The sequence below is a fragment of the Cryptomeria japonica genome, chromosome 9 (assembly GCF_030272615.1).
Source record: "Cryptomeria japonica chromosome 9, Sugi_1.0, whole genome shotgun sequence".
NCBI lineage: Eukaryota > Viridiplantae > Streptophyta > Pinopsida > Cupressales > Cupressaceae > Cryptomeria > Cryptomeria japonica.
This window is the reverse complement of record NC_081413.1, coordinates 55,975,038-56,263,395: the sequence shown is the minus strand read 5'-3', so window position 1 is coordinate 56,263,395 and position 288,358 is coordinate 55,975,038. Positions and strand designations below refer to the sequence as shown.

The following is a 288,358-nucleotide window of genomic DNA, read 5'->3' as shown; positions in this document are numbered from 1 at the left end:
TTAGAGGATTGTAAGGAGATATGATTAAGTCTTTCTCTAAACAATGTTATGATTCAATTATGTTATGTAATGTATTTACTTAGTGTTGCATTGAGTTATAAGATGTACTTTTTTTCCTTTTAATAAAATAAATTATTTTCTACGTGTTTGTGTTATTAGTTCTTATTACTTTGGGGTTCCCTAGCAGGGAATTTCTTGGGTTCAACTCCTCTTTGTTCTCTTGCTTAGTTAGACTTGTGAATTTTACCTTATTCATGTGCCTCGTTGGTTGTTAGGAAAGATGCCTCCTCAAGGTAGAGGTTGAGGGTGATGAAATCATCGTAACACTCAGCTAAATCCTCATTGGGACAATTCTCTCGAGGTTCACCAAGAAGATCCGCAACATGATCATCAAAGTGACATAGTGGAAGCATGGTGGATCTTCGCATTCTTCATGTAGGATACTTTGAAGTAGTGTTGGGAATTGATTGGTTGGATGTGAGCCTGATTAGGTGGATTTTTATATCCCTTTTTATTTCTCGCATTTATTTCCGACATAGGATGATGCCATTTGTAGATAGTACATGTAGGAGCGTACAGATAGTAGGGATTCAAAGATATTTCCCTACATATAACCTTAGCTATGTAGTTGAAAAACTGTATGCATCAAGGATGTCAAATATTTACTGTCACAGTGAATGACATAGATGAGGATGAGAGTCAGGAGGTATCCCTTGACAATCATCATATTGTATGAGAGTTTGCGGATGTGTTTCCGAAGGAGATTCCAAGCATGCCACCCAAGTGTGACATTGATTTTTGGATTGATCTTGTACCTAGAGCTTTGCCCATTTCTAAGGAAATTTATTGAATGACCACTCAGGAGTTGAGTGAACTTCACATATAGTTGGTGGAGTTCTTGGCTAAGAGGTTCATTCATCCTAGTGTTTACCCATGGGGAGCACCTGTTATTTTTGTAAAGAAGGATGGATCCTTTCGTTTGTGCATTGATTACCGACAGTTGAGTAAGGTGACGATGAAGAACCAATATCCTTTACCAAGGATAGATGATCTTTTTTATCAAATCAAGGGAGCTAAGCTGCCTGTTTTCAAATATTGATGTTAAGTTAGGGTATCATCAACTCTGTATTCATGATGATGACATTCATCAAACAACTTTTTGTACCTGTTATGGACACTATGAGTTCACAGTTGTTCCATTTGGTTTGACTAATGCTCCATCAATTTTCATGAGTTTGATGAACGAGCTATTCCACAAATACCTTGACCGATTTGTTCTAGTTTTTCTTGATGATATTTTGATTTATTCAAGAACTATGGAGGAACACGAGGTGCCCTTGTATCAGGAATTGTAGTGTCTTCGTTATAATCAATTGTATGCCAATTTGGCAAAGTATGATTTTTTCTAGACAAAAGTGAAGTATCTTGCTCATGTTATCTATGGTGACGGTATTGCAGTGGATCCTTCTAAGATTCAGGTTGTTGTGGAGTGACCAAAACCTACTAATGTGTTAGAGGTTCATGGTTTCATGGGTTTGGTTAGATATTATAGACGCTTTGCGAAGGAATTTTTGAGGATATCTCATCCTATTACTTCTCTTTAGAGGAAATGGAAGAAGTTCATGTGGATGTAGCAATGTGAAAAAGAATTTTAGACTCTTAAGGAAGGGTTTACTAGCGCTACTATTTTGGCGGTTCCTAATGCAACAAGTGATTTTGTGGTTTGTACTGATGCATCTTTGGAGGGTATAGGGGCAGATCTTATGCAGTATGGACATATGATATCCTATGAGTCTCACCAACTCAAGGATCATGAGTTGAACTACACCATCCATGATCCGGAGTAAGCGGCGGTTCTTCATGCTCTTGTGCGTTGGAGATATTTTATTTTGGGTCATCAGATTGAGTTGCACATTGATCATAGTAGTTTGCATTAGTTCTTCACTGAGCTAAACCTGAATGCTAAGCAACAACCTTGGATGGAGTTCCTATGCAAGTGTGATGTTGACGTTCATTATATTCAAGGAAAGGAGAATGTGATAGCAGATGCCTTGAGTAGGAGGAGACATCAGATATCTTTGTTGACTCAAGTGGAGTTGATTTGTGAAGTAGGATTTTTGAGGAACTTCCTTTGGATTCTTTGTACAAGAAAGTGAAAGAAGAATTAGAGTTGGAGCAACCTTTAGAGGGTAGATATGTGGGTTGTTCGATGGAGATAGATGGTCTTTTGTGAAATCTTGGACGTATTTATATTTTTCCCACAAAGGGTCTTAATACTTTAATTATGGCGAAGGCTCATCATGCACTCCATTTTGCACACCCCAGTATGAAAACGATGCACATGGATCTCAAACAGTTGTATCATCGGTTCAACATGAAGCGAGATAATCCAGATTTTGTAGCTAGATGTTTCAAGTGTCAGAGGGTGAAAGCAGAGCATCAGCATCCCATAGGACTTTTGCAGTCTAATATTATTCCAACATGGAAATGGGACATTATATCTATAGATTTCATTGTTGGATTACCAATCTCTTCACGTAGAGGTGATGCCATTATGATCACCGAAGATAGTTTGACTAAAGTGGCACACTTTTCTCCTATGAGATCATCCTATATAGTGGCTTTTGTATCACAGATGTTTATGATGAACATTATGTGATTGCATGGGATTCCTCACATGATCACATCAGGGCCCTAAATGACTGCCAGGGTAACCAATAGGAAAGTAGATTAATAAGTAATAACATTAATAATAAAAATTTGGGTTGGGTTTTACACACTAATAAGATAATGTTTTATGCCCCACTCATGGCCTCATGTCCTCATCTAGACATAGGATGAGATTGTGAAGGCCTGTATGTCTAGAAAGGCATTCATTTGGAGAGGTGCTTGGAACTAGCATGATCATGAAATTTCATGTCTTTAAGAAAGGGTTTTACGGTTCGGCATGAGTTCTCCATGGGGGTTGGGGTCTAGAGTTAGGAGAGGATGAGACTACCAGGGTAACTCATGAGAGGCTATATGATGACACTTTCTCCTTATGTATCTTAGTATCTTATTGTGTAAACTTTTATGTGGAAACCTTTAGGAATCTTTTGTTAGTTCTTTGAAGATTTTTACTGTCATCCTTTCTCTAGTGAGCCTTTTTGAAAGTCTTTTGGGAGTTCTTTGGAAGATTTTGGTTGTTATTCTTATTTTGGAATTTTGAAGTCTTTTGAAAGCTTTTGGAAGTCTTTTGAAAGTTTTTTGAAAGGTTTTTGGAAGTTTCTTTGGATGTTTTTTTTGTTGTTATCTGTTAGAGTAATCTTTTATTAGCTAATAATTATTTATTTAATTATTAGTCTATTATACTCTTTTCTTAAGCTAAACTTAGGAATCTTATAATTCTTTAGGGTTTTCACCTTTAGGGTTTTGAGTATCCTTTTATAAGGATTCTCTTTTTGTATTTTCATAACAACTGTAATTATTGAATTGCATTCTTGTTGCACAATCAATATGACTCCTCTTTTCTGGATCTCTGAATTCTGGCATCCATAGCTTTTTTTGCTTCTCTCCTTCTATGACAGGTTTGCATGCAAGTGATCTTTGGGAGCTGTAGAGTTGATTTTTCCTCAACTCCTATATGGTATCAGAGCTCCAGATCTGCATTCCCATGTTCTCTTCATGAGATTTTTTGGGCCTTGTTCTTCATATCTGGGTATTCGGGGGTTTTGTGCAATCGTTTTTTTTTCATTTCTGGGGGTAGCTGATTTTTTGGTAAATTTTGGTGCCAAAAGGACCTCACAATTGGATTCAGAAGGTTGATTCCATGAATTTTGAAATATAATTTGCCTATTTTCAGTGACAAGGGCATCTAGAACATGATTTTTTATTGGCACATTTTTCAAAGCATGACAATCCGTACAGTTGTACCTACAAATGCATCAAAAAAAATTTGTCTATATATATATATATATATATATATATATATATATTAACCCTATTTATGCCCTAAAAGAGGGTTTTTTTTTCTTTTGGTCGTAACTTGGTCATACGGGGGCATTTTTCGACAACCTTATATCGTCAAAAAGCTCTTTCCGAGCTCTATCCAAATCTGGAGGTTTGAATTTTTTATTTTTCTTTTTTTATGGCATTTTTTGTTATCAAAGCCAGAAGTTCCTTTTTGCACTCCGGGAGACATAACTTGAGCATCTGAACTCCGTTTTTCAAAAACTTTATATCATTGGAAATTTTGTTCTGTGAACTTTCCAATCATATGAGTTTTCTTTCATTATTTTGCTCCAGGTATATTTTATTTAGGTTTTTTCTTTTCAGCACTCTAGTGAGTATCTTGGATGTTTCAGGTCCTAGGATTTCTTTCTTTGAGTAGGATGTCTCATCTTTGACTGTTCTTTCTATATTTCCAGTCTTTTGTCTCTTCTGATCATTGTAGCATTTTATTTATGCAAACGCACTAAGATAAAGTGCCACTATGCATTGTATACTTGAGATCTTGCACATCTTGTGCCTTATTGTACATGCACTACTTATAAAGTGTCATGGAGGAGTTGATGTTTGTCTTTGTTTTCCATCTACCTTTGTCACATGAGTTTTCCTTCCATGACATTAGCCTCATGATGTATGTCAAGTGAGTTTTCCTTCCATGACACTATGTACTTTCTCTGCACCTTCGATGTTCTTGATTCTTCATCATGCAATTCTTGTTGGTCATTCTTTTCAGTGTACCTATCCCTCTCCCTTTTTAGCACTATGGGGAGGTTTTTCATGTTGTTCTAATGCTTCCTTGGTTTGATTGATCATCTCTTCAGGCTTTAGTGTTTTATGCCATTTGTATCTTCGAGTTCAGTTGTTTGTCTTTGTTTTCCATCTGATTCGAGTAGTGTCATTTGAGGGCACTCATGCAGATTACAGTCTTTTCTACCTAGTCATGTTCTATTTTAGTGGAGGTTCTTTAGATCAGTAGTTACTCTTCAACAGTGTTTGTAGCTATTTCATGCTTCAGTGGTGTTCTTCATGCTCTTCTTTTTTGTTCCTATCTTCTGGAACACTCTTGTTTGGAGGCTTCTTAGTCCTTCACTTGAGCTTTCATCTCTTCTTGGAGAGGAGTTTTGTTCCCATGGGGTTTCCTCTTTTTTTTCTCCACTTTATAAAGATTTTTGTATACTTGGGAACCTCATCAGGCCTAGTTGTCGAGACCCATTGTTGCTTTCCTACATTTTTTTCATGTTTTTTAAGTCCTCAGTTATTTTTTAGCTACTCCCTAAGTTCATCTTAAGGGGGCTGTAAGAGTAATCTTTTATTAGCTAATAATTATTTATTTAATTATTAGTCTATTATACTCTATGCTTAAGCTAAACTTAGGAATCTTATAATTCTTTAGGTTTTTCACCTTTAGGGTTTCGAGTATCCTTTTATAAGGATTCTCTTTGTGTATTTTCATAACAACTATAATTATTGAATTGCATTCTTGTTGCACAATCAATATGACTCCTCTTTTCTGGATCTTTGAATTCTGGCCTCCATAGCTTCTTTTTTCTTCTCTCCTTCTGTGACAGGTTTGCATGCAGGTGATCTTTGGGAGCTGTAGAATTGATTTTTCCTCAACTCTTATATTATCCTCACTTTCTCATCTTGTGAAGTAGTCTCGTGTGTCCCTTGGTTGTGTTTTATGTTCAATTATTGTATCCTTAGCCTTCTTGCTTGTTTTTTGGGGCCTTATGTCTATCTCCAACACAAGGGGTGGACCTCTGGGTTCCACATGGTCGGGTGGTAGTGTTTACCATACATTAGGTTTTTGGAGTTCTTGTTCGTGCATGGCTAGATGGATCTTACTTTGTTTCCCAGTGTTTTCACATTCAAATTCAAATTGTTCTACCATTGTAATGTATTTGTTATGTATCTTCCAGAAATGATTTAAAAGAATATGTAAAATGTGTATTTGTACTTGTAGTTGAAAGGATATTTGTAATTGGATATACCAAGTGGAAAGGAATTGTACTGAGACTATTATCAAAGATGCATTTGTATCAATGGAAAACTTGTAAAGTGGATATACTCTTGTAGAGTATATGCATGTTCTTAATCTTGATGAAAGTTATCATAGGAATCTTTCATTTGGTGCTTTAAAACAAACTTAGCATAGATCTTTAAATGACGAGTTATAAGATTAATGAATGTTACAAAGTGTTGCTAATTAGTCTTCTAATTAGGGAACCCTTTGAGGATTGTGAGGAGATGTGATTAAGTCTTCTGATATGCATTGTTATAATTCATTTATAATATTTCCTTTGAGTTGTGTTGCATTGAATTATAAGATATATTTCCTTTTAAGAAAAGGAATATTTACAACATGTTTGGGTTATTAGTTGCTATTACTCTAGGGTTCCTTAGAGGGGCGTTACAGGAGACCCCCGCCAAACCATAAAGATCAACAAAAAGGTAAATCCGTAATACAATACCCACATTACTCCTTCATTGGGTGAGGGGAATTGAATGATGTCCCTTGAAGAAGACATTTGTGAGTGGTTGTACCAAGATGAGGAAGATGCACCACCAAATCAACTACCCTTTGACCTATACAGGAAAGGATTTACAATATTGTAAAGGCACACATTTGATGGCACTACTGGCCTCAAGGCACAACAACGAGTAATACAACCCATCCTTCCAACAAAAAATCCCAAAAATCAAGGATTGGGATATGAGCCAAAAGAAGGTGGTTCAAAAAGCCGATGTAACATACCATTGGTAGTGGGAACCACTGATACCCCATTGACTCCTTTTGAAGAAGTTAGTGCAACCACTAATCAGGGATCTAAAGAGGAGAGTGATGTTGAGACTGATGTTCATTATTACAAATGGGATTTCCTATATAGCTCTAACATATATATGCCAAATAAAACCTTACAGCCCTCCAACACCCAGTAATGACAAAATTACCTACAAAAACTAAGAAAGAGATCCTAATTCTATATAATGCAATCCCGACAACTATATGTGCACCCTGACCTCAACATCCACTTCTTTTTCCAACAACGAATGATGAAGCAATAATTGCATTCCTTGGAGTTTACGATGGACTACCATACGTGGATCATAAAGTCGGCTTCGCTATAGATCTTGATAGAGCAACTTATTTTGGGGAAGCTAGTCCATCTTCTAGTCAAGAAAGTCAGAATGAAAATCAAAAGAAAAAAATATAACAGGTCTCAGGGTGAAACCTGAAAGGCACCCTCTAACCGTTAAAAAAAAAGTAAAATAAAATGAGGTATTTGATGGTGTAAACCTCCCCAAGATGCCAGAGGATGGAAGAATGCATAGCTTACCCATTGATTAAGAGATTTCCTCAGTGCTAGTTTAACAATCACAAGAAGTAAATTTGAGGGATAATGAAAATGTAAGGAAGATCCATCTTGCAAAATTCCTATGGTCGGAAGAAAAAGAGAACTTTATCAATTTTTTCAAAGAGAGAAAAGTAAATTTTGACTGGTCCTATATAGACATGGCAAGTTTAAACCTATAATTGGTTCTTCATTATCTACCACTCCCTCGAGGAGTTAAACCATACAAACAGAAAGTAATAAAGATTCATCCTTAGATAGCCCTATTGGTTCAGGTTAAGTTGTAAAAGTTGCTTGATATGGGTTTCATCATAGCAATAGACTATGCTAAGTAGATTTCAAATCCAGTACCAGTAACCAAACAAAATGGGGCACCAATAACCAAACCAAATGGGGGCATTTGCATCTCCACCAACTTCAGATATTTCAATATGGTATGTCCTAAGGATGATATCCCGCTCCCCAATATCAACATGATTGTAAATCTCACAGTCAGGCATGAAATGCTCTAATTAATAGATGGCTTCTCAAGATATAATCAAATACAGATAGCCTCGGAAGATCAACACAAAAGTTATTTTGTGTGTCCATGCGGAACTTATTGCTCGAATGTAATGCCCTTCAGGCTCAAAAATGTTGGAGCAACTTATCAGAGAGTCACAACCACAATGTTTCATGACATAATACACATTATCATGGAAGACTTTGTGGATGATTTATAGCCCAAATCTACAACCAAAGAAAATCACCTTGTTATCCTTACTCGAATATTTTAAAGGCTAGAGCAATATAGTCTCGGCCTAAATCCCAAGAAATGTGTCTTCGATTTAACATCAGGAAATTTGTTTTGGTTCAAAGTATCAAATATAGGAATCGAGGTAGACCCGACTAAAGTAAAGGCTATAATTGAAATGCCTCTTCCCTCCAATTAAAAAATAATTGAGAATTCTACAAGGAAATTTGTAGTCCATCAAAAGATTTATCACTCAGTTAGCAAAAAAGTGGTAGCCTTTTCAACATCTTCTCAGAAAGAGAGTAACATTTAAATGGACAAAGCAATGTCAGAAAGCATTCCAATCATTAAAAGATTACTTGCTTGCGCCACTAGTACTAGTACTGCTGACACTAGGGAAGCCCAAAACCATACAAGGATAAGGTTGATAAGTATCTAAATGAAAGAAGGTTGTTGAGATCCATATCTTAGATTAGTGTCACGATTCTCATTAAATTTCTATCTATTCATGGAGTGTTTTCTAGAATATTTAATCAAGTAAATTATAGACCTAGAAAATTACTTTGAGTATGAATCCATAGAGCATTTACACCAAGATTTATATGCATCAAGTTGAATAGATATGCATCACTATGTTGGGACTCAATCTAAAAAGATAGGTTGTGTCAAGGGATGGAGTATATGTTTGTTGGTGTGAATAATATTTTGTACCTAGTAATTTCATCACCTATGTCCTAATTACACATGTTACTTAATTTTACTTAGAGACCATAAAGATATCTTCTCACTTTAAGTGGATACTTACTTAAGTGCATACATATATCACTTTTGCACCAAAAGTCGATAAGTTATCACTTTATACATCATATCATAAGATTAAGACACTTGTTATAATCTTATTCTATCATATGTCTCACTTTGGCCTATATAACCAAGCGTCTCTCATACATTGTGCATTGATTCATTCTATTTGTATTTTTATAGGAATACAATTTATTCTTGTCATATTGATTTTTTAATTTCATTGTGTTTTCCATTAGGCCTCTAGAGTTGGGTGTCTATGCCAAATTTTACATTGTATCAGATTAAGTTGATTTCCTTTGGATAATATTTCGGGAGATACTGAATGTAAATATTGTATTTTCTTGTAGCACTAAGTATGCTTTCGCAGGGGGAGGTCCTCTTATGACTTTCTATTGCGAGTTTATTTTGCGATATTTTTGCATTAAATCTGATGTCATCATTGCATTTAAAGTTCCTATGAAAATCATTTTGTCCTTTTGTTTCATCTTGGTTGGACATTGGAGGCCAAATCTACAAGCATTTGAATATTCAAGGTGGTTACTAGATTCAAGAGGTAGCTGCCACTTCGGATTATTTTTTTTTAAAATGACCTTTTTCATGATGCTCAAGAATTGTAAGAGGCAAATTTTGACTAGAAATTCATCCTTTTTCAATAAATTTGCTTCTAAGGCATAAAAAAATAACTTAGAGAGGTTGTATGGCCTCCCAAGCATAATAAAACAAAAAAATTATTTAGTATTTAGTATTTGATCAAAATTATTTACTTTGTAAAAGTTTGTTTAAATATGAAAAAAATTATTAAAGGTACCTGCATAGGCAAAGTACCCATGCATGCAGTAGAGTGTCTGCATAGATGAAGGTTGACTTATATTCAAAAAATAAAGGAGGCACAACTTTGTATTAGTTTGCAACTCTTAAATGCTTCATAACCCCTTGTATGGGGTATCAGTTGAGGCCCCACATGGCCCCCCACGTATTCATATTTTTAAAAAAAATTTAAAATAAAAATGTTCAATTAAAAATCTTAAAAGAATAATTTTCAAAAATAACAAAAAAAAAATCAATGAAAAAGCTATAATACATTCACTATGTTTGCTATCTTTTTTAGCAGGATGTCTAGATTTTCTAGATTTAGCATTTTCACTAAAAATAATACTCTTCAAATTTCGCATAGTATTAAACTAGCTGGTAGAATTCCACATTTGATAGCATCTCCAAAGGTGATATCACTTCCACCAAATTTAGCAGTAATGCAGTGTTGATGTCAACAATTTCTTGAAGATTTTTTTACCCCCTCTTTTAGCAGTTTTGTTTTTAGAGTCAATTTTCAAATGCCCATAACCCAAACTCAGTTTATCTTTTTTGTGAGCAATACTATTTTGTTTGGACTTGATGTTGGAAAATGCAGTCTAGCTGAAGAATGAAAACTAGAAACCATTTCCAAACTCTTTCATTAGAAACAACCAATTAGGCTCAACTCTAATCCTATAAGAGAGTTCAACACTGTGATTGATCTGTTCCCTTTCGAATTTTGATTGGATCTGATTAGATATGATTAAATTAATGATTCAAGAACCATGTTAAATGATGCAAAATTGACAATTTTAAACATAAACAAAAAGATACAGAAGTGAATGTCAACTAAAAAATAAAGATCTGAAAATAAGAATCTGAGAGGAACCTATCACAAAATTCTAAGCCTGGAAATGGCAAACTAGTGTGCTAGGCGCCATAGTACTGACAGGTGTCTTGCGACCTCGGAATTCTCCCCAATTCACACTCTTCAAAATTTAGCCAAAAAGTATCAGACAAGTGTGCTAATTCATATAGTCCATAAAGTTTTGCATGTTCAAATTTTTGAAATTTAGGTCTCAATTTGCACTCAACAAATTTTGCAACATTCTTTTGTTGGTCTATAACTTGCACACGGAGAAGAGGGAAAAATAGTTCTGATGTATAGGTGTTTGCCTAAGTCAAACCCTAGGTAAGTATTAACCTCCACTACAACTATGACTGATTAGAAAACAAAGCTTACTACTGATAGGACAGAGATCAAATCTAAAACGAAATGTTGCATTGACAAAGATTATAACTTTGCATTGATAATGGTAGTGATGCAATGCTCTTTAGATAACTCCTCCAAGTGTTGATGCATTTACATGATTAATCAAAATAAAATCCATCATCGCAACATGCTTGAAGATAACTTGTTGCATCTTGCTACTCCTTGTACTCATATCTACTCTTGAATGAAGGAATACTTGCTCTTGAATTTGAATGATAGAATTGCTAGATGATAAAATGAATTAGAGATGATGCTCTTATATAGGTTTCTCAAGGTAATATCATATTTAAGTTGACTATCAATGGTCGTATCAATTTATTGGTATTGGATCAAAAATGACAAGAATTGACATAATTACACATTCAAACTTAGGCCAATTTTGGAGGGACTATAGCACTAAGTGCCTTAGCCCACATGGACTATAATGCTAGGTGTCATAGTCCACAAATAAAAGGGAAAACTAAGGGTGATTCAAGAGTGCACAAGACTAGGACAATGGATCAAGACACTATTAGGTCCCGGAGACAACTAAGAGGGGGGGTGAATCAATTGTCAAATAAATTCAAACCAAAAACAACTTAACCAACCTTAATGCTTAATACTGGTAAACAAAAATTTATACCGGTAAACAGTTTATCAGTTCATTACAGTACTGGTAAATATTAATGCATGAAACAGAAATATAATAACATCCACAACACATAACACCAATATTTGTACGTGGAAACCCTGTAAGGGGAAAAACCACGGTGGGAAACCTTACCCACAATCAGATGATACTACTACATATAGTATGTGTATACAAATGGGGTCTGCACATGCAGAAAGGCCAAGCACCTAGAGGTCACTGCTCAAACACAAATAGGAGTCACACTGACTACAATTATATGGTTAAATCCAATAAGAATGTACTACTCAAAATAGCATCTTCATATGATGGATTCAGTACCGGTGTAGTTCTGATTATCTTTACAAATACCTTGCTTCACCTTCAAATGATGTCTGCATGTATAGCTCTGCATATTCTCGCATATACCTTCTTACAATTCCTTATCCCAATCGCATATCGATCTTACAAATAAGATCTTACATATATATCATAACCTAAGACCAATTTTAGTAGGTCGGCTCTAAAAGACATTACAATAAAATAATTACAAGTAAATCAATAGCCGATGTAATATTCGATTCAACATGTCAGCTTAATGCATTTACAATAACAAAAAAATTATCTCCAAAGCGTGTCGTGCTGATCTGGAATAGATAAGCCTGTCGGTGCATAACCTGGACCTATTTGCCGGTAACAACAAATATGCAAATACGAATATGCCAATGAAAAAATCTCCAAGACAAAGTGTCCAAATGATGTCTTCGACATAACCAAGTGTTTTCCATATCATTCCAAGTGCCGGTGAACATTATATCCTGTCGGTGTACCAGATACCGATGACTGTGCATAAGTCACTTGCTTGCCGGTGAACATTGCTGATCCTCCAAGGTGTTAGAGTTGATAAGTGTTGATAGGTGTTGACATCAATGACAAAACCATACCAAAAATCTCCCCCTTTGGCATTAATGGCAACACAAGATGGAAAAACCATCAAAGTGTCAAAAGAGAAATGCCAAATACCAAAAACCAATAACCTCTCAAAATTCAGATACAGAGAGTAATCAATCTCAAAGTAACAATCTCTCCCCCAATGAATAATCTCTCCCCAAAAGATAATGTATTTTTCCATAGATATCTCTCCCCCTTTGACATCAAATACCAAAGCCAATACAAAATCCAGGTTCAAATACAAAATACCAACCAATTCAGTATGCCAACTACTCCCCCTGAGAAGTAGCTCTCCTCATCAAAGGTGGAGTAAAAGATTTCTCTATTAATTATGCTGGTTGATGACAAGCGTCAACTGTCTAAGTCTCTACCGGTGGGGGTATGACCCCAAGCTGATCTCTAAGATATTCAAAGGTCTCTTTAGGCAGATGTTTAGTGAAAATATCTACAATCTACTCTTTAGTATTCACATAAACCAGTTTTACTTCTTTTGCTTCAACATTCTCTTTCAGAAAATTAAATTTGATAGAAACATGTGTGGTTTTAGAATGTAATACCAGATTCTTAGATATATCAATTGTTGTAGTTTTATCACAATAGATAGTTATAGGTTCCTTGCATTTTACCTTTATGTCCTTCAACATTTGCTTAAGCCATAATACCTATGTACAGTTAGTTGTTGCTGCAACATATTCTCATTCTGCTGTTGATAAAAATGTACAACTTTGTTTCTTACTCAACCAAGAAATTAATCTGCTTCCAAGAAAAAATGCTTCGTCGGTGGTGCTTTTTTTGTCATCCACATCTCTTGCCCAATTTGCATCTGTGTATGCACATAATTCAAAGTTTTCATCTCTAGGATACCATAAGCCAAGATTTGTAGTTCCTTGTAAGTACCGGAAAATCCTTTTTACTGTTGATTCATGATTTTCTCTAGGATTACTTGGAAATCTTGAAACAATACATACTACATTCATAATATCAGGTCTTGTTTGTGTCAAATATAGTAGGCCTCCTATCATAGACTTGTACCTAGTTGGATTAACAGGTGTAGATTCATCCCTTAGTGATAATTTATCATTTGTAGTCATAGGTGTGGTTACCGGTTTAGAGTTCTCCATTCCAAATTTCTTTAGTAACTCTTTCAAGTATTTGGATTGACTCAAGAATATACCTTTATCAGTCTATGAAATCTGCAACCCTAAAAAGAATTTTCTCTCCAATAATAGACATTTCGAATTTATGTTGCATTTCAATAGAAAAGTCTTTACATAATTCATCTTCTCCTCCAAAGATTATATCATCAACAAAAACTTCTATTACCAAGATGTCATCATTGGTCACTTTGTAGTATAAGTTGTTGTCAGCATTCCCTTTATAAAATCTAATCTTCAAGAGATATTTATCCAATCTCGCATACCAAGCTCTTGGAGCTTGCTTCAACCCATACAAAGCTTTCCTTAACCTGCAAACCATATCTTTGTTATCTGTCAAAGAAAATCCATCAGGTTGCTCAATGTAAACTTTTTCTTCAAGATCTCCATTCAAAAATGCATATTTAATATCCATTTGATATACTTTGTAGTTCTTGTGTGCTGCAAAAGCCAAGAATAATCTGACTGCCTCAATTCTAGCTACTGGTGCAAAGGTTTCATTATAATCAATTCCTTCTTTCTAAGAATATCGCGTACACACTAGTCTTGCTTTATTTCTAATTACCTTACCATCTTCATTAAGTTTGTTTCCGAATACCCATTTTGTTCCAATCACATTTTTGTCTTTAGGCCAGGGAACTAATGTCCATGTGCTATTTTTCTCAATTTGTTCTAGTTCCTCTTCCATAGCTTTAATCCAGTGTTTATCTTCACATGCCTCATTAATTGATGATGGTTCAATTTGAGAAATAAGACATACCTCTTCATTTGTCAGTCTTCCTCTTGTCATAACTCCTTGATACTTGTTCCCAATTATCTGATTTTCAGAGTGATTCAGTCTTACATACCGGGGTGTCTTTGTTTGTTGTTGCTCCTCAGTTATAGTGGAATCTTCAGATGATACCGATGTAACTAGATCTTCAATCTGTATCGGTGGATTCAATGTAGGTTCATTTGTCAGTATCTTTGTTGCCGTTTCAGAGTCTATATACCTTGAAGTTCCTCTAAACTGTTCATCAATCTTCACATTTATACTGTCAATAATTTTCTGCAATCTCTTGTTAAAACATCTATATGCCTTGCTCTTAGATGAATAACCAAGAAATATTCCTTCATCACTTCTAGGATCAAATTTGTCAATATACTCATCTCTTCTAATATAGCATTTACTTCCAAATATTCTGAAATATTTATGAATAGGAGTAATACAAAACCATAGTTCATGAGGGGTCTTACCGGTTTCTCCTTTGATGTGAACTTTGTTGAATGTGTAGACCGTTGTTCTTACTGCCTCTCTCCAATATACATGTGGTGGATTTTCTTCAGATAACATACTTCAAGCTGCATCCAAGATAGTTTTGTTTTTCCTTTCTACAACTCCATTCTATTTAGGTGTCCGAGGTGCTGATAATTTTCTTCTGATTCCATTCACTTCACAGAATGTATTAAATTCCTTAGTTGTGATTTCTCCTCCTTGATCTGATCTCAGACATTTGATTTTCTTACTAGTTTCATTCTCTACCATTGCTTTGAATAGTTTGAACTTTCCAAGTGCTTCTAATTTTTCTCTAAGAAAAGTAACCCAACACATTCTAGAATAGTCATCAATGATTAGCATGAAAAATATATCACCTTGTAGGCTTTTAGTTCTAGCTGGACCACATAAATAAGTATGAATTAGGTCAAGAGCATTATTTTATTTTTCTGGAATACTTTTAAAAGATGCTCTAATGTGTTTTCCAAATTGACATTCCTTACATACCGGATTGTGAGGTTTGACAATCTTAGGTAAATCTCTAACTACTTTATTAGTACTGATTTTTACCATGCAATCAAAATTTATATGACAAAGTCTCTTATGTCATAGCCAACTTTCATCAATATGTGCAATCAAGCATGTCATTTCACTGTTATTCAAATGAAAGATATTACCTCTAGTTTGATTACCGGTTGCAATTTCCAAACCAGTTTGGTTCATAATTTTGCATTTACCATTCTTGAATTGTAACTGAAATCCTTTTTCAACTAATTGACCAACACTCAAAAGATTATGCTTTAAACCTTCTACATATTAAACATTGTCAATATTATGTTTTCCATCAAGAGATATTGTACCTTTTCCTTTGATTAAACAAGCTTTGTCATCTCCAAATCTTACCAGACCTCCATTATATTCTTGAAAGTTCAAGAATTTACCTTTATCGCCACTCATGTGATGTGAACATCCTGAATCAATGATCCATTCATCCTTAACTTCAACTTTAGCTGCCAGGGCCTGTTCTACCGGTTGAATAGTAGGTGCTGGTTGATCTTCTATTATAGCAACAAAAACCCATCCATTGTCTGTCGGATCCTCGTCAGAATCATCAGTGACTCCTTCATCAATGAGATAACAAGATTTATCTTTATTCTTCTTAAATCTGTATCTCTGATATTCAGGGCTAGGCTTGTATTTTCTTTTGGCTTATTCTCTTAGTCTAGCATGTCTATCAAGGCATCTTGAAGCCATATAACCAATCTTATTATAGTTAAAGCATTTAAAGGTTGCTTTACCTTCATACTTACTTCCAACTGGACCTTTAGGCATTTTCCTTGCAAATAGTGCTTCAAGTTTTTCATTCTCTCTCCTGCTTTCCTCAAGTTCTCTTGCATAAAAGGCTTTCCAATTAGATTTGTCAAATGATGGTGCAAATGATGTTGATGCCTTAAAAGCTAAATCTATCTTTATAGTAGCAACAGGACCAAATTCCTCAATTTCAAAAGCTGAAAGTTTTCCAATCAATGTATCCCTAGTTACTGAAGTATTAGGCATTGTTCTCAACTCATTTATAGCATTAACTTTCATTTTATATGTCGGTGGCAATCTTCTTAAAACTTTTGAAACAATTTGTTCTTCACTTAAGGTTCCTCCACAACATTTAATACCCAAAACAATTTCATTTACTCTTTCCATAAAAGCAGAAATCCTTTCATCTTCTTCCATTTTCAGATTTTCATACCTGACCCGGAAGCTTTCAAGTTTTGCAATTTTGACTGTAAATCTCCTTCATTCAATGTTTCCAAATGATCCCAAATAGCTTTAGCAGTAGACCTATCTAATAATCCCATGATTTGCTGATTTGTTAATGCGCTCAAAAGTGCTTCTCTTGCTTTGCAATAATTTTCCTCATCTTTAGCCAAGTTTGGTGGATTAGGTTGACTGGTTGTAGGAGTTCTATAGCCATTCTTTGTAACATCCCAGATGTCCTTTCCAATGCAATTTAGATGTGTCTCCATTCTGATCTTCCATATTCCATAGTTGGTTCCATCAAGTTTAGGATTGTCCTTCCTGAAATAGTTAGTAGACATTGGATCTCCTCAAGCTGTTAAACTTCTGCAAAAAGAGGACTCGGGTCTAATACCAATTGTTAGGTCCCAGAGACAACTGAGAGGGGGGGGTGAATCAGTTGTCAAATAAATTCAAACCAAAAAAAAATTAACCAACCTCAATTCTTAATACCGGTAAACAAAACTTTATGTCGGTAGACAGTTTATCAGTTCATTACAGTACCGATAAAGATTAATGCATGAAACAGAAAGATAATAACATCCACAACACATAGCACCAATATTTGTACGTGGAAATCATGTAAGGGGAAAAACCACGGTGGGAAACCTTACCCACAATTAGATGATACTACTGCATATAATATGTGTATACAAATGGGGTTTGAACATGCAGAAAGGCCAAGCACATAGAGCTCACTGCTCAAACACAAATAGGAGTCACACTGACTACAATTGGATGGTTAAATCCAATAAGAATGTACTGCTCAAAATAGCATCTTCATATGTTGGATTCAATACCGGTGTAGTTCTAATTGTCTTTACAAATACCTTGCTTCACCTTCAAATGATGTCTGCGTGTATAGCTATGCTTATTCTCGCATATACCTTCTTACAATTCCTTATCCCAATCGCATATCGATCTTACAAATAAGATCTTACATATATATCATAACCTAAGACCAATTTTAGTAGGTCGGGTCTAAAAGATATTACAATAAAATAATTACAAGTAAATCAATAGCTGATGCAATATCTGATTCAACATGTCGGCTTAATGCATTTACAATAACAACAAAATCATCTCCAAAGCGTGTCGTGTTGATCTCGAATAGATAAACCTGTTGGTGCATAACCTAGACCTATTTGCCGGTAACAACAAATATGCAAATGCGCATATGCCAATGAGAAAATCTCAAAGACAAAGTGTTCAAATGATGTCTTCGACATAACCAGGTGTTTTCCATATCATTCCAAGTGCCGGTGAACATTATATCCTACCGATGTACCAGATACCGATGATTGTGCATAAGTCACTTGCTTGTCGGTGAACATTGTTGATCCTCCAAGGTGCCAGAGTTGATAAGTGTTGATAGGTGTTGACATCAATGACAAAACCATACCAAAATACCAACAGACACCACATGATAATATGATGACAGTTTGGATGAGATAATGTCAAATCAATCGCAAAAAGACCCTGAAGGAGACACACTAAAGCAAGGGCCCAAAATAGAGTATCAAATTGTAAGGGGTTACAATTTATGACACTATACAACTTATTCTTCTTGATCTGCACATTAGTGAAGATATTTTTTCATTTTGATGCATGGATATTTCAAAAAATTCCGTTTGTCATAGATGTTGTTGAGTAATCCCATTTTTAGGAAACTTTGGGGCTCCATTCAAGCTCATACACACTCTTTTTTAGGTGCAATTATTTTAATAGAGCATAATTTCTCAAGTACTTTACATTGTTCATGTCGATTTGTAGCCATTATAAGAAAAAATAAACTCTCAACTTATATCCTTATTTCACATATTATGGCAATTATATTAGATAAAGCACAATTTCATCTTTTGTATGTTGAACACAATTAGAAATCTTATTGTAGCAATTATAATCATTGGAATGAAAAGACCACTTAGATTTTTATTACAAGTGGCAACTTTAAATGCACTAAGTGCCAAATCATTTTCCTGGCACTAATACATTTGATCTAGAATTCCGACAGAGGTTTCCGACAAAGAAGGTATATTGTGACCAAATTTGAATTTTTTTTTAAAAATGCCCGACTTTGTTGGAATTCCGACGGTAATTTCACATTTGGTTTCCACGGAGAAGGAATTAGCAATGAAATTTTTTTTTTTCAAAAGTGCCCGCGTTCGTCGAAATTTTGATGGCAACGGGCATTACTTAAAAAAAAAAAGAAAAAAGAGGGCAAGTCATTTGTGCATTCAATCCCGTGCAGGCTTCCACGTTGAGCTCAACCCCTAGCAAGATCAAACGACACACTCACCATTCGAGGTACTTTTGCACACTCACCATTCGAGGTAGAATCTTCACCTTCATTTTGGATTTGCATAAATGAGGAATTGTTGAATCTTCACCTTCATTTCTGATTTCCATAATATGAGGAATTGTTTAATCTTCACCTTCATTCATTGAATCTTCGCATTTGCATAATATTTGCATGAGGAATTTTGGATTTGCATAATGTTTGGATGAGGAATTTCGGAATTTCAGATTTGGATCTTTACCATGACAGGGGAATGAGGTTACAATAGGTTTCCCTAGAAGCCATCTCCTCTAGGCCCAAGGGCAGTACGCTTTGTAACCCTTTGCCCACACAGAACCATCATTGTACCACTCTTGCAAGCCTACTTCCCTTCTACCATGGTTGGAAGTACTCAAAAAGTATGAAAGATTCTAGTATCAGACATATACTTAGAATAAAATAAATAATTTGCGAAATTTCACAAATCAGATGCCATTTAATGGCTATTATGGATATAATCATAATAACAATGTATTTCTCAATCATTAGTGTGTAGAAGTATATTCATTAATCCAACATCCATTCTATTATATTCAAAGGAATTCATACCAAATAGTATTAATTAATCAATCTATTTTATATTCAGTGCCTTATCAAGTATTAAGTGCTTGGTTTGATGATCTTCTAACTGTTGGGCATGCACTACTTATATCTCTTCATTGGGTACAGAAGTGGTGACCACTCAATAAGGGTTCATTGTTGGAGTGGTGGCATCCCCTCCTAAACCATGATGCCTCCTCCTAACAACTGGCATGCCTCTTCATATTATTACACACCCTTAATATGTTATCACTCTTAAATATTCACCATCGCTAGAGATTAATGGTGAGGGTTGATATTTATTATCTTTAATCCATATAAGCTTGACTATAGTAAATCAATGATTTCCTCCATGAAATTGTGAAGTCTTACCGTGTAAGACAATTTCATCATTTGGACCTTCTGTGAAGAAATGTTAGTTGTTCAAATCGAGGGCATCATAGTCCTCCCCTCCCAAGTTTTCTTATCCTCAAGCAACTTTAGGTTTAGATGAACAAATATATCAGCCCCCTCCCAAGGTTTGTAATATTAGGAAAAGTTTTCTCTCATCAATTGTAATCATGAGACAAAATAAGGGAAAACTTTCCATATATTGTCTAGAAGCATGCCACACATCTATGACCTTAAACATAATGTTCTCTTTTGAATAAATTCTTGTTTCTTTTTATTGTCTTAGTTGTTAAGAATCATTCTTGAAAGTACATTAAGCATGAACCAAGTATGAAGTATACACATGCCAATATATGTACTATTATTAGATCCTTCTTATTTAGTAGAATGCATTCACTCTTTACTTAACGATGAAACCTTGAGGTTCTATGAAGAGGTTTCTTCTGTCATATTTATGAGGGTGTTGTGATTATTGGATTGGTTCCTCCACAAAACTCCATTCTTCAATTGTCCCCTCTTCTTTTGATGGGATTCTCTTATGGTCTCCTTCACCATATCTTTCTTTTTTTCTCAGGTTTCCTTTTGCTTTTTCATCAGATATTGCCTCTATTTTTCGTAGTTGGCCTCCACATATATGTCCTAGTTCCCATTTTTCTTTGCATTTATAACACAAGTTCTTTCTTTAAAGATTCCTTACATTACATTTATGCCTGGGTGCCCATGGATATTTGCACATAAAAACACATCTTCCCCTCTTGTGTTTCATCTTGTTTACAAGTGTGTCCTCTTTCCCATTTCTTCCTGCAATAAAAAGATAGGCCTTTCTTCCTTAGTTCTTCTCATTTGTCATGAGAGAGTTTCATATTCGTGTGAGTTTCATATACTATAGTGACTAGATCGTGAGTTTCCATGAGCCATAAAACATAAAATATTGTCAAAGCATAAATTATTTTCAAGTCCAAAACTAGATAAAACATCAAACTAGGTTACACATCTTAATCTTCTTCATTTCTTCTTGTTGATCATTCTGGTTCTTTTCTTCCTCTTCAACATCTCCCTCTTCATTAACCTTCTTCTTGCCCTTGTCTTTATCTACCTTATTTGGCTTTGTTCAACTATCCTGATAGGAGTCAAATGGCTATCCCAATGAGGGGGAGATTCTTTCCCAGCTAGTTGTATTATAGTTCTAATGTATAATTTCAAGGTCCCCGAATTCTTCATCCCTTCTTTTTTCATATTGATGTTCCTTGCACTACTTGTTCTGAAAATCAATTGTACTCTTCCTAGAATTTCTTGTCAATCTATCTTAAATCTTGTGGCCAAAAGTTCACTTCTTTTACATCTTCCTTATAAATTGGAGTCCCTCCTTCAATCACATACATGGACCTTTCAACCAGTAGCTTTAATGTGAAATCTATTTGTTCCACAATTAAGATCAAAGTGAGTCTACATATAAACTAAGTAAGAACCCTCTCTTTCATTTGGTAGACATGCTCATTCCTTCTCTTCCATAGAAACCAATGGATGTTAGTAGACAACAAAAGCCAAAACACATTAGAACCTTATCCACACCCAAAACAAATCCCAAAAGAGTTTTAGACCAACAAGATTTAGTAATAGCCTTAGACCATATTTTTCTTATCCAATATTGCTAACATTCTCAAAAATGTTGTGTATGAGTAAGGATATTATACAAACCTTTAGCTGTAATCGTGAGAAGAGGGATCCCATCAGCCCACTTAATTTTAGGGATGAAGTCACGTTCATTAACATTCTTGATAGGTTGTTTAATAAATTGAATATATTTAGTCCATGTAGAATAAGTTCTTTTACTCATAATACTCAAATTGAATTCTCCCTGAAGTAGTTCCCAAGTTTTTAATTGACTATTTATGAACATTTTTTCTATATCAGTCACTTCAACAGAAATAATTCCTTAACAATGAATATTTGGACTTACAATAATTAGAGAAACCTATAAAATATAAAATAAATGAATAAAACACAAATAGAAAAATACATGAAAGACACAATTTACCTTGTCTTTTACCTTCTCATCTCACGGATTGAGTGGAATTAGAGGTATCCTTCCTCACTTGATTTTTCCTTTAGTGTTGTGTAGTTGGGAGGAATGTGGTTGCACAAACAAGTAGCATGATATGAGATTATGATAGATTGGATAAAAACAAACAACATGTAGGTAGAATAAGTATGTATAGATAGAAAATCTGACAACATACACAGCAAAGAATGAGCTAACCGGTTAAAGGATCAACCTTTTGCGGGTCGCATTGATGAGTTTCCAGTTCTCATTAGAAGATAGAGTAGGAGAGGCCATTATCAAACTATTTTTGTAGTTATCAACCACACCCCCTCTAACAGTGAGGTAGTTCCAGATAGTTACTTACATTTTTCATGTTTTATGTTAAGGTCTTTAGCTGGAAAACCATCTTATGATATTGTCAATCTAGAATATTGAGATAAAAGGGAAGTAGAAAGTGAGTAATATGAGTAACATTGGTAACACACATGGAGCATGAAAAACACAAAGTTATGACATTTAGAACTAGTAAGATTCATATATTCTCACTAGGAACCATATCAAAAAGACAAGGCATAGATCTAGGACTAGTAAGATCCTTATATAGTTACTAGGAGTCATGTGAGAGACACATAAAAGAAGGATACCCAAGTTAGTAAGATCCTCTAATACTTAGTCATAGATCGCATTCTAACAACAAATAGAGACCTAATTGTGAAAGTTTGAGGTCCATTGGGAAAAAAGTTGTCATATTGCCATGACAACTTTTGCATTTCTTCTAGAAACTTCTTTAAAATATGGTTGGAAAGTTAGTTTATGGTGGTTAGAGGTTGTAACCCACTTGGATGGGAATAAATAGGCCTTTGGCATGCCATCCAAGAGTTTTGCTTAATGAAATTGGGGTTTTATGTGCATTTTGTGACGTTTCGGTCTGATTCTCTTCATTTTTCATTGTGAAAATCATCATAACTTGATGGGCAGTCAATTGGATGTGGTAGAGCAGTGAGTTAACTTCATTTTTTCTTTTTGCAGTATTGAATTTCATTGTGTTTTAAATTAGATATCATAGTTTTTTCCAAAAAATGTCAAAACCCTGCCTAGTGTTTACCGAGAGGAGTAAATAATGTATAGTTTGGTCTCCCATGCATATAAATTCACCCAAATGTGTGGGAAGACCTTTTTTCATGCTATGTATCATATTATGTTGTGTGCAAGGCTCCAAATTAGATTTGGTATGTTTGGGCATGAGGACAGTCTGATATCTCTATGTATCAATCAGTAAAAGGCAGTAAGAGTGAAGAATTTGGTGGGAAGACCAAGCGATTGGTATTTTGAAGTGGTTGATGATAGACAGAGGGGTGAGGGGACCCTATGCAACCTTCGGAAGGGTTTTTGGATCAAAACCAAATGAAATAGATTAAATTTCTATGACTATCCTAAGGGTATTGATTGTCATAGTCATAGTTTGACTAGTGATATTGTTTTTGTTTTGACAGAGTTGTGTTTGTAAACCCAAGTGTGGACATGTAATGGAATCATGAGATGTCTTAAGACTACATCAATACTTAACAACAGCATAGTGTGTAGGCACCTAAAATATGAAAGGACTACATATTGGAAGGTGCGTGTGATGATGCCATGAAAGGTCTGTTATCCCTATGTATTGGACTGAGAAAACCAGTGAAAGACAAAAAAAAATGCATTGAGAAGACAAAAGGTCTGGTAGAGTAAGGAGATCGAAGCCTACATACATTGATTTGGCCTTGTGGCCATCAATGAGTGTTGACCCAATAGGAGAAGTCTTGAGACTGACAATTTTGGAAGTGTGGCATTGTTGAGAGCCAACACTTATGTGTGAACCTCGTCTTCACGTATTATGATTAGTTGACATGATACTTGACCCTATCCTCATGGTGTTGGCTCAATTCATATTAGTGTGTTTTGTTGAAGAAACATGATGTGAGAAGTTTGATGCAGAGGCAAGGGTAGAACTCAGTATTTCATATTAGGACAACAACCACATTGATTAGGCAAGTCAGATAAGGTCTCTCCAATGTTTAGGATACATAATTCACATTAGACACTCATGGATTACCCCAATTAGACATTAGTCAACTTAAGATATGATACAAGGATTGCATACCACAAAGCCATTAGATATGTTTTGAGATGAAAAAGAAGAGTTAAATGGTTTTGGTTCAATGATGATAATTTCTATTTTCAAGTAATTTAATTTGGTATATTATACTAAAACATAATTTCATAACTAACATTTCAACTTCTATATAACTAGTTCTATAGCCTGATTTTCTTGCCTATGAAGAAAGACCCATGTCAAACAATATCAACAAACAACAAAATAAGGAGACAATTGCTAGATTGTGATCTAACTTGAAAAGAAAAGGTGATGGAAAATGTTATTGGCCCTGCAAAATTTGTAAGGGGTTAAAGACTAGAAGACTTCTAATCAAAACAGCTAAGAAAAATTGTAGGTTGTATGGTCACATTGAAGGTGGACATGATTATCATCCATTGGTAAGTTTTTCATTATATCGTGTTAACAATTTATATACATAATAAATCACTTGATGATGAGATCATGATCATGGTTTATTTATGTTTATCAATTTTATATAGGTCAAGCACCCCAGAGCACATGGTATGGATCAACACAACCCGGAGAATATGGTTTTCGAAGTGGACAAACATGGAGGTGTGAATATCAAAGCTGAAGATAATGATCCCATGGAAGATGACGATCATGAGCCACAAAACACAATTGAAGATGATGGTACAAATACATTGATCCATGACACATTTAGTACTCGCGCAGCTGATCATGATGATGAAGATGACCTTGATGTTGTTCATGATGTCCCTCTACTTGAGAAGGCATCCTAGTTATTGCATTTAACCCTTTTCTTTGTTATTGCAGAGGACCCCCCTTCGCTTCAATGTCCTAGTCCTCAGTATAGGACTAGGCATACATTGAGATCACGAGCAGTTGGTGAAACATCTGCAGAGGGGGAAAATGATGAAGAAACCGATGTTCCACTTAGTCTTTTCATAGCTTCAAAGAAAAAACAAAGAAAGAAATGATTGTAATCTAACTTATTTGATAATGACTGATTTTTATGTGTTAGTGAATGTAATTATGTGCTAATAAATGGTTATGGATGATATGTGTTAACTAATATTGATGAATGTTGCGTGTTAATTAATGTTAATCAATGTTATGTGTTAATAAACATTATGTGATATTAATGAATGAATGTTATATTTTATTAATGGTAGAAAGAATGAATGAATGAATGAATGTTATAAGATGTTAACGGAGAATTTAGAGTGATGTTAGGGGGGGGAGGGGCCAAATGAGCTTCCACCTTCACGTGGTTGGCCCTGTTAAGTAGAGAATATTAAACTATTCTCGAAACCAAGCGAAGCTCAACAAGATAACACACTTTTCAATATTTCATTATATTGCACAGTTAATCTTATTGAATAATGTATATTGAATCTTAATTGCAGGGTCCAACAGAGCCAACACGAACAACAACACCACAAGTTGCTGGGCATAATGAACTCCCATATTCTCTTGTATGTACATGAACAATTTGAGTTGCTTCTAGTGTTGATATCCAAGGCGGGACTGCCAAATATATGAATATGCCTCATCCTTGCAAGTTTTTTTATTACTTGTCATTTTCTTTAGCATTTTGTTACTTCATGAATGAGATGTTTTTACATGTCTATTCCATGAATACCTCTTTATTTTATGCTTCATGATCTCGCTTCTGACTCAACTCTTTTTATATGTCCTAAAATTGTATCAGCCTAATAGCTTCTACTCTTGTTGATAGTTTGGTGGCTCTAAACAATGGCTCCTTCAAAGAAGCGTGATCCTTGTAATTTTCGCCTTCCATGATGTGAAAAAGAGGTTATGTTATGACTAATGGTCCAGATGATTTAGTTATTTCTTATTATGTTGAGTATGAGTAAATTTGGGCTTCCTTGGCTATGGTCACTATTTTGTACTAACTATTGTCATTTAGTGTGATTTGAGAATGGACTTCAAGTAATCATGACGCTGGAAACAATATTCAAGTGTAAGGGGGTATGCGGCCTTGACCAAGGGATGAAAGTATCGGGAAATTACAAGTGATTCATGTGTAGATCAATGTATCATTCACCTATTAATTCCTAGCAACATTTTCAAATAAACAAGCAAAGAGGTATGTTGAGTGCATATATACATTTTATGTTGCCATGATATAAGTAAGATATCAAACATGTAACTTAGATTGATTTGCAATTTCATTCATAAATATTAGATCTTCCTTGCAATTTCATTCTTGGTATCTCTATCAATCATGTTGCTAAATGAACATCCTAAACCTCTCTCATTGATGCATGGACATATAGAACGTTGTTTTTTCTACCCAAAGGACTGTAGGAATTGCTTTAAAAAACTATCAAAAATTTGTTAAACCTTAATAGTCCAAGAATCCCTAAATTCATTAGTGAGAGACCTTCTCAAGTGAAAAATTCTAGTGAAGGTTGTGTAACATTATTTTGAGAATGTATGGCAGTGCATGAAAGTTGTATAATAGTGTTGGGAGAATTGATAGATGATTGACAACAATGACTGTGACAGCCAAATCACTTAGGACAGTCAGCAAGATATGATTTGTTTCCACTTATTAGAGCCTCCAAACCCCTTTAAAAGTTGCCAAGTATCACTACAACCCTATCTCAGATGTCCACCACATAATAAGATTATTCATTTCATCATACTCCCAAAATCTCAGTCTTCATTTGTTCACTAGGACAGCCACACGCTATCTAGGGACAATCATAAAGTTCTTGATAATTTGCCCTACCCAAGGGCCACAATAGCTTGTAAAGGGTCTGAACTAACCCTCTACACCCCTCACTACCTTCCTCCAAACACCAAGGGGGTCTATCTTGCACTTACAACTTCAAATCTGCCCTCGATGTTGCACTAGGTCTGATACATGACCAATATCATACCAACAGTCACCATTTGTGCGTGCCAATGAATCTTGGAGACCTACAAAGCATGAAACCTCTAATAAGGTTACGAAGATATTGAACATGCTTTGGGTAGAATTTTTGGGTATTAGTGTATTACAAAGTTTAGAAAGGGTTTTCTTTCATTTCTTGAAACCCTAGACCCATGACAGTCATAAAATATGACATACCCATAAAAGAACAATGAGGGTCCCTGTAGTACCCCTACTCGTTTGAACTTATTAGACTCATATTTTATTACTATTTACTTTTAGTGGATACATTACCATGATGTGTTATTCAGACTTTTATGACATTATTTCATGCTTTATCTGGATATGAGATGCATAATTTATTTGCAGTATTTTCAGTACTTGTGATTTATGGCATTTTATGGATTATTGCTATGTACTGACATTTTACTTTATCTATGCAATGTTTAATTATATGTTGTGTCTGCGAGTGTATTGGATGCAAGGGGACAATTTTCCTTCACTCATTTCGGTGAGACAGGGAACGTCGTGATTCTCTTTCATCGGTGTGTTCACCATGTTTTCTATATTGTATATTTGCATGTGTCGTTCGGTGATGCAGGATATTGCAGGTACAAGTACCGGGTAGGTACGGGGTATCGTCTCCACCTGGCTTCACAGGTCTGAGCATGCCTTATATTTTCCGATGGAAGTGGAGAAGATAGTAGTTGACCCTATTTTATTCAGTTACACTCGTGTGAGTGTCATCAGTTGGTCGTCCTGTCAGTTTGTTTGGCCTTCGTATTTTGTTGTTTGATCTTCTTATGAGTCTTTTCTTTGATTTGCTCAGTTGTGTGTTTAGTGGTTTTAATTTATTAATTAAATTTATCGTATTATCTCATAGTTGAATTGTTTATGCATTGAGATTATAAATTTAGTTAATTAAAAGAAATTATTAAATTGAGTTGCAAGTTGCATGATATTAGAAATATATTTTTATTTAAATTTTTGTGGAAAAATAAATTAAATTAATTGTATTTATTATTTCCTAGAATTTTAAATAAATAAAAGAATAAAAGAATATTTAAATAAATGAATAAAAGAATTAATTAGAATTAAAGTATTACTTTAATTCTTTATTTAGAAAATTAATTAATTTGCATGAGAAAAGAAAAAAAGAATAATGATTTTTAATTATTGCATGTTAGCTTATCTTTCGTTAGAAAATTAGAAAAGAAAAGAAAATTGTTTTTATTACTAAATTTAGGTTTTTGGGAAAAAGATATTCAACCTAGAATTTTAGTTTAAAAAGGGGAATAGGACATTATTTTAGGAGACACGGGAAACAGGTTAGGGATTTAGGTGAAAAAATTTATTTGGAAGCTTGTTGAAGGATTGGTTCTCTTCTACAAATTTTCTTTTAGGAAAGCTATACCAGGTTGGGTGGCTTCTTTTGATTGTTTGTTTTAAAGAAAATATTTTATTTCTTTTATCTTTCTGAATGATGTGTGTGTTAAGATGTTTGACAAATTTAAAATCATGTCTGATTATTTCTTGTTCTTGGCTAAACTCCATTCCTGAAGTTAATTTCTAGTTTATGGAAAGAAGTTATTTCCTGGGTGTTAGTAGATTAAATTTTAAGAAAATTGGAAAAAGTTATAGCAAATTTTGCCAAGATTTTTATTGTGCATGGAAATTGCAAGATTTGAGAGGAATGGGATTTACCATAGAAACCATTCCCTCTTGTTTGATTTTTGTTTCAATATTTGGCTTTGGCAGTCCTTTTTACTATCTGTGTATCTTTGTGATATAATTAGTTATTATAGAAATAAATTTAATCTTTATTGTAAGTTAAGGGAAATTATTTTATTATATTATTTTGGAAAAATTGTGTAATAAATAATTTCCCTGGAAATAAATTGGTTTGGAAATTAATTATGTTTAAAAAAAAAATTAATTTACTGTTTTTAAAGTAGTTGTGAATTTTAATAAAAATTAATTAAAAAAATATATATTAATTAAAAAAAATATTAATTAAAAGAAAATTAAATTAAATTAATATATATATATATAGTATTTTATGTGGTTTTAATTATGTTATTTTGGAAATGAAAGATATTTCAAATTAAATCATCTTTTTATTATATATTTTAATGTGATATATATATATATATATATATTAATTTGGAATTTAATTTAGATTATTGATACAATCTAATCGGGTTTATTTGTAAAGTAATCATGAACATATAATTAGGGGGTTAATTTTTATGTGATTGATTTAACCTTATTGGACAAATGACAAAATTGATTTCTTTGTATTAATATAGTTGTATTTTCTTATTGTCTGGAAAATCTTTAATCGCAAGTTATTTGTGTTTTTGGTTGTTTTAACAAAAGATTGCCTATGTTAGGATCTTGTGTAAATGGTGTTTGCAGTCAAGCTTAATTTCGTTGCAATTCTGGTTGAGTTGTCATTGTGTCCTATGTTATTATATCTCCTTGGTCAAGTGTTGTTGTATAACCTTATTGATGTGAGTCATTGTGTGTTTTGTCCAAATGGTCAATCTTAGGTTAGTGATTGTGTATCCTTCACCTGTGGTTTGTCAGGATTAGTTATGGTTGTCTGTTTCGCCATAGAGTTCTCGTAGAGAGACCTTTCCTGTTAGTGTCCTATGAGAGAGAGTGGCTTTCAATTGGGGGCCGTGCCCGAAGTGGATGACAGGATAACCCATCGAAAGTCAGTTAAAAAGTGATAACCTAATAATTGATTAGGGGGAGGGTAGAATAAATATTAATTAAGATAATGTACCTCGTGCGTAGTTGTAGTGCTTGTACAGGGCTCATAATGTTACGAGAAGGTCTGGAATGGCAAACTTACCATCTTGTCTTCACGAAAGGATTGGTAGGGTCCGCATGAGACTTAGTTGGATTCGGAAGCCAGGAGAGGTTGCCAGGACAGAGAGTCGGGACCTAGGAGGCCTACCATGGTAACCATCAAGCTATGCGATGACACTCTCTCCTTAGAGTCACTAGTGTTTTGTGAGTTGAGTCACATGGATGTTTGCGAAGTCTTGTATTTCTTTTGTACTTGTCTTACTTTGCTTGCTTGAGGGTCTTCTACTATCTCCTAGCATGGTGGGGTGGTTCCATTTCAAGATCACATGGTCGGGTGGTAGTGCCACTTCCCATCGAATGTTCTAGATTGTATCTTCAGGCGAGGAAAGGCTTTGCTAGTGTTTCTTGGTTTGTGGTTCATGTACCAATTCTTGTTCGTGATCATTGTTCAGTTGAGACCTTGTGGTTATTATATCAAACTTTTATGTAACCTTGATATTATAACTTTTGGATTCCGTGGTATTTTGGAAGCCATGTATTTATGGATATTGTAATATTATGTCAATGGAATGTATGTTAATTCAGTTGCTTTGATCTTATGTATAAATAAATACATTGGAATACTTTAATTTCTTCATTATGGAATTTAGATGTATGTGTAGTTTTGAACTTAAGCATTTAATTTATCTAATTAAATGGACAATTGGATTAACTGTGGTGTTAATATAATCTACGAATTAATCTTCGTTGGTAACCCTTGGGAAATCATATGTTAGACTTCCGTTGTGTTATTAAACATGCAATGGTTATAGTTAGTGCACTTAGTCTTTTTTTTTTAAATTATTTCACCCTTCAGTTGTCTAGTTGTGTTGTTTTCCTTTAGGGTTCCTGGCGGGGCATTACAGTCCCTAAGTGCATGTAAAAGGGGGACAAATTTGTTGTTAAGGACAGATAAGCTCATGGTTGTTAGCGTTAAAATTCTACCATTGAAAACTGATTTCAAAGCTAGGTACAATTAATCATACTTGTCTTCATACTTGTGAAGGATGAAGATATGAATCTAAATAAAGTGGAAAAAAAGCAATGCAAGATCCAAATTTAGATTCACACTCGTCCAATAAAGCCTAAGACCTATGCATAAAATCAAATGATAAAGATTAATACCATAGCAAAGACCATAGATTTCTCAATTGTTTCTTGATGTTTTCTTGAATGCTTGAAATGTGGGTTGCTCTTCAAACTAGCATAACCATGATAGCATGATGCAGAGGTAGGGGGTAACTCACAATGGAAAACTCAACATACACAACAACTCACTAGGGGCATACTTACTAGTCTCCATCCTAAACTGCTACAAGTTTGAGCCCTCACACATTGGTTTGGAAATCCCTTGGACCTTGGATATCACCTTGGACATGTTGATTACATTGTTTTGAGAACATGAGACAATGCCACAAAATCAACTTTGTAATCCCAAAGTTCTCACTTGCTCTTACTTGACACAAATCAATCCCTAGCAAACTCTACTGCCCATTTGATGGACAAAAGACACCACAAATATTTCCTAAAGCCCTAAAATCCTTAGGCTTTGTTAGGAGAAAATTTCACAAGGCTAACACACCCTTTATAGTGGTCTCTGAATAATAAAAGACTTTTATGTGAACCCCTTTTGCAACATACAGATGATTGAAAACAATGACTGTGATAGCCAAGTCACTTAGGACAATCGGCAAGATATGATTTGTTTCCACATATTAGGGCCTCTAAACCCCTTTAAAAGTTGCCAAGGATCACGACAAACCTATCTCAGATGTCCACCACATAACAAGATTATTCATTTCATCGTACTCCCAAAAACTCAGTCTTCATTTGTTCACTAGGACAGCCACGCACTATCTAGGGACAGTCATAAAGTTCTTGATGATTTGCCCTACCCAAGGGCCACAATAGCTTGTAAAGGGTCTGCACTAACCCTCTGCACCCCTCACTACCTTCCTCCAAACACCAAGGGGGTCTATCTTGCACTTACAACTTCAAATCTGCCCTCGATGTTGCACTAGGTCTGATACATGACCAATATCACACCAACAGTGACCATTTGTAGGTGCCAATGAATCTTGGAGACCTACAAAGCATGAAAACATGAAAGATAATACCAATATACATGTTCCTAGCCATTGGGGTGACTTTTCAATAGTGGGTATATGATTTATACATTTATTTTTATGTCTGGATACCCTAACAAGGGTTTATGACAGTTTTTAGAAAAACTATGATAACTTGCTCAAATCAAAATGAAATTCAATCAAACCAAAGACAAAAGTTCATGGATTCATTGTTCTCTCATTCCCAATAGGTTTAGAATACCAACAAAAATAATTTCACAACAAAAAAATGATGGAAAACAGACTGTAACGTTCTAAAAAACAGTGAAAATTGCTGAAAATCTCCAAATTTTATTGACTTTTCCTTCAATACCTCCAACAATCGATCCTATGGTCGATGAAACAAGGATATTTATGTGTCTCATCAACCCTCCAATGTCCATAACCGATATTTGAGTATTAACTAACATTGAAACAAAACTAACACACTTTTTACAACTTTACAACAAAAGTTGCATTAACAAATTTATGGTGATCTCTTGGTGACCACACCACAATTAGGACAATGATCTCAAACACACTTTTTACCGTTCTCTTGGTGATTGTGCCTAATTGAGTATGTCTTTCTTATGTATGAATCTTGTTCAAATATACAAATCTTAAAACAAAAAGAAATTTTATTATAAATATACAAAACGTATTGCCATGTATACTAATTCATGTTAGTTCAACAATTCTATTTTGACAAGTACTTTATTTTGAAAAATACTTACAACGAAAGGGTTGTAGCTCAATTGGTTGAGCACAATTGGTGAGGGTGATGGTATGTTTCTTGATTATACCATCCACAAAAGACTCAAAATTAAATGAAAATCTTTTATGTATATAGAAAGCTTACTATTATATATACTAATTCAATAATCCAACAATTTTAATTTTGAGAAGTAATTCATTCCTTTAAATATTATTAACAACCAAAGGGTTGTAGTTCAATCAATCGAGCATAATTGGTGTAGATGATGGCGTGTTTCTTAATTATACCATCCATAAAAGGCTTATACTATTATATATAAAAAAAATTAATAATTCAAACAATTCTATTTTGAAAAGTACTCCCTTAATTTAAAAATTATTAACAATCAAATGGTTGTACTTAAATCAATTGAGCATAATTGGTGAGGGTGATGATATGTTTCTTGATTATACCATCCACAAAATGCTCAAAATTAAATGAAAATCTTTAATGAATACATAAAACTATATACATATGCATATACATATACATATACATATACATGAGAGGATGTTTGGTTCCATATGGTCCGTCCCCATGTAGCACATACAATGAAAGGCATGCCTGCACATGGAGCATTGGGACTTGTGCAAAGAGACATACCCGCTCATGTAGCATAGGGATTGTGTGATTGTCGTTCTTGTCCGTATGAGAGAATGCTTGGTTCCATATGGTGTGTCCCCATGAGCACATACAATGAAAGGCAATCCCGCACATGGAGTGTTGGGACTTGTGCGAAGAGACATACGATGACACTTCCTCCACTGCACTCTAGAATCTAATGCCTTGTGTAGTTTTAAAGTAGTGGCCCTATGTGGATTCATGACTTGGTATCATCCTTCTCTATTGATGTTGCACTGTATTGTTCCATTACTTGTGTCATGTATGCATTGTGTATGGCATGTGTGAGCCTATCATTCCCCTTGTATACTTTGATTGACTATTTCGAACTATCTCCACAAGCACGATGGGGTGGACCTAAGGGTTCCACGTGGTTGGGTGGACTTGAACAAAAGAAAGGTTGGAAATATTTTATATCAAGTGTTTTATGGGTGTTCATAATGCATTTATGTTTTCTTTTAAGATGCTAGTAACATTATTTTGAGTACCGATGCGCCTCATATTATCTTGAAACCAGTGCGCCTCATATTAGCTTCAAACCTATGCCCCCTATTGGTAGTTGATGGGGATAGAATATCATTCATTGTACATATCAATGAGGTTTTCTTTACGTCTAGATTAAAAAAAATTGAAAAAAATAAATGTTCATCGGAATTACGACGGATACCAAGCTTTCCACCGACGATGGAATCGTCGGACCAACAACGTTCTGTTCGGTGCAAAGTTTCTGGAGTCGTCGCAATTCCGACTCAAACTACAGAAACATCCGACGAGGATGTTGTACGTCTGATGGCACTTCCTAGTTGGACGGTTATTGATGCATATTAATGGACCGACGACACAACTGTCGGACAAACAGCATCATCGTCGGTGCAAAGTTTCAGACTTCCATCGAGTTTCCGACGAAGTCTACACAAACATCCGACAGGGATGTTGTATGTCCGACGACTTTTTTCACCGGAAGACCAATCATGCCCACCGTTGGCAGAGTCCATGGGATTGTTGTATTTTCAATGGTCAGAGGCATCGTCGAAAAGTCCGACGACGAGTTTTTGACGGCTACTTTTGTCAGCACTCCGACGAAAAGTAGTCACAATTCCGACAATCGGTCGTCAAAAATTAGCCCCGAATGTACTAGTGTGGGGGAGTTCTTTCATTGAGTCAATATGGGGGGTTATGGTGTGTGATTGTGCTTTGATTTCTCTCTTGTGCTCTTCAAATTTCATCCATGGGTCATCCTAAGTTCTATCTTTTAACTCAACATTGTGCAACATAGAAAATACACGTATGGAGTAAAATAATGGAAAAAGTATTTGTAGACACTCAAAATTGTCTCGCTTCTACATCATGTTAATATTGCTAATTATTCTCCTATATTAATTAAATAATTTTAATTATCTAATTAATCTAATTTTATTCTTCTAAGTCAAAATTCCTCATTTTCCATCACAAACTAATTATTAAAAAATTTGTCTTAATCAATTAACCCTTTCTCCTTTAAATTAATTAAATAATCTTATTATTTAATTAATCTTGATTATTTTCATTAATTGAATGATCTTTATTGTTTAATTATGTTCAATTTATATTTTCCCATTATTAAATATTTTTTTAATTATCTAATTATGTTGTCAATCAATCCAGTTCAACTCCCAATCATGACACTTAAATGATCAGTCACGTGAGTGAATCTCTCAATCAGAATCAGTCATGATGAGTAATTCTCTCTTACCAACCTGTCTCATTTAATCTTGAATATTAATCAATTTTATTCTCAAATTGATCTAAGTCATTCAACCAAATCCTTCCAAACATAAAAATTGAGCATCAATTTTCCTTTTCAACAACCACATTCTTTGATTTCTTGTACCTGTAAGCTACAAGTATCGTGCAACTTTGAAAGCCACTACCACATCGTGCATCAAGGAGGAGAACAATAGAAGCAACATGCTTGGATTTAACAGGGAGGCTTCATTGTTTTGATAGATTTTTGTTGTTGAATTTGTTAGCATGTTTATTGAGTTATGATCAGATTTATTAATTAGATTAGGTTTTGCGGTTGCCTATTGATCTGATTAACATGATGATTTTCAGTAGTATACATTCTGGTGAACTTGGCGTGAATGCAACAACACTCTGATTTGGAATTTTGTGTGTTTGCCAGTACAGGTCTTGGATCTCACAAATACACCCAGATTTTCACAAACGTCGCATTGATTTTTGCATTCATTGGCAAAGCATTTCACAATCATATTCTGGTTTTGCCTTCATCTAAAATCTTTTTTGCATGTGCATGATGAAATTTTTGCATTTGTGTCGATATCTTCGAATTCGTTCAACTCACAAAACCGTGAGTACGTTCGAGAATCCCAAGGCATCCCCTACATGCTGAAAAAAGATGCATCAGAACAAAACAACGAATAGTGCACACGAAACAACTACTCAATGAACCCGATGAATACATAAGCCTTACCCATAATCATATGCATATGTTGGACTACACAATGCAATACAATATGTTAGTTGTGTCAATTTTAATGTTCTAATATTTGGAAGATCATGATCAATCTTGCTTTTCATGAAATTTTTTAGTTTTTGTTTAGATTTTTTTGTTTTTGCATTACTGAATGACTTTCTCTAATTACCAATGTTGGATCTTTAGCATGTGGCGTTCTTATGTCGAAGTCTAAAATGAGCAAATTACTAATTTGTTTTTTTATAGGGGTAATTTGAAGATGTGATTGTCTTTTTTTTAGAATAGCTCGCATTTGGATTTGGTGCATTAAAAAGAACAATTTGTCTAAAGTGTTTGGTGCACTTGCACACTCTGTGTTGTAGAACCCTATTTTTCTCTTGTAGAAGGGTCTACCTAGGAAACAAGGGGATGACGCTAAGCAGATCTTAACTAACATTAGCCTTTGTCATAGAGTGTCAATCCAAAAGGAAACCTCATACCCACATTTATGTGAGATATTATATACTCCAAGTAGAGGTGTTCAAAGTCTTAAGTGAATTGTTGGATGCTCACAAGGTGTTAGTCTCCCGAATTGTGATTAGAAACCTCTTTAGTGGCCTCCCCTTTATTTTCCCTGAGCATTGTGATAGTTTTAGTGCAACGATATAACTAGTTTTGCCCTAAGATACTCATCGCATGGCTCCCTTGAAAGAAGATTGAAATCCCCAACTTAGCATAAGCTACATGTAGCTTTTTCGGGAGAGGGTGGTTGGGTCATCCTTCCAATCCTAAAGGACCCTACCTATCCTCTCTCGCAAAGGCAAGAGTGAATAAACCCATTTTAGGTGTCCCTGTACTTGTGTCAAAGAAGATTCCAATCTGTGAGCTGAGATTATCGCAGTGAAGCCTTGTCCTTAGGAGTAAGTATTGAGTGATTTATTTTTGAATGTGCTAAGACCAGTGGAAATTTGGGGTGAATTTGTCCTTTGAACATACATGATTACGGTAGTCGAAATTACAAAGTCCATCTACCATACTATCTTTTGTGATTGTCTGATTACAAAACCTGTTCAAAACCTCTACAAACAAACTATAAACTTTCAAATCTCAAAACTAGATCATAGATTTTCATGTTTTTCCCTGATCATTGTTGCATTTGTTCCTTAGATTATCACATTCGTCTTGTTAGATTTTCACATCCATTGGTAACCTGTTTCACATTTCTTTTCCTGTATTTTCGCATTCGTTGCGAATTTTTGTCACACTGTCTATTGATCATTGTTGCATTTGTCTTCAATCTATGTCGCAACCATGAGAACCTGATTTTGCATTTACCTATCAAACCAATGCCTTATAGGGTCAATCAGAATCTGTCAACTGGGATCCAAATTGTTTCAACTCTTTCAATCGATCGAGCTTACTAGTGTCCATATGTACATATAGGTTATTCATCTTTAAGAGTCCCCCTAGTCCTTGTAATAAAAATTTCCATAAGGTCGTTATCTCCAAACATTGGCATCCTCAACTTAGTTGCATCTCGGGGAACCCAAAGAAACTAGTCTTAAGATCAAGCTATAGCAATTATTGAGATACCATGACCCTTATCAATCATCAAATCCTCAAAATCTAACCCCCTTGCTCATAAGTCTAGCATGGGATACAAACATTTTCCAAAATTTTCAATTAACTTCAATCTTGTTTCAAGTCAAAGTAGTATTTTTACATCCTTAGGTGAGCATTTATAGCCTTGTATTCGCAGGTTTCTTAGCAACTAGTTTCACTACTCTCCATAATCTTCAATAGTCATCAAAAAAATCAAAAACATATAGCTTCCCTTTAGGTTCACTAGTCTACATAATCATTAGAAAAATTGGAAATATAATAGATTAGGTTTAGTTTCATTGTCTTAAGAGTCACAAAAATCTAATTTTCATTCTTAGTGTGTCTTAGAAGCCCCCCATGCTCGTTACACGATCACAAAATGGGAAGAATTCAATGGGCATGCACAACGACCAAAGCTTTGACCTTGCAAGCACTATAGCCTTCTTAGCTTATTCCAGTAGACATGCCAGAAGGGCATGACACTGACATCAGATACCAATGACCTATACTCAGTAGAAAACATTCAATGGGGTCAAACACTTGAAGAACTTGAGGGTGTGCAACAAGAACCCCATGTTCTCGCAGTTATCAACAGCCTTTTGAACCATGATCCAAGTTGATATATTCTATTGCTAGCCTAGAACAATGTCAAATTACCCTAGGATTTTGATGTCAAAACTATTAAGGCACCAAGGGCTTCACTTCTTCAAACTGTAAGACAAACCCAAGGGTCATCCTCTTACCAAGTCCCTACTAGCAATGTGTTAGCAAGCACCATCCAAGTGCTATGCAAAATTCGGTGTCGATATCACTCTATAACAACTTACTCTATAGTGCTACTCCCAATCGTTAGACCAATGTTGTATAGTACTACTCCCAGTCATTAGACCAATGTTGTGTCAACTCAAGCTACCATGTCCTCCAATCAAAGTTTTGCCCTTCACACGTCATCTTCAAGCACTCAACCAAACACCAACGTTTTATCTCAAATAAGTGTTAGTGCATCCTCATAGACATCGACCAACACATTACAACCTCTCACTTATTTCCTTGTGGGATGAATGACTAGCATGTCACAACCTCCAACCTCTGTCCTTGTGGGATCGACTTATAGCTATCAGTACATTTCACAACCTAACCAAGGCCTACGCAACCCATTATGTGAAACTCAATCCAACGTCAGCACACACTTCACCTATTTCACCCCACCAAGTGGTTCCAATCGTTCTCAACTTTTTAATCACTTTACCTTCCAACAACCACCAACGTATGCAGACACCAATCCTTTCATCGACCCAATCAAGCTATCCCTACCCCATTGACCCAAATGGACATCGTTGTACAACAAATTTACAAATTACAATGCAAATGTCCAACCTTTAAACAAGGAATACAAAAAAGAGCTACATTATCATCATCCTTTTGACATGACTATGTATATGCCGCCCTTCTTGACAAATTTTGAGGCTTCCAATTTTGAAAAGTATAAGAGAAAGGGTGATCCATGAGATCATATTCAAGAGTTTTTCACTGCTTGTATAGAGGTTGTTGATGAAGATACTTACCTGACACATCTCTTTCGTTGTAGCTTGGGGGGTCAAACTATGGAATCGATCTCCTGTCTCCCACCGAGATTCGTTCATGGGGAGAGATAGCTAAACAATTTGTTGTGCACTTCTCTCACAAAATCAAAAATTTAGTCACTTTAATGGATTTATTTGCTACAAAACAATAGGAGGGAGAGTCCTTTGCATCCTTCATGTAATCCTGGCAATTGCTTGCTTAATGAAGCCCTTGTCACATATTCGAAAAGAAGAAAGTAGACAAGTTCACTGAAAATTTGGTCTCTCTAGTAAATTATCCTCTCCAAATGCAATGCCTCGATTCATCCCACCAGGTGGTAGAGAAGGGACTCAAATGCAAGGAAGGCCTCATTGCACATAGCATTTTAAAAACCTCTAGGGAAGGCAACATGATCAACAACACATCTAATGAAAAGACAAAATTTTGGTCCAAAAATAAGAATGTTACTAATGATGGAGTGGTGGACGTTGGAGTAGTTAATCGGGCCCAACCCAAGGTTTGCCTTCAAAGCCCTAATAATACAGCCTCTCCCAACAAGAATTAGTCAAAATAATAACACTACCTGAAGTCAAACCATACGAGCCTGGTCCTTTCAAACCAACATGGTGGAATGATGATGACTTTTGTGATTATGACTGAGTCAAATGCCAGAAAACTTCAAATTGTTACAAACTCAAGAATCTCATCCAGGCCTCGTCGATCAGGGTGATTTAACCATTGAAAATCCTAAGGAAACATCCTATGTTGATCATACAATTTTTAATAATCCTTTCTATAATCATGATAAGGCTAAAGCCTCCAGCCAAAGCTCACGAAACAATAAAGCTAACTATACCAATGAACCCCATGAATATACTATCAACCACGTTAGCTAAGTTGATGAGGTTGTCGTCACCATTACAGTCAAAACCAAAACCCCTGATTGTGTTGTTGCTACGCGTTACACCAAGGTTACCCTCCAAGGAGCATCATCTAATCCTCTTCCAACAAGTACTTCATTCAGGATGGGATATTATTCGGAGCAGTTCAGTTGTGCATACCTAAGAGTTCTATGAGAGAAAATCTAATAAAGGAGAAACATAGTGGAGGTTTAGCTAGACATTTTGGCGTTGACAAAACAGTAGCATTGGTGAGTGAGTTGTACTTTTGGCCCCAGACTCATAAGGATGTTAAGACATGTGCAGAGTTGTAGAGTTTGTCAAGTTGCAAAAGGTAGTAGTCAGAATGTGGGATTGTATAAACCTTTGAAAGTACCAATAAGACCTTGGGAAGATAGAAGCATGGATTTTGTACTTGGATTGCCTAAGACACCAAGAGAGAATGATTCTATATTTGTGGTAGTGGATAAATTCTCAAAGATGGCTCATTTCATACCTTGTAAGAAGACATCAGATGCATTGCATGTAGCAGACCTTTTTGTCAAGGAAGTGGTGAGATTGCATGGATTACTTAAGAGCATAGTTTTAGACAGAAATACTAAGTTTGTTGGCTATTTTTGGAGAACACTTTGGAAGAAGATGAATACATATTTGAATTTCAGTTCTTCCTTTCATCCACAAACTGATGGACATACAGAAGTTGTTAACCGGAGTTTGGGAAATTTGCTGAGATGTTTAGTGGAAGACAAAACCGGAAGTTGGGATTTAATCCTTGCACAAGCAAAGTTTTCCTACAACAATTCAATAAATAGAAGTACCAAAAGAACACCTTTTGAGATTGTTATCGGAGTGCATCCTAGAGGGATATCAGAATTGAGAGACATTAGCAGTGAAGACCGAAGAAGTTCAGAAGAAGAAGACTTTGCAGATCACATGGCAGCATTGCATATTCAGGTTAAGCAGCATTCGGAAGACATCAACAACAAGTATAAGGGAAAGGCGGATGAGAAGAGGAGACATAAGGAATTTGAAGTTGGCGATGAAGTAATGGCATATCTGAGAAAAGAGAGATTCCCAGTTGAAACTTATAACAAGTTACAGATGAAGAAGTTTGGACCTTGCGGGATTTTGAGGAAGTTCATTTCTGGAAATGCATATGAAGTAGAGTTACCAGATAGTCTGAGTATTTCACCTGTATTCAACATTGCAGATCTTCATGAGTACCATGAACCAGAATTCAATGATGACAGTATTGCGGACTTGGAGAAGCAGTTACCTTAAAAGGAACCGGATCAAATTGAAGAGATTTCGGACAGTAGGATTGGGTGTAGTACCCAGAGTAGTCAGTATAAAGAATATCTCATGAAGTGGAAGGACAGACCAGTTGAAGATTCATCTTGGATTTCTTAGGCAGAGGTAGGCCGCCTTGGTTTCCCTCTAACCCCGGCAAAGTGAGAGGCTCACTTTTTCATAACCCCGGATGTCTGATGTAGGAGCATCCTCGGTTCATTGCAATCTTGCATCAACCAAAAATATTTTCCTTTCTGTTTGCAGTTTCAGTTTTCCTTTCTGTGTGTCCTGGTTTTGGCTCACCGGATCCTATGGAGTTGGATTCTACTTGAGGACTTAATTATCTTTCTTGCTTCCTGACCGCATCGCATTTGGATCGTTTTCTGGCAAGATATCCCTATAGGTTTCCATGACAGTTTCATGTTATCGGTTATTCATGTGTTACCGATTGCCTAGACCTATTTTGGTAAGCAATCGGAACCCATTCTGAAGCTTGTCGAGCCTTGGGCATTGATTCTGATGTTCCTTGGCATGTGGCCAACCTTTTCCCATGATCTACGTTTCATCCTTTGGATTTTCCAAAAGAATCTCTTGGCAGAGGCCGACCTTGTTTATTTTGCATGTTAGGTCTTGTTCTTCGGATTTTGATCCATTTTGGGCCGACTGGATCCTTTGGATCGATATATATATTTGTAATTACGCATTAGAATGCAATCAATTAGAATCAATCAAAGAATCAAGTAGCTAGACTATGTGTAGAATATAGATCATAAGATTCAAGGTCCCAATTGTGACCTATTCTACCAGGCCTGTGAGTCGGTATGTTATAACCTGATTGTTACCGGTTGGATGTAATCAAATTTCATACAACAAAATAATTTGTTATGCATTTCCCCCATCATATCTTTTTGTTTCCGATCTGTTTACTCTTGTTGATTGGTTTGGATTAATCTCTTTGAGGTCCCTCATCATCGGTGACTGCTTCAGATGGTGCATCATATCTTAATATATGTACATCAAAACTAGTTAAGGCATTAGGTTGCTTTAAGGATAGTGTTAATACTTCTAAGAAGATCAACATCAAAGCTCATGATAATGTGGAGTTCCCATCCAAGGGGTTGATCACATTACAAATAAGGTTCAGGTTAGTTACAAGAGTTACAGTATTTTAGGTCCTAGATTGTGAGTTAGCTTATAATATGCTCTTGGGTTATTCATGGATTCATGCTATGCAAGCAGTGTCATCTACTTATCATCAATGCATCAAATTTCCATACAAATTGAAATTACTATAATGGGAGATCCGAATCCATTTCAAAACTGCAATAATTTAAAGGCAAACATTGACAACCACATCCCAATAAACTAGGAGGCTCCACTCACCCCAAATCTTCAGTCCTTGACACTGTCAGATACATTAGTTCCTTCCACTTCCAACCCTAATATTGAGCTTCATATCGATGACAAAGGATGTGGAGAGTACTCTTACAAAGAGGCTTTCTGCATCAAGAAGCTACCCATTTCACCCAAATCCTGCGAGAGACCCCACCCCCCCAAACCATAAAGATCGGTCCAAAGGCAAATCTATAGTACAATAGCCACCTTCCTCCTCCATCAATGAGGAAGGCGCACCACTAGCGCAACTTCCCTTGGACCAGTACCAGAAAGGATTTACAATACTGCAAAGGCATGGTTCTAATGACACTACTGGCCTTGAGGCACAACAACAAGGAGCAATATATCCCATCCTTCCAACAAAGAATTCCAAAAATCAAGGATTGGGATACGAGCAGAAAGAAGAAGGTTCCACAAACCGAATTAAAAACATATCGTTGGTAGTGGGAACCATTGATACCCCATTAACTCCTTTTGAAAAAGTTAGTGTAGCCAATAATGAGGGATCTAAAGAGGAGAGTGATGTCGAGATTGATTCCCACAATTATGAATTGGATTCCCTATACAAAACTACAACCTATATGGTAGATAAACCTTATGGTCCTCCATCACCTCATAATGACAAAATTACCTATGAAGACAATGAAATAGATCCTAATTCCATCAAACGCAATCCCAACAACTATGTGTGTATCTTGACCTCAACATCTACCTCTTTTTCCAACAACGAATGATGAAGCAATAGCCAAATTCCTTGGAGTTCGAGATGGAGTACCATACGGGAATCATAAAGTCGACTTTGCTATATAACTTGATAGAGAAGCATATTTTCGGGAAGCTGGTCCATCTTCTAGTCAAGAAAGTGAAAATCAAAATCAAAATTAAAAAAAAATAAGTCTCTGGGTGAAACCTGAAACGAACCCTTTGAGCATAAAAAGAAAACAAATAAAATATCAAATGGTGAAAACCTCTCTGCAGCGCCAAAGGATGGAAGAATGATAGCTTACCCATTGATCAAGAGAGGTCATCACTGCTAGTTGAACAATCACAAGTAAACTTGGGGGATAATGAATATGTAAGGAAGATCCATCTTGCAGAATCCCTACGGCTGGAAGAAAAACAAAACTTTATCAAATTTTTCAAAGGGAGACAAGTAATTTTTGCTTGGTCCTATGCAAACATGTCAGGTTTAGACCTAGAATTGCTTCTTTATCATCTGCCACTCCTTCCAGGAGTTAAACCATACAAACAAAAGCTAAGGAAGATGCATCCTCAGATAGCCCTATTAATTAAGGCTGAGTTGCAAAAGTTGCTCGATGTGGGTTTCATCATACCAATAGACTATGTTGAGTGGATTTCAAATCTAGTACCAATAGCCAAATCAAATGGGGGTATCTGCATCTACATCGATTTCGGAGATTTAAATAAGGTATGTCCTAAGGATTATATCTCGCTCCCCAATATGACATAGTTGTAGAAGTCACAGCCAGGCATGAAATGCTCTCATTAATCGATGACTTCTTAGGATATAATCAAATATAGATAGCCTCAAAAGATCAACACAAAACTGCTTTTACTCGTCCATGGGGAAGTTATTGCTAGAATGAAATGCCCTTCAGGCTCAAAAATGTCAGAGCAAATTACCAGAGAGCCATCACCACACTGTTTCATGACATGATACACGATATCATGGAAGACTATGTGGATGATTTATTACACAAATCTACGACTAGAGAAAATCACCTTATTGTCCTTTCTCGAATCTTTGACAGGCTAGAGCAATATAATGTTTGTCTGAATCTCAAGAAATGTGTCTTCGATGTAACATCAAGAAATTTGCTCCAAAGGTTCATAGTATCAATTTACAAAGGAATCAAGATAGACCCGACTAAAGTAAAGGCTATTCTTGAAATGCCTCCTCCCTCCAATTTAAAATAATTGAAAAGTCTACAAGGAAAGTTGCAGTCCATCAAAAGGATTATCGCCCAGTTAGTAGATCAGTGTCAACATTTTCAACATCTTCTCAAAAAGGGAGTAACATTTAAACGGATGGAGCAATGTTAGAAATCCTTCCAAGCATTAAAATATTACTCACTTATGCCACCAATACTAGTTTTGTCGACACCAGGGATGCCCATGTTATTGTATATCTCTGCTACAAACTCATCTCTAGGAGCACTCTTGGCAGAGCATGACAACCAAGTGAGAGAATGAGTTATCTATTACATCAACAACACATTAGTTGGTTATAAGATGAATTATACCCAAATTGAACGCACATGCCTTGCCATTATTTTTGCATAACAAAAGATGTCGCATTACATTTTAAGCAATAAACTGAAGCTCATCACAAGCATAGATCCACTTAAATATCTCCTAAGCAAAGCAACGCTAACTAGCAGGATAGTTAGATGGGTCATGATCCTTAAAGAGCTCGACATCAAGTATGTGGATAGGAAGGCTATTAAAGGGACGATAATAGCATATCAACTAGCAGACTCTCCACTTCCAGTCGACCACCCTATATTGACCGATTTCCCCGATGAATAAGTATTATTGGTAGCTGCCTCAACATAGAAGAAATTCTACTTTGATGGATCTCATACAAATCATGGAGTAGGGGCAAGAGTCGTGTTTATAACGCCACAAGGGGAAACAATCCCCAAATCCTATAAAATCAACTCCCCCTACACAAATAACATTGTAGAAAATGAGGCTCTCATTATAGGGCTTCAAACATCAATGCAATGGAAGATCAAGGGCCTTCATGTATATGTAGATTCACAACTAGTAATAAGGCAAGTCAATGATGATTACTTAACCAAGGATGACCAGTTGATGGCGTACAAGTGTATGGTAGATGACTTCAAGCAATATTTTGATCATCTAATCTTTGAACAAGTCCCCCATATTCAAAACAAGGTCGTAGATTCAATGACAACAGTGGGATCTCTATTTGATATGTCGAACAATCTAATAATTTTGAATTCTTAAGAGAGTAGTTGATGGTCCTCGCATATGAGATTCCCTAATTTGAATGTGTGTGTGTAAATTGTTGGTCAAAATTCCCCCTAGTACAAAGATATCTATGCTTACCTACATGACCAATACTTATCCTCTGACCTATCTCGTAACCCAAAAAAGACCCTGATGTGACAAGCCTCTCAATTTGTCATCATCGCAAACATCTTGTATCAGAAAAGTGAAGGGAAATGGGGCATCCCAAAAAGCCATCTAAGATCAGTATGCACCTCCAGTATCCTGTATCTTCTTCAATACAAATTAAAACATGTTGATACAAGCACATATTGCTATGCCATAAAAGCAAAAATAGACATAGTTGATTTCCCACAATTAAGATGGCCTTAAAGGAAAGTGATTGCAATTTACAGATCTAAGAAAATTTCAGCAACATTACGACATACAGATTCAATACTTTAGCATCATGAAACAAGAAGAATGAGACTGAAGAGAGAACACGGATATACATGGGGAAAACCCTTTTAGGTTAAAAAATCCCCTCTCAAAAACATCGAGCCAATGTATTATTCAACAACAAGTTACAATACATTTACAAGCTCTAAGCCTTTACATGGAGATTTACATCATGCTCCATCCTGGAGAAAATCCGATAGCATAACCTTGTAATAATGAACTCCTCTCCTCTCCTAAATCAACTAAGGCATCAACATATAAATAGATATCAACACAAAGAGTTAGATGCTCATGGTTTCAAAAACCATCTTCAATACCTAAGAGGTAAGTTGTGTCATAAATAATATCTTGTTAATCCCATGACACGTTGCTCATAGCAACTTCCAAGGCAACAACACCTATCTCATCCATAACGGTCATCTTGCCAAATACAATGTAAAGGCAACATAGAATTTACTATGACCAAGAATAGGCACCTTCCTTACCTCACACCACTTGTACAAGTGAACTCCACCATAAATGACAAAAGCTAAAATACAACTCCAATACATAAGAGAAGCTGAAAACCAAGACTCTTTAGTCAACATAGGAAATTACCAAATAAATTTTTACTCAACATAGCATCTTCCAAGTGGGTACCAACTTCCTAGAAAATAAGAAATATGTCATTTCATCACCTGCCATGTAGGATGCCACCTCACCTGAGTTCCCACAAAGTGAATGACAACTTAGGAAGTTTATATCTTAGAATAAATCAATTACACAACAATTAATTAATTTGGCATGTTACGACTCTAAGGTTGAGACACCTTAATCCCAACAAAAAGTCTCGATTGAACTATCCTTCAATGTCTTGACTTGGAAGAAGCACAACAAGCTTCAAAGGAAGTACATGAAGGTATTTCCTAGGCTCACTCTAGTGGTCCCGCTTTGGTGAAGAAGCTCATGTATACCGGATATTATTAGCCAACCATCGCGAAGGACACATACAAGTTTGTTCAGAACTGTCAATAGTGTCAAATACATGGTGACCTCATTCATGCGCCAACACCTATAAGATCACCACGGCCTTTTTCCCAGTGGGGGCTCAACCTTGTGGGCAAGATTAACCCTAACTCTTCTAATGGACATAAATCCATTCTCATTGCTACAGAGTACTTCACTAAGTGGGTGGAAGCAATTCCACTTACATAACTAGCAAACAAATCACTAAATTTCTCCTCAATTATATTATATGTCGATATGGAGTCCCCATTCAAAAACAAGATGTCTGCGAACTTTGTGATTAATTCCACATCCAACATCATTTTGTTACTCCCTATTATCAACAAAGCAATGGTTAAGCGAAAGCAACGAACATGGCAATTCTGAATATCCTTAAAAAGGTTGTCAACGATGTTGGTCAGGATTGGCATCTATAGCCAAATCTCACTCTTTGGACTTATTCAACATGTATTTGCACCCTCATAGGTGCCACTCCATATTCTCTGATATATGGATCGAAGGCCATTCTCCCCATTGAGATCGAGCTACCATCACTTAAGGTTTCACTACAACACCTGATTCCAAAAGAAGATTATTGGGTTGTAAGATTTTAAGAGCTAGAGATGTTTGATGAGAAATGGCAAAGTGCCCTTAATCACCCAAAAGCATACTTAAACTATTTGAGGAGAAGCTACAACAAGAGGGTGGGAGTTCGATTCTTAAAAATAAGAGACCTAGTCCTAAGAGAAATTTAGAGGAACCTTGCAAAAAGAGAAAGACCAGGGAAATTTGAGCCAAACTAGTAAGGATCCCATGTTATCACAGGAGCTTTTAGGAATGGTGCATATTAGCTATCGACAATAGAAGGTAAGCTATTACAAAATCCAATCAATAGCATGCACTTGAAGAAGTACTACACCTAGTGCTCGGAGAATCCCAATGTCGAAATAAACCAAAAAATTAAAAAATATGCACCTTGACAAAAACCTAACAAACAGACATCTTGTGTGACCATCAAAAAAATAAAAAAATAAAAAAGTAAAGTAAAAATAATTTGTCTTATAGTGAAAACCTAGTAAACAAGTGCTTTGGGTAAGTACCATGGTGAAAACCTAACAAATAGGTGCCATATGTAGAAACAACTGCACTATCTATTAGTTATTCATCTAATCAAGCTTATTTGTTTTCTTTTACCATACCAATAAAATATAGTCAAATACCTATCACAGCTTAAGGTGCATTTCCTTCAATGATCGAACTCCTTGCCTTTGTGATCTTAGTTCCACATCATATCATTACATTGCATTATCCTAGTTCTGATTGGGAGCAAAACATTTATAATTACCAAAAAAATCCAAAAGAAAATATTTAAAAGTCCTAAAAAAATCCAAAAAAGTCATAAAAAGTCTTGAAAAAATCATAAAGTCCTGAAAAAATAATAAATAAAATCAAAAAAATTTCTAAAAAAATACAAAAAAAACTCATAAAAAGTCTTGAAAAATCACAAAAAATCATAAAAAGTCATAAAAAAAAAAAAAAAATTTAAAAATCATAAACAGTTTGCCAAAATCCAAAAACATCATAGAGAGTTGAAAAAATGCATAAAAATCATAAAAAGTCCTAAAAAAATTCATTTAAAAAAAATTTAAACAAAATCCTAAGAAAAGACCTAAAAATCACATAATCTAAAAATCACAACAATAAACTATCCTTCATAGAATGAACACCTACGCAAGTACATAACAAACATATAACAAGTCAACAACATGCAAACTATCATTAAAAGTTTGCAATCAAACCAAACACGTCTTGTCAATCAATCATTGATCAAACCCAATCAATCATCAACTTGTCTTACACAAGGAAGGGTACACTCAAAAATAGACAGATTGATCTTATAAGGGATATTAACTCTCTAAAACCAAACACATTCATCTTCATCAATCATTGCATCAAGAAATCAAACAAGGACACAGATAGGTATGTTTGTTGGCGTTTGTTCTAGTTAGTCTTATCTTTATCAATTTATGACAGATCATGTTCCAATGCTACTCAAGGATGTCCACAAGTGACTAGAGTCGAGATGGTTCGTGATCTATTTTCTTTGTTTGTTGTATGTGGTGTGATTCCATGAAGTTCTAAGGTACAGGTATTTTGGGTGTCTGTGTTGGTACATTCATTTGGCAAGTATCCTATGTGATAATCAAAGTCAAGGACAACTATGCTTGTGACTATCGCACATTCCTCGACCCTTAGTACACGAACCCTAGAATAGATTGATTCACTTCTTGTCTGCTAAGTATCTGTTACAGCAATGGGATATCACTTACACCTTGGCCTTTCATACCCTGGTATACAAAAACTACATTGATACATAATAAGGCTCAATGATGACATTGTTGCACTATCTAAAGGCACCAAAATTCATGTTGCCCTATCTTTTCATATCACTCATATCGTAGTTCATTCAATCTTACTCATCTCATGCTAATTGGTCTTCCGCACTAACAACTCTTCTGTCGAAACACAGGGTCATGACGACATAGTACTCTAACATGCATTAAAGAAGTTCATCATGCATTCATGTTAGAATATAAACATACCACAATAGTATCATAGCAACAAAACTGCATTCCTTTATATCATAATAAATATCAAGCAATAAAAATGGCACACCATCCTGCATATAAAGTCATGTTAGTACACATAATATCCATCATACAATTGCATACAATAGTGTAAATCAATAATAAGAATAAAAACATCCATAATACAAAATACATATCATTTAGGAACATTAGCATTTGAAACATCCTAACAATACATAAATGCATAACACGAGAACATTATAAACCATCTATTGCAAAATAAACATCATAAGAGTACAAAATCACGATACAAATAGCTCGTACGATCAATCGTCTATAATAAGAGTGTCAACCGATACTCTCATAGTCATCAATATGACGAGCCCCAACATGGCCACTAGACCCTGCCCTTCGATGCCTTCGAGGTGGTGGAGGTCTAGGAGGTGGACCCATGACACCATCACTACTACCTGTAGCCTGTGACTACGATTAGCTCTGTGACTGACTCTAGGATCTAAATGTTCGATAGCTAGGAGCTCTTTGATTTGTAGGAACTACTCCCTCATAGAGTCTCTACACATACGTCAAGAGATAGAGATACACAGGCCAAAAGTTAGAAATGAAGGGGAGACCCTCAAAGAGTCTCATAATGATGAGAGGGTGGTCGCTTCTATGATAATTTTAGAAGATGATGAGTTCATCGAAACACCTGAATTTAAAGATTTTTGGGCTAAACTGAAGATGAAAAAATTTGAAGAGAGGAAACAATTAAACCTAATGGGGGTCGATGAATCTCAACAAGATGAAGTCATGGCTCAAACTTTCAAAGAGCTTAGATTTGATGAAATTGATGTTACCCCAGATGAGGCATGCAAAATGATTTTGATAAATGATATGTTAATTGTTTCGAGTATGACATTTAAACAAATGTTTTTGTTAGCCAAAGTGAGACATCAAGATGATCCAATCTTGGTTGCAAAATTTGACTCTCAGCAGTGATTGAGTGGAACAAGATTCAATACTAGAATTGAAACATTGGCAATATGGACCACTTTCAGAACTACTCACAAGCCTAAAATGATTGATATTGTAAAGCAAGCCAAGTGGTCTGCAATAGTTAAGACACTTAAAGATACTTGACTTTTGGATGTCGGTACAATGACCATGCACTCAGCTATGTTTACTAGGGTTGCAGTGAAGAATATACAAGATAAATTGGAATATGATAAGACGCGGATTAATATGAATGATGAGATAAACAAGTTATACATTGAAAATGTCAGATTAAAGGAACAATTGAAAGGGCCTGAATTGAGTCTGTAAAGAAATTGTTTTACATAAATCTAGAAACAAAGAACTCGATGATGATGTTGTGTCTCTCAAGCAACTGGATCTCTTCAAAGAAAGATTTGAGAAGGAGATTGAAACACTGAAGCGGATAAATGAGGATACCTAGAAGGGAATGAGGAAAAAACTCTTTCTATATATTGTTAGACAGATCTGATACCAGGAGTAAACTAAGAGGGGTGGGGGGGGTGAATCAGTTTACTATAAAAAAATCAAAACTATTGCATCTCAAAACCTTTAAACCGAAGCACAAAGAAACCAACATAGTGAAGGATAAAACATGAAAGCACAGTACACAGAACACCAATATTTTTTATGCGCAAAACCTGGTAAAGGGAAAAACCACGGTGGCAAACCCTACCCACAATCAGATAATACTTCTGTAGCAGTATGTGAAATAATTACAATGGGGATTGCACTTGCAATCAGACCAACCCTCTAGAGCTCACTGCTCATCACAAAACAGAAGTCTCGTTGACTTACAAAACATCGGACTACAATCTGGAAAGAATGAACTGTGAAAGTAGCATCTCCTAAAGCTTGATACAATTCTGGCTAAGCACAGATGTCTGCCCTACAATACCAAAAACCTTCAGTCGAATGATATATCACTTGTTTGCACATAAACCTTCCTCTGATAATGCAGGCATAACCAACGATCCCACAAAACCATCAATATACAAATTACATGAATAAGCCACCTATAAATACAAATCATCAACCTTAAGATAATGTCGGATAAACCCTAAACCCAAAAACCAATAATAACAAAAATTACATTACACGGTATCACCAGACCAATATATGATTTACATTACATAGCATGGGCCTAATTCAAATATCCAAACAATTATATCCGTTGGAAATTTTGTTAAGACCAAAATCAAGCACGTTTCACAAACCAGTAGAAACCCTTAGTGAAGTAACACAGAAAGTCTAACCGGATCCAAATAGGACCACCATAACAGCACGCCGGCCAATGCAAAGTCACCAAACACTCAGAATATGATCAAGAAGCGCCTTCAACATGATAGAAACTGATCCCATAAGCCGGACCAAAATCGTCTGACCAAAACATCAAATATCACTTACCGATAAAGCCAACCGGTACCAGGAAATACCAACCGGGAACAAAAGCGATAGCAACCGAAGCAACAAAACATTAACCAACAGAATATGACAAACATATAACCAGCCAGAGTAAGCATCCAAAACCGATTCCAAAGATCTAATCATACCGGATCAGAATCATAGCCAAAACCAAGATGATCACAAAGACTAACCGGGATAGGTCCAACCGGGATAGCCTCCAACCAGGATACAGTCTTGACATCAATGACAACACTTAACCAAATCCAACATATTGCCAACAATCTCCCCCCATTGAGGGCAACACCAAATGTGAAAAACATCCAAGTGCCAAGGAATGCCAACAATCTCCATCAAAGATATGACTGATTTTCACATGAACACCATCTCTCCCCCTTTAACATGAATGACAAAGGACGGATACCAAACCAAAAATACTGAACCAAATAGCTGACTACTCCCCCTGAGTAGTAGCATCATCTTATCAACCCGGATCAAAGAAAATATTTGATAAGCTTACCGGATTGATGCATTCCTGCATCTCTAAGTCTCTTCCGGAGGGTTGGTAACCCCCAACTGATCTCTGAGATATTCAAAAGTATCTTTAGGCAATGGTTTTGTTAGAATATCTGCAATCTGCTCCTTAGTAGGCACATAAACCAATCTGACTTCCTTTGCTTCAATTTTTTCCTTCAAGAAATTATACCTTACAGAAATGTGTTTTGATTTGGAATGAAATATCGGATTCTTTGACATATCAATAGCAACAGTATTATCACAGTGAATAACAATAGGCTCATCATAACTTATCCTTATATCTTTCAACATCTATTTCATCTATAAAATCTGAGTACAGTTAGTTGCAGCAGCTACATATTCTACTTCAGCAACAGATAATGAAGTACATGATTGTTTCTTACTAAGCCATGAAACCAACTTCTTTCCAGGAAAGAATGCACCGCCAATGGTGCTCTTCTTGTCATCCACATCTCCTGCCCAATCAAAATCTGTATAGGCACATACTCTGATATCATCATTCTTTGGATACCATAACCAAAGGTCTTTTGTACCTGCCAAATATCTGACTATCCTCTCGACAGCAATATCATGAGTTTCTCTAGGATCTGACTAAAATCTAGAAGCAATACAAACAACAGTCATTATATCAGGTCTAGTATAAGTTAAGTACAACAATCCACCAACAATTGATTTGTATCTACTTGGATTCACTTTAGGGGATTCATCATCCTTTAAAAATTTACAAACCAATCTAGCCTTGTTTCTTACAATTTGACCTTCCTCATTCAATTTGTTCCTGAAAACCCATTTAGTTCCAATAATATTTTTGTCTTTAGGTCTAGGAACCAGTTCCCATGTCTTATTTTGTTCTATCTGGTCTAATTCTTCTTCCATTGCTTTCATCCGATTTTCATCTTTACTCGCTTAAATAAATGATTTCGGTTCAATTTGAGAAATCAAACATACCTCTTCAATATCTAGCCTTCTTCTAGTCATCACACCTTTGTTTTTATCTCCAATAATCTGATCTTCAGAATGATTTAGTTTCACATACCTAGGAGTCTTTGAATTTTCTTGATTTACTAACTTTTTATATTGTTCAACAATCACAGTTGAATTTTTTGATGTTGTCGGAGTCACTGGTTCACTATTCTGAACTGATTCTTGCATTAGCGATTCAGGTCTGATAAATTCATCTTTCGGTCCACAGTCATATGATCTTATTTGATTACTGTCATGTTCATCCACCTTAACATACATGCTCTACAATATTCTATTCAATCTTTTGTTATAACATCTATATACTTTACTCTTAGTAGAATAACCCAAAAATATTTCTTCATCACTTCTAGGATCAAATTTTCCCAATGCATCATCTCTTCTAATGTAGCATTTACTTCCAAAAATTTTGAAATATCTAATAGTAGGAGTATGACCAAACCATAATTCATAAGGATTCTTACTGGTATCACCTTTTATGTGTACTCTGTTGAAAGTGTATACAACGCTATTGGCAACTTCTCTCCAATAGATATCAGACAATTTAGCTTCAGTCATCATAGTCCTTGCCACATCCAATATAGTTCTATTCTTCCTTTCGACCAATCCATTCTGTTGTGGAGTTCTAGGTGCAAAAAGTTGTCTTCTGATTCCATTCTTCTCACAAAAATTGTCTTCTGATTCCATTCTTCATAAGTGCTACCCACATCATTCTAGAATAATCATCAATAAGTAACATAAAGTATCTATCACCTTGAAAACTTTTAGTCATTGCCGGTCCACACAAATTAGTATGAATAAGATTAAGAATTTCATTAGATTTATCATGTATGCTCCTAAAATAAGTTTTGACTTGCTTACACATTTGACATTCTCTACATACCGGATTATGAGGTTTCACAATCTTGGGCAAATCTCTGACAGCTTGTGTTGAATTGATCTTCGCTATGGAATAAAATTTACATGACACATCCTCTTATGCCATAACCAATTTTCATCAATCTAAGCAATCAAGCAAGCCTTCTCACCAGAGTTCAAATGAAAGATGTTTCCTTTGGTCTGAGTTCCGAAAGCAATTTCCAATCCAAATCTATTGATGATCTTACATTTCTCATCCTTGAATTGTAAATGAAATCCTCTATCCACCATCTGACCTACACTCAAAAGATTATGCTTTAAGCCTTCAACGTAATAAGCATTACCAGTATCAGTCTTACCATCCAATGATATTGTTGCTTTGCCTTTGATCCTACATGCCTTGTCTCCAAATCTGACTAGTTTGCCATCAAATTCTTGTAGTGTTAGAAATTTTGACTTGTCACCAGTCATGTGATGTGAGCATCCACTATCTATAACCCATTCATCCTTTTCTTCAATTTTTGCAGCGAAAGCTTTCTCCTCAATATGAGTTGCTTCAATGACAAGTTTCGGAGAATCATCCTTGATAGCAATAAAAACCCAATCTTTACTGGAACTTCCATTGTCGATTCCACCTACAAGTTCATCATCATCATCATCATCAGTAATACCAAAATCATCATCATCATCAGTAATACCAAAATCATCATCACCAACATAATAGCATGATTTATCTGTATTCCTTCTAAATCTGGGTTTGTTCTGATATTACGGATTAGGCTTACAACTCTTCACAAATCTTTCATGATTCCTAGCAACTCTTTCAGGGCATCTAGAAGCAAAATGACCAATCTTATTGCATGAAAAACATTTAAAAGGCAGTTTTCCTTCATACTTACTTCCAGTCTGTCCTTTAGGAATTCTTCTAGCAATCAGAGCTTCCAACTCTTCAAGTTCTCTTTCTTCTCTCTCAATGTCCTCTAAATCTTTAGAATACAATTCCTTCCAATCTTTCTGTAGTGTCGTAAATTGTACACCCTTGCTAGGGTGATCCAATTTCACACTTAGGTTAGCACCCACCTTAGTGTGTCTTGCATCTTGCATTTCTAATTTCCCTTTAAGCATTTAATTAATTAATTTAATTAAATATAAAGTCATATTTCATCACTCCCCACATTATAAAATTGGGCCCTTTACCCTAAGTGTGCCCCTTTTTATTTTATTCCTCCAATAAATCATTTAATCATAAACCCTAATTATGTCCTATTTCGACCTTTAAAGCCCGATTTTGCATATCAAAACACCTCGAAATCAGCTGTAACTTTGGGATTCGCTCTAATATCATCATATCTAATGACCCTGAAAATTTGATGAAAAGTTGGTCAGACCATGGCGGGAATGCACATGGTCCTCGGCTTTTTTCCCGAAATTTCGAGAGCACGATTCTATGATATTATAATGCTTAACCCCAAAAGATTGGCGGAAATTCAATTTCTAGGTCGGCCTAAAGGCGAAATTAAGTCGAAATTAAGATCTAGGGTTTCATACATAAGAGCTATCTTTCTTCATTTGAAGGGAACTAGGAACTAAGATCTATCTAATCTAAGGGAGTTTTCAGCAAAGCAAGCATAAGGAGCCTTCTATGTAGTGAAAGAGAAGCCTATGTGGAGTCTTCAATAACATTCAACAACATTCAGTAAGCATTTGTCAAGCATTCGTCATCAATTAGGAGCCTTGAAGACATTGAAGAATAATAGGAGATCTAGTGGCAATATCTCTCCCTTGGGGATTGGTATGATTTCATGTTATTTTCATGTCTTTGTATGAGCTTTTTTACATCAATTTGCACATTTGCATTCATGTTTTAGATCATTTAGCATATTTGGTTTGAAGCATTGTCATTTACATTTACATCTACATTTAGGGTTTACTCTTATGCGTAGGGTAGCTCTAGTTTCTTATCATTTAGGATCTTGCATGCACACGAGGTTCTAGCACACACATTTTCAGTACATTATCAGTTATTTGTGGAGGTGGAAATCACCAACACAGGGGTTTCACTGAGGTAAAACCCCATATAGCCACCCAAAACTTCCCTTTTCAGTTGCAGGTACAAAAATAGGCATCCAGAGGCATTTTCAAATCTGGAAAAGGCATCAACACCACTCAGAAGTCTCAGAAGTGCAGAAATTTTTCAAGGATAGGGGCGTGGCGCCCTGGCCCCTCCATTTTGCAGTCAAATTTGACAAGTTGCCTACTCAGGACCTCCAGTTTGCAGTGGCTCAGTTGCAGCCTCCTATCTGCAGAAACAAGACAGTGGCATGGCACCCTGGTCCAGGTCAATTTTGTTCAATTTTCAGCATCAGGTACACATCCAGAATCCTCTCCCTTTCATGCTTTCAATATCTCGGTTTCAAATCTGCAAGTTTGTGTAATTCCGAGTTCATTTATGCTTCATTCTTTATCTCCTAATCTAGTTGATCATTCAAACCCTAGTTTTTCTCATCATTTGCAACAAGAGGAATAAAAACCCTAAGAGGTAATCCTTGGTTCTCTCTTTCTCACAAGAAGTAGCCAAAATGAGTTATCTCCCTAGGCTCTTTCGTATTCCTGATGTGTTGGCAAAAGTGGGATTAAGTCCTAATCACCCGATCTCGATTTTCCCACCCCCACACTATCTTTTTCTTACCGGAGACATGCTTTAAATGCAGTTTTTGTTTTAGTATCACTCTGATCTCCAAGTTCCTCAAGTTCAAAAGCAGTCAATTTACCAAGTAGTGTATCTCTGGTAACAGGGGTACTTGACATTGTCTGAAGTTCATTGCTTGCAGTAGCCTTCATTTTATAAGTCGGAGGTAGAACTCTCAAAACCTTTCACACAATCCCATCCTCACTAGCTAATCCGCCGCAGCATTTGATTCCCATAACAATCTCATTTACTCTCTCCATGAAAGAACTTATCTTCTCATCTTCTTCCATCTTCAAAGTTTCATATCTCACCCGGAAACCTTCAAGTTTTGCAATCTTTACTGCTTTACTGCTTGGTCACCTTCATAAAGAGTTTCAAGCTTTGTCCAGATCAGCTTTGCATTCTCCAACTCTATAGCATTCAATAGTTTTTCATCAGATAGGGCACTTAACAATGCTTCTTTTGCTCTAACATCATTTTCAGCTTTCTTTTGTTCATCAGCAGGTGTCGGTGTTCCAAAATTAGGATCATGAGGCATATACCCTTTCTCTGCTATCTCCCAAACTTCACCTCCAAGACATCTCAGATGAATCTTCATTCACTCCTTCCATATTTTGTAGTTTGTACCATCAAATCTAGGACTCTCCTTCTAGTAGGGATTGAATGTAGAACTTGATGCAATTGCCATCGCATCTCCTCAAGCGGTTAAGCTTCTGCAGAGAGGACCTCGCTCTGATACCAAATGTTAGACAGATCTAATATCGGGAGTAAATTGAGAGGGGGGGGGAGGGGGGAGGTGGGGTGGATCAGTTTACTATCAGAAATCAGAACTATTGCATCACAAAACCTTTAAACCGGAGCACAAAGAAACCAACACAGTGAAGGATAAAACATGAAAGCACAGTACACACAACACCAATATTTTTGACGTGGAAAACCCGATAAAGGGAAAAACCATAGTTGGAAACCCTACCCACAATCAGATAATACTTCTGCAACAGTATGTGAAATAATTACAATGGGGATTGCACTTGCAATCAAGCCAACCACCTAGAGCTCACTGCTCATCACAAAAGAGAAGTCTCACTAACTTACAAAACATCGGACTACAATTCGAAAAGAATGAACTATGAAAGTAGCATCTCCTATACAGTTTCGGTTAAGCACAGATGTCTGCCCTGCAATACCAAAAACCTTCTGTCGAATGATATATCACTTGTTCGCACATAAACCTTCCTCTGATAATGCAGACATAACCATTGATCCCACAAAACCATCGATATACAAATTACATGAATAAGTCACCTATAAATACAGATCATCAACCTTAAGATAAGATTGGCTAAACCCTAAACCCAAAAACCCATAATAACAAAAATTACATTACACGACATCATCGGATCAATATTATGATTTACATTACATAGCATAGACCTAATTCAAATATCCAAACAATTATATCCGCCGAAAATTCTGTTAAAACCAAAATCCAGCACGTTTCACCAACTAGTAGAAGCCCTTGGTGAAGTAACACAGAAAGTCTAACCGGATCCAAATAGGACCACCATAACAGCTCGTTAGCCAAATGCAAAGTCACCAAACACTCGGAATGTGATCAAGAAGCACCTTTAACATGATAGAAATCGATCCCATAAGCCAGACCAAAATTGTCTAACCAAAACATCAAATATCACTTACCGGTAAAGCTAACCGGTACCAAGAAATGCCAACCGGGAACAAAAGCAATAGCAACCGAAGTAGCAAAACATGAACCAACAGAATATGACAAGCACATAACCATCCAGAGTAAGCATCCAAAACCGATTTTAGAGATCTGATCATACTGGATTAGAATCATAGCCAAAACCAAGATGATCACCAACATTAATTGAGATAGGTCCAATTAGGATAGCCTCCAACCAGGATACAGTGTTTTCATCAATGACAACACTTAACCAAATACAGCATATTGCCAACATATATGACAAAATATTGGAGCACAAGGTAAAATTAGTCATGGATAAGCTTGAAGGTGTATACAAGAGCTATGAATTGTTACTACGAGCACTTGAGAACTTTAAAGAGAACGAGCCTATCTTGGACCCTCTGTTTAAGAAATGGTCGCCCACACACCACACTTGATTACTTTATGTAAAGTGTTGCAAAGGAATCCAAGTGCTCCTTCGACCATAAAAACAACAGAGAAAAGTGAAAATGGAAATTGATGAACTCAATTATATTTCTGTAAAGGAGCCTAAAATAAAGGATATAATTGTTTCCTTTCATACATTTAAGCACTGGTCTATTCTCCCCATTTGTGACAAGGATAACCATATAAAATATTTGGATGATTGGAAAAGTGAGTTTGGTCAAGTTGTTCCAAATATTTTGTCACATATGCAGGAGGAAAATGACGTTAGTATCTCGAGTTTCAATCTTTTCCTTGACAGAATAGTTGCATTGGACAATGGATATGCATGATTTATCCTTGAGGTGTGTAGTATAACGGATAAGAAATGGAAAGACCATTTGGTGAATGTCCCTAAAGTGCAGACATACAACAGGCCTCGTGACTATGACATATATCAATGGGAGAATCTACATTTGAAGCCATCAGAGGAATGATGTAGTGCAATAGCAACCAGTGAACTTAGTAACACACTCCAACTTTCAATAGAACCTTGCCAAGCCAACAGAGTCATGGGTTACTACTCGAATTATAAAGATAAGGAGTTTTGTTTATGTTCATCAACTTTTTCTCTATTTCGGCTATTTCTTGTTATGTTGACTTTGAATTAGTTGTAATGAATTGACACAATATTATATTAGCTTTTAAAATGAAGAGACATGTCTTTTTATTTTCGGGTAGGGTAAACCAAACGATTTATTTTGTAACGGTTTGAAGCTCGTTGCTTCTCCCATTTTGTATATAAGGGAGAAACCAAGACCATATAGGGGGTTAGAAGATTTCTAGAGAACACATACATTCTTTTGTAATACCCTTTTTTGCAGTGGCAACAATAGAATGAAAGAACTTGGTGTCTGATTCTCGATTTCAATTGTTTGTGGTAAAAATTGATAAATGTTGTTTGATTATCTCCAAGTAGATTTATTTCCTATTATTTAAATTAGTATATCAAGGATATTTCTGATTTATCAAAGCAAGAATTTTGTTTTGCGTGGTTTATTTGATTGCTTTCTACAAGGCAAAATTAAATTCATTTAATAAATCACAATAACTTATAGGCATCTCTTGGATTAAAAAGAAGAACCTAATAGCATACATTCTTGCACATTTATGCAAGGCATAAACAAATAAAGTGCCAAACAATTTGAGATATAATCAGGAGGAGGACACATCATTTTAGACTTTGTTGCCTTATAAAGAAGGCACCAGTCATAATTGTTCTCACAACTTCATTCAGCTCAAATTTCAATTATTTCCTTTTATATTAGTAGTGGAGGTAGGAGTTAGATTGATATTTTGATTATCTATTTCAAGTCCTCATGCCAAAATGAAATAGAGATCTAATTGAAAACATTAATCATATAAGTCTTACAATTTGTATGAGGATCATAATCTACTTTATTCTCATCAATAGTTTCATAAGAAGTAAATAATTGTTGATGATAGAGGTACACCTAAAGTGCAGAAGACACCAACCTTAGGTTTATTCTTGTTCGTTGGCCAAATCACTTGTGAAGCCGGATAATAGAGTTTGGCACTCTTAGGGTTTTACAATCTGTTGATTTTGGAACCAACAAGTTGTAGGGCTTTTCATATTAATATTGTTTTGTTTAAGATTTAATAAAAAGATTATACGGACTCTTAGGGTTTTACAATCTGTTGATTTTGGAACCAACAAATTGTAGGGCTTTTCATATTAATATTGTTTTGTTTAAGATTTAATAAAAAGATTATACGATTCACCAGCAAATTAGAGACTAATTAATCAATTCAACAAGTTAGAGATTAGTTCACCGCCCACAAATTATGGGTTTCGTATGATTTGGTTCGCACGAAGAAGAACAATTGTGAAATGTGGAAAACTCTGAAATTTTCAAGACATCTTTTAACTTTTCTTTTTCTTTTTTTTTTGTGACAAGAACGAGAATATATGTTCTGATCGGTTTGTACTAAGGATTCGTTATGACATATCAAAATATTATTTCCTTAACTATTTCAATGGTCAAAAATTGCACAAACATGCGGGTTTTTGAAGCAGCTATCTATCCTTAGCATGGCTCCAAAAGATAAGAATGATGAAGCTAAAGAGAAGATTGAGTGCTTAACATAACTCTAATTTTGCAAGAAACATTAGGACAATAAACATTAAGTTATAAAATCTAATTTAATATCTACGAGACCAGTTGACGGATCAAAGACTCCCCCTACTTGAACTGAGGAAGCAAAACTAGATACACCCTCTCCATCTAGTTTACGGTTAATATTTCCAACTTTTATTGGTTGCCTCAGGAGTTTCACACCTTGCTTCCAATATGTTTCTCCTTGACCTAAATTTTCCATAAAGAAAACAGGCATAACAAAGTTAGAACAAATGGAACCATAAGATTAAAGGGAAATTATTGTATTACATATACCTAAGCTAGTGCTCCTTAATGTGGACTATTGCATATACTTAAACAAATGCTCCTTAATGTGAACTATTGCATATATTTCAAATCACTGATCCTTATGTGAACTTCATAAGCTGTTTTTAAAATCATCCCTAAAAAATCAGGTGTGTTATTTATATGTTTTGACCTACTATTATTATTTTTATCTCCATTCCAAGTCCATCGTGAAACCAACCAGTCCACAAAAAACATTAATAATGAAACCAACTTACTGGCATCAATAGAATACAGATCACAAACAAAAACCTTAAAGTGGCCTTATTAAAAAAAAGTGTTCGGCAAGGATGGTGAACCTGGTCTTGTGGAGATTACAATAGATTCTTTAGAGTCCATAACCCAGTCCATCCAGAAGACAAATCCGTGGCATAGCGCATAATTTGGTAGTGGAACCTGTGAATCACTTCAATGAATAAAATATAGAGGCAAGAGATAGAAAAAATAATCCCTACAAGATACGGGTTAGACCTGTTAATACAAACTAATTTGCACAGCATGAATAGAAAATAATGTGCTTGGACACTAGACGCACCATTTAGTAAAATTAAAATAATTCTATAACGAACTAGCATGCTAAAGAAAGAGAGAATCCAAAGCTTGAAACAATCATAAAAATGAGTGAGAAACCACAGGCTGTTCATTGCTCTTTCTTCTTCCAATCTTTAGTACATTTTGTTATATGTGCAAATTATTGCATATGAATACGTCATTCTCTCTTTCTCCCTCCCTCTCTCTATTCCTCTCGTCAGAGTCTATCACTTCTTGAATGTCATTCCTTTTTATCCTCATCAAGATTTATTTCTGACAAAGGTTAAAGTTTTAGGTCTGATAAAGGACTTATCATAGCTAGATACGAAGACAGAGATTAAAGAAGCATAATAAGACAGTTACATACCGTTACTTTTCCCATAGTTCTTTGTATTTCTCCCGCAAAATGAAATTCCATGAGTGTAAAATCTTCACTGATTTCCTGGGAATGAATTTTAAACCAGGTTAGTGATCCTTAGCTAGAAAAAAATTTCCAGTTAACTTCAGGAATGCATTTTGTAATTATTAATTTGAAAATGCACGTGCAATTATTAATGCCAAAAGAGATTGATTGAAGACTATGCTAATCGATGTCATAACTTCGAAACTATACTAATCCAAATCCCAAGTTCACTATCTAAGATATATGCCCAGTACCAAGTACTAAGCAAGATAATACTTCTTCAGAAATAGAGCAGCTTAAATTGATAATGCATTCTGATAGACAAAATAATATTATTATATTTAATTATGAATACAAAAAGAAATTGCTAGTATTATTACTGAAAGTAAAGACTGCACTTGACATTTGGCCTAATATAGCCATTTTTCTTGTATTGCACTTTGGCCTAATATAATCATTTCATTAAATTCATAGTTACCAGACTAAAACTTGGCACAGAATCAACAAAGACTTGGCAATTTGAAAAAAGTAAAAACCATGAAATGTAAAGGTTATTTAAGGATTTAATGCTTTTTCTATGCACCTTTCACTAAATCAACTTTAAAGACATAATAAACTAATCAATTAGAAGCTACTTTAATCACATACATAAGTCTACATCAAGCAAATGACTAGAAAAATGAATTTGAGCTAAAGGAAACATTATGTTTTAAGTATATAGATATTTCCCAGTGCTTTAGTGTACAAAACTCGTGGCTTAAGGTAGCTATGGCATCAAAAACAAAAATCAAAGGTAAAACTATGGTTGAGAAGAGCCTACATCACTTGACCAAGCATTAGAATCTCTACAATAGGTTCTGCACTTGCATATCAAATAGAACCTCAAAATTGATGCAGACAGTACGTCTACATGTGTGTCAACGACATCCAAGGGAACTATTCACTCTCTCCTCCTCAAAATCAATATGGTCAACCCATGCATAGTCATCCTCAACAAAGATAGGATCCTCAGCCTTAGTGATCCAATATGATTATCGATCAACCGGCCTCTAATGTAGCAGGGAATATATTAGAGCCTGAGATTCAATTGTCACAAAAACAAAAGTTGTAATATATATAGACAAGGTCATTCAACCTTTGCACCCACAATCCATTGCATCTCTTAGATTGTATATGCTCTTACAAACTCCAAGGTGCTTCTATCTTGAAGCATTGCATGGTTGGCTCAACACACATATGGGAATCCTCTAAAGATTTGGCACTTTAGCACTAAACCTCTTCCACCATGTATATAAAACGGGAAAAACAAACTGAAAGGAACTTAATCTTACTGTTCAACATTAACATAAGAAATGTAAAAGTTAAAATACAAACTTAATTAACTTTTACTAGCAGCAATGTCATCCTAGTTGCCTTACATATCTCACAAAAAGAGCTCACCTTGCACAAGTCTGAAGATCTGAATCTTAGTGACAATTCATGCTCTAAGCTTAGGATCTACTTCTATCTGCTCTATGATGGTGTAGAACCAACTCAAAACCTCCTCATTGGCCTTGAAATCTGAGTGGAATTGGAACACAGGATTTAACAAATAAATAGTTGTATGTAAAGCCTTGTGAAACTAATGTTGCAATACAAAATAAATGATTTTTCATATAGGACTATATTTGTCCTCAACCTTGCGATAGATAGTGTTGAAGGTATAGCTGCGATAGAGATCCAAGATGCAACGTCTCTTATTTATCTTGTGAATGTCGATGAAATATTTTTGTGGCTGTCGGTGACTCTTTCTCTCCACCATGGAGTCTCTTCACTTCTCTGCCGGTGACTCTTCATGTCTATGTGGCTGACGGTGTAGTTGTGGCTGTCGGTGACTCTTCATGTCCATATGGCTGTCGGTGTAGTTGTGGCTGTCGGTGACTCTTCATGTCCATATGGCTGTCGGTAAAGATGTGGCTGTTGGTGTCTTTTCCTCTTCCTTCGTGGTGTCTCTTAACTTGCAATTCCGATTCTTTATATTCATTGTTCTTCTTCTTTGGTAGATGGATAGTTATATATTGCTGGCTTCACTCGTTTGTCTTGTAGCAAGTTGAGAACATTGTACAATCAATCTTATCTTATTGTGATTGATGGTAATCTGAAACTATCAACAGTTGTATTCAATTTAAGAGATATAATAAAGTTCATTTTTGAGTGGGTTGGGTTTTTCACCCTCAGGTGGAGGGTTTTCCCAACATAAATTATGTGTATCTTGTTTCAGATTTCTATGTTGCTAAAACATTAACAGATAGTTCTAATGGCCTCCTTGGCCCAATCCATTCCCTCATACATAGCCAATTACAATCCTCTCCCCATGTACAACACAGGGGAGGGTTACTAAAGTGTAATGACCCCTTCTCAAACCTGATCCTTTCTGCAACCGTTGGTCTCTTTCTAGGAAGCTTGGAGGCCAGTCGGAGGGTAAAATTAGGGTTTCCTATTTTTGAGGAGGTCTTTTTGGATGGGTTCATCGTCGGCTTTTTCTGATGGTTCAGAGGGCTTCGCAACGATGTCTTCATCTCAGTTTTTGGAGCAGTTTTCAGAATTTACTATTTTTAGTAAGTTCTATTTTTGGCAGGGCTCGCGTGGCATCGGGCAATCTCTACATCCTGTTCAGTTAACTCCAGGAGCATGGTCAGGTTCTAGCTTCAGATTTTGGAGTTGTGTGGTCAAGTAACTTTATTTTAATTAAATAATCATTATAATTATAAAGTTGCTTATCCCCCCTTGGCCTAGTCCAACAACTTAAAAACATCACTTAAAAGGGGGACTTTATGGGTGGCGCCCTCATGGAGGATTTATTTAATATTTTATCCTTGGCCAAAGTCAAAACATGGCGAAAACTTACCAAGGTGATATTTTTATATTATTTCATTTGACTTTTTGGCTAGGTGTGATGGCGCCATGTTGAGGAGGGGATTAGGGTTTGCCTTGGAAATCGAATTAGGGTTTTGAGGAGGCAAGTGAAGCTATTTATTGGAGTCTTGGGAGGATTGAAGGGATCTTTTGGCAGAATTTGTATTTGGGCAGCCGTCTGGCTCTGGACATGCTTCAAGGAATGGAAGCCTTCTAGCATAGGCATCTCTTCTTGCTTGAAAAATAGCAACTAGGGTGATTATATTCTCTATGTAATTGCATTTAGCCGTAGTTTATCATCAGAGTTTTCATTGTAATCATTTAGGCTTATAGTTCATTCAGTTTTCTGCATCTAGAATTCCCGCGACTAATTTCATGTTTTGTTCACAACCAGAAAATACAAAAAAATTGCATTGTGGGTATTAGTTCTTTGTATTTGCCTCACCTAGGCGTTGCATTTCCTAGGGTTTCAGCAAGTTTGGTTAATGCATTTATTTTTAATGACAAATCGTATTTTGCAGCCAGCCGTACCATTTTAAATGCATTGGAAATCGTGCCATTTTTCATTGTGAGGGTTTTGCAGTGTTGTTTGAGTCTTTCGCAGGTTTCCACGTCACCAAGGCATTTTGCAATTAGTTTCCGGAGGAAAGAAGATTGTACGAGGACGAAATGAGCTGTTGGCAGTGATCCATGGGTTCGCGGCTGAAAGTGCAGATTTATGTTGAATCAGAAACTCTCTTCTAAAAGGGGAGTTGTGAAAGAATTTCTTTTGATTGTACTCTGACCAGTAGTACTGGCAGTCTTGAACTGTGATCTTGATTGTAATTGTCAAGCTAACCAAACTTATCTTATCTACCTCCATCCTATGGTAGCTCCTCTCCCTGTTGGGATTGAAAGCACATCCTGGATGTCGAGTGTCTTTTCAGTTTCTGCAATCAATTAAATTCAAGCATTTAAGTTTCACTCCGTCATATGGTAGCCCCTGTCCGTCTGGAGTGGGTAGCACATACTTGGCGTTGAGTTCCTTCCAGTTCTAGATTTCAGGGACCCTCTGACCAATGCTCGCCATCCCGGCGCCATACTGGTTAGAGTTCTTTGCATAAGCAACTAAGACCCTCTGACCAATGCTCGCCATCCCGGCGCCATACTGGTTAGAGTTCTTTTCATAAGCAACTAAGATCCTCTGACCAATGCTCATCCACACGGTGCCATTCTGGTTAGGGTTGCTTCAGCAAATTAAATACTTTTTTTCTCAGAACTAATTGATCACTCATATAGTTGTTGTAATTAAGTTGATCAAAAATTTCAAAAAAATTGGCTAGGGATATTTCATAAAGGCTTTATAGACTTTAAAAAATGACATAAATAGATATTTGGATTGAAGGAGAGAACATAATTTTATAAAAAAAAAGTGAGAAAACTATAAAGATAGATAGATAGATAATTAGATAGATAATTTTTAACATCCACGAGGCTAAACATAGCCTATGGGACAGCTTGCCAAATTAAACCAACTTCAGTAACTCATTTCTTTTCTTGTGCAAGTTGACGATGATCACTCCCAACTTTTCAATGTACTCCTCATTGAATAGGCTATGCCAAGAGCAATCAGATAAAATATTAACAAATTTGTCCCTGCTGTCCTTGTAAGCATTGCATTCTAAAGTAAAATGGTGTTCAGTTTCCACATTCCCAGAATTGCAAAAAGTGCAAACTACCTCCTCCCAAGCCTCTTTTGGCCTCTTCCAACGCCCGGTCTCCCAGCTTAGCTTTTTTGTTGAGTCAATGCTAAGATATTTGTACTCCGCAACTTCCTCAAGTATATTGCCTTCAAAATAGAACTTATGCTGATTTTGGTTTTTACTATTAGAAAAAACCATGAATTTAGTCTTGCTGATATTGACCTGCATTCCCACCATTCTGCAAAATCGCTCGAGGACAAATAAATGTTCTTGTAAACCATACGCAGACTTGGCAATCAGAATGAGATCGTCTACATAAAGGAGCAGCCTTATAACAAATACTCCCAACTGGATACCTTCACCATTATGCTTGTTTAACCACTCTTCCAGCTTGTCGATATGTAAGCAAAATAGAGTAGGTGATAGAGGGCAACCTTGTTTGACCCCGATATCACACCTAAAACATTCTGAAATGTCGGATGAAGTTCTGAGTTTGACTTTCACCTCTTCGTACATCCTATGAACAGCAGCTCTGAGATGTATAGGAATCCCCAACTCTTCCATTCTAAGCCAAAGCTTGTCCCTAGGGATAGTGTCGAAAGCCTTTTTAAAATCAACAAAGCAACACAAAGCTTCATCTTTGTTTTCCCATCCTTTTTCGATAATGTGCCTCAGAGTGATATAGCGATCAACTGTCAAGTGTTTTGGCCTAAAACCAGCTTGCCCTTTAGCACATTTATGCTATTCTTCAGCCCATTTTCTGATTCTATTTTCTATCACACTGCCAAATAGTTTTGCAAACAAAGGATTAATCATTATTGTCCTGTAATTGGAGGGGTTATTGACGTCACCGCTCTTAAAAAGAGGTATTGCAAGACTGATAGTCCAATCTTTAGGGAACCCTTGTTGGCTGATATTGTTGAAGATTTTCGTAATGTGAGGAGCAAGCGATTTCATGCCCCACTTGAGATACTTCGCCTGAAGCTCCATCAAGTCCTTTGCCTTACCAACACCTAACTTCTTTATACCTATCTCGACCTCCTCCACGGTGAAAAGATTTGTCGTACTTTTGACCAAGGGTGGCGGGTCCACCTCACCATCTTGTTCATAAAGTTTCCTAGCATAATCAAACCACTGAGTGGCTGTGATATTATTTTCAGTTTGTTTCTTTCTTGGTTGAAGCTCCTTCCAAAATGACTTGGGGTTATTTTTACCAAGGAAAATTAGCTCCTCTCGCCTTGTGATCATAAAATTAGTTTTTTTCTTCTTTAGAATCTGCTTGTAGGATTTAATGTCAAAGTTTGTTTTATATGTCTCTCTTAGATTTCTCCTAGCCATTTTACATTCCTTATCAAACCACACATTAACTGGAAAACAGTTAGTTTCAGACTTTCTTTTCCTTGTTCTTTTGCACTTTGAAAGAGCCTCATGGATCAGCTTTGTTAATGTATGGCTATTAACATCATGCACGTGCATTTTCTCCCCCTTGCAAAGTCTCTCATGCGCAGCCCTAAAGATGTTACCATTTTCAGAGGTCAAAAGGACTCTGCCCTGTGAAAGTGATTGTTGAGGGCATTGAGTTTTTGCCCCAAGTTGCTTTTCTTCAGCCCACAAAAGATTTATGTACAGCGGTCTATGATCAGATTTGAGATCGCATATGTGTTCTCCAATTGCAACTTCCTCAATTCTCTCAAATAAATTATGCGAACAGATTGCATAATCAACCACGCTTGCACCATTGTAATTGTTGCAAGTGAAATTGCCCGACTTTGACCATCTAGACAAACCATTGCAAATTATTAAATCAAATGTGCCACATAAAGTGATCAATTCTTCCCCAAAATGATTGCAGCCTTTAGCATCTTCTAAGACTCTTTCGCACTGATGTTTTCTCTTTTTTGTGAGCCAAATAGGATTACAATTTTCTTTATAGCTGAGTATACTAGCCTGCTCATTTGTTGTTCTAGCGTGGAAATCTCCAACAAGGAGAACATCTCCTCGCTGTGAAAACACAGCAACATCCTTTTTTAAGGCTGCACAAGGGTCTGTGTGATCTAAACCGCGCTTTTTATAAGTTTTAGAGACTTGAGGGGCAAAATAACATGCTGCGATCCTGAGAAGACTATTGTTTTCCATGATTTTGAACCATATGAACTGTTTATTAGGGTCAACATTTTCCAACTGAATGACACGTCGTCCTTTTTCTTTCAATAGAACCATTATACCTCCATGACCTTTACCATTTGTTGTGACGTATTCACACATCGCCCCATTGCAAATGGGGACCCCTGCTTTTTGCTTTCTGGGGTTAGTTTTCTTGGCTTTGTCTTTTAGGTTCCTAGCTATTAATCTTTAGATTGGAGAGTTGCTAGAGAGATCTTTAGGATAGCAGGGTCTGCTTGAATTGAAGTGGGTCAGGAGGTGGTCCAGGTCAGGATCTCTGATGAAAGTTTCCTCTTGGTTAGGCCTGGGATTGTTTTCTAGGGTTGAGTCTTAATTGAGTTTGAGAGAGTCATTGTGCCTTGTCAAAAGTCTAAGAAGAAGCCTTAATGTGGTCTTGGTTTTGAAGGTTTGATAGCTTAGTTTGAATGAGTCAGGGAGATGAGTGAAGAAGGTAAACTCTTAGAGTCAGTGTCGTCAAGGACCCCCTCCCCCTTAAGGATTTGGATTGATTAGGAAGCAGTAAAGGAACAGGAGCAACGTCGAAGTTTCAAGGAGAGAATGAAGAAAGGTGAAGGCAATTAAGAGTAGAACATCAAATTCGCTCTTGTACCTCTCTGAGGGACCAGAGCGAATTACTCAAGGAAAAGGTCATTGCCTCATTTGGATACAAGTCTTCATTTTATGGCCTTGTTTGATGCAAACTTCATTCACCCATCCCTTTGGAGAAGCAAACTAAGTGAATTAGACTTGGAAATTTGAGTGAAAATTAAGAATTTAGGCAAAGAAGACCAAATTCGCTCAGGTACCTTCCAAAGGGTCCAAAGCGAATTTCACCTAAGCTCCAGACCCTTCCAAAGGGACAAGAGCGAAATCTTCCTTAGCTCCCTTTTGACTCCTATTTTGGACAAAACTTCACTCTAAGGCATGGATTGGGAGGAAATTAGCTTGAATTCACCCTTGGAGACGCCTTAGACAAACTTAGACTTGGAAATTTGGAGAAAAGGTCAAGAATTTGAGCATTATTGCAAAATTCGCTCCTGACCCTTCCAAAGGGTCCAAAGCGAATTTCCTTAGACTCTTCTCTTGCTCCCAGTTTAGACCTCAAAGCTTGCTCCTAGGCCTTGATTGAGTGAGGAATGACCTATATATGCCTTGTGAGCAAGTTGGAACGAGATGGGATGAGGAAATTGAGCCTAAAACATCAATTTCGCTCCAAAGGGTCCAGAGCGAAATCCTTCAAGGGACCCTCTTATCTCACTCAAACCGTTGAATGAATCCTATTTCAAGTAGATTTGAGGGCCAATAGACTTGATTGAGATGGAGGGAGGACCCAAAAGCCAAGTCTAAGAGCAAAGTTGATGGGAAAATTTGGAATTTGAGCTTAAAGAAGAATTTCGCTCCTGACCCTTCCAAAGGGTCTAGAGCCAATTTCTCTAAAAACCTCTCTTGTTTCTAACATGGTTTCAAAGCCTTGATTCCATGCCTTGAGTGAATGAAAAATGATCTATCCATGCCTTTGGAAGTGAGTTGCAAGCAAGTGAGATGAGGAAAATTGGAAAAATTGAGCTAAGAAGCAAATTTCACTCGTGACCCTTCCAAAGGGTCCAGAGTGAAATTCCTCTTTAGGTCCTGTCCTTCCAAAGGTACCTAAGCGAAATTGTCAGGATGCACTTTTGATCCAACGTTTTGAACTAGGCACCTCCTTTAGGTGATTTGTTACCATGTCCTAAGGTGAGAACAATGTGAATGAGGGTGAAGTTTGGATGTTTGAATTATATATAAGGCTAATTCCTCAAATTCGCTCCTAACCCTTCCAAAGGGTCTAGAGCGAATTTCCTTAGATCTCCCTTCTTGGTCCTAATCTACATCATAAACCTTGTCCCTATGGCGTTATTGAGAGAGAATTGATGTGTACAACAAACTTGAAGACCAAAATGCTAGGAATTTGAGCTAAGAAGCAAATTTCACTCCTAACCCTTCCAAAGGGTCCAGAGCGAAATCCTTCAAGGGACCTCTTATCTCACTCAAACAATGGAATAAATCCTATTTGAGGGCGAATTGACTTGATCTTGATAAAGTAAGGGTGCAAAAGACAAGTCCAAGGCAAGTTGAGTGTGAATTGAGTCTCGAAAACCAAAATTCGCTCCTGACCCTCTCAAAGGGTCCAAACCAAAATCCTTAGATGGACTCTCTATTTTGCCTAATGCACTAAAAGAACCTTATTTTAAGCTAAATTGATGGCGAGTTGACTTGATCATGATAAGAGGAGGTTTGATAAGTTAAATTCAAGGCAAAGAAAGGATGAATGGAAGATGAATTGAGCCTAGGAAGAATTTCGCTCCTGACCCTTCTAAAGGGTCCAGAGCGAATTCTCCTAAAACACATATTTGTTCCTTGTTTAAATCAAAGTTTTTGTTCCTAGGGCATGGTTGAGGGAGGATTGATGTATACTTGCCTTAAGAAGTGAATTGAAGCAAAGGAAATGATAGAATTGAGACTAAATGACAAATTTCACTCCTAAACCTTCCAAAGGGTCCAGAGCGAATTTCACTTAAGCTCCTAACCCTTCCAAAGGATCCAGAGCGAATTCTCTTGAAACCTCTTTTTGCTCTCAATTTTGTATCAAGCCTAACGTTGATTGAGGTTGATTGAACTTAGAGGCATCCTTAGGCATACATTTGAGTCAGTTGTGGTCACAAAGTGTGAAGAATTTGTCCAAAAATGCCAATTTCGCTCCTGACCCTTCCAAAGGGTCCAAAGCAAAATTCCTAGGAGGTCTAGTGTTTTGCCTAGGCCCTCGAGCGAAACCTATTCTTAAGTATTTTTGGAGGTGAATGATTTGATCTTGGTAAGAAAAGGTCGAAAATGAAGTCTATGTAAGGTGAATTGAGCAACTTTGTCAAATTTCGCTCCTGACCCTTCCAGAGGGTCCAAAGCAAATTTCATTATAGGGTTGGTCCTTCCAGAGGGTCCAGAGCGAAATTGATCATAGTGCCTTCTTGTTGATGGTTTGAAGTGGAAATGCCATGTTAGAATGAATATCATGTGTACTTAGAACTATTTTTGTGTGTCTTGCAGATGAATAAAATCAAGTTGGATAAAGATCAGGCTAGGACAAGGGCGACCTCTTCAAGTTTCATCATCATCAGGGACATTTAGATGCATGAGAAGGTACCCAGGGTGTTGCTAAAATCAAAGGACTGAAAGTAATAGAACTATCCTCAAAGAGATCACAAGATATCAAAAGAAAGATCTTATAAACATTTCAAGGCAAGATGAGCTACTAGAGAAGGTGACTTGACCATGACTTCCTATCACCATTATGCAAAATCAAGAGGAGACTTCATCAAACACAGGAGAGTCAAGGGGAGGTACATCATTCATCAGGTACATCAAGGACGAAGGAGGATCAACCAAAGTCAATGCAAGGGTACGTTGAAGAGGCAGATAGTTTCAGAAGAGTTAATTAAAGTTAAGCTTCTCATCGAATATCAAGAGATACAAAATTCCCTAACCAAGTACAAACGCAAGACAAGGTGGCATCCCAGTCGTTGTTCCTCCAATCAAATAGGTCCACATCAGCATGTCCAGATTCAATGTACCTAACTCACCAGTGATGGCACAAACTTCGAGGCACCTACCCAATTTCCTATTGGTCCACACTCATTAAGTGTAATTTTTTCATTGGCTAAGAGAGTTTGTTGTAACAAACCCTAATTAGGGTTTTCATCTTGTAATCCTAGCCATTGAAATGTAAAGAGCTCTCTATATAAAGCTATGGCTCTTCATTTGTAAAGGTTAATAGTGAGTTAAAAGTTGATGAATAGTCAGTAGAATAGTTAGTAGCAAAGAAGTAGTGAATAGAAAACAATCAAAGTAGATTAGGAGGAGAAGGCAAGAAATTGTTGTCTTAATTGTAAAAGATTCCATTTTCATTGAAGATATGGTGAAATATGTTGTCCCTTTGCAATGTGCATGGTTTCTTGTTGAATCTTCATTTTAAATGATTAGATTGAATGAAGGAAGTTACTGAATGCACTCGCGTGGAATCCGCCTAGCCCATACCACTAGCCTCTTACTGATTGTAAAGGCGCCCTGCGTGGTCAACTGGCATTGAATGACGTTAATCTCGAATTGTTATGCATCTATTGTTCATGCATTAACTTGAATGGTGATCAGTGTCTGATGGTGTAACGATTTGAACATATTCGAAGCATCCCTTGGAAGATTGCACTGAGTTGGTGTCGGATTGTTCAACCTGATGGTGAGACCCATCCCAGTAGGACTCCACCTAGTTGTTCACCTATCTTCTTACATTTTGGGTCTTAGATTAGACTCTCTAAACCCTGCATCTTTTGGTTATTCTTTATTCTCCCTAGTGAGTAGATAGGACTTGAGTTCCAGCAGATTAAATGCTCAAGCATTCGAATGTAAGTCCTCTTGTGATTCCAGCATAATCACATCATACCACAAGAGCTTATCCACGCATAGAGACCCTACATATGAGAACCTTGGAGTTATTTCGATTGATCCTTAGGCAAATCTTCAGCATTCGAATAACTTTGTTCAAGAGGGGATAAGATACCTTGGTATTTTATTCTGTGTTCGCATGTGCAAAACACATCAACACCATTTCCCGTTGCCTCATTTCAAACTGCCAACTTCCAATAGCCCTCAAACAAGGGAGTCCTACATCCTTCGTGCTCATGTGTCTCTATGAGACAAATAATGTCTTTGCCTTCCGCAATAGGCCCTAACCCAGGCCCACGTCTCCAAGGATAACCTCTGCAATTCCAACATACCAAACTTAAATGATAAACTAGTAAAATGAGCAAAAGATACGCCAAATAAGAGCCTACATCCTTGATCTCCTTTACAAAAGACTGAAAATTATGCTCAATGAAAACTTGGTCAACCATGCCGACTCTTGCTATGGTCCTCGCATATGAAGATTGAAACCACTCACTAACAAACATTCACTTCAAGGAAAGCCTCAACTTAAGCAAAGATTTTCATGTGATAAAGTTCATTGCAAAGCAGGTTACATCAAGATGAGAAAACTCCACTATATATTTCCTCATTGAATTGAGGACTTTGTTGCAGCAATTATCACTCCCATGAAATTTTCTTGTTGAAATCCTCACATGTTTCATCTAGTTTATTTGTCACTTTGTTGCATATATATGTAGAATGTCAAAGTGTTTCCTTTGTTGCTTGCCTTGTCTCAAGTGAGATTTATTGTCTTTAGCTTTGTGCTTACGGGTTTCACAAAGTCATGAAAGAACACAAAATCTAAATGTGTTCTCCAAGGCGTGTTCTAATGAAAGCATGAAAAAAAAGCATTGTGTTTGAATAGCAAGAATTAGTGAAGCCCATACTTTAAGGCAATTAGCGGTAGCAAAGGAAGGTGAAGATTGTTCCTAAGATGGAAAATCCCAACAAAGAGTGCGCTTGAGGAAAAAATCTAGAGAGGCAGAAATACCATGTTGGAAAAGTGACAAGGACCTGTTAGCTGCATGCCTATCAACTTTATGCATAGCCTAGCACTGTGTTTTGTACATTGTGATTAACTTTCGAGTGACAACAAAAAGGAGGGTAGTTGATAGGTTACAGCATGGGTTTAAGTGGCTTAAGCAAATTGAGGTTTATTTTAGTGTGTGTGTGATATTAGTAAGGAATAACAGGTTGTGTTTTTACAACTCAAAATGGAGAGTCGCATTCTAGTTTAATGGGAAGCTTATCTAATAACTTAACAAAAGAAGAATAGGGCATAGTATCCAACTTGGAAAGATCAAAGAATTGCTTAAGAAGAACTTCTATCGTATTGGACACAGAACTAACTAGAAGATTTAAAGGGCAAGATTTCAGCTTAAGTAAGTTATATGATCAAGATGCAGATTTCAAGGAGACATCAGCATATTAAGGCAAACAGAAAAGGTGCTTAAGGCAACTTGCTTTTATGACAAATATAGGCTACTATAAAGGTTGCAAAAATCGTGTCTACTGATGAGAGCCAATTATAGCCCATTTTATACCATACTTTAGATAATTTCATACACCTTTACCCTCATTTCCACATTCTATTTCTATTCAATTTCACTGTTTTAGGTTGCATATGATTAAATATTAGTAAGTAGTATTTATATACTTTTGAGATGGAATTATGAAAATTAATTATTGATTGTTATTATTAATAGGCATTATTATCTTCTTCCTTGGAAGATATATTTTACAAGATGAAAGTTGAAGGGTGCAGGTCCTCCTATCATTTTCTAATCAGGAAATGATGTGTATTAATTTGGACATGCATAAATGCTTCTAAGATGGCATAGTTGCTGACTGTACACTATTGGTTATCCTCCCTTGGTTCTTTTTGCAAACATTCTACACCCACGTTGGTTTCTCTTCATCATATCTTATTATGGACAATGCAAACTCGTGCAAGATGCATTTTCCAACTGCATAGAGACCTTCGGTTTTCATTTGCTGTTAAGAGAATATATTATTTTTGTGACCAACCGATATCCCATGATTTTCTACAGTAACTACTGCATCCACGTGAAATAATAATGTGTGGGAAACGCTCTCTCTCAAGGAAACTGTAAATACTCGTTTTGGGTGAACAGATATGTTTGGCAGAACCGCGGATCTCCTCATAGCTATTCCTGCTCATTGTTATAACAAATTTGTTTGGCATGAATAACCACCGTTCCCTTTATTTTATTTGTAACTACTTACAGCCTGTAAATAAGGTTGTATGTTAGCTATTGTTTTCTTATCATAAGTTATCTCTATTTTTGGTCTATATGTGTTGTAAAGTTGTGTCTATATAAGCAGCAGGAGACATAAGTAGTGGGGATATATATGTACAGTTCTACAGAATGCACAACAGCGTGTAGAGATTATTATCATTTTAAAATATAAATTCTATATTTGTGTGCATGATTACAAAGTTGTAAAACCAAATCTTTTCTTCATCACCAGGCAGCTGAGGAGGCGGGCCCACTCTGAAGTTACCCGGTGATTCTTTTCATTTATGTATAGAGTGCATTTGAGTTTGTTTTTATTTGTATTTTGATCAGTTTAGCATTGTATGGTATGTATTTAATCATAATACATTAGTTTATATATTCAATATCCATGCTTGATTGTGTAATAATATCTACTTCATTTGAATTCAATTATGAATTAATTAAGGATTCTTTGTGAGTTGCAGCTATTTTCATTGCAGATTATTTTTGCTAAGTTGTCTTTGTTTTTGATGTTCCTGTTGCCAGGAAGTGACAGTTCCTGTCGCTGGGATTTATTTGGTTTCTCATAGATTTTCTTTCGTGTGTTGTAGCTGCATTCATAATCCCTCATCTCACAACTATCACCCCTTGATGGCATATTGCTCGGACAACTTTCACAAGCTTACGCTCTCGGATTGACACAAATAGACCAAGCTGAATTTCATCATACATTATTAATTATTTGCCCCAGTGTTGGCCTATCATCTACCAAAGGAAGAAAGACTTCTCTATTCATGAGGAAAGTATATACTGCCAAAACTGCAGAAAATTTTGGTGTTGAAAAAACCATGCCTCGTTTGCAAAGGTATGTGTATTGACCCAAAATGCAAGATGAGATCTCAATATCCTTTGAAGATGTATATTATGTTGCATAAGCAAATCCAAAATTAGGAAAAGAGGATTGTCCACCCCTCTTTCCATGCCTACTAGACTTTGGGAGAGCATCTCTATAGAATTTTTTTGGGATACACTAATGTTTAAGCATGGGCATGACAACTTGCATGTTGTGATAGATAGATTCAACAAAACATGTTTTAATTCAATGAATAAAGATAATAAAAGGACGTGAAACAAAATGAGTTTGTCCTTTTTAATGTTCAAGTATATTTTAATTGCCTAAGTGTTGGTTGAAAATTTTGTACACTTGGGGAAATATACAAAATTGTGGTTTCAACCACAGCACACGAGTAAAAACTCTCCTAATTAAGGGAAGGCTCCCCCTATCTAACTACAACTTGGAAAATAAAATGGGATGGGACAGCAATCTTTCTTCTTTTTTCAAGAAAGACAATATCATTTTCTCTTCACAGAAAAGGATAGCGATTGAATAACAGCAGTAACCACTTTCAAGTGAAATAAGAGAAAGGAAATGAAGTTTCCTGAAAGCGCAAAGACTTCCGTCACTTCCTTCGGGACGGGACAGCAATACCAAGCTCAAAGACTTGACTATTGGAAGTCCTATCTACCCTTTGCTAAACTAAATTTTACAAAGAATAAAAGATAACAGCTCAAAGACTGGAATAATCTATTATTTCAACAAAAAAACAAGAACTAATGCAAACTCAAAGACTTGCTGCTATTTCTTATCAAACAGTAATTTTTCCTCAAGAATAGACGCAAGCTCAAAGACTTGCTGCTCCTTCAAGAGAATTTCCTATTTTAATTAATCTTCTCTACTTGCAGCTCAAAGACTTCAAATCAGATTGGACTAAGCTCCTTTAGAAACACTTGGCATAGAAGAAATAAAAGATTCAAACTCAAACATGTAGCTCAAAAACTCAAAACTTGAGTAATCCTTCTTTATTATTCTTCAAAAACTTTCAATGCACATACATAAGCTCAAAGACTTCTTGCTGTAAATTTGGCAGAGTTTTTGCTTGCTTTCCAAAAGATATCGATTACGATAGACCCCTCAAGTATTTATAGAAGAGGAGCCTTGAAAAAAAGGTGGGAGGATCCTAACTAACTTGAGAGATTCTCTCAACCACCAAGACTCATTCAATAAATAACTGAGACTTCATTAACTAAATAAGAGTTACACCAACTAACTAAGACTTATTCCAACTACAGTCCTAATCGGACACAACTTGTAGTTGCCTTACATGTAATTACAAAAGTGCAAGTAATGTGTAACTTGCATTTTACAAAAAAAAAATACTTATACATGTAACTTATCAAAACTAAAATACAACTAAAGATTACAAAAGAGGGAAAATTCAACTAAGTGTTAAAAAAACACTTAAGTTGCATTTTGTGAAGACACAAATCCTTGAAATTTCTGGATGCTCGCTTGTAGTTCATCGGGATTCGGTTCATGGGTGTTTTTGGCAACAACCATAGTCTTCATAATAGTGTTGTGACAGCGGAGGAGCGCAAAATTGTTTTTATCCAGGATACACTAGATTTCATGCAAAAAGGCTTGGTGTTTCATCAATGCTTGAATCGAAGCTGCCGAGAATTGTTCTCTCCTCCATTCATTATGAATCCTCATCTGTAAATCAGCAAGAACTTCTTCTTCTAGAATCAGCTCTCCATCTTGACTTACTATGTTGCAAGAGGCCCTTTCACAATGTGATACAATACCTCGGTAAACTTCACCCCGGAATCTCCTTGCATCACCGATCTCCTCAATGAGGGATTTAAGAACAAGGGTCTTGTTTTCCAAGAGTTCTTCAAATTCCAAGTACATGACCCTGGAAGAGATGATGGCATGCTCCTGCAAAATACTCAGTTGTTGTTGGGGCATGGTACGCTAGATTGTCAGACTTTTCTCAACACTTTCCAAGTTCTTATTGAAAGTATTAGAAGTCTGATCTAGTTTCTCCTCAATAGTCTCTAGTTTAGACATTATTTGAAAAATGTCTTTTATTACTTGTACACATTGATCATGAAGTTGATCAACCCAGGAATCCAATGCGTGTACCTTTTGAGCAGCCCTTTCCACTCCATGAATCGATTCTTGGGAACCAGAAGAACCTATGGAGTTACTCCCTTCAGCAACAGGTTTTGTGATTTTATGAATGGCTGCCTTAAGCTGTCGGTTTTCCTCTTCTAGCTTGTCTTTCTTCGCTAGAAGCTCATCACACCTTTGCTCCCGTGAAGCAACGAAAAACTGAGCATCATGTTTAATGACCTCATGCGTTTGCTTGCCCAACTCTATCCTCGTAACCTTATAATCAGCAACTGAAATTTCATCAAGTGGCTTATCTACAATAGGTTCCACAATTTCAGCTACTTTCATCTTGTTACTGTCAACCGTTACTCTGGAGATAGTCTTGGCCTTCTTAGCAACTTTAGATCTGGACTGTTTCAGTTGCTGATAGTCAAAGGCATCAGGTGAGATATCTTGCTTCTTGCTTTTCGGGGTGAAAGAACTAAGCCATGGAGGCAAAGTCATCAACTCTCTTCCAGTAGCAGCTGTAGGCAAAGGAGAAGCAGTTTTTGTTTCAATTACCGTGGTCATCCTAGGAGGAATATCTGTTTGGACAGCGACCACGGTTTGCTCAGTTACCAATGGGCATGAGGATTGCCTCATGAATTCTTCAAAACCAGAAGTGGAAGTATCAATTTCTGATAACTGAATGCAAGTAGGAATATCTTCAAGAACTTTCAACACACTTTCTTGTTGATCATCAGGAGATGGCTCGTATGCTGAAATGGGAATTGCATTCTGAGGAGAATCATCCACAAGCAAATCAAGAGGAGAAAGAGGCGTCTCAATGGAAACTGGAGGAATGGCCTCATGAGGCGACTCTAAAACTGGAGACTTAGGAGCGTCATCAAATTGCTGCCCCTCTTCTGGATTATCCAGATCAATCACCTGAACATGGAATCGTGATTTTTCCTTCCCACGAATAGTCGTCTCCTCAGAAGGAAGCACTACTGCACGACTGACTCGTAACTTGATCCTTGTGCCCGAAGATGAAGCACCCTCCTTCTTGTCAATTTGAATCTCAGATTTCCGTCCAAGAGGCCCCGTAGAATCATCTTCTTTACCAACCTTGATTTTGATAAGTCTAACAGCATTAATTTTCAACCATGTGTTAGTGTTGGCCAAGATAGGCTGAAATCTGTCAAGGATGGAGATGCACTCTTTGTGCGACCATTGGATCAAAGGAAGTGGAGCTTCCTCAACCCTTCGTGAAGTGTATTCAAGATCAAGTATATGCCCGTCATCAATCATCCCTTGTGGGATATCCGCCAAGTTCAAGTCAACAATTTGCTCAACAGTGAGCTTGCAGTAATCCATCTTGAGGACTTCGGCTTCTGCGCGGAGATCTACCCAGATGTCTTCAATGCGATGAACATGCACAAAGGATTTCTTGATCTTCTCCTTCATACCTCTATAATCAAAATCTGCTCTAGGTTTGAACCTTTTAAGCTTGATTTCCTACAATTCAGCCTCCATGGCCTTAGCCTTCACAGATGTGACAAGGGAGTATCGGTCAATTTTCAATGGGTTTGTGGTAGAGATCCCTATTCCAACCTTATGCTTAGCAGACTGAAAAGTGTGAACAGCCATGATTTGTCTTCCCAACTCCATAAGAATTATCTTATTGGTTGGGAATCTTGGAAGCATGTATGGCTGACCATCATAGCATCCTATCCTCATATAGGTGAAGGTGGGAAATTGCAGGAACAAACACCCATACTCGGACACCTTGACCCATGCCTCATCTGATACTCTTTTGTTCCTGAGATTTATGTCAAACTGACACATGAAATATCCGAAGAATGCATCTTGGATCCTTCTGAAATACAGTCTGCTGGGTCTCGACGGCAACTAGTCATAATATTCCCAAACTGGTATAAGCGAGCGATCACCCTTGGTAGAAAGACCTGGAAAGTGTCTAAGTGATGCTGTTAAATATACCAAATAAGAATTCATGAAGAAGGTCATGGTGGTAGGAACTGCTGCAAGTTGTTCGCACAAGGCATCATTGATGACTTCCCCCCATGAAATGTGATGTGACTGCCGTATGAACGTAATGAACTGATACATCCATGGCTCAAAGACATTGGAATGCTCAAGGCCCGTCATACTGTTGAGAAGAGTGATGGTGTCTCCTATCTCCCATTTGAAATCACAACGGTACAACTTTGCCCACCTTGAGAAGGAAGGACGTGGCTCTTGGATCCACCTATTGATGTGCCGCTTGGAATCTTTTTCCTTCTTCACGTAATATTCCGCTGCACTTTCTTTGGTGATTTCCATATAAACAGGTGCAAGAGGTATTCTGAAGACCTTCTCGATTGTATCCGCATCAAGGCGAATTATAGCTTCACCATCATCATTTTTGATGACTCTTGATTCCTTGTCAAAATGATGGGCGCATGCAAGAACAAACTCAAGTTCTAAGGCAGCCACTGGGAAGGAAGATGCATGATGGATATGGTTGTCCAACAGCCGCTGCAAGTTATTATCCTGTGGATCTTCTACCCGGTTGACGAATTCTGCCATATCAACATGCCCTATCTCCGTGTCTCTGATGCGATCCAAAGGAGAAGAAACCTGGGAAGGTGCAACCTCATTCTGATATTTGTCATATTTGTATTTCATTTTCTTTGGAGTTGGAGATACCGGCAAATCTGACATTGATCGTGAACCTGGAATACTGTGATGAAGACTTAAAAGGGTTAAGGCAACATCATAGTCAGCTGCAAATATCATTCTTCCTTCTCCAAATGGGTAAAACTTTGATCCTTGAACTTTACGATTTTGTGAGAGGAAGAGGGGAAATATGTAGAAATGGGAAAATCTTGACTTTGACCAATTTCGGATCTTGGGAGAATTTTCGCAAGTATACAAGTTGAAAAGGACATACATGCAATTGGGGTTTTAAAACCCGAATACAAGTACACTTGTAAATTCGAAAATGGAGAAATGGACGAAAAATGAGATTTTGACTTACGGGAAATGATGGAAATGGAAAGTACGGATATGGGGAACATGAATGGATAGAAATGGGAAAATCCGGGAAAGTCATTTTCATGAAAATGGGAAGAACTCTTCAACATGTAATCCAGTTTTCAAAACCCGAATTTGCAACGGAGGGGTATTTCACACTTTTTAATTTGGAATTTTAACCAAAAATGTTTAAATTCCTTAACCGTAGGGGAAGAACAAGAATTTCCAACGAACTTGTAATCGAGATTAAAAATCCCGAATACAAGTAAAGAGGGAATTTTCAGGGAAGAACAATGCAATTCAAAAATTGCATACCAAAGGAAGAATCCTCTCACAAAAACCGATTTTTGGGGGAAGAACAACACATAATTAAAAATGCAACTAAGAACGAAAATTAGGAAAACAAGACAATAATAAAATGAAGGAAAGAAAGGAAAGAGAACATACCTTTCTTGAAAATGCAAAATGCTTCTCCAATAATGCAACAATTCTTGGAATGAAGAAGCAAAATCAATTAATAGAAGCAATCCGTAATGCAAAACCCTTATCATGTTTTTGCAAGAATGTCTTAAATGGAAAAACGTGGCAGCAAACAAGAGTAAAATGTCATGGAAAATGCTCGAATACTTCTTAACCCTCAATGCCTTGGTACTTCAAGCCAAAACGATTCATCCCTTTGAAGATTCGTGGCATCAAATGCTTCCAAAATGGAGACAAAGGAATCACGTGTTAGCTGAAAAACGTGGTATTTGATGCATTTTAGATGGATCATTAAATCGCTTAAATCTTATCCCAAACTCCACACCTAGGTGAGAGAAGGGAAAACAATTTAGGAGAATGCAGATTTGTGGAGTGAAAAATGCCCAAAATGTGGATTGAAGGAACCACGTGTTAGCTGATTTAGCTCAAAAAACCAGTAACAATAAACCCTAAATGGCGTAAAATGTGTTTGTAAATGCATGAGAATAGGATAGAATCCTAAACGCCTTGCATCTCCAACAAATCTCCACAAAAAGTCGCTTTGACATCTTCAACAAATCTGTTTTTCTTGCAAATCGGGTTTTTGGAGACAAACAACAAGTTCGAATTGCCATGAAACAATGAAAATCGGGTTTTGGGGAGGAAATAACAAGTTTGAATTTCACTTTTTCAACTTACAAGCCAAAATCGGGATTTTTTGGACAAATGACAAGTTTTATTTTTCACTGTTTCACTTACTAGCCAAAATCGGGTTTTTTGGAGCAAATGACAAGTTTTGTTTTGTCAAAAAAGCACTTGCAAGGCAAAATCGGGTTTTTTGGAGAGGAATACAAGTTTTAATTACTTGTATAAGGGAAATAAAATCCCTACAACAAGTTAGAAATACTTGCACATATGTAACAAGGATTTAAAATCTCTATTACATGCAAAAACCATTAAAGTAGGGGTTTTTTGACCAAACTGCAAGTTTACTTGTAATTGAATCAAAAAATCCCTATTTTAACTAAACAAAACCAAAAAAACAACAAAAAAGACAAAAACAAGAAAGGGAAATTTAAAACAAATTGCAAGTAATCATCTTTTAATAAAGATACACATGTAATAAGCTAAAAATTCCCCTACAACAACCAGAACAATGAATATCATTAAAACTTACAGTTTGAAGAAAATTCTCCACTTGCAGTCGGGGTTTTAAAACCCGAAATTGAAGGAAAGACATAGCAAACGAACCCAGAATTTGACGAAATTCGATACGTAGTTCGAGGATGGACTAAGGATTAAGACAATCCAAGGATTCGTCAAAATTTTGCCTCGGGAAGCATGCCATAGAGTAAAAATTTTCATTTTTTCACAAAAATTTCATGTAGTGGTCCTTCATTTTTGGAAACAAAAAATGAGGACGACACTAAGCCCATTCTATTAAACAAGGATTCTAGATTTTTATGAAATTTTATCATAAATGTGGAGCAAAATGGATAGCTAACTCAAAACAACAACCATCAATCCTCAAACAAATAGACAAACAGAAGTTCAGAATAGACCTTTAGCTAATAATGAGCAATAAAAACAAGCATCTAAGAACATGTGATAAATCTTCATCTTAAATTCAGCATTCCCTGACTAAAGCAGTGCGTTCATCCACAAATAAGTCACCTTTGGAAGCATCTCTGGCCTGTTAGCCTATAGATCAATTTATGTTCCCATTGAGACAACCAAGAAAAGGTGATGAACTAGACTAAAGAGTGAGAAGGGCTGGAATAATCATTAAAATGATTTAGCAAATCCATCTCAAAGTATAGGAACAAATAGAAAGTCTAAAGCCAAATATAAGCCCAAATATGACCAGCACTATCAAGAACATAATTCAAAGTGAGAGACAAGTTGTAGATTTAGTTGAGAAAGAGAAAGTTCCATTAACAAGCTAGGAGGCCCAAACCTATAAGGTACAGGCCATTTTCCATCTGAGAGCAGGTTAGAGAGAATTCTTCTTTCAAGCTTAACTACCTTCATTCATGAGGATGGACTCAATAGTCAATTGGGAAACTTGATATCTATATAAGCCATCCATGTTATAGAGAATAATTACTACCCTTATAATAACCAAAACTAGAATTTTTGTGTCTCAAAATGTTTGTTTATTTGTTTCCAATGTTTATTTTCAGAAGTTGCAAGATGCTTGAGCATAGTTGGAAAACTCGGACTCGCCGCAGACTCGACAACCCAAAAAATTGGACTTGGGCTCAAACTCAGACTCGGCAAAAAAGAAAACCGTAGTTTTACAAAAATACAAAAAGAAATTAATGCATTTAGGGAACATAAAAGCCATAATTGAAACATTACACGTCATACGATCTCCAAACACTCAATATTTGAGATTACATCATTCATACTCATAGTTTCAAACTTTAAAATCTATAACAGCAGCATGAGTTTATAAATGTTTACAAAATTAAATATAATGATATGTCCAAATGTGAAAAACAGCAAACTAAAGACTACATCTTCCTCTTTCCTCTCCTAATATAACTCAACCTTTCAAGCCTTGAACTAGTAGGTGCTGAAGTATCTAAATGATGAGTTGATTCTTCTCTTTCAACATCAAGGTTCTCATCTTCGTCCTCCATTTCATCCAATGCTGCTGCTTCTACTTCTTTTAGTACTCCTCTCTCTAATTCTGCAAGATATTCTTCAGTAAGGAGGACATCATCACCATCATTTTGTTCATTGATGGTTCAATCACCATATGGATCAATTTCATCCAAGTCAATGGCCTCATGTGAAACACCCTCTACCTTTCTAGTGCGAAGGTGAAGGTTGTATCGAACGAAGACAAGATCATTGACGCACTTCTGGGGCAACCTATTTCTCTTCTGCGTGTGAATGTTCTCAAATAAACTCCGATTTCGTTCACACCCAGAAGCACTACATGGCTGGGACAAAACACAAATGGCTATTTTTTGAAGATTAGGCATGCCAACACCATAAATCTACAAAAACTCATTTAGAAATATTAGAATTGAGTAAAAAATGTAATCAAGTTTTTAATTTTTTTCTTGTAGTATTGAGCTAAATTTTTAACTTGATTGTTGTTTTCCTCTCTTGTCAATTGCTTGTAGTGAAGCAAAGAGTCTCCCCTCTGCACCCTTGTACATCTTGAACAATAAACGTTTCCAAATTCATAAATAAGATAGTCAAACTCAACAATGAACATTTCCAAGTTCATAAAAAAGATATAGCAAATGTCAAATCTCACCTCCGACTCATCAAGAACCTTGTCTCTCAACTCACGATCAGGTGACATCTTATCAATTCATGCAACAACACTTGCCATGACCTCCTCATCAGCCCTAAAAGAATCGGAGAAGTAGAATTTCAGGTTCAAGAAATAGGCCAAGGCATGTATCAATTGGTGGAGTTGATTTGTCCATCTACGATCAATGATGCGCCAAAGGATTTCATATTTTCTTGTATTTCCACCGTAGTAATCTGAAATGGCCTCTTTGGCCCTATCCATGGCCTCATAAATGAAACCCATTGGCATGCCCTCTCCAATCACCATACGAAAAACCGTTACCAAAGGTTCTATCACCTAAAAAAATGAAAACAATTTTAAATTATTACAAAAGTAACCCCTCAAAAAAAAACAGCAAATAGATTAATCTTGTATAAAGTTGATTTTTGTGTTTGTTACTTACCCCGATCAACTCCTCTCCACTTTTGTTGAACCCTTCATCAAAAACAATACTTACAATCTTCTCTGCCTCAACTCTTTTGGAGTATGCAGACTCCAACCAAGCATCAAACACAAACATTTTCTTAAGATGAGGAATGGCACCAAGAATGCTTTGCAATGTGAGGAAGTGGCTAGCAAATCGTGTCACCCCTGGTTGCACAAGGTCCTTGCCATTTGTAGATGTTTGGTGACATTTTTAGCATCTTCAACCACCCTTTTCACCCATCCAATCCTCCCAATGTCCTCTAACAACAAGTCCAAGCAATGTGCAGCACAAGGACTCCAAGTAATTGTAGGATGCCTCTCAATAAGCATTCTACCTGCAGCTACATTGTCTGTGATAATTTGGACAACATTCTCAACTCCAACATCCTAGATCACCCCATCTAATAAATTGCACAAAGTTTCAGCATTTTTCATTTCATGTGAGGCATCAATAGACTTTAGGAACACCATTGCACCATTAGAAGCCACCAAGAAGTTGAGGAGAGTCCTATTCCATCCATCTATCCATCCATCCAATAAAATTTTGCATCCTTTTCTCCTCCAAAAATTTTTTTGATCATCAACCACAACCTGTGTATTTTTTACAGCTTGCTCTAGCAATGGCCCAATGAAATCTCTAGCTGTTGGGGCCTTAAACTCTTTGCGTGCAACTGTAAATGGACTAACCAAACCTTCCCAATACGGGCTGCTAGCCACATTAAAAGGTAAATTATTGTAGTACAAAAAAATTGCTGCTACTATCCTTGCTTGCTCATGTTTTTCTCTATTCCATCCAATACATTCAAGTGAAGGTTGTGCTCCTGGAACATTGATGCAGAGACTTCGCGGGGTCATAACGTTTGACTCGGTTGTCCGATTGGGCTGAACTTTTACATAGACGTAGATTTTGAGGAGTTGATTGGATTGCCGACTGAACCTAGTTCGGTAGGGCCTCTAAAAATTGAAATTTTCAAGGCTGGATTACTTCATCTAAGGCCTCAAATTTTCAGTCGGCAATCCAATCAACTCCTCAAGATCTAAGTCCACGTAAAATTTCAGCCCAATCGAACAACCGAGTCAAAAGTTATGACCCCGCAAAGTCCCTGCATCAAACATTGTGTGGAACAAAGTAATTTGGGTTTGATGTAAGAGGAGTCTCACTCATAGAAGCAACAATCTGGATTAAATCGCGATTATTACCGATTAATCGAGAATCAGATATTCTGTCGATTCAAACCCCAAAATCGCCAATTTAAATCGTTGACTGCTAGAAACGATTTTTTACCGATTAAATTGAGAATAAATTGCACGATTAATCGTGATTTCCGTCGTGGCGCGGAAAAACCCTAATATTGCGAAAAAAAGGCGCAAAAATGTGCATTTTTTCCTTTACAGTCTGCGACGCGATAGGGTTTTCCATATCCGGGTTTTGCAGACTGAGTTTGACACACTATTGGTTGATTGCGCGAGGTGCGAGAGGCTGTTACTTGCAAGGTGCGAGAGGCATATCTTCCCGGAGTTGTTGCTTACACTTTTTCTCGAAAAAGCTAGGCTTCTTACAAATTTTCCCCACAGGTATTTACTACTTACCCTATTTCTTTCCAAAAATTTTACAAATTTTTTTCAACAAAATAAGTTGTAGATAACTAGATATTAACAGCATATATCAAATTTATTTTCACAAATAAGTTGTAGATAACTAGATATACTGTATATACGTTGTTACAATTTTTTTTTATCAAAATATACTATTAAAATTTGATATACAGTAATATACTGTATATTTTTTTATACTGAATATTAAGTATAAAATATTACTGTATATTTTAATAGTAATATTTTATACTGTATATACTTAAACTATATATTTTAACAGTAATATTTTATACTGTAATATTCAATATAAAAAAATATACAGGATATTACTGTATATCAAATTTTAACAGTATATTATATTTTAATAGTAACTACTGTATAAAATATTTGATATACTGTAATTTTACACAGTAATTACTGTTAAAATATATTGTCATTACAGTATAAAAAATACTGTTAAAATATACTGTAATTACTATATTTTATACTAAATGTATATAAATTATTGTATAATTTATTTACAGTATATTTTAACAGTAATTACAGGATATCAAATATCTTATATACTGTAATTACAGTAATTACTGTTAATATGTAACAGTATAAAATATTTGATATACAGTAAATTTTATAGTAGGGGCTATTTTACTGTTTACTCTAAAGCATGTGTGGTCTCCCTTCTTGATCAACAATTTACACTTAGCCCAATTGAGTTCTGCCTAACTCTTACAGGATATTGATATGCTTCACATTAGCCCAATTCTGCTTCAACTGTGGTTCCAATTCTGCTTCAATTGTAGTTCTGCTCAACTCTTACAGCATATTGATATGCTTCACATTAGGCTAAGTGTAAATTGTAATCACAGAATTGGAATCACAGCTCATTGAGGTATCTGGCAACAACTGCTCACCATCTTCTTGCAAATCTGCCCATATTTGCAAGTTCATAAATTGTTTTTAAAACCTTTAACTTTTAAGTATTCTAACACAAACATCTCTTTTTTTCTCATATTTTGAAACTATCTAAAAACTTACTTTTTGTTGATAATCTGTTCTAAGCATTCTAAGTTCTAACTACAAATTCTATTCTCCTAGGGTCCTCTACACCCATGTTTACCATGTCAAAATATTTTTCTAGTTCTTGTAGCCAATCAACAAATAGATCACCTTTGAAATCCAAAACCTTGACCTTAAATCTAATCCCATGTTTTGAGATAATAGAAATTCAAGGATAGATTGAAGTTGAAGAGTTGTTCTATAGAAAACTTATTGAATTATTTCCCATATTGTTTAAGAATTTGAATCCTAGATCAAAATCAGTAAAAAACTGAGAAAGACATGTAATGGTTTACGCTTTAGTGGCAATTTTTCTAACATGTTCAAACCAGCCAAAACCATCATAACCTTTTGCATCAAAATCCTCAACTCAACAATTCGATTTTTTCAGTCAAAAGTTAAAGACTGTGTAATGTTTTTGCAGATCTGATTCTTGATCAGAATGCAACGTCAAAAAGACTTTGCATGGATACATTGCACAACAATTTCAGGTAGCATGAAGGTAAAGTGCAATTGGTGTCTACGGGACATCAGTGGTGGAATTTATCGTTTCAAATGGCATTTGGCCAAAGAACGACGAAATAACACTGAGATATGCAAAACATGCCCTGCAAATGTCTCGTATCAGACAAAGCAATCTATCGAACGGATTGCTGAGAGTAAGGCCAAAAAGGCCATAATTGGGGTTGAACTAGATTCTAGTTCTACAGATGCCAGGAAAAACCATTTGGGTGAGGAGGATGGTAAAGATGGGGATATCAGGGAATCTGGGTCAACACCATCTTTTACAGCACGTGGACCAAACACAGGTGGAGGAAACATTAATACTTTCTTCCAACCTCATACTACACCAGGATCACAAACCACTATGGAGAGCACAGGATGGAGGAAAACCGTCACTGAACAAGCCAAGAAAGCAATTGGTAATTATTGGTACTCCTCTAGCTTGGCATTCCATGCTTCCAGAAATCCATATTGGCAACCTATGGTAGATGGCATTGCAGTTGTAGGTCCTGGGTTTCAAGCCCCATCTTATGAGTCATCGAGGGTTGGTATGCTCAAAGATGCAGTTAGTGATGTTGAAAATGTTGTAAAAGACCATCGATTACAGTGGGCTAAAACTAGTTGCAGCATTATGTCAGATGGCTGGATAGATAGAAGGAACCGAACTCTCCTTAACTTCCTTGTCTCTTGTGAGATTGGTAATATTTTTTTGAAATCTGTAGATGCATCTAATATAATGAAATCCACAACTGCATTGTTTCATATGTATGACATGGTAGTTGTGAATGTAGGGCCATGTTGTGAACTTTTCACACATCGCCCCATTGCTAACAGGGACCCCCTCTTTTCTGGCTTGTTGCATTGTTAGGTTAGGGTTTTGGCTGCTTAGTGGGCAATTTTGTGTTTCCCGTGCCCGAGTCTCGGAGTTTTGATCATGCCTAGTGCCGTTTAGGGTTTTTGAAGTTATAGGATCAAGTTGCAAACGTTGATATTTCTAATGATCCTAAATTTTGTCTAAGTGTTGACCTTTTGAGCGTTAACGTGTTTTTAAACACGTGCATCAGTGATTTTAAAGTGCCAAGGTATTCCCTGACCTTGTGGAGTTGTTTTCTCGCTCCTAAGGTATTATTTAAATTGATTTCGCACTTTATCTCGATAATTTCCTAGCGTTTCACTCATTTTTGGGGAAAAATTGCCTAAGTCCAATCTAATTTTGAAGTTTCTAAGTGATTTTGAGTGGTTAAAATGCGAAATTCCTAAGGGAAATCCATATTCCAAGGGTTAGAAGGTCAAAATCCATGCTAGAGGTGCTTTTCCCCTCATATTCCAAACTACCCACCCTTTTCCCCCACTCAAAATCCACACTACACATGGATTTCCCCTGAAATCCATACTGGCTATGATTTTCCACCACTGTTTATCCATGCCTGGGTCGATTTTCCCCTGGAAGTGCTAAAATTTGGCTAAGTGTCCGGATTTTTCTAGACTGCCATCGATTTTACACCAGTAGTGCGAACTGGAGTGTGGACTATCGTGTGGACAACGTTGAGGATGATTCCATGCCTGGGTCGATTTTCCACCATGCTATTTTGTGACAAGTTAATGCGGACTTTTGTGCAGACTCTCAGTCCATACCCAAGTCGATTTTCCACTGAGAGCATTTTGATGAATTTTGAGTCCGGATTTTCATCCAGACTGAGGTTGATTTTCCACTAGGGAGTGTTTTCTACGAATGAAGTGAATTTGGAGTGTGGATTCCTTATCCAAACTGCCATCGATTTTCCCCTGGAGTGTTTTATGTGCATTTTGATGAAATTTTGTATGGATTTTTGTCCATGCTAAGATCGATTTTCCCTTGTGAGGATTATTTTGACATTTTAAATGATTTTAATGGGATTTTTTAATCCCAACTAAAATCGATTTTCCCCTGGAGACTCAATTTTGACTTAAAATTGAAATATTTAATAAATGAGCCCCATTTTAATTGTTTTCAAATGATGATTAATGATTATTTAAAATTTTAAAAGCAAAAATTAAATAACTTGCAATAAGCATTTAATGATTTTACCCTTCTAGAAGCAAGTTAGTTTTTACCAAACAAGTATATAAGCAAGTGTTTTATCCCACATTGCTTGTGTGATGAAAGTGAGAGGCGAAAGCAAGTATAAGAGAGGAGTCTCCAGCAATATTTTATTATTAAATCTGCCAGGTGTCTCCATGAAAGGCGATTTTTCTCTCTTATTGGCGAATTTTGGCAAAGTGCTGAAGTTAAGTGTTAGATTGAGGATTTCTTTACTCCTCCATTTTTTCCAGCTTGGCAATCCATCCCATTGCTGCCATTGAAGACCATTTCCAGATTTTTTCGATTTTCCAAGTTTGGCGATTTTTGGTGAAAGATGACGATTTTTGGTGTTTGTTGACTCTGGCGATTTTCTCCTCCATTGCTCCTTGCTGTTCCAGAACTCCATTGTTGCAGATCTGAGCTACATTGAAGACATTTTCAGAATTCCAAAAATGGGGCTATGGCTGGGAAAGTTCGATTTTTATTTTGCAAGTGCTAAGAGCTTACTTTGGTGAATTCCACGCATGTTTGATGCCACCTTTGCCTCCCTACTTGCTGTCATTTGCTTCAGATCTGAGTTTGCTTCAGATTTAGACCTCCATTGTTGGCTGTACATTCAATTTTCAGAACATTTTTTGCCCAGCCAGCTGCAACTTTAGCGATTTACATTTGGAGACATTTTGGAGGCATTTTGGAGGCATTTTGGAACCATTTTCAGACCATTAGAAGCCTATCTCAAGGTCTGCAATTGTGTTAATGGCTGCTTGTCCTTAGAAATTTATCTTTTACCACCCATAACTATGTTTCCAAAATTAATTATTTTCACCATCAAGACTTTTTTTGTCAAGATTGTGCATATTTTTGAAGGATTGCAACATGTTTTTTGAAGTTAATTTATTAGTTGCAGGTTGTTTTCAGATTTGTTGACATCCATTGTTGACTGCGGAAGGTGTCCTCAAACTTACCTTGTGTGAAAATACAACCTTTCACACCTTTCCTTAGTCATCATTGATCTAGTATACTCCTTTGCATTTTAGTTTGCATAATTTATAAGCATAAGGAGGTATTAATGAATTTTATAGAGGGTTTTCATGCCCTAGCGTTGTCATACTTTGAATCTAATTGTCAAAATCTACAAAGAGTATGGATTATTCTCCTAACTTTATGCTCTAATTAGCTAAAATCTTTACAAAGTCAGGAATTTTATCAAGAGCATTATTTATTTTCCTAAGTCTAACTTCAAGCTTCATTCAGGTGCAATGTCGAAGTTCGGATTTAAGGAAAGGAAAGAACTATTGAAGATGCTGGAGACTGGATTCTATCCAGAGCTCAAGATTTCATCCAGATGGAAGGAGATCACAGATACAAACATGCATTTCCTAGGCTTGGACCAAGATGCAACAGCGAATGTTCGTAGTCAGAAATCAGGTTACTTCCCCAGCATATGCGAACAATATGAAGAGTGGTATTTTTCATGCCGTTGGATTTCCACAATCCATACAATGTAGTGAGTTTATCCTGGAGTGTGCAAGATGTTATGATCCGCTCACACGAATGATCAAGACTCCAAAGGGCGTTGTTATTGCCTACCTTGTTGAGGATGTTATTGCTGAGGTGTTCAGAATTCCACGCGGAACAAACATGAAGGATGTGACCAAGGATGAATATAGAGAAAGATACATGAAGAAGATGGGTGTATGCAAGAATATGATAAACAAACAGTGGATGATTGAGCCTAGGTCTCATCATTCCAAGGCTCCCAAGACACTCATGTGCATAGACTTCAAAGAGGAGTATAGCGACTTAATTTTACTACTCAACAAAGTCATGGGGATGTCGCACGGAGCAATATTCGATGGATGGATGTTCTATTTCATCCAGGATTGTCTTACAAGAACATTGGTAAATTGGTCTAAGATTATAAGTGACAATCTGGACTTTCAGATGAGGAATGTAGAACGGTCCAAGTCATTCGCCATGACATCTTACCTAGTATACCTGCTTGCACGGTTTGTTTCATAAAGACGATTGATATGCAAAGGTGAAGTCGGGAATGGGCAAGGACAATTCCGGAGTCATGAATGCTACCCCCAGCTCGGCATGTATAGAATTGAACACTATAAGAGAGTGAATGATGCATTCACTATGTACATCACGAGGATGCTGAAAGGCGGAATCCACAGAAGATTGTCCAAGGAGGCAACCGAGTTAATAGAGAAATATGGATCGTGGTATATTCAGTTTCCCACTTTCACGTACCTTAGGATTCATGGGTTTCAATCTTAACCCTACAGACTTCCTAGGTATCCAGCCAACAGAATGATCTTGTTAGCAGTGGTGAGACAGCTACTAGAGTTCGATGTCATTCAAAGAGAGAAGCATAGGACAAGCATGACATTCACTATTTCAGTTGGGAAGACGTCAAAGGTTTGCTAGTCTGCCATAGCCGCCAGCACTGCGAGTGAGGAGCTTGCATTCTATCGATTTGCTACATATAAGAAAAGAGAAAGATTTGATCTAGATAAGAAAGTAGGAAGGATCAGAGGAGAGAAGTTCATTCACAAAGTTGACATAGAAGATTATTGGGCCAACCTGATGGACGAGCAAGCAGTGAAGAGAAGAATGTGGTCCAGAATGTCATTGGATTTCATGAGGAAGTGTGGACTTTTCCTGATTCCTGATCAAATGTTAGATAACAGAGATCATACGCATCCACAGTATGAGAGTGAAGTTGAAAAGGCAATCCTATTGCTTAATTGGTCAGAGTCAAAAGAGATTGACCTAAATGTATTGATGAGAGAGGTTTTGAGTTTCTCCCGTGCATGGGTAGATATACAGATGAATAAGTTAGTTGATATGGGTGTTCCCTTCACTTATGAAAGGACGAAGCCGGAAGAGTCTACTTCCGAGGATGATCAGAGGACTACCAGTGATGTCAGGATTCATGCAGACGAAGAGAGTCAAGCTCCCAAGAGAAGGAAGAACACGCCAAGAGAACTCAAGGCCAGAGGGAAGAAGATTGAGGAGGTGAAGAAGAAACAGAAGACTATCATTCCTCCACCTATCATTCCTTCACCACCTCTCAGTGTCTCATCAATCAAAGTGATCGAAGTAACAGAGCAGAACAAGGAGACTCAGCAATGTTCCAACACAGTGATACTACCAGGGAATATTCAGGAGTTACATGCCACAGCGACATCTGCACCTCCAAATGAGAATGATGATCAGTTGGTATACCCTACTGTCCTTTTGGAAGTTAGTTTGGGAAATGAAGACCAGGAATAATCCTGATGATGATGATGATGTTATCTCGGCATTGAGAGGACTTGATCGAGAAATGTGTCTCGACGATGGGTACGGAGATGGCCTCTATTCCTGAATGGCTATTGGGAAGTATGGAGAAAAGTAAGAAAATGATAGAGGTACAACCTATTGACGACATTGATGACTACCTAGCTAGGAGTGCTGAGGAGAAAGAACCAAAGCGAGCGGAGATTTTGTCGCACATAGCTAGAGATGAGACAGGAATGCGGATTGGGCAGATCATTGTTCCTATTGCAAGCGTGACAACGGACATTGCTACTCCTATGGATTTCCAGATCACTTCAGTTGCCCTTGGTCATACATCCAGAAAGCAAGAATTTCAGGAGGTTGGTGAAAACCTCAAGGCAATCAATGAAAGGTTAGACAGAGAGATTGCGGAGAAAGAAAGGTACAGAAAAGAAAATATCAGACTGAGAGAGTATATTGCAGGGATAAGGTGTGAAAATCCCACCCTTATTTCCCCTATTGCAGTTGACCATGGAACGCATTCACACTATGAGGCAGCGAGAGATGCACTCTCGGAGGTGGACAAGTGGATTGAGAATACAAGAAAACAGGCAGATGATTTCCTTACTCAATTTGCCCATGCATATGAAAGGACAACAGGGCTCGCATTTAGAATCCAGTATCTGGAGGGAGTTTGGGAAGAATTCCGGCCTATTCAAGAGAAGACTATTCCACGCCTCCAGGCTTTGAAGAAGATTCCTAATTCCACCTTGGTCAGCGAGAACATTGTGCACAGTGGAGACAGATACGATTTCCATGGCTGGTATTGTTCATTGGTCGTGAAGAGATCAACTTATGAGAACGCCCAGTCGAGTTGTATGGAGAAGGAAGGATTGATTCAAAACATTCAGATGAAGATCCTTGCCTCGATTGAGGAATTATTGGGTGTTGATGTTAGTGATGCTAGTGGTTTACACTTAGCCAAATTAAGAGACAAGATGAAATGTATGTATTTTTGCCAATTGGACTCTTTGAAGAAGAGTCAAATACACCACTTGGTCTCTTTGTTGATTCATGTTCATAGTTCGCAGAAGCTCATGCCACATTGGGAGAACACTTTGGATGCTTGCTCGGATTAACTAGACATGATTGATTTACAGCAGGATATCTTGCCTAGCACTTCAATGGAGGAGTTAGATTCAGTATTGGTTAGATTCTTGGAGTATGCTAGGAGAGAGAGAGATGCAAGGAGGAATCTTCTAGAAGATTCCCTTTTTGATGACTAGGTATTATTTTATTGGGCCATATGTAGGTGGCGCCATTTTTTATGTAAACCCTAATTAGGGCAATTCTAGGGTTTTGTTGGCATGATCTCGGTCGTTGATCTTGTATCAATCTGGGACATCCATTTTGTAAGAGACTATATATGCCTCCTTGTCTCTCATTTGTAAGAGAGTTTTTGTAGAATTGTTGGTATATGTTGCAGCTATTTGAATCATAATCATTGTTCAATTGTTGGTGATTTTGCTCTTCAAATGTTGTCTTTACATTCATGGTTCTCAATTCCTCCAAGTTAGATTAGAATTTTAGTTAAAAAAAAATTTCATGTATGTTAGATTGAGTGAAAGATTTGTTGAATTTATTTGTGTGGAATCCTTAATCCATACCACTAGCCTCTTGCCGCTGGTAAGTGACCTTGTGTGGTCAACTGGAAATTTGAGTAGGCTTGACTTCAACTATTATGCGTCCCTTGACAAGCATCAACTTGGATGGTGTCAACGTTCGATGGTGATAGCCTAAAAATCTTTAAGTATACCTTAGACGATTGCACTAAGCTTGTGTCAATATTTGTTTGTGAGACCTCGCCTAGTTTGATTCCACTAAACTTGTTCATCATTTCCTACATTCTTAGGCTTAGAATAGATTTCCTGAACCCTATTTCTTTTGCCCATTTTTTAGCAAGTAAAATCCAGAGCCATATTGATAAATCTTGAGTTGTCAGCACACCTATTCCGCATCATTCATGATAATCCAAACATTTGCGTAAGTCCAAAAGTGAAACACAACAAATCACATCGACCATTGAGTTACCCACTTGTGAAAACCTGACATGTAGAAACCTTCGAATCATTTTAGTTGATCTCATTCTTAGCATCTGAGGTGATTTTGTTCAATAGAGGGTAAATTACCTTGGTATTTTATTCTAAAATGTTAAGTGCATAAAAAACACATCAACAGGCCACAAAATGTGGTTCAATTTATCAAAGACAACGTTGTTCCTTGTGTTGTTGTTGGGAGACTTCTGACAGATAAATACCCCTCTATTATTTTTACACCATGTGCAGCACATTGCCTTGATCTAACCCTAGAGGACATTGGAAAAATTGAATGCGTTAAGGAGGCATTGTAGGAGGTTCACAAGGTTAATAAATTTATTTATAATCACACAAGGATTTTGGCTATAATGCACTCTTTCACAGGAGGCAAGAACCTAGTTCGACAAGAGGTGACAAGATTTGCAACACACTTCCTTGCATTGCAAAAACTATGTGAGCAAAAAACTAATTTGAGACGAATGTTTGTTTCGGCTAAGTGGGTGGAGTCTGGCTTCACAAATCAAGCAAATGGCATAGCAATGGTGGAGTACATGTATTCTACTAGCTTTTGGGAATCTATTGAACAAACTGTAGAACTTTCAAAGCCTCTACTAGAAGTCTTGAGACTAGTGGATAAGAAAAAACCCCCCATGGGATTGATGAATAATGATGAACAACAAATACCCTAATCGGTATTGAGAGGGGGGGGTGAATCAGTACAGACAAAAACATTTTCAACAACTTATCAAGTTAAAGCAATACCAACCGGTTGTCTTCATCACTGAACTTTACCATGGCAATACCAGTTCAACACAGTAAGACTTCAGACAACATAAAATGATAAGTCTGATCACTTCAAATACATTCAATACTTGGTAGCAACTTCATCCATAAACATAAGTATGTGGAGTAACAGTAATAACATAACCTATTACCTCTACATGCATAATCACTCAAACACAGAATACTTAATAATCACATGAAAAATGCACAACACATGACACAGATTTTTCACGAGGAAACCCAAATGGGAAAAACCATGGTGGGGATGAATACCCACAAGCTTGTTTTTGAGCTCTTTTGAAGCTTGCTCTGTTAGGAGCCTAGTCCTGTTAAAGACTTTACAATAAGGTTCTGTTAGGAACCGATCCTGTTAAAGATCACCCAGTTAAGGGATGGCTATATACCTTGTTAAAGGTTGAAACCCTGTTAAAGGTTACCTCGCTAGAGGATTTGAAGAACTCAACGAACTTGAGTCACCTAGTTAAAGGATTTACAATAAGCCTGTTAAAGCTACCCAATTAAGGGATTTTCCAACTGTTGAAATGGTTAGAAGACAACAGGTAAAATTCTACTCTGACAACAGCACTACATGCCAAGGCAGATCCTTTTCATTTCCTCTCTTTTGCAATCACACACTGCAGTTTTTCTCTTACTGGTCTGGCAAGTATCTCATCACAAAGATACACACACAGCATTTGCCAACAACAAACAATAACAAACATCATCGACCTTATATACAACACTTAGGTCAGTAGGATAAACCCTAAACCCTAAGCATTTAGGTTTACAATACAAGCGGTTCAATCCTGACCATCCAAACACTTTGCATAGAGCAATACAATCTTAAACAGATCACATGACAATCTGCATCATTCATTCTTCACTGTATATGGGAATCAGTAACCCATCACGCTCTCTTCTCATACCGCTAAGAAGAATGATCATTCTCGAGGTAGACATTTAATGCAATCGATCTTCACATGCAAGATCCTCAAGGAAATCCTTCACGTGCACAAAACTGACATGGCACATCGATCTCATTCTCATCTCTTAGCTAACTCATCACAGGATGTCTTCGGTTGCATTGCACAAGCTAGATTGCCAAACCAGAAACCCTAGAGCTGAGACTACCAACCGGTAGTCACACTTCGTGAAACCCCGACACCGATTCACTACAAATCTTCATACCGGTTCACCGTCTTCTTCCAATCTGCATACCGGTTCACTTTCACTTATTGACATGAATGACAACATACATTATCATCATATCATCATGTCGGTTCATCATATGCCAACAACATCCAACAATCTCCCCCTTTGGCATTGATGGCAATACTCAGTGTAGCATTGCAATTGTAAACATCATAGACCAATGTATCTGCATTATCAGATATCTTCTCCCCATACATCAGATATCTTCTCCCGCTTTGACAACAATGCCAAAGTGGAGGCACAAGCTTCCATTCTCTATTATGTTGCTCCCCCTATGGAGTAGCATCCATCAACACATCAATCCTAAAAGATTTGACACTGTAGTACCTGACTGATGTGGAGCACACAACTTTAGTTGACTTCATGAAGGGGCAGAAGCCCTAATTCACCTCTCAAATGGGTAAATATAGTCTTCAATAAGGGCTTTGTGAATAAGTCTACTAGCTGCTCCTTACTAGAAACATGTTGTAGTACAACCTCCTTATTCTGAACTTTCTCTCTCAAGAAGTGATATTTAAGCTCAATGTGCTTAGTTCTAGCATGCAATACCGAATTCTTGGAAATATTTATTGCACTTGTGTTGTCACAAAATATATTCACCGGTTCAAATACAGGTACTTTGAAACCTTCCAATACATGTTTCATCCAGATTGCTTGAGTGCAGTTCATAAATGCTGCCACATATTCTGCTTCAGCTGTAGACTGAGAAATACAGCTCTGCTTCTTGCTTGTCCACGAAACTAGTCTTCCACCAAGAAAGAATGCTCCACCGGTTGTGCTCTTCTGGTAGTCCACATTACCTGCCCAATCGGCATCGGTATACACTTTGAGATTGAAGTCACCATTATATGGATACCACAATCCATAGTCCACTGTTCCTTTCAGATATCTAAGAATCCTCTTGACTGCTACCAAGTGGGATTCTCTAGGACATTTCTAAAAATGAGCTACTATGCCCACTGCATGAGCAATATCTGGTTTGCTATGCACCACATAGTGCAACTTACCGATCATTGACCGGTACTCCTTTTCATTTACCAGTGTTGAATCATCTTCCTTAGTCAGTTTACAGCCAGTCACCATCGGTGTACCAACTGGTTTGCTCTCCTCCATGCCAAAGGTCTTCAATACCTCTTTGACATACTTGGACTGGGTAATAAAGATACCCTCTTTCATTTGCTGAACCTGTACACCAATGAAGAATTTTATCTCCCCAATAAGAGACATCTCAAACTCTTTCTTCATTACATCTGCGAATGCATGACTCATTTTATCATCTCCTCCAATAATTATGTCATCTACAAATACTTCACAGATCAGAATCTGTTCACCTTCGGATTTTAGATAGATGTTGCTATCCTCACTTGTTCTCAGAAATCCAATCTTCACAAGATGAGAGTGTAATCGTTCATACCATGCCCTTGGTGCTTGTTTCAATCCATACAGGACTTTGTGTAATCTACACACCATGTCACTATCTTCTGATAGGGCAAACCCATCCAGTTTCTCTATTTATACTTCCTCTTCAAGGATTCCATTCAAGAATGTAGACTTCACATCCATCTGATAAACCTTAAATCCTTTAAATGCTACAAATGCAAGTAGCATTCGGACACCTTCTAGTCTAGCCACAGGAGCAAAGGTTTCTCCATAGTCTTCTCCCTCCTCCTGAGCATATCCTTTGCATACAAGTCTTGCCTTGTTCCTTACAACTGTGCCTTCTTCATTTAGCTTATTCCTGAAGACCCATTTGGTACCTATGACATTTTTGTGTTCTGGTTTGGGTACCAAAGACCATGTTGCATTCTTTTCTATCTGGTCTAGCTCCTCTTCCATTGCTTTAATCCAGTCTTCATCTGTAAGTGCTTCTCTGGAAGTCTTGGGTTCTAATTCAGAAATCATGCAAGAGTTTTCTTTCACCTTTCTTCTCGTGAGTATCCCTGCATCTTTATCTCCTATGATCTGCTTCGGGTCATGATGCAATTTCACATATCTAGGAATGACTAGCTGGTTCTTCTTGCTTTTCCTCTTCTCCTTCTTCTCCATCTTCTTCTTCTCCTACCGCAGCTTCTACCGGTATACGAACACTGAGATCTTTGCTTGTTTCTTTTGTAACTGGTTCCCAGAAAGCTATTCCCGATTCACCTTCCACTTGCTCGCTGCTGGTTCCCTCAGATTTCTCAGGAGATTCATCAACCTTGACATTGATGCTCTCAAGAATCTTCTGAGTTCTGTTATTGTAGCACTTGAGGGCTTTGCTCTTAGTGGAATATCCTAGAAATATTCCTTCATCACATTTAGCATCAAATTTGCTCAAATGCTCACCTCTCTTGATATAGCACTTACTCCCAAATACCTTAAAGTAACTCACAGTGGGAATCTTCCCGGTCCAATACTCATAAGGGGTTTTATCTTTCCCTTTCTTGATAAGTACCTGGTTCATTGTATGGACTGCAGTGCTCACTGCTTCTCTCCAAAAAGTGTGAGCAATCTTTCCTTGGATCAGCATTGTTCTCGCCGCTTCAACTACAATCCTGTTATTCCTTTCTGCTATGTCGTTTTGTTGTTTTGTCCTAGGGCCAGACAGTTGCCTCTTGATGCCGTTCTCTTCACAGTACTTGTTGAATTCATCAGAAGTGAATTATCCTCCTTGATCAATTCTTAGGCACTATATCCTTTGGCCACTTTCCTTTTCTACTAATGCTCTAAAGGCTTTGAGTTTTCTAAATGCTCCAGACTTGTCATTCAAGAATGTGACCCACATCATTCTTGAGCAGTCATCAGTAAAAGTCATAAAATACCTATCTCCCTAAATACTTCTAGTTTTCATAGGACCACACAAATCAGTATGCACAAGATCAAGTAAATTCTCTGCTGAAAAAGACTTACCTTTAAAAGTTGAGGAAGACATCTTCCCAAGTTGACATTCTCTGCACAAAGAATTCTCAGGTTTGTTTAGCAAAAGCAATCCTCTTACCGGCTTTAACAATATTATCAAAGTTCATATGACAAAGTCTCCTATGCCATATCCAACTGTCATCAGACTTAGCCATCAAACACTAACTAATCTTGGCATTCAACTGAAATAGGTTACCTCTGGTCTGCTTACCGGTGGCAATAAGTTCACCACTCTTTCCAATTATACTACAGATTCCACCTTTGAACTTCAAAGTGAGTCCTTTGTCATTCAGCTGAGCAACACTTAAAAGGTTATGCTTCAGACCTTCTATGCAGTAGACATCATCTACACTGATTTTTCCATTTAGTGAGATGGATCCTTTGCCTTTTACCAAGCATGGTGCATCGTTGCCAAATCTGACAACACCTCCATCATATTCTTCTAGAGACAAAAACTTTCTTTGGTCACCAGTCATGTGGTGAGAACAACCACTATCAATAATCCACTCATTGGAGTTGTCAATGCGAGAGACAAGTGCTTTCTTGTAAAACACTTCTTCCTTTACAGCTACAAATACTATATCTTCACTCTCTTCATCAGTAACACTTTCATCCACAACAACAAGACAATTTCTTCTATTTCCTCCTTTATACTTTCTAAACCTCTCCGATTTATCCTTATTATCATTGTTAGGACAATTAACAGCTATATGTCCTATCTTGTTGCAGGAGAAACATTTTTAAGGAAGCTTACCTCTATATTTACCAGTTTCTTTCGGAAGTCTTTTAGCAAGAAGAGCTTCAAACTCCATCAGAATCTCTTCATCATCCATATCTCTGCATTGTCTATATTCATAACTAGTACTAGTTTCTTTTCCTTTTTTGGATGGTGCAGCAGATGCTCTAAAGGCTGACTCAGTCTACTGAACACTGCCATCATAGCTATTCAACTCATATGCAGTCCACTTTGCAATGATATAGTCTAAGGATACCTTGGTTTTATCAATAGACCTTAGTTCCTGGATAGCAGCAACTCTGATTGCATAGATCGGTAACAATGATCTCAAGACTTTACTAACAACAGAGGCATCCTCAATCGTTCCACCAACGCTTTTGATATCTCCAACCACAGTCTTAATCCTAATGCCATATTGTTGAATGGTATCTCCTTCAACCATCCTCATGTCTTCAAATTTTCCTCTAAAGCTCTCTTCCCTAGCTTGCTTTACATGCTCATCACCACCAGAAATGGTTTCCAGTGTGTCCCATACATCCTTAGGAGTGTCCTTGTCTTGTACATCAATAAACTCAATATCTGGCAGGCTGTTGATAAGGGCTTCCATGACTTGCCCATTTTCCTGAATCTCTCTCTTCTGATCATCGGTCAGAGTGGCAGTGGGAATCACATAGGCATTCTCAACATAGCTCCAGTGTTGAGCACCCATACTCTTGATTTAAATCTTCAATCTGTCCTTCCATATCTGGAACTTATCTCTATTGAACTTAGGACCTTCCCTCTTCATCATTACAGCAGGATCTTTTACCTCAAGCGGTTAAGCATATATCACCGAGGACCTGGAGTTGCTCTGATACCAATTGATGAATAATGATGAACAGCAAATACCCTGATCGGTACTGAGAGGGGGGGGTGAATCACTACAGACAAAAAACTTTCTCAACAACTTATCAAGTTAAAACAATACCAACCGGTTGTCTTCATCACTGAACTTAACCATGGCAATACTGGTTAAACACAGTAAGACTTCAGACAACATAAACTAATAAGGCTGATCACTTCAAATACATTCAATACTTGATAAGAACTTCACCCATAAACATAAGTATGTGGAATAACAGTAATACCACAACCTATTACCTCTGCATGCATAATCACTCAAACACGGAATACTTAATCATCACATGAAAAATGCACAACTCATGACACACAGATTTTTCACGTAGAAACCCAAATGGGAAAAACCACGGTGGGGATGAATACCCACAAGTTTGTTTTTGAACTCTTTTGAAGCTCGCTCTGTTAGGAGCCTAGTCCTGTTAAAGACTTTACAATAAGGTTCTCTTAGGAACCGATCTTGTAAAAGATCACCCGGTTAAGGGATGGCTATATACCCTGTTAAAGGTTGAAACCCTATTAAAGGTTACCTCGCTAGAGGATTTGAAGAACTCAATGAACTTGAGCCACCTGGTTAAAGGATTTACAATAAGCCTGTAAAAGCTACGCGGTTAAGGGATTTTCAAACTATTGAAATGGTTAGAAGACAACAAGTAAAACTCTGATCTGATAACAGCACTACATGCCAAGGTAGATCCTTTTCATTTCCTCTCTTTTGCAATCACACTCTACAGTTTTTCTCTTACTGGTCTGGCAAGTATCTCATCACTCGGATACACACACAGCATTTGCCAACAACAAACAATAACAAACATCATCAACCTTATAGACAACACTTAGGTTGGTAGCCTAAACCCTAAACCCTAAGCATTTAGGTTTACAATACAAGCGGTCCAATCCTGATCGTCCAAACACTTTGCATAGAGCAATACAATCTTAAACAGATCACATGACAATCTGCATCATTCATTCTTCACCGTATATGGGAATCAGTAACCCATCACGCTCTCTTCTCATACCGCTAAGAAGAATGATCATTCCCGAGGTAGACATTTAATGCAATCAATCTTCACATGCAAGATCCTCAAGGAAATCCTTCACGCACACAAAACTGACGTGGCACCTCGATCTCATTCTCATCTCTTAACTAACTCATCACAGGATGTCTTCGGTTGCATCACATAAGCTAGATTGCCAAACCGGAAACCCTAGAGCTGACACTACCAACCAGTAGTCACACTTAGTGAAACCCCGACACCGGTTCACTACAAATCTTCATACCAGTTCACCGTCTTCTTCCAATCTGCATACCGGTTCACTTTCACTTATTGACATCAATGACAACATACATATTGACATCAATGACAACATACATTATCATCATGCCGGTTCATCATATGCCAACAATATCCAACAAGGATGTGCATGAGGCCATGGATAGGGCCAAGGAGGTGATAAGGAATAAGCTAGAAAATAATAGGGAGGGGTACATTGCGTTGTGGGACATAATTGATAGAAAATGGGATGGACAGATGCACACTCCTCTCCATGTTGCAGGATACTTGCTCAATCCTTTTTTATTCTACAAGGACTCATACATGGATATTGATGCTAAGATCAAACACGGCTTACAAAATGTTTCCAGACATGGAAAAATTTGATGCAGCTATGTTAGAGTTGGAAGTGTACAAGCAAGCTAAGGGTTTTCTTTCTTCTAGGGCTTCCATGCAAGGCAGAAAGACCATCCAACCAGGTAGACTATAAACTTTTGACAATCTCTCTATTTTGCCAACATGCTGATTAAGTTTGTTAAGATTTTAAGATATTTTTAGTCTCACAATATCATCTCCATATAATGTATTTTTCAGCTCAATGGTGGGCTTCTTTTGGAGACGAATTACCAAAATTAATGTGGATGGTGATGCGCATTTTGAGCCAAACATGCAGCTCGTCAGCTTGCGAGCGTAATTGGAGTATTTTTGAACACATACATTCCAAGAAACGCAACCACCTAACACAAAAACGAATGAATGACTCGGTATCTGTTCACCACAACCTTCGCTTGAAGATAAAGAAAGCTCAAGGTAAGAATATTAATATATAGTTGCAGTAATTTCAAATTGTATTCACTATTCATTGTGTTTCTCACTTGTAAGGCAAAGACTAATTTCTACATGGGCAAAAACAGGAACTAGTAAGGAAGACGAGCCAATTGACCTCGATGAGATAGATCTAGAGTCTGAGTTGATTGTTGCTGATTTTGATGAAGCTTCGCTTGGGACTGAAGATTTTGATCTCATGATGGAAGCCAACTTGCATTGTGAAAGGGTTGAACGAGCTAGGACAGGCTCTCACCCAGGAGCTTCATCATCAGGGCATACTACCCTCTACCATGTCATTGCCTACAGTTGATTTTTTGGAGTTTCGTACTTAGTTTACAGGTTGACTTTGTACAAAGTCACAAACTATATTGTAATTGACATTTTGACATGTATCACCACCTAGATATTATTTATGTTGTGGTATGTTTTGTACAATGTAATCAGCGATATGAATATACACAACAAAAATCTATTTTCTACAATTCATGTGTTTAAGTGTCTATTTTATTTGCCTACAATATCTCTATGCTATGAAAATGCCCTTAAATATTAAATAAAATAAAATAAAAATTTTTAAAAAAAAAAAGGTTGTTTTTCTGCAATTTTTTACATTTTTTTGTAAATCCGATTTTTTCAAAAAATCTTATACTTTGGTTTTGCCGATTAATTCCGCCAAATGATAAATGCTACTATGGTCTCACTAGTCTCTGCCTCATTGTTAACAATAGATGAATGTGGTTAGTGGAAGCTTGCCCTTCCGCGACCAAGGGGACCTGAAATGGATAGTGACACATTATGATTCATTGCAGCTGCTATGGCTTCTTTTGTTCTTTGCCTTTCTTCTTTTTGCATATCATACTCAACAACAAGGGCAATCATCTCTCTAATAATCTCCGAAGTTGTTTTGGGGCATAACTCCACATTTTGTCCAGGTATTTTTGCAAGGTAGCATTTTAGTCTATTGATTCCACCTATCATCCATTCGCCACATTCAATACAAGTGACCTCTCCCTTATTGTTTCCCCGTATCCCATACTTCCATGTTTTTCCTTTTTGTCTTCTTGGCTTTGAGGTTGCCCTTGGAGTTGAACTTGACATTGTTGTTTTAACATGAAACAAAAAAAATCAGTAGGGTTTTGTGGAAAACCAACAAAAAAATGATAATGAATCAATTGAAAAAAATAGTATTCAAAAACAAGATAAAAATATAAGGAAATAAGTTAGGAAGGGAAATGGAAAAAAAATTGCCAGCATATCCCCTTGTTTTTCAAGATTTTTTTTATTTTCAATCGATGGAAATAAAAAAAAAAAGAGAAGACAAATCCTTTACCTAGATCTCTTTTGCCACTTTGATCTTGTTTCCTCACCATAGTCAAACCCTACAGACCTATTTTGAGCAATAACAAATGACTGAAATGAAGAAAATTGAAAAAAAAAAGTGTTTTAAGTCAGACTGTGCATTTCCACCAAATGAATGAGAGTCTTGATGGACTAGCGAGTTCCGATATCAAACTCGCACCGAGTCCACTGCAAAAAATCGCAAGTCTGTTAAATGGACCTGCACAGACTTGGCTCATGAGTCTATGGCGAATCGACTCGGACCACCAACGGACTCGCGAGCCTTGGCGAGTCCGCAGAGTTTTCGAACTATGTATTTGGGGAAATTTGCATGCATTTGACAAACTAGAATTGATAATACTGCTCTTTTTTGCAAATAAAATTTCTAATAATCAGATAGAATTATTACAAATTTTTCAAAAAATCAAATTACACAATTATTTCAGATTCAGAGGAATTCGCAACTCTGATATCATTCAATACTCAGATTGTTGAATGTCAATGTGCAGAGCTAAGCATTACATTTGATATCCACTCTTCGCTGGAAACTACCATGCATGAGCAAGCGCCCAGCAATTTAATGCTGATTTTATCAACAGAAATGACACTACTGCAGGTCAAACCAGTCACCAATCCGTTGCCCTATTCCAACCTCTTATGTTGATCAACAGGTGATGAATGTTGGCACAACTCCCTTTATAGTGTTTGACTAAGAATGGCAAGTCGTTTTATAGCCAGAACTTGCTGGTAAACTTGTCTATACTGGGCAGAATCCTTTCAACAATGTTGTGACCCTTCAAGAAGACCAAAATACCTTTCTTTCCCTGCAATTCACCTCTCCCACCTACGACTAGGGTTTTGATGCCACAATTCCATTATTTATCCATTAATAAATTCCAATGCTTGTGTAATCCTCCTTGGAATGGCAACCAACTTTGCTTCATGTCTGCGAAATTCCATTTGCCCCAACACAACAGCAATTTTCTAATAATTCTTCAAATTAATTTTTGCTAGCAAAACTTCCAATTAATTTGAAACTATAATTTTTTTGTCTTTAGATAAGATAAATTCCTTCAAGTCCAAATCTTCCGTTGTTGACATTCAACAAAATTGCGAACCCTACTTGGATTCACCATAATTGATTAGGGAGAAATCTTTTGTCTCTAAAACCAATACCCATAGTGTTTTTGCCCTAGGGTTTAAGATTGAACTTACAATACAAACTTTTCATATAAGACAAATTAAGATGTCCAACATATCCCAACAAGCTCCTTTCACCTCAGTTTTATAACATTTGATAGAATTTTCCAGACATTATATTTAAATTTCACTTTTAAATTTTTAATACAATTAAAAATAGTAATCCTTTTGCACTTTAGTTGCCACTTTGAATTTGAAAAAAAAAAAATATCATCTTGGAAAACCATTTAATTTAATAATAAAATAAGAATTGCATTTAATTAATAAAATAAAGTTATTTTGAGCAACTAAATATTAAATTATTAAATTAATATTTTTTCTCAAAAAGGAGACATGGCAACCCTCCATTGAAGTCCTAATCTTGAATAGTCAAGGGGGGTTGACATGGATGTAGTGTTATAGAATAAAATCACAAAAAATGAAGAGGGGCGGGAGAGCCTTGAAAAATTTGCATCAGGAGAAAGATAGCAAGGAAATGAAAATATATCTCACAGAAGAAAGCTAAAAACCGAAGATTTCTTTCTACACTCACAAACAACCAAGCTTTTGTGGAAACAAAAGTCTCTTAAAAATGGAATCTATAAGGATCCAAATAATAAGTTCATACTATCAAGAAAACCAAGCCTTAACAAGAACAGAATGGAAATCATACAAAAGTCCAGCATTTGAGAGTGTGAACATCCAACATCAAGAAAACCAATCCTTTAAATTGATCATCTAAGGCTCCTCTTGGAGCTGTACTCCAAACGTAGATTCGAGAATGTCAACATCTAGCTTGCAATTGCCTTGGTTATCGTAAGGCAAGATTCTTCTAGCATGAGGTCCATAGTGATGAGGACAAGCCATGACCACCTCAACAGGTTGAATTGTCACAGGAAATTAAGTGACCTGAGTAAGTCCAGTTTCTACTATCTTCAAACCTAGAATATTGGAAATTGATAGAGGCAAGTGGGTCGCCATTACCAAAGAATATGATATAGAAATCCAGCCTATGAAACTTGTTCGAGGACAAGCTTTGGCATAGACATTGGCAATTGACGGACCAGGATTAATCCAGCAGGTTTATGAATTAGAGGATGTCACCCCCGATGAATGGTACAAAGAAATTGTGACATACCTACTCAACAACAAGTGTCCTGCTCGCATGACACCCACGCAGAAAAGAGCATTAAGAATAAAGTGTCAACATTATATGCTTCAAGGATCCGTTCTATATCGCAGGAATCACGAGGGAATATATCTGAGATGTGTTGGCAGAGATGAGGCCAAACAAATAATTGAACATTTTCATTGCAAGTTTGGGACCGGACATGGAGCCAACCTCGCTACAGCTCATCAGATCTTGAGAGCAGGATATTACCGGCCTACGCTTTTCAAAGACACATTTAATCATATCAGGACTTGCCACACATGCCAAGTCGCAGCTTTCAGAGAAAGAAATCCTACCATGCCACTAAATCCAGTGATCGAAGCAAGACCATTTGCCAAATGGGGAATGGATTTTATTGGTGTCATCAACCCCGCCTCTTCGGCACAACACAGGTATATCATCACTGCTACTGATTATTGTACCAGATGGTCAAAGGCACAAGCGCTCAAGGTATGTACTACCGAAGCCGTAATTAAATTCCTGGAAGAAAACATTATCACAAGGTTTGGATGTCCTTATGCATTGGTTTGCGACAATGGCTCAGCTTTTACATCATTGAGATTTTCGAATTGGGCTTTTGAGTATGGAATAACCCTCAAATTTTCATCAAATTATTATCCTCAGGGTAATGGGTTAGCTGAGTCAACTAATAAGAACCTACTCAGTGTTATCAGGAAGCTGCTGGAAAGAAGTCCAAGAGAATGGCATACCCAATTGAGATTTGCCCTCTGGGCAGACAAAATAAGGACCAAGAACGCATTAGGAATTTCACCTTACTTTCTGGTTTATGGCCAAGACCCAGTTTTCCCCATGCAACTCAAGATCCCGACCTTGAGATTTATTCAGGAATACATGGAAGACACTGATGTTGTTCAAGCCCGATTAACACAGTTAATGAATCTTGAGGAAAAGAGAAATCAAGCGTTGGAAAATTTTGCAAAACATCAAGGAGTTGTGAAAAGATGGTTCGATCGGCAAGCTAGAGTCAAGGCATTCCGGATCTCAGATCTTGTCTTATACTGAGATAAAGCACACGAGAAAAGGGGAGAGCATGACAAATTTGATAAGCTTTGGAAAGGCCCTTATCAAATTTCAGAGATTTTGGGAGAAAATGCATTCAGATTGAAAACTTTAACCGGAGAAGATGTCCCATTGCCTGTCAATGGGAGGTATCTCAAACATTATTTCCAGTCTTAGGATGCAAAGGGCCCTCCCTTGTACATAGCTAGTTTAGTTTGCTTTCGTTTTTCGTTTGTCTGGTTTGTTTTGTTTGCCTTTCGCTTTGCTTTCGGGGTCTTAGTTTAGGTGTCTTGTCTTAGGTTAGTTGTTTGTCCTGAGGGGTATCCATTTGAAATTGGGTGATTTTGTCATGTATCACTCTAACTTCTCACTCGGTTGTTAGTTGCATTTGGGCAATTATGAAATCTTTTGGAAATACAAAGGGGTTTCTTTTGATAAAACTTTGAGTCAGGCCGTATTTGCAATGAAGCAAGATTAGCTTATTGAACTCAGATACTATTGTCCTCCAGTTATTATATCTTTTCACACTTATAATCTCCGAGTCATTGTGGTTTTCAGGCAAAGCTGTGATCGGTGAAAAATCTAAAATTTGGCTTCAGTGCCACCGCAATCCTCAAACCCTAGTGAGCTTCACTGCTTACAAGCCAAAGAATGCATAGAACAAAAAAGCAGTATCGAAAAGAAAACATGAGAAAATGAAAGAGAAAAGTCAAAAGAAAAGAAAACGAGCTAACAAAGAAATATTAAATTGGCTAAAGGGAATATACGGATAACTCCATCGGGGCTATAGACGCCTGGCTGGCAATGCAGCAATGTTCGTGAGTTTGCGGCGATAACCTCGTCGGGACTATGGACGTCTGACTGGCAACAAGGCTCTATCCAGGACGCTTTTGGGGTTCAGATAAACTACGTAGCTTATCACAAGGGAACCTGAAGATCATGATTGTCTTGTTGAGGGGAATTAACTCATTTGCACACACATGGGTAACTGTGGACTTGATACTTTCTCTCAATATGAAGATCTCTTCTTGTAAGTGTTGTTTAACTCCTTGTTTTATTGAGGGAGGTTCTCTGAGTTTTCTTCAAGAAGGATTGATTCCCAAATGTTTACCAACATTTCTCAGTGGTGTCGCCAGATGTTGTGACCATTTCACACATCGCCCCATTAAAATGGGGACCCCCTCTTTTTGCTTTTGTTTTGCCTGTTCTTCTCTCTACTTCTAGGATTTTGAGTGAGTGAGTTGTCTGGGCTAGGGCTAAGCCTTAGGGGTTTCTTTTGGATATTTTCAAGTCGAGTCCAATCAAATTTTGGAAGTTATTACGCATCCTCCCGAAGATTGAGATTTTTGAAGTAAGGTGAGTCTGTCACGAAGTCGGATATGTCTCAGGTTAGGTCTAGTCAAGGTTCTTTTGGGAAAATTCAACTTTTGTCTAAGTGTTAGCATTTTGAAGATAAAATTGTACATTTTTGCCTAGGTAAATTTTGATCAAATTTTGGAGGCAAGATGATCCCTGAAACAGAGAAAGTGCTCCTGTCCCTCCCTGAAGGACCATGCCACTTTTTCAAAGATAACTGATTCCTGGCCTTGAAGATGACCTAATTATGCCTTGTGAAATGATTGAAGACCTAAATTGTGGATATTTTAGCTTAGAAAGGTGAAATCGCTCCTGTCCCTCTCCCAGGGACCAAGGCGAAAATGTTATTTAGTGCATATTTGTCTCTGACTTTTTTAAAATTGTTTTGTGCAGGGTCTCCAGGGGAGATAATTGGACGTGACTTGATGATTTTAAGGATTTTGAAGGTTTGAAAATGATGAAATTTGAAGGATTAAGATAAATTCGCTCCTGTCCCTCCCTGAAGGACCAAGGCGAAAAGGCTTATTTGAGTCATTCTTGGCCTTGATTGGTCAAATTGAAACGTCAAGGGCATGGTGAAAGATGAATTACACATGTTAGAGCATCCAGGCTTAATTAAAGGCAATGAAATGATGGAGCTTTTGTCTAAAAAAGATAAATTCGCCCTTGTCCCTCCCTAAAGGACCAGAGCGATTTTGTTTATACACACCTTTTAAGACCTTTCTCGAACTTGAACTCTTGTTCATAGCTTGTAACAGGATGATATATTCCCTAGCAAAGGAATTTCGAGATGAAAAGTGAAAAGATTTGGCCTAGAGGGCAAAATCGCTCCTGTCCTTCACTGAAGGACCGGAGCTTGAATTTCAAAATTTGCATTATCCTTGCAAGATTAAAGTGATTTTACGATTTGAAGAGGTCAAGGGAGGCATGTTTTGTCCGTTGAATATAACTTGAGTGGACCACAAAGGAGGGAATCAACCCAAAAGACAATAATCGCTCCTGTCCCTCTCCAGGGGACCAGGGCGAAAAACCTAAAAGACTATCTCTTTTCTCCAAATTAGGACGAATCCAAGCCAAGGTACAAGTTTGGAATGATACTTAAAGTGCTTCAGGGTGGAATGGAGTTGCAAGGACCACAAATTTCGATGATAATTGGCTAAAGCGCTCCTGTCCCTCACCAAGGGACCAGGGCGAAATCCCCACATATGCCTATTTGCCTAACATTTTGAAATGCTATTTTTTGTTTCCAAGACTCAAGAAGGAGTGGGGAATGATGTTTTATGCTTTGAAGGTAATTGGAGGTTGATGTGATCAAGAGTTTGTACAATGAATTAAAGAACGCTCCTGTCCTTCACCAAAGGACTAGGGCGATTTTTATAAAATCAACAATTTCCCTCCAAAATCACGTCAAGGCAAGGTGGTGTAAGATGAGAAATGCCTTTTTAAAAAATGGTGAACAAGGAATTGCTTCCAAAAATTGACAATCCTAGGCTCAAATGCAAAAATCGCTCCTCTCCTTCACTGGAGGACCAGGGTGAAAATCTTGGGAGAGCCTATTTTGCCTTGAGGAAACGAGTTAAGCATGCATAGAATGAACAATGGGGATCATTGCTTACCCCCACAACATGAATTGGCAATTTCAAAGATAAAGATCAAGGACAAAAGTAGAAAATCGCTCCTGTCCCTCACCAAGGGACCAGGGCGAAAATGTCCTAAGGCACACTCCTTCTAAAGATCAAGTGAATTAAACTCAAAGTTCCAAATAACAATGCCATTTTGGACGCCAAGGATGAGGTTTTGAACGTGAAAGCAAGGAATACAAGGTTTAAAATGCAAGAGCGCTCCTGTCCCTCTCCAAGGAACCAGAGCGAGGTTATTGACATTTGTTATTTTTCACCATGCTTGGGCGTTAATATCCTCCAAATCGCATTAGATGCCAAGTTCGCTAAAAACTTCGAAATATTTTAAAAATTTTAATTAAATTGGCATTTAATAAAGGTGCATGGGTATTTAATAATTAATTTGAGCCTTAGAAAATCGAATTTTTTTATTAATTGAGGCATTTGAAAATTAAAATTAAAAGATAGAGCGCTTGAGGTATCATTTTAATATTTTGTCAAGTCGGCCTTCTTCTTTTATTAATTTTTGTTTATTTTGGGTTCTATTTTACCAAGTCGGCCTATGGAAAATGAAGTGGTAAGCACCTATATAGTAGGGGTGTTTTGAGCAATTTTAATCAATCATTCATTCATTACTTCAAGTGCGATTTGGAAGAGCAAGAAAGAAGTGCGAAAACTGGTCTAGTTGGAGCGAATTTTGTTGGAGGCTAGAGGTGGTGGAATTGATGCTTGTGAAGACTAGAGGAAGTACATTTTGCTAAAGGGAGGACTTCGATCTATCTTTCGCCTAGCAAATTCTCCTATTTTTGCATCATTTCTTAGAATTAATTGTCAAGTGGAGGTATGGCGTGATCATCCTTGTCCCAATGTTGAAATTTTGAATTTTGAACTTCAAGTTTTTTTTGAAATTGCATAGTTAATTAGGAAATGATAACTCAAAGATTTATCATGAAGTTTCCTAATTAAAAGCTTAAATCTTCCTTTCTACTCAATATTTCTACGTTGTAAAATATATTGCTCATTATGAAATGTTGTGTAGGTGTCAAGATGGCGACCCCAAAGGCAGTAACATCCACTAGTCGTCCAACTCTCATGAAGGAAGATCAGAGGAATGAAGAATTGGAGACCAAGATCGTGTCAAAGTGGAGCAACATTGGAGATACCAACTTGGGAAACTTCAGTGTGAAGAAGTTTCGAGAGGTCCCTTACATTGAAAAGCCATCACCTGTCGCAAAGAGAATAATTGAAAGTGGCATCATCAAGGCGGTCGGTTTCCCTCCAGCAGTCCAGTGCCATGAGCTGATGATCGAGTGTGCTCGCCATTATGACCCACAATCAAGATCAATCGTGTCCAAGGAAGGGAACACTTTGGCTTACCTTTCAGAAGAGGCTATAAGTGAGGCTCTCCATCTTCCAGAACATAAAGATATGATTTACAAAAGCTTAGAAGGAGCCAAGTCCATGTATGAAGATGATCCAGACACTTGCTTGAGCATCATCAATAAGAATTGGTTACTCAAAAGTCGTCCTCGCCTGAGCAAGATTCCCAACACACCACATAGGATCGACTTCCAGGAGGAATACAGAGATTTGATAACTTTACTCAATCGAGTTACAGGGGCTCCTCAAGCCTTCTATTTTGAGAAGTGGATGTTCTACTTCATCCAGGTAATAGTTCAAGGAAAAGGAACAATTCATTGGGCTAGAATTATTAGCCATTGCTTGGATGTGCAGTTAAGGAGACTAAAGCCTACCAAGTCATTCCACATGAGCTCGTACATCATATATGCCTTGATCAGGAGTTTCGAATATGCAGGACTACCTCACAGAGGAGTGATCGGAAGAGGACCCGGGGAAGTCAGAGTTTGTGACTCTTATGTTCATTTGCATCATCCACCTGGAAGTGACTACAAGTTAGTCAATGATACCTTCACGATGAACATCACCAGGATATTGCAAGGCGGGATTCACAATCGGCTATCTCAAGATGCACAAGAGCTTGTAAAGAGGTATGGTGCTTGGTTCATCCAATTCCAAAAGTTTACATATATTAGAGTTCATGGGTGTCCTTCACCTCCCTATATGTTGCCGAGATATCCGACAGACAGGATAGTGCTACTTGAGGTGACTAGGCAGTTGGCGGCTTATGCGAAGGCATTCAGACACAGGCATAGAAATGGAATTCCTGTGCCTATCATACTAGGAAATTTAGTTGAGGTATGTCCTAATGCTCTAGCCTTGGATGATGCAGAAAGGGAGTTGGCCTTATATTCATTTTCATTCTTTGCCTTGAGGGAGAATTTTGATCCTTATGGGTATATAGAAGAGACAGTTCGTAGAAAGTACAGGCATGAATTTCAGGTAGAGGACTTTTGGATGAATCTCTCAAGTGATCTAGAAGTAAAAAGAAAGATGCACTCTAGATTGCCTTTAGATTTCATCAGGAGATGCAAAGTTTACAAAGTGGCCGATCAAGCTGAGGACAGTGGCAGACATCTCCAATCATCTTATGACCGAGAAGACAAAGCAGTGAGGATAGATTGGAACGAGCTTGAGGTTTTGGACTTAAAAGCTTTGATGGCTCCAGTTTTGTCATGTACTCACAGATGGGTAGATGTACAACATCAAAAGTTGAGAGAACAGAACATACCAATGACTTTTACTTTGGAGGAAAGGCCAGGAGAAGGAGGAGCAAGCGCAAGTGAAGGCAATCCTCATCCTAGAAGCGCAAGTGAAGGCAATCCTCATCCCAGAAGCGCAAGTGAAGGCAATCCTCATCCTAGAGGCGTGAAGAGGAAAGAAAGACCTGAGAAAAGGGAACCCTCCAAGAAGAAGCAAGAGGCCAATCGAGATCACTCATCCGGTACATCTTCTCGACATGAAAAAAGGACGAGTCAAGTTGTAGGACAAGAAAAGAGGGTACCTGAAGTCGAGGAATCTATGGAATCAATGGTACAGAATGATAAACACGAAGAAGGGCAGGCATCTCAACGTTCATCAAGTCAATCTCCCCAAGTCAATGAGATACATGAAGACAAGAATGATGATGAAGTGACATCTCCTCTCCGAGAAGAAGAACCATTGCCTAAAGAGATACAAGTTAGAGAGACAAGATCTGCCATTCCAGATTGGTTGAAGGAGAGACTAACAAGGGTGATTGTGATCGAGGATGAAGATAATGTGATTGACTTAGAAAGCCTTGTACGAAATTCTCAGGAAGGAACGGAGAAAAAGAAGGCCACTAAGATGACCAAGATGATCAAAAATGAGACAGGATCCAGGAAGTTGCAAATAGCTACACCAGCAGTGGACAAGTATGAAGGTGAAATCCTTGCAGAGGAGTATGATGTAGAAACATTTGAACTTGGTCCACTCACCGCTGAGCAGGCACTGGATGAGGCAACCGATTCATTTGAGGCACTTAAAGACAAACTTAAGGAAGAAATGGAAAAGAATAGAAAGCTTGAGCGAGAGGTCGGTGCTTGGAGAGGCTACTTTAGCCATCTCAATCAGCCCTTGGGACGTCAGGATCCAGCAGTGTCTCCTGTGCAAGCACTTCCCCTTGAATCAGTTGGCGAGGCAGAGAGAGTCAAGAGCTTGGTTCAGCTTATGAGCTCTTGGATTGACAAATCCCACACAGTTGTCGTTGAATTTGCAACAAGAATGATGCAGACAATCCATCGAGCTATCCAGGTCCTTGAGATCATCCACAACCTAATGATAACAGTAGCCACCTTTGCCCACACTAGAGATGTTATCATTCCTGTTCTACAAGTAATCAGGCAAACACCAAGGAAGATCCTAGCACAAGAAAAGATAATGGATGGAGGAGCTCATAATTTACTCCAGTGGTCAACTCTACTCCAGATGAAGGAAGTTCTTTTCGAAGACATCAGCACCAAATGCAATCAAGTTGAAGAAGTCATCCATCCAATTCAAGACAAGGTGTTTGAGGTGTTACGTACTATTCTTGGCAGGAGGATTGAAGTTGAGACAGATGTGGATCTTCAAGAGTTGGAAGAAAAGATCAAGGTCATCTTTTGCAAAGATGAGAATGTTATCACAGATGAGCAAAGGGATCAAATGTTCGCTACTATGCTCCTGATTGAGAAAATCAAAGAACTCGAACCTGGATGGGATGCGGCTCTTCTCAAGGCCTTTGATCAGGTTATCCACTTGGAGGAACGAATGAGGAATCTTCCCGAGATTCCTATTGCTGAGATTGAAGGAATTGTGTCTAGATTCATTGCATATGCTAAGAAAGAGCATTGGAAAGGGAATAAGGTTCTAGAAGAGAGGTTGTTGTAGATGATGTGGCACCTTAATTATCATTGGTCTATGTTTCCTAGATTTTTGTGCCAATTAAATATTTGGCTATGCATTTAATATTGTTCAATAAAAAGGGGACTTTTTGTAACAAACCCTAATTAGGGTTTAGGTGTCAAAATCTCAGCCATTGATCTTCTTTTGATCTGGGCCATTCATTGTAATTGAAGATGCTATATATACCCTCACTCCTTTTCATTTTGATATAGTCAGATAGTTAGAAGTAAGAAGATTAGAGCTTTTGGATAGTCAGAAAGTTATTTTGTAACAAGATTGAGCATTGAAGAGAGAATTTCAAGCAATTGTTGTCTATTTTGGCTTTGAGATCAATAAAATATTGAAGTTATGGTGTTTTATTGCAATTCTTGTGGCTATCTTCATGGTTGTTTACTTTCTTGAATCATTCTCAGTTGAAGTAGTATTTAAGTTTGAAGGACTAAGTGTTGGGCTTGATGTTTGGTGAGATTCACGTTCCAAACCACTAGCTTCTTACTGATTGTAAGGACGCCTTGTGTGGTCAACTGGAGATATTTGGATTGCTTAAACTTTCAATCATTATTGAACTATTGATATGTACCTTCATGGTAGTGTCTATGATTCTTGATGAATTGAAGAAATCATTAGTCACCGTAGAAGATCGCATCAATTTCAGTAGATGTCATGTCCCCTTTCTAGAGTGGACATCGGAGACGGAGGAGTTGGCCTATCATTGGAGTCTCGTAGGCTAGCAGAGGTTGATTGGGACTCATTCAGTGCATATAGTGATTGGATTTTGGCTTTACAGGCAATTTGGAGCCAGTTTGGAGCAGTTCCTAGATTTTAGGGGGTATCCCTAAATTTTAGGAGGTCGTGACAGTTGCCAGTCGTGAGGTTATTCATGACCTTTTAGATGGTTTCAGTTTCAGGAGATTTGGGTGTGTTTCCTAGTTTCTAGGAGCATCCCTAGATTTTAGGGATGAGACTGCCAGTTGATCCATGATTTCCGACTTCAGTCACAGACAGGTGGCAAATTCCGTTTCAGGTTTTTGGAGTCATTTGAGCCTTCTACAGCTATTTGGGATATATTTTTAATATATTTAAATATTTCTTAAGTTAGCGTTTAATTATTTAAATAAGGCTATGTTTATAGCCATTTTGGAGTGATAAGGGGTTTTTGGCCTCATCTGGATGCGTATCCCTTGGTGTGATAGCTCGTTGGAAAGGTCTTGGACTTTTCTAAATATTTCTCTTTTGACTCAGATCCTTTCGGTGAACGGATTTCTTTATATTTGAAAAAAGGTCATTTTCTATGCACTTGACAACTTAAAATGAGAAATATAACATTTTAACCCTAAACGCCCCATTGAGTCACTTTTAGGGTTTGAGCTTAGTGGGAAGGTGTTATAAGGAAGTTGAGACCTAATTCTTATCATCTTTTACACATTTTACATCTTGGATTTGAGATTTGGCTCTGGAAGAGCTTTTCAGCATCTGGGACGCCAACCCCAATGCCTTGCCTGTTTGGGACGTAGCCCCCAATACAGTGGTTTGGATTTGTTTGCAGCTATTAGCATCTTGGAGATTGTACGGCATTCTTTCTGGAGGTTCAGCAATTCTGACAGAGTTCAGCGTGGGGTTTGGGGTTTCTAACCAGTTGGGTGTACTTGGCAGCCGTACGGCTGTACCTGGCAGCCACTTTCCTTCCCACGTGCAGCACTTGGAGGGCTGGAATCTTGCCACAACTTCATTCCTAGTTATGTTACTCTTTCAGCATCCAGGTTGGAATTATTCCTGATTGTAATCTTCCTGAAATTATTGGAAATCTTCATCTGGTCAAATATTTGATTTTATATTCAGAAATCTGCCTTGAATCGAATTTGTTTTGGCTGTATATGAACTTCATTTTCAGTACTTTGTTCATGTACTTGTACTTCATTATTTACTTGTTGAAAAATCATCAAAATACAAAAAGAATTCAACCCTTCTGCAACTTCTGTCTATTTCTGAAAGAAAATATTAATAAGCAGGAAAAATCAATTTAAATAAATAAAAATTACAGCAGATTGGTAAAAGAGATCCATCAGGGATCTTTCAATAGAGTTGTTATTCCTTGGCAATACTGAAATTGGTAGAATCTTACCAAGTCTAGCCTACATTGAGTCATCCTTAGGATTAGATTAGAATCCATCTCTTGCAAACTCCACCTTTTGATCTTTTTGAGAACTTGTTAGTTTTAGGAAATTTTGTTCCTACAATTCGGAAACGTAAGGCCCCCTTGATGAAACAGCATTCACAACAACCACTGGTGCTTATCCACACGTAGAGACCCTACATCGGAGAACCTTGGAGTCATCCTGATTGATCCTTTTTCGCGATATCTTCAGCAATCAGAGGCTTTATTCAAGAGAGGATAAGGTACCCTTGGGTATTTTATTCTGTGTTTGATTGTGTACAAAATACACGTCAACATGGCAGTGGTAGTGCAAGGATGAGTATTGGACCTTGGATTCGTAAAAATAAACCCCAAGTAGATTCATTTTTTTCTCCATGTTCCCAGCCATCACTTGAGAGCATGGGTTGGAATAGGGAGAAGCATGACAAAACAAAAAGTGCAATTGGAGATTTCTAGTTCTACTACACCATTCCATTCCATGCAGCCTCCTAATCATTGTTATTTTTGTTTTAAAATGCATAATTTGATTCTATGTCTATTGATTTTTTTGCTTTTAAGAGTATGTGGCATTGAAGAATTTTAATTTTTAAAGTTAATGCTAATTTTAATTATTTAATTTATTTCAAATCTCCTTATTGGCAAAATATGACATATGCCATTATTGTTTGTGGTGCAAGGTTCAATGCCCCTAATGATGAGGAGATAAAAGGCACTATTTTGTCTCAAAAACTAGCTGATGTCAAAGCCACAATTGATGAGCAGCATGAGATATGGAGGAAGAAGGGATGCGCAATCATGACTGATGGTTGGACCAACAAAAGAAATAGAACACTGCTAAATTTTCTTGTTTCTTCCTCTAGTAATTATACTATGTAAAATACATTGATATAGTGATTAAGATTTTTACTTTTTATTTTACTAAATCGCTATTTTTTTTCTTTCTTAGGTGGCACAATGTTCTTGAAGTCAATTGATGTTTTAGCAAACACAAAAAATGTTGAGTTTCTTTGTGAGGCCTTGGAGGAAGTGTTGGTTGAGCTGGGTGAGGAGGCGTGGTACCAATACTCACAAATCATGCAGCATATAATGTTGTTGCAAGTAGACTTCTTATGGAGAGGCATCCAATCTTGTTTTGGACTCCTTGTGTTGCTCACTGCCTTGACCTCATATTGGATGATATTGGCAAACTTCCCTAGATCAAAACATGTATAGAGGATGCAAGAAATATCTGTAAATACATATATAATCATACTTGGGTCCTCAAACTTATGAGGAATTTCACAAGTTAGAAAGAGTTGGCTTATCTAGGAATTACTCGCTTTGTAACCAATTATATCACGTTGCAATCCTTGCTTGAGCCCAAGGCCGCTTTGAGACGCACGTTTTTAATTGAGGAATGAGCTACATCATCATATGCAAAGACCACTGCAGGGATTGACGTCATTGATCGAGTACTTGATGAGCATGGTTTTTGGCAATCGACCAAGAAGACTATGCAGGTAACTTTCCATTATAATTTTGTTCTTATTTCCATTTCGTTTGCTTATTTTTGTTCACACATATTTGTGTTCATTGTTAAAACTTAATGTTTCATAATGATTGCAGTTCACAAAGCCTCTAGTTGTTCTCCTACGAGTTGTTGATGGAGAGAAGCCCGTGAGGGGCATATGAGGGCATGGACAGGGCAAAGGACGCCATTAGATCTATTTATTCAAAGCTGAAGTTAAGTATAGTCCTATATGGGAGATCATTGATCAACAATGTCACCTTCAACTTCACAAGACTTTACATGCAGCTACCTACTACTTAATCCAACATTCCAATTTTACTCAAATTTTAAGGTCGATGAGGAGGTGTTAAGTGGACTCTACACAGTTGTAGAGCAAATGTCACCCAATTCATCAATAGGAGCACATATAGTCTGTGAGATAGAGATGTTCAAGACTGCACAAGGAGACCTCTTTGCATGAGGCATATGCAAGAAAAATCGGACATAAATGCAGCTAGGTAAAAACATATTAAAGGCATAATTTAAAATTTAAAAATTTAACTTTTCTATATTTTACCATTTTAAGTTAATAAACTCAAAGTTATAGAATAGAATTGATTTTAATTAAACTTTTCTATATTTTACCATTTTAAGTTAATAAACTCAAAGTTATAGAATAGAATTGATTTTTATATTTTCTCATTTCAGATGCATGGTGGGAAATGTTTGGTGATAAGGTGCCAAATCTACAGAGAATTGCAATTCGTATCTTGAGCCAGCCATGCAATGCTTCAAGATGTGAGAGCAATTAAAGTATGTTTGAGCACATACACTCTGTTGATGTGTTTTTTATGACACCTTCAAACACAGAATAAAATACTAAGTATCTTATCCCCTCTTGAACAAAATCTCCTCTTATGCTAGACTTCGTGATCATACGAGGTGACTCCAAGGTTCTGATAGTCAGGTCCTGACTTTATACGTGGCTAGACACAGTGATAGTGATGTGGTATTGCTGGAATCACAAGGGCGACCTACGTTGAACCTGAATGTTTGAATGTTGCTGGAATGTGGAAGTTAACTTCACTTTAAAACAAAAGGCAAAAGAGACAGGGTTTAGGGGGTCTAATCTAATTCCTAGAATGTAAGAGACTATGAATAATTTAGTGAAATTCAACCATGCTTTGTTTCACCATGCAAGGAACAACTACGCAAAGCTGGTGCGATCTTCAAAGGAGAGCAAAATGATGTTCAAATTACTACTAGTGGCATAGACCCCATCACTGTAATGCATATCAATGAGTGAGTAGCAATTGAAGTTAAGCTCATGTAAAGAGTTCAGTTGACCACGCAAGGTACTTTATAATCAGCAAAATACTAGTAGTATGAACATACGAAGTTCACCACTAATCATTCACAATAACTTCCATCCATCTAACCAACATGAAAATAAATGAAAAGTAGAGACCATGCAAATGTTGAATCGACACATGAAATTCACCGTATCTTGAATGAAAATAATATGCTTCTTGCAACAAAGTCTTGGCAACAATCTCCTTTACTCCTACTCTACTCTAGCTGCTATCTACTTGCTATTGCCTGTTAACCTGCTATTGATCTATTGACTATTAACCTTTACAAATGAGAAAATTGAGCCTTATATAGATAGTCGTTTACAATGACTGGCTCAGATTGATTCACAATAAATGGCCAAGATTACAAAATTAAAACCCTAATTAGGGTTTGTTACACCCATTACATAGCATTTATTGCTTAACCACTGATAAAATTACAAAAAATGGGACATATGTCCTTCCTTGAAAATTTGACCAATGATGAGGGTAGGTACATCGAACTTTGTGCCCACATGTGCTAGATATCCTCCTTGATGGAAAAGTCAAGTTCGATGAATCTAGACACCTTGAATTGGAATGACATGTGAATGTGAGTTGGTGATGATTGGGCACCACCTCAACTACTTGCTCCTTCTAACTCATCACAAGAGTTTGTGATTCAAGCATATCTCTTGATACTCAACAATTCCAAGTACTTGATGTGATTGAGGTGGTGGTGGGAGATATTCCCAAATTCCATCATCTCTCTATCTTGATCACCTTCACCTTGAAGCTTCCGTCTCAGATTACTTTCTTGCTATACTTGCAATGATTCTTGGATTTCAAGAGGAAATTCAAGATTGTCTTTGAATATCCTAGCTCTTGATCTTGCATGCTCATCATTGTCCTTTCATCCTTCATTCAAGGGCATCCTTGAAGGTGTTGATTATTCATCCTTGAAACATGATTCTCCACTTGTGTTTGCTCTTTCTCCCTCTTTGTAGTGCGTTTCTCTAATGCCTCCATGATATGATGTCCCTCTCTTACATCCATCAATGTGAATGCCTTGATGTGCTTGAGTAACCCTTCAATTCTTTGCTCTATCTTGATGTAGATTTTCATCTTGCAATGATGATCCTTTATTCTTTCTCGCAACATTGATGAGAATTGAGTGTTCATTATGTATGGCAATCTGTCACCTTGTCTTGAATTGTTATTGGTGAAACACCCATCTGCCTTGCTTGGATAGCCTGATCTCTCCCTAAAGTGGTGAAGCTTCCCTCCACTCTCCTACATGTTTAGATCTTGATGTTGGTGGCAGCCAGTTCCTTCAATTGATCACCTGCAACAACAAACAAGCTAGCATCAAACACCTATGATATATACATTTTCCAAGTTTTCTAACCTGATATATCCTCCTAATAATGCTCTGACTTCTGACCTTATATCTGATTTTACTGATTTCAGGTCTGAGACTCCACCTTTTGTAATGTTTTAAGGCCTGAGGCCTGATTTCAGTTTCTGATTTGAACTGCTTCAAGGTCTGATTTTTAACTATTCTGCTCTTGGGCGTTGATTTGAGGGGTCTTTCAAAATGGTTCCAAGGTGGTTGGGCTTTTGAATCCCAACTAAAAGTACCACATGCTTGGTAAAGCATACTGGAAATGTTATATGCTGGTCGTGGATTTTACGCCCAACAGAAAGTGCTCACTGGCTGGTCGTGGATTTCACCACCAAGTGGAAGTGCTACATGCCTGGTCAGACTTTTAGACTCCTACTGGAAATGACATCAAGAGGATCATGGATTTGGAGCCCAACTTGAAATCAGCAAGGTGATAGGGCTTTTGGGGTACCACTGGAAGTGATCATAAGATGGTCGTGGTTTTTGGGGTCCACTAACAGTGATCATATAAGGTCATGGATTTTGGGTGTCACTTGCAGTAGTCATAAGGTGGTTGTGGATTTTGACCCCTACTGGAAGTAATATCTTCTTCCTTTAATCATTTGCATCTCTTCATCAATTTTTAGCACTTGCAAGTTGAAACATTAAAATCATTTGTCATGTCCCCTAAAAAGTGATCGACAAATGTATGAAAATATTAATTATTTTATATAAAATCCCCATTCACTTATATAAATAATTAATATTTACAAGGGATATCTTTTAATTATATGTATTTTGGTTTAACCGTAAATAGTCTTAACTATTACGGGATTGTTTAACTAACTGATGATAATAAAAGGATGGGCACTTGATTTGAAGGATATGGATTTTTTATACAAGAAATGTCTGAAGTGAAGTCTGATAATTTGTGAGATATCAAGCGGAGAAACGAATTCCTTTCGCCAGCTTTAACTGGCCTATTGGAAGCAAGGATCACGGGGTGATTCACAGAGAAGGCATGCCACTCTCATTCATCGCAGAGACTACTTGAGATTCAGCAGAGAAGCACTACTTGAGATTCAGCGGAGAAGCACATAAACTTATTCTTCCTATCGCGTCAGTAGAACCCAATATCGGGTGTAGTTCAATACGAACTCTTGTTCATTCGTGTGAGATAGAGGCTCGACGTCTGGTGTGTTTCTGTTGCATTCACGAAGGCTCAATGGAGTGACAGAAGTGTCGTGGTTGGTGGTATAACGGAGGTACCCCTGCCCGTAGTGGAACCGAGTTGGCTATCAGGAGGGTCATCGTCCCGAGACCCGATATCGGGTATAGTTTCGGTGCCCCTGCAGTCACGAAGGAATAACGACGACACACTGCAAAGACGTGAGGTCCAGTGTTCCTGCAATCACGAAGGAATGGCAACGACATACTACAGTCACAAATAAAACAATATCGTGGAGTAGCAGAGGTAATATTGGCGTTCAACACACAGGAGGTCGGCGATCAGGAGCAGAAAGTATATAACCAAGAAGAATGCCTGTCATGCTTACGGTGAAATCCTGAATATCACCCGATAACCAACAGCACGTGAAGGGCATCTACAGTTATGCGATGGCTACCAGGTGCATTATTACGTATTCTTCCTGAATGATGAATGTTTGTTTTATCAATGAATGAAATACTAGCCAATGGAATGGAAACTAAGATTGTGTTTATGAAAAATATCACTGTTTGTACTTATCCATTATTCTGCCAATAACTCACTGGCCATGTTGAAAAATATATTACTGATGAACTGGACATAAATCCAATAGATAATTAAGGGAATTTTACATCATTCTTATCCTAGCAGCACAAACATCATTCATGAAGTCAACTAGCAGTGAAATCACCTCCTTATGTCCTTAGGCCAGGGTTTTGAGTGTCAAGTGGAAGTGACAAGACCTGGTCGGGGTTTTCGAGGGTAAGTGCAAGTCACCTCAGCTAGTCGGGGCTTTGGAGGCTAACTAGAAGTGGGTCCAAGATATCGATACAATGAACTCAATGAACTCTTCAATGCATTTCCACTCATACTTAGCAAACTTTATCAATCACAAGCAACATTACTCTTCAAAACATTATGTATTCTCCTCAACAAGTGTTGATATCACCAAGAAGGAGGACATGCTCATCCTAGCCAAGCATTTGATAGCCAATCGGAGGTCATCCCAAGGTGTTCGGACTTTTGGAGGGTCACAGGAAGTTGATGTGAAGGCAGCTCATGGAATTAGGCATCAACTAGAAGTGGAGATGAAGCAAGTCGTGGATTTGGGGGGTCACTAGAAGTGACCTAACTCGTACTATTTTGACGATTGTATCACTTCATCCACTTCAAGGGTTTTCTATTCATCTAATTAAAGTAACCTCCTCATCAACAAGGCTTCTTCATTATGGCTTATGCCTTGACTACCCTCTCATCAAGCATTTCACTTTGTCGGATAGTTCTCCACACGTAGACTCAACATTCCTATCCTAGAACTTGAAAGCTGCATGGTGATGATCAAATGAAATGGTCATCCTAAATCGCTCATCACCAAGGCATTGAAAGCTAAACTGACCTCACTCCAACTTAAAGAGAGAGAGACATGACTTGATCACTACCTGACAACCTAAGGCACTGCACCTCCTCAAGTAAAAGGTTAATAGCTAAAGACACTACTAGACGACTCAAACTAAGACAACTAACCTAGAAAGCGAAAAAGTGGGGGCCCCCATTTGCAATGGGGCATTGTGTGAAAACATCACAACACTCCAAAAAAGTGGAGCACGTTGTCAATGCAAAGGTTGAATGATTGTATATGTTCATTACAACCTTTGCCTCTGTCACAAACAGATGTTGGGCAATAACATGTCTCCTATCACTTTAGAGGAGGTTGATCTAGAGTAAAAGTGGATCACTAGGATTGATGATCCTATCTTCAGCAATGATGACTTGGCTTGGGTTGATCAGGTAGATTGAAAGGTAGAGGCAATAGCCATGGCTGTGGGCAAGGTTAGAGTATGAAGAGACCCATCAGAGAATAATTTTGATGTCACTAAGCCTGAGCCTGAGACACAGACAAATATCATGGCTGCAACATCATCCAGAGCCTATCTTAGGCAGACACGTAGGAGGGTCAAGGTGCCAAGTGATTGTGATGTACCCACTTTACTAGCGATATTCTTCACAAGGACAGCGAACTCTATTTTCATCAGACTTACATGAAGAACACTTTGTAATGTTCCCACCCGATATATGAATAGACTGATAAAGAATAGCTACAGCATGTATGGTGAATATTAAAACAGTAAATGACAACAGATACCTTCATATTCTGCCGGTCTTCGTATTCACAAACTAATAAGCTAAGAAGTATTCAAACTAATATCATCAGATTAGTCATACGTCAAATTAATTAAGGGAACGAATATTTAATAATAGTCAGAAGAATGATTGGCACAAAAGCATAGATGTATAAAGGGCAACAATTTATTATAACAAGACGTGGATTAGCCAAACCACGTCTTTCAAGTCTCTTTACACAGTCACAAACAAATATTACAGCCACCGGTTGCACACAAAAAATACACGGCTTGGTTAAAGGACAGAAAAGAGAAAGGGTTTAGAGAGACTAATCTATACTAACACCTAAGGACAATGATGACAATGAATAATGCTCAAATAGACAAACTCCTTCAAACCGAGCTTTGCTTCGCTATGATAACAACTACACAATGTTGGTGCAATCTCTCAAGGAAATAAAATATTTTCATACTGCGAACTATTCATTCAAATACCCAATGCTAGCGCAATCAGCAAACTACAAAAAGTATGAACCAAGGAATTAATCATATATCATCGCATGTATCCACCATAATCAATGAGCTTCAATTAACTTTGAAAAGTAACAAGAAACCATGCAAAATGTAGAACACAACACAAAGAACCACCATAACTTCAATGAAACTTATGTATTGATGTCGACATAGTCTTGGCAACAGTTTCTTCTTTCCTCCTACTCTACTTCTACTTTCTAAGGCTATCTACTATTCTCTATTGATCTACTATTAACCTTTACAGATGAGAAGGTTGGGCCTTTTAAAGATATCCTGATTACAAATGAATGGCTCTGATTGATTCTCAAATCAACGGCCAAGATTTAACAATAAAACCCTAATTAGGGTTAGTTATAATTAACTCCCTCTTGACCAATGAGATCATTACATCATTTGGATACATGCCCTACATTAAATGTGGACCAATGAGAAAATAGGAGTTGGAACATCGAAGTTTGTGCATTCCACGTGTAGTTTTCTTCTTGGGATGAGTCACATTCAATGCACTTGGACGCATTTGACTTAGAATCGTGTGATTGGTGGATGAAGGTGACTTGTCGCCACCTCAGCTGCTTGCAAGCCATGCAGACTTGATACCTCATCACAAGCAATATATCTTGATACTTAACATCATCATGTGGCTTTTGATTGATTGTGATGGGTCATATTTCAAATATAAACTAGGTTGGCTCATCCTTAATCTTCCACACGTTTTTTGCATTTATTTTCTAGCCTAGGTCGGCCCTCATTCACACTTGCTCCACATTTTTACTTGTCCTTTCTTGTCAAGACGGCCTTATGCATTTAGAGGTAGGTTTTGATATATAAGAACAAACATTGGCGAGGTTTTACATATGCTTTGCAATTCACACCACTTGAACTTTAATTCTGCTCTGCACTTCTAAGCGAAATCAGACCTTATGCAATTGCAGGTCGTTATTTTATGTGGCTTATGTATGTATTGCCAGCATAATTCCACTCCTCCCATGCATAATTTTGGGATTTTGAGGTGTGTATGTAAGATTTCAGTTTTTTATGCCCTCGTGTATGATTTCGAAGATATGAACTCCCCATGTAAGATTTCGGACCTTTATCCATATCATGTAAGAAATTGGAGTTTTACCTTGCTTATGCATACACACCAAGGTCAGAAATTAAGGCTTTACATGCATAACAAGGTTGGGTTTTAGCATATTGCATACACTGTATGGGCAGGACTGAGTGCTTTTCGTGCGTAGAAACATAGGGCAGAAATCACAAGCCCTCGTGCATTAATTCACCAAACAAAGTAGGGTTTAGACAATGCCCATGCATTGCAAAACAAAGGGTGAAAATGTACCTTATACTTGCAAAGATTGAAAGTAACAGTGGGCAAAATTGCAAGGGAACCTTGCAATTCCACCTCAAAATGATCGAAGCACCCCTACTTGTCTAACTCTTGATTTTGCATTTTAACAACTTTGCAAGATTGACAACATTGACAACTTTCGCAATTTACCCTTCAATTTTAAGTCGACACTTAACATGATTTTGTACTTGAAATAAGACCTCTTGACTTGATCCCACCTATTTGACTCGAAACTTACCCTATCTCTGACTGACAAGAATCATCCTTCTCATAAGCAAAGGACTAAAACTATGAAACTATCGCCAAGCTTGAAAAAACTAAACCTAAGACACATAAAGCTAGAAAGCAAAAAGTGGGGGTCCCCATTTGCAATGGGGCGATGTGTGAAAAAGTCACAACAGGTCACTCTTTAACCTTTCTATTGGCATAACATTAAATTTGCATCTCTTATTTGCCAGTTGCACATTTTAGCCACTAAGGGCACCTTGATCACTCTTTCTTCCCAGTTAAATCACTTAAAAGATGCAACTTTCATACTTGGTCAATATTTCCTTTTGCCCTTGCTACCTCAACCACAGTCGCAACTTTGGTCACACATTCTCCCTAGCATAGCCACTTAGAAAAGGCAAAAATACTTAATACTTTTCAATCCTTCCTGCTGCATGCACATTTTAGCCACTAAGGCCAATTAAATCATCACTTTTACTTTGGTGTTGCCTTTTCCTCCTAGCCACTATTGAGATATTGTCTTTGATTTCACCAAGAGTCTACAATTGGAGCTCGACTCATCATGTTTGGAATTACTTATCCATGAATGATCTATGAATCATGCTTACCAAGCAACCTAGGCCAAAACCCAAAAACTTGACAAACTGGTAAGAAGAATTGACTATCATATTCAAGAAAACTAACTATTAATCAGACATAAAAAGCAGATTTTGGTACTAAAAGTCCCATTGTGGCAAAAGGATGCATGTAACACTTTCAAACTGCCCAGTAAATGCAAGAATACAATATTCTTTCCCTTCCTCTTTTATTCCTTGCAAGGTTGAGCTGCAACCTACTGGTCACAATATGAAACCACTCATCTCAACACAACATAATATTCCTTATTTTGATAGTTTTATTCTATACATTTTGTCACTTAGTCATTTGTTATCCTAGAACCATTTTCCAAATCAAATACAACTACCATCCTGTTGTGACCATTTCACACATCGCCCCATCGCAAATGGGGACCCCCTCTTTTTGCTTGTTTTTCGTTCGTTTTCGCTTTCGTTTTTAGGATTTTGTTAGTCAGTTAGTCGTCTGGATTTAGGGTCAAGCCTTAGGGTTTTTATCTTTGTCTTTTCAGGCCAAAATCCAGTCGTTTTTGAGAGCTTTTGAGCTTCCTTTTCTAGGATGCAAATTTTGAATGCAATGAATTCGCCAGAATGGTCTAATGTTCAATTGGAATGTTGATGCAAAGCTTAAATTTGTCTAAGTATTGAGAGTGAAATGTGAATTTTTGTCCGATTGAATATTTTGACTAAATTTTGACTTTTTTGATTTTTGATCCTGGGCATTGGAAATGATTTGTTTTTGCCTTGTGAAGTGTTAAAATGTGAAAAATCATGTTATTTTGGCCTGTAGGAGCAAAATCGCTCCTGTCCCTCAGTGAAGGACGGGAGCTCGTTTTCAAATGTCTTACTATTCCTGCAGAGTCCAGACGAATTTCAAATTGGAAGTGATGGAGAGCGGCGAGATCTTTCCATTGAATATAAATTGAAGATTTTCATGAGCACCGAAACGCCTCCAGGAGGAAAATCGCTCCTGTCCCTTAGTGAAGGACCGGAGCTACAAATCAAATTTTGCCTTGTCCTTGCGAGATTTCGTTGATTTGATGATTTGAAGAGGTCCAAAGGAAGATGCTTTACCAGATGAATATAATTTGAAGTGCAAACACGAAGGAGAATGGTCCATAATGCAAAGTTCGCTCCTGTCCCTCTCCAAGGGACCAGGGCGAAGTACCTTATAGCTCCCGTCCCTCTCCCAGGGACCAGAGCGATGTCCTTCATTGGGCAAAATCCAGGCAAAAATCAAGACAAGTTTACGTTCAAAGGCAAGGAAGGGCGTGAGATGAACTCATTGAATACAAATTGAAAATTTTAAAACGTCCACAAGGGTCCCAAAAGGCCTAGTTCGCTCCTGTCCCTCAGGAAGGGACCAGAGCGATTTTTGTTATAATTGCTTTTCTTGCCAACTTACAAACGATGTCAAGGCATGGACGAATGGAGTAGAGCATGACGAGTCCGTTGAATATAAACTTGGAACCTGACAAAGTGAAATAAAGGCCACAAGGGAAGGATCGCTCCTGTCCCTCTCCAAGGGACCAGGGCGATACAGTGGTGATGTTGCTTCTTGTGCGAGTTCAAGGTCGTTCCTCCAAGTTCAAAACCGATCTAAGTCAAGACGAAGGAGGCAGAGAGCATTTCAAGACATTTTCAATCAAGCACAAGTTACAAAGGTCGTTATAATGAAGAAATTTGCGCCCTAAGACCTAGTTCGCTCCTGTCCCTCAGGAAGGGACCAGAGCGATGTTGGATATATTGGTCATTTCATGCAAGATTTACGTAAGATCAAGGTTTTGCAGGGTTCATGGTGCCTTTTGAAGATGATACACAGAGATTTTGAACGTAAAATAATTGTCATTTTGGACATGGAGACCATATCGCTCCTGTCCCTCTCCAAGGGACCAGGGCGATTTGCTTTGGACTCTCAATTTTGCTTCAAGTGCGTGCTAAGTTAAGACTTCACAAGGTTACACAAGGTTCGAGACATCGTTTGAAGATCACATGCCGAAGTTTTGAACGTCCAAACGTTGCTAATCAAGCTAAAAAGCTCAGATCGCTCCTGTCCTTTGGACAAGGACCAAGGCGATCCTATCAAGAACACTTATGTTCCTTCAAAAACGAGACAAGGCGAGGATAGACAAGGTGAAGGACGGCGTTTGGAAGACATCACAACGAAGATCGAAGTTTAAAGTTGCTAAGATTAAAGAGAAAGACATGGATCGCTCCTGTCCCTCTCCAAGGGACAAGGGCGATGATCCCTTTAAACTTCCAAACACCTCATGCAAACAAATGGAACAAGCGCAAAAGGAACGAACAAGGATGTTACTCACTTTACAATGAAAGAATGAGGTCGAAGATGCATAGTGAACGTGAAAATATGAAGATCGCTCCTGTCCTTTGGACAAGGACCAGGGCGATGAACACTCAAAGGCACTTAAGCACACATGCAAAGCAATCAGATTCGAAGGACTCATCAAAGATGATCGATATTGAACGTGGAAAGGAAGGAGATCAACGTTGAAAACATGACAAAATCATGGATCGCTCCTGTCCCTCTCCAAGGGACCAGAGCGATGAGGTACGTCCCTTTCGTTTTCATAATTTTGGCGCCAAATAAACATTTCAAATTTCCCTTAAATGCTAAGTTCGATAAAATTGAAAATCCATTTAAACTAGCATTTAATATGGCGTTGATCATTTATTAATTATTTTGCCTTTATTTAAAGTCGAAATTTGCAAATTAAAAAACGTAAGGCATTTAATAATTAATTAATTAATTAATAAAAAATCGATTGCAAGCGCTATAACTGGAAGTCGGCCTTGTTATTTTATTGAAAATCATTTAAAAATGGTTTTATTTTCCAAGTCGGCCTTGAGGGATGAATGCAATGCAAGCGCTATATATGGAGGGTGAAAATAATCACTTTCACATAATCATTTTTAGCCTTCTACATGCAATCTTGAGGAAAAAGAAGGAAGTGCGAGGTGTGTTTGAAGGAGTGCGAATTCCATCCAAGGTGGCGCTAATATCAAAAGGTGGTGCGAACTTAAGGTTTTCATTTGAGCGAATTTGCCAAGGCTTGAAGATCACGTCAAAGACATATCAAAGGTGGCGAAATTGCTATTTTGAAAAAGGGGATCACGTTGAAGAGAGATCTAACGTCAATTTTGCCTAGGCGATTTTGTTATTTTGCATTTTAGAGTTAAGCTCTCAAGTAAGGTATGGCAAGATCTGTTGTTTTAGTTTCGAATTTTGATCGTCATTGCCTTAATTTTGAATTTTGAAATTTTGAGTTCATAAGCTCAGTCGTTTTTAGGAAATGATTAATAAAGGACTTATCATTAGGTTTCCTAAATTTTGCTCTCTAATTTATGTTATGTATTGCAAAATCATGGTACTAATTTTGAAATGTTGTGTAGGCATCAAATGGAGATCTCATCAAGAAAAATCAAGCCGGATCAAGGACGGTCTTCGCCAGGACGATCAAGCAAGGACAGGGGCGACCTCATCCAGTCTAGCATCGGCAAGGACGACCTTCTTTGGACTAACGTCATCAAGGGCGACCTCTTCCAATCCAGCGTTCCAAGACGAGGTACATCATCCTGCACATCAAGGACACATGGAGTTAGAAGAAGAGTTAATTAAAGATAGCCTCTCAACGACATCAAATTGAATATCTAGCAAGCTACAAGTGTCAGATGAGGTGGCATCCCAGTCATCACTCCTCCAATCAGTGTGGTCCACCTCAGCATGTCCAGATTCAATGTACTTAACTCATGGAAGGTGGCAAAAACTCCGATGTACCTACCCCGGCTATCCATTGGTCGATTTTTCTAGAAGGGACATGTGTCCAAGCAATACAATTTTATCATTGGTCAAGCATTAAATGTTATGTAATGGTTGTAACAAACCCTAATTAGGGTTTTCATTGTTGAATCTTGGCCATTGATCTTGAATTGATCTAAGCCATCAAATTGTATTGTGGGCACTATATAAGCCCAGGCATTTCATTTGTAAAAGCTAATTAGCAATAAGTTAGAGATAGTATGTAAATTGTTAGAGAGAGTTAGAGAAATAAGATAGAAATAGTTGAAAGTAGTTAGTAGATAGAGAGTAGAATAGGAGGACAAGGCAAGAAATTGTTGCCATTGATTGTAAACAAACTCCATTTTCATTGAAGTAATGGTGAAATATGTCGTTTTCTTGCAATTTGCATGGTTTCTTGTTGAGTCTTCAATCTTAGATGGTAGATAATTAGATGAATGGAGGAAATGTGATTGATTGATGATGGAATTCGTATATCCATACTACTAGCAGTTTGTTGATTGCAGACTTGCTTTGTGTAGTCAACTGGAATCGTTCGGCTTAAACTCAATTTCAATTTGTCGCCTCTTCATTGATATGCATCAACTTGGATGGTGTCTATGCCTGCGGTGATGATTTGAACATCATAAAGCTTCCCTTAGAAGATCGCACTAGCCTTGTGTAGATGTTCCATTGATGTCAAAACAAGACCTAGTTAGAGTTTCATCAAAAATCAAATCATTGCTCCTACATTCTTGGTATTAGGATTAGATCCTCTCTTTGCCCTTATCCTTTTTCCATTTCTTCAAATCTAAGTTAGTCAGAGCCTGTGTCCAGCAAAGCAGATCGGAAGTTCAATGTAAGTCCCCTTGTGATTCCAGCAAATCACATCGTACCACGAAGAGCTTATCCACACGTAGAGACCCTACATTAAGGAACCTTGGAGTCATCCTAACTGATCCTTCATGCGAATCTTCAGCAGTTAGAGGCTTTATTCAAGAGAGGATAAGATGCCCTTAGGTATTTTATTCTGTGTATGATGGTGTACAAAATACACGTCAACACATCCCAAATCTTTCTGTCTCAGCAATCATAATTTCCTTCCAACTCCATTATTACGAGTGAACATGGATGACAACAGGCTTCTCATAAAGTTTCAATTTTCACACCCTCATCTACTCATTGGTGTCCTATTGCTCATCAGCATAACAGATTCAATGATGACAATTTCTCTTATTAGAGAAGAAAGAAGAAGTTTGAGATTTGGGGCCATCAACATTCTTTCTACACTTCTTACATGGACATTCGTAACACCAATCAATCTTCCAAGTGTCAGTCCATGGTTGCATCGAAGATGTAAGGATTCAACCTTTGAAGTGAAATCCAATTGAGGATCTTTGTCAACATATTGACAAAGAGAGCCCTTGAGAATTATTAGCTTACCTAGTATTTCACTACTAGTTTTCTGAACTTGCTTGCACTACAATATTTATCTTTTCTTCATCCACAGGTTCTTAACCAACATAAGAGGAGCATTATTAATCAAGTGCGAACATATCACATTTCCTTCAATGATCCATAATTTCTCAAATTAATCTTGTGGAAATTACTAAGCATGAAAATTATCTTCTTTACTACTTGCTTGAACAAATTGACATTCTTAGAAGATAGAATGTTGTGTAAAATCAAAAAACAAGCGCAGGAAGAGAATTCACCACACAAAACTCAGATTTTATCTTGGAACCCCTAAGAAGGAAAAACGTCTTGGTAGTACCAACTGGACGTCACCTAGATACTATTCATCACAAAAGAACATGCACAAAGATTAGATACAACTGATAGCTTCTCTAATGGCTTGTTGATAACCTCCAAATAACTTCTTCAGCTGAGCTCTCCTTATTTTGATCTGTACAAAACTCACACAACCCTCAAATGATGTAACCAGACCTCCTCTTGTTCTATGTAGATGTTACTATGTCCCCCTCATGCACTAGAAAGACCCAGAAGCAGAATTGGAATAAGAAAAATCAAACTGTTACATCCAAATTCTGGATTTCAGGTATTAAGACAACCATTGATTCATGTTGGGGGCAGTTTCATTTTTGCCATTGAAATTACATAATCCTAATGATTGTTTTGAATTCATTCCGGCAGTTACAAAACTGCCCCTTTAAAAGAACATGTAGTTTTGTAATCACCTCCTCAAAGAATTACTAGTTTCTTTCTGTGAACAAGAGCAGGTGTTTTCTGATATTGATCTTTTCTTCGAAACCTCACACTGATAATTTTAGATTCTATGGATCACTCAAGACCCTAGAAATCAACGTGATCCATTATGGACTCATCCCTTGTTTGGCAATCCCTCTTTTGTTCCACTAAAACATGAACAAGAAGAGAGTAGAGAACCCATTCCACTTGTGTAGAATGTACAAGTTCTAAGCCACCCAATGCCAACAAGATGTTCCAATTGTCAACCCCCTAAACTCAGAGCACACTCAAACTATGACCACAACCAAATTTGGCAAAAAAATGCTGCTGCTGAAACAAGAATTCAGACCATAGTTGAAAAAGTCAAGTACTCACAGAGAAAAAACTGGCCAAATTACTCAAATAGTAACTCACCACTCACTGAAACATGGGAAAAACTCGAAAAATAAAAGTGCAAAAGCAGTACAAAAAATCACAAGTAAGTTGCCCCTTGGAAATCAAACTAGTATTTTCGCAGAAGTACCCTTAAACTACAGAAATGTATCCTAAAAATGCAGTGACTGTAAAGTGAAAAATGTGCCCTTAAATATGACTCTAGAGGGTAAAAAGTGCCCTATGAATTAAAAATATGCTCTCAACTGAAAAACATGGAACTATCTTTTTGAGAAAATTAAAGTATTTTTTCAAGTTGCTGAGTTTTTTCCAAGTAAAAATTGCGGAGTCTGCCAAGTCTGAGTCAAGTAGTATGTGAACTATGATTTGGACCAATTGATAGCTCAAATAGCGAACACCAGTGCCCAAATTGAGACAAGCTTGAAAGTGACTTCAGATAATATGTGTGCTTTTGTTAGTTCAACACACCATTTGTGACTCCTTTCCATTCCAATTGCATATGCCCTGTTTCCGCATATTGAACATGCTGCCTCCAAGTCCAATAGTCAATCTAGAAAGCGCTTTGCATTTGCAAAGTAGCAAGAAACAAAGGTGTCCCTCCATGTCATACTTAACCTCGGCTGATTAGCAGGAAGGAGATCACAAGATTACATGGGAAGCAATGCAAAAACACCAGGTCAAGCAAGAGAGGAAAGCTATGAGAAAAAGGAAATGTTCTCCTTAAATAGGAAGAGCTCTTCCTTTTGCTTGGTATAGATCAAAACTAGACTTGGCTGGCCATGACATTGTTATGTATACATGCTTATTTCCCTGCCATATGGTTTCTCTCCACTAAAAGACTCCAGAATTTGAAGACTGGCATCTATATAAGTTAGCTAAAATAAAGAGATTGTTATAATTTCTTTGCTAGCTTTCACAGATCTGGTTTTTACCTGACTAGTTCGTGTTTGAATCTATTGCCCTCTAACCTTCTAACCCTTTTTATATTATTCTATTAATCCAAAAAAATTGAGAAGATTCAAGCACTTGTAGAAAAAAAAACATCAAATCTTATTAAATATATGGTTTTAGATTATAAAGTCTTCACACTAGCATAAGACCCAATTTACCCATTGCATGATGCAAAGAATTAATAAAATAGACACTGACATCAAATTCAAATTCAGAAAAAAAAACATCAAATCTTATTAAATATATGGTTTTAGATTATAAAGTCTTCACACTAGCATAAGACCCAATTTACCCATTGCATGATGCAAAGAATTAATAAAATACACACTGACATCAAATTCAAATTCACTGCAGACACTGTTAATTTGCTCCTAATATTTGAAGAAAGAAATCACTACTAACCTCGTTATGACCACATTGCCAAATTGCATATGGCAGCACAGGCCCATCATGTGAATCTTGTCGATCTCCACAAGCTCCCATTATTTCATTTATGACAGAATGGTCAAAACCCTCAACATCCTTAACACTACAACGACTTTTCCACAGGTCCTAAATATAAGTCAAAAACACCAAATCAGATCTACTGAATGAATTGCTTTTTCAATGAAAAGGTTTAGCTTATATAAAATATCCTTTATGAATGTTGTTCAAAAATGTGCCAAATACTGAAAATACAAAATGCCTGAAACTTGGTCAAAGGATAAGTTCAAAATATACTAACCGGAAGGTACATAGCACAACCACGTAGGATCCCTTTAAATGGCATGATAGTTGCAGTTTCAGATAGCAGCGGAGCCAGCAGAGTTCTTTCATTCCTAAATCAAAAATTCATTCAAATTCAAGAATCATATTTCTTGCATAAAAGTATTGCAATAAGAGAAAATTCATTTACAAGAAATGGCTGCCAATAGCAAAACCTTTGTAAAATATTAAGTTATATTTTTTTAAGTCCACTACCAGCCATGTTTGCTTCGTCTTTTGATTATTTAACTATATAGCCTACTTCAGTAGATTCGAAGCCAAGGTGAGAACACATGACTCGGGGATAACCAGATCTAGCCTCAACAGTAATCTATACGAAGTTATTTAATATACCTTCATTATTCATTTATAAAGTATAATTGCTGCAATTCCTTATAGAAATGTATATTAGGAGGGAAGATAAATTATATACTATACATCAAAGGTGGGCATCTCCAATAGATAGAAACAAAGAAAAATCTTACCCCTAATAAAATATTTATTTTGACAATATAGTGGTGAGCAACAGCAAGGATGTGGCAGATCCAGAAGTGTATGGGGAAGGCGACAAAGCAGCAGATGGTAAAAAAGAATGAGAAGCTTCTTTTCCAAAGCTGCTTTTCCTACTATCACCCATCCAAAATGATTGTCTTCTACCTACTAGATGAACTGTCAAATTGATGGCCCTTGGGTTGGTTATCAGGAAGATTTCCTAGTGTTATAAGAATGCCAAAAACTCCTCCCACCTAAAGCATATTTTGCCATTGCTGAAGATAGATGCTTCATTTCATCCCCCTATTGTCCACTTACCCTAGGAGGAGTGCCCCTTGCCTTCCATGGAAATTGATTTTGTAGGACTAGTCAAAGAGGCTGACCTCCTTGTAATGTCCCTTCCTTAGTCCTCTCAAACTTTAGTGGAGGTTCACCTACTATTAGGGGTCCTGTAGGTCAGCAGGGTGGTTTGGGACCCAACCAGGGTTGTGGAGCTCAGCTGGGAGCTTCACAGGCCTTTCCGTATGGAGTTAGGGAGTTGTATCTATGATTAAAATTGAAATTATAATGTTGGCCATATTTGAATAGTGAAAAGTGAATAGTAACCGAAAAACATAAGATGAATAGTAAAAAGTGCGCCACCCCCCACCCCAATTCTAGTAACTATATATTATATTTTTTGATGTGTTATTGACATATTTTTTACATGATCCTAGGTTGCTAAGACTCGATTTGCATCACATACAATCGTGATGAGATGACTTTTGAAGGTGCGCGAGGCATTGAGTGCTGCGGTTATTAGTAACCAATGGGATTATTGGAAGCAGTCAAATTCAAAGAGGGCCCAAAAGGTTAGGTCATTGATCTTAGATGACAATTGGTGGGATCGGGTGGAATATGTCTTCAATTTCACCGAGCCTATCATGAGTATGATCAAGTTTGTTGATACAGATACACCATGTTTGGCGAAAGTCTATGATGGCATGGACACCATGATAGAGAAAATGAAAGTCATAATAGCACAAAAAGAGAGTGACCTCGAAGAAATATTTTTCAAAAGGGTGGTAAAAATCATTCTTCATCATTGGGACAAGATGGCCACGCCATTGCACCTCATTGCATATCCATTATCTCCCAAGTAATATAGCACTATGATACTTTCTTTGCCAGGGAGAACTCCACCATAGAGAGATACTGAAGTTGCTAATGGGTACATGCAAGCATTCGCTGGACTCTTCTCAGATGCTGAATTGGTGGAACATGTTAGGAGAGAGTTTGGCATGTTTATCACAGGAAAAAATCATAGTCCTTGTGCTATTAATGACCAATCCAAAATGGATGCTACTACATGGTGGTACCTCCATGGTCAAGATTGTTTATTCCTCTAACCTCTTGCAATCAAGATTCTATCATTAGTTTCTTTTACTTTTTATTTTTCACATTTGTATTGTAGACTTTAGTACTTAACATTCTTTAATTTATTTTCAATTTTTTTTTTTAAAGATTTGTTGGTTTCCTCTCGAATTTCAACAAGTTGCAAGTTCTTCTTCCATTAAACAGAATTGGAGTACATACTCCTTTATCCACTCACTGAAGCTTAATCGCTTGGCTGCAAAAAAGGGAGAAGATTTGGTTTATCTTCAGTCCAATTTGCGTATTCTATCACATAAGGAACACCAATACGAGGATGGATCGCTAAAGCATTGGGATGTAACAGTGTTACAAGACTCTGTTGGACTTGACCAGACTCTGCAAGTCCAGAGGCAAGTCACCCCTGCAGAGACTCTACAACTCTAGACTTGGACTCGCCAAGTCTAGCCAAGTCTTGGCAAAGTCGCCCAGTCCCAAACCTAGGACTCTACTGCCCAGTCAAGGTGATAAGTCACAAAAAAAAATTTTAAAATCACTTTGAAGAATTTGTTTTTCCTGGTCATATGAACTCATCCTTGGCTGCCATTGTATTGTTGATCAGTGGTATTTGAAGACATTGGCTGGGCATGAACCTGCACACAAGTCACGGTTCCAAGGAAGTGTAATTAGGAAGTTTGTGTAGCTGTGGGATCATGGGAGTCAAGGAGCATTATTGATGTTGCTGAGGATTTAATGTATTCTACTACTCTCAGATATTCTAAAAATATATCTTTGTTGATAAATCATATATATAGGTCAATGGTATTCTCATGACTGTAATCAGTTTCCAGTCCGCTGCAACTTATATCAAGTTAGAGATTTGTCTGCTTTAATATGTGTATAATCTGCCAATATGTGCACATTATATTGAATATCAAAGTTGCTGTTGTAAACATTCATTTTCAACATCCTTACCTGGAACAAACACCCTGTTTTGGTCATCTACTGTGAGGAGATATTGCCGGTGCATTTGTTGTCGGATTTATCTTTGTATTAAGGGCAGCAAATAGTATTATTCAATTTGTGCTTTGAACAGCAGTGTGTTAAAGGGGATTATTGTTACTTCTGCTCATTGTATCTCTATTATTGTTGAAATCAAGGCATCTTTGTAATGACAGCAGTTACTGTAGTTGATATTTAGTAAATCATTGTTGTTAATAACATTTCATATATGAATGCCCAAGCATGATAGTGAATGTGAATTTGGACTTTGCAAAGAACACACTATAGACTGGCAAATGAGCAAACATAAACCTATCATGCAAACCATTTAACAAAATTACCAGCAGGAGGGTAGTTGGAAAGTGAAAAAAAATGCATTAAATAGGGTGGCCTCTAACAATGGTATCAGAGCCAGTGAACCTGGCAGCCTATGGAGTTGACTGTTGAACTTGAGTTGCAAGACAATTTGGAAAGCATTTAAACTTAGTAGATGGAAAACATGGGTTTTTTCTTAAAAGATTTCAATGATTCATTTAAGTGTGTCCAGGCAAGGAACTTACATAAAGAGAATGAAGTGGGAATTTAGCTCTTTATAGTTGGAATAGAATTGGAGTCCATGCAATATGAATATATATCTAATGTGTTATTTGACCTACGTAACCCGGGGACGCGTCCCCGGATTAAAATCCCCCGTCCCCGTACCGGGGATGTTTCGGGGACTTGGGGACGGCTAGGGGACGTCCCCTTGCCGTCCCCAAAATTGCAAAATTTGTAGGAAACGTCCCGGAAACTTGGGGACGGCAGTGACTCTCAAAGGGGACGTCCCCCGTCCCCAATATGGTTTGGGGACGTCCCCCAGTCCCCTAACCGTCCCGGGGACGGCCAGCCGCCCCCCTTTTCCCAGCACATTTAAAAAACAAAAAAAGACTCAAATGCTCAAAAAAATCATTTTTTTATTTTATTACAGGTCTATAAAATTGGATTTTCATTAATATGATGGGTAAACATGTCTGAATCACTTCCAAAAGCACTTAGAAGTTAGAAATAATGAGCAGCAGCCTGGTAATAAATTTCATAAACACTTAGAATGCGGTAGTGCGTAAAAAAGTGGTTGTAGGTCTGCAAAATTGGACTTTTCACAATTATGAAAGGTAAACAGGTCTGAATCATAGCCAAAAGCACTCAGAAATATGAATAACAGCTTGGTATAGAATTTCACAAACATCCAAAACTTTGTAGTGCATAAAGAAGCGGTTGTAGGTCATAATAGAAATGGAAGACTATCAAAATATCCTTCAACCAAAAATAAACAATGAACTACATGCAAACAAGTGTTGGCATATTGACAATGTATTTTCAATTATGAATGCATATTGAGTATTGACAATAAATTCTGAACACAAATGTAATATGTTAAGGTTCTATAATGTACATATACTTGCTTTATCCATGTTTTCATATGAATATAATGTATATATACATGCTTTATCTATTTTTCATATGAACATTTAAAATTTCACTATATATTTTTATTTTTCCCTATATTTTATATAGCCGTTCCCTTTGCCCTCCCCCCGCAGTCCCCAAAATTGGCAAAAAGAATTGCTGTCCCGGAAACTCATTCCGCCGTCCCCATCCCGAAAACTCGGGGTAACATGGGTTATTTCCTTCAGCTAAAGTTTGCATTTATATTTATGTGTTCAACGCGTAGGTTTAGGTTTAACACCTGTAGTTAGAGAGATTCCAAAAAGACCTAATTGTACCTGCCAAGTTATGAATACACATACATACTATTTAGAGCAAAAGTTTAGTCATCACCAGCATGCATCTCATGGATATTAGAACTATCTCCCTCGTATTAGAAAATGAATTTGTGAAAAAAGTACAGTATTTTCCACATGCCACAAGTTGATAGAAACAAGATTTGATTACCAATAGAGCATAGTTATGTGCCAAAAAAGTTAAATATTTTTGTAGAAATTTCTCTATTTATTGAGATTAGTATTTTGGATTACCAAAATCGTAGATTTTGCCAAGGTAGCATTCCCTCATTCGCAAGGTAGAAAGGTTCAGCCAACAGAACATCCACCTACAAATGAAAAGAAAATCAGCTTTGTAAGGCATCTCCAACTGATTTTTAGTTTTAATAAATATTTAAGGCTTGAAGGCAACAACAAGACAGAAGCCATTAAATTAATGGATTAATAAAATCAATTAAAAAAAGAAATTATAGTTGTTGTCTATACATATCCAAATCTACAAGAGATGAAAGTAATATAGTTGTGTTGACATTGATGTCAAAGGTGTGGCCATTGATGTTAGATAGATTATGTTATGTCAGAGTATTTAAGAACAATGAAGGACAGTCTAGTGCTGTTAGATAGCTCACTTGCAGAATGTTAATGCTATTATCATGTACTGGTATCAGTTGTTCCTGACCATCTAGTGTATTTGTGGTAGGCTTCTGAGGTCTGCTTCTCAGAGACAGTATTTATTTGTTGTTGTGCTATCATGGTTTATGGTACCGCATTTTACCGCAATTAGTAGTCATGGCTTGCGGTTAGGAAGTTAAGTAAAATTACACATTAAGCATGTTATATCCAAGTTTCAAAGAATTTGATCAAGTGGACAGAAAGTTAGAGATGACAAAATGTACATAGTGTTAGCTTGTTGACTGTACAGGATGTTGCTGTTGGATGCCCCAAACAAAGGAAACATGTGCTAGCTAGAGGAAGCCTATGAAGGCAGTTTGGGACTAGTTGAGTTCATGCTGGGTAACGCACAATGTGTTCTTACTCCTAGTGTAACATGCTGGCTGTAAGACCAAGCCAACTACACATTTGGTTTAAGGAAGGTGCCCTTGGCCGACTTGTGGAAATTGTAAATGTGTTTGAGGCTGAAAAGAAGGTGTAATTAACATTAGAATGCATATATATTGCCAATCAAGTTACATTCTATCAAGTGGTTGCTCTGGAGAAGTGGCAAAATTTTTGCAAACTGTATTCAATAAAAGTATAGATGTGATAAAGAGTGCAAACTAAGATGCATAGCTTATACACTTTGTGAGATTGTTCTGGAGCAGATCAGATCAAACAGATGATGAAGATTGAGTTTGAACGGTTAGAATGATATATCCTTTGTATTTCATTTTCGTAATTGAGGTTGGTGCCTCATAATCTGAGTCGGTTCTCAGTTCTTTGGATAAGAGGATTAGTGTCTCCTGTATGTTGGTGCTGCAAATCAGATTGGACACCAGTGTCTCCATCTTAGGTTAAAATTCCTGGGGGTTGGTGCCTGCAAAATTATTATAAGTTAATTATTATTTTGTGAGGCTGGATTTGGGCAGTAGATCCAAGCAGCTATTCTCACTGAGGTTTTTCCCTTCTGGGTTTCCAAGTAAATCTGCTGTTCTCATGTGTTGATGTGTGGATGTGCTTATACCTTGCATAATTTTTTTAATGATATTGTGAGATGAGGTAATGGTTTTAATGTTGCATTGGTTTTGAAGTTAAAATTGGTATATACTGCTTCATCCCCCCTCCCCCTCTCTCTCAGTGTGCATAACATATCTTGCCATCAGGGTACATGCAATTGTTAGTTGATTAGTCCCATGGATTTTATGCCTTTATGCTTCAGCCATATGACATCTAGGTGACCATTATGTTTGTATTAGGCATTCACTGCATTAGTACATAGTTGTTATTAAATCCATAATTGTTATAAATAAATAGTGGATATGTAAACAGGTAATATGTTCAAATAATTGGCCTACTTAAATTTTTGGTCAGTTTATCCATTTTGCTCATGCCATGACTCATAATAAATCTCTCCCAGACTGATCCATTTCTCCTTTTTCAAGCAAATGTTGGCTTAAGGTCATTTAGTTAGGTTCACATTATGGTGCATAATTACAGACAAATTATAAAGAAAAAATAGATTAAAAATCGAACTTTACATATTTCCAAAGTTCATTATTGTGAGCAGATATGACTGCAAAAAGGATTATAAATTTCACACTGTAGTATAGACCGACTTGAAATAGATAAAGAGTAAATTTGAATATCTTGCAAGAAGCAAAACATATATACATATTTCAGGCCACTACTATACAATAAATGAGAATATGACTTTTGTGACACCTCAAGTAATTCTTGGTATTAATCTGGAGAGTCTTCCAAATCCCTCTCATTGACAATTCAAGTGCTTTAGAAGCCTCTCAGAAAACTCTGTACGTCTCCTAGGATTCTTGCACTATAATCTCTTGGAGAGAACCTCAAAGACTATTGTAGCAGTTAAGTCATGTCCAAATGAAATTGTTGGAGGATAACCATTCTTAAGGTACTCATTCTTGGGTAAGGAAAACTCTAGATGTGTCCTGGAATTCTTGCACCATACCCTTGAAGAATATCTCTTTCACCCTGATATAGAAGCATAACAGGCTAGTCTGATAAAACTATGTTTATTCTGTGCTTTAGGTCTAGCTTTTCTAATTCTGTTAGATTTAATATTTGGTCTACTTTGTCAGGCATGTGGACAACTTAATTTTCCTCATTGGTGTTGGATGCAACTGATTGAAATATGGCCAAGGTGGTTTAGTGGGGGGCCGCTTCTTTGGGTGCCACATGAAACCTCTTCCCTACAGCCACTGGGGACCCACCACTTTTGGCTGTTTATAGTCCTATGTTGCACATTCCTCTTTAGTTTGTAGTTGTGACCCACATGACATGCAAGTACAAATAATGCGAAAGTTGTTTTGACTGATTTAACACATGCTCTTGGGACCCACCAGAGGATAGCCTTAGCATTATTCCTTGCTGGACTTATCTTTTCTAAGCACCCTACCGTTGCTAGAACCCGCCTAAGACTTACCATAGGTGATGACTTCCCTTTATTCTCTAAATGTGGGAGTTACAAATAATTTTCATTCACTATTACCATCCTAAAAAAAATTCACTTCTTCCTATTGTTATCTAGGCAGTTACCTCTGTGGGTCGGATGGTATCCATATAAGCACAAAACGAAATATGCAGGTACAAAGGTTCATACAGAAACAAAACAGATAATTGAGTGTATATGGTAAGACATTATTTTACTACATTCATGTCTATTGGGTTTCATTGTGACCTTTTTTCACACATCACCCCATTGCAAATGGGGACCCTCCCTTTTTCCTGCTTTCTAGGGTTTTTGTTAGTGCCCGTGACCTTCCACTTCAGTTTTGCCAAGCCTTGCTCAGTTTTGAACGGTTCAAGTCCTAGAGATTGAAAGTTAGTTTTTGTAAGCCAAGTGGTAACAGAGTCCGGATACCGTCAAAGTGCCTAGACAGGCAAAAGGACGAAGAACGCAATTGATTTGAACGAATTTGGACAACTTCCTATTTTTAGAAAGTTTGCTTTTTGCTTTTTCCTATTTTTTAGGAAGTTTCGTTTTTGGCATTTTTAGCCCAATCCCCAGTATGGATATTTTTAGAAAGTTTTCCCTATTTTTTAGGGATGCCTTCTTTTTGCTTTTTCGGAGTGGGGACCGAGGGTTTGCACTGATACCACTGACCTGCTTCGATCACAATCAAGAATTTCCAAGTTTTGACCTAAAAAGCTAGGTTCCTACATTTTAGGGGTCATGATGCTTCAGATGGTTTGCCTGAGTATGGATTTCAAATTTCAAGTTAATCTGGTTAAAATTGATAAAATTGTGAAATTTTGGAAAATTTCTAAGTCTGGCTAATGAATGATGTTGAGTGTTGTGGCAGGTAATGAAAACTCCGCCCAAGGAGCTAATGATGAGGTGTCTCCAAAACTCCGCCCTATGGGATGATAGCTCAAAAACTCTGCCATCCTTGGTGGAAGCCTAAAACTCCGCCCTTGGTGAAGTCATTCAAAAGTCCGCCATGCTTGAGAAGTCATGAAAGTTCGCCCTTCAAGCAAGTGGCCATGTCTCCAAAGTCCGCCTTGGTGGTCATAGGTTCCAAAGTCCACCTTGGTGGAAGCCTAAAACTCCGCCCTCCAAGCAAGGTCAAGTTGAGAAGGCATCAAAGTCCGCCTTGCCTATAGCCTCCAAAAGTCCGCCTTGGAGGGAGCACAAAACTCCGCCCTATGCTTGAAGAGGTCATTCAAAAGTCCGCCATACTTGAGATACCTTCAAACTCCACCCTCCTTGGTGTCTCTCCAAAGTCTGCCTTGGTAGTCATACCTTCCAAAGTCCGCCATGGAGAGAGCTGAAAGTCCGCCCTGGAAGTGGTCTCAAAAGTCCGCCTTCCTTCTTAAGTCTCAAAGTCCACCACGTTTGACAATGCCTTCAAGGTCCGTCATCCTCAAACATGAAAGAGGAAGTCTTAAACTCCGCCCAAGCTATGATGGAGAGATATGAAAACTCCGCCCTCCTTGGTGACACCTTCAAAGTCCGCCTTACCCATGCATGATCATAGTGACCTCTAAAACTCCGCCCAAGCTATGACGGAGATAGAAGAAAGTCTGCCACCCTTGGAGAAGCCTCAAAACTCCACCCTACTGTTGGAAGTCAAACAAAGTCAAGAGCAAGTTCAAAATTCAGTTAAGATACAAGTGATGTCACCCAAATCTTCCTAGAACTCGAACTGCTAACTAATTTAGAAAGTTAAAAAAAGGAGATATTCGAAGATCAATGAGCTAAGAAATCAAAATAGAAACTCAAGTTTGTGAGAAATTCAAGCCATAAATCGAACGTAGAAAGATGATATTTGCAGATTGAGGCAATTTTGGACTGAGTTCCAAATTAGAAAGTTTCTAGGAAGATGTTTAAAAGATCAAGTTCGGATATATAGACTAAAATCAATTTAGAAACTTGCACAAGAATAAGATTTTCGAACTCAAAGAGATGACAGCACAACTCGAAATCGAATTGGAAACTTTCTCAAGGTTGAAGTCGAATTTAGAAACATGAATTGGATGGATATTTGTGTGTTTCTAATTGTGAAAACCAACTTCATTACAAATACATTCTTCACTTCTTCATTCTCACACAAGAAGTTCAAACTTTCTGAGCAAGGTAAGGAAAACATTGAGAATTATTTCACAGATTGAAGGTCATTTGGAAGAAATTTTTGTAGATTGGAAGTGTTGCAAGGATATCTCTTGCAGGTTGGGCGAGCTTCTTGAGGAATTCTGAATTATTAGCTTCATTCTTGTCAGGTATCCGTAGATTTTTGGAGTGGAACTAGCTGGTAGAAGGCAGATTCGTCGATTTTTCTGAGTTTTCTTAAGATTCCTTCTATCTTATAGCCTTATTCTCATTCATTCGAAGGTGAAGTTGGTTTTAAATGCAGATTTATTGCATTTTTCTGAGTTTCCCAGATTCATTGGCAATGATTTTTATGGATTTATCCAAATTTTCAGTAAGAAGGATCATTTTTAAATTAAATGGCATGAGGGTTTTTTTTTTTCAAGTTATAAAACCTGGTTTTGGATTGCAATCATAAATGTCCTTAGGTTGGAGAGTTTACATGTGAAAATTCCATTCTCATGGCTAAGTATGAAAATGAAATAAAAGCTTTAGGCACTTAGCCATTCGCAGCCTCGATTTTCTTTAATCCAAGATCTGATTTCTAACTTAAGCTTCATGTTTATTTGCAGATTTTAGGCACGATGAAGTTCGAAGTAGACAAGGATGCTCCTCCTGAGTCGAGAATGACCTCGAAATGGAAGAATGTTAGCGACACTAACCTCGGGCATATCAATCTGAGGGAGTTCAAGAAGCGGATGTTTGGTTTAGATAACCTTGTGCCTACCGTGACCGCGTGAAAGATGATGAAAAGTGGCATCGTGCATGCTGTCGATTTTCTCCCTACCATGCGGTGCACAGAGTTGGTACTTGGGTGCGCTAGGCACTACAACCCTGTCAGTAAGGATATTGTCGCACTAGATGGAAGAGTGTTGGCAAACATCAGCAATGACGCCATCAGGGAAGCCTTCAGAATTCCGGAATACCCTAATGTTGTGTACGTAACCAAGGATGAAGTTGATTGCATGTATCAGGATCATTTGGAGCAATATAACGCCATCGTCAATCATTCCTCACCGGACAAGCCAAGGAAGGGTGCCTCCAAACTACAGAGGAAGAGCTTGGTGAGGGCGTACTTCAAAGAGGATATTGGAGATATGATTGTCATGTTGAACAGGATAATGGGTAATCCCCAAGGCGCCCCATTTGAGCCTTGGATGTATTATTTCATAAATGAAATAATGAACGGAGTCAAGATGATAGACTGGGCTCGAATGATAAGTGATAACTTGGACAGCCAACTGAAGAATCTAGAAGCGAATAGGACCTTCTTCATGAGCTTGTACTTGTTCTATTCCCTAGCTAGAACCTACAGATACAGAGGCCTCACCTGCAGAGGGGAAGTGGGAAACAAAGAAAATCAGTTCCCCGTCTATGACTGTTATCCCCAGCTTCACATGGAAGAAAAGTTCCATTTCAAGAGGGTGAATGATACATTTCTTATGCACATCACACGAACACTGCAAGGTGGACTACATCAGAGACTCTCTGAAGAGTCTATGGACTTCATAAGTAGATTCGGATATTGGTATATTCAATACCCGAAGTTCACTTACATTAGAATTCAGGGGTTTTCCGGATCTCCCTATAAGCTCCCAACTTACCCTACCAACCAAGTTGTGCTACTAGAGGTTGTGAGGCAATTAGAGGGATATATGACAGTTCAAAGAGATAAGCAGAAGAAGGCAAAACCTCCTCTCTCACGATTGGAAATGGACTAGAAGCGTGCCCGTCATCACAAGTCGTTGCCACTGCTGAGAAAGAGCTGGCTTGGTACCCTTTTTACCAGTACAAAGCAAGAAAGAATTTTGATCCATTCCATTAGATGAAAAGGGTCAAAGGGATGACATTTGAGCACAGAGCTGATTTCGAAGATTATTGGGCTAACACAGCCGATAGTTTCGAAATCAGGAGGAGATTTTGGTCAAGGATTCCCTTGAGCATGGTAAGAGCAACGGAAGTATTCAGAGTTGCTGATCAAGTAGAAGACAGTCTTGAGCTTCAGTAGTCAGGCTTTGAGAAGATGAGGAATGAGCCACTAGCCTTGGTCGATTGGTCAGAGGGAGAGAAGTCAGATCTGGCAGACCTTATGAGGTCGGTGGTCGAATACTCTAAGTGGTGGACATCTGAAAGGACGAAACAATTGAAGTCTAAAGGTGTGGCCCTGACCTATGATTTAATGGGAGTAGATGACTCTCTGTCCTCCAACCCTTGTATCTCTGGAGGCAATGCTCGGAATCCAGAGAGTGTTGGGTCCCGGAAAAGGAAGGAATTAGTTAGAAGCTCTGGAAAGGCCAGGGGAAAGAAAATTGTCGGGGAGGGACGTGAGTCCATCGAAGGTCATTCCATTCTGAGTGCCACATCTGTTGTGCCTGATCAAAATGCAATTGAAGAACAAGAGATGGACACATATATAGTGAATAATGAAGCGAGAGTGCCTTCTCCTTCGATTGAGGAAATAATGAGAGAAGTTGTCCAAAGTCTGGACAGGGAACAAGTTTTAAATGCAGCCATAGAAGTTGAAGAGCCTGAGCCCTCAGTAGTTTTCCTCGATGGTATAGTTACTGGACCAGGAAGGGCAGATGATGGATTTGATCAAAATACTATAGAGCAGTCAACCATTCCTGATTGGTTGATGGAAAGGATAAGGGCTAAGGTTCCTAAGGAAACCCATTCTGAAAAGAATACAACAACATTTTTGGCAAAAGTGAACGAACCAATCATAGTCAAGCCACCTAAGCCAGCCAAAAAATTCTCTTTGATTCAGAGGGATAGTGTAGGGTTTAGGACAGTTCAAATAGTTGTGCCAAACGAAGGAAAACCTCGAGACAATATTGCCTCGGAGGATTATAAGATTACCACTATAGAGTTGGGTAAGCCTACTCAGGACCAAGAAGTCTAGTACTTTGACGACTCTTGCAACGCCCTCAAGGCAAGGCTAGCCCAAGAGGAGGAGAAAAGAAAGAAGGTTGAGGAAGAGAACCAGCAATGGAGGAAATAAGTTCTCCATCTAACCAGGCCACTCGACCATGAGATACCAATAACCCCTTTGTAGCCTGTTCAGCAAGAGTCGATGAAAGATTACGAGGACATGAAGGGCACATTCACACAAGCCAAGGAATAGATTTCAAATGCTTCGGCACGTGCTGACATACTTGTAGAAAATTTAGTATCAGCACATGAGTCGGCCTCTTCATTGGTCAGCCGAATTCAAGACCTAGCTACAAATTGGGAAGATGTTGAAGAAATTCAAGATGAAATACTTCCGCAATTGAAGGTTATCCGAGGTTTGTCAAAACAAAGTTTGGTGGATGCAGGTGTCATACAGGCTGGGGATAGATATGACTTTAACACCTGGTATTATGCTTTAGTCACCATGATTGAAGTCCTAAAGAAATCCGAGACTATGTGCTTTGAAACAGAGGAAAGTGTCAGAGAAATTTTGAGTAAGGTGTTTCGTGTAGCATCAGAGATCTGGAAGAAAGAGAGTACACGAGAAAAACACTTGCAAGCAAAAAACCTGAGAGCCAGAATTCAGTCGAGCTTTCTCAAAGACTCGGAGATGATTGATAAGGGCGATCTTTCAAGGATTGCAAGTTTTCTCTTCATTGATGAGAACTTTCTTGCCCAAGCAGTTGAGTGGAAAGGCATCCTTGCCACATGTACTGATGATGTGAACATCATCGACTTCCAGATTAGCAACTTGCCAAGTCTCACTATGGAGGAGGTTAGGCTCATCGTGTCCAGATAAATTGAATCTGCAAAAGGGAAAACTGGACACTCACCTCAGTGACAATAGCAGTTGTGCCACTTGTCACTTTCTCATTCTTTCAAACTAATAGAGTTTTGGGAAACCCTAATTAGGGTTTGTAGCTTTCAATCTGGGCCCTTGATCACTGTTTGATCTCGGTTGTTCATTGATTTTTGGAAAACAATATAAGGCTACCTCCTCTCATTTGGAGAGTGAGGTTTTTGACATATTGTTCCGTGAAGGTCATTTTCAAATAACATATTGCATGTGCGCTTTCTCTTAAGGCTTTGTAATCTTTGTTGTTTGAATGATTAGCATGGTTTCAATTTCCTCAACACTTTAGTTAAAGTTAATTTAGATTTTGGTTTCATGTTGTTAGAATTGAATGAAGGATTTGATAAGTGTTAATTGACAGTGTATCTCTGCTCATACTTTTGGTGAATGGATGATTTCCATTTCACTATGCAAAGTTAGTCTGAGTCTATCATCTGTGCCTGCCAACATTTCAATCATAAGCACAGCCCATTGAAGATTGCACCCGCTTTGTGTAATTGTCCTCAGTGTGGCGAAGGAAAGTGTGGTTTCCCGAGAGTACCCAATTAATACCGTCTCCAAAATTTGTAGGATTAGATTAGCTTTCTTGAACCCTATCCCCTTTTCCTCTTTTTTTGAAAGTCTAAATCTCGAAAATCCCAACAGAAAAAAAAAGAAAGAGCCTAAAATTGATAAATCTATCTAAGTCCAGAAGCTTGAAAGGCACTTGTTAATGTAAGTCCCCCTTGAGATTTTTAGCAAACACTACCCGAGTAGCTATCCCACTAAAGTCGCTTGTTCGCACATATAGACCTTGGAATCAGTAGTGATTTTTCAGGAGAGGATAGAATACCTTTGGGTATCTTATTCTAATGTTTGGTAGATGATAAAACAAACACCAACAAGTTCTAAGTACAATAAAATTATTATTACTATTGTTGTAACTGGTAGCTGAGATACTGTTGACGTGTATTTTGTACACAATCATACACAGAATAAAATACCATTAGGCATCTTATCCTCTCTTGAGAAAATAGTCTCTAACTGCTGAAGATCTGCAAAAAGGATCAGTTAGGTGGACTCCAAGGTTCTTTTAGTGGGGTCTCCACGTGTGGACAAGCTTTTTTAGTGGTATGATGTGATTTGCTGTTTCCTTCAAGGCGTCTTACGGATTCAATAGTTCGAAGGTTTTACTAATCTAAAAGGAACTTTCAAAAAAAAGGAAAAAGGACAGGGTTTGAGAGGTCTAATCTAGTCTAACCCTATGAACGACTTAGCATGAATGAGATTTGGCAAGACTCAACCAATTTCAATTTTGCCATAAGATAACAACTCAACTGAAATTAGTGCGATCTTCTAAGGTAATAATGATGTTCAATGCATCAAAGATCAAGGACACTACTACGAAGGTACATATCCTAGATACGAAAATGCTTGAAGGTTAAGGACTCAAGGTGTTTTCCAGTCGACCACGCAAGGCGTTCTTACAATCAGCAAGAAGCTAGTGGTTTGGATTGCGAATCCTACCAAATATCAAATCTCACACTTAGTCTTTCTAATTAACAAACTACTTTGATTGAGCGTGATTCAAGTACATCCAACAACCATGAAGATAACTCAAGGAACTTGCAACAAAACACCATAACTTCAATATTTTATTGATTTCCAAGTCATCATATACAACAATTGCTTGAACTTCTCTCTTCAAGACTCAATCTTGCTACAACATAAAAATTGCTTACAACTCTATTCTCTATTTCTCTATTGACTATTCTGATATAAATGAAATGAAAAATGGGGGTATAAATAGCATCCCCAGTTACAATGAAAGGTCCAGATTGAAAGTAAATCAATGGACAAGATCATGACACCTAAACCCTAATTAGGGTTTGTTACAAATGACCTCCTTTTTACTGAACAATATTAAATACATAGCCAAATATTAAATTTGGCACAAAAATCTAGGAGGTATCAGCCAATGAGAATTAAGATGTCATGTCATCTGTAACAACCTTTCATCTAGAATCTTATTCCCCTTCCAATTTTCTTTTTTAGCATATGCAATGAATTTTGTCACAATTCCTTCGATTTCTGTGCTTGGAATCTCGGGAAGATTCTTGATACTCTCTTCTAAGTGGATAACCTGATCAAATGCATCTAGAAGAGCTGTGTCCCAGGTAGGTTCAAGTTCCTTAGTTCTATCAATTAGGAGCATGGTGGCATACATCTGATCATACTGCTCATCTGTAACATCTGCGTCCTTGCGAAAGATGATCTTGATTCTATCTTCAAATTCTTGTAAATCCACATCTGTCTCGACCTCGATCCTTCTGCCAAGAATGGTACGAAGTACCTCAAATACTCTGTCCTGGATCGGATTGATCACCTCCTCAACTTGACCACATCTAACACTGATGTCCTCAAAGAGAACACTCTTTATATGGAGTAAGGTTGACCACTGAAACAAACTGTGAGAATCGCCTTCCAAGATCTTCTCTTGTGCTAAAATTCTTCTGGATGTATGTCTTATAACTTTCAAGACAGGAATGACAACGTCCTTGGTGTGGGCAAATGCAGCTACTGTTGCCATCAGTCTGTGGATTATCTCAAGGACTTGGATAGCCTGGTGGGTGATCTTCGACATCCTTGTAATAAACTCAATGGCCACCGTGTGAGATCTATCCATCCAATTACATGTACGCTGGACCATATTCCTGAATCTTTCCGCTTCATTGATTGATTGAAGGGGCAATGCCTGCAATGGTGATCTAACTGGATCCTGACGTCCCAAAGGTTCATTGATGTGACTGAAATATGTTCTCCATGCACCGACCTCTTTCTCAAGCTTTCTATTCTTTTCTACTTCTTCTCTGAACTTGTCCTTCAATGCCTCAAATGTGTCGGTGGCATCATCTAAAGTCTGCTCTGCTGTGGATGGTCCTAACTCAATAGTCTGTATATCATAGTCCTCCGCTAGGATCTCACCCTCATATTTGTCTGCTGCCGGTGTAGCTACCTGCAGTTTTCTAGATCCAGTCTCATCTCGAATCATCTTGGACATCTTTGTAGCCTTCTTCTTCTCTGTTGTCATATGTGAACGTCCAACAAGGCTCTCTAGATCGATTGCACTGTCTTCGTCCTCAATTACGATCACCTTAGTCAATCTTTCCTTCAACCAATCTGGGATATTTGATCTTGTCTCTTGAACTTGAATTTCTTTGTGCACTACTTCTTCTTGTCTGGGAGGAGATGTTACTTCATTATCTTCTTCTAAATCATAGTCTTGGAGAGATCCATCGGATGAAACATGCTGTGCCTGTTCTCCCTCCTGCCTGTCATTCTGTACCATCGATTCCATGGATTCTTCCACTCGAACTGTTTTATCTTCTGGCCTGGAAGAAATACCTGGTGTCTGATCTTTGTTGGCACCTTGCTTTTTCTTGGAAGGTTCTTTCTTTTCTGATCTTTCCTTTCTCTTTGAACCTCTCGAATGGAGATTGCCCTCACTGGCACATCGAAGGTTACCTTCACCTGAATTCCTAGGATTAGGATTGCCTTCACTAACGCTGGCTCCACCTTCGGCTGGTTTCTCTTCCAAAGTAAAAGACATGGCTATGCCTTGTTCTCTCAACTTCTGGTGCTGAACATCTACCCATCTGCGAGTACAAGACAAGACTGGTGCCATCAATCCATCTAAATCCACGGCCTCGGGCTCATTCCAATTCAAACTTATTGTCTTGCTTTCTCTATCATATGAAGATTGGATGTGCCTGCCGTTGTCCTGAGCTTGGTCGGCTACTCTGTAAATCTTACATTTCCTGATGAAATCCAGAGGCAATCTAGAATGTATCTTACGTTTCACTTCGAGATCATCTAGGAGATTCATCATAAAATCTTCAATCTGGTACTCATGTCTAAATCTTCTACCGACTGTCTCCTCTAAATGTCCATGAGGATCAAAACTATTCCTCCAAGCAAAAGATGAAAAAGGATACAAGGCTAACTCCCTCTCTGCATCATCCATGGCTGAGACACTGGGACATACCTCAACCGAATTACCCAAAATAATAGGTACCTGAACTCCATTCTGATGTCTGTGTCTGAATGCCTTCACATATGCTGCCAACTGCCTTGTTACTTCAAGTAACACAATCCTGTCTGTCGGGTATCTTGGCAACATGTATGGAGGTAAAGGACATCCATACACTCTAATGTAAGTGAACTTAGGAAACTGAATGAACCAAGCACCGTACCTCTTGATTAACCCCTGGGCATCCTGAGATAATCTGTTGTGAATCCCTCCTTGCAACGTCCTGGTGATGTTCATCGTGAAAGTATCATTGATTAACTTGTAGTTCTTCCCTGGTGGATGATGCAAGTAGGTATAGGATTCACAAACTCTGACCTCGCCGGGTCCTCTTCCAATCACTCCTCTGTGAGGTAGTCCTGCGTACTCAACGCTCCTGATTAAGGCATAGATGACATATGAACTCATGTGGAAGGACTTAGTGGCCCTGAGTCTTCTCAACTGTAAGTCTAAGCAATGGCTAATTATCCTAGCCCAATGTATTGTACCCTTTCCTTGAACAATCACCTGGATGAAGTAAAACATCCATTTCTCAAAATAGAAGGCATGAGGTGCTCCTGTAACTCTGTTGAGCATGGTGATCAAATCTCTGTACTCCTCTTGGAAATCAATCCTGTGTGGTGTGTTCGGTACTTTGCTCAGACGGGGACGACTCTTAAGTAGCCAGTTCTTGTTGATTATGCTTAGGCAAGCATCTGGATCATCATCGTACACTGATCTGGCTCCTTCAATGCTCTTGTATATCATGTCCCTGTGCTCTGGAAGATGAAAGGCTTCACTTATGGCCTCCTCTGAAAGGTACGCCAAAATGTTTCCCTCATTGGACACAATTGTCCTGGACTGTGGATTGTAATGACGGGCACACTCGATCATCAACTCGTGGCACTGAATAGCTGGAGGAAAACCGGCCGCCTTAATGATGCCACTTTCTATTATTCTCCGGGCGACAGGTGATGGCTTGCCGATGTAAGGGACCTCTCGGAACTTCTTCGTGCTAAAGTTCCCCAAGCTTGTATCTCCAATGTTGCTCCACTTGGACACGATCTTAGTCTCCACTTCTTCGGTCTTCTGATCTTCTTTCATGAGGGCCGAGCGACTGGTGGATGCTCCCGCCTTTGGGGTCGCCATACCTACACAACATTTCACTATAAGAAATAGATTTTTGAAACAAATAACGTAGATAAGAGAGATAGATTTTAGGAAACCTCATGATAAGTCCCTAGAGTTATCATTTCCTAAAATACAACGATTGAGCTGAGAGAAATTCAAGAATCAAAATTTCAAAAATTGAAATATGACGATGAATGAATAAAACAATAATAATTAAATCGCCATACCTCGATAGAGAGCTAACTCTAGAATGCAAAAACAAAATTCGCCTAGGCAAAATTTGAGGTATAAGATAATCTTCAATATGGTTCCCTCAAAATATACTTCGCCACCTCTGGATAGAATGTGATCTTCACTTATCGCCTTGGACGTGGTCTCAAATGGATCTTCAAATTCGCACAAATAAATCTCCAAGTCTTTAGCAAATTCGCCTTAGGCGTGATCTTCAAATTCGCACCACCTTTGGTTTGGAATCGCACCACCTTTGATAGCTAAGCGCGCCACCCTTGGATGAATGAAATTCGCACCACCTTTGGCCTTCAACGCAATTCGCACTCTACACAAGATGATACTAGCGCCACCTTTGGTTTGAAATCGCACCACCTTTGAACACACTTCGCACTATATTCGCCTCTTCTTGATTCGCATGAAGGAAGGTAAAAATGATTATGTAAAAATGAACGTTTCACTCCCCTTATAAATAGCGCTCATACCCTTTCACCTCTTAGGCCGACTTTGACAAATAAAACCATTTTTAAATGATTTGCAATAAAATAACAAGGCCGACTTGCCTAATTGGGCGCTTCAAACCGATTTTTATATTAATTAAATAATTAATTATTAATGCCTTGCGTTTTTTTTTTTTAAATGAGAATTTCGATTTTTAATAAAGGCAAAATATAATTAATAAAAGATAACGCCATATTAAATGCTAAATAAAAATGGATTTTCAATTTTTTAATCGATTTAGCATTTAAGGAAATTTAAATTTGTTTGTTTGGCGCCAAAATTGGAAAACAAAGGGACGTACCTCATCGCTCTGGTCCCTTGGAGAGGGACAGGAGCGATTCACTATCTTTGGCATGATTCTTGCATTTCTTACGTCCAACTCCTTCATCTCCACGTTAAAAATCGATCACCTTGATGGTCCTTCGAATTTGATCGCCTTGTGTGCGCATATGGGTGTCCTTTAAGTGCATATCGCCCTGGTCCTTGTCCAAAGGACTGGAGCGATCTTCTTGTTTTCATGTCCATCTCGCATTCACCTTGCGTTCTTTGACCTTCGAAATATCATTGCTTGTGTCCTTTGCGCTTATTTCCACTTGCTTTTGCAAGGTACTTTCGATGTTATAAGGATCATCGCCCTTGTCCCTTGAAGAGGGACAGGAGCGATCCACATGTTTTCCTTGGCCTTGTCAACTTTGTACTTCGATCTTCATGGTAATGTCCTTCAAACGTCGTCCTTCATTGTGATGTTTTCCAAACGCCTTCCTTTGTCTTGCTTAACCTCGCCTTGTTTCGATTTTGGAGGAATATGAGCGCTTTTGATAGGATCGCCCTGGTCCTTGTCCAAAGGACAGGAGCGATGTGGGGCCTTTACACCATTTGGCGATGTTTGGACGTTCAACTCTCTTGTTTATCACCTTGTTGTCATACCATGGACCCTCCAGAACATTGCAATGTTTTGTCCTTACGTAAATTTTGCATAAAATGGGCAATGCATCTAACATCGCCCTGGTCCCTTCCTGAGGGACAGGAGCGAAGTTCATCATTATATGCTTGTTCTTGTTTGTACCAACTTGCAATCAACTTCATTGCGTGAAATGACGTCCTTTCGACCTTCTTGGTTGCTCGAAACTTTGTTCGCCTTTTGAAATCTACGCCATTATGTAGATATCGCTCTGGTCCCTTACCAAAGGACAGGAGCGATCTAGGTCTTTAGAGTACAAATCCTTCCATGTGATGACCTTTGTAACGTTTGCGCCTGGTGGAAATGCCTTGAAATGTCCTCGCCACCTTTTGTCCTGGCTTGGATCGGTCTTGAACCTTGGAGGGACGACCTTGAACTTGAGAGGGACGTATCTTCACCCTTGTATCGCCCTGGTCCCTTGGAGAGGGACAGGAGCGATTTTTCCCCTGTGGCTTTCATCTTACTTTGCCATGCTCTAAGTTTATATTCAACGGACTCGTCCTTCTTCCCTCCATTCGTTCATGCCTTGACATCATTTGTAACTTTGCAAGAAGAGCAATTATATCAAAAATCGCTCTGGTCCCTTCCTGAGGGACAGGAGCGAACTAGGCATTTAGCACTGTTATGGACGTTCAAAAATCTTCAATTTATATTCAATGCGTTCATCCCATGTTCTCCTTCGTTTTTGAACGTAAACTTGTCTTGACCCTTGTCTGGTTTTTGCAAAATGGAGGGAATCGCTCTGGTCCCTGGGAGAGGGACGAGAGCTACAAGGTACCTCGCCCTGGTCCCTTGGAGAGGGACAGGAGCGATTTGGTCAATATAGGTCATTTTCCTTCATTTTTTGCATCTCAAATTATATTCATTTGGCAAAGTATCTTCCTTCGGACGTCCTCCAGTTGCTGAGCTATCAAAATCTTGCATGGGCATGGCGAAATTTGAATTGTAGCTCCGGTCCTTCACTGAGGGACAGGAGCGATTTTCCTTCTGGAGACCTTTCTGTGCTCATGAAAATCTTCAATTTATATTCAATGAAAAGATCTCGTCGTTCTTCATCACTTCAAACGTAAAATTTGTCTGGGCTCTGCAAGGACAATGAGATATTTGAAATTGAGCTCCCGTCCTTCACTGAGGGACAGGAGCGATTTTGCTCCTACAGGCCAAAATAACAAGATTTTTCACATTTTAACACTTCACGAGGCGAAAACAAATCAATTCCAATGCCCAGGATCAAACTTCAAAAAGTCAAAATTTGGTCAAAATATTCAATCAGACAAAAATTCACATTGACGGTCATCCTTTAGACAAGTTTAAGCTCTGCATGAACATTCCAATTGAAAATTAGACCATTTTGGCGAATTCATTGCATTCAAAAATTTGCTTCTAGGAAAGAAGCTCAAAAAGCTCTCAAAAGCGACTGGATTTTGGCTTGAAAAGGCAAAATTTAAAACCCTAAGGCTTAGCCCTAAATCCAGACAACTAACGGACTAACAAAACCCTAAAAACGAAAGCGAAAACGAACAAAAACAAGCAAAAAAGAGGGGGTCCCCATTTGCGATGGGGCGATGTGTGAAATGGTCACAACATCTGGCGACACCACTGAGAAATGTTGCAAAACATTTGGGAATCAATCCTTCTAAAGGAAGACTCAGAAAACCTCCCTCAACAAAACCAGGAGTTAAGAAACACTTACAAGAAGAGACCATCATATTGAGACAAAGTATCAAATCCACAGTTACCCATGTGTGTGCAAATGCGTTAATTCCCCTCAACAAGACAATCATGATCTTCAGGTTCCCCTGTGATAAGCTACATGGTTCGTCTAAACTCCAAAAGCATCCTGGATAGAGCCTCGCTGCCAGTCAGACGTCCATAGTCCCGACGAGGTTATCGCCGCAAGCTCACGAACATTGCTCCATTGCCAGTCAGGCGTCTATAGCCCCGATGGAGTTACTCGCATATTCCCTTTAGCCAATTTGATATTTCCTTTTAGCTCATTTTGATTTTTTCTCATCTTTTCAACTTTTCTTTTGATACTGCTTTTCAGTTCTGTCAATTCTTTGGCTTGTGAGTAACGAAACTCACTAGGGTTTGAGGGTTGCGGTGGCGCTGAAGCTAGACTTTAGATTTTTCACTGATCACAGCTTCGCCTGTAAACCATAATGACTCGGAGATTATAAGTGTGTGAAAATATAATAACTGAAGGACAAAAATACGTGAGTTCAATAAGCTAATCTACTTCAATGCAAATATGTCCTGACTCAAAGCTTCATTAAAAGAAACTCCCTTAGTAATTCCAAAAGACCTCATGATTTTCCAAATGCATCCAACAATCTAGCAGGAAGTCAGAGCGTAATATAACAAAATCACCCAATGCCAAATGGATACCCCTCAGGACAAAACAACTAACCTAAAAGCAAAAGCACCTAAACTAAGAAAAAAACAAAAGGCAAACCAACGCGAGAAAAACAAACAAACGGAAAACGACGAAAGCAAACTAAACTAGCTATGTACAAGGGAAGGCCTTGGCATTTTAGGATTGGAAATAGTGTTTGAGATATCTCCCATTGACAGGCAACGGAATGTCCTCTCCAGTTAAAGTCTGCAACCTAAATGCATTTTCTCCCAATATCTCTGAAATTTGATAAGGACCTTTCCAAAGCTTATCAAACTTATCATGTTCTCCTCTTTTCTCATGAGCTTTGTCCCAATACAGGACGAGATCCGAAATTCGGAACGCCTTGACTCTTGCTTGTCGATCAAACCATCTCTTCACCACTCCTTGATGTTTAGCAAAGGTCTCTAGTGCTTGATCTCGTTTCTCTTCTAAATTCATCAACTGTGTCAACCTGGCCTGCACTGCATCAGTGTCTTCCATGTACTCCTGAATGAATCTCAAGGTTGGAATCCTGAGTTGCATGGGGAAGACTGGGTCTTGGCCATAGACTAGGAAATAAGGCGAAATGCCTAATGCGTTCTTTGTTCTGATTCTGTCTGCCCATAAAGCAAATCTCAGCTGGGTGTGCCATTCTCTTGGACTTCTCTCTAATAATTTCTTGATTACGCTGAGCAAATTTTTGTTTGTAGATTCTGCTAATCCATTACCCTGAGGATAATAATTTGATGAAAACTTGAGGGTTATCCCGTACTCAAAAGCCCAATTTGAGAATCTCAATGATGTGAATGCCGATCCATTGTCGCAAACCAACGCATAAGGGCATCCAAACCTTGTGATTATGTTCTCCTCTAGAAACTTGATTACAACTTCAGTAGAACAAACCTTAAGTGCCTGTGTCTCTGACCATCTGGTACAATAATCAGTAGCTGTAATGATGTACTTGTGTTGTGCTGAGGATGCGGGGTTGATGACACCAATAAAGTCCATTCCCCATTTCGCAAATGGTCTGGCTTCGATCACGGGATTCAGTGGCATGGCAGGATTTCTCTCTCTTATAGCTGCGACTTGGCATGTGTGGCAAGTCTTAATGTGATTGAACGTATCTTTAAAAAGCGTAGGCCAGTAATATCCTGCTCTTAGGATCTGGTGAGCTGTGGCGAGGTTGGCTCCATGTCCGGTTCCAAACTTGGAATGGAAATGTTCAATTATCTGCTTTGCTTCGTCTTTGCCAACACACCTCAGGTATACTCCTTCATAATTTTTCCGGTATAGAACAGATCCTTGAAGCACGTAATGTTGACACTTTAACCTTAATGCTCTCTTTTGTGTAGGTGTCATCTGAGCAGGACATCTGTGATTAAGCAAATATGTCACAATGTCTTTGTACCATTCATCAGGTGTGACATCTTCTAATTCATAAATTTGTTGGACTAATCCTGGCCCATCTATCGCTAATGTCTGTGCCAAAGCTTGTCCTCGGACAAGTTTCATGGGTTGTATCTCAATATCAAATTCTTGGATAATGGCGACCCACTTTCCTCTTCTCTCTCCTAATTCATTTTGCATGAGAAGAGTCTTGACTGCCGCATCAGGCACTATTGCATAAATCTTGGCTCTCAGGAGGTAATGTCTGAATTTTTTAACTGCCTTTACTAATGCGTATGCTTGCTTTTCAACATTTGGATATCTTAATTCTGCGTCTTTCAACGGGGTGCTCATGAAAGCAATGGGATTTTCATCCCTCTCTTCACTTCTTTGGGTGAGAATGGCGGCACAAGTGTATTCGGAGGCGAAGGAATATAAATAAAATGGTTTGAGATAATCAGGACTAATCAAGACTGGCGCCTCCATAATTGCGGTCTTTATTTCTTCAAATGCTCTTCTGGCTTGTGGAGTCCACTCGACCTTTGCATCTTTCTTTAACATTTCATTCAATGGCCTGACAATCTCGGCAAATCCGGTAATGAATTTTCGGACGAAGTTGATTTTGCCGAAAAATGATTTGAGCTCTTTCTTGCTTGCTGGCAAATTGATAGTAGATATGGCCTTCACCCTTTCAGGATCAATAGATATTCCTTTCTCTGAAATGACATGTCCTAAAAGCTTTCCTTCTGTGACTCCAAATATGCATTTCTTCGGATTAAGGGAGACACCGTATCTTCTACATCTTTGGAAAACTCTTCTCAAATCTTCCACATGATCTCCTCTCTGCCTAGAGAAAACTGTGATATCATCCATATATATAATAATGCTTTTACCAATTAAATCTCTGAAAGCGATATCCATAGCTCTCTGGAATGTGGCCCCGGCGTTTATGAGTCCAAAAGGCATTCTCTTATAGGCAAATGTTCCCCATTTGGTGGTGAAAGCAGTCTTTATTCGATCTTCAGGTTCGACTAGGACTTGATTGTATCCTGAATATCCGTCTAGGAAGGACATCATTTGTGATCCATTGACGATCTGCAGTACTTCATCTAATGATGGAAGCGGATAGTTATCTTTCTCTGATGCTCTGTTGAGATTTCTGAAATCAACACACAATCTGATCTCTCCATTTTTCTTTCTAACCGGCACCAGGTTGGCGACCCACGTCGAATGTCTTACTGGGAAGATGATTTTAGCTGTGAGTAACTTTTTCACTTCTTGGTATATCAGCGGTTCTAACAAAGGATTGACGGGTCTTTGTCTTTGCCTGAATGGCTTGCTTCCTGGTTTCAACGGGATTGTGTGAGTGATAACCGCAGTGTCGTAGGTCTTGAGATCTTCATAGCTCCATGCGATGACATCTGGGAAGTCCTTCATGTTCTTCAGGATTCCATCCTTTTCAGTCGCTGTGCAGGACTTTCCAATGAAAACATTTTTAACTTGTGTCTCGTCACCTAGATTGATCACGTCACACATATTGCCTTCTACACTGTGATTCTTCTTTTCTTTCAACTTGTCAGGATCAAAAATCCTTTCTAATTCGACCATTCCTTTCGGAATAGTGTTTGTTTTTAAGTTCAGGACTCCTTCGGCATCGAACTCGGCTTCACCCACTTCATCTTCATCTATGATCTGTGTTAAGAAGACGTCTGTGCTGGTTAGGAAGTCTAGAATGTGCTTGTCGTCTTCGAAAACCTGGAAATTGGTGATGTTATCTGGGACTGAAGGAACTGATATTAACTCGATGGTAAACTTCTTTAACCCTTCCATCGCTAATGGAATCAATGAGCTCGCAGCCTGTGCAAGTGAATTGGCCACTTGATTCTGATGTCTATAAATTGAATTGATATTGAAAGCTTCGAAACTTTCAGTTAAATCCCAGACTCGATTCCTATACTTAGTTAGCCTTTTGTCATGGCAAACATATTGCTTCCTGATTTGCCTTACTGCGATTTCTGAGTCTCCATATACTTGCAGTATCTTTGCCCCCTTTTGGATGGCTAGCAGTAATCCATGAACCAAAGATTCATATTCCGCTACGTTGTTGGTGCAAGGGAACTGCAATCTGTGAGCGGCAAAGTATGTTTCTCCCTTAGGACCAATTAATTCATATCCGGCTCCGGATCCTTGTTTGGACTTAGATCCGTCGAATCTTAATGTCCATATTTGACTTTCTTGATTGTTTGCTTCTGGACTTTCATGACTTTCATTTGTTGTATCGGATGAAACTTCATCTTCCACCAAACTCTCGGTGTCTGTAGAGCTCTCATTCTCTGAATCCTGAATTTCTTCTATAGTTGGTGTCTGTGGGACCCTTTTGTATACTTGTTCCAGTGCGGTCTGGCATAAAGCACAAGATAATTCCGAGTGGACGGCATTGTGAATTCTACACCAATTCGGAAGGAGCAACTCTCGAACAGATGCTCTATTGCCAAGTTGTACACTTTGCTGGATGTTTCTTTGTACAAACCTTCTGAAGTTTTCAAACATCCCTTCGTCTTCTTGGTCGGATCCTTGATCGCTTTCAATGACGATCTCAGTTGACTCTATGACCTCTTGTTGGGTATTTTCATCTTGTATATCTTGTATCATCAAGATCTCCTCTACTTTTGGTTTATATGTTCCTAGGTCGGATTCTAAAAATAGAACTTCGTTGTCTTCTCCATATTCAGTTATCATCAATCTCAACCTTGGGGTGCTATCAATTTTAATCTGGTTCGGGACTCCTCTCCATGGTAGCCACATGTGTGCGAAATCGGTCGATACATATCCATTCAATTTTCGGGACCAATCTCGACTCAGGAGCATTCCATATGAATCTGGAATATCCACTACTGATATATCTATAAAATTCTGGATCCTTGGATCTGCGGCCAATTGCATGTGAATGTTGTTCAATTCTCCCATGACTGGAACTTCTGTCTTGTCAAGCTGAGTGACTTTTCTCTTGGTAGGTGCGGGAGTTATTCCCAGTCTTTGACAAACGGCTAAGGGCATGACATTGCTTGAGGCTCCGGAATCATAAAGGCAATTGTGTAATAATTTTCCAAATATTCTGACTGATAGTAGGAACGGGGCCGGTTCGTCCTTTCCTTGAGAAGGCACTGAATTTTCTTCACTTGGTTCTTGATGTTTAACTTGATTAATCTTCGAGTAATCTTCCTTCGCTAGGCTCTCCTCTTTCGAGTGACTGGCTTGGTTTGCAGATTTTCCTTTTTTAACCACATCTTTCTTGATTGCAACCTCCTTTTCGGGAAGAACCAAGTTAGTAGTGAGGTTCTCTTTGACTATAGGCTGAGTTTTCTTGGTTTCGCCTCTTTTGAGTAATACTTTTCCTTCTAACATATCTTCCTTTTTAGCTGGGAAGGTTATAGTTTGAACCATGCACTCATTTTGCCCGGGTTGTTCTTGAGAATCGGCTTCCTCTTGAGTCACATTGATAGTGGCTTGAACATTTGACCTCGTTGCACTAGGTTCATTCAAACTACTGATCACTGTCTCTTTAATTTCAGACACTTTGAGCAACTCGTAGAGTGGTAAACTTACTTTGACTTTCTTGAGTTCATCTAACACCAAGGCGGCCAATCTTTTCATTTCATTTCCCGCAGGAGGTGAAATATTTCTTCTTTGTCTGTATTCTTGAGTGTTTTGTGGATATTCAGGGACGTTGCTGGCTTGAGGATCTGGCGGAGTTGAAAAATTGTTTGGAGGAATCGATGTTGTTAATGGTTCGGGATTTCTCTGATTCCTGTGATAAACTCTTTGGTTTGCACCTCCTGACGCTTGGTGGAATACTTCCTTGATTCCTTCTACTAAAACACTGTCGTTCAATGGTGGGAAATAGTATTCTGAATCTTCTACAGGTCCATTTGCAGATGCTGGCGGAAACTGAGATCCTGGTGGTAACATCGGTCCATTGGCCGATTCTGGAGGAAATCTCCCATTTTGTTCTTGACTAATTTCTTCTTGTGAATATCTGCAGGTTTCAACGATCATAGCTTGACCATACTGCGTGGTTGGAACAATTTCGTACCCTGTGGTGGGAGGATTTTCAGGCGGATTGGTAGTGCGCATCTCTTGTTGGAAAATATCGGCCGCAATTTTAAACTCAGGACACTGCAACTCGGAATGTTGGTTCGTGTTGTGGAGTCTGCACCAACTAGACAAGGCTGCTTCGGCTAAAAACACTTTGCCCGAAGAGGGGTTCTCTTGACTTTGCGCATTTGGTGGATTGTCCAAAGGCGTCACCACATTTCCATTGTTTGGAGCCGTGTTCCATGGTCTTCTTTGGAAACCTTGATTGTTATTTCCTTGATAATTGTTTCTGAATCCTTGATTATTATTGCCTTGGAAATTCAGGTTGTTCGCGTGTTGGCCGTGGTTGGCCCTCTGCATGCTCTGGAGTTGATTATTCTGGTTCCTCAGGTGGGTGACCTCAGTTGATAACTTCTTGACTTGCTCAATCAGCTCTTTCATTTCATCTTTCTCTTCTTGTGTCCTTGACGAATTTGTAGCATTTTGCAGGTACACAGGTTGAGCGGGTGGGGCTTGAGAAATTGGAGCTCCTGGGTGGAGGACCAACTGATTCGCCGGCTGTACGTTGGGATATGTCGCTTGCGGAATTGGATTCATGACTGGAGTTTGGTTGGCCAAAGCCGTGCCAACTGCCTGCATCTGGTTAGGTGCTGCGACGGATCCCATGTGTAGTAGTGGTCCAGTGATGTTTTGTCCCATGTGCTTACTTACTTCAATGGCTCTTGTATATGCCGCATTTAGATCATTCGGAGTTGGATGTGTCCTTACGAACATGGCTGTGAGATGATCTAAGGCTCCATAGTAAATTTCCCTTGGATCTGCAATAAGATAAGGAGGACGTAGCATTGTGTATGCTCGGTGAAATCTGTCATTGAAGGAGGTAATAGGTTCATGTTCTCTCCTTCGAACCTCAACAAACTGTCTGTATAACTCTGCTGGTGTAGTTGGGATGCCAAACTTTGCAATGAATGCGTCTTTCATCGCGTCCCAAGTCCTGATGGACCCTGTAGGCAAATGAATAAACCAAAAGTATGCCTCTTCTCCCAATGAGTAGGGAAAAAGCCTACATGCCACATCTCCATATTCAATTTGTCTGTTACGAAGAAGGTCCTCGAACATCTTGATGTGATCTTCTGCTGTGCGATGGAAATCACTAACATTGAACTTGGAACAAAAGTGTTCTGGATTCTTCGGCATATCATGATAAACTGCAAATTCCAACGGTGATGGATTGTTGACTAGCCATGTCGCACCATTGAGTACATGAGGAGGAGGAGGTGGTGGTGGAGCACGATGAGCCATTGTATTTCTTGAAACTGAACTTGATGAACTAGCTTGGCTCTTTGTTTGTGAAATTGCTTGGATACTAAATTGGATCGCCGCTTGGACTTGTTCTTGGAGAACTCGTGATGACTCAGGAGATCCTTCCAATCTTAGTTCGAACTCTTTGGGAGTGTCCTCTCTTTTAACTCGCTTTGCTTTGGAAGTAAACTGAAGTTCACTTAGATCCTTGATGCCTGGTGTGGACCTCAACAATCTTTGATGTTTCTCGGGCGAGAAAGAACCAATGCGATCCAGCGTGAAGTCTTGCAAGGATTATTGTGGATTCCTCTGATTGCGAAGATTCCTAGCTATGACCCTTTGATGTTCTTCGGCTATATCTTCCTCTTGCTCTAAGATGATTCTGACTCTGTTATATTCGACCTGGCTTCTCCTTGCGTTCCAAGCTACTTGATTCAATTGGGAAATGATGTCTTCTTGGGTATTGCCTACTTGCAAATTGGGTTGCACCACTTGATTCCGTCCTTCATCTGGCAACACCATCGCACTTCATGATCATGTTTGCAATATCTTTTCAAAATCTTCGGACTTCGAACTTTGAAACTAAAGAAGCCCTCCTTCTAGCGCCAATTCTGTTGACGTGTATTTTGTACACAATCATACACAGAATAAAATACCATTAGGCATCTTATCCTCTCTTGAGAAAATAGTCTCTAACTGCTGAAGATCTGCAAAAAGGATCAGTTAGGTGGACTCCAAGGTTCTTTTAGTGGGGTCTCCACGTGTGGACAAGCTTTTTTAGTGGTATGATGTGATTTGCTGTTTCCTTCAAGGCGTCTTACGGATTCAATAGTTCGAAGGTTTTACTAATCTAAAAGGAACTTTCAAAAAAAAGGAAAAAGGACAGGGTTTGAGAGGTCTAATCTAGTCTAACCCTATGAACGACTTAGCATGAATGAGATTTGGCAAGACTCAACCAATTTCAATTTTGCCATAAGATAACAACTCAACTGAAATTAGTGCGATCTTCTAAGGTAATAATGATGTTCAATGCATCAAAGATCAAGGACACTACTACGAAGGTACATATCCTAGATACGAAAATGCTTGAAGGTTAAGGACTCAAGGTGTTTTCCAGTCGACCACGCAAGGCGTTCTTACAATCAGCAAGAAGCTAGTGGTTTGGATTGCGAATCCTACCAAATATCAAATCTCACACTTAGTCTTTCTAATTAACAAACTACTTTGATTGAGCGTGATTCAAGTACATCCAACAACCATGAAGATAACTCAAGGAACTTGCAACAAAACACCATAACTTCAATATTTTATTGATTTCCAAGTCATCATATACAACAATTGCTTGAACTTCTCTCTTCAAGACTCAATCTTGCTACAACATAAAAATTGCTTACAACTCTATTCTCTATTTCTCTATTGACTATTCTGATATAAATGAAATGAAAAATGGGGGTATAAATAGCATCCCCAGTTACAATGAAAGGTCCAGATTGAAAGTAAATCAATGGACAAGATCATGACACCTAAACCCTAATTAGGGTTTGTTACAAATGACCTCCTTTTTACTGAACAATATTAAATACATAGCCAAATATTAAATTTGGCACAAAAATCTAGGAGGTATCAGCCAATGAGAATTAAGATGTCATGTCATCTGTAACAACCTTTCATCTAGAATCTTATTCCCCTTCCAATTTTCTTTTTTAGCATATGCAATGAATTTTGTCACAATTCCTTCGATTTCTGTGCTTGGAATCTCGGGAAGATTCTTGATACTCTCTTCTAAGTGGATAACCTGATCAAATGCATCTAGAAGAGCTGTGTCCCAGGTAGGTTCAAGTTCCTTAGTTCTATCAATTAGGAGCATGGTGGCATACATCTGATCATACTGCTCATCTGTAACATCTGCGTCCTTGCGAAAGATGATCTTGATTCTATCTTCAAATTCTTGTAAATCCACATCTGTCTCGACCTCGATCCTTCTGCCAAGAATGGTACGAAGTACCTCAAATACTCTGTCCTGGATCGGATTGATCACCTCCTCAACTTGACCACATCTAACACTGATGTCCTCAAAGAGAACACTCTTTATATGGAGTAAGGTTGACCACTGAAACAAACTGTGAGAATCGCCTTCCAAGATCTTCTCTTGTGCTAAAATTCTTCTGGATGTATGTCTTATAACTTTCAAGACAGGAATGACAACGTCCTTGGTGTGGGCAAATGCAGCTACTGTTGCCATCAGTCTGTGGATTATCTCAAGGACTTGGATAGCCTGGTGGGTGATCTTCGACATCCTTGTAATAAACTCAATGGCCACCGTGTGAGATCTATCCATCCAATTACATGTACGCTGGACCATATTCCTGAATCTTTCCGCTTCATTGATTGATTGAAGGGGCAATGCCTGCAATGGTGATCTAACTGGATCCTGACGTCCCAAAGGTTCATTGATGTGACTGAAATATGTTCTCCATGCACCGACCTCTTTCTCAAGCTTTCTATTCTTTTCTACTTCTTCTCTGAACTTGTCCTTCAATGCCTCAAATGTGTCGGTGGCATCATCTAAAGTCTGCTCTGCTGTGGATGGTCCTAACTCAATAGTCTGTATATCATAGTCCTCCGCTAGGATCTCACCCTCATATTTGTCTGCTGCCGGTGTAGCTACCTGCAGTTTTCTAGATCCAGTCTCATCTCGAATCATCTTGGACATCTTTGTAGCCTTCTTCTTCTCTGTTGTCATATGTGAACGTCCAACAAGGCTCTCTAGATCGATTGCACTGTCTTCGTCCTCAATTACGATCACCTTAGTCAATCTTTCCTTCAACCAATCTGGGATATTTGATCTTGTCTCTTGAACTTGAATTTCTTTGTGCACTACTTCTTCTTGTCTGGGAGGAGATGTTACTTCATTATCTTCTTCTAAATCATAGTCTTGGAGAGATCCATCGGATGAAACATGCTGTGCCTGTTCTCCCTCCTGCCTGTCATTCTGTACCATCGATTCCATGGATTCTTCCACTCGAACTGTTTTATCTTCTGGCCTGGAAGAAATACCTGGTGTCTGATCTTTGTTGGCACCTTGCTTTTTCTTGGAAGGTTCTTTCTTTTCTGATCTTTCCTTTCTCTTTGAACCTCTCGAATGGAGATTGCCCTCACTGGCACATCGAAGGTTACCTTCACCTGAATTCCTAGGATTAGGATTGCCTTCACTAACGCTGGCTCCACCTTCGGCTGGTTTCTCTTCCAAAGTAAAAGACATGGCTATGCCTTGTTCTCTCAACTTCTGGTGCTGAACATCTACCCATCTGCGAGTACAAGACAAGACTGGTGCCATCAATCCATCTAAATCCACGGCCTCGGGCTCATTCCAATTCAAACTTATTGTCTTGCTTTCTCTATCATATGAAGATTGGATGTGCCTGCCGTTGTCCTGAGCTTGGTCGGCTACTCTGTAAATCTTACATTTCCTGATGAAATCCAGAGGCAATCTAGAATGTATCTTACGTTTCACTTCGAGATCATCTAGGAGATTCATCATAAAATCTTCAATCTGGTACTCATGTCTAAATCTTCTACCGACTGTCTCCTCTAAATGTCCATGAGGATCAAAACTATTCCTCCAAGCAAAAGATGAAAAAGGATACAAGGCTAACTCCCTCTCTGCATCATCCATGGCTGAGACACTGGGACATACCTCAACCGAATTACCCAAAATAATAGGTACCTGAACTCCATTCTGATGTCTGTGTCTGAATGCCTTCACATATGCTGCCAACTGCCTTGTTACTTCAAGTAACACAATCCTGTCTGTCGGGTATCTTGGCAACATGTATGGAGGTAAAGGACATCCATACACTCTAATGTAAGTGAACTTAGGAAACTGAATGAACCAAGCACCGTACCTCTTGATTAACCCCTGGGCATCCTGAGATAATCTGTTGTGAATCCCTCCTTGCAACGTCCTGGTGATGTTCATCGTGAAAGTATCATTGATTAACTTGTAGTTCTTCCCTGGTGGATGATGCAAGTAGGTATAGGATTCACAAACTCTGACCTCGCCGGGTCCTCTTCCAATCACTCCTCTGTGAGGTAGTCCTGCGTACTCAACGCTCCTGATTAAGGCATAGATGACATATGAACTCATGTGGAAGGACTTAGTGGCCCTGAGTCTTCTCAACTGTAAGTCTAAGCAATGGCTAATTATCCTAGCCCAATGTATTGTACCCTTTCCTTGAACAATCACCTGGATGAAGTAAAACATCCATTTCTCAAAATAGAAGGCATGAGGTGCTCCTGTAACTCTGTTGAGCATGGTGATCAAATCTCTGTACTCCTCTTGGAAATCAATCCTGTGTGGTGTGTTCGGTACTTTGCTCAGACGGGGACGACTCTTAAGTAGCCAGTTCTTGTTGATTATGCTTAGGCAAGCATCTGGATCATCATCGTACACTGATCTGGCTCCTTCAATGCTCTTGTATATCATGTCCCTGTGCTCTGGAAGATGAAAGGCTTCACTTATGGCCTCCTCTGAAAGGTACGCCAAAATGTTTCCCTCATTGGACACAATTGTCCTGGACTGTGGATTGTAATGACGGGCACACTCGATCATCAACTCGTGGCACTGAATAGCTGGAGGAAAACCGGCCGCCTTAATGATGCCACTTTCTATTATTCTCCGGGCGACAGGTGATGGCTTGCCGATGTAAGGGACCTCTCGGAACTTCTTCGTGCTAAAGTTCCCCAAGCTTGTATCTCCAATGTTGCTCCACTTGGACACGATCTTAGTCTCCACTTCTTCGGTCTTCTGATCTTCTTTCATGAGGGCCGAGCGACTGGTGGATGCTCCCGCCTTTGGGGTCGCCATACCTACACAACATTTCACTATAAGAAATAGATTTTTGAAACAAATAACGTAGATAAGAGAGATAGATTTTAGGAAACCTCATGATAAGTCCCTAGAGTTATCATTTCCTAAAATACAACGATTGAGCTGAGAGAAATTCAAGAATCAAAATTTCAAAAATTGAAATATGACGATGAATGAATAAAACAATAATAATTAAATCGCCATACCTCGATAGAGAGCTAACTCTAGAATGCAAAAACAAAATTCGCCTAGGCAAAATTTGAGGTATAAGATAATCTTCAATATGGTTCCCTCAAAATATACTTCGCCACCTCTGGATAGAATGTGATCTTCACTTATCGCCTTGGACGTGGTCTCAAATGGATCTTCAAATTCGCACAAATAAATCTCCAAGTCTTTAGCAAATTCGCCTTAGGCGTGATCTTCAAATTCGCACCACCTTTGGTTTGGAATCGCACCACCTTTGATAGCTAAGCGCGCCACCCTTGGATGAATGAAATTCGCACCACCTTTGGCCTTCAACGCAATTCGCACTCTACACAAGATGATACTAGCGCCACCTTTGGTTTGAAATCGCACCACCTTTGAACACACTTCGCACTATATTCGCCTCTTCTTGATTCGCATGAAGGAAGGTAAAAATGATTATGTAAAAATGAACGTTTCACTCCCCTTATAAATAGCGCTCATACCCTTTCACCTCTTAGGCCGACTTTGACAAATAAAACCATTTTTAAATGATTTGCAATAAAATAACAAGGCCGACTTGCCTAATTGGGCGCTTCAAACCGATTTTTATATTAATTAAATAATTAATTATTAATGCCTTGCGTTTTTTTTTTTTAAATGAGAATTTCGATTTTTAATAAAGGCAAAATATAATTAATAAAAGATAACGCCATATTAAATGCTAAATAAAAATGGATTTTCAATTTTTTAATCGATTTAGCATTTAAGGAAATTTAAATTTGTTTGTTTGGCGCCAAAATTGGAAAACAAAGGGACGTACCTCATCGCTCTGGTCCCTTGGAGAGGGACAGGAGCGATTCACTATCTTTGGCATGATTCTTGCATTTCTTACGTCCAACTCCTTCATCTCCACGTTAAAAATCGATCACCTTGATGGTCCTTCGAATTTGATCGCCTTGTGTGCGCATATGGGTGTCCTTTAAGTGCATATCGCCCTGGTCCTTGTCCAAAGGACTGGAGCGATCTTCTTGTTTTCATGTCCATCTCGCATTCACCTTGCGTTCTTTGACCTTCGAAATATCATTGCTTGTGTCCTTTGCGCTTATTTCCACTTGCTTTTGCAAGGTACTTTCGATGTTATAAGGATCATCGCCCTTGTCCCTTGAAGAGGGACAGGAGCGATCCACATGTTTTCCTTGGCCTTGTCAACTTTGTACTTCGATCTTCATGGTAATGTCCTTCAAACGTCGTCCTTCATTGTGATGTTTTCCAAACGCCTTCCTTTGTCTTGCTTAACCTCGCCTTGTTTCGATTTTGGAGGAATATGAGCGCTTTTGATAGGATCGCCCTGGTCCTTGTCCAAAGGACAGGAGCGATGTGGGGCCTTTACACCATTTGGCGATGTTTGGACGTTCAACTCTCTTGTTTATCACCTTGTTGTCATACCATGGACCCTCCAGAACATTGCAATGTTTTGTCCTTACGTAAATTTTGCATAAAATGGGCAATGCATCTAACATCGCCCTGGTCCCTTCCTGAGGGACAGGAGCGAAGTTCATCATTATATGCTTGTTCTTGTTTGTACCAACTTGCAATCAACTTCATTGCGTGAAATGACGTCCTTTCGACCTTCTTGGTTGCTCGAAACTTTGTTCGCCTTTTGAAATCTACGCCATTATGTAGATATCGCTCTGGTCCCTTACCAAAGGACAGGAGCGATCTAGGTCTTTAGAGTACAAATCCTTCCATGTGATGACCTTTGTAACGTTTGCGCCTGGTGGAAATGCCTTGAAATGTCCTCGCCACCTTTTGTCCTGGCTTGGATCGGTCTTGAACCTTGGAGGGACGACCTTGAACTTGAGAGGGACGTATCTTCACCCTTGTATCGCCCTGGTCCCTTGGAGAGGGACAGGAGCGATTTTTCCCCTGTGGCTTTCATCTTACTTTGCCATGCTCTAAGTTTATATTCAACGGACTCGTCCTTCTTCCCTCCATTCGTTCATGCCTTGACATCATTTGTAACTTTGCAAGAAGAGCAATTATATCAAAAATCGCTCTGGTCCCTTCCTGAGGGACAGGAGCGAACTAGGCATTTAGCACTGTTATGGACGTTCAAAAATCTTCAATTTATATTCAATGCGTTCATCCCATGTTCTCCTTCGTTTTTGAACGTAAACTTGTCTTGACCCTTGTCTGGTTTTTGCAAAATGGAGGGAATCGCTCTGGTCCCTGGGAGAGGGACGAGAGCTACAAGGTACCTCGCCCTGGTCCCTTGGAGAGGGACAGGAGCGATTTGGTCAATATAGGTCATTTTCCTTCATTTTTTGCATCTCAAATTATATTCATTTGGCAAAGTATCTTCCTTCGGACGTCCTCCAGTTGCTGAGCTATCAAAATCTTGCATGGGCATGGCGAAATTTGAATTGTAGCTCCGGTCCTTCACTGAGGGACAGGAGCGATTTTCCTTCTGGAGACCTTTCTGTGCTCATGAAAATCTTCAATTTATATTCAATGAAAAGATCTCGTCGTTCTTCATCACTTCAAACGTAAAATTTGTCTGGGCTCTGCAAGGACAATGAGATATTTGAAATTGAGCTCCCGTCCTTCACTGAGGGACAGGAGCGATTTTGCTCCTACAGGCCAAAATAACAAGATTTTTCACATTTTAACACTTCACGAGGCGAAAACAAATCAATTCCAATGCCCAGGATCAAACTTCAAAAAGTCAAAATTTGGTCAAAATATTCAATCAGACAAAAATTCACATTGACGGTCATCCTTTAGACAAGTTTAAGCTCTGCATGAACATTCCAATTGAAAATTAGACCATTTTGGCGAATTCATTGCATTCAAAAATTTGCTTCTAGGAAAGAAGCTCAAAAAGCTCTCAAAAGCGACTGGATTTTGGCTTGAAAAGGCAAAATTTAAAACCCTAAGGCTTAGCCCTAAATCCAGACAACTAACGGACTAACAAAACCCTAAAAACGAAAGCGAAAACGAACAAAAACAAGCAAAAAAGAGGGGGTCCCCATTTGCGATGGGGCGATGTGTGAAATGGTCACAACAGATACATATGTATTTTTTTATATTTTTGAGTATCCTATTGTAAGGTGAGTACTTATAACTCAAGCTAAGAATTTCATGAGAAATTATTGTAACCACTATTCTATGACTTTCTTTTGGAATTTTAAAACATTGTTACTACCACTATTGAGTTGTACATGACGTTGCTTGGGTTCATTTGTCCTTCATTAGGCATTGAATCCTTGACTGCATTAAATGATATCAGAGCTGGTCAAGCTTGTTGGGATTGCTGAAAAAGTCAATCTTGAAAGCCCTAAAGAGTTTTGTTCTAGGTGTGTGGATCACGTATTGCAGAAGGTTGAGAAGAAAAGATGGCTCATGGTAATGCTGAAATGGCAACGATATTGAGGGAAATGGCAAAAAGGTTAGAAGCATTGAAACAATAAAAAGAAGAGGTGTAGCTGTTAAGAATGTAAGTTAAAATGACAAAGAAGCAGAAGCAACTGAACCAGAAGGAGAATATATGAATGAATATTTCATAAGATCTATGTCTCTTACGGGAAATCGAACATGGTTAGAGACTCCATGCTAGAATGGAGGTTTAAATGTTGAATAGCTTGTGGATTGGATCACAAAGATGGAGGTAATTTGAATTTGAAACCATAAAAGACCCAATGACGGTAAAGCTTGCTAGTACCAAGTTGAAGGGCCATGCATCCCTTTGGTGGGATCATGTACAATTGGATCAATAGAGGAGGGAAAAAGAGAAGATTCGGTGGTGGGATTGAATGGTGGCAAAATTTAAGTCAAAATTTCTACCTATAGATTACCACCTAAGTTTGTTAAAGCAATCAAAAAACCAAAAGCAAAGAGAGCTAACTATCAAATATTATACCAAAGAGTTTTAATGACTCAACATTTGTAAAGACCCCTTCCAAATTTTCAACTTTTTCACTTACGGTACTTATTTCTGTATATACATAACCCTTTGTTCAACTATTTTGATGGTATTTGGATGTTTGAACAGAAACGTGATGTCCAGGTTTAATATGAAGAGTTTATCACAGACCCAAAATATATATATCTTTCTACAAGCTATTTTAAGAATCAAGAATAATCAAATAATAAATCAGTTCAGAATAGGAAAATAATATCAGATCTGACCTATTTAGAACGCAGCCTTGAATACTGAAATAGAAGTTTATATTTGATAGTAAAGGCTTCATACATCAGTACCCTCCAGACTACCAATGAAAGCTGCTAGCAAATACAAATCAATGATCTTTCTCTTCTTTTCAGAAGAGCATATGTTATGAAACCAGAGAGCATCCACCACATAAAGGACAACTGGAAGTTTCACCATCAGCAGGGAAATAACTAGCACCATACAAATATCCCACTTGCCTAGCAGGAGAAATGATCCTGTACCCTCCAGACTAGTAATGAAAGGTGCTAGCAAATACAAATCAATGATCTTACTCTTCTTTTCAGAAGAGCATATGTTATGAAACCAGAGAGCATCCACCACGTACAGGACAACTGGAAGTTTCACCGTCAGCAGGGAAATAACTAGCACCATACAAATATCCCACTTGCCTAGCAGGAGAAATGATCCCGCACCCAGCTACAATATCAAATGCACAGGAAGGATAGCCACAGATCATTTAGACAGTCACACCATGCATTGCTGAAGCTCACACCAAGGAAACAAACAGCAAGTATCTGTTGGTCCCACAGTTATACTGAGGTGGTGAATCAGTATAACACACTTTCAGAATTCAATTTTATTAGCGATACAAGGCAAAAAGGACACAAGTACACAAAGTAGATATAAAAACTCTAAATATATTATTATGTAAGTGTTATTTTTACAATTGGTAGAGGCACCAACCCCTCATTCAATATTCCACCTTTTATGATCCCACTCTTCACACCTTACGCTATAATTTTTCTTTTCAAATTGATCTCAAGTCTGCTATGAAGAACTCTCGACAAATCTGCCTTCAAGCCTACTACAGATCTGATCACTTATCTGCCTTCAACTCTGTTACAGGTCCGATCACTTATCTGCCTTCACGTCTGCTACAGGTCCGATCACTTATCTAGTATCAATTCGTCTTCAAATCTGAATTACAATAATCATGATCTCATTATTAATGTTGTTATAATGTATGAATTGAATATGAATAGTACTATGCAGGTAAAGAAATCACGGTAATCCCAAAAGGGGACATTACACTTCTCCATGTCATTATTTGTTGCTGAAAAAATTGCAAAAAACCCCAAATGTTCTCAGTCAGGGAGTGTTCTAGTCCTTTTCTACTATTTTTCTGAAGTTGCAACTTTTTATTAGACAACCAGACATTTTCCTGCTAACATCCATATCTAGCTCAAGTGTCCAATCCTACATAAAATTCCAGCAAAGTCTATTGCTCCTTTCCTTTTGCTCCCCTTTGTTCCACTCCACTTGCCAAATCTTGATGTGGACCCAGATATTTCTTCCACCTCAAGTCCTCTCTTGAACTCCTAAATCGTATCCCATCAAATCATTAATCCCTTCTTTCTCTTCTTCCTTCCAAAATTTCAAGGTGAATAGGAACTTATTCCCTACCCTCACATCAAATTCCAATATTGCAATGTTTCTCCTCACTCTTTACATCTCCTCTCATTTGCAAACTTTCAAGGTCCATCTAGATGTCTTCCTTATCCCTTCCTCATCCTGGTCTCTGGTTCTTCCCACAGCATTTCCTGCATTCCCATCCCTTCGACTTTTGCAAACTTTCAAAGCGGATCCTGACCTTTTCCTCTTTAACCTCATCCATTTCTGCAAGATTTTCCCCGCACCATTTCCAACTTCTCCTTGCAGAATTATTGCCCACCTTTCAATATCAAAACATCTAGTTCCCATGTCCAATTCCACATGTTTTTCCTACATTTCTTCCAGTCCTTTTCATGCAAACTTTAAAAGGACTTCTAGACTTCACTCCAAATGTCCAATTTCCATATCCATTTCTGCATTGAACTCCCACAAAGGTTCCCAACACCTTTTTTCCAATTGTTTCTTCTTATGTAGAATTCAACCTAGCTTCTGAACAGCTAATTCCACACTCAGACATCTCATCTTGATGTAAAAAGGGCAAAGTAATTAAAAGAAACTAGGAATGGTGACAAAGCAAAGAAAAATAAGGACCAATCTAAAACAAAATTTAAAATTTGGGAACTTGACAGGTCTAATCCATTGAGACGTGATCTTTCAAAGAATAAGATTGCATCAATTATAAGGTTGAGAACAAATCAAGAAATTATAAAATGTTGAATTAAAAACTATGATCCAAATATACCTTTTTTCCTTCAATGTCATCCATTGTTAGTTGCTTTGCCATTTTTCCTAATACTTGCACACGATCAAGTGAGAAACCATTTTTTTCTGCAACATTATGCAAGTACTGCAATCCAATCTTTCCAATGCCTGGAAATAGTGAAATAACCTGTGAAGAAGATGAAACGGAAGCTGCAATGATTGAGAGAGGCAGACTATCATCCACCACAACACATAAAGGAGATGACCTGCCCTGCAACTGCAATTAGAGCTTAATTTCAGGTAGGGAAAGGAAACGATGAGCCCAAAAAAGATAACAAAAAGAAAGGAAAAACTATGAAAATTGTTACTGCTACAAACTCCACAATTTTATCTTCCATTTGACAAAAGAATTTTATGTATTCAGGAGTGCACTTTACAATACAATTCTCTTGGTACCAAAGCACCGTATATTTGGTAAACAAATACATAATTCTATGGTAGTACAAATATTCCTATGAACATTACTGATGCCTAAAATTCAGAATAATCAATACTGATAGGAATATACTATTAATGTACATATTTAAACTTAATGATTCAAATATGGAAATTGTTTTAATGATAGGCAAATTTCTTGTATAGAGATTTTAGTTTTTCCTACACATATAATGATTTGGGAAAATTATAAAGCAGAGAAAAAGTTTTGTACTTTGACATCTTGGAACAAGTACATGTAAAGTTGTATGCATGAAACGATTACATATATCAAGTATATGCAATGCCAACACTATTATTAAAGAACTGGATATTCAAAGAATCATGCACAAATTTATCTTCTATACACACTGTTGGTGTCTGTTTTATCATCTACCAAACATTAGGATAGGATACCCGAAGGTATTCTATCCTCTCCTGAAAAATCACTACTGATTCCAAGGTCTATATGTGCGAACAAGCAACTTTAGTGGAATAGCTTCTTGGGTAGTGTATGCTGGAATTTTCAAGGGGGACTTACGTTTGACAAGTATTTTTGAACTGCTGGACTTAGATGGATTTAGCAATTTAGGCTCTTCTTTTTTTGGGGGGGAATTTTCTGGGATTTAGACTTTCAAAACAAAGGGAAAAAGGGATAGAGTTCAGGAAGGCTAATCTAATCCTACAAATTCTGGAGACGGTATCAATTGGGTGCTCTCGAGAAACCAAACCTTGCTTCGCCACACTAGGGACAACTACACAAGGCCGGTGCAATCTTCAATGGGTTGTGCTTATGATCGAGATGTTGGGATGCACAGGGGATGGGCTCAGACTAACTTTGCACGGTGAGATGAAAATCATCCATACACCAAAAGTATGAGCGGAGATACACCATCAATTGACACTTATCAAATCCTTCATTCAAATTAACAACAATGAAAGCAAATCTAAGTTAATTTTAACTAGGTGTTGAGGCAATTGAAACCATGCAAATCATTCAAATAATAGAGATTACAAAGCAGCGCACATGCAATATATTATCTGGAAATGACCTTAAGCAACAATACATCAAAAACCTCACCCTTTTCAAATGAGAGGAGGCAACCTTATATAGTTTCTCAAAAATAAATGAATGGCTGAGATCAAATAGTGATCAAGGACCAAGATTGAAAGTCCTAAACCCTAATTAGGGTTTCCCGAAATACTATCAGTTCAAACGAATGAAAGAGTGACAAGTGGCGCAGCTGCTAATTTCACTAAGGTGAGTGGCCACTTTCCTCCTTCAGAGATTCAACGTATCTGGACACAATGAGCTTGACCTCCTCCATGGTGACACTTGGCAAACCACCAATCTGGAAGTCGATGAGGTCCACATCGTCGGCGCATGTGGCAAGGATGCCTTCCCACTCCACTACTTGGGTGAGGAAGTTGTCATCGATGGAGAGGAAGTTTGCAATCTTCGAAAGATCGCCTTTGTCAATCATCCCTGAATCCTGAAAGAAGCTCGTCTGAATCCTAGCTCTCAGGTTTTCTGCTTGTAAATGCTTCTCCCTTAGGCTTTCCTTCTTCCAGATCTCTGACGCCACACGGAATACCTTGCCCAGGATCTGTCTAACACTTGCCTCTGTCTCAAAACACTTGGTCTCGGATTTCTTCAGAACCTCAATCCGAGTGACCAGAGCATAGTACCACGTGCCGAAGTCGTACCTGTCTCCTGTCTATATGATGCCTGCATCCACTAAGCTCCTCTTTGACATGCCTCAGATAACCTTCAGGTGAGGGAGTATTTCATTCTGAATTTCATCCACTTCTTCCCAATTGGATGCTAGATCTTGGATACGATCAATCAACAAAGAAGTTGTCTCATGTGCCGATACTAAGTTTTCTACCAGGGTGTCAGCACGCATCGAAGCGTCTGAAATCCATTCCTTTCCTTGAGTGTACGAACCCTTCATATCATCATAGTCCTTCATTGATCCCTGTTGAAGAGGCTATGGTGGAGTAGCCGGGACTTCATGGTAAGATGGAAAACATACTTCTTCCACTGTTGGTTCTCTTCTTCCACTTTCTTCCTCTTTTCCTTTTCATGAGCCAGCATCGTCTTTAGAACATTGCAGGAGTCATCAAAATATTGGATCTCTTGGTCCTGGGTAGGCTTACCCATCTCTATGGTAGTAACCTTGTAATCATCTGCAGTGACATTGTCCCTAGTCTTCCCTTCTTTGGGCACCGCTATCTGGACTGTCCTGAATCCGGCACTGTCTCTCTGAATCAGGGAAAACTTCCTGGCAGGTTTGGGCAGTTTAGCTATAGCGGGTTCATTCACCTTCTCCAAGAATGCCGCGGTGACCTCCTCGGTTGACTGGGCCTCCTTGGGAACCTTGGCCTTTATCCTTGCTCTCAACCAATCCGGAATGGTTGATTGTTCTACAGTGTTTCGATCAAACTCATCATCTGCCTCTCCTGGGTTCGCTGGTATGCCATCCAAGAAGATTGTAGGTGCTTCAATTTGCCCCCTGTTTGGACTTCAAAAGACCTTTTCCACCACTTCCTCAATTGGCTGGGAAAGCACTCTTACTTCATCATCAATCACACAGATGTTCATCTCTTGCTCCCCAATTGCACTCTGATCAAGCGCAATGGAAGCAACACTTAGGATGGAGTGACTTTCGCTGGATTCTCTTCTCTCACCTAAAGCCCTTATCCCTGTGACCTTTGTGGAGCTTCCACCCAACTCCTTCCTCTTTCGAGACCCAACACTTTCTGGATTTCGAGCATCACCAACGGAGGTACAAAGGTCGACGGACAGAGTATCATCTACTCCCATTAATTCATAAGTCAAAGTCATACCTTTGGCCTTCAACTGTTTTGTCTTTTCAGATGCCCACCACCTTGAGTACTCAACCACCGACCTCATGAGGTCTGCTAGATCCGATTTCTCTCCCTCTGTCCAATCTATTAAGACTAAGGGTTCATTCTTCATCTTTTCAAAGCCTGACTGCTGAAGTTCTAGTCTTTCTTCTACCTGATCAGCAACTCTGAATACTTCCATTGCTCTCACCATACTCAAAGGAATTCTTAACCAAAACCTCTTTCGGATCTCGAAACTATCGGCTGCATTAGCCCAGTAGTCTTCTAGATCCAGTCTATGCTCAAACGTTGCCCCTTCGATCTTCTTTATCCTGTGGAATGGATCGAAATCCTTTCTTGCCTTGTATTGATAGAAGGGATACCAGGCTAGTTCTTTCTCCGCAGTGGCTGCAACATGTGATGATGGACATGTTTCCAGCCCATTACCAATTGTAAGTGAGGACGTCCCTGCCTTCTTCTGCTTATCCCTTTGAATCACTATATACTCCTCCAATTGTCTCACAACCTCGAGCAACACCACTCGGTTGATAGGGTAAGCTGGAAGCTTGTATGGAGGCCCAGAGAATCCCTGAATTCGGAGGTAAGTGAACTTTGGATATTGGATGTACCAACACCCGAACCGACCGATGAAGTCGATAGACTCTTGAGAGAGCCTCTGGTGCAGGCCACCTTTAAGTGTCCGGGTAATGTGCATCAGGAAGGTATCATTCACCTTTTTGAAATGGAACTTCTCCTCCATGTGGAGCTAGGGATAGCAATCATATATTGGAAATTGGTTCTCCTTGTTCCCAACTTCTCCTCTACAAGTGAGACCTCTGTACCTGTAGGTCCTAGCCAAAGAATAAAACAAGTAAGAACTCATGAAGAAAGTCCTATTCACCTCCAAGTTCCTTAGCTGGCTGTTTAGGTTGTCGCTAATCATCCAGGCCTAGTCTATCATTTTTACTCCATTGATTATTTCATTAATGAAATAATACATCCAGGGTTCGAATGGAGCTCCCTGAGGATTTCCTATTATTCTATTGAGCACGACAATCATGTCCCCAATGTCCTCCTTGAAGTATGCTCGCACTAGGCTCTTTCTCTGGAGTTTGGAGGCGCCCTTCCTCGGCTTGTCTAGCCAGGAATGGTTAACTATGGCATCATACTCCTCTAGGTGGTCGTGGTACAGACTGTTAGCTTCGTCCTTTGTCATATATACTGTGTTGTGGTACTCAGGGATCCTGAAGGCCTCTCTGATGGCCTCATCACTGACATTCGCCAGCACTCTTCCATCAGGTGCAACAATATCCTTACTGATGGGGTTGTAGTGTTTGGCACATTCAACTACTAGTTCATTGCACTGCATGGTGGGGAGGAAGCCAGCAACGTGCACGATACCACTCTTCATCATTTTTCGCGCAATGGTGGTAGGCACAAGGTTGTCCAGACCAAACATTCTCTTCTTAAACTCCCTCAGATTGATGTGTCTGAGGTTGGTGTCGCTGATGTTCTTCCACTTTGAAGTCATCCTCGACTTTGGAGGAGCATCTTTGTCTACCTGGAATTTCATAATGTATAAGGCCTGCAGGCAAACAATGGAAATTTTAAAGTTAGAAAAGGATTTGCAAAGTTTTGAAAATAACAGGGCTGCGAAATGGCTAAGTGTTGGAAAATTTTCCCTTTTTTATTCTCATACTTAGCCATAAAAAATCGAATTTTCACCTTAAAACCCTCAGTCTTAAGGCTGGTTGTGGTTACCACCAAGTGTCAAAACTTTCAAAAAAATTTCATACTTAGCCAAAGAAAAATGATTTTCTTCCTCCAAAATTTTCAAAAAAAAAATCATTTATTAAATTCTAGAAAATATTCAGAAAAATCACAATTTTAATTTCACCTCTGACTTGGATAGAAGTAAGGATAGAATTTTCTCCGAAATATTCAGAAAATTCAAAAAAAGTTTGGATGATTCTTCCTCGTACTGGTTGCCTTTCTCCGGAAATCTGGTTGCCTTCCTTGTACTGGTTGCCAAAAAATATTATCCAACTTCCAGCAATATCTAGAATTTTCTCCAGATGATCTTCAAACTGACATACTTTACTAAGCTCTCCTTAGTAACTTTGAACTTCTTGGTGTAATAATGAAGTTGATAATGAAGTATTTGTAGACAAGGTTAAATCTTCAAGTAGAAACCCTTAAAATCATCCAACCCATACTTCTAATTTTAACTTCACGTTTCCCAGTTTTAAGACTCTCTCAAAAAAAACATTCCATTATGATTTAAGTTTGAAGATATTTATCAATTCTCCTTTCAAAAAAAAACTTTCCATTTTGATTTAATATCTCAATAATCTTTCAATATTTTGTCAATATTCTCAAAAAAAACTTTCCATTTTGGATTTATTTGAGGATTTTTAGATATTTCTTAGATATTTTCTTCATTTTGGGTTTAATTTTGAAATCTCTATGGATTTTGTGACATCATGTTGACTTTTCAATGCGTAGGTGGACTTTGGAATTTTATCTCCATCTTTTCCAAGGTATGGCAGACTTTGGAGACCTCTCCTCTTGGCCCTCTTCAAGGCGAAATTTTGGCTAAGGCATGGGGCAGACTTTAGCCTTTGCTCCTTCATGGCCTCATAACCCTCGGCGGACTTTAGACTTGACTCCTCCATGGCTTTCTTACTTTGGGCGGACTTTGGTGTCCTCTCCCCTTGCGAAGATCTTGGGCAGACTTTGAACACATCTCCAGTATGGCCTAGGGCGGAGTTTAAACATCTATCCCACATGACTTCTCTAGCCTATGGCGGACTTTAGACTTCTCTCCCACCTTGGGTGGACTTTGGTGACCTCTTCTCAGGACCCTCCTAGCCTATGGCAGACTTTAGGCATCTCTCCTAGCCTATGGCGGACTTTGAAGGTTACTCCCAACACTTGGCAAGCTTGGGAGGACTTTGTTGTTAGCTCCCACATGACCTCTCTAGCCTATGGCGGACTTTAGGCTAGGCTCCTCCATCACTTGGCATGTTTGGGCGGACTTTGTTGTTAGCTCCCACATGACCTCCAAATGCATGGTGGACTTTGGCTAAGGCACCTTCATGGCCTCCATTAAGGTGAAAATTTGGCTAAGGCATTGGGGCAGACTTTGAAGGTCCCTCTTCATGACTCTCCTAAGGCATGGTGGACTTTGGCCTTAGCTCCCACATGACCTCTCTAGGGTGTGTCGGACTTTAGGCATCCCTCCTCTTGCTTGGGTGGACTTTGGTGGTGTCCCCTACATGGCTTCCAATGCATACAAGGCGGACTTTGATGGTTGCTCCATGCAAGGCGGTCTTCAACACATCCCCTCATGGGCAGACTTTAGAGTGTTGGCCATCATGGCCTCTTCAACACATGGCGGACTTCTGGCTTAGCACCCACGTGACCCCCAAAGGCATGTCGGACTTTGAGGTGAGCACCCACACAGCCTCCTAAGGCATGGCGGACTTCAGGCAAGGCTCCTTCATGGCCTCTCTTACATCGTGGTGGGGTTTGAACCTGCAAAAATACTTCAAAACCCTTGTTAGCCAGACTTAGAATAATTTTCAGAGAAATTTCAAAATTTCACAGTTTAGTCTAATTTAATCTTATTAACTTGAAATTTGAAATCCATGCCTAGGTGGATCATCTGAAGCAACAAAAAAGCCTAAAATCTAGGGATTTAGCTTTTTAGATCGAAACTTGGAATTTTCGAGTTCCGGTCGAAGCTGGTTAGTGGTGCACGTGTAAACCCTAGGTTTGCATCCCGAAAAAGCAAAAGGCCTAAAATCTAGGGATTTATCTTTTTTAGGTCAAAACTTGAAATTTTCAAGATCCGGTCGAAGTTGGTCAGTGGTACAAGTGTAAACCCTAGGTTTGCATCTCGAAAACGCAAAAAGCCTAAAATCTAGGGATTTAGCTTTTTTAGGTCAAAACTTGGAATTTTCGAGTTCCAGTCGAAGCTGGTCAATGGTGCAAGTGTAAACCCTAGGTTTGCATCCCGAAAAAGCAAAAAGCAGACATCCCTAAAAAATAGGAAAAACTTTCTAAAAATAGCCATACCAGGGATCGGGCTGAAAATGCCAAAAACGAAACTTCCTAAAAAATAGGAAAAAGCAAAAAAGCAAACTTTCTTAAAATAGAAAGTTGTCCAAATTCGTCCAAATCGATTGCGATCTTCGTCCTTTGGCCTTTCTAAGCACTTTGGTGGTGTTCACATTCCAAAATCACATAACTTGCAAAAACTAACTTTCAATCGTCAGGGCCTGAAATGCTCTGAACTGGACAAGGCTTGGTGAAACTGCAGCAAAAGGTCACAGGACGCTAACAAAACCCTAGAAAGAAGGAAAAATCAAAGGGTCCCCAGTAGCAATGGGGCGATGTGTGAAAAAGGTCACAACACACACTAATCCATTCATGTCAAAAAATTAGCTAGCATAATAATAATATCATTAATATAAATCAACATACATATAGCAATTTCACTGCAACAAACATGATTATCATATGTTGAGCTTAAATTATATAAAGGAGACAAACAAAGCATATTTTATCACATCACATACAAAAACTTTCACTAAAGAAGCTTTTTTGCACAATACTTTTTGTTCTAGACATATTTAAACCTGAGGGGAAAGAAAGTTGCAGTAAATATGGTTTCTCCTTTTTTACCCTATGCTTCAGTTTACTTAGGCATTAATCATTTAGTTGTTAGGAAAACACTATTTAATATTTTAGGCATGCATTAATATTTGTGCCGGGTGGTTGAGTTCTACCTACCCTTGCATCTCATTGGTGCTCTCTGTTGTGACATTTTCACACATAGCCCCATTGCAAATGGGGACCCCTCGTTTTCCCTTGTTGGCTTAGCTGTTTTAGTTTAGTTGTCTTACCTTGGCAAGAGTTGCAATCTTTAACCTCTGCTTGTGAGAAGGGTTCGTCTTGACAGTCCAGGTTAGGGGTGTTGAGCAACCTTTAGCAAGTCTTAAAATTGCAAAGTCTTGTCTTTAGTGTGGTCAAGTTCGCAATTTATGAACAAATGTCTAAGACGAGGAGTGAAGGTGAAATTGTAAAATCTTGTCAAAGTTAATATTGTGAAAGTTGTCAAAAGTTGTCAAGAGTTGTTAATATTGTCAATTTGATCATAATGCAAGATGTTGTTAGGAATGGATAGAAGAGCGAGAAGTGGTAAGTATGCTTGTAATTCCGTTAAGAATTGCAACCACAATGCCTTAAGGTCATGAACTTCAAATCCATATTTGTTAGAAAATTATTGAAGATAGCACTTGATTACAATGAAAGTAGGTTAGGAAGAAGCAACCACCAATTAGACCCATTCCTTGGCTACAACAATTCTATGTAGAGGGCCTAATAGTTGTCAATTAGACCACGACCATTGGTAACCAACTATATATTAACAAACTACCCAAAGCTACAATGAACTCACAAAATATGTCACCTACAGAAGTTCTAATTAAGCTAACTACATAGACAATCACAAGGAAGTGGAGCTCACAAGGAAGTGGCCTAAGAAAGTGCACCATACCAAAGATCAATGCATAATTTCTTGTGGATTTTCTACCATCCATCGACCTGCCCATTCTATATCTCTGTAACTAACCACCTTGTAATCTCCAATTTTGTTAAACATGGTGCCAAAGTGTAAGATTCATTTTATTTACCTCAATTCTCATATTACTTTTTCCTTCCTTTTTATTTTTCTTTGAAATTACTTGTCCTTGTAGGCCCTGGTGCAACCTAGGACTTAGGTACTACATAGGTATGTCCCACATTTGTCTGACACATACCCAGTAGTGCCACAGTCTGTAATGTCCCCTCTTTAGGCATCAGCTATTTCTAAAAGTTCACCTATGACTTTGGTCCCTATAGGCTAACATGGTGATTAGGGGAATCTTCTAAGGGTGTTCTATGGCTTTTCAACTGACCTTTTGGTGCTTATCTCAGTGATCTTCAGCTCAATGTCCCAATTTATTTGTGGTGTGCCTTTCGGAGATCATTCAAGACACTTTGATTCATACTTACTATTTTTAGTAAGTCACTTGGATGTTTTGCTCATACTTACTATCTATATTTGAAAAGTGGATGGATTATTCCCGTAAGTTGATATTGGCAATTATCAAGGGTTTAATAATTTAAGTTATATTTTAGAGTTAAATCAAGTTTAACAATAATAATATTAATTTTATTAAATGACTTTATGATATTATAACATAAAGGGGACTTCATGTTGACGCCTATATGAGAATTATAAAGTGACTTTATGTAATGGTAGAAAATTAGAGTTAGGGTTAAATTAAGATAATAAAACCACTAAATGACCTAATTGACCATTACATTGGGGAGGAGAGGAATCTAATAGATCTAGCCTTGAAAGATCACGATTTTGATTAGATTCCCGATTCCTATAGAAGGGATTTCTCCTCCTTAAGTTGAATTGAATTGAATTGAATTGTTGAAGATTAGGGCAAGATAGTGAACTATTGAAGCAATTTGACAGAAAAAGCGAGTTACAAGTGTTATATGGAGCAACCAACTTGGATCTGAGCAAAAGAATATGTTACGGATCTATTCCCAGAAGTTCAAACTAATTTTTCGAGACCAAGTAGTGTCAATTCACCATGGTCCTCTGAATATCTCGTTGTCAAAAGCTAAACTTGTTCGTCTTTGTGAATTCTGTCGATCCTCTTGAACGCAGCTATGTACCTGTTTCCTGCACACACAAATAAGGGGGAAATTGTGGGGAATAGAGGTTTACCTTAGGTCAAACCCCGGTTTTGGAATTAACCATGAAATGGAATTGAAAGATGTAAATGAAATACTACAATAAAATACTTTCCTTTTGAGGGAAAGGCTGAAAATAATTGAAACACTAATGATATACCTTAATGAAGTTTTGTTTGTCTCCACGGAGGAATTAGGATTTCATGTAAGTTGTCTTCATAAAACATAGAACATGAATGTCATCTCCAATGCTTCAATCTTGACTTCACTTTTGCTCCAATGCTTGATGGAATACTAATTGCTTGCTCACTTGAATTCACTAGAGTGTAATTGAGATCTTGAATTTGCGGATTAGATTTAAAATGAGAAGGATAGGCCTCCTTTTATACTTGCTTGTCGAAAAATTTGATTGAATTTCTGAAACAGGCCAACACGGGGCTAGATTTCCCGCTCGTCAAAGGTGTCCGTTAGAGGAGGCCAATTTGGGGCCAATTTAACAAGCCCAGGGCATATACGCCCTAGTCCTGATTTAGGACTAGGGCATGGTACATCCTAGTCCTAAAAATCGGGACTCCAAACTGGAGGTCAAGATGGAAAATTGATGAAAATGTGAGGTAGACGGATGGTGTGAGCAGAATCAGTATTGCAATCAAGCCTTGCAGGACAGAACGCCAAAGTGAGGCCTGAGCGAGGACAAAATTGTAGGCAAGTACAATTTAGGACACTACACTTTATAAAGTTATTATATAAAGTAATGTGATAAAGTGACTTTATAAAAGTTATTTTATTGTAACGTCATAAATTGTACGCACTTGCTAAAGCGGTACAATTTAACACCTAGTTTAGCACCCGCCTTAGTGCATTTTACATTTTGCATTGCATTGCTCCTTTAGCACTTAATTAATCAAATTAATTAGGTCTAAGGTCCTATTTCATCATCCTTCACATCATAAAGTCGGGCCCTTTCGTTAAAGTGTGCCCCTTTTCATTTTATTCCTCCAATACATCATCTAATCAAAAACCCTAATTAAGTCCTATTTCGAACTTGGGGGCTTGATTTCGGGGGTCAAAACATCTCGAAATCACCTGTAACTTCAGGATTCTCTCTAAAATCATCATATCTGACGGCCCTGAAAATTTGGTGAAAAGTTGTCGGGACCGTGGCGCCCGGAGTGCACACGGTCCCGGACATTTTTCCCGAAATTTTAGGAGCGCGATCCAATCATAAAATAAAGCTTAACCCCAAGAAATTGGCGAGATATTCAATCTCTAGGTCGGCCAAAAGTTGAAATTAAGACCTAGGGTTTCATACATAAGAGCCCTCTTTCTTCATTTGAAAGGATCGGATTTTTTGTTTCCAAGAACCTCATATGCAGCGAAAGAGCAGATCTTTGAAGACTTCAACATCTTACAACATCCCTCTATCAAGCATTTATCAATTCCATTCATCCATTTAGGGCTTGGAAGACATTGAAGAACAATAGGAGATTACCGACTGAAGATTGGCTTGTACCTCTCCCTTGAGGGTTGGGTATGATTTCATGTTGTTTTCATGTCTTTGCATAAGCTTCAATATCTCATTTATTCATGCTTTAGATCACTTTGCATCTTGATTTAGAGCATTTACATTATCATTTACAAGCAATTAGGGTTTACTTTCTAGGTTGCTCTAGTTTGCTTTCTTGCATTTTAGGACCTTGCACACACACTAGGTCTGCACACACAATACATTTTACAAAACAACTTGGCTATTCGTGGAGGTGGAAATCACCGAAGCGGGGGTTTGACTAAGGCAAAACCCTATATAGCCGCCCATACACCCTTTTTCAGATATAAGTGCAGGTTTCGGGACTCGGACGACGCTGCAGGATACAGATCCGGAGAGAACAGGTCGAGACAGCACTCTGCATCAAATTGCAGAGCAAAAACTGGGATAGGGGCGCTGGGCGCCCTGGTCCTGCCAGGACAGGGGCGCTGGGCGCCCTGGTCCCTGGGACAGAGGCGCTAGGCGCCCTGGTCCTCCGGACAGACAGCATTTTCGACAGTTTCCGACAGTGTTCCAGAGTGCAAAACAGCAGTTTCCGGTGCAGTTTCAGGTGCAGAATCAGGACAGTGGCGCCCGCGCCCCCGTCCCGAACATTTTCAGTCCGATTTTGACTCCAGGTACGCATTTGCATTCTTGTTTTATCCTTGTGTTTACAGCTTTCCATTGTCTAGGTTCAATTCTGCAATCTTGTTGTTAGTTCATACTTGCATTTTAGGGTTAGGAATTGGACTTGCATAATCTTACCTTTCAATTACAACAAAAGAATAGAAACCCTAATAGGTAGCCCGTGGCTCTCTCTTTCACAAAAAGAAGTAGCCAATTGTGCGATACCTCTAGGCTCTTTCGTATTCCGTAATGTGTGACAAGAGGTAGGATTAGGGCATGATAACCTAGTCTCGCTTTTTCCCCCACACATTTATAAAGTTACTTTTAATGGTGCTTTAGGAGACATGGATATTATAAAATATTAAAAGTCAATTTTAATTTAAAATGTGCAAACCCTAATTAGGGTTTTGGGATGAAAGCATTGTAAAAGGCACTTGGGAGCTCATTTGACATATACTTGGCTTATTTTATTAATTACTTCTCTCTGAGAAGCTTGAAACCTTTGTCTTTCATTTATAGGAAATCTAAGGACGGAAACCCTTGGAGTTTCTCTGTGATTTGGACAGAAACCCAAATCGATCTTTGGTGTGGATTTATCCAAAATTCACTATTGTGCTCAATTAGTAGATTGTTGGAGGTTTTAGCTGGAAATCTCTCTGAACAGTTTGACAAGGTTTTGGATGAAGTCTACATGCAAGTGGAAGACATGTTGCTTCAGATTTGGAAGCTTATTTGCCATATTTTCATAATAGCTTGGACAGCTAGGGTTTGGAGGTGAACGCAATGTTTTGGAAGGGGTTTATGTGATTGTTGGCATCTGTCATCATTCAAAATTGTGTTTCAGACTTGGCAAAATTTATATCAGACTTCAATAAAGAAGGGTTTGGATTTGTTTGAGCAAGGGCTTGATAGAATTTCATTGCTAAGTTGTGCAAAGGGTTTGAGCACTTACCTTTGACCTTGCACTAACCTTTGCAGATGATTTAAGGAGCTATTTCAGACATTTGGGATAGCCTCATCCTTGTTTCAAGTCTGTCATAAAAATCAGATTTATACTCAGATTTGTAATCAGCATCCATACCTTGTTGATTTGTAATCGGGTATGTCATTGTATTGAAACTCATTGAATTCAATAAGAAAACCTAGCTGTTCAGAACTATATCAGACTTTTGGTTTTAATTCCAGTCCATATATTTGTTGTTATTTCTTATGTTAAATGTTTCTATAATTGCTTCATATCATGGCAAAAACATCTATGCATTGAAACTCATAAGAAACCAAACCAAAGCACTCAAAAACAAACCCAGAAGATCCAGACCAGCAATAAGAAAAAATAGGGCAGGATATTTCAGTCTTCAGTCAAACGTGGGACATACACAGACTATATATGAGACAGGCATTGCTTGAGTACATGCAATACCTGTTAATAGAAAAATAATAGACAAAGTGATAAAAGAATTATCTTATGGGAATTCAGAATTAACTAGAGAATTCATTATCATCACAGCATACTGGAATAGAACCCACAGTCCCATGCTCTACCAGGACTGGTATCCATACCAGGTACAGGTACAACTTGGGTATGTGCAGTACCCAGTAACATACAAATATTAGACAAACTGAAAAGAATCATCCCATGGTCATTTGGCATTCGCTAGAAAATTCAAACCCATCAAGGACTATGCTCTTATAGGGGAAAGTTACTTACAACCATAAGCAGGCCTCAACTACATAAAATAGCAATCAACCATGTACAAACTAGTGGACAACAAGATGAGATGGGAACCATGAAATGCAATTCAAAATTGTCTTAAAAGGGTTACCAATATCATCGCATGGTTTTGACTTCATCATGGCGACCTTCATGGTTATGAATTCATCATTACATTGATTTTATTAATTTTGAAGTTTTTGAAATTATGAATTTATATAAATATACTAATTTAATCTTTCCAGGACAGTGTAGCATTACATGCAGTACTAAGGCAATATAGTTGAGTGAGTTGATTAGTTTCACATCAGCACCAAATTTCATCATTAAACACATAATCAAGCAAATACACATCATTAACACACATTGAAATCTACTTTTTTCTTAACAGACATGAATTTCAAGCACAGAAAAAGATTTACCAAGACAATGCATTGCTAAAGTCAGCATAGCTAATAATGACATTGAGTCTCTAGCAGACTCTCCAATGCACTTAATTCATTGTTTGAACTTCAGTTGATCATATTTTATGCTCTGTTGACTGAGATAATGTTTCATTGGCCAAAGGATTATTGTATTTACCCAGGTAGTGCTATTTATTATTGTATTTAGCAGAAGAATACTGCAGTTACCGGGCACTTTTATTGTTATTTACCACAGTATGCAATTGAAGGTAAGTTTATCCCTTTAACTTCATGTTTGTGAGCATCAATTCTCCTTCAAATCAAAATTCAATAGTATTACCTAAGACCTATTTTAGAATATGTGAATTCTATAAAGATTTCCTCCTACTAGATCACTGGTATAGGGACATACTTATATGAACTATTTACTTGTACATTTTGGTAAACACATACCACTTCCATTTATGGAGTCAATTTTTTCCTGATGAATGAATTTTATTCTTTACTTGCTCCAAAATTTCTCAATGTTGATTAATGTATTTATTCTTGACTACCATCACCATTGGAGTTTGGTGAAGGCCATTAATGATAAATAGATGATTGTCTTAGATGAAAATATGTACTATTGTACTGTCTGACTCATGAAATTCTTTATGACAGAGCACAGGCCATTGACTTGGCCAAGGCTCACTAGAGAGTTCTTGCAGATCATTGACCTAGTTAAGGGTCAGCTGAAATTGCTTGAGGTAACTAAGTTGATTAAGAAATTAAGAATAACTTAGCACTTGCCTGTGTGCCCATAAGTTGGTTGAGACTCAGATAAGAAGGTCGGTTAAGATTTTGTTAACGTTACTTGTAAGCCACTAATTTTGTTAAGACTCGTTCAAAGTTGCTTATTGCCTGCTAAGTTTCTGAGGTTTATTGAAGTCGGCTAGTGGGTGATTGATATTTGGATAAGCCTTAGTCTAGGCTCTGGAAAACTTTCAGGATAAATTAATGCTGATAGCTTGCGGTAATGTTCTGTGTATCTTGAACTCAAAACTTGGGTTAATACTTCATTTTAAGTTGTTGATGTTTGGGCTAAGACGGTGAAGATGAGTTGCTTTAACCCCCCAGTGCCACTGCCAATGAGATCACCAAACACCATTATGAGATGTCCATCTGTCTGGAGACAATTTGGTAATGGTCTTCCTCTGTTCTAGACAAACTGATTTTGATTACTCCCCTCCAGTAGTTTATGGGTTTTATTGTATTCAAGGTTTTACTGATATTAATCTTGGCAAGATTAATATGTATCATATGCAGTCATTCAGACCTTTTCAATAACCAGTTTTGGCAGGTATTTTTCATTAACTTAACTTATCTCTTAGGAAGATTTATCTGATTCGGCTAATCCTGCCATGATTTCAAAGAATAAATATATTTTCTCCGTTGTGGCATTTGTAATCAAATCTAGAATTCCACCATATCAATCAAAATTTCAGTTGATGTAAATAAATTTCAGAGAATGATTAGTGAGTTCAAACATTCAGAAATCCACATCATATGCAAACTGCAAGCTACTCGACTATCAAAATTCATCCAAAATTTTAAAATCCTCTATTGTGTTTGTAAGTTTAGTTCAGTTGCAGTGTTTTCTAAAATAAGGAAACCCCATTAATCAAACTATAAACACCTCCTATATCATCATTAGCTTTTGTCATTCAAATACCGAATAAAAACTTACCAAAAAACCTCCATTATAACAAAGCAGACATGATGTCCTCTGCCCAAAACAGAGCTGAGTCTATAACAGCTCCCTTACCCAGGTCATGTTGTTTTACACCCAATAAAATCTACATAAAGAAGCCAGCAGAATCTATATTTATTATTGACACTCTCATTTACATGCTCCCACAACTATCAGCATATCACATGTTTGTCTATCACAATCAATATTTCAAAAAGAAAAAAGAAAATGTTTATAGTTTCTTACTATACAGAGTGATCCCTACTCCTAGCTAGTTTTCTTTAACTTCTTAATTTGTAATCAGTGGGTCAACAAGATTCCATGTAGTACTCACACACTGCCTTCCAACAGCTAACATAGCTGACCTCCAATCTTTATCACCTAATAAAGCAATTCTTTCTGGTTTTACAAACAAATTAAGATCTGCACTGTTCATTTGTCTGCAACATTCTTCACTTCCAGGGACATTCCTTTTCACACAGTATTGGATACTAACTGCATCATGAACTGCTTGCACAGTGATTTCTTCATCTGTCGAGACGCTTAAGCCACTACCAGGAATGAACCACACACATTGTTTCCAGTGATTGCACCATGGTAAACCACCTATTTAAGGAATCTAAGATTAGTTCATCTGGATAAACAACAAATTCTTTCTACCCAAATTCATATACAACACACTGGAAAATAACAAAGTGGTCCAACATGACATGTAGCTATACAGCTAAATATATGATTATCATTGTAATTATTTATATTTCTACCATTTTTTATATTTACCAACTCTTGTCAAAGAAACATTAAGTAAAGCATCCAATTTCAGTACCAAAGCAAATCCAGATCCCAGGGGATATCCATTGGACAATGCTCAAAATCACTGTATTTCAGATGTGTTAAACATGGAAGCAAATTACAAATAGGAAATTAAAAACAGAAATAATATTCATTTGAAGACAAATATAAAAGTACAGCAGAATGATGTTTATCTGGATATCATATACGTAACATTCTCTTTCAGGAAATGAATAATTGTCTTTCTTCTCTCATTCAATCTATGTATGTATATGTATAACAATGTTGCAAAGGGAAAAGTAACCATAGTGGAAGTAACACTTAATCACTATCTCTCTGCATACACTTCCTTCCCCTCACTATAAACTCCATACGTTTCTTTGTCATTATGTTTTATATATGGAACCCATATAGGACGACCGATTACAACATCCACATCTATTGTTTCAAACAAGCTGTCAAATGGGAAGTGTTGCTTATGACCCTCCCTTCATGTAGCAAACTTGGATAAAGTATACCTGGAATTTCCCACTAATGTGATAATTCAGATTAAAACATTTATCTGCAATAAATGCCCCAATTTAAGGTTTTTGAAAGAAGAGAAGCACAATGCCCTAAAATGAGGTGGCCTACTATTAAGATGTTCTTTTGCAATATGACCAATTTATGACATTTTAGCAACTATTGATCAAGCAAACTGTTCTACAACATTAAAACCCTCCTATTGTTATATACATGTTAAGAGCTTTTACATTACACACAGCAATGATTTACAGTTCATCAATGGACTTCAAATTCTTTGATTGATTCCAAGATTTGACATTGTGGCAGCTGCATTATCTCCTAAGAGCCTTCTAGATATTTAACACGTGCCTATGTTAACCTGTTACAACAAACTGTTCTAATCGCTCTGTATGCATTCCCAATTATAGAACTATCTTCATTACCAATAAGATGGTCCATATCTAGCCCAGAACGAACCATGTTATAGAACTGAATCACAGTCAACAATGGGCAAAATAGATTTGAAGAGAAAGTGTATTATTAAACAATATAATAGGTTAGACTCTGCATTGTTTTAGAGCAGCAAAGACTAAATCATGTGCGTAAATTTAAATAAACAAAACATGCTCTTGCAATGACTATACATTCTACATGTAGCTGAGACTCATTGAATATCCTGGACAAGAAAACAAGCCATGTATGTATACATGTTCTGCATGTAGATATGATCTACATGAAAATATGATTTTGGGTCTCAATCGTATTATTAGTCCTTACTGTTAAGTAAATTCCAGTACTCTCGGGGGATGCATCACCTGCCTTGGTACCCCCAATTCTCGCACGGGTTGTTTCAAGGTCAGGAGGACACCTAAGAAACCTTGCCCACCACCCTCACTTCCCGGCCCCCACCATCCCCTTTAATAGCCTAAACCTGGGTATATTTCGAAAACATCCCAGAAATGTTTTGACATGAGTTTTGAGATGTGTTTTGACACAAGTTTTAAAAAAAAAAACACATTTTCAAATTTTATAAAAGAGAGCAGACAAGGGCCTTCCCACCCCTTTAAACAACATTTAAAACTAGTTCATTCATCAAAACAACCAAAGAGAAAAAACTATCTCATTTTGGCATTTGCAAACTTGTGTTGAAGAGTAGCAAGAGAAGAGCAGCAATTGAAAGAGGAGATCTGAGCATTAAATCCATCACATTAGAGGTAAGTTCTTCATCTTACATTTGTTTTGAATTTTTTCAACACATAGGGAGTGTACTGTGAGTTTGTTTTTTTGTTTTATTTGAACTTGCAGCTCTTTTTTAAATATTTAACCCAAAAAAATCATGAGCAGAAGTGGGAGTAGTTATAGTGTGGAGGTTGAAGTTCAAATGCAATAAAGTAGACCTAGAACTCACCAAACTATGCCAGCCACTGGAGATTCTTCAGAGAGTAGGAATGTAGCAGGGCCAACCAGTTCAAACCCATTTGAATGTCCTTCTGAATTCTTCCAAATCTATGCAAAAGGCCTATTTGATCCCAAGAAATGTAATGTCCCCATTTTGCGAGCATCAGAGTTTGTAAGAATTAGCCTATCATTTGACCCTCGTAGGCTAATAATTATTGATAGAGGGCCTCGTGTGGCAGTTACTTGGTGATTAGAGACATTACTCTTCAGCTGGATTCAGGTTTTGGCCTTTGCACAGGTTTTTTGACTCAAATTGGCACACTTACTATTTATAGTAAGTTACTATTTTGGGAGAGTCAGAATTCCTATTAATAGAAAGACACCTGAGTAGAGCTTATTGGCAGTGTCAACCTTGATTGGGCCTTTGCAGCTATTTCTAGACTCAGTTCCATATACTTACTATTTATAGTAAGTCACTATTCAGGGTTTCTATTTTTAGACAGGCATCCAATCACATGGAGAACAGGGAGAGTCGACTCCTGGCTCAGACGGTTTAGCAATCAAACAAGTACATCAAGAGATATTAAAATTTAAGTGACTTAAGTGATTTATTTAATATTTTAATATTATTATAAAGTTCTAAAGTAACTTTATAATAATAAAGTCACTTTAATATAATAAAGTGCGTTAAGTGAATAATTTAATGTGGGAATAAATCTTTTATCCCACATTGGCCAGGAAGGTGTTTGAGCTCTCTTAAGGAAAAAATAAAAGGAAAGGCAAGAGTTCATTCTCGGCATCCAGTTGATGAATAGTATTTTGATTGATTTTTATTGTGGAGCCTAGGGCTTTTGCAATTTTCTTCTTTGATCATAGGAAACGAAAACTTCCTATTGATAGCAATTTTGAAGGTGTGAAATAACACCTGAATTATTGCAGTTGTGGGAAAGAATACTTCAGTTCTTTCATTTGTGCAAATTGGTGAAGTTTTCTACAAGGGTTTGAAGTTTATTGTTGAAGAACATTTATAGTTGGTTGTGAATCATCCTTCTTTGGCAACAAATTATTCAAGGTTTTAAGAGCAGATTGCAAGTTTTTTTTCATCCACTGCTACAGTACTCGCGTGAATAGTACCCCGCGTGAACAGTGCCGTGAACAGTGCGCTACAGTGCTGTGAACAGTGCGCTACAATAGTTTGAGTTCTATAGAAGGGGATTTAGAAAGGTTGAACAGCTATATATATTTGACAAGGGATTTGCATATGAGGAGAATCAAACCAATATATCAAGGCAGCCATTGAAATACCAGGTTTTCTATCTATGGTCATTGTATTAGAAAATCATTACTTCATTGCATCATTTTCTATTATGATTATATCATGAAATATTTGGAAGTTGCATATGTTTAATGGAGATATAATTTGCATATTCCACATTCATGGTAACATTCAACATTGATCAGCCACTTAGCTTTCATGCCAATTGTTTGCTTAAATGCCTAATGGCTGTAGGTATACATTGGGATGCATGACAAGTGTTTGTCTTAATGTCAACTAGCTGTACTAGTTAATTTCAGTCATTACATGTGTGGAAAGGTCTAAAACAGCTAGTATATCATTTCTATAACAACTTTGCATTGTTAGAAGCTTTCCATAACTTCATTTGCAGCCTACAAACCCAAAGAAGACAAATAAAGAATTTACTACAACGGCTTCAAACATTGTATGCCAAGTGTTTGACAATATTCCTTGGTGTTCAAATAAGCAAAAACAGGGTCAGATTAGCCAAGGGATATTACAAGAAACCTCTATTATAATTTGCATCACAAATTGATAAGGATAAGAAAAAAAATTCAGGGGGAAGTAGAGTATGGCATTGTCATTTGTGCAAAAAAGAACGTAGGGGCAGCTACACGAGTTAATTGTCATCTTTTGTGGATAGGTTGTCAAGGTGTGAAAGTTGTGAAAAAATAACTCCAACTGAGAAGATTGACGCAACTACATTGCATATGGAGGGGGAGGCAAAAAAGAAAGGAATTTCAATGGAGAATTTTCAGCCTAGTGTATCATTGCCAACAAGGTCTGTAGATGTTGGATTTCATGGGAGAGAGGGTTCTACTTTTACTAGGGGAAAGAAGATAACTACTACTATTGAAGATATGTTTAACGTACAATCACAAGATGTGGCTATTTATTTATTGCACGTTCACCGTATTTTAAACAAACGTTCAAAGGTGTGATAGCTATCGATCCCTCATTTGTTCCACCCAGAAAACATAAGCTACACACAACCCTCCTTGATAAAGAATATTCAAAGTTGAGCATGTTGATGGAAGATATGATACAAACTTAGATAAGGGATGGATGCTCCATCATCATGGATGGGTTGACCAATATCAAATATCAGCCAATCATCAATATTATTGTCACAAGTTCAGCTAGCTATTATTTTCTTAGAGCTATTGATTATTCGAGGAAAAGGAAGTATGCAAACTTCCAATTTCAAATTTTAAAAGATGCCATAGAAGACGTTGGAGTCTCTAATGTTCTACGAGTAGTGACCGCTTCGACCCATGTGTAGAAGTTAGATGGCTTAATGGTAGAGGGTGCTAATTAGCACATTTTTTGGACCCCATGTTGTGTTCATGCATTGAACAATACATTGAACGACACTAAAAAGATAGATTGAGTGAAGGCAATGGTGTTAGAGGCTAGACATGTGCAAATGTTCATTTGCAACCATCAAACTTTGTTTGCCTTGTTCAAGACTCTTTCACAGAAGGAATTCCTCAAGCTCGTGGACACTAGATATGCCAACTACTTCATTTTGTTAGAAAGTGTTGGATTTTGCCAAGATCAAGAGCTTAATGAAATGTACAAAATAGAGACACAATATGAGACAAGAATAAACTGTATTCTCATCAATAGAAATGATCAACAATAATGATTCAGAAATTCAATAGTTACATACAATGTAGATGAGTCTGCTTATATAGGCAAGGCTAGGGATATGTATGAGCACACAAATATGACATGTGGCTCAATAAGAAACAAGGGTAGGTAGGAAATAGGTGTTGGTAGGTAGGAGAAATAATATAATATTCCACATGAGGTGGATCACCCACTGAAGGTGGAATTATCACTCCACAATAAGTGGATATGATAGTGTAATAACAAGATCAACACCATAAAAGGTGGAATTTCTCCTACACACACTATCCCAATGTGGCACAAACACCCAAGTGTCTAATACCCAAACTACTATGAAATGCATTATCCTAAGTAAACTTAAGTAAGTGTAATAATATCCAAGATGAATAATTATTTACACCAACACCCCCCCTTAAGTGCAACTTAGGGGAATGCACTTAAGTCTACAATGCAACTAAGCAATGCAAGATGGGTCCCGGCTACGAGGCCATGTTAGGTACCCATGTACAAATGCAAATGCATGCAAACCAATGCAATGAAATCTCTCACAAAGTGGGGAAAGAGAGAAAAACCCAATGGGAAAAAACCCTCCCCCAAAAAGAGATGAAAAACATACAAGAGAACTCTCATAGAAATATGTGAGGAACAAAACCCCATGTGAGGAAAAAGTCCCCCCCATATGAGAGAAGAAGAGAAGTCAAACTGTGAACCCTCCTCAATGGAGAATTTGCACCAATGATAGAAGCTCGATGTATGAAGAAACTGCTCCACGAACGTCGAACAACATTCCTCCCCTTAGGAAGAAACAAAACCAAAGGTGTATCCATGAAGTCTCCCCAATCATGAAGGGAAGATGTATGAAGAAAACTCATGATGAAAGGAATCTCTAAAAACTACTCAAGTGTCCCCATGTCGATGCTGAAAGATACCCCCTCCAAAGGTGGTAAACTGTGCCACACTGCTGAAAAAGGCACTCCAAGATCTACTGGAGATGGATGTAGAACATGTCCCAAAGACTCACATGTCTCCTCAAAACATAAAGAGACCTCCTCCAACTGCTGTACATAAGTATCCACAATCATGTCAACCTCGAAAGAATGATCATGTAGAGAATGAACAAGAGGGTTAGAGTGTGCCCTCGCAACAATCGAAGAAGGATCACCTTCATCAAAGAGAAGATGAATGTCATCAATGATGTCTCCCAAATCTGCAATGTAGGATTCCACAAACAAACCTGCAATATCTGTCAAGTAATCATCCCATGAATCTGAAGCTGGAAGACAATGAATATCCTGCTGCACTGAATCACATGAAGGCAAAACTGTCGCACTATCCACATAATCAGATGCAATAGGTGATGTGATACCAATATGAGGAGATGAAATACAAGACTCAAAAACGGGGTCACAAGTGAGAATCCCCATGTTCAAGTGTCCAAAGTTCTCCTCAAAGTCTGAACCATCACAATAAGTGTGATCATCATGTGTAGAATCATCAAATGTGAAATCATCATCATCAACAAAATCTGAAAAGGAGTATAACCGAGATGCATGATCAACCACCCCAGTCGCAATAATAGCTCTAGTCTCTATGTCTCTAATGAAAACTGAGTCAAGTGTGAACTCCACAACTCTCTTAGTTGCTCCATGTGTGATTTGATAGATAGAAAGGAGATTGTTTGTCAAGTGGGGTACACACAACACATCATTGAAGGAGTTATCCCCAATGTCAATAGATCCTTTCCCAATCACATCCATGTATGTATGATTGCCCATCAAAATCTGTGGCATGGTGCAAGGCTCAAATGTAGAGAACATAGACTGCGAAGATGCCATTTGATGAGAAGCCCCCGAATCTAGAAGCCATCTCTCTGAATCATGACTGATAGTAGCACATAGAGCTTTTCCTTTTCTTGTTCCAAAAGAGTGAGTCTTTCCACTTGTAGAAGCCATGAATGCTTGCCCTTTTCCTTTTGAATGTGAGGAAGTTGAAGTTGATGAATCATCCTTCTTGTAGACTTTAGGCAAATCAATGTTATGCTTTTTGATGATATGTGTGAGCTCATCAATCTTCTTAGAATGGCAACGATGTTCCTCATGACCAATCTTTTTACAATAAGCACAAGTAGTTCTCTCTCTCTTTGGTGAATTATCTCTCTTGGAAAAGGATGAATCTCCTTGTTTTGGAGAAGATGGTGCTTTGTCTTTAGGCTTTGATTGCCATTTCTTCTTGTTTGAGTTGTCCTTTCCTTGATTTCCTTTGTTCCCTTGATTTGCCACTAAAGCTTGAGACTTAGAAGCCTTAAGAATGCCCATGCTTATCAACTTAGTTTGTTCCATCATCAACATTTCATTGAAAGCATCAAATGTAGGCATTGTGTAGCTTGAACCCATTGTCATCCTATGGGTTTGGAAACTAGAAACAAATGTTGCATATTCTTGTGGAAGCTTCCCTATCAAGTTGAATATCAATTGAGTATCCTTCTTATCAATGCCACAATCTTTGAGTTGTGCCCTTAACTCATTTGCCTTAGTGACATAATCTTGTATAGTATCAAAGTTCTTGGGATCTAACATGGTGAAATCACTATCAATTTGATATCCCCTAATTTCATCAATTTGACCATACAAGTCTTGAAACTTTTGCCAAGCATCCTTGATTAGAGTACATTTCTCAATATGAAAAATGAGATCCTTTGATACATACTTTCTTAAGGTACCAATTGCCATGATATTTTTAGTGAGCCAATCTAAGTGACCAACTGGATCAGCCTTAGGATCAGCTGGAGCAACAATAGTTCCATCAATGTAATGAGTGACTCCTTTTTCCATAAGTTTACTCCTTGCATCAATTTTCCAAGTAGCATAGTTATGTGGAGTTAAGAGAGGAAACTTAGAAGAACCCATAGCAGCAAAAAGGAAGGAACACGAGCACAAAAGCACAAGAGACACCCCCCCAAATTCACTCAATCAAAGTAACCCCCCTAAAGTGATGATTTTGGCACTTTATACTTAGTGCGATTACAATGAGCCACTTGCAAAACAAGGCAAAGTGGACTTATGATGCAAATTTTACAACTTCTCAAATCAGATACAAGAGACTTCAATCAATAGTGAAATGAATCTAACTGAAATTCAAGCAAATATACAAGTACCAAGAGAGCCAAGAATGGCCAAGATCTGAAAGTACAATTTTTACTTACAATGGCATCAATCTGATAGCATCATGTGAAAGTAGACAAAAAAATACGCACTTTCAAAAAAAACGGCACCTGAAAAGGAGGTCGGATGACCCCAAACGAAGCCTCTGAAGTTGCAAAAACTGGGATTACTCAAGTACAGTCACCAAAAACCGAATTTTCTAAAAAATCCGTGCATCAAAATCAAAAAATTTCTTCACCACTGCGGAGAGCACGAAATTCTAGCCCATTTCAAAAAAAATTGCACCCAAAAAGGAGCAAAAATGAGCAAGTTATGGCCATTTGAAGTTAAACTGCAAAATCAAAAAGCTCAATGAGAGGGGGTCCAAAAATTTTCAAACCCTGCTGATGTGGCGCTGACGTCAGCAAGTCACGCGATTAAATTTGACGATCGTATGACCGTCGCAAAAACTTCGCCCTGCTGACTGGGCATCCGTACTGTACGGACAGACGACGTGGCCAAGTGACTGTGCAGTCCGTACTGTACGGATTTGCTGACTGGATGAGCTGATTCGGCAGATGACGTGGCGGTCCGTGCGTATGTGTCAGTGTATGTATTGTACGGAAGGTACTCGCAGGCCAGTGGCCGCCTGCCACGTGGCGGACGCGGGTTCGCCGGTTTGGTTGACGTGGCACGGAGGCCGGTGGGCGGTTTCCGGAGGGCTCTTTGCCGGCGGCGCTGGTGGTGCCGGGAGGTGCTGCCGGGAAGCGGTCTACGGCGGAGTTCATAGTGCTGCAAGGAGGAGCCGGGGCGGCAGCGGCGGCGTCGTGGCGGACGGCGACAAGGAGGCGGAGCGGAACGCGTGCGGCCGGCGGGAGGAGGTTGGCCGCTGGTGGCGGCACTGCAGGCTGAGGGCGTCGGGGAGCTGCGCACGGAGGGAGGCGGCGTAGCAGCGGCCGGCGGCCGGCGTTAGCGGGCGCCGAAGGTGGTGCAGGTTGCCGGCGGGAGGACTTGGCACGGAGGACGGACTCGGCACAGAGGACGGGCGCTGGCGGCGGCGCGGGAAACAACGTAGCGGGAAGCACGCGCAGAGTACAGGTCATCCGGATCTGCAAACCTGTAGTACGAAGTCACGGGGGGGGTCTGCGGACCCCCCAAAAACTTTGTTTTTTTTAATTTTTTTTCCCTTTTTTTTTTTTGATGATTTTTCAATGAATTTTTTTTTTTGCTTTCTTGATTTTTCACTTTCCGAAAAATATTTTCAGAAAAATAAAAATAAAAATTTCCGAAAATAATAAAAAAATATGGAAATCTGTACGATTATAGTAAAATTGTAGAAAAAAAATTTCTCACCAAAATAGGCCGACTTTATAACCAAAATTCATGGAAACGGCCTTTTGGACGCAATGGCGGGGTCGGATCTGGTCTAGGACGCCTCCAAAAGATGTTGCTCCTCAGATCTGCCTCTTGACGTCGCAATAATGCCTCTTCAAGACGAATCAATGAAGCCCCAATGGCTCTGATACCATGTTGGATTTTGCCAAGATCAAGAGCTCAATGAAATGTACAAAATAGAGACACAATATGAGACAAGAATAAACTGTATTCTCATCAATAGAAATGATCAACAATAATGATTCAGAAATTCAATAGTTACATACAATGTAGATGAGTCTGCTTATATAGGCAAGGCTAGGGATATGTATGAGCACACAAATATGACATGTGGCTCAATAAGAAACAAGGGTAGGTAGGAAATAGGTGTTGGTAGGTAGGAGAAATAATATAATATTCCACATGAGGTGGATCACCCACTGAAGGTGGAATTATCACTCCACAATAAGTGGATATGATAGTGTAATAACAAGATCAACACCATAAAAGGTGGAATTTCTCCTACACACACTATCCCAATGTGGCACAAACACCCAAGTGTCTCATACCCAAACTACTATGAAATGCATTATCCTAAGTAAACTTAAGTAAGTGTAATAATATCCAAGATGAATAATTATTTACACCAACAGAAAGAATACTTGAGGTCTAGGATGCTTTACAATTAATGGTGGTCAATGTAGAGTGAGGTAGATGGTCAAATACAAGCACATTGGAAGGAAGAAGTATGGAACAAAACATCCTTAATGATGAAAAGTGGTTCACGATGAGGTAAGAAAATTGGCATTGCTGATTTTATCATTTAATTTTCAAAATGTTAATTTAATAATTTATTAATATTTCTAACTTGTAAAATATTTTCATTCTAATATATTAATTTATTAATAAGCTATGGGATTAGAAGACTGCCCGAACTCTTTCTGGGCTTTTAGTGCTTCCGGTTGTACTCAATGGTTGTGAATTGTGGGCCACCAATACCTCTAATTTATAGTGGAAGCAAATTGAGAAAATTCAAAAACGTTTGATTACAAACAAGTTCAATATTAAAAGTTCGGTCCTTTATAATATCCTGCTGAGTGAAGTGGGGGTTGTGCCTATTGAAGCAATTGCTATCATGAGACTCATAAGATATTTAAAAAGAATTGAGCAAATGGAAGAGGGTAGATGGCTTAAGGTTGTCTTCAGTCATACAATGTGTGAAAGAGAGAAGACTTGGATGCAACAATAAAACAAATGGTTTAGTAAATGGATATTTACTTGAACACGTGCCCCATGAATACTAAAGAGATAAAGACTTTTGTTATGGATAAGTTCCACAAATGTATATGGAATAAAGGGTTGGGGATGTTGATTGTAATTAGGTAGGAGTGGCGGATTCCAATTGCCTTACGCAACATTGGAATCTGCCCAAAGGGCTGGCCCCTCCTTCAACGTGTAGGGTTGGGCCCTCTCTCACGGCACTCCCTAAATCCTCACGCCACACTCAAGGAAACGTGCTCCCATAAATAGGGCCAACCCTATACTAACAAGGCAATTCGCTCAAAGAGATATTAATAATTAAAAGTTATTAATAAAGTCAAAGCCGACTTCACTAGATCTTGCACCCCATATAAATAAATGACAACTTCACCTCATTTATCACTCAATACAATATCTTTTCATGCGAATTATACATTTGCTTAATGCGAAGATTGAAGAAGGAATATATGTGAATATCTGCCATTGAAGGTGCTGACATCAAGTGCAATACCATCATAAAGGAGGGCGAACTGTTCTAGATTCAAGGCGCTAAGGTTGCAGACCAGTTTCAAGCAAAAGTGCAGACTTAAGATGCACTAAAAGTGTAGATCTAGTGTATGAACCTGATTACTGGTCGATGTGCTAAAGGGGCAGACCTGATGCTTATGAAAGTGCAGACTTGTTGAAGATTTCATCAGCCCTAAGAGTGAACATCTCAGACATCTTCAAGTACTTGAGATAAGTGTTGTAATCATTATATTGAATATAATCCATAATCAGATCTGAGGATCTTTTCTGGCCGGGTTTTTCCTCCAAGGAGGTTTTCCCAGGGTAATTGTGTTTTGTTCTTATTTTGTTCATTTCTATGTTATGCCTAAATCTAGAAATCTCTAAATTTTACAGCAAACAATCTAGTTAGAAACTAAATTCTGATTTCTGAGTTTTATATTAATCTGAAAGTATAAAATTCAACAGGGGAGAAAGAAAAAGTATTATATTCAAGAGTTTAATCCCACTTGTAATCATCATCAAAAAGCATACATAGGGGCCAATATCCCTTGGAGAGCAACAAATTTTATTGCTCAATTGAGATCTAACTCTCATAAAATTCATTGTATAACTAGGTGTTGGAAAAGACCTGTTGTGACCTTTTCACAAATCGCCCCATTGCTAACAAGGACCCCCTCTTTGACAGCTTTCTGTGTTGTTAGGTTAGGGTTTTGGCTGCTTGGTGGGCAATTTTGCATTTTCCGTGCCCGAGTCTTGGAATTTTGATCATGCCTAATGCCGTCTAAGGTTTTGAAGTGTTAGGATCAAGTTGCAAAAGATGATATTTTTAATAATCCTAAGTTTTGCTAAGTGTTAGACCTATTGAACATTAACGTGTTTTTAAACACGCGAATCAGTGATTCTAAAGTGCCAAGATATTCACAGACATTTTGGAGTTGTTTTCTCACTCCTAAGGTATTATTTAAGTTGGTTTCACACTTTATTCCGATATTTTCCTAGCGTTTCGCTCATATTTTTTTGGAAAATTAGTATAAGTCCAATCAAATTTAAAGTCACTGAGTGACTTTGAGTGGTTAAAATGATAAAATCCTAAGGGAAATTCATATTCCAAGGGTTAAACGGTCAAAATCCATGCTAGAAGTGCTTTTCCCCTCACATTCTAGACTACCCAACCCATTCCCCCACTCAAAATCCATACTAAACATGGGTTTCCCCTGGAATCCATACTGGCTACTAATTTCCCCCACTGTTTATCCACACCTGGGTCGTATTTCCCCTGGAAGTGCTAAAATTTGGCTAAGTGTCAGGATTTATCTAGACTGCCATCGAATTTACCCTGGGAGTGCGGATTGGAGTGCGGACTGGAGTGCAAGGATAATTCCATGCCTGGGTCGATTTTCCACCAAGATTTTTATGACAACTAAATGAGGATTTTTGTCCAGATTTTTATCCAAACAGAGGTCGATTTTCCGCTGAGCATTTTTGTAAGGATTTTTGTCTGGATTTTTATCCAGATAGGGATCGATTTTCCACCAGGGAGGTATTTTTTCAAGCAAAGTGAGTTTTGAGTGTGGATTTTTGTCTAGACACACATAGAATTTCCCCTAGGGGGTGATTTTTGCAAAATGAGTGCATTTTTGTCTGGATTTTTGTCCAAACTCACATCGAATTTCCCCTGAGAGGGTTTTTATGTGCATTTTGATGAAATTGAGAATGGTTTTTATCCAAGCATGGGTCGAATTTCCCTTATGGGGTAAATTTTAACACTTAAATGATTTTTAAAGGGATTTTTCAATCCCAACTGATAGCGATTTTCCCCTGGAGGTTTTATTTTGGATTTAAATTGTAATATTTTAATAAATAAGCCCCATTTTGATTGCTTTTCAATGATTATTTAAAATTTAAAAGCAAATTTAATAACTTGCAATAATTATTAAATGTTTGAACCTTCTAGAAGCAAGTTAGGGTTTCACCAAGCAAGTATTTATACAAGTGTTTTATCCCACATTGCCTGTGTGGTGAAAGTGAAAGATGAAAGCAAGTATATGAGAGGAACTTCAACATTATTTTATTATTATTTCTGCCAGGTGTCTCCATGAAAGCGATTTTTTCTCCAAATTGGGCAAATTTTTAGCAAGGCGTTTTTGTGAAGTGTGGGATTGAGGATTAATTTTCCTCCATTTTTTCTAGCATGTTGATTTATTCCTCTTGGCTGCCATTAAAGACTAGTTTCAGATTTTTGATTTTGCTAAGTTTGGCGATTTTTTTCAAATTTAGCATTTTTTGATGAAAGTTGACAATTTCATGATTGGAGACTTGGATGATTTTTCCTCCACCATTTCCAGCTTGCTGTTCAGACCTTCATTGCTGCAGATTGCTGCCATTAACAACATTTTTTAGAATTTTGAAAATTTCGATTTTTTGCTAAGGCAAATTTTTTGTGTTTGGGGTATCCAACCCCAACTTGGGCGATTTTTTCCAGATTGCTGCCATCCTTCATTGCTGCAGATCAAGGCTGCCATTGACATCAATTTTCAGAATTCCATTTTGGCGCTAGACTTGGGAAAATTTCGATTTTGCTTGGGAGGTGTTTTGGTGCCATATCTTGATGATTTTCGTGCATTCTTGTTGGCTGTCATTATTTCCAGCCTGCTGATTCACTTCAGATCTGAGGTTTGCTTCAGATTTTGACCTCCATTAATGGCTACCATTAATTTTCAAACTTAAGTTTTTATTGCCCAGCCAATTCCAACTTAAACATTTAACATTTGGAGGTGTTTTATGGAGTTTTCTGTGCATTTTTTAGACCATTTTATCGTTGTTGCAAATCTGAAACACCATTGTTAGGCGGTTGTCCTCAGAAATTTTCATTTCCAGCCACCTAACCAATTTTGGCGAATTGGCTTGGGGTTGTTTCCTTAGCAATTTTTCATCACTTTCAAGGATTTAAACCACTTTGCAAGGTGCTGGTAAGTCTGAAGTATCCGATTTTCAGACTTGTCCTCGGAAAACTAATTTTTACCAGCCATACTTACATTTCAGAAAATGATTGTTTTCATCAATAAAACTGATTTTTATTGATTTTATGCACATTTTGAAGATTACCACATGTTTTAAATATCTGAATTTTAAGGTTGTCTTCAGAATTTTGACCTCCATTGTTGACTGTGGAAGGTGTCTTCAGACATTCATTGTGTGAAAACACAATCTTTCACACCTTTTCCTTAGTCATCATCAATCTGTTATACTCCTTTGCACTTTGGCTTGCATATTTTCTAAGCGTAAGGAGGTATTAAATTAATTTTATGGAAGGCTTCATGCCTTAGTGTTGTCACACTTTGAACGTAATTGCTAAAATTTACCAAGCGTATGGATTATTTTCCTGACTCCATGCTCTAAATTAGCTAAATCTTTAGAGAGTCAAGAATTTTATTACGAATATTTTCCTAAGTCTAACTTCAAGCTTCGTACAAGTGCGATGTCAAAGTTAGGATACAAGGAAAGGAAAGAGCTGCTGAAGACGCTGGAGACTGGATTTTATCCAGAGTTTAAGATTTCATCCAGATGGAAGGAGATCGCTGATACAAACATGCATTTCCTGGACTTCGACCAGATGCGGCGTCGGATGTTCGGAGTCAGAGATCAGGTTCCTTCCCCAGCATATGCGAATATTATGAAGACTGGCATTTTCCATGCCGATGGGTTTCCACAGTCCATACAGTGCAGTGAGTTGATCCTGGAGTGTGCACGATGTTACGATCCGCTCACAAGAATGATTAAGAGTCCTAAGGGCGTTGTCATCGCCTACCTTGCTGAGGATGCCATTGCTGAGGTGTTCGGAATTCCACGCAGAACAGACATGAAGGATGTGACCAAGGAGGATTATGCAGACAGATACACAAAGAAGATGGGTGTATGTAAGAATTTAATTAATAAAGAGTGGATGATTGAGCCTAGGTCTCATCATTCCAAGGCTCCCAAGACACTTATGTGCATAGATTTTAAGGAGGAATATAGTGATTTGATATTCCTACTCAATAGAGTGATGGGAATGCCGCAGGGAGCAATATTTCATGGATGGATGTTCTACCTCATCCAGGATTGTCTTAGAGGAACACTAGGGAATTGGTCCAAGATCATTAGTGACAATCTCGATTTCCAGCTGAGGAATGTAGAGCGGTCCAAGTCATTCGCCATGACTTCCTACCTGGTGTACCTACTTGCACGATTTGTTTCATACAGAGGATTAATATGCAAAGGTGAAGTCGAGAATGGGCAAGGACAATTTAAGAGTTATGAATGCTACCACGAGCTGAGCATGCATAGAATTGAAGACTACAAGAGAGTGAATGATGCATTCACTATGTACATCACACGGATGCTGCAAGGCGGAATCCACAGAAGATTGTCCAAGGAGGCAACAGAATTAATAGAAAAATATGGATCGTGGTATATACAATTTCCCACTTTCACATACCTCAGGATTCATGGGTTTCAATCTGAACCCTACAGACTTCCTAGGTATCCGACCGATAGACTGATATTGTTAGAAGTGGTGAGACAACTTCTAGAGTTTGATGTTATCCAGAGAGAGAAGCACAGGACAGGAATGACATTCCCTATTTCATTTGGGAAGACATCAGAAGTTTGCCAATCCGCCATAGCCACCAGCACTGCAGGTGAGGAGATTGCATTCTACAAATTTGCAACATACAAGAAAAGAGAAAGATTCGATCCAGACAAGGTGGTCGGAAGGATCAAGGGAGAGAAGTTCACTCATAAGGTTGACATAGAGGATTATTGGGCTAACTTAATTGACAAACAAGCAGTGAAGAGAAGAATGTGGTCCAGAGTGTCAGTGGATTTCATGAGGAAGTGTGGACTTTTCCTCATCCCTGATCAGGTATTAGATGATAGAGATCATACACACCCACATTATGAGAATGAAATGAAGAAGGCAATCCCATTGCCAAATTGGTCAGAGTCAGAAGAGATTGACCTGAATGTATTGATGAGAGAGGTCTTGAATTTCTCCCGCACATGCGTAGATATGCAGATGAATAAGTTAGTTGACATGGGTGTTCCCTTCACTTATGAAAGGATGAAGCCGGAAGAATCTACTTCCGAGGATGATCAGAGGACTGTTAGTGATGTCAGGATTCATGCAGACGAAGAGAGTCAAGCTCCCAAGAGAAAGAAGAACATGCCTGGAGAAGTCAAGGCCAGAGGGAAGAAGATTGAGGAGGTGAAGAAGAAACAAAGCACTATCACTCCACTTATCATTCTTTCACCCCCTCCCAGTGTCTCATCAATCGAAGTGATTGAAGTAACAGAACGGAATAAGGAGACTCAGCAGTGTTCCAACACAGTGATACTACCAGAGAATATTCAGAAATTCCATCCCACAGCTACATCTGCACCTCCTGAAGAGAATAATGATCAGCCAGAATCCCCTACTGTCCTTTTGGAAGTTAGCTTGGAAAATGAAGTATATGATTGGGCCAGGAGTAATCCTGATGATAATGATGATGTTATTTCGGCATTGAAAGGACTTGATCGAGAAGTATGTCTTGATGATGGTATGGAAATGGCCGCTATTCCTGAATGGCTGAGGAGAAGCATGGAGAAGAGTAAACAAATGATAGAGGTACAGCCTATTGATGATATTGATGACTACCTAGCTAGGAGTGCTAAGAAGAAGGAGCCCAAGAGAGCAAAGATTTTGTCGTACATAGCAAGAGATGAGACAGGAATGCAGATTGCACAGATTGTTGTTCCTATTGCAGGCGTGACAGCGGACATTGCTACTTCTATGGATTTCCAAATTACTTCAGTCGCCCTTGGTCGTCCATCCGCAGGGCAGGAATTCCAGGAGATTGGTGACAACCTCCAGGCAATCAATGCAAGGTTAGACGAAGCGATTGCGGAGAATGAAAGGTACAGAGACGAAAATATTAGACTCAGAGAGTATATTGCAGGGACAAGGCGTGGAGATCCCACCCTTATTTCCCCTATTGCAATTGACCATGGGATACATTCACACTGCGAGGTAGCGAGAGGTACACACTCAGAGGTGGAAAAGTGCATTGAGAGCACAAGAAAGCAGGCAGATGATTTCCTTACTCAGTTTGTCCATGCATTTGATAAGACAACAACGCTCGCATTCAGAATCCAGTATTTGGAGGGAGTTTGGGAAGAATTCCGGCCTATTCAGGACAAGACTATTCCACGCCTCCTGGCATTGAAGAAGGTTCCTATTCCACCTTGGTCAGTGAGAACATTGTGCACAGTGGAGACATATATGATTTCCATGGCTGGTATTGTGCATTAGCCTTGAAGAAATCAGCTTATGAGAACGCCCAATCGAGTTGTATGGAGATGGAAGGGTTAATTCAGGACATTCAGATGAAGATCCTTGCCTCGATTGAGGAATTTTTGGGTGTTGATGTTAGTGATGCTAGTGGTCTACACTTAGCCGAATTAAGAGACAAGATAAAATTTATGTATTTTTGCCAGTTGGACTCTTTGAAGAAGAGTCAGATAGATGACTTGGTCTCTTTGTTGATTCATGTTCATAATTCGCAGAAGCTCATGCCAGAATGGGAGAACACTTTGAATGCTTGCTCAGATTCATTGGATGTGATTGATTTACAGCAGGATACCTTGCCTAGCATTTCCATGGAGGAGTTAGATTCAGTATTGGCTAGATTCTTGGAGTATGCTAGGAGAAAGAAAGATGCAGGGAGGAATCTTCAGGAAGATTCTCTATATGATGACTAGGTATCTTTTCATTGGACCATATGTTGGTGGCGCCATTTTTTATGTAACCCTAATTAGGGCAATTCTAGGGTTTTGTTGGCATGATCTCGGCCGTTGATCTTAGATCAATCTGGGTCATCCATTTTGTAAGAGACTCTATATATGCCCCCTTGTCTCTCATTTGTAAGGGAGAGTTTTTGTAGAATTGTTTGGTATATGCTACAGCTATTTGAATCCTACTCATTGTTCAATTGTTGGTGATTTTGCTCTACAAGTGTTGTATTTGCATTCATGGTTATCAATTCCTCCAAGCTAGATTAGAATTTAGATTAGAATTTATTTTCATGTATGTTAGATTGAGTGGAAGATTTGTTGAGTATATTTGTGTGGAATCCTTAATCCATACCACTAGCCTCTTGCCGCTGGTAAGTGCGCCTTGTGTGGTCAACTGGAGTTTGAGTAAGCATAACTTCAACTATTATGCGTCCGTTGACGAGCATCAACTTGGATGGTGTCTACGTTTGATGGTAATAGTCTGAAAATCATTAAGTATACCTTAGATGATTGCACTAAGCTTGTGTCAATACCTGATTGTGAGACCTTGCCTGGTTTGATTCCACTAGATCCATTCATCATTTCCTACATTCCTAGTTTTAGAATAGATTTCCTAAACCCTATTCTTTTTCCCCCTTTTTTAAAAAGCAGTAAATCCAAAGCCATATTGATAAATCTTAAGTTGTCAGCACACCTATTCCGCATCATTCATGATAATCCAAACATTTGTGTAAGCCCCCAGTGAAACACAACAATTCACATCAACCACTGAACTTACCCACTCGTCAAGACCTGACATGTAGAAACCTTGGAATCATTTTAGTTGATCTCATTCTTATCATCTGAGGTGATTTTGTTCAAGAGAGGGTAAATTACTTTGGTAATTTATTCTGTATTGTTACGTGCATAAAAAACACATCAACAAGACCAAAATAAGCTTGGGAGGAAAGAGTGTACATTTTGCACCTCCGGAGAAGTGGAAACAGAAAAACACTTCATCTTAGAGTGCGATGCCTTCAAGGACAGCAGGAACAATTACCTAAATAACTTGGCAGCCAGCTCTTGGGAAAATTTATTCAGTGAGGAGACTGGAGAATTTGGGGGCGCTCACCAACACGTTGCATAGGAAAAGGGCTAAAATGCAGAAGTTAGCTTGTGAGGCAGTCTGTCCCATAGGCCATTTTTAGCCTCGTGGATGTTAAAATAATTTATTTCTTTCGTCCATTCTTAATTTTAGAAGATTTTAATTCTTGTAACTTGTTTGCACTTGCAAATATGTTTGCTCCTTCATTGAGCCTATTGTGCGAGTAATAAGATATGCTGATATTGACTCTCCTTGTCTTGGAGAAATTTGTGAGACTTTTGATAGCATGCTTGGACAGATGAAGCTAGTGATTCATAACAAGACCCTACTTTGGGATTTTACAAGGAGCATTTTAGAGCCTCCATGAGGCAATGGTGGAACACAATGAACACCCCACTTCATAAGGCAGTGTATGCTCTAAATCTCAAATGGTATGTTGCTAAACCTAGAAGAGTGCCTCCATGTCATGATGAAGAGGTGAAAGAAGGGCTCATGAAGGCCCTTCGAAAAATGTATATGGAAGAGGGAATCTACTTTACTTCACACACAATGGCTTACATTTATCAATCTTCGTGGTCCAACCTTCACTAAATTAAAGGCAAGGTCGGATAGAGCTACATTAGCACTAACCAACCCTATTGGATGGTGGAGGTGTAATGGCAAGGATGCACCAGAGTTGAGGGTACTTGCCATTCGTCATGTTTCATAGGTTGCCAATTCATCTACTACACAAAGGAATTGGTCCACATATAACATCATCCAATAAATCAAGAGGAACAATCTTACCTGTAGACAATTGGAGAAGTTAGTGGTTGTACATAGAGCATTGTAGCTACAAGATCAACAAGATCCTCAGTATTGTCAAACTCCATCCTTACGTTGGGATGCTGATCCTGAAGATGCTATACAAAATGATGGGGAGACAAAGGAGGGATTGATTGGGGTTCCATTTACTAAGGAAGCCCTTTATACCGGCAATGACTCAGACTCAAGCTTTGATACAGACGTACTAGTTGCATCTGCTGATTTAGATTAGGGACAGCCATATATCTTCTATGTTTTTGTCATTTTATAGTTGAAACTTGCAGCCTTTGAACATTTTGTTATTATTTGTATATAGTATGTATGCACATTGACAATGAAAGTATTTAAATATTGTCAATTTATTTGTCAATTCTCATGTGAAATCTCAACTCAAGTCTAATGTTATGTATTAAGCTTCTATGATGTCTATGATGAATTCTTTATCAATACAATGATATGAATATTTGGAAGTTCTCTATATTTTTTTAAAAATCCTATTTTCAATAGTCATCCCTAAAAAATGGCCAAAAAGTACCCCCATACCGGAAACATGTCCTATCGTCCCTTACTATCCCCGTCCCCGAAACTTGGGGGAGCATACGTAAATTCTTTTTAGTCTTTAGGTATCAAATAAAACCTCTAAGCCAATGGACATGCTAATGGCACACATTCTCAATTGGAAATTTGATTGTCCAAAAGTGATAGAAAAAGGAGTAAGATGAGGCAGAGGGGCCCAAATGGCAAAAATGACCACTATAATTGATAAGAGAATAATGAAATTATCACATGTTAAGATATACGAATAGCAAATCCAGCCTTATATTGGTCTATTATGGTTCTTAAATCATTCTAAACATAACATGAAAATCTTGAGGCATTGCCACTAATACACAACCAAGCTGTCCGCCTAAAAACTTGACTCTAAGAGAGGCTATAGTTTCTTCTTTTAGTAAAGAAAAAGAATAGTATTTTATGCATAAAGAAAAGTTCAAATTACAAAAACCCTTTTCAAGCACCAGCTTGTAGGGCAACCTTACAGACACCCAAAAGAGGGTGGGAAAAAATACTTAAATCTTTGTTATGCTACAAAAACTAACTAGGATTACAGATACAAAATTGTTTTGGTACAAAAACTAAGATTACAAACACAAGAAGTATAAAGAAGTATGTTTAAAGTGACACATAACAGGAAAGAATAAAAACAAAATTGATATTCAACTCAAGAAGCAGCCTGAGAGTATATGGGAGAAATGAAGTTTAACATTTAAATGTTGTTGCGAGCAAGATTGCAAAGATGTTTGCCATAATTAGAGCCAATGTCTCCTTGGCTTTTTTGATACCAGTTCCATTGATCTCCAGGCCCAACAAGATTGTTAGTAGTTAAGCTCTTGGAGTTGAGTTGGTTTTTGGAGTTGTATGCTGATTGACTATTGTGTTGTGCCCCAAGATCCTAACAACACTTAGAATCCTTTCGAAAGCTTCAGCTTTATTAAGGATACACTTTGGTAGCAATTTCTAAGGCTGACCAAACCCTCCTACTTGTTGAGACATGAGACAACAGCCGTTGATTCTCAATGATACCTTGAAGGTTTTGCAGCAACAATTTGGAGTTCTGTTCTCAAATGTTGCTTCTTATGTTGCAACTCAATAACCTTCATGAAGCCATTTATTGTATCATTTACATAGTTCGCATACTCAACTCAGAAAGTACTTTGCAAGTCAATAAAAATGACTCGAAGACTACTATGCACCTTAACAAACACTCAATTGTTTTTAAACAAACATAACTATTTGAAAAAATATAAATTTTTATGCAAAATGTACCAAACGAGTTTTGTGGGGATCTAGGGAAAACAACCCTAACAAGGTTGATGGGCAGCACCCCCAACAGGGTTGAGGGGCAATGCCCCCAGCTAGGTTGAGGAGCATCGCCCTTGGTGCATTCCCTATTGCGATATAGGGTGGGGTCAAGGGGCAGATCCCCCGCTACCAAGCCCAAACGAAGACCTTCAAAACCACACAAACATTCACAGCACAAACCATTTTCATAATTTTTTTTATAAGGCAAAAACCAATACTTATAAAGCCAAAAAACAAAGTTTTTGCAATATCCAACCCACATTTTTTTTCCCTCAATTTTCACATGTTTTTGACGCCACAAATTAAATGGAAAAACTAGACAATTCTTTGGCGAGTCTTGAGTACTCACCAAAAACTCGGTGAGTTTTTCTAAAAACTCTGTAAAAGAACTCAGCAAGTAAACCTTGCCAAAAACTCATGGAGAAAAAAAAAAAAAAAAAAGGCATGTACTCAGCAACTCACCAAGTATGTAATCTATTTTTATATTGTCTAGGGCAAGCAGGAAAGTAATTTTAAAGAGGCCTGACTATTTGGTAGATTGGCTTTAAACAGGTTTGGGAGTTACAGAAATGGGAACCAACCTTCAGAGGATGGGGAAGAAAGTGAGTTATAGTTGGTTCAGTGCCAAGGAGACTGGGTAAGGGTCCAATGAATCTTAAGAGGGGGAGATGTGAAGGAAAGTAAACAGTTTTGGACACTAAATCAGCATTATTAGATACTTTTAAATACTGTTCAACAAAAGAGCTAAGCCTCCTAGAAATCAATGTAAAAGCAGAATTAGCATTAAGACTACCCTTGCTGTTTGGAGTGACAATACTTGTATCAGAATCCTGTGCAGCAACTTGGCAGTTTGCAAGCTCATCACCCTTGTGGCCCTCATCTAGAATGATGATGACTTGTCCATTGCCCCCAGCAAATTGATTGTTTCTCTCAGTAGTAGTCATCTCAGATAGATTTTGTTAAAAAAAAATCCTCTTTCTAAAGCTTGTTATTTGCAAAAAGGTATTTACATTTGTAGAAGGAGATAAAACTCATTATAGCTTCAAGCACCCTTATATGCTCTTTTGTCCCAGATTAGAAGACACCTTACATTTTGTTACCATAATTTTGGACGGGCCAAATCCAAATTTTTAGATCCTTTGTTTGTCCCATAATCTGGTCAATTCACGCACATCCTTTGGTACTCCGAAAATCATATTGACTATCATCATTACCAGGAATTGCTTAAGTGCCGAGCTCAAGACCATTCAGCTATATAGTCAAGGAGAATCCAAATATGTGGTTAACTTTGTTTAATTTAGATTTTCGTGTATTGTCGGGTAATATTAATGATTCATAAATCACGGAGGATAGCCGACATACTTCCAGTTTAATTCCAAAGCCCCGACCTAGTAGTATCGGGCCCACAAAAGACCAGCAAGAGATCATAGTAACAATCAGCAATACATGGATCAGTTGAGTACTAGCCCAGTGCCAGATTTTCTACATCAAATCTGCAGCTCTCTGCGGAGTCGGGATAGTTGGGCTTTCTCAAACTCCCAAATATAGTTCTAGAGTTCTAATTTTTACAAACTTCCCGACATACGCCTCAATTCTCCCTCCAAATTGAGACGATTGAAGTCAGGTGATGCACACAATTTACGAGCCATTCAAACCTCCAACTTGTTTTTGAATCTATTCATGGACCCGATTAATGCTATGTGTAACAGCTTTGGGCATTTTAAAGTCCGGTACATATGTCGGGGGGTCAGGCCCTTTTCAAACTCTTGAACGTGCATTGGTGAAAGTTTTCATTTTTATGCGACCTTCCGACTCCCCGACAATGAAAAGAAATCAGTGCAGAATGGTCGGGGGTGTTGAAAGTCAGCATATTCAAGCATCAGAGCTCAGCGCAGCTGCTCAATCGATTCCCGAACTCATTAAAAATACATGATAAATATAGTATCTGTCGCAGCTATGTGTAATATGCCCACTTTGAAATATAATTTAATAATAAATGATAATAATATCCCCACTTTGAAATATAATTTAATAATAAATGATAATAATAAAATTAAAATATAAAATGATATAATTAAATATGATTAATAAAAAATTAATTAAGTTAATGAAAAGTCAAAAGACATGAAAGGAAAAGTTGTGACTCCCTCAACAATGATATATAAAAGGGAGAAGAAAACCTCATTTGAGAGGGGGGATAATTTGGTGATGAGAAGTGCAGATTTGATTTAAATAATAAGTGCAGATCTGATTATGAAAGGTTGTGTCCCTTTCAAATGGTAGAAATAATAAAGAGTTGCACTCTTTTGAAGGGTGCTAATGGTGAAAGGGTATGTCTCTTGCCAAATGGCATACCTGATGAAGAGGTGTGACCTCTCCCTCAAATTGAGAGATATAAAGGGAAGGAATCAAAAGCATCTAGTGACATCACCAATGATAAGATCAGATCAGAATTGTTATCAAGTTACAAGAAGTAACATTTGTGTTCTTTATGGTATGCCTCCCAATCTACAGGCGACATCTACAATGCGAACTCCAACCGCAGGCTACAATCTGCGTACAGGTAAGAGGGGTTAAGAAGTCTTAAGGTATATATGTGTGTGGACGTGTGTGCCACACACACACATATGCATTTTTATGAATACATATATCTCTAATGATTACTTATATGAATGTAGAAATAAAGATAGGAATCTATGTAGAATATGTATGTATATTTAGGATCATTAGAAAGATTAAAGAATATGTAAATGAAGGCGTAAATTATGGAATGGAAAACAGTAATGAATTATAAAATGTAATATTAATGTGATTATATGATGAAGGTTATAGGGAAGAAATTCCCTTAGCCTAATGGAGGGATTATGATAATCCCTGGAGGGCAGTATATACTGAATATCTATATGCATATATATGGCTTGGTTGACTAAGTTCATCCAAGAAGAGACGGATCTAGCCGGTCCCCTCTGAGGACTTGGATGATGGGATGCATCATCCAAGGCAAGGAATTGACATAGGGTCTTCCTTGGATGGCTTGGGTGTAAGACAGGAATCGAATTAACCTTCGATTTCCTGAGGGCTTGGATGTAAGAAATTACATTCAAGACAGGAGTCGAATTAACCTTCGATTTCCTAGAGGGCTTGGATGTAAGAAATTACATTCAAGACAGGAGTCGAATTCACCTTCGACTTCCTGGAGGGCTTGGAACCAAGATGGGTTCCAAGAAGGCGAATTTCACGGCCGCCTAAGGACATACTTTCGTATGGCAATCGTATCCTTTTTATTAGATAAAAGTTGTGATTATGTTAAGTAAGTATTTTACAGTTAGATTGCAATTTAGATTACTTCTATATATATATATATATATATATATATATATATATATATATATATATATATATGTTTGTTGTATTCTAACAATCTATTTTGTAGGTTAATGATCTCTAACTAGTAGGGACATTACACTATGTGCAAACCGGATGTAACAGCAGAGATAAGGCATGTTAACGGCATCCCCAAAAATATGTTTATATAAATATGCATGAAGTGCAAGCAGATACAGCGAAGTTTTGGAACCATGGATATCACACATGTGATGCCCAAGAGGTCTAACTTATGTGAAGTCTGAGCCCGTGGTGGAAAAGAGATTATAATTCTTCAAAAAGACAAACCAAAGCTTGGGTTTCGCATTTTAATGAGGAGAAAGATCATTGTTGAGAGCCATTTAAAGTTATTTTATAATGTTTTAATTCATCATCAATGAATTAAACATTGTAAATGCTGGAAACGAAAAGATAGTAGAAGGAAAGTGTTCTCTTTCTTTTCTTGTAAAAGTTTCCAAGAATCAGTTATGGCAACGGAAAGGTCACCTTATGATTATTTATTGTAAAATTTTCAAATAAAACAGAGGGGGGGGTGAAAAACTTCTGATCTTATGATTGTAAGGGGGAATGGATGATTTTCTGTTTTTCAGTCATGGATATTGTACAGGGAAAAAATAGGCTTTGAACAATTTTGGCTTTAATCAAAGAAAGGAGGAATCTTATATTGAGACTTTGTGTTCATATGAGATAATTTGATTGCATATCTACCTTTGTGTGTTATCAGTTATTCTTTGAGGTCTTCCTTGTTTCATTTACTTATGTGTGTGCTCAATCTCAGAAGCTTTGAATTCTAGTTGTTCGTAAATCTGAAAGGAAAACATTAATTCATTCCTTCACTTACTTGTTGTGGGTATTCTGAAAATGAACTCTGTGTCATTTGTCTGTGTACCCCTTTGTTTATAGATCTATTGTTCACATCTGCAGTATAGCTATGCTCAGATGTTAGTTTTTGTTAGTTTTGCCTTTACTGCTTTCCGGTTAAAAGCACACCTCAAAACCCAAAAATATATCATAAGAGGGAGCTGTAACTCTAAAATTCAGAGGAAGATCATATGTTTAATAGAGATCTCTCTCCAACTGTTAGTTTGGTTTGTCTTTCATCTTGGGCATTTGTGAGTCATTTTTAAGAGTTATTTTGGGAAGACAAAATCTGTAACCAACATGTTTCCAATAGAAGCCGACAAATCTAAAAGTTCTCCTAAATATGTTACAATCATTACATAAGACAATCCTAGTTGATTACCTAGCAATCTTTGGAGAAGATTTATGGTGTCAAGACATTCTTTGCATTACAGAATTATGTGTGACAAGAACAGGTGATAACTAGCATTTATGATAGTAACTGCAGGATTGCATCTGACTTGTATCACGAGAATCCTATTCCATCCTCCTCATTCCCTCCACAAGGCCAGGTATCCATTACTTGGTCATAATGGGTTTGTTGGTGCGTTCATTCAAATTGGATGACGTCTCTTGTTCCTTTGAGAATGGTCTAACTCGCAATGAAGAGATCCAAATATAGCAGTAAGATCACTTATGATCTTAGAGACATTAAAATTACAAATTCTTGATCTCCTTGAACATTAAAGCTGTATATGTGATCACCGCATTTATGTCTTCATAAATTAAATTCATTGGAGATGTGCATCCATGTAAAAACAGAGAAAATGGTAAGTTTTTATTTACAAACCCTAAAGTGAATAATGTATTTCTGGCTACTAAGAGGAGAAAGGCCCTTCCAAGTCATACACATAGTGATATTCATGTCACATATGACAAAAACACAACCCATCACCCACCACAAAGAAAAGAGAGTACCACATCGGGAGCCAGCTAATCAACCTTTGTTTGTTCTACCATATCAGCAACCTTTGTAAATGAGACATCTCACAATTGACCCTTCCCAAGTTCATGTCACTGTGAGGAGACCAAATATCCCACTCCCATTCTGCATTACTATTTCTAAGATTTCTGACACCCGAACCAGCATATCAAAGCTCAATCAAACTGCCATGGGAGATCCATGTGAAAGTTGGGTGTGGAAAGACATGGAATGCTTGCGCTGTTTTGTGAAATTGTCCACTGCACAGTGTTAATGCTAATCAAATAATTACTAATGACTAGAATTGTTTGCTTCAGTTGATCCCTCCTCCACAATAACCTTTTGGGTAAGATTTGGAAATCGAGGTAGGTGATAAAGTCTATAGAGTTTACCAAGTTTCTAGAAAATTTTGATTGCTTTGTTGGCAAGGCAATCCACAACTTGGTTGGCAGCTAAGTCTTAGTGTTGGAATTCGACATCACAAAAAGTTTTCAAAATGTTGGCAGGTGCATTTTCCAGTTATATTTGGAAGACTGTTTTTAAATGTATTATATTTGGAAGACTAAATGTATTTTAGTAACCGATTGACAATCAGAGCAGACTCCCCTTTTATGGGAATATATTAATACTAAGTTGCAGGGTTCGCCGGGTTCAGGGCCTAGTACTGGTCCAGTTCATTTCGGGTTCGGATCTTGGTCCCGTTCGCCTTGGGTAAGTTTGGGGAGAACCTGAGGCGAACCTAGGGCAAACTTGGATGCCTGGGTGCCCAAATTTACTATTTTTATTGCAAAATTTTATAAAATTTATAGTAACGAGGGTTTCTTGTTTATAGAGATATGTGTTTCAGACTTGCAGATTTGTGTGATTGTTTTGCAAGTTATCATACAGGTTTAAGACTTTGTAATGTCCCCTACTAGGTTTAAACTTGTTTTAACCATAATTAATCCATTCCAATATACTTAAGACTTAAACTAGATTGATTAGGAGACAATTCTATCTTAACATGAAACAATTCTGTGATACTCCATAGTCCATTAATTTATTTATTAACAACTAAATTGCTCATCTACCATACTAGATAACTGATTCTATCAGACTAGATCATTAATCTTATTAAGAACAGCAACAGACAATTGATAGATTTATTCAAATTTTGTGTATGCCTGAAGCAAGATAAAACAGAGAAGCAAACAATTGAGTTCTGACCTCTTTACTTGTTAACCTTATACAATGTACTGGAGCAGTGCACAATCACAATAGCAGAATACCCATGCATTAGCTCATTCTGATTTACAATCCTTGGCTTATGAACAGCAACAGAAATATTCAGTTTCCTGAGCTCACTTATGATTTACACTTAACAGTTACACACTTAAGCAGTTGGACTCACTGAATACAGAAATCCGTGAACTTGTATCAGACCTTACAATCTGAGAGATACACAATAATTTTAATAGAACAGCTGATTTCCACACAGATTTAGAGTCCCAATCTTCTCCTATAAGCTAAATTGCAATTAGCTTCTTATTCCCACGCCACTTTCATGATCATCAGTAGTCTGATATGATTTGTATACATTCAACACTTCTTCAGTTGTAAGTCATAGACAAGATCTAACAAGTTTATGGTGGTTTTGCTGTTCATATGATGCTATGTGACATTCTAATCTTAATTCATGCTTCTAGGTTGCATATATATATAGAGAGAGAGAGAGTGTTTTTGTACTAACGAACCCAAACCCCTTTCCAAAATTTTGCCAAACAGGCGAACCAGGTTCTCGAACCCGAACCAGCAACTTAGTATTAATATAATCACTCCTAATTTCCTATTTTCTGTTTTGATCCCACCTTCAAGGGCTATTTATTCCCCCATATTGTTGCTTTGGACTCTCAGGTACTGCATGTAAGCATCCACAAATTGCCTGAAGGAGAACTGAAAGACTATAAGGTTTTGAGCCTTGCAGCTATATAATCATGTAGTTGTTTACAACCATTGTGCGAGGAAGGATGCAAATTGGGGTCTTTTACAAATTATTTATAGTAATTGTGAACCATCCAGACATATGTCCAATTTGTGTATTGATAGCAACAAAAAAGTAATATAGACTTTATCTAAATTTGTTCAAAAGAAACTATGTAGCAGCAAATTGATATAATGCAATAGATGAACAGAATCAAAATAAACTAGTAAATTATAAAAACTAAATAAGAGAACAAACTTACCAAAAAAATTTCCAAGTCCTCCTAAATTATTGTATGAAGATTTGATCCATTTGGGAGCTGTAGAATAGAAGATGGTTCCCTCTTTATCAAGTTGAAGCACCCACCTATAAGATATAAATTGCAAAGAGATCTATATGATTGAACATAAGAAGGCTGTAACAAAATGAATTGAAAATTGATAAAATTTCAAAGAAGAGATATACCATGAAATGATTGCTTGGAGTTTGCCTTCTGCAGTTATTTTAACTATAGTTTCTATATTCTGATGATCATCTGGTCTTCTCCAAAAGTCCAAGTCAAAAACTTTGAAGGGCTTTGATAGCTGACAAGGAAAGCAAACATGTCAAAGATAGGGAAAATTTACAAAGAACTAAAAGTTGCTTTGTTAAAGAGCCTCAAAAACAAACCACTTAATCCTACCATCTGTAAATGTGCAGAAACAGGGTCGCAATGCATTGCATGTTGAGAAGGTTTTAAAGATAAAGACACCTTGGATCCAACAGGTGAAAGGAATAAACCATCTGAAGCAAGAATCTCATTGCCATGCAGGTCCTGCATCTTGGACAAAAATGTACTCTGGACCAGCTGAAAAAAATACAAAACAGAACCTTGAAATCAAATACTTGACAACATAAACAATTTTGAATACCATATGCTCCAACTGGAAACACAGCTATTGAGTTTGAAACAGCTATACCATATAGCCTATAGGAAAGAGGGTTTGTCTGGCAGTTAGAAATTTACCAGCCACCCTAATTTCATATGCCTTCAGTTTCTTTAAGTTTAAATAATTAACAATCTAATGTAAATGAATATTTCAAGTCATACAAGTTAACTTCTTCTCAGTGAAGCACATTTAAGCTTTTAGGAGAGTAAAATCTCCCTATTCATAAGTTGCCAAAATCAATAGACTTCAACATGATGAAATTTTGGAATGAGGCCATGGGGAATAGTAAGTCTCAAACTTTAAACAAAAAGAAATTGAAAGAGAAGATGTGGGTTGATGAAAGAATGGCAAAGGGAATCTATGACAGTTTGAATCATTGTCAATAGACCAATATAGATGATAGAATGTCAGTGAATAATAGAAGATGGGTTTGATAGAGGAATAGCAAAGGGAATCTATGCTTGTGGATGGGTCCTTGTCAATAGACCAATATAGATGATAGAATGTCAGTGAATAATAGAACATGGGTTTGATAAAGGAATGGCAAAGGGAATCTATGCTTGTGGATGGGTCCTTGTCAATAGACCAATATGAACAATAGGATGTTGGTGGGTAATAGTTTTCCATCAAACTAACCAGGAGGTTAGTTCTTCACATTTTTCAAAATGTCTTGAAAATATAATCCAAAGTTTGAAAGCCAACTGCAACCATAACGTGCATTAAAGATTGATAGTCATTGAGAGAATTATTCATTTCTGATCAATTGCAGTCATTTAAACTAATTTGTTATTTACATTAATAATTTAATTCAATTAATCTAATTTGTTATCCACATTAATTCAATTAATCTAATAAAAGTTAGTTTGTTGGCTTATTTGAATTTTTTTCTATAATAATACCTTTCTTTCTTCCTATAGACTCTTCAATTCAACAAGAAAGGTCTGATTCTTATTGCAAAACCATAAAATCTTTGCATTTTTTCTTGTTGAAATTTTGAGATTTGAAATTCAATATATCATCATTTTATTCTTTCGAGTTTTTCTTAAACATTAAATTTCATGTATAAGTTTCCCTTTATGAGACCACTTATCCGAAGAAAATATTCAATTTGATCCCAAAGTTATATTAAAATATTCAACCATTCACTTGTACCATCTTTCAAAAGGTGATATCCTAGTTGAATATATAGTCTTCATTAAATACAACATCTCCCAAAGCTCTCCATTTAGATTCTTGAAAAAATTAATATAAGCTTATTGTTTTATTGCTTTTCTGGCTATTTATTACTGTTCAATCATATCCTTATTCGTAAAGTTTATAACTTAAATTTTAATTATATTTTTCTTCTTACTCTTTACCCTTGTTAATTGTAGTTGTTTTATTGCTTTTTTGGCTATTTATTACTATTCAATCAGATCTTTATTCCTAAAGTTTATAACTTCAATTTTAATTATATTTTTCTTTTCTCTTTATCCATGTTAATTTTTTGAGATTGACTTTCAAACAGTGTTCCACGGGGACGCGTCCCCGCCCTTTTTGGCCGCTTCCCCCCATAAGAAACGTCTCGGGGACAAGGGGACAAGGAAGCGACGTCCCGCCACCGCCGCCCAAGTGCCGCCGAGACGTCTCCGTGTCTCCCAAGGAGACGTGGAGACGTCTGGGCATCTCCCCATCTCTCGAGAGCCGTGCAGGGATGGGGAGACGCCTAGACGTCTTGTTGACGTGTTTTTTATGACCGCGTCAAACACAGAATAAAGTCACCAACGGTCACCTTATCCTCTCTTGATCAAGATTAGCCCGTATGCTAGGATTACTTAAAGTTCAAATGGCTAATTCCCAAGGTTCCTTCAGTGCGTGGATGTGACTCAGTTGTTTGATGGGTTTGTTGATAACCCAAGGGGCCTTACGTATGTTGAAGAAACTTATGCAAACTCAAGGATTTTTTATATACAGATGATTTGCAATAAAAGCTCTAGTTTTGGATGTTTTGGATTTTGAAATTATGCGGAAAGTAAATAGGAATAGGGTAGAGAAAAACTAGACTAAAAGTAATCTAATCCTATGAACAAGGAGACGGGATATCTTTCGCAAAATCCAACCACGCTTCGCTCTGCCAGCAACGCACAACTACACGAAGGCAGTGCAATCTTCAGAGGGTGTGTTAAAGATTTTCAAATCATCAAGAGAAACCATCACGTCGAACAATCTCTCCTGATAATCAAAGTTAAACGTACACATATAACGGAGGCTCGGGCTAACTTTACACGATATGCAACAATCAGCTGCACACCAAAAGTATGAGCACGAATTTTGCAACAAGCGATCCTATCAGATCCAGTTCGTCTAACAGCACGAAAACAAATCTAATCTATGATGAGAATGAGACCATGCGAGCTCCGAAACAACACAAGAACACACCAACAATTGAACATTGTATTAAGTGTTTGCTTCAAAAACTCTTAGCAACAATCTCTGACGATAGTCTCTCCTCCCTTACAAATGAGGGGGTCACCCCCTTATATAGGCCTCAAGCCATGATTACATGCAAAACCCTAATTAGGGTTTGCCCTAAAGATTCCCCACTCAAGGTGCAACAAGGTGGGAATCTGCAATTAATAACCCATTATGCCCATGCACAATTAATCCAAAGAGACTAAAATAGCACCCACTTAGTACATTAAATGCCTCATGATGTTGACTATGTAGAAGAATATAACCGACACCATCATAAATGCCCATCATTCTCCAAGTGACGGCGACATGCACGAAGAATCTGTCATAAAACCATAATGAGAAGGCGACATGCAAGAAGATTCCCTATCCGGCGGTGGCAGGCATTGACTGGTCCACGCTTAGTTAATATTCCTTCAGCAATAAGTACGCCATCACTATTCAGTCAAAAGACTTTCGTCCAAAAATGGACAACCATTATCTCGTTCATTTATGGCGTATGCAATGAATCTGCCGACGACAGCTTCCAATTCTCTGATGGAGACACTTGGCACGTTTTCAATGTTAAACTCCATCAAGGCAATTTCTTCTTCGCTTCTGGAAAATTTCCTTACTTGCCGCACCATAATTTGGGAATCTCCCAGCACGTGCAAGGTCTTTGCACCCTTCTGGATTGCAAGGAGCAATCCATGGACCAATGATTCGTATTCGGCTACATTGTTAGTGCAAGGGAATTGTAGCCTGTATGCTGCCAGGTAAGCTTCTCCAGTTGGACTAATTAATTCAATTCCAGTGCCACTCCCATTCTTGGATTTGGATCCATCAAACCTTAAGGTCCACATTTGATTAGCATTTTGGATTTGGGGTGGTCGGATGGCTTCTTTCTCCTTTTCTCCCTTTTGAGAATCCTTGTGATTTAGAACTACCCTAGAAGGGGCTCCAAGATTAGTGGCCTCTACCATGTTTGCTATTGTTGGGTTTGAGGGGACCACTTTTACTACTTGCTCAATAGCAAGTTTACACATTTCGCAGGTAAGTTCCGAATGGAAGGTGTTATGGATTCTGCACCAATTGGGTAGCAATAGATCACAAGTGCCAATGCCTTTGCCCAACTAGGTTTCCTGCTCTACACTTCTCATGACGAACTCTCTAAAACTATCAAACATATCCTTACCTCCACCTAGCTGTTCTTCAAGATCATCTTCGATAAGAATCTCTGTGGAATCAGGCATTTCTTCCCTCCTTTCTATCTCTATTGAGCCATGCAGCATCAAAATCTCCTCAACCTTGGGCCTGTAAGTACCCAAGTCGGTCTCCAGAAACGGGATCTCATTGCCTTCTCCATATTCAGTGATTGTGCGCAATTTGGGCGTGCTATCAATTCTGATCTAGTTGGGAACGCCCTTCCATGGGAGCCACATGTGGGAAAAGTTGGTAGAGATATATCCATTTAACTTCCTCGACCAATCTCTACTTAGCAACATGCCATATCCGTCCGGGATGTCCACCACTGAAATGTCAATACAACTCTGCACCATAGGGTCAGCGGCCAATTGCATGTGGATGTTGTTGAGCTCCCCAACAACGGGTACTTCAGTCTTGTCCAGCTGTGTGACCTTCTTGTTTGTATGTAAAGGCATTATCCCCAGTTTCTGACACACTGCCAATGGCATTACGTTGCTTGAAGCACCAGAGTCTATCAGGCAATTGTGTAAGAGTTTGCCAAAAATCCTGACAGAGACCAGGAAAGGAGCAAGCTCATGCCTTCCAGTGTAACAAATTGTGGGCTTCCTTCTCTGTTCACCATCGTTGATAATCTCTTGGTTCCTCGCCTCTTGCTGTGAATCTTGTCCTGTAGCTAGTGCTTGGATGATCTTTGTAAAGGTTGGCTTTACAAGTTCACTAACCTTCTGAATTATTTCTTCTTCCCTTGTTACAGGGGTATTTTGCAGGGCTGGTTGAGTCGTCGCAGGATTCTGCTCTTGTGGATCATAAGGAGAATTTTGCACCATTTTGATAAAGCTTGGGGGCTGCTGCGGGGCGTCGAATGTATCGAGAAAAGCTTGTGGTACATCCCGAACAGATAGCGTAGAACCACCGGGGGAAATCATAAGCTTCATTCTCTTGGATCACTTTCCCGTCCACCAGAGTTTGCCTTGGAGTCTTCGTCAATGCCCTGAGTCGGGAAATGGTTAAGTCTTGGTAAACATCTACATCCTCCCATAGTCCTTCTACTGTCTCTAATCTGCTTAGGAGGGCCACGAACTTCGAATGAAGCTGAGCTAGATCCTCAACGAATTTTCCTGCCTCAGCATAGACATCCTCTGCCCATTCCCAAGAATTTTGTGCCATTGCTCTAATAAGTTTTGCATCATCAACTACTTCTTTGGGAAGGAAGGGAGGAGGAGGGGATGAAGAACCTGCTTCTCTGAGGGGTCTTTTGAAACTCCTGACATATTCGCATAGGAATCTATTTTCCTCCCTCAACCACTTACATTTTGCCTTTGACTTCAGCAACTTCTCCTTCATGGCTAAGGAGGAATCTTCAAAATCTCCCACAACTTGACCGGTGGAAGCATGGCCAAGATCAACTTGTCTGATGACGTAATCCTCTTGTCTAATCTCACTCCTATCCTTATCCAGTGTAGGCTCAGCAATGTACAAGGTCCAGGATCCAAATTCTTCCCTGACCACCTTGGAAAACTTTCGGGGGGCCTTTCTTTCCAGTGGCCGATCCATCCTCTTCAATAATTCTTCTAACTCCTGAGCAGGATTGGTTCCTCCTGCTTCATTCCCCAATCTGCCTATCAACCAATTTGGTGCGGGAATGGAATGGCTATGATCGTCTGCATGCTCCTGTTCCTGAGATTCCTCCTCCATTTCACCAAGGATAGTTTCCACGAAGCTATCCTAGTGAACTTCTTCCTGGTGAGGGGGACTTTCTTGCCTCTGACTTCTTGGTTGATGATGGCTTTGTGAAGCATTGATGCTGAGTATATCAGGCGCTGGAACGTTCCCTGGAAGTGGGCCTGTGGGATGTGGAAACATCTCCACTTCCCGTACGCTCGAGGAGCTAACTGGTGAATGCTCCCTTCCTGTCCTTGCTCTCTGTTGTGGAGGTTCCTCTTGCTAGGCTTCCTGTTGAACCTCGTGTGGGATTTCCTGCTGGATATCCTTCATCTTTGTTGCCTTTGGCCTCTTTGGGGCATTTTTTCCTTTGTCCATCTGAGCTTCCCTTCCTACCTGAACCTATGAAGAGCTTTCAGTTGCCTCACTGTGGGAATCCAGATTTCCCATTAGCTGGTATGTCAGATGGACATTGTCTTCCACCAACTTTCTTGTTTTCCTGTCAATCCAGTGCTTCGTGAATTTTAGCAATGGTCTAGCTAAGATGTTCAAATCATCTACCTCAGGCTCTGGCCAATCTGGCAACTGGACAGGTTGATCCTTTACTTTCTCGAATTCGGGTTGCGTCAAATCTGAATCTTCCTTCACCTGATCCGGCACTTGATGAATTTCACTTATTCTGATGGTGTCGAGAGGCAGTCTGGAATGCATTCTTCTCCGGACCTCAAGGTCATCCTCAGCACTTGCCCAGTAAACCTCCAAGTGAAATCTGTGTGTGAATTTAACACCAGCAACCTTCCTAATCTGGCTGTAAGGATCATATTGGGCCCTGGATGTGTAAAATGGTAGGCGATAGAATGCCAATTCCCCTGCTGCACTTTCAGTGGCCTCCAAACCTAGGCATATCTCCATGAAATCCCCCAAGACAATTGGAAATTCAATAGATTGCTTCTTCTTCTTCTGCAGCTGATCATAGGCAGTTAACTGCCTCATGAGCTCGAGCAGTACAAGCTTGTCTGACGGATATCTGGGCAATTTGGAAGACTGGAAGAAGAACCCTTGCGTCCTAATGTAGGTGAATTTGGGGAATTGCAAGAACGCAGCGCCATACCTCTAGACCAAGGCACCTGCTTGTGGTGACAACCTCACGTGCAACTTGTTCTGCATAAGTCGTGTCAGGTACATGGTGAAGGTGTCATTCACCAACCTGTAAGAGCTAACATTGGAGAGATGTAGCTGAGGATAACACTCATGTACTTTTAACTGAGCTGGTCCGCAGCCCATGATTCCTCTTGCTGGCAGCCCATCGAATCCTCCCCTTCGTGCAAGCATATAGAACAGGTAGGAGCTCATGAAAAAGGACTGAGACCTTTTCTCTTTCAGGTTCTTCAATTGTTCATGCAAGTAGTGGCTGATCAATCTAGCCCAGTCGATCAGCGTATTTGAATTCATCATCTCGCCTATGTAGAAGAACATCCAGGCCTCAAAGTTTACCGAATGTGGGCATCCCATTGCTCTGCTCAGCATCTTTATCAGGTCCACATACTCCTGCTTGAATTTGAAGATTGTGAGAGTTTTGGGCATCTTGGAAGCATGCATTCTAGGCTTCAACAACCACTGCTTATTGATCAAATCAGCACACCTGGCAGGGCCTGCTTCATATACTGCCTGAGCTCCGCTGCTGGTCCTATATGTCATGGAATAATGTGAAGGGATTACGAAAGCTTCACCAATTGACTCTAGAGTCGATGTCGCCAGTAACTTGCCATCTGGCATTGAGATTGTTTTCCGCTCCAGATTGTTATGTGTTGCACATTCCAAGACCAGTTCTGGGCATTGAATAGTGGGAGGAAAACCAGCTGCTGCAACTATTCCACTTCTCACAATTCTGACAGCTGTCGGGGATGGATTGTGTCTTGTTGTTCCGAACATTCGAATCTTGAATGCAGCCAAGTTGAACGTGCCAAGGTTAGTATCGCTGATTTCATCCCATCTTGAATTCAACCGAGAATGAGGAAGAAAACCCCTCATCTCCGCTTTCATCAATGCCTACCTGGAGATAGTAGCTGCCTTGCTTGGTTCCGCCATCTTGGAAGCACTTCAAAATGATGAAAATAGAGACTAAGTATGAATATTCTTCACTTCTCCACTTCTTCTTTCCAAAATTTTGCACGTGAGAAATGAAATGCTTTTCCAAACTTATATAGAATTCTCAAGAGGCATTAATTAGTAATTGCATTCATGACGCGTCATACTTTCCTCGATTACTATGCCATGCTAAGGCAGTTTCCCATGCGTATGAGTTCAAATTTAGAATTTTCCTTAAATGCTCCAAGTCATGCGTCATACTTGGAAGATTCCTCCTGCCAACTCGTTGATTTCATTCTTTCCAATTTTGGAGGGAGATCGAAGGATTTTCTCAGGATTTGCTTGATTTCATTCTAACTTGTCATCTCCTGCTTTCGAAGGAATTTTCATGCCTCTTTTCCACATCCCTAATTTTTAGGGATCTTCCTAAAATTTAGGAGTCAGGTTCATTGGATGGGGAATTTCATCCCGATTCCGAATCTATGAAAATTTCCACACTTGGTCGAGATTTGGTGTCTAAAAAATAGCATATTCGAAAATTCGCCCGAGGGGAATTCTGCCTTTTATTCCTCCTTGACTCCTTGGATTCCATGCCTTAGGCAAAATTTCAATTTTTTACCTTGGGTGAAACTTTCACCATGCCAAAGATTCATGGATTTTCCTCCTGTGAATGCCTTTTCCATTTTGGCACCCCAGTCCAGACTTGGGTGCATTTTGGCTCTATCCATGGACTCATGGATTTTTCCTCCTGTGAATGCCTTTTCCATTTTGGCGCCCCAGTCCAGTCTTGGGTGCATTTTCACCATGTCCATGGATTCATGGATTTTTCCACCTGTGAATGCCTTCTTCATTTTGGCGCCCCAGTCCAGCCTTGGGTGCATTTTCACCCTGTCCATGGATTCATGGATTTTTCCTCTTGTGAATGCCTTCTTCATTTTGGTGCCCCAGTCCAGCCTTTGGCACATTTTCACCCTGTCCATGGATTCATGGATTTTTCCACCTGTGAATGCCTTCTTCATTTTGGCGCCCCAGTCCAGCCTTGGGTGCATTTTCACCCTGTCCATGGATTCATGGACTTTTCCACCTGTGAATGCCTTCTTCATTTTGGCGCCCCAGTCCAGCCTTGGGCGCATTTTCACCCTGTCCATGGATTCATGGATTTTTCCACCTGTGAATCCCTTCTTCATTTTGGCCCCTGTTGTGACGTTTTCATACATCGCCCCATTGCAAATGGGGACCCATGTTTTTTGCTTTTTAGGGTTTGTTCTTTAGGTTTTTTTAGGGTTTTGTTAGCTAGCCTTTGCATTTTGAGTATCGCCCGGGGATCACATGGATAAGCAAGTCCGGCTTGAGTGAGGTCCTGATCCTGAAATTTGGCTAAGTCTGGAATGTCCTGATCCTGAAATTTGACTAAGTCTAGAAACTGAAAAAACCTCCAAAAACTAGATTTTGCAATATAACTCCTGGAGGTCTGAAACCACTCTCAAACATCCTGAAAGTATATATGGAATATAACTTAAAGTATAAGAACTTATACTTAAATGTTATATTCCATTAAAATTATCCTGATAGAGAGTTCGAAAAGTCAAATTTCGCTCCCGTCCTTCACTGAGGATCCAGAGCGAATTTCGCTCCTGTCCCTCCCAGGAGGACCAAGGCGAAGCGCTCCTGTCCCTCGCCAAGGGACCAGAGCGAAAATGCTTAGTTGAGCCATTCTTGACCTTGTTTGGACGAATCGAGACATCAAAGGCATGGTGAAGGACGAAATGAGCATGATAGAGCATCCAGACTTGATCAAAAACAATGAAATGATGTAGTTTTTGCCTAGAGGGTCAATTTCGCTCCTGTCCCTCACTGAAGGACCAGAGCGAAATTCTTCATAAGGTACGATCTGGGCAAAGAGCAAGCAAGTTTTATGTTTGAAGGCAAGGAAGGAGGTGAAATAAACTCATTGAAGATAAATTGAAGATTACCAAATGTCAACAAGGGTCCCAAAATGCCTAGTTCGCTCCTGTCCCTCAGGAAGGGACCAGAGCGATTTTTGTTATAAATGATTTTCTTGCCAAGTTTCAATCGATCCCAAGGCATGAATGAATGGAAGGACGCATTACGAACCCGTTGAATATAAATTTGGAAGCTAGCAAAGTGAAATGAAGACCACAAGAGCAAGTTCGCTCCTGTCCCTCTCCAAGGGACCAGGGCGATACAGTGAGTATGTTGCCTTTCCCTCAAGTTTAAGACCGATCCAAGACAAGGAACAAGGTGGCAGGAACGTCTTAAGACATTTTTAATCAAACACAAGCATCAAGGTCGTCACGTTGGAAGGATTTGCGCTCTAAGACCCCAGATCGCTCCTGTCCCATGGGAAGGGACCAGAGCGATATTTCCATTAAGGCATAGATTTCAAGAGACAAGCAAATATCAAGCTACCCCAAGGATCGAAAGGACGTCATTACACGCGTTGAAGGTAATTGTAAGTTGAAGAACGCAAGAACAAGCTCAAAATTTTGAAATTCGCTCCTGTCCCTCTCCAAGGGACCAGAGCGATGTTTATCATGTTGGTCAAATCTCTCAAAAATCACGTTAAGTCAAGGTTTTGCGGGGTCATACAAGGTCTAAGATGTCTTTTGAAGATGATATACAAAGGTTTTTGACGTCAAAAGGCTATCAATTGAGCTAAGGAACTTATATCGCTCCTGTCCTTTGGACAAGGACCAAAGCGATTTCTATTAAAATCTTTCATGTTCCATCAAAATCATGACAAGGCAAGGATAGGCAACGTCAAAGATCAAGAACGAAGTAATTTGAGCCAAGACACATGGATCGCTCCTGTCCCTCTCCAAGGGACAAGGGCGATGATCCTTTCAATGTCTAAACGCCTTGTAGAATTCAAGTGGAACGAAAGGGGAACGAAAGAATAGCATTGTTTGTCCATCACAACAAAGATTAAAGTTCGAAGTCACAAAGATTAAGGAGAAATTATGAGGATCGCTCCTGTCCCTCTCCAAGGGACCAGGGCGATAATACATCCTAAGACATTCCTTCGCACAAACAAGTCAATCAAACTTGAAGGACCCAGCTAAAATGCCGATTTGAACGTAAGGATAGAGATTTTGGATGTAAAAAATGCAAGAATCAAGGCCAACATGATGGATCGCTCCTGTCCCTCAATCAGGGACCAGGGCGATGAGGTACGTATTATTTCATTTTCAAAAATTTGGCGCTCAAACACATTTCTTTAAATTTATTTTAAATGCTAAAATCGATGGATTGCAAATTTAATTAAAAATGGCATTTAAAATTTGCGCTTGATATTTATTAATTATTTTTGCCTTTATAAAAATCGAAATTTATTAATTTAAATAATACAGGCATTTAATAATTAATTATTAATTAATAAAAAATCAAATGGGGCGCTTGATTTAAAATTTGTTTCATTTTACAAGGGTCGGCCTTTTAAGTTTATTTTAAATTTGTCTTATTTACCAAAGTCGGCCTAAGATCAATATGAAGGTGAGCGCCTATAAAGGGAAGGTGGTTTATTCATTTCAAATCATCATTTAACATCCTTCATTAGCATGCGATTTGGAGAAGACAAGGAGGTGCGAAATTGTCATTCAAGGGAAGGTGCAAGCATTATCAAAGGAGTTCGAGTTTCAAGTTAGGCGAACTTGCCAAGGACATTGAGGAACACATCAAAGATATCCCCAAGGGTGGCGAATGGACAAAGAGGACGTTCATTATCCTTCAAGATCACGTCGAAGCCGTCTAATTTTGATTTTGCCTAGGCAAATTCCTTGTTTTGCATTCTAGAGTTAGTTCTCAAGAGAGGTATGGCGATATGGATTTATTGTTTTGATTTTGAATTTTGATCGTCATAGCCTTAAATTTTGAAATTTTGAATTCATAGCTCAATAGTCGTTTTTAGGAAATGATTAATAAAGGGCTTATCATTAAGTTTCCTAAAATTTGCTCTCTAATTTATGTTATGTATTGCAAAATCATGTTACTAATTTTGAAATGTTGTGTAGGCATCAAATGGAGATCTCATTAAGGAAAATCAAGCCGGATCAAGGACGGTCTTCGCCAGGACGATCTTCGCCGGGACGATCAAGCCAGGACAGGGGCGACCTCTTTCAATCCAGCGTTCCAAGGCGAGGTACATCATCCTGCACATCAAGGACACAGGGAGTTAGAACAAGGGCTCGTTGAAGAAGTAAATAGTTCCAGATGAATTAATTGAAGCAAGCTTCTCAACAACATCAAGTTGAATATCTGCCAAGTTACAAGTGTCAAATGAGGTGGCATCCTAGTCATCATTTCTCCAATCAGTGAGGTCCACCTCAGCATGTCCAGATTCAATGTACTTAACTCAGGGAAGGTGGCACAAACTCCAATGTACCTACCCCGGCTATCCATTGGTCGATTTTTCTAGAAAGGACATGTGTCCAAGCAATACAATTTTGTCATTGGTCAAGCATTAAATGTTATGTAATGGTTGTAACAAACCCTAATTAGGGTTTTCATTGTTGAATCTTGGCCATTGATCTTGAATTGATCTGAGCCATCGAATTGTATTGTGGGCACTATATAAGCCCAGGCATTTCATTTGTAAAGGCTAATTAGCAATTGTTGGAGATAGTATGTAAATAGTTGGAATAGTTAGAAGATAGAAATAGAATAGCAATTAGAGTAGAATAGGAGGACAAGGCAAGAAATTGTTGCCATTGATTGTAAACAAACTCCATTTTCATTGAAGTAATGGTGAAATATGTCGTTTTCTTGCAATTTGCATGGTTTCTTGTTGAGTCTTCAATCTTAGATGGTAGATGATTAGATGAATGGAGGAAATGTGATTAATTGATGGTGGAATTCGTACATCCATACTACTAGCAGTTTGTTGATTGCAGACTTGCCTTGCGTAGTCAACTGGAATCATTCAGCCTAAGCTCAATTTCAATTTGTCACTTCTTCATTGATATGCATCAACTTGGATGGTATCTATGCCTGCGGTGATGATTTGAACATCATAAAGCTTCCCTTAGAAGATCGCACTAGTCTTGTGTAGATGTTCCATTGATGTCAAAACAAGATCTAGTTAGAGTTTCATCAAAAATCAAGTCATTGCTCCTACATTCTTAGTATTAGGATTAGATCCTCTCTTCGCCCTTATCCTTTTTTCATTTTTTCAAATCCAAGTTAGTAAGAGCCTGTGTCCAGCAAAGCAGATCGGAAGTTCAATCATCACATGTAAGTCCCCTTGTGATTCCAGCAAATCACATCATACCACTAGAGCTTGTCCACACGTAGAGACCCTACATCAAAGAACCTTGGAGTCTACCTAACTGATCCTTTACGCGAATCTTCAGCAGTTAGAGACTATTTTCTCAAGAGAGGATAAGATACCCTTAGGTATTTTATTCTATGTTAGGCTGTGTACAAAATACACGTCAACAGCGCCCCAATCCAGCCTTGGGCGCATTTTCACCCTGTCCATGGATTCATGGATTTTTCCACCTGTGAATGCCTTCTTCATTTTGGCGCCCCAGTCCAACCTTGGGCGCATTTTCACCCTATCCATGGATTCATGGATTTTTCCACCTGTGAATGCCTTCTTCGTTTTGGTACCCCAATCCAGCCTTGGGCGCATTTTCACCTTGTCCATGGATTCATGGATTTTTCCACCTGTGAATGCCTTCTTCATTTTGGCACCCCAGTCCAGCCTTGGGCACATTTTCACCTTGTCCATGGATTCATGGATTTTTCCACCTGTGAATCCCTGATCCTTGTCGCCTTGGCTGACTGACCCTGCCAGTAATAATTTTCCAAAACTACGAACTTTCCAGGTGTCAGCGTTAGATCCCTAGACAGGGTGCAGTAATGACTTACTATAAATAGAAACTTACTAAAAATAGAAATTACTAAAAATGGTAAGTTTAATTTTTGGCAAAATAGCGACATTCCGGGACTCGGAAAAATCCCTAAAAAATAGGGACTGTCTAAAAATAGAAAGTTGCTCCATTTGGGCTCAAATTTTACTGGGAGGTCCCTTGAAGGGTCCTGATTCCAGTCGTATGTTCAGTTTTCCAAAACCCTAACAGGAACCCCTAAAATCTAGGACAAAAGGTAGAAACCCTAAAAAGGGACAAAACAGGCCCTAGACTTCATAGAATTCGCCCGACAGAGAAGCAAATTAAACCTAATTGATCTCCGAACATCCGCAAAGCGAAGAGATTGAAAAGATTGCTACCAACACACAAAAACCAAGATCAAACGACCGAAAGGGCCTAAAAGCTAGGGGGTCCCTATCTGGGATGGGTCGATGTGTGATTAGGTCACAACACGTCTCCCGTCACCCACATCAATAGCAAACAAAAAAAGCATTTTTTTATAAACATGTGACTTTTTGGGGGGTTAAGGGGTAACCCTAATTGGATGTGGGCCAATAGAAAAATAACACCTGACGCCTTTAGAAAATAATAAAAGTATTTTTGGCCTCGCGGGGCGTTGCCCCTCGACCCCGCCCTGTATCGCGACAGGGAACGCACAAGGGGCGCTGCCCCCAAACCCCCGTTGAAAAATATAGGGGGAAACCGCGCCAATAGAAGTAGGGAAAATATAACCTCCAAGTCTGATTAGGCTCCATATAACAAGTACAACACAATCAGCATTGAAGAAATCTTGGTATTTAGATTTAGTATTTCAAATTTCCTATAGTCTCATTTGAATTGTAATTCTTATACTGTAATACTGTCATACATGTTTTCAAAACTAGTTTTTCAAGTACTATATGTATATGTATAACTATATCAACACCACCACCCCCCCGCCATCCCCAAACTTAGGCCCTTGGTCCCCACGTCCCCCTGTCCCCAACGCCCGTGGAACACTTTTTACAAAATTTATTGCTTCAAAAACTTATAAAAAACTTTATAAAAGGTAAGAGAGATTAAAAAATCTGAATTTGCTTTTAATTTTTTGATTGAATGGCTCTAGAACAAGTGTAAACAAAGAGAATTGGAGCGAGAAATAGTTATGAAGATAAGTATAGCAGGGGGGCATGGTAGTGGAGTGGTTCAGAATGGAAAATGTGGAAAGAACGAGTGCAAATGTAGAGGGAAATACAAAAAGTAGTGGCTGAAAGAGTGGCACCTGAGAGTAAGCATGACAAGGTTGGAAAGGGGCTAAGTCACTGCGTTCGAATTCGAATTTGAGTTCGGCAACCATAAAATTCAGATGAAATTCGGCAAAGGCAAAAAATTTGGAAAAAAAATCGACATTAAATTCGCCTTATATAATTATTATTTTTAAATATAAGTAATATATCTAGTAAATTATCAAAATATTTAAGATTGCAAAATAGATTTAAAAGCATTATAGACAAATCAAAAATAAATTAAATATATTTAATATTAAATTTTTAATAAAAATTTAATATAAATTAAAATTACAAAACAATAAATAAATCTATATCTCTTTAATATTAATAACTAAATCTATATTAAAATAACATTAATCTTGATTGAAAATAAAAGTTTTTCCGTTCATCTTTCAATAATAATAAAGTAATATTTGGTAGCCTGTAGAACGTCTTTACTAAAAGCAAAAAGCAAAAACCCGATGGCGGCAATGCACTGCAAGAGGGGAAAATCGCGACTGGGCAAGGGGAACAAATAGCTGTCAAGGGAAAGTCATAGCTGGGCAAGGGCACGAAATAGAGGTGGCGGCTACGTAAGGGCACCAAAATAGCAGCAGCAGCTAGGCTTGCCGTACGAATTTCTGTCGAATTTTTCCAAACTTTATTAAGTTTTTATACATTCGCCGAATTTCGAACCTGAAGCCGGAAATTTGGTGAATGTGGTGACTAAGGAAAGTGTTAGAATAATATATCTCTACATTGTTAATGGTCAAGTTAGTAGGTAGAGGTTGTTAGACATGTTAAATGTCTACAATTGTAGATAGTTAGAAGTAGGTGATTTCTTTAATATCTACAGTGCTTTGTAATTCCTATATATTGTAATCTTTTCTCAGTTAATAGAATATAGCAATTTACCAATGAATCTCTGATTTTCACATGGTATCAGAGCACAGGAGAATTTTTTCAAAAAATTTTGTAATCCTAATTTTATATTAGTGAAAATTTTCGAAACTACTACAATTTTTTTCTCCAAAACCCATCTAGGGTTTTCGGTCATAATTCCTGTCTGTTTCTCTTCTCTGCAAATCGTGACTTCAAGGCTAGTTTTTCGGGCTTTCGTCTGCATATTGAAGGTCTATTTTTTGCGCGTCTGAAATCGCGCCTGTTTTATATCCGTGCATGCACGACCTCTGCGTTTGTATTTTTGGAGCAAGACCCATGATTCTATTCGCCCTTGCTCATGTGTTGTGTTCGTCGTGTCTATATCTGAGCGGATTTTTCTGTCAAATCGAGTTTTTTCTGTACATTCGTGCCATTTCCCTCTACGTTTTTGGTCGTGATTGTTAACCCGCAACGTTTTGTCTTCTGGTAGGGGTTCCTGCACGATTTTTTCATCAAATTGTGTCGCTATCTTTATGTGTATACAGCACGACAACGACATCTGTCCATTTTGTGGCTCCCCGTGGCAACGACGGCTTCGGTGTTTCACGTCGACTCTATTTGCTTCCGCAGATTTTCTCAATTCTAAAAAATATGACAAGGGTTTTGACAGAACCTTCAGTATTTTTTTACAACTAAGTTTTTTTTTCGAACCCTCAATTATTTTCTCAGCGAATTATCTGCAAAAACGAGGGTTTTTTGTTTGCGCCATTTCAACCTGCGATTTCTGAGTTTTTGTCGACTAGGGTTTTGTTTAAAATCCTCTATTTTTATTCGGCATTATTATTAACCTACAGAATCTTTGTGGGTTTTTCGAGATCTCTTTTGGGTTGTGTTGTGCCTTGCACACACTCTCCGTCGTCGACAGGGTCCCCTCCCCCTTTCTTATTTGTTTTCTCATCTCGTCCTCGCTCAGGTTCTGAGTAGGGAGTTCCGGTAATTCGCAAGGAAGATGCAACAGTTTAGACTTTCAGAACAAAGGGAAATGATCCTGCAGGAGATTGACCCAACCTACTTCCTAGGTCCTGAGAAATTCACCTTGGAGGTTGATCGCAATTTCGTTTGCAAAGGGGAAGATGAATGAAGAGCCTAGTATTGTCAAATCAACGTCGCTCACCAGTAAGCTTAAAGTCTAAAGCAAGAATGTCTGAGGCAAAACCAAAATGTACCTTTTGATGGAATTGCAAAGTGAGAATAGGATGAGTGAGCATAACCTTTTTCAAATTCGATTTAAAAGACTAAAACGTAAGACAAGATTAGTAAATTGGTTTCAAGGACCGAAACCTCAAACGATAAAAGGCTCTAAAAAACGGCCTAAAGGGTCAAAATTCAAAGGTAAGTTTGCAAGTCGGCCTTCTAGCCCGAAATACAAAGAAAATCGCACATCTGGACCTTGTAAGCCGAAATAAAGCTTAATGAAATAAATCGCGTAAAGTCGCCTACAAGTTCAAAAATTAACTTAAGTTTGAAAATCGGCATCCAAGGCCGAAATATGAGAAGCAAGGCAAAGCTAAGAGTCTCACAAAATTGCTCTCAAGGCCGAAAAAGGAACTTAAGACTTCGCAAGGGCTTGCAAAGTCGGTTTAGAAGCCGAAAAGGGTAGAAAGGTGTTTATTTAAAATCTCTCAAAACTCCTATACCCGAAAATCTCATTAAAATTTTTAATTCTCACAAAAGAGGCTCATCGGCCTTAAAGCTTAATGAAATAAATCGCGCAATTCGGCCCATTTGGCCGAAAAGAAATAACAAGTTCAAGTTTGCAAAACGGCTCAATAGGCCGAAATTCCTGAAATTCGCAAACTCGTGAAATCGTGACTTAGGCCGGAAATTCCTAAAGCTCACAAAATAAGCATTCATGCCGAAAGTGGAATAGAGGCTCGAAGTTGCGGAAAAGAGGGTCGAAATGGAGAACAATCTCGCAAAGGGGGTTTGTAGCCCGAAATTCCAATATTGAAGGCATAATCGGCTTAATAGGAAAAAATGGAAGTTTAAAACCTTCCTAAGCCCAAAATCATCTAAATTTGCATTTCGCTTTAAAATGACTCATGTAGGCCGAAAACAAGAACACCTCCCAATCGCGGGAAGTCATCGAATTTTATTAATCTCTTCACGCAAAGTCTTCATTTTGACCGAAATAGTAAAATGAAAGGTAAAGGGTGAGTGTTTAAACCGCGCCATGTAGCTCTTATAAAACTGAAGGAATCCAAATTCGCGAAGTATCAGCTTTCAAGCCAAAGTTGAAAGTCACAAGTTTGCCATTTCCCCCGAAAGAGTCTTTCAAAGCTGAAAATTTACGATTTTTGAAAATTGCAATAATTCCAAGTTGCCCGAAAATTTCAAGTCTTCCACAACTCACAACATAATCTTCTTATAAGCCGAAGTAGGAAGTTGTTTAAAAGCAAACACATCGCGCAAAACCTAGATCGCGTGAAAGGCCAAGGAACATCGGAAAATTTTCAAAACTCCCAGATTCAATGTAAAAGCCCGAGGAAAGAAATCGTGAGACTTGCAAAACCAATTCCTAGGCCAGGTTGAGGAAGCAAACCAAATCACATGGAGAACATTGTTCAGGTTTTGAAGTTCACTCAAATCATTCATAATGCCTGAATTTTGGCATTAAGGTAAACTTCGCGAAAGAGTTTTCTAGAGGGAGGTTTGGCAAAGTGTTAGGAACTGAAGTATACTCAATTTGCGGTCAAAATTTGCATCGCCAGGTAAGATAAATTTGCCCTTCGCATAGTTAACGTTTTGCAAAATGATTATTTTTCTTTTACCTAAGGTGGACTTGCAAGATAAATTGTGAAAACTTCAACTTAAACCTTAGGAAACAGTCAATCATTCACCAAATTGACCATTCAACCAAAGACTTGAAACTTAAACAAAATTTAAGAATTCTGGTCCGAAACTGTGAAACGCATAGGATCATCTTTCTGGTAATGTGCACGCAAAATCATCTTCAAGCAATCAGCACATAATTATCAAAACATTCAAACACTGAGTCGCAAGCCCGAATGTTTGCAACTTTCCACCATCTGCAATCAAGAGTAACATTTCGAAAATCCGCTCCAAGAATAGCAATTAACCAAGCCAACTTGATTTTCAGCTTCAAATTGCATTTGGCTCCCAAACGATCAGATTTAAAAATTGTTTTAGTCTCGCGTTTTAGCAATGTTTTAAAATTTTGATTATCTCGTTGATCGTCAATTTTGGTGCTAAAGCCATCTTCTAGCACTGCTAACCCCTATTTTTCGCATCAAGGCCTACCTCGTAATCTGTGTTCGGTTGTGCAAGATAAATGCCTAAATCAACAACAGAGTCCTCAAAGGCACCTGACGCAACGAGAACATCCCAAATTTCCAAAGCTGACATTCCCCGCAAGGTCAAAAAAATGAAGGTCCTCAGTGTGTGGGAAAACATAGGAGACACGGACCTAATGGCAAGCCCAGACGAATGATGGAGAATGGCATTGCTCAGGCAGCTGGTTTCCCTCCGGGCGTGCAAAATTATGAATTAGTGGTTAAGCTGCTAAATATTATCAGCCGGAAACCAGATTAGTGGTATTGAAAGGGATGGTACTAGTTGACTTCACACCTGAAGCTCTTGGCGAAGTATTTGATATCCTGTTTCCTGATGATCCCATTGCCACAACTATCGATGAGGCTCAAGTTGTTTATGACACGAATCCTACTAAGTGCAAAACATTGATAAACGAGGAATGGTTCACTGAGAGAAGACCACCAAGCACTAGAATCAGTAAAAAGACCCCCAAAAGCGATTTTCACAATGAGTATGGTGATATGGTTACCTTACTCAACCGGGTCATGAGACTTCCCCAATCCAATCTCTTCGAGGAATGGATGTTCTACTTCACTGAGCAAGTCTTCGCTGGGAAGTCTAAGTTCGACTGGGCTCAGATCATCAGCGAAAATATTCATACACAGCTAGTTGAGCTTGAAGAAAACAGGTACTTTGCCATGACTTCCTACTTGGTCTACATGTTTCCTCGACACCAGCCGCTGACGAGATTAATTAAGAAAGGTGAGATTGGGAACAGGCCGAATCAGGTGAAGGTATACGATTGCTACCCTCAGTTGCATTACTATGACATTGCCCAAAGAGAAAAGAATAACATCACATACGCAATTGGTCAGTACAAGCATGTTAATGACACTTTTACAATGCGCCTGAAGGAGGATTGCATATAAGGTTGTCAAAATAGGCTACCACCCTGATCCGGAAATACGGTGCACGGTTCATTCAGTTCCCCAGATTCACCTACATCATAATAGCAGGCTTTGAGGGAACACCATACCGGCTTCCGCGCTATCCATCCAACAGATTAATCCTCATGGAGGTAGCAAGGCAGGCACACCCAGCAGGTAGCTTACTCAGAGACAAAAAGCAATCGGGGTTCAACTTCCCCATGATTTTGGGTAATCTTGATGCGCACTTCAAAAATTCGGTGCAAGCTGAAGAGTCATTTGCTGAATTGGCGTCCTATTGCTTATAGGGGCATTTCCCCAAGAAATGCTTTGACCCTGAGGGATTGGGAAAGAAGGCCTACGGAAAGCATTATAGGGCCAAGGCATCGATAGAGGACTATTGGAGCAATTGTTCTGATGACTTTGAGGTCCGTCGGCGAGAATATTCTAGATTGAGTGTTCAGCAAATGCGGCTTTATGAGTACCGCCAGGTCCCAGATCAAGTGACCGACTATGGAAATTGCTTACAAGTTTGGTAATTTGAAGCAGTCAAGGACCTCTCGCCAGCCATTGATTGGACTCAGGACCCAATCACAGATTTTGAAGCAGTCATGGAAGGTCCAAGAAGGTACACAGATAGCTGGTTATCCCAACAAATTGAGAGGCTGACCCATGAAGGAACCCAATTCACATACAATTTGATGGGTAGTCTCGATTCCCAATCTTCAGAGGACGAAGGAACCTCAAGCGCGCCAAAGGAAGAGGTTGAGAAACCTGAAAAGAAAAGAAAGAAAGCAAGGGCCAATAGGGGAACTCGAACTCGAAAAGAGCAAGAAGAGAAAAGATCCCAATCAAGATGCCAGAGGTTACTTCCTCATCCAAGGACCCCAGTTTAGAGGATGGTGTGGTTGAACTTGATTACATACCCACTCCACCTTCACAGAATGATCATGTTGCATTCGAGGCAAATGATCCTTAAAAACAAAATGAGCAAGAAACGGAGGTGCAGATCATTGGTTTGGATGGACCTGGAAATCAGGTCGAGGAGGGAGAGATTGCACATGATCAAGGGATCGGTAAACAAGAGCTCACGCAAGAGAGCAAGCATGAGTTGCAACAGGAAAGAGGCAACAAAGATGACACCACAGTTGATGGAGAACAGAAAGAAGATGGAACTCAAAAACTCACCGGGACTGAAGAGCAGCCATTACTAGAGGATACCCAGCAGTTGCTCAGTGAAGTGGGAGAGAGCTCAGCCGTGAGTAAAGGATTGGATACTGCTCCCATTCCCCCTACACCTGGTCAGTTATGGATAAGCAGTGAGTCAGTTGAGGCCTCCAAAGAACAGAATGAGAATGTAGCAATTACATCTGCACAGACCATCCCTCAGGACTGGTTAATAGCTCGTGCATACCGAAAAGCAACTATCAAACCACCAATTAACCTGGAGGATATCTTCTCTCGAATAGGAGAAATAAAATCCAAAGCCAGGAGAAAGCCGAAGACTTACTCCAGGATTACCCAAGACGAGCAAAGGAACCACACAATTCATATTGCTACCCCACCTGCAGACAAACCAGCAGATCAGATTGCATTGGCTGACTACAACGTCACGACCATCCCAATAGGGCGAACTAACAAAGAGTAGGAGAGGGAAGAATTCAAAGATTCCGTGAAGAATATGCTCAAACAGCTTGACGAAATGACCACTGAAAGAGAGATGTACCGGACTCATGCTGAGCAAGCTGAGGGGTACATAGATCACCTGTTAAGACCGTTGCAGCATGCCGCTGAATCCTATGTTCCCCCATTGGCGCTGGCACAAAAGACTACAACTGAATTTGAAGGAGTGTGTGACACTACCAAGGCCGTCAGGGAATGGATTCGGGATATTAAAGAAAAGGGAGAGCGGATCATCAAAGATATGCGGAAAATGGCCCACAATCGAGAGACCATTCGCGTCAAGATGTTTGAAGTTAAGAGGGAATGTTTCAAGGTCCATGAGGTGGTTGGTGTGGTTCTCCCCCTCATGAGGGCTCTTTTCTGGACCCACACTCAGATTCCCACGTTGCATACTATCCTGGATCCCTACGACATCAGCACTTTCAAAGAGTGGTACTGGACTGCCAGCATGAAAAATGATATGAAAGATACCATAAATAAAGAGCAGGATGAGTGCGAGGAAATTTTGTCAAACATGAAGGATCTTGGTGAAAGGATCCTCAGATCAATGGTCCCTGGCTGGAAGAGTAGTATGATAGATAATGAGGTACAACCAAGGTGGGAGGATAGACTGAGAATTGATAAAATCACATACTCCATAGAAGACCTGGAATTTGCTAGTGAGCTACGTGCGGACATATTGGGTTTTGAAACTCATCGGTCGGTTTGGAGTGATGGGTTGAAACATGTCAATCGCCACCTAGAGGGTATGCAATACAAAATACGCCATCCTCCTATGCCCCCCAACATGGTATTGTTCCAACTGTGCATGAGATTTCAGGATTACGTTCAAGTCGAACGTGCAGCAGATCGGAACATCTGGAGGGAGTACTTGCATGACGAAGCTGAATTTTTCGAGAAAGAGTCTACCGCGGGGAAGGAAAAAGTGTTTTCTTGAGAATATTTGTTTCTTTCAAATTCTAAATGCACTTTTTCAACAATAAAGTTTCTTTCCAACTACCAAAGTCATTGTAAATTTTTGAGCTCCGTGCAAGTGCACTTTTTGGAGCAGCTTTATGTTTGGTAGTTGGTAGTTATTAGTTACTTTATGGTTGGTGTTGATATTTTGTTTTCCATTTATGGGTATGGGCAGCCTTGTTTTAAGGGATGAATCTGGGCCACTTGTTTAAGTTTTTTCTTGGCCATTCATCTATTTTGAAACCCTATATAAGGGAGTTGGTTTCTCTTCTATTTTTAGTAAGAAATTGTGGATTGCTGCAAAAACTCTGCAGAAATATATTCAAACAATGGAAATTGAAGCTGTTACTGTTTCATGTGAGTGCATGGTCTATTTCTTCACTCTTTAAATTTATGTATGCATTTTGCTTTACAAAATAATATGTGCAAGTTGATATCTGATAGAAATCTTCGTTCATACCATTAAGGATTGGCTGATTGTCAGTTCCTTTGCATGGTTAGTCTAAACTTATTAATATGCTTAGTTTGGTTTTTGAACATGGAATGTATGAGTTTCTCAAATTCAGTGTTTATGTTTAAAAACTTGAAAATTTGTTTCCCCTTTGGAGATTGCATCAATTTTATGTAGTTGTGCGAATTGCTAGCGAAATAAAATTTGATTACTGCAAGCTTTCTGTCTATCAACTTGAAGGTGTTATTTTTGGGTAGATTAATTAGGCATTTTCTCCTTCCTTTCCCTTCCTTTTTTCCCCTTTTGTTTACCAGAGTTGAAGTCCGAACAGCATTGTATTAAAGCAAAATTGGATGAAATCAAAACTGTAGGATCTTAGGGAACCTGTGCGAACAAAACCAATTCTGTCTAACCGTAAGTCCCCTTTGTGTTTCTAGCAAAACACATCAACTGTTGAACTATCCTGCAGTCAAGACCTAACAATTGAAACCTTGAGGTCGTCCCCATTGATCAACTAAAACAGCATTAGGAATTTCCTTATCTCAAGAGAGGATAGGATACTTAGCATTCTATTCTGCGTTGATTGGAGAGAGTTGTAGCAACACAACTTTAGCCACTTCAATTGGTTGCTTTCTGATTTTTATGGTACTTGTTTTTTGTTTCAGTGCAGTGGTTTTTTGTCTTAACCAGTTTGACCTCGGGGTTTGTGATGTCATCTCTGACAAACATTCTTCTCGAGGGCAATCAGAAATTCAACAGGAAGAATTACAATACCTAGAAGCAACGCATGATGACTATCTTTGAATATCGTTGCTTGGCAAAAGTTGTTCTCGGCACCATCTCTCGTCCTACCACTACCAGAAAAGACCAAGAAATGGGATGAGCGCAACCATGAAGCGGTGATGCTCATCAAACTTTCGATGATTGACGATCAACTACCCCAAGTACCATCCGACAAGCGAAAGATGTCGACTATTGAGTGTAGCAATCTGACTTAGTTTTTTGATTTTGATTTCTTTGGCCAGTAATAAAAGAAATTGGTTTCATATGTTTGTTTTTGTGGTTTTATGTTTTTTTTGTGTTTTTGCAATATATATGCCTTGGAATTTGGACAATGCAATTGAATAACAATGATAAAACATGAACTAATGACTGGAAATAAATTTTCAGATTGACCGATTTTATAACAGCAATTAACAAATGCCAATAAATAATGGAATTCAACAATGATATTCCAAAATTGGCCTACCAGGAGTCCAACGCCTTGCTTGGAGGGCTTCTTTATTGACTTAAATGAATCTAGTTGCTTCTATAGGAGCTTCCAAAGAGTCCTAACTGCTCCAATGAGTTTTATTCTCCTAATTAATAATTACCAAAAACAAATCTTGCATAATTAGACGAAACTGTTGCTATTTCCTTGAGGCTCCCAATAGACTTCACTAAAAATGGTCAATTTTCCCCACTGATTTGCTCATATCTCCCTCTAAGGACATCATAAACCTGAAAGAATGATTTTATTCTTAATTCCTAATGCTGACAATGAAATTTGCACAAAAAAACCAGATGTAAACCCTCCAATTTATTTTCTATGGATTCCCAGGCAAGCTAGGAGTTTACGGCTAGGCTAGGAGAGGTATGGCCGACCACAAACTGCAATAATTCACCAAAATCTGCCCTCTAACTGCTCAGATCTGATTCTCATGATTAGTTGCTGCTGTAAGTGTCAAAATTCCTCTGATTAATACCCTTGTTGGTCAGATATAAGCATTCCCAGCCTTCCAAATTGAAAAAATATGAAAGGGTTTTCGTCCTTTCTCTCAGAAATGGAGGTCTACGTCCCCAATTCCAATCCACACACTTGCAAAATACGTTGCAGACCTGAAAATAGTTTTCTTCTCAAAAATCTTCAATGACAATGTGCAAAATGAGCTCCCAAACACCTCTTATTTTCAGCCCAAACCCTAATTTCGAATTAGGGTTTCATTTGCCCTTTTTAAATAATAAAATAACTTTATTTTATTTGCAAGACAATCCCTTTAGAAGTTCGATTGGCTAGAGGGGTCAATTATTCACTGAATGGGGCCAAAATCACTTAAACCAACTCCTCCAAGTTGCCACGCCTAGGAAAGATGTTATAGCTTTTATTTAATAATATAAAGTGTGATTAATATAATCACCTTTTAATTATTTAATCAACTAAAAATATTTCCTATTTTATTCATCAAGTGCTCAAATAAACTCAGAATTGTAAATCGATTGAAGCCACCTGCCTGTGGATAATGCCTGAGCCACATAAGCCAACTGGTAGTTTTCCCCTAAAATCTAGGGATGCTCCTAAAAAGTAGGAGACTAGACCTATCACCCTGTAACTAAATCCCAATGGTTCTTCTCTGCTGTGTGCACCTCCGAGATGTCTATCAATGAACTGGGAGTTCCTCCTAAAAAATAGGAGTGCCTCCTAGAAAATATGAGATGCACTCAGAGTCTCCAAAACGTTGTCAGAGTCTCCAAAACGTTCCCAGAGGTCTCTGGATGCCCCATAGACCACTCCTAGTCAATCCCTAAAATATAGGGATCCTTCTAAATTTAAGGAAACTGTCGTCAACTGCTCCGCCTGAAAGGCTCATGCATGACTCTCTAAGCCCCTGAGTTGGTTCCCTCCACGCTCTGCTGGTCTACGGGAACCAAATAAATAGACCAACCCTGCTAGAAATGTTGTCACTAAGGAAGGGCAAAAATTGGGGACATGACAGCAAGAGAGCTACTGAGATCTGAAGCACCTGAAAGATCTGCATGAAACATCAGATAAGAGTCGTGCATTCTTTCTCAAGAATATGCTCTTCACGATCATGATGGATGAGAAAACATCTCTTCAGGAGCATCTGACAACGATAAAGGATATTTGCGACCAGCTGGAAGCTATTGGTCGAAAAATGGAGGAAGAAGATATGGTGGTCATTACTGAGTCTCCCACGTTCGTATGAGCATTTCATCGAGACATTGAATATCATCTCCACCAATGTTGATCTCAAATTTGAAGATCTTTGCAACAAGCTGATACAACAGGATCATTGGAGAGAGCAGCTTGGGAGCAATACGAGTTCCACCTACACAGAGCAAGCGTTCTCTGCCAAATCTTCTGCTAAGAACAAAGGGAAGGCTCAATCTTATCAGTCGAAAGGCTTTGATTCTTCTCAGGACAGCAAGAAGAAAAAGAACGTTCGGTGTAATTATTGTCATAAATATGGTCACATAAAGGTTGATTGTCGGATTCGATTGGCTTCTGAACAAAAGAAGCAGGGAGGGTCTCAAAAAAAGGCCAATGTCGCAAATCACTCTGAGCATAAAGAATTTGCATTATATGCTTTTATGGCCAAAAGAACTACAAATCCAAAAAAACCTTATGCCTGGTATGTTGATTCAGGGGCTTCTCCGCATTTTACTCATCGTCGAGATTGGTTCACCAACTATGAACCATTCACTGATTCAATGATCTTTGGAGGAGGAAAAGAGTATACCGTTGCTGGTAAGGGCAATGTTCAGATTCACTCTGGAAGGAGAAATTTAATATTTCTTGATGTGTACTATGTTCTAGGCATGGAACATAATCTTCTCTTTGTCAACCAGATCATGAGGCATTCTCCCTAGTTGGATGTTGTTTTCAATTCGTTCACCTGCAACATTGTTCATAGGGAGACTCCAACTCCAATCGCTATGGCACTTGAGGATCATGGTCAATATAGACTTGTTGCTTTCGGTGATTCTCAGGAGCACGCTCTCGCAGCCACGAATAATTCCATCAGCAAACTTTGGCATCAACATTATGGGCACTTGAATGTGCACTATCTCTCTCAACTATCTCGAGAGGGTTCGGTCGCTGGTCTACCTGAGATCCAAAATCAAAATCATGGAGTTTGTGGAGCCTGTCAAGCTATGAAGCAGCATAGGACACCATTCTCAGATAATGATTCTTGGTGAGCGTCCAGGGTCCTTCAATTGGTTCACGCTAATGTATGTGGGCCGATGAACACTCCATCTGTTACTCGGTCCAGGTACTTTTTATTATTTGTTGATGCTTTCAATAGAAAAATGTGGGTGTATTTTTTGAGAAATAAATCAGATGTGTTCAGTACATTTCAGCAGTATAAGGCCTTAGTTGAGAAAGAATCCGGTTCTCAGATTGTCACTCTAAGGTCAGATAATGGGGGGGGAGTTTTGTTCCACTTACTTCTCTACATTTTGTGCTACACATGGCATTAAGCGGCAACTCACCACACCATACACCCCTCAGCAAAATGGTGTCGTTGAACATAGAAATGTCCCCAAGAAATACTGGGCTGAAGCAGATTATACTGCAGTCTACCTCCTGAATCGGTCACCTACACAGGCCGTTAAGAAGATGACTCCAGAAGACGCCTGGTCAGAACATAAGCCTAAGGTGGGCCATTTGAAAGGCTTTGGTTCTACAGCTCATGTATGGATTCCAGAAGCCAAGTGTGCCAAGCTGGACTTCAAGAGCCAGCAACTTATGTAACTGGTTACAGCGACAATCACAAGGCATACAGATTGATTAATGTGGAGACAAATCGTCTCATATTCAGTCGTGATGTTGTGATTGATGAGACTACTGGTGTTTACCGCTACAACTAATAAATTAAATACAAGAAATAATAATGTACATGACAATGCATGCTAGACACGGCAGTAAAATATATCTTTATTCGCACATGCAATTATTACAGAGAAGAGACCAGAGATGGTCGGCCAAGGATTACAATAGACCCGACTATATTGTACTCCTTTCCTTGGCAATACACAATATATTTAAAGAACCTGACGGTTGCCAAGAGGTACACAATTGTGAACCAACCGACACCTAACTACCCGAGAGTGACAACCCACTTAATACAAATAATTAATACTTCCATAGATAACAAATATTATCAAATATAACAATAAGCACTTTATGTCAACTACATCATCCCCCCCAAAAGAAAAAGTCGTCTTCTAGACGACAAGTAAACATCAAGTAACACCTGGAAAGACTAATGACAAGGGTGTAGGAAATGACTTGTACTGGACAACCCCAACTTGTAATGGACCTGCCAAATCAAAAGGGGGTTTGGGGTCAACGTTCCCAACAGGATCAAGGGGCAACGCCCCTTGCAAAGGTCTGAGGGTAGCACCCCTTATAGGGGTTTGGGGGCAGCATGATGGGAATGGGTATGGGGTAGACTAATCTAGTCTATGCTCTTTGATCCTTGCCTTGGATCATTAGGTGTTCCAACCACACCCTAGGGTCTCTAGGACTTCCCTTGCTTGTGGAATTCCCTTGACCTTGCCCAATCCACCCACCAATAACTTGCAATACTTCTCTTAAGGTCTCACCTACTCATGAGATTCAAAAGAACCCTTACTTAGGCTCATAAGGGTTTGGCTTATCCCACACCTTCTTAGGTCCTAGCAAGGTTAGGACTGGTTCTAAGCATGGTTTTCCAACCATTCATGTACCCCCAAGAGCTTTAGGCCTCCCTATCTATTACCGATCTCACCATTTGGCCTCTATCCTGCAAAATAGGGCTACAAGGAATGAGCCCAATTAGGCCTCCATTCCGGACTTTTAGGGCTCCCTCTTGCAAACGATGACCCAACTTGTGAAACTCCCCAAAAGGACTGTTGTTCAATTGGCAAAAGCTCAAAGATTTCCTAGGTTTTAGGCCTCCAAGTGTCCGTACACTGCCCTAGGTGAATTTTGGGGTTTTTAAGGATTTTTTAAGAGGGTTTTTAGGCCTGCCAGGGTCACAGTGAAGGTTTAGTGTTTCTACCACCTTGTTTGGATTGGTGGAAGCTTCTCCTTCTCACCAATGGTGCTCCACACACCCCTCTACAACTCCTCCAAAGGGTACATCCTCCTCTGACCTTCCTTGCTCTCACGGACCTCTGCAATCTTGACCCTTCCTAGCAAAATTTTCATTAAGTCATGTACCTTCCAAGGGATCAAGAGCGAATTTATCCAAGTGAAGATCGAGAGTGAATTTCTTGAAATTTTGGAGAGGTTTTAGGGTGAATTTGTTCAAGCATGTACCTTGTTGAGATTTGAGAGCAAACTTTCCTAGTAAGTCCTGTACCTTCCAAAGGTCCTAGAGCGAATTTTGAGTTATGTCCTTCCAAAGGTCCTAGAGAGAATTTTGAGTTTTGTCCTTGGAAAGGTCCTAGATCGAATTTTGAGTTTTGTCCTTGGAAAGGTCCTAGATCGAATTTTGAGTTTTGTCCTTGGAAATGTCCTAGATCGAATTTTGAGTTTTGGAGCGAATTTCTTACTTGGACCCTGTACCTTGCTAAGGACATGGAGCGAAATTCTTACTTGGGCCCTGTACCTTGCTAAGGACATGGAGCGAATTTCTTACTTGGAACCTGTCCTTGCAAAGGACATGGAGCAAATTTCTCACCTTGACCCTGTACCTTGTCCAAGGTCCCAAGCGAATTTGGTGAAACTATGTACCTTACTCTCTAGCTTGAGCGAATCCCTCAAATTCAGAACATTTGGTGTCAAGATCAATTTAAAATTTGAATTTGAAGGCAAAAGGTGAAGTCGGCCAGCATGAAAAAGGTGATTTGTTATTTTAAATCAAGTCAGCCTTATGGGAAGAGACACCTCTTTTATCCTAAAGCGTCTATAAAGGAAGGGTCAAAACATTCATTTTAGCCACCAATTCAAACATATTCTTCTCTCCAAGTGTGAATTTGAGAGCAGACTTAGCGAATTTCTTCAGCAAGGTAGCGAATTCTATCAATTCATAAGTGAATTTCATCAAAACATAGCTGAGCTGCTGCAGCACAAGGGTGAAATAAGACATTAAAGATACAGATCTGATGTTTTAGGAAGGCGAATTCATCATATAGCAAGAGGGAGCGAATGTACCCAGCTGGGAGAAATATCAACTACTGGCCTTCATCATTAGACAGCCCAGATTTACCCTTAGACATTAAATCTGTCTTCCACACAGTGAATTCATTGATTATTATTAGCCTCCTCTTGATCAGATTTAGTGAAAAAGAACATAAAATCAAAGTAAGAGATCAAGTCAAAATAGGAGTATGTAAAGATTATAAATCATATGTGTTTGATATAATACTTGCTTTGTTTTACAGATATGTAAGGAGGATGATACTACTTCGAGGCAAGATGAGCAATCAAAAGGTGACTTGACCATGACACGTACTTCCTATCACCACTATGCAAGATCAAGAGGCTTCATCAACAAACACAAGAACATCTAGAGAAGATTTCAAGATATTCAAAGATTCTCACCACATCATGATGACATGAAGAGATCAAAGGAAGAAATCATCCAACTACTTCAAGGCACTACAATATGAAGGAAAGATCACTCATGGTAGAAAATGTTTTACAATCTTGAATTCCCTTCGGGAATCCAAGAATCAAAGTCAGTATAATGAAGAGCTACATTCAACCAGTTGCATCATTCATCAAGTATACATGAACAAGAGAAGGATCGACCAAAGTCACCACAAGACCTACATTGAACATGATTGAAGAAGCAGATAGTTTCAGAAGAGTTAATCAAAGTTTGCTTCTCATCATCATCGTCACTTTAAACAAACAGGATAATGTTGAGTATCAAGAGATATCTCAACATCTCTTCATGGTGATGAATCAAATCAAGTCTACAAAGTGCAAGATTGAGGTGGCATCCCAGTCGCTACTCCACCAATTAGAGAGGTCCACATGAGCGCGTCTAAGTTCAATGAACCAAGATCACCCATGGATGCACAAACTCCAATGTACCTACCCTTGATATCTATTGGTCCATGCTCATTGAATGTAATTTTCTCATTGGCTAAGGAGAGTTTGTTGTAACAAACCCTAATTAGGGTTTCATTGTAAAATCTTGACCATTGATGGAGAATCAATCTCGGTCGTTCATTGTAAATGAGCTCTCTATATAGGGCTCAAATCTCTCATTTGTAAAGGTTAATAGTGAATAGCAAATAGCGAGTAGTTAGCTAATAGTGATTAGAATAGAATAACAATTAGAATAGAAGTTAGATTAGGAGAAGGCAAAGATTGTTGTCAAATCCTTGTTGTAAAGAACAATTGATTTCATTGAAGTTATGGTGAATTTGATTTGTTATTTCAACAACTCGCATGGTCTTTGCTTCTCAATTTATTTTCATGTTGATTAGATTGAATGGAAGAAATTGTTAAATGAGTTTGTGTGGAATTCATTTTGTCCATGCCACTAGCCTCTTGTTGATTGTAAGTGTACCTTGCATGGTCAATTGGAGTGATATGAGCTTAACTTCGAATCGTTCTATATTCATTGTTTATGCATTAACTTGAATGGTGATCAATGTTTGATGGTATTGATTCAAACATCTTTGGAATGCCCTTAGAAGATTGTATTGAGCCTATGTCAAATTGTTCAAGTTGATGGTGAGACCTCGCCCAATAGGATTCCATCTAATCATTCAACTATCTTCTTACATTCTAAGTCTTAGAATAGGCCTTCTCAACCCTTCATCTTTTGCCATTTTTTCAAATCAAGCTAGTTAGGACCAAAAAAGCATCACCATATTGCAGCATCAAATGATCAAGTTCCAGCAAATCAAGCATTCAGGCATTCAAATGTAAGTCCCCTTGTGATTCCAGCATAATCACATCAAACCAACGAGCTTATCCACACGTAGTGACCCTACATTCATGAACCTTGGAGTCTTCTCAAGTGATCCTTAAGCTAATCTTCAGCATTTGAGAGATTTTGTTCAAGAGAGGATAAAATACTTAAGGTATTTTATTATGTGTTCGCATGTGCCTAAAAAACACATCAACAGGCGCCAAAATGTTTACCGCTACAACTAATAAATTAAATACAAGAAATAATAATGTACATGACAATGCATACCAGACACAGCAGTAAAATATATCTTTATTCGCACATGCAATTATTACAGAGAAGAGAACAGAGATGGTCGGCCAAGGATTACAATAGACCCAACTATACTGTACTCCTTTCCTTGGCGGTACACAATATATTTAAAGAACCTGACGGTTGCCAAGAGGTACACAACCATCAACCAACCGACACCTAGCTACCCGAGAGTGACAACCCACTTAATACAAATAATTAATACTTCGGTAGATAACAAATATTCTCAAATATAACACTAAGCAGTTTATGCCAACTACAACTGGTCCATTTCTTCCTACTACCAGTCCTGCGAATCAGCCTATGAAGGTTTATGATGAGGGTGTTCGTCTTCGTCTTGGTTCCCCTGATGAGAGGGCTTCAGAGCATTCTAACTCTGAAGATGAGGAGTCTACCGGTCATGTCGAGCTTCTACCAGCATTCATGTAAGACTGGATTTACATGCACATGTCATGAGGAGTCTACCGGTCATGGTTGATAGAATACAGCAATTTACCAGTGAATCTCTGATTTTCACAAAAAGGGGTGTGGTAAATAAAGAGTAGGGCAGCCCAAGGCACAATTTGTGAAAATGAATTGAGAAAGAATGAAATTGGAAAAGTGGATATAAATATGGAAGGGAAGATGAAAAAAAGAAAGGTGGAATGAAGTAGAGTGGTAGAAAATATGGTATAGGGATCATGGAAGAGAAGAATGAAGGGGATGGGAAATAATTTCTAGGTGCAGCAGAGGATCAAAGAGAGTAGAACAGTGGGAATAGGAAACTGCAGGTGCATGTCATGACAGGATTTAAATAGTGAAGACACAATGTGTATTTTTCTTTTATATTGTTATTTTAATTTGATTTTGAAATTTTCAAAGAATGCATACAATAGGACTTGTCCCTACAACGTGAGAGGTTGCACCTAATGCAGGAGCATCTGGGTCCACAAGCGATCCTGCATCACTCAAAAATATTTCTCATTTTATTTTTCAATTTTTGTTTCTTTTTGCTGATCTTGGCATCCCACATCATCAAGAGGTCTTTCAAAGATACAAAATCCTCTTATGGGGATGTTTATGGACAAATTTCGCCAAATGTAGTGAATTTTCATGATCAGATTATTCACCAATTGAGAGAATTTAAAATTCTTTGTTTTTGCAAACAATTTATGGAAAATATTAATTTTGGAGATTTTTGAAGGCTGGAGCAAAATGGCTTGGAGCAAACCATCATAATATCATTCCACATATCTTGGAAAATTTTCATGCAAAAAGAAGTTTCTGATAAGAAGCCATACAAAAATCCATTTCTAGTCATGTCACCTATTTTCAGAGGACAAATCTTACATTTTTCAAATTTTGCACCTACTGTTTTATTTTAAAAATTGCAGATTCAAGAAGAAAAATTTGGCGTTGAAAAAAGAGGGGGAAGAAGGCTTTAAAAAGAGAAAAGCTATCCAATTTTTGGTGTTCTTTTTAAAACAGAAAAATTATCTTAAAGGGGCTGCATTGGAAGAAGCGAGCCACCAAATGGGGAATGTAAGATCAAAATAAAACCATTTAAATTCTGCAACAAACATTTTGAGGAAGAGTGCATGGGAAAGTGAGGAGGTAGCCGCCCACTTCCTCCATTTCTTTAGAAATGAGAAAACAGCAATTAAAAGGAGAGATAACAGCAGCAAGAATAGATAGAGAGGGCTGCGATGAAATGAGAAGAATATTAACAGGTTTTAGAATGTGGAAAGGCGTGAGAAGTTGAAGAAATGGTGAGTAAAAAGAGACAAAGCAGCTCATCTATGGTGCTGTTTTGAACAGCCAAAAAAATATATTCTAGAACAGCAAATGAAACCTCTGTAATGCTGCATTGATGATAGAGAAGGAGAAGTTACAAGTTGAAGAAATATGGAGAGAGTGAACGGAGAGTGATGGCCATGAGAGGCCAAGTTTAATTTTGTATTGTTCTAATTGATTTTCTTTTATAGTAGATCAATTTGCATCATACTTGAGTTCAATAAAATGATACCGATTCTATATTTGTCATTGTTTTACTTCTGTTGGTTAGAAATTGGTGTTTGATAATGATAGGCTGGAAGATGTGACAACTTCATAGGGGTTCTCAATCCTTGTCTGCATCAACACCTCTTCACAGCAATCCTTGATAAACAATGATTCTTAATTAAGTCTAAAACACACTTAAGAAGATACAATTTGAAGAAAAAAAAAATTAAAGAAAAAAATTGAGGAAAAAATTAATAAAAGGAAGGAAAACACATGAGGAATGGAAATACCTGTCCATAAATAGTTGCTTTGAACGGAATTGTCTCTACATTTGGTGTCAACAAATGATCATGAGCATGTTGAAGTGTTGGTATAAGGCCCTCACCAAGGAGCTCTGAATCTAATATCTCACTCACCTAAAGGGAATTTCAAAATTTATCAATATTGAAATTGGTTATTAATAAAGTTTGATTCTACATTTTAAAAAAGCCTACAAATATTAAAGGTTACTTAACTGTTTACACATAGAAAAATATATTCTACAGTATGATTGAAGACATAATATTCAAAGGAAAATTCATAAGTAGTGTTCACATTGCTCCCCTAGATAACAACTATTACAAGCTGTAGATAAAAATAAACAGCACTAACTCTTAGTTTGTTCACTTTAACTACAAGATGTGTTTAGTGTACTTAGAAAACCTGATTTACCCTTTTCATAACAATAATGCAGTAGAATAGCAAGTCAATCTGATCTAGCTAAGTACAATACCATTAGAGCTGGAAATCAAAATGCTATTGCAAGTGAAATCTGATTTACCCTTTTAATAACAATAATACAGTAAAATAGCTAGTATAAAAAAATTAGAGCTTGAAATCAAAACAATATTATACATTAAGGTGAAAAAGGGGCAAGAGATCTTGTTTGTTTCATTGTTTGATGAAAGCGGATGGCTGAAGTGCCTAGGAAGCTTTCTGGTGCAGAACAATGATCTATCAGGAATGCTAGTGTCCTCTGGGGCATGCTAGCGACCTATTACAAGCACTAGTGTCTTTTGATCCCAAGCCCCTACAACTTTATAGAGTTTATCGCCTAATTTTTCTGATCTCTGTTCTCCTTACGAATTTTGGAAATCGGTCGTTTGTGTTGCATATTACCTGCCAAAATCTGGGGGAGAAATGGTGAATTATGTTTGGTAAACTGCCTCATCCCTTCCCCTAGAATAGCAAGTTTCAGCCTCAACAGTACTGGGAAGATTGGAGTGTGTTCTTCCTATGTGTGACAATGAATGTAGTGTGTGCAAGAGCTACAACTAGAAAACCAGAGGATACTTGCTATCACTAGCATGATGTGTGTGGTGCCAATGAGAGGATGAGAGGGCGATGATCACTTGGTGTGCCAAGGGATCAGTTAATGGAGCTCTGATATTCAACAATATAGGTTTGAGGATAGAGAGCTCAGACAACTTAGCACAGAGCTTGAGAGGAAAATTTAGCATGGAACTTGAGAGAAAAACTTAGTATGTGCAAGAAAGAGAGAAAGAAAGGTTAGAGAGCCAAGAGGAAGCATGGAAGCAAGAGGGATTGATAGACCATTAGAAAAATCGCTAGGATAAGCATATAGGTCTTTGAAGGGAATCTGCATTCAAATTCTAACTGGAAGCTAGCACAAGACGCACTAGTGACCATGCTCACCAGCATGAGCACAATAGAGTCCTTGACGACAGAGGAGCAGAAACAACAAGGAATGGGTTTGTAACAACTTGAACACCAAAATGAGTGCAAGAAAATAAAGTGAAAAGTGTGGAGCATGCAATTTTCAACTCTACACAAGCAAATTAAAAGATTTCTATCTAAAAATGCCTTCATGCAAAATGGTACACATATCAATCCACTACTTGTCATGAAACAACTAAGGGCAACATATGATCATGAAATTTAAATTTGTTGATTGTAATTAATTGTGAAAGTAAATCCATCTGCTACATAAATTTTGGTCCTACAATTTATTTCATTGCAACAGTCAAAAGTTCAGACCATGTTCATGTATTGACAATAGATACTCTCATATATCAAAGTGAGTTTAAAGTTATTACTCATAAGGATCAACAATTAAGAGGGGATCATGATAGCTGCACAAAGCTTTATACGCATGTTTCTTGTTGCATGTATGGCTTGAAAATGCCCTTTCTCCATAACCTCCCCCATCATATTTCAGAGCAATGCTCTCTCTTTGACATACCAATTCTTCCTCACTAAGATTCAATCTCAAAAAAAGGAGGAAGCCATGGCCTTCTCAGAATCTCATTCACTTTTCCAAGTCTTCTAAAGAAGCCTCACAAAATTCATTAAATATTCACAAATGATAGTTGTAATTTCTTCAGCAACCTGTTCCAAAATGAGTGCATACATAAGTCTAGTGGATCTCATTTGAAAACGTAATTAGAAATTTATCGCATACATAGCTAACATCCAATCAGTGTTTAAAAACTCTACAATTACTCACAAGACTTGTTGAAATGATTCCGGACAATTGAGAGGATCCAGAACAATAAAACGCTGAGAAGAGATTACTTGTTGGCTGCTCAACAATTTCAGCAAGACACTACCCAGAAAATTCATCAATTAACATTAACTTCAGCTTCTGCAATTTTACAGTCTCTATGGACCATATGGACCACTAGGAAGCTTTACAAAGTGGATAAAGGGAAGGACCAAGTACAGAATACCATGTGCATGGGGAAGGAAGATCAACAGCCAGCCCTCATAATCGCAAGCAACACTACTCTCTCAACAGGACAGATCATTGAAGATACGGGTCACTTGCCGTTTTATAAGCTATGTGTCCTATGCTAATGGACTATAATCATGTCTCATGGACTCATCTATCAGAGTTATAGTATTTCTCGTTAATATCTGTTTTATATCATAAGAATTTCATCTATGTTCATACTTGACCCATAAAAAGATTTTGTACACATCCAAATCAGATACATGTGATCTGAATAGGGAATTTTGATATTATATACTTCATATGCATATATATAATCTTTACTTATATCAAGAAAATCTTCCAACATAGAAAAAGTAAGGAATTTTGCAATGAGACCGTTGCGAGATGCTTCTGGGGCTAGGGCTCTGCAAGGGCAAAGTCTTTTTGCATGTGGTTTTCCGCGTGCTAGGCATGAATCAGATACATGTGATCTGAATAGGGAATTTTGATATTATATACTTCATATGCATATATATAATCTTTACTTATATCAAGAAAATCTTCCAACATAGAAAAAGTAAGGAATTTTGCAATGAGACCGTTGCGAGATGCTTCTGGGGCTAGGGCTCTGCAAGGGCAAAGTCTTTTTGCATGTGGTTTTCCGCGTGCTAGGCATGCTTCGTCGTGGCGGGATACTCCGGCGGTTAGGTCTCAGCATGGTTGGGGATATTCTACAGATGGTCTTCCTTGGGGTGGGCGTGGTTTGCAGGCATCTGTGGTGCGGCAGGGCAACATGCGGGAGCGTGTTGTGTTGTGGCTTCCGAGCAAGGATGAAAGGATCATGGCATCCTCAATGATGCGGGCAAGGGTAGAGATGCGGGGTGGAAAGGGCAGGGGTTTTGGCCCTCAAGTGGGTTTAGGGCAGGTGAAGGATGCTCAAAATGGAATGGGAAGGGTTCTGAGCAGGGGTTAAGGTCCGGTCTTTAGGCAGGGGTTTGGTTGAAGGGCAATGATTCAACAAATATTGAGACTTCGTTAGCCAAACCTATTCACTGTGTGTCTGTCTGAGGAGGTAAAGAAAGAAGTGGACCGTAATGAAAAGGTTTTCTCAGGCTTGGGGCTTATTGGGCATTTTAGAGGGCTTTGGCCGAGCTTAAGTGACCTCCACAAATGGGTCTCGGCCCTTGATGCTGAAACCATGGCATCCAGCTTTTAACCCCATTTCTGAATCTTTTGATCGAATTCCTCTATGGGCTAGGCTTCCAAACCTCCCCATGCAGTTCTAGTTTGACTCCTGTTTTGGAGCTGTTGGGAACTCGTTGGGTAGATTTTTGTTGGTTGATGAAGGCTCTTTAAATTTATTGCATACTACTTATGCTCGGAACTTGGTGGAAATGGATGTTTCCAAAGGTCTTCCACCAGAAATTTCTATTGAAACTTCAAAGGGAAGTTGGGTGCAGCTCTTGGACTTTGAAGGAGTTCCATTCAGATGCAGGCGATGCTTCAAAACAGGTCATACTGCTGCCCTTTGCGACAGGAGTAGAGTGGAGAAATCTACTACCAGGTGGAAGGAGGTGACCCCTCTTCATTATACGGTGGAGAAAGTGGATGAGAAGCATAGAATCTCTCTAGTCATGAGTGAAGAGATTGGAGCTAGTGAAGAAGAGATGGAGACCCCAGAAAGCTCTGGCCCACCGGAGTGCTTGGCAATTATTAAAGTGAATTCAGGAGGTTCTGGGGCTGTGGTGACAGATAATGTTAATACTGCCAGTTGTGCTGATATGGTAGGTAGCGATTGCCCTCAGAAATTGGGAGCTCTTTCTTGTTCGAAGAAAGAGATTTGCAGCGCACCGGAGAATAATGGGGTTCAACTCTGTTTTCAAAGTGCAGAGGTAAGGGGGAAGAATATGTTGGGAGATTCCGATCTGAAGCTGCTGAAAGATGTGGAGCAGGAGGGAGGATGGACAGAGGTAAAAAGAAAGAAAGAAAAGAGAGCTAAGGTAGAAGGGTTCAGTATGACTCTTCGCTCTCATGAGAAGGGTAGAATTAAGTCTGTAATGTAACCATTGACCTACTTTGTGGTCAGACACCTTTGTGTGTTTTTATTTGGGGAGGAGACTCCCTAGATGTAGCCCCACCTGGTTTGGGCCAGTTCAAAAACCCGATCTCTTAATAAAGTCAATCATTATTACCGACCAATAAAACAAAAAAAAATCTTCCAACATGGAGCCATAATGGCCATGATTAGAGAACTGCATCCCCTACAAGAACATTATCACGCAGGCTTTAGTTAAAGAAGCCTGTCATAGAGCCCATGTGAAAAACAGTGAGATTAATTGGAAACATTGAAACTTCATATATGTTTTACTTTAAACTTTGTTTCTCTTTCTACACACTATATTTGGCAGGAAATAACAATAGCAATTGTTTTTCTGTATTTTGATGAGTATTTTAGTGTTATTTACTTTGCCATATTTTTCTTGTGTTTTTCCTATTTTGAACCCAAGTGATTTTAAATTCCATTTACTATAATTTATACAAACAAACTGAAATAATGAAGGCATCTACAGTTTCAATTTACTGTGTCAATGCCATGTAAATGGAATGCTTCTATAATTGTACAGACAAACTGAAGTAATGAAGGCATCTGAACTCAGAAATCCATAGCTATTATTTGTTTATTTCTACAATCAGCTATTCCTGCTAAAGTTCTACTATACATGTGTACCCTGAAAGTCATCTCACAGCTGTTTAAGAACACATTCAACCCATATTCATGTTATAAAACAGCTTCTTGCATTCAATTCAGAGATTGGTCAAATAAATTGGTGTCACGTGATATGAATTGCTAACTTTTTGTGCCTGTATAGCACAAAGCAAGTATGACTTTCTCAATTGTTTATTTGGATACCTTATAGCACAAAGTAGAGAAGCAATTATTTTCCCTTATATGCATACCCTACCTGATTGAGATTTTCATAGTTCAACCATAAGGAGCCTCCTCATAGTTATTTTTTACTTTGTAAACATAGAGCATTCAATTCAAACTCAAAGATTGTAGCATCATATATTTTATGTCGTGTTGCTCTAAAATGCCTAAAAATTTTGAAGAAAGCAATTTATTATTTGAAGATTCCTTACTAGAACATCAGCACGACAAGGCAAGTCAAGACCAATTTGTAATTCATCAGACCGTTTGTGAATAAGATGTATTCCATCATCCATTCCATTCAGCTGCAAAACCTTCTGAGCTACTTTTACCATTGGAAGATAAGAATCACAAGCCGTGACGAGACCCTCTTTTGGAAGATTTTCAGGTGAGGAAACAATTTCTCTCATGGCACGTAAAGACATCATGGACAACAAGCCACTGCCTGCACTGTGAGAACACTGCTACTTTTAAGCACTTGAAGATTACAAAGTAAAAAAGGTAACATAAGAGAGAAAATAAAATGAATAAAATTCACCCTCATGAATATGGCCTACTACATAATTTCCAGAAAACTGATTAACAGTTTTGGCTTCATAATTTTTCAAATGACTAAATATCAAGAAAGATTCATTTTGGCAGACTAGATTCAAGAGTTCTATGCCATAGTGTCTGAAGATGATGTGCTTCGGTAATGGTTATTGGTACTTTATGCTGGTCATTAGAATTTCAATAGTCACTGATAATTTCTATTAGTTAATGAACTTTATACTGTCAATTATTTTATTCTGCTCATCCACGAAGTTCTAGATAAAGCCTAGTCATCCCACATTCAAAACAAAAAAAGACCCTGAAAAGGATTGGGTATAAATGGGCTATCAGGCATGGGCACACTTAGATAGAAGTGGTTTTGCGTACAGATCTATAGATATTGTGTCTTGACCAAGAATATACTCCTGGAGGGTATTCACCAGACTTGGTGCCCATAACTTCTTCAGGATTCATCTTCTAGGTACTGACTGAATTCATGCTTCAATAAATAAAGTTCAATTTCTTTCCCATTGTTAAGCAATCTTAGTATTTGCTTGTTTAGTTCAAATCTAGAAATGTCTTCAGACCTACAGTTTCTGTCATGGGATTTACAACAATTATAGCAGCAGGTTTACACTTGCACTCATAACAGTGATATTAGAAGTACTTAAGTGGCCTTAAGTATGGATATTAATAATGGCTCCATTATTAGCAACTCTCAGGGAAAATAACTGAAAATCAGAAATTGCAGTTCTATAGAAGTCATAAACACTTTGTTGGTTGACATAAGGGGGACCAGCAAACACATTAGTTCAAACATACATTTATTGTGGCAGAAAACAGAAGTGGATTAGGAGACTGAAGTAGTAGCGCAGAAAATGGTCAGTAAAGCCCTCAATTAGAAGAGGGAAGCTAAAAATCGTGATCATGAGAACATCCATTTTGTGTGAAACCTTCATAGGAGTGAACCGATTTCTGGTAACCAAAGCAACCAAGAGAAACAAAGAGAAAATGTTGCATGAAACAAATACCATGGCATATAATTTAATTCCTAATCACCAAATTATTAAATTAACTGCTTGGAGAGTCAACATTTCCATTTGTCCAATTTAAACCTAAGGAGGATTACCAGAACTTCAGTTTTCCATTTTGCATCTTAAGGGGTTAATTTTTGAGAGGTGGTAAATGAATAAATCAGGGCTCAAAGTGGTAAGGGAGTGACAACCAAAACATGTCCACTTGGGACTAATTTGTAACAGCCCTCTCCCATAAATTTAGAGCTCATACTCAAAAGACTGCTTTTTAGTACTCTAAAACAAGAAACAGCAAGGCATTTTGGCATATCATTTAAGGGAATTCATTTCAATCCAGCCTGCTGCTAAATGGTTCTGACCCTATGTGGTTGTTATCTGCATGAGGATTGGCAAAATCCATATGGACAATTGCAAGACTTTAAAGCTATCTACTATTGAAGTCATTCAACAAGCACAATCTTAATCAGAGGTTGTTATAAGTTTCCATATATAAGGACAATCTTACAAACTTATCTAACAATTAAAGAGCTAAAAGGTAATGGAACATCTAAATCATTTCTTACTTCTTTTGTAAATTCAAAAGGAAAAACAGTGCACCCTTCCAGCCTTGCTGGTTTATGCTCAAAACAGCTTTCCTTTAGTTGCAAAGAGCTTTGGTCTAAGCGACAGATGCTTAAGGCTACAAGAAGGATCCACGTGATTGAATTTATGAACAAAAATCATTAGCAGAGTGCAGGAAATAATAATAAAGCAGCACAAATAGAGGAGGAAAAGTGCACAAGTGAAGACCAAGGCAAACAAAAAGCTAATTGTCTCCTTTGTTTACCCATGATGCAAATTACTCCATTGAGACTAAAATATAATGTGAAGATAAGAATAGTGGGAGACATCATCAATTCTGACCTCATTCATCACTTGATAGAATAAGAGGTCTTGATATACATGGGACTAAAATTTATTTTACAGAATTTCAAGATTTGAATTAACAATATCACTATGATGGACTGCAAAGTGATGACCAAAAGGCTCGGCCTCAAACTGTAGTTGGACAGCCACAAATTGGTTTCTGATCCTTATGGTGTAGCCGTAGGCACTAATTTCAGCATGGGGGCAAAGACTGAAGACCTTGGCTGATTTCTTGATAAAACTTGACGAGTTGTCCATAAAATTTTTGGAAGCTGGATTCTAAGAAATACAGAGGGAACAAAACCCTAAATGGCAGAATTTAGTGGGCTATATTCAGAAGCAAATTTATGTTTACCTTATTTATAAACACTAAAACAGGGCGCAGAGATAACTTGGAACCATTCACACAGTTAAACCAATAGTGGCACAACAAAATGAAATCATTCAACAATCTAAAATTATTGTCTGAGGTGAATCTCCAAGAACAGATGAAAATGTAAATTGTGTGCTCTTTGTCATTTGACGTAATATATGATGCATTTTTCTGAAGAAAAAATTGTTTTTGCAATTATCTCCCAAAAACAAGCCCTACATTGAGTCAATGTTGGAAACTAAACATTGACAAAGTGTCCCAATGAGTTATCAAAGTTGTGAAATTCTTGTGCGAGTGTAAATTCAATATCAAATATTTCCTAAATCAACTGTATTAATTTAATGTTTTAAGCCACCAGGATTATTAAAAGTTACATATTTTGCTAAGTGAGCCATGTGGGCACAAGCTCTAGGATTATAAAATATTGATGCCCAAATACACATTAAATTGAAAGGACAACTGGTAAAAGAGAGTACTATGTACCCTATTAGATATGTTATTGTATATCCTTTATTCATGAAGTGATGTAATGTGCCAACGAAAATGATAAAGCAGTGGGATGATGATTATACAGTGTATATAATAGGGTACTATGCCATGAACCACGGGGACACGTTCCCCCCAAATTGCATCTGTTTTGAAGACGGAGAGCAAACATCCCCTCTCCGAACTGCCACCGCTGACAAGACGTATTGGAGACGGCCAGGCCTCCCTCAACAGTCCCAGGAATGTGCAGAGATCTCCCCTGCTGGGACAGCCCAAAAAGTGAAAAAAAAATTAAACATTCTTATTTTTGCCTCGATCCCAAAGCCCAAGGCTGAACCCTAATGGCCAATGCCACCCCTTGGCTTCTAAACTCTATAAAACACTCCAAATTCTTCATTTTTTACTCACAATCTCATTTCAACAGCTAGGTTGAAGAGGAGCAAAAGAGTAAGTGAAGGAGTGAAAAAGTGGGACTGAAGTGCTGCAAGTGCAAGAGGAGTGAGAAAGAGCAAGAAGAAGAGGAAGAAATGGGATTCTACACCAAGTTGGAAGGATTTTTCAAGCACGAGGTAGGATTATATGACAGTTTTTTTATTTTTTTTATTATTTTCATATTCAAATTTTAATTTTAGTCTTCGTTTCATAGACATGGCTGCAAGTGTATATTCAGTGTTTAGTGTTTGTTCATATTGTCAATTTGTATTAAGATTTAGCATTGAGAATTTATTTTTAATTATGTCAAATTAGGCTGAAACTTGTGTAACCTCTACTTCTACGCTTCGTGCAATTTGAAGTAAGAAAAACAAAAGTGAAATCCTTGATCGACAAAGGCTAGTTTGAATTTTAATTTAAGAATCATAAACTTATAAATTTTAAATTTATATTGTTTATTGCAATGTCACAATGAGTTCTCATGGCATGAGTGAGGATGAGATTGAGATTCACAATGAAATGACTGAATCTGATAATACCTGAGGCTAAGAGGGGTGACCATGAGGCTGAACCTAAAACCCAAAACACTATTCCATGGCAAGTGCAGCTGCAAGTATAAATTGCCCCTCCACATTACTGGTAGAGCATGCTAAGCGTCTTTTTGTTCATAAGTCTCCTCTAAAACAATTTGCAACAAAATTGTCGAGCAAGACTGGAACATCTAGGGGCACAATTTTGTGGAAGTGCAACTTTTGTGCACTTGAATTTATGGCAGCATTACTAGAGTTAATGCCCACCTTCTTCATATTCGAGGAAAAGGTGTGGAAGCATGTGATTTTTTGGGGTGACCGACAAACCTGAAATACAAAGCTGAGATATACAAGCTATGGTGTGTCACTAATGACAATGCAGCTACACCTATGTCTGCATCTTTGTCTAGTAGGCCGCAAGCTCATCAAAACCAGCCACAAAATTCTACTTATACTTTGTAGAGGAGAGTAGTAGAGATGCCAAGTTCTTCTTCAAGGGCCCATGCAAGATAGGCTAAGGGATAGCACAAACTGACAAGTGACGCTAGTAACCCCATAGCTGATTTATTCAATGTGTAATTGAAGGATGATATAGATGATGCCATTGGAGAATTCTTCTTTACCAATGGCATTCCATTTCAATCTCCTTATTATAAGGAGATAATAGCAATGGTAGCAAGGGGAGGAACATCATATGTGCCACCAAGGGAGACAAAATTGAGGACCTAAATCTTGGATAAGAACTATTCCAAGATAAATGTGTTATGGAGACAATGAAGGAATGTTGGGTGAGAAGTGGATACAATATAGTCATGGATGGGTGGACAGACATTACACACGTCCGTTCATCAATATCATGGTTACATGTAGTGAGGGCCCATATTTTCTTAAGGTAGTTGATTGTTCAAGGCATCAGAAACATGCTGATTTTCACTTTCAAATCCTCAAGGATGCTATTGAGGAGGTTGGGCCACAAAATGTGCTCCAAGTAGTGATAGATGTGGCTCATGTGTGCAAAGCTACAGGGAAATTAGTTGAGACAGCTTAAAGACATATTTGTCGAACTCCTTGTTGTGCACATGACATGAACAATGCACTCAAGGACATGGGAAAAATTGACTAGATCCAAGCAATGGTCAATGATGCTAGAAATGTGCAAATGTTTATTTAAAACCACCACACTTCACATGCACTCTTCAGGAGCTTCTCTAAGAAGGAGTTCTTAAAACCCATTGAGACTAGTTATGCATCCTATTTCAGTCTCTTGGATAGAATGATTGAGTTGCAAGAGGCATTGCAACTAATGGCTATGACAACAGAATGGAAACAATGGGCCGAGTCCAAGACAAAGCAGGGGAGGAGAGTGAAGTATACAGTGAAGAGCGATGCTTTTTGGGGTGATGCAAAATATATAGTCTCCATCATTACTTCAATTTTTCGGGTCATTAGATATGTGGATGTCGATGCACCTAGCCTTGAAGAGGTGTATGAGAGCATTGATTCTATGCTTGACCAAATGAGGGTTGTCGTGCTGAAGAAGGACCCCACATTAGCATTTTTCAATGAGCACATTCAACCAATCATTCATCAGAGATGGGAGAAGCTCAACACTCCCCTGCACATGGTTACCTATGCATTGAACCCTTAGTGGTACAAGCATAAGCTTGGCAGAGTTACACTAATACAAGATGTTGAGGTGAAGGCAAGGTTCTTTAGGGCCCTTGAGAAGATATATGATCTTATAGAGGCCAACATCATTCTTACTAAGTGGACCAAATTTGCCACTCTTTGGGGTTATTCTAAGGTGGCCAAGATGGATATGGCAACTATGGCACAAGAGTTTTGCAATGGGATTGCCATGGACCATTTTTTTTGACTACCACTCTAGCCATTTGATTTCTATCTCAAGTTTCTAGTTCTTCAATTGCTGAAAGGAATTGGTCTACTTATAGCTGCATCCACTCTCTTAAGAAGAACAAAATTAGTTCTAGCAGGGCAGAGAAGCTTGTGGTTGTACATAGTTCTTTGTATCTTATTGACCGCAAGACACATGTGTACAAAGAGAGTTCAGTAACACAATGGGATGTAGAGCCAACACAGATTGATGAGGATGCTACAGTTACAAAGGCAACGCTTGTTGGTATTAGTTTGGTAGAACTTCACGATGTGGAGTCCAGTAGTTATAGTGATGAGGAGTTTGGGTATGATTAGAGGCCTCCCTTCACTATATTTTGTTATTTTGACATCATTTTACTGATTACTCATAGTAATCATCTTTATAAAATCTTGAATATAATATAAGTTTCGAATTTGACATTTTCATTGTTCAAAGACCATAGTTGGAACACTCGCAGAGTACTCGGCGAGTTTTGAAAACGGCCAAAAGTGAGTTTATTTCATCATTTTGAGTTGGGTTTTTTGCTGAGAAGGGGGAAAACACACTCCAACACTTTTGCAAGGTGATTTCCACCGATTCTTGCCAATTCCAAGTGGATTTGAAGTGGATTTGAGGTGGTTTTTCAAAAAAAAACAGATTCCCAAGTAGGTTTTCTTATTTTTTTCTATGCTTTTTTAAAACATTTTATTTATTTTTTGTTGCATCTAGATGAATAGAAAATCATTCCTAAGTAGTCAAAAATCTTTTTGAGTCATTGTAAGAAGATTTAACACTATTTTTGACAAGTTTTGTTGAATTTTTCACTATTTTTTTTAAGAATCTCTAGTTTTTCAAAAAAAAAATCAAACCCTAATAGTATTTTTTTTTTTTAAACTTTGAATGATGTATAAAATTATTTCAACTAATTTAGATAGTTTGTTAAATTGTTTAACTAAAATATTAACTTTCTTTTTTCACTTTGTATGTGTAGGTTAACTAACCATTAATTATGGCAAATTCTAATTGGCCACTAGAACCATGCCCATCTGGATATGTAGGCACCCGTCCTAAAGGTGCTAGAGATAGGGCTTGGAGGTATGCCTATGAAGAACCGAATCCTGGGACAGTGATTTGCATAAAATGTGAAAAAATACTTCATGAAGGCATAAACCACCTCAAATACCGCCTTGCAGGCATAGACAAGCATGATGCTAGAGAATGCATTGGGACCAATAATGAAATAAAAAGAGAAATGAATACCCTGCTTTCAGCTGGGGAAAAGAAGAAATTGCAAAGGGAGAGGGCAAAACTAGCCATGAGATCAGCCATAGCTGATTCTCAAGGTGCTTCTATTGACATTGAAGAAGAAGAAGAAGCACTTCAAGGCATAGTGGGCTCTTGTCGTGGCCCACGTATCCGCAAACCCAGCACCACCTTGCCCATCACTTTTACTTCTTCTAGTAGAGGACCTGGCACTGCTACATCACCATCAGGGACACAGTCCATAGGTAGTTATTTTGTGACCAAGAGCACACCTGGAGCATAGCCATCATTAGAGGCCACTGGATGGAATAGGGAGGCACATGAGAAAACAGACATTGCATGTGTTGATTTTTGGTACTTCAACAACATCCCATTCAATGTGGCAGACAATCCTTATTGGCTGAATTTGGTGACCACAATGATAGTTTCAAGAAAGGGGTACAAGGCCCCTTCTCGCAAGGATTTGAGTGGGAGGTTAGTAAATAGTCCACTTGATTTCATTGTTAATTGTTTTTTAGATTTCTTGTTTATTAAATCAAAATTGTGTACTAAGACCTAATTTCAATTTGTTTTTGTAGGTTGCTCACAAATGCAGTTGATAGGGCAAAAGAAGTGGTGGAGGACCAAATAAATGAATGGAGAAAATATGGTTGCACCATTCTTTCTGATGGGTGGACAGATGGCGAAAACCGCACCATCATTAATTTTTTGATTGTTTGCAAGGACAATATGGTGTTCTTGAAATCGGTTGATGCCTCCAGAAAGGTGAAAAATGCAGAAACATTGGCTAGAATGTTGGAGTACATTGTCATGGAGGTGGGAGTAGAGAATGTAGTGCAAATCATCACAGATAATGCAGCAACATATGTGGCAGTAGGTAGAATCCTTTTGAATTATCACCTTTAGCAATATTTTCATTTGTTATGGCTTTGTTTTTCTTGGTTGTATCTTTCTTAAAAATAACTTCTTCTTTTGCAGGTAGAATCCTCCAAGATAGGCACCCCACTCTTTTTTGGACACCTTGTGCAACACATGTCCTTGACCTTCTTTTGGAGGACATAGGAAAACTCGATTGGGTGACTACAATTGTGGAAGATGCAAGGAGGATCACGAAATATATTTACAATCAACCTTGGGTTCTACATTTGATGAGAGAGCACACCCAAGGGAGAGATTTGGTGAGAGCTAGTGTCACAAGGTTTGCAACGATTTTCTTGACGCTGCAAAGCATTCTTGCTGCATTGACTTCTTTGAAACAAATGTTTGTGAGTCAAGCATGGCTAGACTCACCTTAGTCGAAAAAGGTTGAAGGAGAGGGTGTTGCATGCATAGTCTTCGACAACCATTTTGCACAAAGGGCTGCAGAGATTGTGAAGGTGACTTCAAAACTTGAATTTTTAATTATTCTTAATTCAAGTCTCTCATTACTAATTTGTAACTTCATTAATTAATCTTTTTGTAATTTGTATTTTTCAATTGTAGGTGTCAGAGCCCTTGGTTAGAGTTCTCCGCTTGGTAGATGGGGATAAAAACCCAATGGGGTATATTTATGATGCCATGGATAGGACCAAAGAGTCTATCAAAAATTACTACAAGGGGGATAGACTCAAATTTGATCCCATTTGGGAAATTATTGATAAGAGGTGGAACAATCAGCTCCACCAACCCATTCATGCAGCAGGGTACTTCCTCAACCCTCGTTTTAAGTTTGGGGGTTCTTACTCAAATCCTAATGGAGAGGCCATGGAGGGCCTCACTACATGCATTCAAAGGATGATACCCGAGGTTGAGGTGAGAGACCTCATTGTGGCCGAACTCTAAAATTATGAGGAAGCAAGGGGTAAGCTATTCTCTTCAGAGTTGGCCATAAGAGGAAGAACCCCTCAAACCCCAGGTATAACATTTGCCATTTGGATTTTGGGATCTAAAGTGATTGATAAATTGATAAATTATGTTTTCGCTTTTCTCTTTGCTTTCTAACTTTTCAAATTTTTTTATTTTGCAGATGCTGGGTGGCAAAGTTGGGGTAGAAATACCCCAAATCTCAAAAAATTTGCCCTCGGAATCTTATGTCAGCCTTGTAGTTCATCTAATTGTGAGCACAATTGGAGCTTGTTTGAAGCCATCCACACGAAGAAAAGGAGCAAGTTAGCGCAGAAACACCTCAATGACCTTGTCTTTGTGCAATATAATCTTAGATTGCGCGTAAGGAAAGTAGAGGAAGCAGTAGGTGGTCCAATTGACATGGATGATATAGATCCTTACAATGATTGGACATCACAAAAGCAGCCTCCATTGTTTACAAAGGATGACATCATTGATTTGGAGAGGCAGGCTATGGAGGAGGAGGGGGGTGGATTTGGTTTCGCGCTCGATGCCAATGCCAGAAGCAGGTAGAGACATAGCTTCATCCAAGATAGAGGACGAGCCACAGCCTGAGCCAGACATACTGAGCGAGGAGGCACAATCACACTCACAAGTCACGCCACGTCCACAACAGACTTCTAGGACTAGACCCTCTAGTTCTACCTCTCCCCCAGCTTATACTAGAGCTAGGAAGAGGAAGATGTAATTGTAATGATGTATTTACCTTTAGTTTTACAAAAACTATTTACTATTTTGCTTCCAGCCATCAAAATTCCTCATGAGGATGTCATTTTGTACCTCCTTTGCATTTAAATATATCTAGACTCAGCTTGTTTCTTTTGTGTTCTCATTTATTGACTCATTGGATGCATCTTCTCATTGAATTTTGCAATGAAAAATGCATTTCTAATTAAATTTAAGCAATTTTTTCAGTTCCCGAGTTTTTTGTCGAGTACTAGCCGAGTTTTTCCCGAGTTTTTTTTTCGAGCCTTGGCGAGTTTTTGGTTTTGGCGAGTAGTTCAACTATGGTTCAAACTTCAATGTTAAATTGTTAATGTTAAATGTTCACTTCAAATTTTAGTAGTATTTAGTATTTTACTGATTTGCCAAAGTTCCATTTGAAAATTCAAAGTTGTACTTCTTATACATCTTTTTATAACTATTTTTTCAAGTACTATATGTATATCAACGTTGCCCCTCCCCACCTTCATCCCCCCATTGTCCCCAAACTCAGGCACTTGGTCCCTAAAACCCGTCTCCACGTCCCCCCATCCCCCCATCAGGAAACTCAGTGGAACATCGATGCTATGTGCCCTATCAAGTTACTTTTATCCTTATTCATGGCGTGTTGTAATATGCAAATACAAATGGATATAGCAATTGTTTTATGTATTAGAAACAAAGCACTGATGGTGTGATAAAATATGCAAATGAAAAATGATATAGCAGTATATTCTCAGGCATATTTTTGACGTGTGTTGCAGATTGTGAGATTCCAAGCTTGAGCATCCAATCCAGCCAAGGCCTGCTATAGGCTCTATTTCTATTCATTTATTCCCATTCGTTTGCTATTCATTTATTCCCATCAATTTCCTTTCCAAATCCCTAAACTCAAAGGACTTGTGGGGTTTTCCCCATCCTTTTTGTTGAATTTCCCATTGTTTTTCTCTAAAGCAAGGTTTCTCGAGTCAGTTTTTCTCTCAAACACAAACCACCCATAAACAAGCCGCTTTCATTCCCTGGACTAGTTTTTCTCTCAAACACAAATCACCCATGAAGAATTTGCTTCCCTGCACAAGTGTCCAAGCTAAGGTGTTTCAAACATAGTTGCGAAACTTGACAAGTATTTGCCAACCTTGCAAGTAATTGTGTTGATCGGTGCCACAAGTAACTCATTATATTACTCAAGGCCAAGTAATGTAAAAAACTCATCGCGAGTTATTCTTAAAAAATTGACAAACTCACAAAAGAAGGTAGTAAAACCCATGACTTTAGGTTTTAATTCGCCTACATTACAAAATTGAAATTTAGGACAAAATTTTCATGTTACTACTTTTTTCCGTTGAAAGCTGGCATGGGATTTTTACAGCTTGTTCTAATGATTTTTTCCAAGCAAAGTGGAGAGCAATGTGATGATGAGTGTCAGTGTGGAGTTCCATGCTGGGGAGTTCATTGGATGCAATCTCGCCACATAAGACACGAACAGAACCCTCTTTAAAATACATTCAAATTAAATATACTTGAAACCCAAATAAGGGAAAGGTTACAAATTTACAATTTAAAACCCTAAAACTTACTAGTGTGCTGTCCTTAGTAATTTGCAGGCACCAGAGTATTTCTGTTCAATTTATGTGCAGTTTGCTCTCAATTTTCAGGTTTTAGTTTTTACAGCTCATTCACTCAAAAAAATTAATGAGCTACAACTGAAATTTCTTTGATTTATGTGCAATGGTGTTAGGAACTTGTACTCTAATGAAACTATAAGGTATGGATATTTATATCAATAACATAAAGAAGTTAATTAAGCAAACCCATTTGAATTTCCCTTTATCAAAAACATGTAGATGCTACGTAACTTTCTCGCGTTAGATAAGGTTATATCATTGAGTTAGAACTTTATCTCAACGATGAACAAGTATTCAAGAAAATTAATGGGCACTTCAAAATAAACGACTTAATGCGGCGATACTTCACCGGTTACATGTACCAATATATAATGTGGGAATTGGTCCTGCTTTTATCAAACAAACAAATCAAGAACTCGGCAGCTTACAATGAATTAGTCCACTGGCTTGGCCTTATAATCTATCTTTCTGATAGAGAGGAATATTTTTTTAAGATATTAATTCTGTGAATTTATCCTTTTTTTTCTTATAGCTTTGTTGGTCTTGTTTTTATTGGCAACTGCAATGGTTTTTCTTTAGTTCTATATTCAAAATGACAAAAAATTATTCATCTGATCCAAGCCGATCTCATAAATAGGTTTCATCTTTCAGTCGAGAACAAATATATGTCCATATATTTTGGATGATATAGGATAAAAACCTGTTCTAAACATGATCATTTTTTTGGTATGATATAAGAGAAAAACTTGTTCTAATCATGAACAGTTTTTTTCAGATAAAATATAATCATTTTTATGTGGATCTGTTCATCATATTCATCCAAGTATAGCGTATGATGGATAGAAATCTGAAGTATATGATATCTATATCACATTGTCACAAACGCATTTCATCCCCCACTATAGTTTGAAATTCAGCACGCCAGCTCAAGGTTAGTATCTTACTCCTAAAGGGACTAAATTTTTTAAAGCCAGAAAAAAACTGGGACTAGTTCACAACTAATCAACATTCATTCTCGGATATAAATTATTGATATTTTTCCGCTTTAGAGAGTATACTAATCAAATTTAACTCCCCAAAATATATATTAAGATGTCTGATTTTTTAAGAGATGTAACATATAGTAACAGCAAGGAATATGTAATGGCATGTAGATATATAGATATATATCACCTCTTTCATAACAATTTTTAATATATTATAGATAAAATTATTTTTAAAAAAATATTATTACAGAACATAGTGGCAATTTAAACACCATTGAAAGATAAAGAAAAGTGAAAAACATTATTAATATAAGAGTAGAATGGCAATAAATAGATTTTTTAATAAAAATAATAAGATAATTTACTTTACTGTAATTTAATCACAAGAATTTTGATTTAAATTCACTATTACTTAATTCATAAATTTTGACATTATTGTAATTGGAATTTACATTAGTGTCATTTATAAAATTAATTTCAATTTACCAAATTCATCATTACGTTAAAAGTTTTGTAGAATATTTTAAATCTCTTTTTCAAACATTCCAATAAAATATTTAAAATTATCTATACATGTTTTATGTATATTTAGAAATATAATAATATTTCTTTAAAAATACTGGTATAAGATATTTATTTAAAAATACTGAGAAACTTGAATTTCATAAACACCTCGAAATTACTATTCTAACTATCTTTTAAATTTAAATATTTCAAATACCTATATTAATTTATTTTGTTTATGCTTTAGATTGTTTTAAACCAAGCCCAGTCTAACATAAATAGACAAGTTGGGTCTGGAGTGTCAATGCGATGCACGAAAAGTTAGCACGAACTCGGCGTAAAATAGGCTGCGCACAAAATTAAAATGGATTGTGACTCATCATCAGTGACGCACAAAGTTTTTTCCTTAGCATTATTGACAATTTTAATGGATTGTGAAGGATTTTTCCATCTGTTCTTTTCCTATGTTTTTAAAACCTAACGAAAAGCAGGCAGGTCAAACGTTCGAACCTCATGCGAGCGACGCAAGGAATCAAAATCCCAAAACTTTGAAAATAATAAGAGCGTAAAGAAGGGGAAAAAAATATAATAAATACCCTATATCGAGAACATGGCAGGGGCGTCGTATTGTCTTTCGAATGGCGAGGTCATAGGCTCGATTCCTGTCGGTGTCATTCAGCATGTCCAAGTAAGATGTATGCGCCATTATATCCCTTAGTGACTCGTCTTCTTGTTCGCGAGGGTTTTTCTCCATAACCACCCATTCAGACTCTCCCGTCAACGGATTTAATTTCAGCTGAAACGCCTGCTGCTCCGTTGCGGCCATTTTTGCCTCTCTTTTACAGAGTTGTGGAAACGAAGACGAAAAATGCGTCTTCTTATGTTTCGTAAGAAGGAGGTCTCTCAGAAGAAAATGGCGCAAGTTGAGCGCAAACCCCATTCATTTACTCAATCGTATTCTCAGTCTTCTGCAATTTGCAATCCATTGAAGGATGTGAGCATATATTTTTCACGAAATATTTTCAGCTTATTTTGAAGAACTGTCTGAGGGCGCAAAAATAAATCATTCTAAACTTCATTTTGTCGTTTGAGTTTTTTGTTTTTTTAATTGTTCATTTTTTTAAAATTATTAAAACATTTTGTCGTTTGAGTTTTTTGTTTTTTTAATTGTTAATTTTTTAAAAACTATTAAAACATTTATTTATTTTAATTCAAACATATTTTAAATTTTGTAATGTAAAATAATGTGTTTGTTGATTCAATTTTTAGAAAAAAATGCTTTATCTTTCTATTGTTCTTTTGACCTCTTCTATCTAGGGTTTCACGCTAAACTATAAGATTTTCTACTCTTCAAGGGATATAAATCATTTGACTTTTATATAAATTTTTTTTGTTGATGATCTTGGAAGGCATTAAATTCCTCAAGTCTGTATGTCTTCTTGCTCCTTAATGTCTTTTTTCACATAAACTTGTGAAATCCATCAATAGAAAAAACATCTTTCTTTATTGTTATATGGACATGTATTCAAGTGGATTTGTCGTTTGTTCATCCACTTAATGTTTTGTCTCATCCAGTACTTCTTTCTCTCATTTAAAGACTTCTTCAACAATAACCTTGGACCATTTGTTTGCCTCCCTTTGCTCATTTTTTTTAAAATAACTTAGGAGACACACCATAGAAATGGTTTAAATGGGAAAGGTGTATATTTTCAATAAAATAATCTCAGAGGGAATCAAAGCTTTTCGTTTGAATTTACTTGTGATCATGTATTTTTGGGTTCTCTCTATTTGTCTCCATTTAAACTTTAAAATTCTACCAACCCATAATTCACACTCATAAAGAAACACTATAATTACTATGAGACTAAAAAAATTTGAAGATTTTTTTAATACCATAACTTTGTTCCTTTGCTTCTATTTTACAATACAAACAGTCTTCAACCTACCAAAGTTCTCTAAACCTTCTACAAGTTTTCCAACCGAACTTCTTGTTGAAGTCAATCCCAAGATATTTGTACTCTATTACTTGTTTTAAAACACTCCTTCCAAAAATAAGAGTCTAAGATGAAAAAGACATATCATGAACTTTCTCTCTCTATTTTGGCTCATATTGACCCTTTCATTCCAAATGCAATAACCAATATATGAGTGGGGTCTATTTCTGCATAAAATTTGGTAGTGTTATTAGTCTTGATTGAACCTAACTCCATGCATTCCAAAGATATAGATACGTTTTTACAATTTTTTCATTCTCTAATTCAAATTGAATCCACACACACACACACACACACATATATATATATATATATGGATACGCTTTTAAATTTTAGTTGTGGTTTGGCTTTTGAACTATAAAATTTAAATTGAATTATAGCTCATGCCAACCCCATTTCAACTAGTTTTTATTTACTAAGTTGAGCATGGAAACATTCAAAGTTATGTGACAAGGTATTGTAGAAATTAACAACCCCTAGTTCATTCTAGACTCATCAACTAAATCCATCAATAAAAGAGTTTTATCATTTAAACATTAAAGCATAATTCAATGTTAGCATTGATATTAATAGTGATGGATTAGGCATCTTGAATGCTTTCTTGACTTTTACTCCAACATGTTTAAATCACTAAATTTCTATGGGTTTGACAAAAGTAGTTCAGTCATATCACAACTCCAATGGTATCTCTAAATGTTGCTAATATTCAATATCAATGGTGAATAGAGTTTTGCAAAGCAAAGTCACATGTATGAAATCCATAACTTTAGATGGAAGTCACACATGTGAGGATCAATTATATAACTAAAAAATTCAAGTAGAGCTAGGAGTGAAACAACTACCAATTTGTTAAAGCATTACAATTCTAAACCTAATAATAGTAGAGCCCAGATGCCTAGATTGGATCACCAAGCATGATCTACAACAAAATATCCCTATGTGGCAAATTATGTTAAACAAAGTGTACCTTCCTTGTGAATTTTCAAACTCCTATTTGTTTAGCATTACTAGCTCAACTCCTTAGTCTATGTTCATTTTATTGTTGGTGTGTATTTGTATTTATAGACACCCCAAAAAGAAATTTGTATGTGTTTGTATTTATCGATACCCCAAATAACCTGTAAAAAATTTCTTTTTATTCTCATTTTGGTGAACTTGTCTAATCTTATAGCCCCTAGGATTCAACATTTAGGATTTAGTTTATTTTTATCAAAAAGTGCTTTTTTATTTTGTATTGTCTAAATGAAGGCTAAAACTAATTTGATCTTTACTCTAGAGTTTGCATTAAATGTCTATGTTTTTATGTCATTGTCTAATTGTCCTCCTCGTTTTAATTTAATTTTATTTAAATGATTGTATTTATCTTAGTAGGGAATAAAAATTTGATCATAATGCCCATGTTGCACAATGAATTGGCAATATATTATTTTGACAACTCCATTTCTTTTGAGCTTGAAAATTTGGCTAGTGATGATGATTCTACATGTTTGGTTAATATTCTCCCTAACTTGTTAATTAATAATCTATATTAAACATATTAGAGTTGCTCAAAGGTATACCTTGAAAGGATAAGATCTTCAAATATTTTGAGTGGTGTATCTTGTCCAACACACCCTAAGACTGAGAGGGGGGGTGAATTAGTCTTGAACAAAACTTAAACCTTATAGCATGATTCACATTCCAAAAACCCTAATCTAATCGATAGCAATTAACACACATGCACAAGAGACAACTAGATTTACGTGGAAAATCCAAGAAGAAGAAAAACATTGTGAAAGCTAACTTACACTATATGAACAATTATTACAATATTTTTTTTTAGGGCTCAATGCCTAAGGAAGCTCACTGCTCCCAAAAAAGGACTTCCAGAGAAGGTTAAATACCTTGGGGCTAGATACAAAGGACTTGCTGAGGAGACTCACTATCTTCTAGCAAGATACATGAAAAATGAGTTACAATGAACCAGCCTTCAACATCACCACTACCTCCAACTATCTCTCTAAAATGTAGTTGCTCTTAACCCACTGCCTCAAACAACCATTTGGCAATATAGCTCTAATACTTTCACCACACACTATTATTATTTCACTTTCACCTCTTCCACGTTCTACTACTCACCACTCTATTTGCAATTGATTTGATCTTCTATATATACCAACCACATCATCACAAAAACTCCAATGAGGTCGGCAAGAATAGGGGTCAAAGAGTGATCCCACTATGTCAGCAACAAAATATCATTGAGATGAAAGAGGTCCAATCTAGGAGATAGAGAGGACCTACAACAACTTATGACATCTTTGAATGCAACCCCAAACATCAAGAACACACATCCCTCAAGTCAACAACAGGGTAACATGTAGATAAAATTCAGTAGCACAAATACTGAGAGGGGGGCGTGAATCAATATCTAACCGGTTATAAGATTTTCTTAACTTAAAACATGTAGAGCATGTTAATACTGTGTACCGGTAAACAGAAAGTAATCCAATAAACAAAGACAAAAGCAACCACATGAAAAATACACCATAACACAATATTTTAACGAGGAAACCCGGTGTGGGAAAAACCTCAGTGGGATTTGTGACCCACAATATTCGCTTACTGGCCAATAAGAGAATATTACTGCTACAAGAGGGGCCTGCACATGCAGGATGGCCAAGTGCCTAGAGCTCACTGCTCAAATACAAAATAGGAAGTCTCACTGACTTACAAAATGGATTATATAAATCCAGTGTCTTGTACTGCTTCAAAATAACATCTATAATGCCAGATCCAGTACCAGTTTCTGCTCTGCTTCTTACATAAACCCTTAACCTATAATTCGCATAATAGGTCTGCCTTATTTGGCCTAATTACATTCCTCTATCTCTCATTAAAATGTTCTATAATGATCTCTCTTATATAAGAGTCATTTTACAACTTGCCAAGTCGGCTTACAATGATTTTACAATAATAAACAAAATATATTAACAAAAAAATTATTGTCGGCTTCTGTGTCGGTATGCTTCCTTTCATTACCGGTGCCAGTGGTCTGTGTGCCAGTGTAGAGTCTGATCTTGCTAGTGCCGGTGGAATGCCTTGCCGGTGTCATAGGATTGTAAGGTTGCCATCAATGACAAAACCTTCAATCGCCTACAATGTCTCATTGGAGTGTGCATATGCCAACATGAAACCCATTATGGATAGGCAACAGGTCTTATGAAACCCACATCCAATAGTTTCTTTAGCTCAACTTTTACAAGGAGAACGATGTGTGGATGCATCTTCCTTAGCTTTTGTTTAACTGGTTTTGCTTTTAGATCCACATTGAGATGATGCATGATAAGATCTGGATTAAGTCCTAGCATGTCTGCATAGGACCAAGCAAAATTTATCTGTCTTTGTCTGAATAATTCCATGTATTCTTTCTTCTCTTCATCTGATAATGATGCAGCAGGATGAAGTATCTTGGGATCCTTTGGTGTGCCAATGTTTATTGCTTCTGTTGGTTCTATTAGAATAGCATATCTCTCCTAAAAACATGCAGGGAGGATGTCTAAATTTCCATCTTCTATCGCCTCAAAGAGGTTTTCACCGTCAGATACGTCCTTTATTTTTCCTCTTGATTGATCTAGTGTTACCATGAAATGGTTTTCGACACTAGGTCTTTTTACTTATTTTATTTCAATTTTGTGACTGGAAAGTTTGGCATTCTCCTGACTACAAGAAACGTTGCTTGATTCCGCGCTGGAAGATATCTCAAGTGTTATGGGTTCGACGATATTAAGATACATATCTAAGTCATGGTCATTGGAAAAGACATCCAATTCAGGGTTTTTTAGGTTATCCCAATCAATTAGTTCTGGATGAAGAAGGGGTAAGTCATAGTAATCTTCATTGTTAGGTGCTTCAAGGTTCATGACATGGTAGTCATAATTTGGTGTAGAGTAGGTAATGTCATAGATAGAACAATCTTGAGGATAGTCTCTCCCAAGTGTTCTCCAATCAGTTCTAACAAAATCAGTATTGGTATTTTGTAGTTCACATTCAAGTGACTCTTCATTTGACGTTTGTCCCTCAAATGAATGGATTATATCAACATACACATCTTTAACACTGCAAGTTCCTTCTTGATTAATTTCAATAGATTCATTTGTATTTTGAAGTTGACATACTTGTGCACATGATATAGAGGATTCTTTTGCTCTCTTTTTTCTTCTCTCGAACTCAACTTCTTCTGGACTAATAGTCGATCCTGCTTGACTATCTATTAGTTCTTCCATACCTTGATACATCTTGCTCATCATTTGATAGAAATATGATATTTCCCGATGCTTGATCAATAACTGTTTGTGTTTCTTGTGGCGTTACTTCTTGTTCTTTTTCATCCTCTTTCTTTTGTTGTCGTGTATATGCCTCTTTTCTCTGGATTTTGAGTTCTTCTTGTCTTCTTTCTAGCTCTATCCTTTGTTTTGTAAAAGACAAGTCTTCATCTGTGATAGTTGCTTGCTCTTCATTCTTTTTTTCACTTGATACACTAGATGATATATTTGGACCCCATTCATAGTCATTTGAATCTGTCTCTGAACCATTGTCTAGGATTACACCACTATACCATACAGGATTATTGTATGGTGCAAATAGTTCTATGATTTTGGCCATCTCTTCTTTTACTGCTTCTGGAATATCTTGCTTAGATTTAGCATTTGCTCGTATTCCTTGAAATTATTTACAAGATTCTTCTTCTCTTTTGATTGCAAGTTCTTCCTATTGTTTCTCATATTCTTCCTGTTTTTGCTTATTGGCTACTATTTTTGCTGCTTGGTGTAGCTTTTCTTGCCATGGTTCTTCTTTAAGGACTGCTTTCTTTCTCCACTTTGGTTGTTGATAATTATGTTGCTTTTGATTTGATTTTGTATATCCAAATCTTGATTTATCTTCTTTAGATTGCGAGTAAGGACAAATAGGTTCTGAACTACCTTGTTGTCGCTTACCAATTGGTCATTTTCCTTCATATCCCATTTTTTGCATGATCTTATAACCATTGACATATTGCTCTATGGGAATATTGACTGTATATGGTGAAAATGGATAACAATAATAACAATATTGAAAGGCTAAATGAATTCAACCACAAAACCCTAGCCTGACAACAACAAAGATCCACCATAACATATGAAGATTACCTAAGACAATGCAAATCAAATGAAATCACAAAGATTATACCATCACATGTCCAATAGGGTTTTGATCTCCATTCTTCCTATCTCCATTGATCTTGCTTGATATATTTGCTCTCAGATTTTATGTGCACAAGAGCTCAACAAAGAACGGAATGTGGTTGCAAGTAGGATCGTAGTGTAGTCAAGTGCATAAATTAATTCATTAGGATGCATAGAACGATTAGAGTTTGATAATGAAGGAAGCATCTCCTTATATAGAAGACACTATATGAAATGGAGGGATAAGATTGAGAGGTGTAAAAGGAGGTCAGCTATGATTAGAGGGTAGGTAGAAGAAATAATAAAATAATGAAAGGGGTAGGTAGTGTATGAATTAAGAGATGAATGACATGTGTCATGAGTAGAAAAGGTTAATGAATTAATTAAATAAATAAATATTTATTTAATTAATAGAAGAAGTGGGATCAATTAAATAAATAAAATATTTATTTAATTTAGGAAAAGGGTAATTTAAATAAATAAATGTATTTATTTAAATGAGAAATAAGGCTAGAAGAGGATAAATGAATTAATTAAATAAATAAAGATTTATTTAATTAATAGAAGAATTAGGTTTAGATAATTAAAAGACACGACAATTTTGGGTGTCTACATTGACTTCTGCAGTTGTTGCTATAGTTTCATTTTCATCTTTGTACAACCAACCAAGAATGTCCTTGTCTTCAGTTTCTTCTTCAAGTGTTCCAACTCTACCAAATGCTCCATCAAACTTTTCTTTTGATTTTTCTGATATCCATGGTTGAACGTTTGTAGGCTTTCTATATAATTTACGTAAAAGTGGCAAATTATGTAAAGAATATTTTCCCATTCCTTCATCATTTAATTTGAGCTTTCTCTTGAAGGTTTCTCATAATTTTTCTTGAATTTCTTTGGTAGGATATACTGATTCTCTATTATGTGGAACTCTTGTATCTTGTGTTGGCTTCAGATTATTGCAATATTGGTTGGAGTTTGCAATTATAGTGACCTCTTGTCCCTCATGAGGAGACTTTACACATTGGTGATATGTAGAAGGAATTGCTTGCATGTTGTGAATCCATGGTCTTCCCAGAAGAATTTTATAAGAGAGATTCAAATCTAAAACCTGGCATAATATATTCCTTTCCACAGGTCCTATTTTGATTGGTAACACCACAGTTCCTTTAGAAGAATGCTCTTCTTCATCATAAGCCTTAATGGTTATTTTCTTCTTTGGATCTACTGCATTTTTTGAATATCCCAAAGCCTTTATTAAACTTAATGCACAAATGTTTAAGCCAGCTCCACCGTCTATGAGTACGTGTTTGACACGAGTTTTGTGAATGGTGACTTCAACATGTAAGGGAGCATTGTGAGGATGTTGCAAGGATGCGTCATCATTTTTAGAAAATGATAAGCAATGAGGGGCTATAAGGTGTCCCACCATGTTTTGGAACTAATCTACATCCAAGTCTATTGAAACTGTTATTTCCATTAGAGCTTTTTCCAAAATTTCCTTATGCATAGGTGAAACTTTGAGAAGTTCTAAAATTGATATTTGAGCGGGTATTCTTTGCAATTGTTCCACTAAGTTATATTGTCGTGAAGTGGATGTTGATTTGTTTGTTATACTAGGAAACGTGACCTTCGCTTTACTTCTCGTAATGATGTTGATTGGTTCTGAAGGTGTGTTATCTTTAACAATGATGACATTTACCACATCATCATATGTATAAATGTAGTTCACTTTGCCTTTGCCTTTGTCATCTTTAGATTTAGATTGTTCACCTTTTTTATAGTTTGGAAGCGGAGTTTTAAAGGCTAGATGTGATTCATTTGTCTTATGACTATCCACTGTGATAGTTCCATTATCGATTAAATCTTGGATAAGGTGTTTCAATCTTTGACAATCATTAGTTTGGTGTCCTTTATTTTGATGGTAATTTCAAAAATGATTGTCGTTCCACCAATTAGGTTTAACTTGTGGTTCACAACTTCTTGCTTCTGGTAAAATAATCAGTTTATTTGCAAGAAGAGTTTTCAAAGCTGATTCCAAGAGTTCTCCAATGTTTGTAAATTTTCTGCGAGGATTGGAGAAGAAAGACTTGGATTTGTTGTTTTCTTGGTTGTTATAGTTTGGGATTTGACTTGATAGATTAAAGTTTGGTTGCTATTTTGTAGCGTTATTGTCGTCATTTCCTCCATCGATGACATTCCTATTCTTTGACCAGAATTTGGGTTTATCATTATTATTGCTATTGTTGTTGTTGTGGTTGTTATTGTAGGAATTATTGTAAAGTTTTAGCTCTCATTTCTTTACCATTGCGTCTTCTATTTTTAGACCATTCTTAATCATCTTGGCGAAAGAAGGAGGACATTGCATTTTTAGACGATAACTCATTTCACTGATAAGATTATCAATGAGTATGTCCATTTTTTCTTGATCAAGTACATCTCTTGGATACCTATTAAACATTCACTTCCATCGTTGTAAGAAGATCATGAAAGATTCACCATTCTTTTGCTTAACATTGCATAAATCCAGCATTGTTATCTTATTTCTTACATTGTAGGAGTGTTGTGAAATAAACCTATTCATGAGTTCTTCAAAAGATTTGATTGCAGATGGTAATCTTGAGAACCATTCCATTGATTGTCCATTTAAAATCCTAGGGAATAGAAGCATCAGGTAAGTTTCATCGTGTGCAAATTTCATACTCATAGTACAAAATTCCCTAATGTGATTTTGAGGATCATATTTCCCATCGTATTTATTATATTTAGGGATCTCACAATGTTGTGGAAATGACATCATATTTAAACTTTAATCAAAAGGATACGAGCATATATCTTCCAATGAATACTTCTTGGAACTTATTCCATTCTGCATATCTTGTATTTGTTGTTGTAGAGTTTGAATTTAGTGAGTGATATTTAACAAAGGATTATCCATATGGTTTCTCCTTGTCTCTTCATAAGT

General features: G+C 38.0%; 1 protein-coding gene across 3 annotated transcripts; it reads right to left on the bottom strand.

The window, feature by feature from the left end:
• Positions 1-61,152: 61,152 nt before the first annotated feature.
• LOC131040504 (protein arginine N-methyltransferase 7) lies at positions 61,153-279,266 on the bottom strand. 3 transcript variants are annotated; one of them, XM_057973447.2, is made up of 14 exons: positions 278,798-279,266; positions 265,282-265,519; positions 259,718-259,843; positions 225,494-225,658; positions 225,277-225,395; positions 225,074-225,177; positions 195,512-195,783; positions 179,139-179,375; positions 142,864-142,937; positions 137,985-138,078; positions 137,663-137,812; positions 62,612-62,686; positions 62,013-62,109; positions 61,153-61,596 (listed from the first exon to the last, which is right to left on the bottom strand). In XM_057973447.2, exons 1-14 carry the CDS (start codon positions 279,139-279,141, stop codon positions 61,415-61,417), a joined length of 2,277 nt encoding a protein of 758 aa, XP_057829430.2. In that variant the 5' UTR covers positions 279,142-279,266; the 3' UTR covers positions 61,153-61,414. The 3 variants fall into 3 exon arrangements, with proteins under 3 accessions (XP_057829430.2, XP_057829431.2, XP_057829432.2); XM_057973448.2 differs by having other exon boundaries at positions 225,563-225,658; XM_057973449.2 differs by lacking the exon at positions 179,139-179,375.
• Between the last annotated feature and the right edge of the window lie 9,092 nt (positions 279,267-288,358).

Bases quoted from the DNA above. Each gene is read 5' to 3' on its own strand.
- LOC131040504 (XM_057973447.2), bottom strand. From the start codon at position 279,141: ATGGGGTTTGCGCTCAACTTGCGCCATTTTCTTCTGAGAGACCTCCTT. The intron at 225,178-225,276 runs GTATATCTCTTC...TATATCTTATAG, and splicing joins CTCCAAGCAATCATTTCATG to GTGGGTGCTTCAACTTGATA. The intron at 137,813-137,984 runs GTTAGTATATTT...ACTTATATTTAG, and splicing joins GTTGTGCTATGTACCTTCCG to GACCTGTGGAAAAGTCGTTG.